Source organism: Pituophis catenifer, unplaced genomic scaffold (assembly GCF_029215685.1).
Source record: "Pituophis catenifer annectens isolate HBS135680 unplaced genomic scaffold, rPitCat1.0.hap2 SCAF_1, whole genome shotgun sequence".
Classification (NCBI taxonomy): domain Eukaryota; kingdom Metazoa; phylum Chordata; class Lepidosauria; order Squamata; family Colubridae; genus Pituophis; species Pituophis catenifer.
Genome location: NW_027256881.1, coordinates 255,458,671 through 255,726,792, shown reverse-complemented (window position 1 = coordinate 255,726,792; position 268,122 = coordinate 255,458,671). Strand labels below are relative to the sequence as shown.

At 38.4% G+C, this 268,122-nt stretch overlaps 2 protein-coding genes across 12 annotated transcripts; both read right to left on the bottom strand.

The window, feature by feature from the left end:
- Window positions 1–41,049: 41,049 nt before the first annotated feature.
- Window positions 41,050–107,518, bottom strand: PARVA (parvin alpha). The gene is made up of 13 exons (XM_070957485.1): window positions 107,369–107,518; window positions 61,376–61,465; window positions 61,205–61,275; window positions 59,077–59,179; window positions 58,220–58,360; window positions 56,196–56,311; window positions 53,322–53,380; window positions 52,815–52,834; window positions 52,272–52,333; window positions 49,686–49,754; window positions 47,198–47,299; window positions 46,887–46,959; window positions 41,050–41,284 (listed from the first exon to the last, which is right to left on the bottom strand). Exons 1-13 carry the CDS (start codon window positions 107,502–107,504, stop codon window positions 41,208–41,210), a joined length of 1,119 nt encoding a protein of 372 aa, XP_070813586.1. The 5' UTR covers window positions 107,505–107,518; the 3' UTR covers window positions 41,050–41,207.
- A 5,980-nt stretch (window positions 107,519–113,498) lies between these two features.
- On the bottom strand, window positions 113,499–260,878 carry MICAL2 (microtubule associated monooxygenase, calponin and LIM domain containing 2). Of its 11 annotated transcripts, XM_070934178.1 has the most exons (34): window positions 260,660–260,878; window positions 228,611–228,967; window positions 213,739–213,946; window positions 212,728–212,844; window positions 211,286–211,387; window positions 210,083–210,238; window positions 209,022–209,122; window positions 206,693–206,950; window positions 205,912–206,027; window positions 205,027–205,153; window positions 204,142–204,232; window positions 203,887–204,034; window positions 202,095–202,294; window positions 200,614–200,726; window positions 197,283–197,339; window positions 195,181–195,330; window positions 191,288–191,398; window positions 190,621–190,881; window positions 189,691–189,792; window positions 189,217–189,342; window positions 188,085–188,192; window positions 185,848–186,034; window positions 184,720–184,796; window positions 183,120–183,219; window positions 156,739–156,922; window positions 155,873–156,048; window positions 154,225–154,302; window positions 146,916–147,013; window positions 138,387–139,677; window positions 134,409–134,506; window positions 123,351–123,443; window positions 120,858–120,951; window positions 116,046–116,145; window positions 113,499–113,583 (listed from the first exon to the last, which is right to left on the bottom strand). In XM_070934178.1, the coding sequence occupies exons 2-34, from the start codon at window positions 228,872–228,874 to the stop codon at window positions 113,520–113,522; spliced, it is 5,556 nt and encodes a 1,851-aa protein (XP_070790279.1). In that variant the 5' UTR covers window positions 228,875–228,967; window positions 260,660–260,878; the 3' UTR covers window positions 113,499–113,519. The 11 variants fall into 11 exon arrangements, with proteins under 11 accessions (XP_070790279.1, XP_070790281.1, XP_070790287.1 ...); XM_070934180.1 differs by lacking the exons at window positions 113,499–113,583; window positions 116,046–116,145; window positions 120,858–120,951; ... (5 more) ...; window positions 155,873–156,048; window positions 156,739–156,922 and adding exons at window positions 176,661–176,851; window positions 178,808–178,860 and having other exon boundaries at window positions 190,621–190,896; window positions 260,660–260,872; XM_070934186.1 differs by lacking the exons at window positions 113,499–113,583; window positions 116,046–116,145; window positions 120,858–120,951; ... (5 more) ...; window positions 155,873–156,048; window positions 156,739–156,922 and adding exons at window positions 176,661–176,851; window positions 178,808–178,860 and having other exon boundaries at window positions 189,217–189,306; window positions 190,621–190,896; window positions 260,660–260,872.
- Window positions 260,879–268,122: the final 7,244 nt, after the last annotated feature.

Here is a 268,122-nt window from a genome sequence, read left to right as displayed (position 1 = left end):
AGTGATATGTGGCTGTGGGTGTCTGATGATGATGATGCTAATGAAGCACTATCCTGGATGGATAACTCTAAAACTGTAGAACAGGAGGATGGTGATCTTGAAGGTGGATAGTTTCCAGAATCCATGAATTCCCCTAAACAAAAAAGTCAATGCTGTTATTTTATTGTTTATACAATTTCTTCTTATTGTACACAGCACTGCCACAAAAGGAATATTTGCTTTTCTTCAGAACTGTACCAAATGACAGTAACATGCAGTAATAATAAGAAATATAATTTTGCTCAAACATGACAGTTCAAGGCAGTCTTTAGAAATATGATTCAATAAAAATGTTTACCAACCTGAAGATCCTGCCTGTTCAAATGTGTTTCTTTGGTCATCTTCATCACAGCACTTCTCATGATGTTGCCTCATTCGGGCCACCAGGCCTTGCATTTCTTTGTTGCAGTGTTTGCAGTTTGCACGCATGCCTGCCTTACCGATAGGTAAAGGAACTTCATTAAAATATTGCCAAACTGGGTCTCTTTTACAGCCTGCTGCCATTATAGGTTTTTTCCTCCAAGGAAAGAATGTGATAAACCTCAGGTCATACACACAAAAAGATCCAAAGACTTGTCTGTCTGTGGCTGTGCAGTATTGTGCTCAGAAAGTTTCACTTTCATTTTGTACTGCTTGTCTGCTTGCCACTTCCTCCTCACACTTAGTTTCACTTTCTTCTTGTGCAGATCTATTCCACTCCAAACAATCAGAAAAATATTGTTTCTATTCTGTTCACTGAACTTCTTGAAACTTAGCACTGAAGGGGTTGATTCTGTATTCATAGGTTTGTAGAACAATAGGATTAAGGTCTTTTTCTCAACTCTGTTCATGTTATAACATTTTTGCTGTGAAGAAGAGGCATGTGATCTCTGCAGAGTCAAATTCAGTTTTGAGAACTGCAAAAGTAAACCAAGCATCTGTGATAATATCTTGTAGGCAGAGAAACTGCCCAATAATCTTACAAAACCTCTGGAAGAGCATGACATTGTGAATGGATTAATGGAATTTATTTACCAAAAAAATTAAACATATACAGCCTTATTCTACATAATTAAAAAACTAATCTTTATTTCATGATGGAATAACCTTTGGATGGTAATATATTTTCCTCAAAAAGCATTTTATTTAAAAAAATCCGATTAAAATCCAATTTAAATAAAAAAAATCCGATTTAAATCAAAAAATCTGATTTTTTTTATTTTTTTAAAAAAATTGATTTTTATCCACCCTGCCCAGAAGTAGCTGGCATACTGGTATATGCTGTCTGAAACATGCTTCCCAGAACTACATGCTCTTTGTGGGGTTTTAAAACATGAGAACTAGAGAAAGAAACCAAAAACAAGGGAATGGAGGGGTATGGGGAGGGGTATCCTTCTCTTGCCCCTCCCTTTTTCTTGTGCCTTGTATATTTTAGATTGCAAACTAAGGATGCAGATACTTGTAAAACAGTAAAATAAAATGTTTTTGATAAATATATAGATCCTGGCTTCCTTTGGGTCTTTATATAAGAGGAAATCTGAGATAACCAGCTACATAAAGTTTGGACCAAAGAGTGTCCCTCAAGAAGGAACCAATGACAAAATCCGAACAGGGGACTACACTACTTTTTTTATTTATTCATTAGTGACTTGTTCATTCACTCGGCTAGCCATGTCATGCAGAAACAACCCTGAAACCAATAATTATGTTATAAACTACCTACCTTGTTATAAACTACCTTTTGTTAAAAGGGTTCGCCTGGATTCACTTCAGCGTGAGTAGCACTGAGAATACAAAAAATATATATATATATCCTGATGCTCAAACTACGTTTTATTCCCAAGTGTTGGGTGTAGTCCAGAAAATTAATCTAATCATGGAAGAATGTTTTCATGCAAAGATTGAAAGCAAGGATATTTTAAAAGTTCTCAGGAGTGGGATCCGAACACACTAAGCCACATAACTCACTAATGTGTAAATGTAGTTTGTTTGGATAGGACTCCCCTTTGTATTATGTTAAGGACTTATGCTTCACAACTCTTTCCTTATGAGACACAAAGGTCAAATTATGGTTGGTTCACACAAGAATTAATAGTCTTCTGGTACTTATTGACATCCAGCTTGATGTAGTAATCATGATTTAATGTGTATTCAAGGGATTGTGGTTTATTTTGTAAAAAGAAGTAAAGAAAGCCATGGCTTTGCATGTTGCTATGCAAATATTTACTGCTATCTTTACTGCACTGTAAGCTTAAGAAACAGATGGGTTACTTTAGGTTTGGTCCAGACCTCCACAAAATTGACCTATACAAATTGGTTTAAAAATAGATGAGGTGAACATAAGAATTTAATATGTTAAGAAAATTAACTCATGAAAATAATGAGTTACTCAAGTATGTTTCATTAAATTGATTAGAAGCAAATAAGAGTTAAAGACAATTTATTATGAAATGTCTTTGACTATTAGTAGCTCGGGTTAGTAGTTATGTTGCAGGTTTGACCTCTGAGTTTGGTGATTTGGTTGCAAATGTTTCATCCCCATTGGAAGAGACATCTTCAATCCAAAGCGCACTGAAGATACCTCCTCGAAGGGGGATGAAATGTTTGCAACCAAATTGCCAAGCTCAGAGCTCAAACCAACAACATAACAATCTAATATAGTGGTTAAAGGCACTGAACTATATACTAGAAGACTGTCAGTTGTACTCAGTGGTGGGTTGCCTCCGGTTCACACCGGTTCTAGAGAACCGGTAGTAAAACCGGCGGGAGGCTCCGCCCACCGACCCCGATGTCATCAAAACGTTTCTGCGCATGCGCAGAAGAGTGCGTGGCCCCACTACAAACCAGTAGTAAAGCTAAGTAGAACCCACCCCTGGTTGTACTCCTGCTTTAGGCATTAAATCAGCTGGGTGATTTTGGGTGAGTTAGTCTCTCTCAGCCCTAAGAAGAGGTTTGAAGACTTATCAAACACTATGAAACTTTTTTTTTAAAGAAAAAAGAACTGAACTAACAGCTTCTCTTTCAATTGAAGTTCTTAAAGGAAAATTCAGTAAGATGCAGTTCATTCAAATTATTTCTGTACAATACTGATTACTTGGGGATATCTTAATGATTTTTCACCCATGGTATATGGATCTTTCCCCCAGTCCCAGCTCAGAGGTTCTGGAATAAGCAATTTCTAATCTTTACAGGTGACTGTAGAGCATTTCTACCAGATTTAGTGGCCCCTCAAAAGGGCGAAGATGCTTGCTGGAAAACTTAGCTTCAGGATTGACTTTTGCATGTGGGCATTGAGCTCCCATTAACCCTAATTTTGTGGGTGTAATTTTTGTGTTTATAAATTATTTCGTCCACTATAAACCACAGGTACTGCAAGTGGCTTCTGATGTCTAACAGCTTGTTAATTCACTCAGCAAATTACTGTTCAATTCATTGTGGTTACAGAATTACAGGCTCAATTTATCAGAGGTCAGTGCTGAAAATCAAGTGCTAAATGAGCATTGGATGGGGGCATTTTAATGGAATTAAATGTCCAGTGGAACATAGCCATTTCAGAAACCTCATCACTGATTACCACTTTATTCAGATTATCTGGAACACTGGAACTTTTTGCTCTGCTTGTTCTTTATTTCTGCCATGGGATGTAGATTTATTAATAACTAAAACTCTATTCATATCATGATACATGAAACCAGGCTAGATTTATTGAATTGTTATGTTACGGTATCTTAAAAAAAGGCTTAAATAGTCATACAATTTATAGCTATATGATGTGACTTCAAAATTAATAAATAATATTTTGAAAAAGAAAAGTCTGGGAACCTATATAAATAGAACTACTACTATTAAAAATTACCTTATTGCTCAAAAATCATTTTCTTTGCCCCTTTGTTGTAAACCCCCCCATTATTAACAGACAACACATAACAACAGTTCATTGCATTCAGTTCAGTTACAGATTTTTTTTCTTTGAGTATTGAAGTATATTTATTTTAGCCAGTTCTACTACTTAAAAAATCCACCATTTTTGATGTCTGCATAGATACAATATATTAAGGCAAGAGGAAAGATGAACATGCATCTTTGTGTAGATAGTATTATTTTTTATTTTATTTATTTTTATCCCATCTTTATTATTTTTTATAAATAACTCAAAGTGGGAAACGTATCTATCACGCCTTCTTCCTTCTATTTTCCCCATCACCACAACTCGGTGAGGTGAGCTGAGAGAAAGAGAGTGACTGGCTCAAAGTCACCCAGTTGGCTTCTGTGGCTAAATGGGACTTGAACTCAGTCACCTGCTTTCTAGTCTGGTGCCTTAATTACTAGACAAAACTGTTATAATCATTGTATGTCCCATCCACATTGACAACCCCGATGCTTGTTGCTCCAAATATAACAATAACAGCATAAATCAGAGGCATATGAGACTGTGAGGGGGAGTGCAAGTGACAAAACATGTCACAATGTACATTTCTCTATTACACTGAAATCTCATTTGCTGGCTAAGTCTAAACCATGTGATTCGATCATCCAAGCCCTGAATGGAATTTCCAACAAGATGCTTGCAACTAACCGATATTAAATATTTACTAAGATATCCAACATATTTACTTAATTATTTATTATTAAATCTGAGCACTGCTCAACTCCAAGCAACTCCCAATCGCTCATGTACAAGCCATATTTTTCCATGTAACATCATTTTAAAACTATAGGAAACTAAGTTTGCATCATTAAAAGAAACACCACTGGTTAACCAGAACAGGACATTCAAGCATATTATTCCAGAGGTTGCACAAGTAACTAATATCAATGTCATCCACTTCCTTCAGCTTTCTATACAAAAGGGTTACTGGTTTAGAAGTCAGATTAATTTTTCCCAAACCTCTAACCATTGAGAAATACATACGCAGTAAAAGCATCTGGATCTAATCTATCAAACAACAAATACTGGATAATCTGCCAAATAATCTGCCAAGAAGCATTCTGAGGTAAATCAAAGTCATTTTCTAATCATGCAGAAGTTTTTAAAAACTGGGTCTTCACTTAATCCATCATAAGAATATTGTAGAAGGCCCACACTACCCTCCAAGAAAAGATTTACTCACTATTTTTAAATTAAATTAAATAATCTGAGTTTTTTATGGATTACATTTTCAAAACATTTTTATTATATATAGTATTACATTAAGAGCTGATCTTAAAACAAGGATTTTAGTGAGGTCCAATAACCAGTCTTGAATTTGATCCAAAGAAAAATCTGAATTTTGAAGTTCTTCATTCCATCCAGTGACAAAACTTAGTATAAATCCCCAGTGTTATGACTGAAAAAATTGAAGTCAAATCCTCCTGGATTCAGGTCTAAATGGCACCGTTTGTGTTTTATATTTGCATCTTCTTTTTCCAAAAGCCCTTTTTTCTGTCAGTGTGTTGTGATGTACTAAGAGTAACAAATGCCTGAAAGACCAACTAGTAAATATAATTGCTGGGTTCACATTATCAGATCGAGATAAAAAGGCTTATTTGCTTGTGGCAAAATGTACTCTGTAATGCCAAACAATTGCAACATCTATAACAAGCCATGGTATACCATAATCTGTGATATTAGTCACTAGCTCTGATGTTGCATCACTTCTAAATGTAATTATAAACTAAGTCCATTGTTGCAAACTTCATTTCTCCAGATTTTTAAGAACACATATCTCATCATTCCCAGGTACAATTTATTTATTTATTTAGCATATGGCATACAATGTCAGGGAAATCTAAATATGCTAGACACACAATGCAGTCCTGACAGCCTAGAATGCTAGTTTATCCTATTCAGCTTTTACACGCCTATCCTTGGTGAACTATGGTGGGAATGGGGATGGGAAAGCTAGCTTTACACTAGCTAACTAGCAGCAGGCCAGCAGGGACTTGTACCCGTGCGCACCAGCACGCCCCTCACACAAGTCAAAGCTGTTCACATGTGTGTTGGCCCACAACTTGCGCAAGGGTTGTATACATGCGCACACGCTGGCCCACTGCTCATGCAGTCCAGTTACCCTCTCCCCCTCCCCAGCCAGGCTCTCCCCCTCTCCAGCCAGGCCCCAGCCAGGCCCCCTCCCCAGCCAGGCCCCAAAGGTTGGGGACTGCTGCTCTAGGGCATGTCAGAGTTAAGAGTAGTTCTTATCAGATCCACTTGCGACCTGTGGCTGTCATCAATTTGTATAAAAACCAGAAAAACATGGGAGACATTAGCCCCTCAGGAATTACCAGCATCATTTTAATATTCCTGCATTCCTTCACAGAAGCTGTGCTGTCTGCTTCTATTCTCAACTAAGCAGGAACAGAGGTAGAAAGGTTAGATCATTGCATGCTGGAATTTGAAAATGTCACCCTTGAACTGATAATGGTAGCGGTGCAACTTCACCATCTATCAATTTGAAGGTCATTTGGTAGAAAGAAAAATCAGGGTGGGATCTTCTCCCTAACATCCTTTGGGGGAAGTGATTGCAGGGAGGGAAAAGATGCTACGAAAATGGTACCCAGGTATAGTGTAGAAGGGCAATTGTGGACACGGTGTTAAAAGTTGCTTTCATAAGTATTTGAATCTTGTTTCAAGCCTTTGGGTATTATTACCTTAAGGTCATTTTGGTGTACAAATAGCCAAGTGCAATAAAAAAATGATCTGTGTGAAAATTAGGGTTTGCTTTGAAGGCAATACTTTTTAATTCTTCCAATCTGTTCCGGGAAAAAGAGTTGGATTTTGGAGACAATATAAATATGACCACTATGACATGGATCTATAAGTTTTGATCAGGAATGTTCTGTCTATCAGGGTGACATGGCATGCAAGACATGGGCAAGGAATGGATTGGGCCAGGGCCTACAGTAACAGTGAAAGGAGACACATATCTTTCTCTCATTTTTTTCTCTCTTTCAGATTTCCTTTTTGATTTCTCATTCATTGTGACTTGTCCATCTTCTCTTTTCTTGCAACAAGAGTTGGTAAACAAGAGTGCTGTCACTAGGGGGCTTTCTAATTTCTTGGTAAGATTTTGTGTAATTAGGCTGAAGCCAAATTAAATGAGTTTGAGGACTATCTGTGCCTTAGGAGTTTTAGGTGCTCATCCTTCCAGAGGCATTGGCACAATGTTGAAACAGGTTACTTTAAACTGAAGTCCCATCTTTACATCCCCTTTTGAGGTTTTTCAGAATCACGGGGAATCTTATAGCATCTGAGATCTTTGAAGGACATAGTGCAAATCTTACATATAGGCATGGGTGGGTTTTCTATGTTCAGTAGGCACTATTGAATTAAAAAAGAAAATGTGTCTATAATTTAAAAGGGGAAAATGGATCATAGATCTGATAGAAAAATAAACCAACAAAGCTCAGAAAATAAAGCAGTCAGAGAAAAAGACATCTTATGAAAATGAGGGAGGGGAAAGAATGGAACTCCAGTAATCCACAATACATTTTGGAGAAAAGCTGTGAAAGAAGAGGATATTACTGGAGATGTGATCACTACATACATAATACATAATATATACAGAACATATGTACATAGTCACTGTTTGTATGCATGCATGCATAATTTTGTTAGGCATAAATTATAAACATTTTAAACAAAGGAAGCATGAGGGATTCATCCCTCACCTGTTCCATGTAAATAAACACTTCATTGGACATTAATAGAACTGGCATATTTGTAATGCAAATGTGTGTAAATGATTATTTAAAACAGTTCTTCTCCAAACTCCTTGGGACTGAAAGAACCTACTGTTTTTGGAAATATATTTCCCAAATTGTCATGTTGAGGAATTCTATGAAAATGACAGCACTATCTTTTTTTCTCATAGTTTTCCCTCAAATAAATTAATCCTAAAAGTTGTTTGAATCTGTGTATTATTTCATGGACCAGGCATTTAAAGTCTATGTGGGCAGAAATTATGGAGAGCCAGAAGTGTGGGAAGGCCAGCTGGTTTTTCTATAAAACAGCAGTTGGAGACCCCCACACATGAATGAAAAACAACATCCAAAAGAGTGACTATAAACATTTTTGTTCTCTAATTTTGATCTTGTTTTAGGCACACATAGAAACACAAGGTTCTGAAAGAGGCCATCAACATAGCAGCCATTAGATAAATTAATGTAGCGTGTAGGATTAAGGCCGATATTTTTAATCATGATATTCATGGAAAAAATACACTATATTAATTTTAACTTTTCAGATCAATTTCTAGGGAGGACCCATTTATAGGTAGCTGAAAAAACAGAACTACAGAACACAACTGGTGGCCATTTACAGTTCATCACTCAAGTCATTAAAATACCTCATTAATAAACTACAACATATACTGGATAAAAATACCAGAGTTTCTCATGGTCTTTATATACAGACCATCACACAACCTGGAACCAATACTCACACGCGACAAGAAACAGTGGTACAATAATAGGAATCAGACCCTGAGGTAAACTTGATGTCTACTTTGTCTCAACAACGTCATAGACTGAAACAACTTTATACACAAGATTAGAGGCACCTTCATATATGTTCCTTCTTCAATATGATATATAGGTATTCCTTACTTAATGATGATTCATTCAGTGTTTAAAGTTACAACAGCACTGAATGAGGGGTAGTTATGGTACTTTCTTGTAGTTGTAGCCGTCTTTGTGGTCATGTGATCACAATTCAGGTGCTCAATGACCAACTCACAATTCATTGTTGCAGCATTTTGTGGTTACGTGATCACTATTTGCACCCTTCACTCTGGCTTGCAGATCCACTCAGTTTTGCCACATTACAACTGAGGTTTTCCCCATGTAGACCCACACAGCCTTCACATATGAGGATAAGATATTCATGGCATTGCTTAATTCACCAGGGATGGAGATATATATAATTGGGTACCATCAGCCTCCTGATGATATCTCACCCCATGGTAAAGGATGAGCTCACCCAGGGGCCTCGTGAAAATATTAAAAAGGAGAAGAGACAGCACCCTGTGGCATCTCACATATAAGGGTTGAGGGTTAAACCTCTCCTTCCCAATCACAACCGGTTGAAATCAGTTCCAAAGAAAGGAGGCAAACCAGCACAACCCAGCACAACCCAGCATCGTGCCACACAACCTCAATCCTCTGAGCCAATCCAGAAGGATACATGGTTGATGGTATTGAAATGCTGAAAGGTCAAATAGTGCAAGGATGGATGCACTACTACCACCATCCCTCTCTAGCCAGAAGGTCATCCAAAAGCATGACTCATGCCATTTCTGTCCTATACTCAGGTCTGAATCCAGATTGAAAAGGATCCGTTTATAAAAGAAAAGGTAAAATTAGATTATGTAAAAAGAAAATATATAAATGGAAATAATGAATCAATTTTTATTAAGATATTGGAAGGTATTGTTTGAGAAAATTGATAGCTATAGTAATTGGGATATTGTTTAAATATGTCTAACAATTGTAATAATTTGAACATTTTTTACTTAAACAAAAAAGAAAAGAAAATTGAAATAGCATTATTTGAATTAAGAACTATGTCTAAATGTCAAATGTTAAATTGCTATATTTTTAAGATTAGAGATAAGATTTAAATTTGATAAATGTACTATGAGTTATTAACTGATTTAAGATTTTAGGTGGGTTAATAGAAGGGTAATTGTTTTGATTAAGTAAATAAGAGTAAACTCTTTTTAAGATGGTATTAGTTGAATATGTGACTTATTGAGAAAGATTGAGAAATAAGTATTATGGCAAAATAGAATATACAAAATTTTGTTAAAAATGACAAAAAATTGTACAAATTGATGACCGGATCAAAGCTCTGTTCTGAAAAGATGTAATTGGTATGTTTGGTTAAAAAAATTAAAAAAAAACTTTTTGCAAAAAAGAAAGAAAGAAAGAAAAGGATCCATATAATCCTCTTCCCCCATGGCCCTCTGAAGCAGTTGTGCACCTTCTACATCAACTTTCCCAAGAAAGGAAGATGAGATACTGGATGAAAATTGCCTGCTGTGGTAGGATGCAGTGATGGTTTCTTGAGAAGGGGACCAACCAAAACTTCTTTAAGAGATAAAGGAGTTTAGGAATTTAAAACCTGCTTAGTTTGTAAATTCTCTGTATCCTATCATCTGTCAGCAATCCCTTTCTGGATTCTATGTAGGACAAACACATCAGACTTCATACACAAGATTCAGTGGGGGCAAGTTTAACACTGTGGTTCAAAACAAAAACACAGAATTATCAGAGCATTTTATTTGCCTACACATTTCAAAGTTTCAAAGAAGAAAGAAACTATGCCAATTTCATGGAGTGACAGATTATGGAACTCGGCTATATCAAAAGGCTTTAGCCTATCTCAGAAAGTCTTCACAAACACAATGAGTTTTAAATACTTTTTTTTGTGTGTGTTTCTGTGTTCCTTCAGGTCAGTCCTGATTGCCGGTTGACTGTCTGGATATTTGATAACATTTTCAGCAGTATTCTGCTATTGCCTTCTTCCTATGGCTGAGAGTGACTGGCCTAAAGTCACCCAACTGGCTTCTTGTCTAAGGCAGGACTAGAATTCACAGTCTCCTAGTTTCAAATTAGCACCTTTAACCACTACATCAAACTAGCTCACTTTTAACACATCCCAATCAGGGGTGGGTTCTACTTACCTTTACTACCAGTTTGCAACGGGGCTGCATGCACGCACGCACTTCTGCGCAGAAGCTTCCTGATGACATCGGGGTCGGTGGGCGGAGCCTCTTGCTGGTTTTACTACTGGTTCTTGTGAACCGGTCTGAACCAGGGGGCAACTCACCACTGATCCCAATTGCTAATTAATTAAGTACTTGAAATTTGCAATACCATCCTTTCTTCTTCTTCCCTTGCCTCATCATCTTTTCAAATGCTACATCAGTTTAACCATTCTATGCATCTTATGAAGAACGCTACTTATACTTTTTAATAATAAGCATTAGTTGGAAAAGATGTCACAGACTTCTGATTTTTATTACATTTATTTAAAAACATCATCTGCACAATAAATAAGAAATATTATTCAGGCCCAGGGTGTGTGGGTGTTGTGCATTGTCCAACTCAACTAAGAAGTCTCTAACTTGAGAGCCAACATATAATGGTAGAGATTCTTGTACTACAAGTGGGGAAGACCCAGGTTCAGATCTACTCTCAGTCATGGAAGTTCATTGTGATCAGTCGGTGTCCTAAGCCCAGCCAATCTTACAGAGTTGAGGGAAAAAATAGGAAGAGGGAGAGCAATGCGTGCCCTCTTGAATTCTTAGAAGAAAAGCAAGATATCAATCTATTGAATAAATAAATAATAACAATAGCACTCAGACTTATATACCGCTTCATAGTGCTTTACAGCCCTCTCTAAGCAGTTTACAGAGTCAGGAAATTTTCCTCAATAATCTGGGTCCTCATTTTACTGACCTCGGAAGGATGGAAGGCTGAGTCAACCTTGAGCCGATCGGAATAGAACTGCTGGCAGTCGGCAGAATTTGACTGCAATACTGTATTCTAACCACTGAGCCGCCACCACGGCTCTTAAATATATTTCATGATGTTCAAAACAAGCTTATATAGCTGTCCACTCAATGAACTGAAGAAGGTCAGTTTCCCCATAAGAAGCAAGAAGGAAGTGCTTATTATAATAGCATTCTAATATATGCTATTATAGGCAATATTTCCTCTCCAGGGGGCTTGATAGTCATATCCAGGGTATTTTACTATATTAATCTTTCTGATATAATTTAGCCACATTCACAGATGCCTCAAAAGGACAACATTTGCTGTTTGAGTGCTGTGGAATTACTGTCCATATGGCTCATGGAGGGAACCATATTGGAAAGAATGAACTCAGTATTGGCAGTCAAAGCCTAGTTTATTCCCCAGAAACACTGAAAGGGGAGCTAGAGTTTGGGAAAGAGATTTCTGATTACCATATAACTCTTGATAGTTGTATTAGGCTATCCTGGAGGTGGGATTCAGCTGGTTCTGTCCGGTTTGGGTGAACTGGTAGCGGCGACTGTGGGAGGTTCCGTCCAACCGTCCGGATGTAATGCGCGAGCGCTGCGCATGCACAGAATGCCATGTGCATGCACAGAGGAGGCACATGCACTCACATTTGCAAACCAGTAGGGAAGGTAAGTGAATCCCACCTCTGGGTATACAGTGTATTTTGTATTTTGTGGTATACAGTGCTGTACAAAACACAGAAAATGAGTGAAAGGAAGCAGGCAAAAGAAATTATAAGTAGAAGTGATGCCAAGAGTTGGGCATGGAGACAATCAAGACCTTAATCCATTGTCTGGAAATTTCAAACAACAGATCAGAACTCGTCAGTCACTACATCCAAATCCTGGTTTCATCTCTTGAATGAAAGCCCCATTAGCAAAGAAAATATACTGGACACCATAAGCTGATTATGATTAATTACGGACCCTGACTTGGGCATTATGCAGATTTATGAACATTGGACATACTTAATTATTTATTCATCCATTCATTAAAGTGGATACACTTTATCAAGTATGAGTTCTTCAGCCAACAGCCCTATAAATTAATTAAAGGATTAAACTGCTAGCAGAAGCAATAGCCACCACTGGATTTAAAAAATAATAATTTGTTCCCTCTGCTGGTAAAGAGGATAGACTAACCCTTTTTGCTCGTGGGATTGTTTGTTTCAGAGTTGGAGTGATAGCATTATCTGCCACAGTAACTGATGAACCTTCATTGCTGTTGCCAATGATTGAGATAATAATGGGGCTGTTATCCTTTGTGACAGAAAAAAAGCATGCAGGAAATCAAAGAATGAGGAGAACAGTCAAATGGAGGCTGAATATTTATGTCTTTTTCTTTGATGGCCTGCTTGCTTCACTGGAAGTTGAAAGGTTGTCTGCTGTTCTAATAGAAAAGTGTCTCTTTTGTTGAAGTTAAATAATCTCTACAACACGAACTCTCTAGTCAGAAATAAGCATCCGTGGATATAATGGAGTTTGCTCTGAGGTAACTATGCCTAAGAATGCTGTATATAAAATGTGGCTGAGTTCACATATTGTGTTAAAACAAAGCAGAAACCATTCATTGTGTAATTTGTACTGTGTATATATATTTTAAGACGTCTGGCTGAACACTGATGATGGCTAAAGGCTAGAATAAACTGATCAGCATCTGATCTAGCGTGGCTTATTCAAGTTCATTATTAGAACCATAGATGCATATAGGGAAGAGGTGAAGGCTCTCGTGGACTGGTGCAATAAATGTAACCTGGTTATGAATTCATCGTAGATTTTAGAAAGAGCCGGTATGGTCATACTCCACTCAGTATCAAGGATGTAGCTATAGAGGTGGTCAACAGTATTAAATATCTGGGGATGCAGATAACTAACAATCTGAATTGGTCTCTCCACACGTCATCCTTAGTGAAGCATGCAAACCAGTATCTGCATTTCCTGCGTTAGATAAGGAGAGCATATCTTTCCTCTTCTGTCCTGGCCCTATTGAGAGTATTTTAACAAACTGCATCACTGTTTGGTTTGGTGGCAGCAGTGCCTCAGATAGAAAGTCCCTACAGAGAGTGGTGAGGACAGCTGAGAAGATGATAGGAAGCTCGCTTCCTGTCATTCAGGATACTGTTTATAAATGCTATGTGCTTGGAGCTCAAAGCATTGTTAAAGACCCCACACACCCACTTCATGGTCTGTTTCTGCTGCTCCCCTCTGAGAAGAGGTTTCTAGCAGGACTACCAGATTCTGTAACAGCTTTGTTCCCTATGCCATCCATCTGGCAAATTCGCAAGATTCATTTCTCTCACCAAGCACATGTATACATCCAAACTAGACTGTGTTGTTTCTCTGTGTAATATAATATATGGCATGGGCATATGCTTATTATTTGTTTGTTTGTTTGTTTGTTTATTCATTCATGTTTATGTAGTGTATATTAGAGGTGAAGAGAGCTGTATGCAATGAAATTTCATTTCAATGTATGCTGATTAGTGTACATTCAAAGTGACAATAACATTATTCTAAGTCAAAGATGTCTGATACATACCCTTATACAATCACAAGCATGACCACATTATTATAGGGGTGATCTCATTTGTTCCTCCCTGTTTTCCCACTGTGGAGGTCCATGCTATGAAGTAAGAAAAAGAATCAAAAAGATAATCCTTCAGAATCTTGTATAACATATACACCATGCTTGATACAGCAAATCGAGAAATTATGTCAGGGTGATTTCTTTTTCTCCCATCTCTATTATAGTAATAATGAGCTGTGTTAAATATCTGTGGTCATAGAGGCATCAGTAAAATTTGTTTCAGAAGCACCAGATGTAATATTGAAAAAAAGGGGCTTATTTGTCAGTACGTTACCTAGATGATTAAACATTTACCAACATAAATAAGGAAATAATAGTTCTGGGAACCCTTATTCAATTGAAACACAGCATGAAAATTCAGGCTTTTAAAAACTATGCCAGGCAATGTAATTTTATCCAAAAGCTGGGAGCAGACAAAGAAATCAAATCACCTCTGACAGAAAAATGAGAAATGTTAACATGAAGCCAGCCCCCAACTCTCAACCTTGTATAAACATCATTGCAAGAATCTGAATGAGCAGAAAATAATTTATTGTCATCTTTTATTTCCTGTCACATAATAGCTGCAAGCGTGGGTATATACGTGTATATATGTGTATATCTAGCTGGCTAGCTATACACAGAGACACACACCAAACACATCTATACAAAAAGACATTTGATCCATGTCTAGAGATAGAGAAGGAGGAACAAGGAAAACCTTCTGGTCAAAGTATTGTTCATTCATTCTCCAGAGTCTATCATGTAAAAGTGCTTTATGGAAAGAAACACACCCTGTTACATCAGACACCCGATCATGTCCCTACAAACATTTCTTTTGAAATACTTGAGCGTGCCACAAGTATTGCCATCAATATCATAGCATGTCTTCTTTCAAAATTTGGTTTCTTTTCAAATTGTATAAATCTTTCGCCTTTTACAAAATTTGACACACCCATAAGTAGTTTTCTTGGTTTTCCCTTAGAATATTGGGGGGATCCAACCTTAGTTTATGGAATAAGGATGCTCCCAAGATCTGGGTGTCTTCCTCCTACTGACATTTTGGAGGGGCTTTGGAAGTCTTGACTCTGCCAAGCTTTTTGGCTGGCAGTGAAAGTTGAAGCCCCTTCTAAGCAGAATTATGTTATTTCCCAGTTTTGCCATTTTTCCTTTTTTAAAAAAAAAATATTGGGTTTTTTTCCATCTTTTACTTTGTAAAACTATGGGTTGGCAGGAATTTGGCAGTATACAAAAGTAATAAACAAACGAACAAACAAATACATCCAGAGAATGCTGTAAAGCACTAAGGGGCAATATATAAGTCTAAGTGCAGTAGTGCTGTGCTATAAATGCTACATAAGGATTGACACAATGTAGCTTAAGGCAGGGATCCCTAACCCCTGGTCCGGCACCAGTCCGAGGCGTGCCAGCAACCAGGCCGTGCAAACAAGCAAAGCCCCATCCATGGGATAAAGGCAGCATGTAAAACCATGCCCCTTCCGGGCAGTGGAAAAACCACTCTCCATGGAACCAATCCCTGCTGCCCAAAAAGTTGGGGGCTGCTAGCTTAAGGCATTTTATTTGACATGCAATGGTGCCACAGAATCATAGATTCATAAAGTTGCAAGGGGACATTTAGGACATCAGATTCAACCTCTGCTTCATATGTAAATCCAAGAAAAAGCATCTGTGACAAATAGCTATCCAGCCTTTACTTGAACACATCTTAGAAATGGGAAATCCACTGTTAAGGTGCTCCTATTTTTTCCTAATATTCACCTAGAATCAACCTGCTTGTAATTTAAACTTTATTGTTTATGTATGTATTTTTTATGTATCCAGTTTATATGGCCATGCACCAGGGGTGAAATGCTCCCGGTTCAGACTGGATCGCCCGATCCGGTAGCGATGGAGGCAGGTGGTTCAGAGAACCGGTAGCAAAAATCCCTGCCCACCTCCCATGCCCAGCTGAGCCGCACAATCATCAGAGGCTTTTTTTTTACTTTTAAAAGCATTTTTTCTACAACCTCTTCGGCCGAAAAAATGCTTTTAAAAGTTTTTTTAAAAAGCCTCTGATGATCGCGCTGCTCAGCTGGGATCATCAAAGGCTTTTAAAAGAAAAAAAAACCCTTTTTTAAAAAAATGCCTCTGATGATCCAAACTGAGTTGCCTGATCGGCAGAGACTTTTTTTCTTTTAAATGTCTCTGACGATCCAAGCTGAGTTGCCTGATCGGCAGAGACTTTTTTTTCTTTTAAATGCCTCTGACGATCCAAGCTGAGTTGCCTGATCGGCAGAGACTTTTTTTTCTTTTAAATGCCTCTGACGATCCAAGCTGAGTTGCCTGATCGTCTACAACCGAAGAGGTTGTAGAAAAAATGGTTTAAAAAAAAAAATTGGCCATGCCCACCCAGTCACATTACACCCCACCACCACCAAGCCATGCCCACAGAACCGGTAGTAACAAATTTTAGATTTCACCACTGCCATGCATCTATCCAAGAAACTCAGTGGGCAATAAACAACAAACAATTACATTAAAGCACACAAATATAAAAAGCAATTAAAATACATTAAGGCTCAATAAAAACACAAAGCACCAGACACATACACCCATTCCATGGTTCCCAAATGAACATTCGGCCCATAATACCTAGGGGAAGAGCCTAGTCTTCACTGTCTTGTAGTAGGCCAATAGTGTAGGAACTGTTCATATCCTGATCATCCTCATAGCCTTCCTGTTCCAGTTTCTGAATCCTTTCTAACATTTGAACACAATGCATGAGATGGAAAGCTGACCAATACAGAGTTGGAAAGATTAATTGCTTGCTTCCTGTGATTTAGAAACAATATCTGTATTGATGCGGTCTCAAAATGCACAGGCTTTTTTCTCAGCCAAATCAGAGTTCTGACTAATATTCAGATTACAACAAATTTTTAAAAAATGTTGCATTTTTTTCTGTGAAGCTCACTGAGCGAACAAATAGAGAAAACAAACAAGTTTGCCTGGGAAATTCAGTTGAGGATAGGGAAGATGCAGAAGAAAGAGAAAGAAGAGGAAGAAAGGACCAAGGAAAGGAAGACTCTGTTGATTGATTAGAGCTGCTGATTTGCTTCCTGAGTGCTCCTGATTAGCTACTGTATATGACTAGAGCATATGTTCCTCCTAACTTCCTTGAAGGTGCACCAGGGGATATATAAGGAAGCCAGTTCCTCAGAAAGCAAACGCGCCGAGTGAGCAAACAGAGAAAGCAAACAAGAATTTTTCATGGCAGTTCAAGGAAGAGACACTCTGTTTGCTGTTATGATTGATGTTGTTTATTATCAGAAGAACATGCAGATGGAACAAACTGCTGTCATGACTGCAGACGTGACATGTTTTTTTGAAGACAATAAGAAATACACTTTCTATACGTGCTGGCTGAAGAAGGTGAAAGGACTTGAGGCATATATGCTCACCGTCCAACTTCTTAGAGAAGATGGGGAATTCCTCGATCAAACACAGGGTGTTCTTGCAGAAAAGCCAACCAGAAGAAAGAAGGCAGCCAGATGGAAGGGATGAAAAGGTTGAGGAATGTGATATGAAGAACCAAGCCAAGTTTTGTTCCTGGACTTTCAAAATCGATTCCATAGGCTCCTTGCCAATGATGTTGTTGGACTCTTGGATAAAAAGCAGTTAGCACAAGCCTCATGGACTGAGGATCAGGAGGAGGCAGCAATGATCTAATACTCTCTATTGAGAAGGACCAAAGCATTAGCCTGTTGTTCAGTCTACCAAGATGTGTGGAGTGCACATTCAGGATGTGATAGAAAGACTACCTTAATTCTGTTAGGTCACTGACAAATTTTCCTTCCTAGTGCTACACTAGACACAACCCTGAAGATGCCACAAAGCACTATGAAGCACTTGACAGGAGGATGAAGGAATTGGTGGCACAATTCCTTTCTGTATATAGCTGAAGAAAAAAGTGACGAGAACTGCAAGAGTTCTCTTCTCTATGCAGATGGTGTCAGTTAAAACAGTTCAGAAGTTCTGATAATGGGGTACATTTCTGAAATGAGGGAACCTGCAAGAGATGGGTTGCACTTCATAAGAACTGAGGGGAATCTGTTTGGAAGGAACCTGGCAAATCAAATCCAGAAGGCCTTAAACTGACTCCTGTGGTGGGGGAGAAGAAAGTTGACAAAATATTGTGACACCGAATACTGGGAACAATACTGGGAGAGATATGCAGAACATGGAGGTATCCAAAAATTAGCATATAAAATACAAGAAGAAATTAATCAAACTACATGGATAGGATTTTTTTTAAAAAATAATTATTATAATATTATAATAAAAATAACAGAAATAAGAAAACAATACAACAGAGATAATATAGTAAAAAAGAATAAGGATCATAGTAAATTGAAAGAGGAAAAAAACATAACAAAATTTAATGAAGAATATTAATATATTTAGAATATATTAGTTCCTTGTTCCACAAATTTAAATATTATCAATATTAACGTTTGTATATTTTTAAAAGTTGTTATAAAAATAAATTGTCAGTTTTGCTTCAAATGCAACTTCTCTTAAACATTACAGTATTTTTGATGTCTGCTACAGCATTTCAACCATATTGTTTTAATTGTAGGTAATACAAGGTAGGTGATTCAAGTGAGTTACATTCTATACATAACCTCTCAAAGCATTTTAAACACCCATTGCTAATTAATTGATTCAAGATAGTAATACTTTGTTCATTTCTTATAGAAAACATTTATCCCCATCTTCAATACACACGACCGCCCCTCAATATCCCATAGCATCTATGTCTTGAGTTTATCTGGATCAAAATTTAGTTGCTTCCCATTAATGTTCAAATACATTGAGCAGTTTTCAAGGATTCCTGTCTCAGATACAGAAAATATGGGAATTAACAGGAAAAATTAAAAATTTTAATGCAGAAAGGTAAAGGTTCCCCTCGCACATACGTGCTAGTCATTCCCAACTCTAGGGGGCGGTGCTCATCTCCGTTTCTAAGCTGAGGAGCCAGCACTGTCCCAAGACGTCTCCATGGTCATGTGGCCGGCATGACTAAATGGCGAAGGCGCACGGAACGTTGTTACATTCCCACCAAAGGTGGTCCCTATTTTTCTACTTGCATTTTTTATGTGCTTTCGAACTGCTAGGTTGGCAGAAGCTGGGACAAGTAACGGGAGCTCACTCCGTTACGCGGCACTAGGGTTTCAAACCGCTGAACTGCCGACCTTTTGATCAACAAACTCAGTGTCTTAGTCACTGAGCCACCGCTTCACATTAAAGAGACAGAACTGGCTAACAATCATAACCAACAAGGGTGCTTTGCTGACTCTATGTTAAGCAGGAAAGAAATATCACATTATAGCCTTCCAGATATTTAAGTCATTGTTCTATGTTGCTCAGACTTCACCTTATCTAGACCTCATCAAAAACCTTGCATCTGGGGCCCAGATTTTAAGAAATACATTGATAACATTTCCAGAGGAGAGTTACAAAAAATGATAAAGGATGGAAGGAAAATACTTTTGAAAGATTGGGTACTGAGTATCTTTGTCGCGTTAAAGAAAAAACTGTAGGGAGCCAAGATAACTGTCTTCAAGAATCTCAAAGGCCGTCATGTGAAAATTGGAGAAAAAATGTTCTGTGTTTTTCCAGAAAACAGGAATGAAACAATGTGCTTAAACGACAAGGATATTTCTGTTGGACATCAAACAATGTTTGATAAATAAAGCTGTTCAACAGTGGAACTGATTGCTATGGGAGGTGGTATTCCCCTTTGCTAGAAATGTTTAAATATTTACATTAAATAAATTGTAGTTAACACAATGCTTTGGACAGGTCAGAGAATTAAGTGATTATATGAATGGCAAATATTGTATATATTGAATGTATACACAGCACAGTCCTAGCCCTTTGAATTGCTCATTTACACTGAAGATACTTTAAAGTGTACATTTAATATTATTATGCCTGAATGTCTATGGAGATTCTCATGACATCAACTCAGGACATCATCTATCTCCAATCTACAACACAGTCTTTTCAACAGTTCCAAGAAGGCTCTACACCAATTTGCACCACTCAGGTGACCCAGATGACACAGATAAATCTCCAGGTGACCTTAACGACCGGCTAAAAGAATGCAAATGAACAGCTGTGTACAAGGAGTATAAATCCTTCCATTCCCCACCATCCAGTCAGAGCTGAAGAAGCTTCCTGGATGAGAAGGGAAACGTCTTCAAAGAAAAACCAGAACATCCAGTTGCCTCTTGAAAAAGCACCTTTGGGTGTTATCCCTGAAGCATCCCTATGTAATCTGGATTCTCATGTGGTAACAATTTATAAATGTTTGTGTTTATATTGTCCATTGTTCAAGACAGTCCAGGAGAGTACACTGTTTCCCCCCCATAACAACAACATGAAGTTGGTAAATTTGGAATATATTCAGGTAAACTAAATTATTTCCACAACTCTTTTGAGACTGATCCTTCAAGGATCTATTAATAAATAAATAAATCCTATTTATTCAGAGCATTCTGGTGAATCCAGTACTGTTTTAGTGACACAGATAATGTTGTTGTAGCTTCTGGTTTGGTAAAAAATTCACTCACAGTGGGCACGAATTAATTTAGATCAGTCCAAGGATGAACAGCAAAATAACTTATGCAGAATTACTGTCTGAACAGCACATCTGAAAACAGCAGATGCTGATTATCTCTGAACAAGGCAAGTAAAGTTTAATGCTGTGCTGTATCAAAAATACATTGAATTGCCCTTCAAATCCAGCAATTATAGGGGAGGGGACCAGTGGTGAAATCCGAACCAGTTTGCTACCGGTTTGGCACTGTGTGCCGAATGCGTGCATGTGTGCACACGCAGTGCACACCAAACGTGTGCTCTGCATGCACACACATGCACAGTACGCAACAAAAGGAGGCTTGGGAAGGTACCTAGAAGTGAGGAGGGAATCAGCTGTGGTGTGCGGTTTAGCTTCGCTAGAAAGCAGGATCTCCTGCTTTCTAGCAAAGCTAAATTGCGCTGCACAGCTGATCTCTCCCCGCTGTTCTACTTACCTTCACAAGCCTCCTTTTGGCACATGCTGCACATGTATGCATGCGCAGTATGTGCCAAAAGGAGGCTTGGGAAGGTAAGTAGAACAGCAAAGGAGGATCAGCTGTGCAGCGCGATTTAGCTTTGTCAGAAAACAGGATTTTTTTTAAACTACCGGTTCAGGCGAACCGGAGCGAACCGGTAGCATTTCACCCCTGGAGAGGACCTAGAAATACCACCTCCAAATGGCATGTATGATGCCATATTTGTAACAAAAGAATAGAAACATATATCAATCCACAGTCTCCTCTATTTTTGCCATCCTCTATTGTCTGAAGTGTCATATCCTTGGCCAGTGGTATTATCTGACTTCAAACATGTGGAATGGTACCCATCCATTATTTGCAGGAATTCATTTTTTATTTATATCTGCATATAAATGGGAAAAACAGGCAAAGAATCTGGTCCACTGCCTCTGTCTGCAGAGATTTGATGTCATGTTATTATATATTTTCTAGATATATTCCATATGGATTTTACTACTTTTCTTTTCTTTTCTTTTCTTTTCTTTTCTTTTCTTTTCTTTTCTTTTCTTTTCTTTTCTTTTCTTTTCTTTTTTCTTTTCTTTTTTCTTTTTCCTCTCCTCTCTCTCCTCTCCTCTCCTCTCTCTCCTCTCCTCTTCTTTACTTTTTGTTGCTGTTATTTTCCTGCATACTTTCAGTCCCAATACGAAACAGGCATAGATTCAAAGAAATGCCATTGTTTTTTTCTTTATCATTCCAAACCTTGCTGTTTTATTTAGGTGGCAGTTCATACTTATAGAGACAGATGTTTAGCTTCATTTAAGCTGCAAACAGTCCTCTTAGCACTCAAATCGTTGCAAAACACCCTGGAGACACCGTGACTTTAGCACTTCAAAATTGATTTCAGTATAAAAACACCATGCTTATGGTGCCTATTGCATTTTTAAAAATCATGGAAAAGCAAAGAAGAACAAAGGGCACAACCAATCCTATTATAGGAGTACAATTGTTTTGGATTACATTTTCTTTTTTATGACTTGCTATGCTAAAATCAATCTAAAAACACGCAGTCACATCTGCTATTGCCATCTAGTGGAGAGGTAAATTAAGAATCCATTAGGCTGAAAAATTCTGGAGGCTCTTCAGAATTCAATAAATATGCATTTTGACCTGATGTTAAACAATTTCTTACATCCAACTCCCACTTTTTTTTTTTGCCTCATAGAAAAGAAATAACGTAATAACGTGCTCCCTAAAGCATTCCCTGATAATCACATCGCTTGTTTCTTCTTAACAAAGTATGCCATTTGCAGTCTCTCGGACTTCACTGGCACAATGGCAGGAATGTCATTTGCCAATGGTTTGGAATGGCAAACCTCACATAATGTAAAAGAGAAATAAGCCTGGGGAATAGGTTGCAAAATTAATCTGATTCTTTGCCACACAGCTCTATTATGCCTTACAGTGACTGGATTGTTTGGGACTTGGATAACTTTCTCTGCCTATTATGCCTATTTTTAGGAATCAGTGAAGAATGATTTGACGTGGCTAGTCTGGGAACAGTTAGTGGCAGTGGGAGACTAGTGCCTGCAAGCTATCATGCATTGCTTCACCAGGGTCATGTTCAGTGGTGGGATTCAGCCAGTTCGCACCACTTCAGAAGAACCGGTTGTTAACTTTCTGAGCAATTTGTTGAACTGGTTGTTGGAAGAAATCATTAGGGCAGAGAACCAGTTGTTAAATTAGTTGAATCCCACAACTGGTTATGTTGCCCTCCTCACTGACAGAGGCAGGAAAGAGTGGGTGTCATTTTGGCCTTGCTGAAATGGATTTTGTCAACCTGAGCTCCATTTTCATTGGCAGAGGGTTGCAGGAGGCTGTTGCAGCCAAAAATGAATGTCATGAGGGCTGTTTGTGGCTCTCCTGAGCTCCACTTTTGCTGGCAGAGGGTTGCAGGAAGCAATTGCAACTGAAAATGCAGCTTACAAACCCGTTTTCGCTGCCAGAGCACTCGGGCCCCCGCAGGCGCCCTCGACACGAGTGATGTTGAGCTGGCCACGCACACCCTGGCCATGCCCACCCCGGCCCCCAAGGTCAAACACAACCTTGATGCAGACCTCAATGAAATCAAGTTTGACACCCCTGATCTAAACAATTGTAGTACAAAATCTGGAAGTCCTTTATACTTGTGGTTGTGGTCAGGAGGGTGCCTCTGCACAGCATCATGTTGTGCTCCTGTTGCATCCTTTCTGGAATCATGTGGCTCTATTCTTTATCACCCAGCCGTAATCATCTCCTGAATAGACTACTGCAATGCACTGCCCTTGAATAATATCTGAAAACTTCAGCTGGTGCAAAATGCAATGGTTACAGCTCTACTATGTGAGCTGCATTGGTTATCAGTTTGCTTCCAGGTCCAATTCAGTGCTGGTGATGACCCTTAAAGCCTTACATGGCATGGGACCAGGTTACTTGAGGGACTGTCTCCACTCAGTTACATCCACCTGTCCCATCAGGTCCAGCATGACGGGCATATTACAGCCAAAAAACTTCAGTGGAGGGAGGGGCCTTTTCTGTCATGGTGCTTTAGAACATCATTCTCCGTGAGGTGAGGTCCAGAAGGCCCTCCAAACTTGGTTTTTGCCATGGTTATCTGGGGAACCCATGGAAGAATGGAACCCATCAAATGGTTGCTATAAGCTAATTGTTCTCTTCCCTGTATTTTTGTTAGCGTAGTTTTTAAATTGTTTTAAAGGATAAATTATATTGTTTAACTTTTGTTTTAATTGTGTGTGCCATCAGTCACATGCAAGTAAGTTGTGTTAATTTAAGTAAGTACATGCATATATACAATGTTTGATGCTAGCTTGTTTCTATTTTCCTGCAACACAGCATTAGTGTAACGGCTGTCAGAGTGAAAAAAATCTGCATGTTTTGTTAGTTTTTCTTAAACAAAACTATACCTGCAATGTTGGTAGATGTTTCAATACATAAAACCACACTATCATCCTTCCCCCAACTGGATGAGTTTTAGATATATTAGACTAGAGGTGGTATTCAGCAGGTTCTGACCAGTTCTGGAGAACTGGTAGCGGAAATTAAATACCACCTCTGACTGACCCCACCCCCATCTATTCTCTGCCTCCCGAGTCCCAGCTGATTGGGAGAAAATGGGGATTTTGCAGTATCCTTCCCCTGGAGTGGGGTGGGAATGCAGATTTTACAGTATCCTTCCCCTGCCACGGCCACCAAGCCACGCCCATAGAACCAGTAGTAAAAATGTTTGAATCTCACCACTGTATTAGACCACAACTTAGAGCCTTGGTGGAGCAGCAGACTAAAGTGCTGTTAAGTAGCACCAGCTGCCTGCAATTACTGCAAGTTCAAATCTCACCAGGCTCAAGGTTGACTCAGCCTTCCATCCTTTCGAGATAGGTAAAATGAGGACACAGATTGTGGGGGCAATAAGCTGACTTTGTATAAAAAAAAACACCACTGGGGGGGGCCCGAAAGCCCTACTAAGCAGGTATATACAAAATTATGAAGGCTATTGCTTAACGCATTGTAAGCCGCCCTGAGTCTCTGGAGAAGGGCAGCATATAAATCGAACCAATAAATAAACAAACAAACAAACAAACAAACAAACAAACTTCTATCATCCCCAGATGTTTGAAAATGTTGGAAATCTGCCAGCTAGGCTGGAAGGAGGGGTCAAATGAGGACCTAACTTAGAGTCTTTGCAAAGTTGCAAGAGTCATAAGTTTGATCTCCCCTGATATCTATGCCTTATCTGGTTGTCCCCAGAAGGCAAGCAGTCAGAGAGATTCTTGTAACTAACTAAATACTTTAGTTATTCATAAATGGCTCTGGTTGCTTGTATTTGACAATTGGTACAGGGAACCAAACTTTTTTATATGTGCTCTTTTTAAAAAAGATTAAAACTGATTGCCGAATCTTCAGTATTTAACTAATGCTTGACCTGATCGTCTTTCCTCCATGAAATTATGTGTGTATGTGTGTGTCTATATCTTACATTTCAGGTACATATATTTTAAGTCACATTTTTTAAAAGAAAAATTTATATATGTGTATACACACACACACACACACACACACAAAAGTGTTCCTGAGACACATCTTCAGAAGAATAGTAAGTTTCCTGAGCAACATGGGATGGATCCAATGGGGATGTTTGTGAAATCTTAATAGGACACCTATATTGATAACTGAGCTCTCCCACAAAAGTATCTGGATTCATTAGCCATCTCCCCTATAAAGAAGGTTCTGGGTGGCATACAACAATAAATAACACAACCATTACAGAACCAATAAAAATCTAAACATCACAATAATAAATAGCATAAAACAAAAATACAGAGTGAAGGGAGTATAAAAATAGTTCCCTCAGCAATGAAATCATTGGGACAAAACTCTAGTCCTCTGGGAGCTCCAGGCCTGGCAGCATAACAAATTTTTGAGGGCCTTATGAAAAATCAAAACGGGTGAGGCCAATTTAATTTCAGGAAGATGTTGCTGAACATGATCCCTGGACTGGAGCTGTGCAATGATAATATGTCTTGGGTTTGTCTGAAAGATTGAAAATGGTATACTTCATAGTTATTTTGAAAAGGATCTTTGCACACAAGAAATGGAAAAAATTTACAGTAGAGTATACCATCACTGTCTGGTGTCATTTTGAAAAAAAGTAGCCTTAGCTGTGAGGGCAGCATTTCTCAACCATAGCAATTTAAGCCATGTGGACTTCATTTCTTAGAATTTCCCAGCCAGCATGATTGACTGGAGAATTCTGGGAATTGAAGTCCACACATCTTGGAAGTTGCTGAGGTTGAGAAACTTTGCATGAAGAGGGGAAAATAGCAGAAAAACAGCAGCCATTTCTTTTTCTAAGTGCACTTCCAAAGTAAATGAGATTTCCACCCACAGACTGGGCATTTTAAAGAAAGATTTGGATCATTTTCAGGGCATCCTAGAATACCCTTCCATTTTTTGCTTTTCATGTCTCCCTTGCTGTATTCAACTTCTCAGCAACAGTTTTCCCATAAGAATGTGGTCATTTGCCAAGTATTCTCATGAACAGTTCATTAAACTCCTTGGCGCTAGTACAAACAAGAAACAGCAGCATTTCCCCCCCTCAGAAAATACGCAAAGATGTGATTTTTCTATCCTTTGCCGCTCCTCTCTCCCAGTTTTCAGTACTTAAATTCAGAAAATTGCTTTTATTAGAGTAGGGGAGCATGACCTGAAACTAACCAAGACCTCCCCCCCAACCCAGTTGTATGCACCTCCTCCCAAAACCTTGAATACAATTCTACCGAGTTCCCAAGGTTGCTGCCAAAACCCACTATACTTTCAAAAACAATAAAATACAATCATTAAATACGACAGGCACAATCAGAGCAAGAAGATTTAGACACTTAAACCTTGTGCTGGCTCTGCCCAGTTTTGGGGATGTGACTCACAGTCCTCAAGGAGAAAAACAGGTGGTCTTCCTTCCCTGTGGCAAAGGAACAAAATGTTTTTGATTGAAAGTGTTGATTGTCTGCCATCTCAAACCGCTTGACATAGCGGAATGTTGCTGATATTTTGAAAGTCAAATGGGGCACTTCCATTGGGTGCTGGGATTGTGCATACATTTTTTTTTTAAAAAAAAGATCAAATGATCTTTTAAAAAGTGCTTGGGCCTTAGGCGCTATTTATATCACTATCAGTGCAAGGGCATGCATGAAGGCAGAGGTAAATATATCAGTACAGCCTACTCTCAGCAACTATGCTGAACTTTTGGGTTTGATTGATTGGTTAAGGTATTTTCTTTTGTAGAGAATAGGTTGAGTTTAAGCACAAGTGTATTGCACGAAAACCTAATTTTAAACGTGCAGCAAAAGATATTTGCCACTGAAAAGTCAACCCCTGAAAGAAATCCGACCTGTGTAAGATCAAAAACATTTAGCACAGCAAATAAACACTGGATGAGGATCAGGAAAAATAAACGGTTTGGGGCAGGGGAAGGTTTCAAAACCCGTCGCTACCAGTTCGCTTGTGGGCACACACACGCTCATGTGCTACACTTCTGCGCATGCGCAGAAGCATCTGAGTGGGTGGGTGGAGCCTCCCGCCACCGCCACTACCAGTTCGCCTGATCCAGGATGAACTGGTAACAACCCACCACTGGTTTGGGGGTTCGGTCAGTCCTAAGAGGGAGACGAGATACATTTTTTAAAAAATCATGTATCTTTTTGAAGACATTTTTGTAGAATTATACAGCATTTAATCTGCTTTTCACATTTAAAAAACTAAGTCTCAGCATGGGAAGAAGTTTGATTTCCTTTTGCTAAAGGAAATTTTTTTCTCCTTACTTAGGATGGACAAAAAAGGCTCCCATTTTTAATACTATAACATTGGAGTTACTTTGAGTATATCCCACTGAGATGTAAATCTCACTAAATTCAAGGCTGTTCCCAGGTTCAGGAATGAAGATTTACAGCAGTCCTTATTTTAAATCAGCAGATATTTCAGATTGGAGGCTGATAGAACAGCTAAAAATATTCCTTCCTACAGCCGATCTTCCTTTTTACAAAGCCTGAGATTCTCAGTATCAGAAAGCTAAGAATCAGATTTCTCTTTCAGGTAGATGTGAATAACATTCCCAAATCCGATGTGAGTTGAACAAAAAGCAATCAATATACTCTGTCTTGTGAGTCATTTAGTGTCATTTAATCATGGATTTAAACTGGGAGCTTTGCTTAAATATCAATGACACAATGCTGCTCTTAAAAAATGGTTAGCACAATAGGACAATTAAAAGAAGAGGAATGAGGCAACAATGGTGTTTCTAAATGTTTGCATAGAAAATGACAGCCTAAAATAAGTTTTTTGTTCTTTTTTTTTTTTTTTTTACTATAGCTAGCAGTCTTCAACTACCATTCGGAAAGTAGTCTCTTTCACTTCTTGTGACATATTATCAATTGGAAAGCAGAGTTGATATTTAGTTTAGGGCCCATTTCAAGGATGGTATGCTAATAAATTAGCTATTCTTACCTTACCTTACCTTACCCCCCCCCCCCAAATATCCCTTAACTTTAAGTATGGCACATTTAAAAAAGAGAAAGGTATTTTATTTTAATGAAAACATACTTAGTAAGTAGTACTTAATGTATCCTGGCCCCAAGGACATCACCTGAAGTTGAATATCCTGAAATAGTTGAAGTGCTATCATGTTCTGAAGAGGAGTGTCAACTATATTTCTTTTTCTTCCACAAGCTTCATGGGAGCAATCTTAGAATGACATTAGACAATGATTTACTGCAGTGGTTCTCAACCTTTTCTTCACCATGGACTCCCTTTAAATACCTTTTGTGGCCATAGATCAGGGCCATGGACAAACAAATCCATTATACTGAAGTTGTTCTGAATTTTTTTTTTTCATTTCATTTTCTTTTTCATTTCACTTCAGTTTTCTATTTTTAGTGAGTGGGAAATATGTTGGTGGCAACTTTGTCAATACAATGGAGAATTATGCTGCTGGTTTTGATTAGGGGCATGGTCATGGAATCTAATTACAACATTGATTGTTATGGCCTCATGTTTTCAATTCTGTTTCAGTATGTTTTCAACAAGAGCTCATAAAACTCCTTGGAAAGCTACAACTTGTCTAATAGCTTTTGTTTGTAAAAAGTGCTTTTGTCCAGGCAAAGTTAATTAAAACTAACTAGTGAAGTAGAGTGATATGTATGTTTATGGACACAAGAAAGAGAAAGATAGACAAACAATTTGGACACCATAACTTAAGATGTAAATCAGAAGTTAAATTATTATTAGAATGCTAAAAAGACAGCATGTTCAACAGATTGCATTGCATGTCTAATGCATACAGTTCTATATTTAGAAAATTTTATGTCCCTTTTTTCCTCAACTTCAAAGGAACTAAAATATATACCATTTTCCAGAAAATAAGATATTTTTTATGTGTGCATCTAATATAAGCCCTACCCACAAAATAAGCCCTACTTAAGAGCCTGCCCGGCTGCCCATTCCATCTAGTTGCTCGTGGTGCTGGGGCCACGACATGAGACACGATGATGGTGGAGCTGCCCCATGCACCCTGCATCGCTTACCTCAGGCCTCCTGTAGCCAGGCCATCTATGCCTTAACACCTGCCTTGTGGCGGCAGCACCAGCAAACATGTGCAGCAGGCCCACTTCTTCTGCTTGCTCATGGCTGCAACATAGCAGAAGGCTGAGGGGTGTGCTGGTGCCATGGTGGCAGCAGCACACCACACAGCCTCCTGCCCCACTGCGAGCAAGCAGAAGTGGGCCTCCAGTACATGGGGAAAAAATAAGACACACCCCAAAATATTTTTTGGGGTCAAAAGAAAATAAGATCCGGTGTTATTTTCGGGGAAACATGGGTGGTACTGTTAATGGTATGATTAATAAACAGAATTCAGGTTTTAAAAATTAAATAGCAAAAGATCAGGGCTGTCATGCTCAATATTGTTAAAGAGGGGAGTTTAAAATGATCTCCCATAGATCACCTTCTCTTTAAATACCATCCTCAATGCAGCCATTTTTCAAAAGCATCAACCAGAATATTTTTCTCCTATTGTTCTTCATAGCTTTCTGCTGTATGGGAGAAAAGGGGATAAGGAAAGGAGGGTATTATTAAAATTACATCTGAGAAGGGTTTATATTCCTGCTGTCCAAGAACTGATCACATAGACCTGGTTCAATCATTACACCAAACTGTAAAGAGGTTTGTTTGGTTTTAGCATAACATATCACACGGGCCCAGCTACTACCATTGATAGCAGTAGCACTTAAGACTTATATACCACTTTACCGTGCTTTACAGCCTCTCTAAGCGGTTTACAGAGTCAGCCTATTGCCCCCAACAATTTGGGTCCTCATTTTACCCCACCTCGGAAGGCTGGAAGGCTGAGTCAACCTTGAGCCTGGTGAGATTGGAACTGCCAAATTGCAGTCTGCCGGCAGTCAGAGGTAGCCTGCAGTACTGCACTCTAACCACTGTGCCACTGTGGCTCAGTGATCTTAGTATATGCATGGAATCGATTAATAGATCTCATGGGGAGGGGAAAAAAAGGTGTGTTTTTCAGTATTCCAGAGTACAGAATATGCAGTCATGGATGGAACTATAGATCTAGTTGAAAGTTAGAAAAAAAATCCCCCCAAACAATCTGACAATAGAACTAATTATCGAGGCAGGTGGTGGGCTTCCCTTCACTGGATGTTCTTAAGCAAAGGCTGGACAGCCATCTGCCGGGAATGCTTTAATTTGGATCCCTGCCCTGAGCAGCGGGTTGGATTGAGGGCTTAAATGACCCCTGCCAACTCTTGCTTCTGACCTTTTACTTACAAAGCTTGTATTTTGCCACTGAACTCTAGCCATGTGCCTTCTGTGGCTTATTCACTGGAAGTAAAAGAGGACGTCTCAAGCATCCTTTCCAATTTACAAATAAGAATTAAAAACAAAAGGCAATTTTGTGGACATGATGGAAGCAAGGATGGTTGGAATGATGGAAAATGTAAGAGTTACAATTTATGCAAGTGGAAACTAGACTTAGCTATGTTTTCTTCTCCGTTTCCTCTCTTATACATCTAATTTCTTTTGTTTATTATTTATTAACACTTCTCTATATTTTACATAAGGTTGCCTATTCTGAGGAGGAGTAACATATATGAGAATGTAGAAATGGGAACCTTCATGACAAACTTTCCAAGGAGGATAAATAAATACCACAGGCATAGGGAATTTTAAGCTGTTGAAAAACAGCTGAAGCTTCATTTGAGCTGTCCTCTTATTCTCTTCATAATCTCCCTTGACAACTTTTATTTTGTCTTGTCCTTCATAGTCAGTGGCCCAGTAAAGGGTGTGTATAGAAAAAATCCAATATTGATAGAACTCTTAGCGGTATATTTTAACTGATACACTTTTGATCCTTTCAAATGTTGAACCATATGCTTGTTAACTTCCTGCCTCAAAGCCATGCATATGCAGCATTACTGCAATAGTCACTAACAACTTCCAAAGTAAGTTGTTAGTCAAACTAGAAAGAACAGAAAGCAGTTGTTGTTGGAAATCCCAGAAGGTACAATTTCCATAAAGAGTGTAAAAAGCACATGTAACATTCAATATAAACTTATCTGGATATGGGAGATCTATCATGAATGCCAACTTGCAGTCTGCAATGTGAAAACCAGTTAGATAGATCTTCTGAGATGACTTTAAGTCAAATATTGTAGTCATAACAGAAAAAAAACGGAGCTCCAAATTTAAAAAAATCTACAGAATACATTTTAAAAAGCTTCAACTGAGTACATTGTGAAGAATTGTAGCTCGGCAATGACCAAGGTTGGTAACTCAAAAATATCACCAATAATATGAAATGGGAGGTGTTCATTCCAAGATACTATTATTTATGATATCAAAACCCGTAGATGACAGTTAGGAGAGAAAATATGCTCATGTTGAATATTTCTCTATTACTGTTACCTCTGGAAGAATATGCATTACCAAGTCTAATTTTCTCTTCAGCCTCCTTTTGGGGTATTTATAAATATCCCAGAAAAAGTTATACTTCTTAAAAAGTTTACTTTAGGCTTTTTTAGTTTAATAAAGCAAAGCAAAGCAAACTCTCAGAGGATAACAATCATGCATTTTCCCAGATAGAGAATTGAAGATCACATCATTTTCAAATCCTAAGGAACATCCAGTCAAATTTCTGTGCTCTCTTTGAACACATATTCCGTATCATTTAACGCATCATCTTAGAACCTTTTCTTGTTTAAAAAAGAAAAAAAGTTCTATGTGGCAGAAATGATTCATTTTTGTAAGAAAAATCTCAAGCAGGCTTGAGTTTGGGGGAAAGGACTAGATCTGGAGCAATGTTAGCTATTTTTACATTTGTTATTAATATCCTATTAAATAAGAACCAGACATTTTATTTCAGAAAGATGTATTTAAATAACTATTTTTTCTATTAATAATTTCACACACATAGCCACCAATTACAATTACTAGATTATGATTATTATGTATGCTGAAACAGCCTTCAAAAGACATTATTAATTGTTTCACAATATATATAACAAATTTAAAAAATGTTACTCAAGTAGCAATTGAAGGTGAACTGATTTATTAGACAGAATAATTGAAAAGCACCATTTTAAATTATCTAGATGACAGAGAATAATTTATAAAAATTAAAATGCAAAGGACCAGGAAGTGTTAAAAGATCATTAACATTATAGAAAATAATTCCTAAACTTCTCACTGAATGTATTTCCAATGCCAGCCCATTTTTCCTCCCCACATCAAACAAATTTCAAAATGTATTGAAATCTAGAGTTAGAAGAATTTTGCCAATTTGTAATTGACTTCAAACGAGTATTAAATTAACACACATACACAATAGCAGCAGTTACCACACAGTGCTTGCTAGTTTAGTTCAGTGGGTTCAATGCTTATTGATTATACCCCACCTAGTGCACAGGAGGGGATGTTAAGCACTTGCTTCAAATTCCTGATTCTAACCTCTCAGCCTCATTAGATGACTTCTGAAAGAATGGAAGCATTTAGGTATTCTAGTTTACCTGTAACAGGAAAGGACGGCCCATTAAACAAACCCCGCACAATTACAGCTGTTACATGCTATAGTGTTTAAAGTTTTTATAATACAAACCCTATATATCGCTATTCAGAAAGAAACTTTGTTAAATTGATGTGATTTGTTCCTTACAATTTTAACAAACACTTTTGGTGAGGAAGCTACATCAAAAGAAACAGTAACTGAAGTTTGCCCTAATGTGTTTTCAAAACACAGAATGACATTCTGGCTACTGTGGTGAAATACAAACATCCTTTTGCAATGGAGCAGGCTAATGCTGAACAAATAAAAGGCTGAAAAGGATCAAGAATAATAATTTGAAATATCAATGAAAAGGTCTGTTTTTGAAATAATCCAAGATCAATTACACTGATTGTCTTTTATCTTAATATATATACAACCATAATTGATTAGGAAATCAGGCTCATAAACTTGCTGTATCAAAATCCCTACGTGTGTGTGTGTATTTCTCTCTATCTACCTACCTACCTACGTATCCATCCATCGATCCATCCTTCTATCTATCTATCTATCTATCTATCTATCTATCTATCTATCTATCTATCTATCTATCTATCTCTACCCACAAGATGAACTTACAGTTCTGGCAGATTATTGTGGCAGAAGAACAGCTGGAAAAATAGGATAAATACATAAACCAGTAACTCCGCTAATTTAGGGCATTTCCATACTGTTCCAATTTTTCAGCCCCCGATCTTCAAAAGCAGGTTCTGCCAACTTTACAAGACTGAGGCAGAGTGAACAGTCATTGCCCTCAAACAAAATACTCTCAACTCTCTTTCCGCACAAAATGATAAAATGAAGTTTACATAACTCTCCTCAGGTTGGCTACATTCGTCTTTTAAAATAGTCTTGAGTGGATATTCTGAGGGGGAGGTGCACAGCTATCAAGTCACCCTTCTCTTCAAAAGATCTGCAAAGCCCAACTGTTGGGAGGAGGTTTGAGGCTCTACAGAAGCTAAATCAAGCTGTAGCATTTTAAAGAAAATGTTAGATTTACAGCAGTTTCAAACACACTCTAGCTGAGCCAGAAATAAATTGGTTTAGTTCTCAAGACCAGCCAAGATTATAGCAGCACAGATGTTCAGGAGTGCTTTCAAACTGGAACAATATTCTTGTCAGGAAGTTTCTTTAGCCTATCTGATTGATTGATTGATTGATTGATTGATATGATTTATAGGCTGCCCATCTCGCACTAGTAACTCTGGGCAGTGAACAAAGTAAAAACAACACTGCCATGATACCTGAGGTTAAAACACTAAACCAAAGTCATAAAAGCAGCCTTACCACCAGAGCTTACCTAACGTAGCCCAAACGCCTGGGGAAACAGCCTGGTCTTTGTTGCCTTACAAAAAACTAACAGGGTTGGAGCCATCTGGGCCTCTGCAGGGATGCTGTTCCATTGGATAGGCACTACCAGATGGAAGGCATGGCTCCTGGGTCCAAAAAGATGATACTGCTTGATGAAAGGGACTTGGAGCCCATCCTCCCTGTCAGATCTGCTGGGGTGTGCAGAAACAAGAGGTGATTCTGCAAATAGCAAATGTAGGGCTTTATAGGCGATAGCAAGCACCAAGCATTGTACGCAGTAACCTTCTCAAAACCAGTGCATCTTGCACAGCAGCGGTGTTATATAGCTGTAATAAGTAACACCAAATTTAATTGTGCTACTGCATCATTCCAGACCAGCTGCAGCTGCTGAAAATTCTTCAAGGGAGGTCCCATATAGACCATGTTACATAGGAAGTGACTAAGGCACGAATCACTGTGATCCGAGAATGGGTAATAATTCAGTGGTGGTATTCAGCAGGTTCTATCCGGCTTGGGCAAACCGGTAGCGGCGGGGGCGGGAGGCTCCACCCAGACGTAATCACGTCCCATTTTTGATGCTCTGCACAAGTGCAGAAGGTCCTGCGCACACGCGCTCACATTTGCGAACCGGTAGCAAAGGTAAATGAATACCACCCCTGGTATAAATGTTGCAGAAGACAAAACTGTGAAGACATCTCCATAGCCATAATCGAGTCCAAAAGGACCCCCACATTTTCTGAACTACTCCATCTGGGAAAATGCATTGCCAGGCAGAGTTAAAGACAGGAGATCTCCAGACATAGGTGCTTAAACCCAATAGCCACTTAGTCTTGCCAGGCCTGAGCCAAAGCCTATTTCTCCCATCCAGATCCCCACAGCCTTTAGGTGCTTGGTGGAGGCCACTGGAGATAGCAGAATCACTTGGTTGGTCTGAGATTGAAAGATATAATTAGGTATCATTAGCATACTGATAATATGAACCCCAAAATGGCATGACCTCACCCAGTGGCTTCTGGTAGATGTTAAATAGGAGTGGGAGGAGAGGAAAGCCCTGAGGCCTGCCACAGAGCAGAGGTCTCAGGTTCAACTTCTACACTCCAACACCATTGACTGGGACCAACCCTGGAGAAAGAAGAACCACTGTAATAAGTACTTCTCACTCCCAATCCCCTGAGGTGGAGATAGCAGTGAAGGCTACTGAAACTAAGAAGGGCCAGGATGAATGTACCATCCCATTCCAAACCTACTAGAGATCATCAACAAGGTCAATCAATGTTGCCTCAGTACTGGATCTGCCTGAACCTGCTTACAAAATTTAGTTTTTTTCAGACAATGGGCATTAGATAAGTGAAAATAGCAGCAGAGGAGTCAAGCACAAGACTCAAATAGATAAGCTGGCTTTACTGCAGATGCCAAAGTCCTTATAGTGAAGATCAGCTACTGCAGAATCTAGGAATCTAGCTATATTTATTCAGTTCTAGTGTCTCCTCTGCCCTTATGTGATAACAGACTTTTTGACACTCATTTCTCAGCCTTGGGTGTCAAGGGCCCTTTCACAGTGTTTCTCTGATCTCTGGCTCTTCACTTCCCTTATCATTGGCTGAAAACGTTTCTCCCACCCCCCAAACAATCAGAGAATCTGCAGCAAAGAATTTCTGAAACCACTGCAGCATCACAAAAGCAAAAGTGAGAGATGAGACTATCTTGTGCACAGAAACCTGTTCACGACACATTGAATTTAACTCTAGGTTTTTAGGATTTAAATTCTGATCTTCCGGATACTATGTGTAAATGCATGGCCATTAAACTGTGAAATAATAGCAATTATATTAATAAAGGAGAATATTTGTAGCTCAGGGTTGACATGAGGGGTCTATGGTGTTCTCTGAGCTTGCTTGTTTTTTCTTGCAGACTAAGTAACCCAAACTTAGTTACTTAGACCCAAACTAAGTAACATCATCAGTGCTAGTAAGGAGTGCAGTTTGCTGTCAGGTTTATATTCTGGTGGCTTGCCTGTAACCACCCCTAGGAACACTTGACACGCAAATCACCAGAATATAATGCTGACAGCAAACTGCACTCCTTACTAGCACTGTTGATGTTACCTAGTTTAGGTAATGAAACGTCTGCAAGAATACAAGCAAGCTCAGAGAGCACCAAAGAGCAATCACATTTTCAAGGTGATAGGAATGTGCAAACTGTGGCATTCATGGATCCTCCTTCCATGCAGAGGCATCAATTCAAAAATTTGTACTTCATAAACTATGAGTCTACATAAGCTAGACATGGTCCCGTTGTTCTGCCCCACTCCGGATTCCCAAGGATATTGACACACAACAACAGTCCTTATCAAATTTATTAAGTAGCAAGAATAAACCAAAGTCCGGCAACCAGCCCAGAAAACAAGATACAATAAGACTTTTCCAAAAATGCTCTGATGATAATTACAAGTTGTTTCCAGCAAGAAGCTTACTAATGGCGTGTGACTTAAATAGGCTAAGGGAGTGGCCAATTATCCTCAAGCTTCGAGGTGACCTCCTCCTCCTGAGTAGCCACTCCTGCCTTTTGGCAGCCCTGCGTGCTCGAGCATTGAGGAGAGGCTCCTCCACTTTGCTCTCTCCACTTGAAGGAGCCTCTGGAGGTTCTGAAGGCCCTGGCTGAGTCTCTGGCACCACATCCTCTTTAGCCTCCGCGCTGTCCAACGCGAGCGCCGACTGCACCGGCTGCTGGCGCGACACCACACCAGCCTCCTTGTCATCGGGATCAGCCACGATCCGCGCAGGCCGCTTGCGGGCCACAACACCCGTAGGCATGGAGTTCACTAAGTAGGAAAGAGAAGCTGCAAACAAACAAAAAAAAGTCCATAGCCATTTACCAGTACTTCAGTGGTTCTTATTTAATCTTCCCTTTCTTCACATCAGCCTTTAGGTCTGTGGTTTTCAAAATCAATCCTACTAATTGATTAGTAGGCTAATCCTACATAGTACACTATTTTTAATATATTTATCTCGCTGAACAGCAAGAAAAATAATTGAGATCATAGGTCAGGCAGGGTTGGTCCAAAAGCTTTCCTCAACTTCAACAACAATTAGAGAGAGAGATCCTATATAAAACAGATCTTCAATTATCAGAGAAACATGGCAAATGTATGCATTTAGGTAAACATGAATTTTAATAGATCTGAAATCTACATTTGATACAGAAATGAAGCTGTTAGCATAATAGTATGTTTTTCCTATATTTTTTCAAATGCAATAAATATCAGATATAATCTATAGGTTCTGTTGCATATTACTTTCATAGCAATAATATATCTCCATGAGAAATATAAGGAAGGTTCAATTTATGTAAGCTATGTAATGCTTGGGTATGAATATTATCAAACAACTGCATGTTCATAATATATATTTTTATAATATAGAAATAGCTCTTCAGTTAAAACATAACTTGCAAGAAATATATCCACGCATTTTGCAAAATCACAGAAAGCACCTTCAATTGTCAACCACTTGTAGATTTGAAAATGGAAGGAACTCAGTATCCATGAGTCATTTGTTGATCAAATACCTAGTTTGTAATTTTGATCAAAATGCACTTCAAAAACTTCATTTTGTGGTTTGACAAGTTCATAAGAAAACACAATTAACAAAATCACAATTTGCAGAAAGCACCTTCAAGTTAGGCAATGCACTCGGGATGTTCAAGCATGGATATTATGGATATATAGGCTTCCTCCCCCTTGTATCACAGGGGCCTATTTGCCAAGAACATACAGCTATATATCTAGCCCATCATCTTGAACCAAGAGGAAAACATAACTCTTGTCTGATGAGAAACCAGGTGCGTTTGTGCTATGTAGTCTCCTTTCAGAGATACAATTGACAAAACTTCTTCAGAAATATATCTGGGAAAATGAAGTACATGAATAGAGTGGGTTGAATTCCACTTCACTTTCTTAATCTAACATATATGTAGATTAAGCTGCTGCAATTCTGCATAACTGAAAGTTCTGCTTTCACTTAGAACAGGGGTTGGCAACCTTAAACACTCAAATATCCACAAAGGTCCTAACCGGCAGCCCCCATTCAATTCTGGAGCTGACTGGAAGTCCACTTCACCCACCATAGAGTCTCCTCCTAGCACGGCATCCTTTTTCTTCTACCTATCCTAACCGAAAGCCCTATCAATTGTGGAGCCGACCAGTGACAGAGAGCCGCAGCAGAGGGATGAAAGAGCCACATGTGGCTCTAGAGCCGCAGATTGCTGACCCCTGACTTAGAAACTCAAATTACAATATAATACTGTTTCCACACATACACACACCAACTACTGGTTTCTACGTGGTCTGATTAGAAATGGAAAGATGCTTTTTGGGTTTTTTGGTACAATTTTGCTTACTTTACTTTTTGTTGACTAATTAAATTTTTTTCAAGAATTTATCCCTTTAGTGGATAAAACACAAACCTTATTTATAAAACTAAACAGTTAAGTTGTATCCAATAATAACAAGGGATGCTTATTGTTTCATTTTTACATTGAAAATGTTATCCTATTATGAGAGAATTGAATTTTTTTTAAAAAAATTGCTTGTTTGTATTTTGTGTAAGTTGGCTAGATTGGCCACAAGAGTTCAAGTTTGTCACTGTTGTGCTTTTTTTTTCTTTTTTTTTTAAAAAAGGATCATAAATGGTTGGCATGATGTAACTTCCCCCTTCCCCCTTACTTAGCATAAATAATGACTTGGTGAGGAATTGTTGCTTTTCTTGGCAATCACCAACTATTCCAACCTTTTCCCCTTCACGATATTAACTTTGATTTTGCAATGTAAGCATTCAGCATCCAGCTTTTCCCTGGAGCTTCTGCACATGGTGAAACATGTTGGTGTTCAAGGAGGTTAAATCAAACTGAACATAAATCCAGAATCCAATATCCAAAAGAATTTTAGAGAATGGTCACTTGCTGAGCTAGGGTCTACTCAATATCTCTGAATCTTAAAACATAAAATCCTGTCTCCTGACAATGGGCAAAGTTCAAGGATCAAGAATTCACAGAAAACTAGTCCCCTTGAACATATCATAAAGTAGTTTAGACACATTTTATATATCATCTATATCACAATCCTCATTCAAGGAAAAATGGCATGCAACAAATCACATTCGAATATACGAACAAAGGTTTTACTTGGGCATATAACCACTCAAAAACAATTCTTATAGTAATTTGAGCAACCCTCTAAAATACCTCATGGCAAATTTACTACAAGTGAAATTTTGGATGAAATTGGATCTGGGCCCTTGAATACTTATAGCACTGTCTCAGCTTCTGGAAGGCAAAAGGCATGACCTTATATCACGTGAACAGTTTTCTTTGAACTTCAAAAACAAAGTTACTGTGTAATACCTAAAGACACTAAATGAAAGATCTATTCAAAATCAGAATCTAACTTTATAAAATATGTAGAGAGTATTATTTTACATTTATCATTTTCCATAGAGAATACATTTTTAAACTGCTCTAAAATTTCAGTACAAAATAAGTGTAAATCAAGTTGAATAAAAATATATTATACTAAAAATTTATACTTTATCTGTATATAAGCTAATTCTGTTGCTCAAAACCAACAGTACAGCATTGTCTGGTTTTCTGTAAATGTTTAGAATTTCTCATTCATCTGAGGTATTCAGAAAACAAGTTAAACATAAACACTTCTCTTTCTGAGTTTTTGTTATTTCTTTTGTATTTCTTTAAACCTTCTATCTTACTATTATCAATTATATTCTTTCCTTTTCATTAAGTAAACAAAGCTTATTTTTATTTTCTTTCAGTACCCTGGCAGAACTAACCCTATTTATATTTCCAATGTTTATAGCACCGTACTGACTATCTTGCTGTATATTTTCCACACTTTTAAAGTATGTCCATATTTCGTACCTCAGTCTTTGCAAGTAAACAAGAGTATTTTACCACCGAAGATACTATACTGTATATTATTTTAAGTGCACAGTTGCATATATTCATGCAGACTTTATAGGAATGAAAAATATGTGGAATGTATATAGTGGGAACAAAAAGTTGGCCCCTTATAGTGACACAAGTTGTTTTATTTGCATTATCAAACTATACACGGTCTCTCTCTCTCTCTCTTCCTTCCCCTCCTTCCTTCCCTTCATATCCTTTGAATCATAAATAAAATGAATCATTTGTCCCAAATAAACATTTGGCATGCAGGGAGGAGGGGGGAGAGAGAAAGAGAGAGAGAGTGTACAGTAGAATCCATAAATTAATTAAACTGACAAATTTCAACTTATTTCATTCTATGGACCATAGTACACCTTAAAGAGCAATTTGTGGCATGAATGCTAAAAGTTTTTGGCTGCTACTATAAGTAAGGGGGGCATTGTTCCTATCAGTCATGACCTCTGTGACTATAAGGGAAAATACTATAGACTAGAACTCTGTTTCAACTCCAGTACTGATGAAAAAGCCCAATGCGGTCAGAGTCTGGGTTTCTAATTATGTCTTTAGTGTGGCAGGGAGGAACCCTGTGACGAAAGAGAGAAGCACTAGAGAAGCTTGGGCAAATGAAACAGTGTCTTGCACAAGGAAACAGACCCTCTACAGATACATAAAAACAGTGTGCATGAGGTTTCCTCCAAATAGCTCATTGGAGCAGATTCTTATTTCTGTTTGGCAGTAATTTAGCTTAGCTTGGTTGTGGATTAGGATTTGTGTCTGGTGCTTATTCTCTAAGAAATTAAAAGACAGTTAAAACCAAGAGTTAATTCATACAGCAACCTGCTTTTTCCCAATCAAACCTATTACTTTCCAGTAGATTTCACTTTCTAATATTTCTGAATTCAAATTGTCCTAATACAAATATTTAAATTTAACAACCAAGAACATTCCAAGAAACAGTGCCCTTTCTTTTCAAGAAAGCGTAGTGTAAATTGAGAATGACTGCAAAGAAAGGAGAGCTTTTTTTGTTGTTTGGTTCCAATTTTGCCACCCGTGGCTTCCTGATGTGCTTTTCTTCATTCCAAGTTTCTGTATTTGGTGAACAGATTGTAGAGCACTCTCAGTGTTGACTTCAAGTCACAGTTGACAATGTCTAAAAAGAAGGAAAAGTGGGGGAGGGAAAGAAAGGTGAGCTTTTCAAATAACCTGAAATCACAGTGAGCAAATTAAAAGGCCCACATTGGGAAGAAACATAATCACACATTTGTATTTATATGCCAAAACTGCAGTTCTTCTATATAGTAAGACTACTGAAAGCTATTTGATTTTAATAGAGTTTTAGCAGCCAACCTACAGGATTATAATAAAAGCTGGCTATAAGTGACAAGTGCATTCCTTTGGAACAGGCCTGTGCAGCTTTGGACCCATGAAACCAAATGCAACCCACCAACTACCTAATTATGGCTCACTAAGTGGGCGATAGACCTTCTGGTTTTGCTACTCATGTGGGATTACAAGCATATGGGGTGATCAGGCACTTGGCAGGCTACAAGTGGTTCAAAAGACGTGTTAGGCTCAGTTGGTCAAGTTGTTCTGTAGCTCTGATTTTGTTAGTACAGCTGAAGCTGAAAACCTAGAAACCCGAACATTTCTCGGGCTTCTGCGTGGCCTAGGAGGACTTTTTGACTAAGATGAGACAACTCATCTAGCTGGACTGCCACCATCCACTGACCAAAACCAGACGTTTAGACTTAACATGTCTTCCATAAGCCATGCCACGCATTTTCTTGCTGCTACAGCAAAAAAGTCATTGTCAGGGCCCTCCAAAGCATTTGCCAGCTCTCTCATTGAGCTTCCAGTGTGTGGTTTTGGCCAGACATGACTCTCTGCAATGGTCACCAGACTGCAATGGTCACCAGACTTCTTACTAAGAATTCCTCAGAGCTGTGCATTGGAGAGCAGGCTGCCACCAAAGGCTGCTCTGAAAAATCTTCAAACCGAAGTAAGTATGGAGTTAGTTGTTCCTGGCAGTGGGTTTGGAGAACTGTGGGAGAGGCCTAATTCCAACCTGCCATTCTTGGTTTGCCCACTGTGGCTGGGATGTGTGCTGAATGTGAGCCAGTCCTGCAACTTGTCTCAAGCCTTATCTTATCTCAGTGAATATCCATTTGGTTCTGAATGTCAATACTGAACACAGGATTTCTAAATGGACTAGCAAGTCCTTTTATGCTCTTCGGGATACCATAACGATTTACTTTTCAAGAATGATAGAATCTAAACTTGCAGCCCTGACTCTGCAAATTGGACAACTATCTTCAGGGAAGTTTTTTGGCAAACCATACAGAGATAGTTTACATTCCTCCAGGAATGTAATGCCTCATTGTGCCAGTTTCACCTACAGCTCTGGAATTTCTTATTGATCTCCCAAGCAAGGATTAACTAGATCTGCCCAAGTTTGCCCAAGATCTGCCCAAGTTTAAGTTTCTGAGATAGACTAAATTCAATTGGATTTGCTGCTCAAAAACAAGGTAGCATTAAATTCAAGAAGAGGTATTTTAAACATTTGAACAAGAATTCAATAATGAGTCTAATTACTGTACTCAAGATTGAACGTTTATCAGAAACCAAACAAAAGAAAAAAATTAAGCTTTGGATATTTTGAGTGGGATAGCAATAGCATTTAGGCTTATATACCGTCCTATAATGCTTTATAGCACTCTCTTGGCAGTTTACAATGCAGGAATATTATTTGCATATTGCCCCCCACAATCTGGGTCCTCATTTTAGCAGCCTCAGATGGATAGAAGGCTGAGTCAACCTTGAGCCCTGTCAGGATTGAACTCTAGGCTGTGGACAGTTAGCCTGCAATATTGCACTTTAACCACTGCGCTGCCACCACCATGGATAACACCTGGATTTAGTTTATTTTTGGTTTTAGCCTCATACCCTCATGATGAGTAAGTAGGCTGACCACTTCCCAAATTCCCAGAAATGGTCCAGGGCTAACTGTGTATTCTGGAACTCTCAGTCCAATTTCATCAGAGCACTTTCTGGGCAAGCATGAAAACCAAATGCTATTTTAAAGACCACCATTATATTTTTTCTCTCTTTGGGCTCCATGCACACTACAACATATTCATTCTATGCATCAGGCTGGTACTAGGGAAAGATTCTAATTTATTGTGTGTTGTCTTTGGCAAATACATTCTATATTAAGATATTAAGAAGAACTGAATATGAGATTGGATCTGCTGCCTTAATTGCTTTCGAGACCGCTTATGTGTTTAGAACACAGATTAATACAACATTTGATTTATTCTGTCAGTTGCAAGTGCACAGAAGGCATTTTAAAATAGTTTGTTAAATGACCATTATAGCTTCAGATTATTTAAATATTGGTTATTTCAAAACCTTGACAATCAGATCCCAAGGGCAGCTTGTGGAAACTTCAATCCCCCCCCCCACTTTTTGTAATGCCTGTCAGGCTTTCTGCATTATCAGATTATCTTTTTCTTTTAATCCTCGTTTTCTTAAAGAGAAGTGGTAGGATGAAATGCTCCAAAGCAAAAATGCAACCCTTCAGCATTCCTCTTCCCCTCCCCTCCCTGAATACTTCTATTCTCCATAAAAATGAGGATGAATGTGTGAAGAACAGTGCAATGTCTATCATTGAGAATTGGTGCCCATGAAGGGGGGTTGGTGTAATGGACTACAATGAAGCAGCAGTTTCCCAGGAAGTGGGGAACACATTCCAGAAAGGGGGGTGAGACAAGAGGTGGCACAGCCTGGAATTGGTTGGAGACAGAGGAAGAGTTGAGATAGCCACTCCCTAGGATCTTCCGGGATCTGTTAGTTAGGGCGAGAGTAGAATCTGGCAAGAGTCTGTCTATTGTGTTGTAGGCTACTAAATAACTAAATTCTGGCTGAATCGCTCCTCATCATTCTTGGGCTTAGCCTGACATAAAAAGGATACATGTAAGCCAAACTAAAAAGAGCCTTGATAGTACAGTGGTCTAAGCACCCTGTTATTAACACAGCTGCCTGCAATTTCTGCTGGTTCGAATCTCTCCAAGGCTCAAGGTTGACTCAGCCTTCCATCCTTTCTAAGGTAGGTGAAATGAGGACCCAGTTTGTGGGGGCAATAAGCTGACTTTGTATAAAATATACAAAAGTATGAAGGCTATTGCTTAACGCATTGTAAGCCGCCCTGAGTCTCCGGAGAAGGGCGGCATATAAATCAAATTAAAAAAAAAAAAAAAAACTAGGAGCACAGAGTGGCATTTCATAGTTTGGACACACACACACATCCACACAACTAGCTTTTTAACTGGTTATGCCAACAATTTCAACTTGTGAAGGGCAACTCTCCCGCTGCAAACATTTTATAAGAATGGCCAACACACTCTTAAATGTCCTACTGGGCCAAAAAGGCCAAGGGCTCTGCTTTTGTCAATCATTCTTGGTAGAAAGGACAACATTACAGCTTTGAGGAAAGATATTGCTAGATATTGAGTGGCAGTAAAAATAAATGATTTTTACACGGTTTACAAAAAACTTATGCTGAACTTGCCTCTTTATTTATAAGAATTTGCCTCTTTAAAGCTGCTTGAATGCTGGGTGAGGAACATTTTATTTCATTGGTGACAAAGGTGCCCGTTCTGTTCTAGACAAAAGATCTGATATCCAATTTCTTATTCTGTTGCTGTTCCTAACTATTTTTTCATTCAGAAAAACAAGGGAAGAATTTAAAAGCTATTTTATATGCACTCCGCAATTATTAAAATGCTTTTCAATACACGGGTGCTTGCTGGAAAATTTAAGCATAGGCATTGTGCCCAGATGTAACAACATATAAAACAGATGTGTTTTTCCATTCATATTGAACAGGAAATTTCATATTAAGCATGTTAATAATTGTACATGAATGCTGAAATGTCTGTATGGTTTGATTTATACCAGAGGGGGAAAAAATCAACCATTTCTCTAAGCAATAAGTACCTGAAAAACTGAAATGCTGTAGTAACATTAATGGGCCATAAGGGATAGGGAATCGTAATGTTTCTCCATTTTCAGCCTAACTCCACAATTCCCACTCCATCTTCACTCAGTTGGACTGATGCCACAAGGCAAACTTGAATCCATAAGTAGATAGATAACACAAAGTAGCTCCTGCTAATCTTAACTTGCAGCGTTTCTATTAGTTGTTGTTTTTAGGGCATTTTTAAAAATCCAATCCCCCCCTCCCCCCAACACCTTTTAAAGGAAAAAGTGATTTAGGGTGAAAGAGTATTAAAATAGCAAATCCTAGAGGACAGGTAATTGTATTTGCCAGAGAAAATGGAGTGAATTGTCGTAAGTTATACCTAAGACAAAATACTAGAGCAAATAGATTAATATAAGTGATACACATTTTGTCCCACTTCTACAAAGTGCCATGTCCAGATGGGTAATAGTATATTCAGGGTATGCCCTATTCTATGCTGACAAATTGTAACATTTCCATGGCTATCAACAAAGTCACTGAATCCTAATCTGAGTCCCACAATCCCGAATGGTGATTTCAGTCATATTAGAGAGCTGCACAAGGATGAACAGAACAGCCCCTCCCCCAAAACCCCCCACGATTTCAGGAATTACCCTTGCCACCTATGTGTTTGGCATTAAATTCATCAATGGAGCTCTTGACAGATTCCGGAAAATAATTATTTCAATCACCTATATTCTGAATGTATAGGTCGTCCTCAATACTATAACAGAGTCTGCTCAATAATCAAGTGATGATGGCTGTAAAGCAGGTTGGTCATGTGACCAACCCAATTTTAATGACCTATGTTGTGCAGTCACTAAGCAAATAACAATAGCACTTAGACTTATACACTGCTTTACAGTGCTTTACAGCCTTCTTTAAGAAGTTTACAGAGTCAGCATATTGCCTCCAACGATCTGGGTCCTCATTTTACCCACCTCGGAAGGATGGAAGGCTGAGTCAACCTTGAGCTGTTGAGACTCGAACTACCAAACTGCTGGCAGCCGGCAGTCAGCAGAATTAGCTGCAGTACTGCATTCTAACCACTGTGCCACATGCTGCAGTTGTTAAGCAAATGCCACAATTGTTAAGTGAATCGACACTTTGGTGCCAATTTTACTAAAAAAACAACTGCTTCTTTTGACAAAACAATCATAAAACATGGTCACGTAATCGCAGCACCCTGTAAGTGGCCATCAATGGGGCCTGGTTGCCCAGCACCTGAAGTGCAGTCATTGGACCATCAGAACATGGAATATGGATTAGACTCCAGGTAGGTCTGTTGGAACTTTGAATGGTCGCTAAGCAATCAATTGTAAATTGAGAACTACCTGTATCTGTTACCTGTGGGAAATCTTATGATTATGGTAGGATTATGATAAATAAATGTCCTTTTGGAAGTCTTATAAAATCTGTATTTACAGAAAGAAGATCATTGATACTATTTCTGGAAATCATCAAAGCTATTCTAAAGATAAGATTTGGAAATTATCAAATTTCCTCTGGGCTGAAAAAAAAAAGAAACTTTTAAGATTTATATCTACTTAAGATATTAGAATTTCATTTGTTTGTGTTTCTAAGAACATAACAAATAGCAGTGGAAAATTAATTAATCCTCATAATTAGGAGACTATCAAATGAAAATAGCCATTTATTTCCTATGAAACTTTCCGTAAAATTTTAGGCGGCTTCATCAATGAAATGCATCCTCAAGACATTCAACAAATACCTTCTGGCCTTGGTTTTGGTTTTTCCAGCCCTCCATCTTGCATTAACTCAAATGCAAATGAGACATTGAGTACCTGATGGGTTAATTAAGAGAAAGCAATTACTCATAATTCTAGACTTGTTTACTGATACTACATAGCACAATGAAGCAGAATAATACTATAAAAACAGAAGAGTGACATTCATTTAATCTTTATTTAAATCAAGTGTTATTGAGGTTTTTTTGTGCAGTGCTATGAACTCTTTTAGGATGATGACCAGTATAAACATAAATAGCCAAATTAATTCTTCTTTAAATGCATAAAAGTTTACCTTTTGTTCAAAACTGTCAGGAGTTAGAAAAAAGCTGTGAAGAGGCACAAAATAACCTTCAAGAAGACCCATCAGCAGCACCAGGTATACACCATCTGCAAACTTTTAAAAGTAACACTTTTTTAGATCTAATCTTGTAAAGATCACTCTTTGACATGATAAAAAAGTAATTTCTTGTTTTTAAAGTTTTGTAAGTATAAACAGTGATGCAACACAGACGTTCATGTCATTAAGAATGGTAGGACTCAGGTACTTATAAGTGGTTCAGAGGGGCTGAAGTACCTGACCAAGGGAAGCTCAATCATATTATAAATATCTGATATGACTTCAAGCAAACCAAGTTTCTGTTGTCCACGTTACATAAAAAGTATTAACATATGTGGCATCCTAGCAAAAGATTTAAAAAATAGCTTCCTTTGAGTTGAATTTGATTTCAAATGACTTCTGCAGACACATCCATACAATTCTCTTGGCTTGGTATGAAAATGGCTTGTCATCACCTTTTTTTCTGGTTTTGTTTTATTTTTATTTTGCAAATTTAGCCACTAGCCCTGGATTTCCAAGGAGACCTCCTATAAAATAGTAAGCAGGAATACTCCTGTTTTCTAGATCAGCCTAGGTCCATTACGAAATGCTACCATTTGCTCAAACAGCAATTCTACCTGAAAGCATTTTTAATACACAAGACAAATCACTGCAGGTTTGCTGGCATGCCTTAGATTGTTTTTATTCTGCTTTTATTATTTTTCTAAATAACTCAAGGCAGTGAACATATTTAATGTTCCTTCCTCCTCATACTTTCCTGACAGAATTCAGAATTTTCCTGAATTCACTATAACTGAATTCACTGCCATTCAAAAGTCAAGGAATTTTTTTAAAAATACAGTACATGTATTGTTTTTTTCTATATTTAATGAAAGAGAAGAGACAAGGCTCTTTGCTTTAATTTAAAAGGAGCAGAAATAGGAAAAAACTACAACCCTATTGTTGTATTTTAGCATACAATTTGGACCACATAATAAACCAGAGTTCAGGGTAATGCTCAAACTATGTGTTATATTACCATAGTCATTTTCATCTTAGCACCATTGCTTACCATCATCAGTTTAACCTCCTTTAGTCAGATCCTAATTATTTCATTCCTCTGCCACAAATCCTCTTTCATTTTAAATCCCCATTATTGAAACACTGCCTTTCAGATGTTATTGACCCTTAGCCTCTGGCAAAGCAATCCATCTCTCCATTCGGCTAATGCCACTTTCAATAGCATATTTTGGGGGACTTCCAGTAGATTTTGAGTCAGAAAATGACAATTGGGTAAACAATGTGACATGTCAACCACCAAAACAAAGGAACGTTATTCTTTTCCCATTTGAATATCACAAGATTGTAATTTTCCTCAGTATCTTATTTTTTTTCTCCTCTTCCTAAATGCATACAAATTTCTTTATATGTCACAGAAAAAGGAATACAATTCCTGCCAAAACTTCCTTCCTATCACCAGCTTTCACGCAGATGGTTTCATGGGAAAAACTTGGGGTGGGGGGGGAACGACACACCAATGAAGACAATGAAAAACTGTGCCAAATATAATATGGCTGCTGGACTTTTCACTGGGGTATTCAAGAAGAGGGGCTAGTTTTAGATTTCTAAATTGGATTAAAGGCATCATTGTTTTACTGCTTTTATTTTAAAGCAGGGCATTAAAAAAAACCCTACAATACACAGTAGCTCTATGATAGTCTCAACTTCGGCAGCATAGATTCATGCTCTGGTTAAAAATGGCATTTTCTTCTCCATGGAAATTTTCAAAACTTTAACTCCAATTTTTTTTTTTTTTTTTTTAAATGGAGAAATCAAGTGTAGATATGGTGGATTTTCTAGCAAATGCAAACAAAACAAGATTTTTGTGATTCTATGAATTTTCTTTTGATAGTGAAGAAAAAGAAGGTGTTCTGTATTATGGAATATTAATACAAATGCACATTATGACATATTTTCTCCTGGTATATTCACAGAACCTGGCAGATCAAACAGCCCAGTCCATTATTGTTACATAAAACCAAAAGGTTCTAGTTTAGCCATTCCATACTTGGTCAGATGGATTCTGTCATCTAGCCAGCAAACATATTCAAAGTTTCCTGACTTTTTCATATGGATGGCTTAGCTTTCATTTCTTACCACAAATATTTTAGTCATTCTATTATGTATCATGTTATAGCTTTGTTGTTAACCAACAAGAGCCCAATTTGATTGTATCCTTCTACAAATTTAATAAATGAAAAAGTATCTATCAATAGCCATGGTTTCAGCTAGTAAACATGATTTTTGTTTTGTACCCATGATATAATTGTAAAAAAATGAAGGAAGGACAAGAAAATAAAAGATAATGCTCCAATATATTTTCACCTCCATTGATTACATGGTACAAATTGGAATAATGTTAAGAAACTCTTCTACTTTTCTAAATACACCTATATAATCCTACCTGGGTTTCTAGTTCCGTAACTTCCAGATTCAGCTTATTGAGGTGCTTATTCACAAAAGTAATGAGAGTCTAGAAATTAAGAACATAAGCTTTAAAGTTTTTAAAAACAGAGTCCTGTAAAACATGCACTCTGAGCTTTAAAATAATTTAGCATTTAGTAAATCCGCTTGTTTGTTGGCTTTTGAGAAAGAGGAAAATGCTATGGAACTCCATCCCAACTACTGAATAAAGAATGACTACATATTGCTGGGAAATATTTATCACTTTAATATAGGTTTATATCTCAGGTTTTTGCGGGTGTTTGTATGTAGGTCTTTGGTTATTCGGGTCTTCTCCCACTTTTTTTTTTTTTTTAATTTTGATTTATACTTCCAATTTTACGTGGGAGAAGACCCGAATAACCAAAGACCTACATATATACATACATACATACATATACATATACATATACATATATATATGTAGAAGAAACGATAGACATCACGATCTCCAGAACGTTTAGAAGTTTAAAAAATTATATATATATATATATATATATTATATAAAGGTATTGTTGCAACAGGATAATACTTCAACAGAATAACTGAGGAAAGAAAATAACATTTGAGCCACAAATAAGCTGTTGTAAAGTGGAATGCCACTGTTTTCTCTTCAAGGAAGCTGTGCTGATCTAGATCAACTGGAGATCATATAATACAAATGTGTGAAATGGCAATTTCGGTATTTCACTCCTTTTCTATACCACCTTTCACTAGAAATAATGTACAGAAAAGCATTTGCATTTATATTATGAAATACTTATTTTATGTAGTGGGGAAAACTGGTAAGACTTCTAAGATTTCAATAAGGTGCTCTTTCATATGGCGATTTTCTTTTACACTACCTCCAGTGCATATTCAGAAGGATCAATAGGAAGCCAGAAAGTCAAGAGAGAATTGAAGTACTTATACAGAGGGAGATATGATGGGAGGCAAGAGGCAAGTGGTTTCCAGGGAAACATTGGAAAACTGGTGCCAAATATTTCCTCAGCCCAAATCCTAGGTACCAGAATGCCGAAGGCCTTGATCTGAAACTGACATTGCTGAATGGCACATCCATGTGTAGTATAATCAGGTCCTCTACATATGAAGGACAAAGTACACCTGGAATGTGTTGCTGAAATCTAGTTGGGCACAGATGTGGGGGGGAGTCCCCTTGTCTAAGATGTACCTGGCTATATTTTGGCTATTCCACCAGTCCAAAGTCTAAAGCTTTAGGAGTAAGAATGGGAATGATCCTCCAAAATACAATAGTGACTAGATTCTGTGCTGCACTGATAACTGGAGGAGAGAGTGCATGTCTATGTAACTTAGCATCAGAGATAACTTGTAGTGCCTATTCTACTGCCTAGCACCCTCCCTGCTTAAGCTGTTTGACATTATGGCTGACTCATGGCTGATTTGCCTTGATTTTTGGGGCTCTGGGATTTTAATATCCTTGACTTGAAGGTAGGTTTGGGATTACATAATTTCTATAAAGTATGGGATTTTGTTTGCAAATCACACATACTATAGAGGCCCACTGGGTTAGCCTTTATTTAGAGAAGTAGGAATGTGATCTGAAAATCAAAGACATTACTCCCAGTTCTTTGCCACAGTCGACTCATTTCCTGGCTGATGATGCCAGTTGGCACCATGGATTAAGATGGTCAGATACAGACACAGTATGGATACTACTGGAGCAATAGCAATTGCTGGGAATTTTCTCAAAAGTTTGGATAGCAGTTCAGCTATGCACTTAGTCAATTAACTTCTACAAAACGCAGAGATTATTTCAACTGCTGTAATTTGAAAGAGTATCCTTTAGATCTAGAGGAGCTGTTTGGTTAATCATGGAACTTCATTGTCTAATGATCCTTCAGCTCTATATGGTAGCAGTAAGGTTGGAAAAAGTGTTAGTACTTTCCACACTTAAGGTTGGAAAAAGTGTTAGTACTTCCCACCCTGGTGATTGCTATCTAGCAGTCTTATTAGATAGTAGTTACCCATTTCCTTTTGCAAGGTGTTTGGTCAGAAAAGCTTCCCTATACTTTTTTTGCAAGGTATTTTGTAACCCAAATAATTTTGAATTAGATGCCACATGAACAGAATCCAGTGAGATGACAGTGGCAGTATCTTGTGAACATATCTTGGATTTACTCAAAATATAAATATTAAAGAAGTGGACAATGTTCTTGGTTACAGGTCACCTTTGGAACTGATGCCTGCCTCACCTAGCTAGTGTAAATTGGGGGTTGGGTTCAAGGTATTGTGAAGGTTTTTTTGAAGAGGGGGTGATGCCATGCACCTTGATATACATATATGGTGGTGTATTGTTCCTCAAGAGACGATCCCTCTTGGCCTCAAGTTGAGGAACTTGAAATGTACATACTTCGCTCTGTACCTAGATGACACACTGCAATTAAAAGCATACAACAAAAACTAACATGTGGAATGTCTTGGCAACATCAAAGTTTAGTTCTAATTACATTCACTGAGTTTCTAAGACAGTTAAATTGCACTTTTGTTTGTTGTGTTTCTAAGACAGTTAAAAACATTTTTGACTCACCTTTTTAACAACATTGAGTTTGTCTGGAGCATGGTCAAACAGTGTGTCAAATGCATCTCGTTCTGCAATACAGTTGATGAGAACAACCTGCTAAATGCTACATTACTGAAGCATAGGAATTTCAAAACCAGAAGGTCATCGACAGTCATCTACATTTAATAAGAAATATTTGGTCTAGCCAAATAATCCTTGGCCATTATTTACCAAATGTACATTCACGTCAATCTATTTTGAATGTTCTCTAGCCATGCAGATTAGAAAGTATAACGAAGTATTAATTTAAGAAATGTAATTATTTTCTAATTATTAAGAAAGTATTCTTCTTTGGAAGAAATGTACATTTACAGATCAATTAAGAAAATTCAGAATGTGAACTTAGTTGACTTTTTTTTTTTTTTTTTAATTTGATTTATATGCCGCCCTTCTCCGAAGACTCAGGGCGGCTTACAATGTGCTCAGCAATAGCCTTTGAATTATATAATATTATTAGTTGGAGAATATTTACAAACATCTAGAAAATGTCGACAATCAATGTGTACTTACCATGCCGTCCTGACATTGCCCTATAGAAAAGAAATAATGCAATTATTTGTATGAGTTCTCTTGAGTCATTTAATACATTTTGTTCAATGCAGAAATAGGCAAAGCAAATTAAACATGCACCTGCTAATTACATTCAAAACAGAAAAGTTTGACTCTGAAAATTCCATTAAAACAAGCCACAAAAGGCTTGAATGACCAAGGAGTAGGTGGTCTATAAATCTGGTGCCACTAACTAAGAAAGCCCTTACCTGAATTGTTTCTAATTGGACTTCTCTCTAAGTTGGCACTCACAAAAACTCCTTAAAACATATATGGGGAAATTACCTTCTTGTTTAAGGAATTACTTGATTTTAAAGCTTCCTACATTGAGAACATCTCCACATCTTTACATTATTTCTATTCTTTATTATTTGGAGTGAAGCCTGTTTGAAATTTCCATTAATGGAACCCGTAATCTACAAGGAAGATTTGGTAAAGCTGGCATGTCTTAACCTTCACTTGACTTACTCAGTATTGCCAGTTATTTCCTCTTGGATCTGTCGGGACTGGAGGATTCCTTCTCGTTTCTGAAAAAAATAACAATAATTAGCTATAAAATAGACTACATTTAAATTGTAAGATTATGTCCTCTCTAGTTTCTTTCCTTATTTATACTTTTATTAACTATTAATTCTAAGATGGGAATCTTCCTGTAGGAACCCTGACTCATGTATATAAGGATAGCTCAACAGGAATTTTTGTAAGTTAATGGCAAGCATTCCTTATGGCTGAATATTCATGTTACTCTTATACCTATTCTAGGAGAAGGTCAGAAATTTTAAATTGGAAACAGAAGGCAGCATAAGATCCAAGATACAAGATGGGCCGAGAAGAGACTAGATGGAGACCTATATTTTAACCTCATGGAGAGTGGGAATAGACGACTATTTTTACCTGGTCATTACTGTGAATGTATTCATAACTCTTCTCCCATTTCCACATTAATAAATGCTTTTTTAATTACAAAAAAATTCTACATAAACATTCACGTTTAAATAGTTTTTTTTTCTCAAAACCTGGAATTTCTAACATGCTTTCTGTCAAAGTAAGCATTTCCAAGTAAATTTCCAAATAATAATTGGAAATTGGTTTGAAAATCGGAATAAGCATTTTGATTTAGTTTTGAAATAAGAACAACAAACTCCAACAGACAGACACATTCTATTCTGCATTTTTTTCCTGGAAGGTACAGTTCACACCCTGTGGAAATGTACAAGAAGCTTTACATATTCCTACACCAGTGCTTTCCAACTATGGCATATTCCAGATCTGGGGATTTCAGTTCACAAGAGCGTTGATTGCCAAGAATTCTGGGAGCTGCATGCCACAACACTGCCAGTTGCTAAGTCTGGAAAACTCTGCCCTACCCTTCTAAGGATGCCAGTGGTGAAAAGGGAGATTCTCCAGAAGCAAAATTCAGAAGAAAAGCCAGTTAAATATCTAAATAAGAGAATTTATAAGGCTGACTGAACTAGTCTGAATACATGTGCAGCTTCTAAAAAGAAACAGTCCAAAGCCAAGGAACTACAATAGTTTATTAAGATGGCTTTGGTGGCAAGGGAAAGACATGCTGCCTAGGGAACAATCAGGAGAGAGAGAGGGAGGGAGAGGGAGAGAGAGAGAGAGAGAAAGAGAGAGAGAGAGAAAGCTGCAGTCACTTAACTGTCAGAGAAAGAAATTTAGGAAGGACTTGCCCGAATTGGTGAGATGGTTAAAAATGGCAGTGGGAAGTTAATACTTGCAGATTTCCAAGATTCTGTTAATGTAGCCTTACAATAAAGTGGAATTAGTTCATCTTGCTGTGTTTCCTGTCTGGTTTACTTGGGAGGGCTGACAGAAATGTTCTCAACACACTGAGAAGCAATAGCAGGGAGAAACAGAGCTCATTCCCTGGCTGAACAGTCAATACTTATGTCTGTAGATATTGAATGCATTTATCTACAGTGCAGTGAATATATAAAAAATTGTGAATATATATAAAAATTGTGGCCTGGCATGACAAAATCAGGATGCTGACAGTAGGCAGGAATCTGCTATCACCAGGGTTCTCTCTGAAATTCCCAGTTTGCTTCCATGTGGCTTTGTGACATGCTTCCATGTCCTCTGCCTTTTATAGAAAGAAGGACTTCAAAGTAGGGTGATTATTCACTACGGCGTTAGGATAATAATGGAAGCTGGTTCTATTACTCCTAGTGTAATTCTACAAATGTGGCATTTTGTCCTACTCATTTGGTGATGTATTCTCATATTTTTAAAGTCTTAACTACAAGAATCAAAAGGTACCCCCCCCCTTCCACTAGAAGTAATTCTTGAATAAAACCCAGGGAACTACTTTCAAGCAGGTATTGTTGCATTTGTTTTCCAAGCCAGAAGCCACAATCTCACTTGTGTATGGTTACTTATAAGAAATATAAGCTTCTTCCGCCTGTTATTTTAAGGAGACAGAAAACAGCTGGTCTTAGAAATATTTATCACAGAAGCTAGAATATTCACAGGCTCTTTCTCCAGAAAAAAAAAAAATATCTGAAGAACTGACAAGAGCAAATTCAGTAAAAATAATAATAATTTTAAACAGTGAATTTGAAATCGTACGCAGGTCATAGGACTGGCAGGCATTCACGAACTGATAGAAAGATCTATATTATTTGCCAGGTTGAACATGTAATATCAAAAGAGGCATTTATTAAACTTGTGTTCAGTGAGCAAATACAAATATTTGAAGTAGAAAGTAGAGCTATGCAAATCCTTTGAGGGAAATGCTTTGAACCCAGGGGAGCATATACAAAGCATCTCTTTTCAAATTGCAAAGCAGACGCCTCTGTTTCCTGGCTTTTACAAGCTGCTTTCCACATGTGTTTGCACAAGTTGCCACTTCGTTTCACATTTCCCTCGGTAAAGCAAAATGCATGTGCACACGTATGCAGACAGAGTTGGGAACAGCTTCTGAAGCAGCAATGTAAGCCTGGAAATTGGCAGACCCTTTTGTGATTTGAAAATTTTGATTTGTGTGCATATTCTTTCAGAAGATTTATGTAGTCCCAGTAGAATGCCACAACATGGAGCAAGACAACCAGAAAGGTGAAAAATATTAACTTTAGGACTCTTGCATGACAACCTCAGTGTTACAATTTGCCAAAATCTGATTTAACCTTTACTATATTAATGTTACCGTTCCGCTGTTATGCTATCAGTAATGACAACAGTGCACTCAGCTCTAAAAAAGAAATGCTGTGCTTTTGACTTTTTTTCTCACTGAAGAAAGTTCAACCAGAAACATGCCTTTTTTTCCTTATACTTTCTCTGGTTTCAACAGGATACAGAAATACATTCATTCATTCATACCTGGACAACCACAACTTGAATAGACACATGATCTGGCAGCCTGATGGGGGCCCGAAAATACTGCGACAATGCAACCAAAAGATGCAGTATTGCAACCAGGCTTTTTGCATGGACAGCTGAAAGAGAGGAACTGAAATATTTACTTCCCAACCGCTATATCAGTATGCAGACTATTTTATCTTTTAACACTTTGCCCACTAGAGATTAATCCAAGGGTATTTTTGTCTGTTTCTCTTTCCTGCCATAAATCAATGGATCTTATAAAAACAACTAAATCAACATTGTTCCAGTGGGTTAGGTGTTGCATGCTCCTTGTGATTTAAGAGGTTTGGGCAGCTGAATTAAGTGCTATCTATGGATACCTCGGTAACATTCCTTTATCTGCACTATTCCAATGTTGATTTATAAAATATGAGAAGGATATTTTTTAATTCATAACATGCACTTAATTTAGTTTTAAGTATCATAATGTCTGCAGGAAGATGAATGAGTCCATTTAGCTTGTACTCTTGAGCAATAATTTACTAAACAGAATGACTCAAACATTCCTCACAAACTTGTTAAAAGGTCTTTCACAGCAGGCTTTGTATATGTACTCAACACTAACAGGGCTGCAAGGTATCAAAAGACTTATTATAGGAAATTTCTAATCTGCAGCCATCAAAAGAAATAATTCATAACTATATTCCAGCACTATTATCATTATTATTCCCTTAACGGGATATCCATGAATGCCATGTCAAAGTATTTGATGTTAAGCATGCTTCAATTTAAAATTAATCACATGTTATTGAACAACAATGTACTAATGATCTATTCAACTGTATTGTTTGTCTATCTTTGATAAAAGGTCTTTTGCAAACTATTGTGAAATAGTTCCAAACAATAGATTTTTTTTTTTTAGGCTACCTATAGGACAAACATGCTTAAGCAAAACAGCCTAATGTATATAGAAGTAATTTCAGTCTTTATGGACGATGATCCAGCACAATATTTAGGATAAAGCCTGGAGTATTGTCTCATATAAGGAAGTCCTTGACTTACAACCATAATGAACCCAAATTTCTGTTATATGTCATGATGGTTGGAAGCTGAGGCAGCCACATGTTATTTTTTGCAGCAATTGTTAAATGAACATAGTGATCATTAAGCAAATGTGGGAGTTGATAAACTAGCCCATTGTCCAGTGCTTTTTGCCGAAAACCAGAACAAAACACTGGTTTCTGGCAAAAATGTTGCAAAACGTAGTTATATAACTATGGGATGCTACAAATGGTCATAAATGTGGGTCAGCTGTCAAGTGCCCAAAATTCAATCAAATGGCTGGGGGGAGAGGCAAAGGCTGCCATTAGAACTTCAAATTTGGGTATATATCTTTTGGGGGAGGGGGGAGAATCCATCATAACTTCAAATGGTACTAAGTGAGTGGTCTAAGTTGGATATTCTCCTGTACTTGATTTGGATGAAAGAATTCTAGTGTTAATATCCTTTTAACCAGGAATACTTCTGGGAAAGTCATTTTTTTGTCAACCTAACTCAGCTAACCGGGAATTGAAAGGGATAAACAGAAGCATCTCTTGGACATGTTTATAAATTCTTTGCAAAATTTAAGGAGGAAAATGTATTAAAGGATTTGCTCCAAAATTTGTGAGAAAATTCTCTGGGCAACAGACAATACGAAAAATAACAACATTACATAGACTAGACTTTTTATTTTCCTGTGAACCAACTCCTTTGGATTTTCTTGGATATAAGTCTTTTTCGCACTTATTATTCTACAAAGCCCCATAGCAAATTAGATCAGAAACCAGAAAAAAAGACCTCTCCAGTTTTGAACAAAATATTCCTTGATGAATGCAACACTTTGCCTTCATTCATGAATGCTACATGGCATGTACAATTGGAATTTAAACTTATCAACATTTTTGTACAAAACATTTCTGGCTTTTTTCTTATTTAATAAATTTAACACAATTTTAATGCAATATGTATAATACAAATTCTACTGTAAATAAATAACTTACAGTCCACATTCCATTTGATGCTCCTTGGAGGAAGCTTAAGGGTTTCATTGATCTTTTCAAGTACTGTCTGTAGCTTCTGTTTCTGAGCTATTTCAGACTGTGTGACTTCAGCCACATTGAGTTTCTCACTCTCAAGCTTCTCTGAAGTGATAATGGAAGAAAAAACAAGTCTTTGCCTCAACTCCATGTACCAAGTTCAATGTGAAGACATTCTGTTCCACATATTCCAAAATGGATTTTCTATAGAGAAACTAATTTAAAATTTCAAAAGTAACCACTGACAATTCACCTAGCAAATCTAAGTACAGTAAAGAAAACCTTTCCTTCTATTGCAGATTTCAATACTTTTAATAAAGCACAGTTATTTCAATACATTTTACAATTATTTCTTCTAAATATCATATCTGACAGTATTGACTAATGAGGTTCCTGGATAAAACAATCTAGAATATTTTACTAATGTTAATTATAGTAACGCTTTTTCAAAACTTTATAGTATAATTTTTCTCAAAAGCGGCCTATAAATCTGAATGTCATCATTAAATATGGTAGCACTACAGAAAGACAAATTTCAGAATGTAACTGAAGTTTTCAAGTCAGAGAGGTCTAATTTAAGATGCTGAGTAAAAATAATTTAAAATATAATACATGGCATATAAAGATAATGGTTATTTGCTGTTTAGACATTGTGACCATTCATTGGATAAAATCTGTGAAAAGTAGGAACAAACTATTCTTAGGAAACAGAAGGCACCTATCTTTTCTTATTTCTTGGGTTTGTTTGTTTGTTTTTAAAACCACTCTATATAAAGGCAAAATTTCATCACACTATGCATGAAAATAAAATTAGTTCTTACCAAAGAGTTTTTGCAGTACTTGTCCATCATACATGTCTTCAGCCAGATCTTTTACAATTATTCTTTCTCCTACTAATACATCGTTAATCCAGTCTATTAATACCTTTGTTAAGAGACCAAGATTTAGCATTATTACCTATGCATCATCGCAAATGTATGTTGTTCAAAAGTATGATGTTCAAAACAATAGGAAAAAACTCAACATAATTTACCAAAGATGCAGTGTATCAAGTTAAATACAAGAATTAAAATATTGATATTGAAATATTAATATTTATGACTGGTGTATGTTATATTGTATCAAATGTGTTAAGCTACATTAAAAAAAAAAACTACCCATTTTTCAGTGTCCCAAATATTGAAGTTACTTTTATAGCAGAATCGTATTTTTCTAATCAATTATCAGTAGACATTACATCTACTTAATGATGATTGCTGGATGAGAAGTTACTGGGTAAGACTGGGTATTTAAGCATGAGGTAAAAGGTAAAGACATCCTCAAATCACGTTCGGATCCTAGTAATCAGATGAACACAATTACGAAGGGTTTTTTTGGCAATGATTCAGAAGGGACAAACAACATCAATTTTTTTACAGTTTTCCAATCAGTACTAAAGATTAATATACAGTAATTAATATACATGAAGTAAACAATGAAATAAAGAATGTTCTTCACATTCCAATATTTGCTCTCTCAGCAAATAAATCACTTACAGTAAATTCTATTTTTAGCTTTTTTTTTTGTTCATAGAAGAAAATGTTGGACTAATTATTAGTCCAACTAAAATTTAGTCTAATTTTTCAAGGAGATACACTTTCCGCTATTAAAAAGCTATATGTAAGTTTCGAATAGCAGAAAAAACTCTCTTTCACTTTACGCAAAGTGGACATGGAAGTGTCTTCAAAATTATCTCAATCTCAGTAGTGAGAACTTTTGGAATAGGGTGACTGTTCTTAAGCATATTGTTAGAAAAATATTAATTGCATAGAATTATTAGAACTATCATCTCTAATTTCAGCAGTGCTAGAAGTTTAGTTGATCTTTCTTTTTTCTTTTTAATCTTCAAAAGTCACTAATATTGGATTGGATGAAACGTAGGTGGTCCATTGATTTTATTAAATTCCTATCAGGCTCTCAACTCACAAAGAAAAACCTGCTACTCGTCACATGAATTAGAGTTTAGAAATTATGGTGAAACTCCCTTTGGCCAACAAAATTAACTAAATCTTATTTCAGCTTACAAAATGGGCACTCCATAACAGTTAATTTAAGGGAAAGATGATTTTCAGGAATTTCAACTATCTTTTGTAATCCTCCAAAAATCTGTTCTAGAAGCTTGAGGGTTCCCAGGAGCATATGGGAAGGACTGCAGAGTATAGGAAAAATTGGCCAAAATAGTTTCTCTATTTTGTTCCTTATTTTAGTGAATTAAAATGAAATGATCTTCCATTGATGGGATATTACTTTTTCAATTTCAGTTTATACTGTGGCATTTAAAAATTACCTATTGTTTCTCTTAAAAACTTCAAATATGTCTGGTTTTAAATAAATTGACATTCAAACCTGGGAAAAAAACCCTCATCTCTGAGGAAATGGAACTGCAATACGCTCTTTTCTTCCCACATGCTAAAGAATATTAATTTCACAAGTCTTTGGTGCCTATGATTAAGGTTTTAAAAATGCAGATTGTTGATTTTCGGTCACTGGGTATATTTTTAATTCTGCCATAACTATGAATTATTCCCTTTTTGTTCAGCTTATTATCTGTTGTTGTATTTCAGGTTTATTTGTTTATATCTTGGAAAGTCTAACAGAGTTAAATAGCAAGATTAAAACTATTTTAAATAAATATCTAACCCATTTAGAAAATAAAATGTCAGGGAGCAATCAGTGTTAAAGCTATAATCCGCAAACTATTTTGTGCTAAAGAATCCAGTGATTCACAAGCCATTTGACTTAAAACACAGGAAATATGTTTTACAATGAGTAAAGTCTTGAGTAAATGGTGGTAGGAGAAGGCTGGATGTGATCCAGTAACACAAAAATAAAGTTCAAGAGAATGAAACAGCTTACTTTATTTTGCCTGAATTTTATAGACTACTTTCAAAGTGAAAGAACAAGTATTACCTTCATTAGCTCCTGTAGTTTTGGGTCACTTCTTGAATTGGGATCAATCATTGTTCGAACTTCATTTTCCTCTTTGAAAAAAAAATGGAGAGAAATGAAGAAGGAAGATTCCTCATAAAAAAGGCATATTTATCACCATCTTAAATGAAAAAAAAAAGTATTTCAAATTACCTAACATAGTATCTTCAGGATCTAATTCAAAAGGAATTGGACTGAGTGGTAAATTTATGGCATTTATTCCTTCTTCCTGTAGTTCAGATACTGAAAGAAAAGGGGAAAAAATGTTAGTGAAATTTAATTTTTTTTCTTGATATTACAATGCCTTTCGGTAGTAATAACGAGTGTACTTTATGTTCTTATCCAATGTCGAGACATAATTGTAAAGTGAAGTGAGCAGGAAACAAAATGCGAAACTGAGAAATAAGAGTAAAAAGCAAAAATCATTGAGGACTTTCATGACTGCAACTTTCTGCTAACTTCCAACAAGTAATGTTAGTGGGGCTGGAAGTTGTAAATCCTGGAAAACTTGCAAGCAGACCAGAGGACTTGTGGGTAATGGCCACTGATAAAACAGTTCTATTGCAATAATCATGCAAAGAATGCATGCACCCATTAAATCATACAAAACAATGTGTTCTATACGAGTGTTTTGAAAACTGAAACCGCACCACAACACTCCCTCCTCAACCCACATCCACTCATGTGGCACCGCAGCAACCACTCCCTAGCCTGAATCCACTTTCCACAACACCCCTCTGCCTTACTCTGCAGTACCCACAAGTCCTCTGTCCTGCTTGCAAGTTACTCAGGACTTACAACTTCCAGCCCCACTGATATTGCTTGTTGGAAGCCAGCAGAAAGTTGCAGTCGTGGCAGGTCTTCAACAACCCATGATTTTTGCTTAACAACAGCAACAGGGAGTGTGGGATTGCAAGCAGGCCAGAGTTGTTAAGCAATACGGTCACGTGATATCTCATTTTATCATCATTTAGCTGCATCACTTAGCAATGGCAATTCAATTCCCAATTACCCTTGTTAAGCAAGGGCTACCTTAAATGTTGCACATCTAAGATGCCAGTTCTGATTTACTTCAGAATTACTGCAGAAAGAGTGCCAACTCTTATGTATGTGTAGATTTCTGCTAGGTAGATTTTGGGGGATGGGGCCCAGGGAAGATATGCAATGTTTTGCAGGAATACCAATTCTCTTGCTCCCTTATATCTGTGGAACTCTTCATATTTATGGAGTTGAATCTCTAATCATATTCAACAGTAAAACTATCCCCAATTTGAAGAACCTGACACAAAAATCGACAATGAAGAATACATTCCTGTCCATCACTAATCTAGAAGCAGCTTTCTTTCCCCAAATAAAAGTATATAAATAAATTCTGCCCTTTAAAGCCCCTAGAAACTGATGAGTCTATCGGAAAGCATAAATAGCAGTGCCTGCAAGGTTTAAATTAGCTTAATTTCTTTAGTATATGCAGGCATGTCCTCCATGCTGTGCTTTATTAGACTTTTTCATGTCTTTTGATGCCTATTTATATTTCCTTTCATTAGTGATTTCAAACATTCCACCTTGAAGGCTTCTTACTACTTTATTTCAGATTATAGGGAAGAAAAAAAAGAGGAGAAGCTGCTACTAACGGTTAACAACACACTGTGCTGCTCAACAGTTATCGTTTTTTAAAGCCTGGGAAAGTGGGGGGGACAGGTCTATGTTTGCTTGGGCAAGCAATTACTGATCTTTCCTAACTAGAAAAAAGAAATGAAAGAGGAAGCCACATATATTTTCCTAATTCTGTAAACATAATCCTTATTGTTTAGGCCTTGGGTACAATGGGCTTGTTATATGTTTAGCACAAATCTGTACCAATGTATAGTTTCGGTTTCCAGGTGCTCCAAAGAGGAGTTAATATACTTTAATTAGAACACAAAATGGGATTTGTCAAAAGCACACCTGACCACCTAAAACCTACACAAGAGCACTGAATCCAGAAGCATCCCGAAGATGCACATTGTGTTTTTAGGAATTGTGTAACCCCATCAACATCAGTGACATTCCATTACTCAAATAATATAATTTTCAATCCAAAGAAGCATCCAATTTTTCAGTATTAAGTCTGCTCTCCCTCATCCAAGAACTGAATATGTGTGGCGATTTATAAGTTCCATAGACTCCAAAACGAAGAATTAGTGGAAAATAAAAGCAGTGTTGTCTATAATGCACAAACTGTTGATAATGAGATTCATTATACAAATGGCTTATTTCAGTGGTTTACATTCAACATGTGTGCCCATAAACACATCCTCTGAGGATTATCAAACTGTGGAATGAAAGTGAATCACACAATATTACTTAGATAGACAAGACTCCTAATGTGCCTCATAAATCCAAGCCAGAAAGCTATCATAAGGGAACATCATGATCAATACTATCAAACACCAGTGAAAAACATACACGATTATTCTAGCCACATTTATTGATCAGACATACAAGTCTCCTTTCATCTCCAAAGCAGGACATACAGTAATCTAGGCTGGAGAGATCTAGGTAAAATGCTTCACTCCAAAATTATAAAGAGTTGAGACATTTCCTTTTTCTAGCTCATAAAGATAGTTATGAATAAATGATAGCCATTTCTAAAGGTGACTGTCAGTAAGGATTGGGCATTGGTATTTTATGCACATTACAATTATTTAATGATTTGGATGCATTTACCTGCTATGGTTCAAAGTATCTATAGAAGACAATATATCTGCTGTTTTAATATTGACCTATATTGACTAGGACAGTGTTGGCAAACCTTTTCGGCACTGAGTGGCAAAATGGGAGTGCGCGCGTGCACGCTGGAAATTGAAAGAGCAGCCGCGCAGTGCGCATGTGCACCGGCCAGCTGGTCTTCACGCACACACACATGCCAGAAAACATGCTGAAAACAGAAAGACCATCTTCCTGGCGCACGCACGCATGCCGGCCAGCTGCTCTTCCGGTTTCCGGTGCCTTCGCATGAGTGAAGACCACCTGGCCGGTGTGCCGGAACCCGGAAGAGCAACTGGCAATGGCTCGTGTGGAGTGCCACTTCCTGTGTACCATTTCCAGCATGCATGACATAGGTTCGCCATCACGGGACTAGGGCAGCTGAACATGAATATGAGTAATACTGTCTAAAAGTGGCATTGGCAATAGGTTAGTCAGACTAAGTGCATAAAGCCATCAAGTATACAGACTAACTCTGTGAACAATGAACAGAGGTAACTGTGGGAAGAAATGGAATCCACACTGCTTAGTTACGGGAGTAATATGCCTCCAGTCCCCCCTCTCTTCCTTCCTCCCTCCCTCCCTCTGTGTGTGTGTGTGTGTGTAAAATACCACCTCTTTTCCTATTCAGTTTTCAGAAACTATTATGCATGCAAAGGCAGAATTTTATTTCATATAGGTGGAACACCTTGTGGTTTTGTTTTTTAATCAAGTTTAACAATTATTGTTTATTAATACATATTTAAAAAATAAAATAGGATGAATAAATGTTGATATTTATTAAAACCACTGTACCATTCTAGTTTCAAAAATAAATATATTGTAAATGTTTTATTCAGTGATATTATTATTATTATTATTATTATTATTATTATTGACCCATAAAGGAAAATTAATTTAGACCAGTCCCCAAACCATGCAGGCTCACTGTAAAATATAGAATTAGTAGTCCAATACATCTGCAAAATATCAAATTGGGGAAGTTAATATATAGCATACCTTTCATTTTTATTGATCCCATTGCTTTTTCAGAAAATGTAAGCAATTCAATATTTAAATTTGAAAAAATCCCATGATCGACATCAAAAGGAAGTGGCAATGAAGATAAGTATAAAAATACTAAGAAAATGCTACATATTTAGTTTGCATGAATACTTGTATGCACACATTAGATTTCATTTAGTTTGTATAATTTTAAAAATATAAACACAATTGTGTGACATATGCACACAATACAAAAACTGCTTTGAGCTTAGCAACAAAATGCTAACAACTGATAATTAAATGTGTAAATGTATTATTGGGAGCAAAATAGTTATTTCACAACCTCCATAGAAATATATTTGCAATTACACAGATGGCTGTTTATGAGGTGTTCATTCAAAACAGTATCTTCAGAATGTAAACCATACATTGTTAAACAATAAATGTCCATTCATTCTTAAAGGAAGGAAGAGGAGATGTGTTTACAACTGAAAATATTTTTCAGAAAACCATCTGTACAGAGCTAAATCCCACATCCATTAATTGCTGACTCCAAGCCAATCGCTTCTAAAAGTGAATACAGTATGCAAACAACAGGCATCAATCTGATGATGATGCATTACTACTTATTCTCAGAAATGCCCATTTTCCATGGTTGCATAATTTCTCTTTTAAATAAAACATAACTAATAAGAAGTCAGAAAAACAACAGCACAGAACTGTTTGGAATATAATGCAAATTAAGGGCCTGGCACCTTGAATTTTTCTCAACTGCTCACTATTTTATTCCATCCTTGTTTTGTTCTACTTCTGATTATATGGAGCAAATTAATGTTACAAAGATATTGATTAAAGGAAAGAGTAACATAAGATGCCCACTACATAATTATTGTTCTGGCAAACACAATTAATTTTGTTGTCATTATAACGTCGATACTACTTTTATACTTGTATTTTCGCCTGAAAAGAGAAAAACAAAGTATGACTTGTGTATAGCAACCCTCCTTGTTTCCCAAGTTGTGTGGTCATATTTATTATGTTTCTATATTGCTGGATTCAAAAACAACTCCAAGTAGTTTACAACATATAACAAAATGTGGATGGTTCTTATATGATTGCACAATAAAGTACTGATCCAGAGGCTTGAAGGGGGCAGATTTTGAAGTCTCAAACCCTTAAAAAGTTCTTGCCATAAAGATGACCTAAAATAGCATGTTGCTATGACCATGAAATAAATTCTATTAATTAGAAAATCTCTCAATCATCTTTACACATTCTGGGAGTCTCCCAGTTGTGAAATCCCCATGGATTTCAACTCGCTGTTTTCTGCTAAAACAGCCAAGCTGAAATTGATCTGAAGTTGACTATATCTAGAAAAAGCTACTATGTAGAAAAAGCTGAATGAAACTTTTCACCACCCCAGAGTAAAAGGCGGACCCTGAAATTGGTATGACAATTGGGGGGGGGGGAGAAAAAGCACAAATAATTGATTGATTGATTGATTGACTGACTGACTGACTGACTGACTGACTGACTGACTGACTGACTGACTGACTGATTGGGGTAAATACACCACTTCAATCCAAGCGGTTTATAGCCTCTTGCATGACTAGATTCTCAAATGGCAAAACTGGCTGGGTTTGGGTGAATTTTGGGAAGAAGAGAGAAGAAATCCTAGATAATAAAATAGAAAAGCTGGGTTTATAATGTATGCATGTATCTTTTAAACAGAAAACCTGAATCTATAATGTGCATGCAATGTTTCAATGGTTTTAAATATTAAGGATGAAAGGAGAGCCAGATTCAAAGGACTAAATATAGATTGGATTTTTCATTAGGCACATAGACAGCACCTGACCTAAAAACCAATATCCAAGTACAACTTTTCCTGGGGTTGTGCCTCATCTGGGGAAAGCAGCAGTGTGAGCCCAAGAAAAGACACAGCTGGCTTTAAGGTGGTTCCAATAATGTTACACAGGCACGCATGTGTCTTCTGAATCACATTTTGTGTTTCAGTCTGAAACTGTGACAGTCCTACTAGGTTGTATTTCTGTGAATGGGAATGCAGGAACAAGAGCTGTACTGAAGCAAAGAAGAATTTGATCAATTTTCCTTTTACTCTGCAGCCTTTTGTACCACTTCTCATATTCTCTGGAGGACCACATATTCCACCAGGTCAGCACTGGAAGAAGATGGGATTGGCAAAAATTTTTCCCATTTCCAATAGGACAGCCCATTTGGGAAGTCTGCTCATGATTTGCATCCAACCCCACTGTGATTCTGAAATAATCTGAGTACACATATTCAGCACATATCATTTAAAGCCAGTAGTAGAACTGTTATCACTGTCAACTACTCTCTTTCTAGCTAGGAAATTCACTCTTTAAAAACTTCAGCTTTAAATACCATAAACATGCATGTACAATGATATTAGTTTATCCCCTATATTTTCCTGATTTGTGTGTGTGTGCGGGTTAAAACATGTAGGACACATGCAACTGTTCACAATAGAGGCTCTTGAACACATTCAAAGGAGTTCCTGATCTTCACATTGGGAAACCTCATCAAACACGTTCAGAAATAATAATGCACAACTGTGAGAGGTCAGCTATTTCCAGAATAAAGAGGACCTAAAATTAAAAAGTGATTAAAAAAAAAAGTTGTTATTCTAAAACATGAAGCAATTTTGACTGAGTTGGGAGGGGGCTGCATTATGAAAAACATCTATTTCCAAGTTTCTTTTGTATGGCCCTGCATTTTAGTTATTGCTGATCTGAGATTGTTGGGATTAATATTCCACATTTCTTTGGAAAGGAAAAAATCCCCACATTTTTCAGTTTATTTGAGGTAATATCATTAAACTGTTGACCTCAATAGCTGTTACTACCACAATATCACAGCAAGGTAATGCAACATATAAACAGTATTAGCTAGCAGAAAAATTAAAATGTAGCAACCAAAAAAAAATATCCAAATCCTTTGGGCAGATAATCAGTCACATCCTGAAAAAATAAGCCTGAAAAAAAAAATATCAGCAAGCACTGCAGCATCCCTTACCTTTGAGACAAAATGCTCCACATCCCATTGTATACTATCCAAGTCATCATTTTAACAGCTAAGAAATCCTCTTCTTAACCGCTCTCTCTTTTGCTGTCTTGCATAGCTGTATTATGCATCCGAATCCATTTCTTGACAGAACACTCAATGCATATTGCACCTCTAAACTCAATGCATTATAGAGTTGACTGACTGCCTATATAATTTAATATGATACCACAAGAGACTCGTACACCATCTGCAGAGCAAACAAAGTTTGCCAGTCTCATTTTGGCAAAATTTCATTCTGGAAAGCTGAACGTTTGACATACTGTGCAACATCGTTTATCCAACTAGCTTACAGAATTCTTCAGTCATTAAATTTTATTAGGATGAATATTATTATAGCAGCAGTGAAGGCTGGGAGTGCATATACTGAGAAACAAGGGAGCAGCACAAGGTAAACTGCCCCCTCCTTTTCTCTTCAGTTCTCTTTTCACTGCTTGATCAATAGCTACCCTCATAATACAACTATCAGAATCGCCCATATCTTCTCTCCTGGATTGCCTGCTTTTTTTCTCTTGCACCTCCTTTGTTTTTCTCCTCTCTATTTCCTATTTATGCCCTCACACAGAAGAAGAGGTTTAAAAGTACCTCTCTCTATTTAATAGTTTCAAACCAATCTGCAGGTCTTCACACTGACATTCGGGTAAATATAAGTCAACTACATGCTATACATGACTGATTCATGTGCTTTGGTTTAGTGTGATGTTTCAAGCACCAATGATTTAGATTATGTGTGGATTATGGCTTGCTCAAAAAAATTGATTTATATCTTAACCTGCATAGTCAATGAGTACTTTGATTGTAACTTTTGGGCTCTATCTTTAGATCCTGCTCCTGCTCTTCTCAGTTCTCACTCAAAGACAAATAATGGACAAACCTGCAAAGTGGAAGGGAAAACTGATAACACAATTTCCTGCTTTGTCTTCTCTTTTCAGAAACAGGCAACCTCTCTCTGAAAAGCATGTTTATGAAAAATCTGAAAAAAGCTTCAAGCATCTCTGAGATTTCCCCCTCTTTTCTGTATTTATCACACATCACTCTCAACAATGGAGAAATCATGTGATAGAGTCAGCTGAGTCCTCCCTCAGTCCTCCCGGAGTTAAATGGTTGAGTATGTTTGGGAGGGTTGGGGGATGAAGGTTGTGGAAGGAGCAGAAAGGATCTTCTGGACATTTCAGTGGCAATTAGCAGGAAGGATAATTGGTGCCTCCAGAGCAGTCGGGGAGGACTGGTCCTGTGGGAGACCATTCAAAATTAGAATAAAAAATGGTCCAAGAGCTGGAGAGGAAGCTAGAGCTGGAGCTGACTGACTAGATCCAGAAATCAGCTCTTGGTGGTAACCATAGCAATGATACCAATGACCATAGCATATGCTAGATTGGAGCCACCCATTAGCTGCTGAGTGCTGGGCTGCCAGGTGCTAGTGTGGTGGTAGAGAACTTGTCTGGTGGTAGAAGCAATACTTATTATTGACTGGTCTCTGGGGTGATGGAGGCTATCCAGTATATCCAGCCTCAGTGAGCTGGAGTACTGGTAGAAAGCAGGGATTGGAGCAAGACCAGGCTAATGCGTGAGAAAACTCTTCTTCTATGTTCTGCCTTTTCCAATGTCTTACTATATTTCATTTTCAGTTCGTATTTTAAGGGATTAAATATATAACAATATTACAAGTTCTAAACTTCAGTTAAAATTGCAGAGCTCCATAAGGAGGGCTTTTTTAAAAAAAAGTCTGAATTTACCACCTCCTGAACTACATCATAGCAAATCAATTATATAATCAGTTCCAAAACTGAAACATCCAGACCATCTCACCTAAAATTTCAGAGGAGTAGAATTACATTTATGATGTTTGAAAAACATTTCAATTTCCTCTATCACATTTATTTAGGGTACAAGATGTTCCTGTGATATCCCTGTCTCAGAAAAAAACAGAAGTTCTCAGTCTTACTTGAAGTCTGTTCTTTCCATTTCTTATATGTTTTTTTCCTCCCATCCAATTAACATCTTAATTAAAAACTGAAACTTTATCAAGAAGGAATGAAAACTTTGTGAGATGGTTTTGGTCATCAGAAGTTCAAAGGTAACATAACACTAATAGGTTAATTTGTGAAAATTGACGAATACAATATCTGCCGTATAGCACTTTTAGTAACATAACAAATAAATATAGAAATAGGACTGGAATGGTTGGTTAAAAGGTTTTGTTCCTTGAAGAGGAAATTGAATTAAACCATATAATGCCAATTACTGTCATTACCAATTATATTATGCCTTCCTAGAAATAATGCAGATGCAAAATTCTAAAGTTACCTAGATGTTTGATGTTAATAGGATAAAATTATCTAGGCCATGAGAAAATCCAGATAGTAGTGGAAAGAAAATACATTTCCCCCTCAAATTATGTATTTTCCAATTGAATAACTACATACTTCAGAGCACTAATTGTACAAGAAGCAATGTGCCTCCAATGTATATATAGCAATATGCCCATTTAGTATTTTTATTATTTTGCAAATAAAGATTATTTTAAAGAAATCTTGCAATTTTTCTCTTTTTGAAATTTATCACAAATCAAATCAAATCCACAGTATTGTGATACTTTTAGCCATAAAATGGTGAAAATAAAAATTATTTTAGGGAGGACATAAAAAATATTTCCTTCCTTCCTTCCTTCCCTTCCCCTCCCCTGAATGAATTCTGAAGATAGTTCTAATACAGAAATGCTTATGCATAGTGTTTTATAATTTCTTCGCTAGTTTGACTAGGGTCAAATGATGCATCAATATAGGTGATACCTTTGTTCGAAGAACAAATTTCCAATATGGTTTTGAAGACATACATTAGCTACAGTGGTAGGGCCTGCCTTCTCTTATCATTTTAAACATAGTGTTGTATAGTAAACATAATAAGAGAAATACCAGTAGTACTCTACAAGCAACTGAATAAATCTATGAAACCTTTTCACCTGGAAAAGGGAAAAGTAATAACTAAAAGAACTGCATTTACTGAAAAATTCTCACAAGCAAGGATTTAATTTGTCTTTATAAATATTTCCTGTAAGTACAACACTTTGGTAAATTTTATTCTTTTTCTACTCTTACAAATCATTTCATTTTTTAAAAGTTTAGAATATAAAAATATGTACCTTGAAAATAAGCTTAAGATCTACATTTTGGAAATACAATTAGTCAATTGATACACTTGTATATAGTTTATACTATTTCAGTGCAAGTAAATGTTATTTCTAGTTATCATGGCTAATAAATAACTAACTTCTTATGTGTAATACACTGCATTTTGTCTCTAAAATCAGATTTTTTTGGCTTGTTTCATATGTACTCTGCCCCTTGTGGCAAACATTAATGCCCATGAGGACTATGTATGTATAAAATCTGAAGTTAATTTTGTAGGATAGTTCTTGTTAGCAACAAACATAAAAAAATCAAGGTGGGGGCCACAATTTCACAATTGAAATCCTGCTCTTATTTTTGGGTGTTACACCTGCAACCCAAGTTAAAAGGCTGGGGCTTTGAAAATGGCCATTGTAAACCCTCTCCCACTGGCTCTTGCCAGCAAATTTTGGTCAAAAATTTAGATCATTGCACAGTCTTTCCTACAAACCCCAGAATAACATTTTAATTAGATTCCTCATCACTTTTATTGCCACATCAAGCCCTGTTTTAGTCATATAATTTACAAGCAATCTTATTTTAAATTCTGTATGCTGTATGAGTGATTATAAAAAACAAACTAGAATATAAACGAGGTAGAGATAATGGGCAGAGATGAGTACTGGAATATATTTAAAATGCTGTTAACAGGCATGTCATCTTTCCCTTAATTTGTCATGGAAGAAGTATAATACATGATTTGTGGGTTTTTCAGCAAGTAACAAAGAGACAGCTTTTTATTAAAGCTATGAAATTAAAAAATATGATTTGTTTAGTAATCTTACCCAGGAAATACACTTGAGTAGGGTAGGGGACGCCGTTGTTAGACTAGCCTAACAAATGTTAGAAAAAAATGACAGATACTTCAGACCTCATCTGTTTCTATCTCTTTCTATGACCGCTCACCCAAAATAGAATACAAAATCCTAATTTTTTTCCTCAGTATGTCCATATAGGACAGCAATTTGGAAAGCTGGTGGCTCCTCTACTCTAGGTCTCCTTTCTCCTTGTTTGTCACATGCTTATTACATATTACATATATGCACATACATATTATATACAGACAAAGATATGGCCACTGCTGGTAAACAGGTTGGAAATAATTCCAGAAACCATATTCCATCTGTTTTTCCAATCTTGTTCTAAGACTGCATTTGGATCTTTCTAAGTTATTGACAACTCTAAAACCTTCTATTTTTTTCCCTAAGGATTACTTGTTTCTCTTTTGCATACCTTCCTTGTTATGGGTATACTTTGCTTATTTTTTTATTCTTCCCAAATCAAGTGAAATCCCAATAATTCTGGGAGATTGCTAAAAGGTCTGTTTGTCCTGCTACCACCACTAAACCCTTTTTTTGGTTTAAAAATTCTTTTCGTTTGTCTTTTGTTTCCTTTTGTTTCTGAGGCAATGTGACCAGGTGGAACACGCAAAAGATATAGAAACAGTAGAGTTTTTGTGTTGACATTTAAATGAACAAACAAATTACCGGTTAATTAAATGTTTTGTCACTTTTACCCCACATTCTTTCCTTTATTCAGACAGAATTTGTCATGGGCCAGTATATAACGTTTTACAGGATCACAACCTATTTATTGATCTCTGCTCCTAAACAGTTTTGTGATTTATATAGAAATATTTGTATATCATTGTTGTCAGTGTCTTCTAAATCTAAAATGATGAATAGGAGGGGAGGGAAAAGCCATAAAATTAGAAAGGAAAAATTGCACCTTGCCTCTAACAACAGTCTTATAAAAATGTATCAATATTCTAAGTGGTATTAATAATTCAGCATGTTCAGTGAATGTTGAATTGGAGAAAAGCTTTCCCTTCATGTTTTGCATCTAACGTTTTCTCTGTGCACACATAAATATGTGGCTGCCATCTCAGCAATGAAAAAGAGTCAAAATTTTAGTTAGACTATGTGCATTAGCTCAAACCTTTAATCTTGGCAGCAATCTGAGGCTGGCTAGAACACACGTGCGAGTTATTCTTGATATAGGAAGATGCTCTCATCATAATTTCTATTATGTAAGTAGACTTTCTCTAGGAGGTTTTTTTTTTTTTTTGATAATTTCATTGTTGGTATCTGTTTGCTCATGGTAGCAAGGCACAAGGGAATATAAACATCACATTCATCCAATTTCATGTTGTAGCCATATGAAATAGCTCCAAGAATGAGATGTTTCTCAGATATCTAAGCTGTTTTGGAACTGCTTAATATAAAACAAAGAATAGTACAATACATGCAGTATATAAGAATAGATAGATTTGGAACTTTATCCTTATTTACTATATATAATTATGTTAGTTTCAGCTTGCGGCTTACTCCTAACTTGTTGGTCGGGCAATATATCTGTTTCTTTAAGAAACAACTGAGCCACGTAATCAGGGTTTGCTGAACCCTGTAATTAGGCTACAGTGCATAAATAAGCAGCACAGAGAAGCGTTCCTTCTTCCTGCTTCTTCCAGATTGATACCTGATTGTATCCTGTTGCTTACTGCGTCTGTTATATGGTACTGTATACCAAGAGTTACTAAAGTCTGTTTGCTTTGGTAAGGGAAGATACTTACTGGACTGATATTACTGTTTATGACCTTGGACTGTTTTACTTACATCGAGACTGCTTGTTATCTATAAAGTATTATTCTCACACGAGCTGGACGTTTATCTCCTTCCCTGTGTGTTTCTGCTCTGCTCGTTGCACAAGCAACAAATACTTTTTACACACACCCTAACAATTATGTAATTAGATTATGCAATTCTTTGTTTTATACCCGCCTCTATCATCCATCCATCCATCATCCATCCATCCATCCATCATCCATCCATCCATCCATCCATCCATCCATCCACACACACACACACTTTCGATGGAATGCATTCTAACTTTTTTTTGAAAATGGATATATTGATAAATAGGTGTATATACACATATATACAGGTAGTTCTCAATTTACAACCACAATTGAGCCCCAAATGTATGTTGCTAAGTGAGACATTTGTTGGGTGAATTTTGCCACATTTTATGACCTTTCTTGCCAAAGTTGTTAAGTGAATCACTGAAGTTGTTATGTTAGTGACATAGTTGTTAAGTGAATCTGACTTTATCATTGATTTTACTTGCTCAGGAGGATGCAAAAGGTGATCACACGAATCACATAAATGTAAGTCAATTGCCAAGAGCCTGAATTTTGATCATGTGACCATAGGGATGCTGCAATGGTTGTAACTGAAAAATGGTCATAAATTACTTTTTTCAGTGCCACTGTAACTTTGAACTATCACTAAATGAACTGTTGTAAATGGAGGACTATCTGTACAGAGTTCACAATTCCACATACTCTAAATAACTCAAGGTGGATTATAATCCATAAAGTAGGTAATAAAATAAAGTGAAATGAAAATCACAATATTTAATTAAATGTAAATAACTATAATAAATAGAGACATCGGCTTTTACAAAGAATAATAGGGTCCGCTAACTTTTAAGTTTTGATTGCAAAAATAATACCCGAGCTTTCTCCTAGTACTGAAATGAAAGAAAGACTGATGATAGCCAACTTCGTGAGAGAAACATTCCAAAATCAGGATATTCCTCTCCTAAGTAATCCACTGCAGATTTCTCCCCTGCCTCAGTTTTCAGACCATAATATTTTGTTAGGTACATACTGGAAGAAGCATTTTCCCTCAAGCATCAAGGTTTTTTGTATGGGCATCTCTGAGCAGGCAACCTTCTTCAACAGAAGATACATATATAATCGAAACCGCCTATCTTCTACTATTCTTGGACAGTTGACCAAATTCTCAGATGCAATTTCCACCTCCTTTTGAGGTTAAATAGGTAGAAAAGATCTTGCTAAATGCTTTTCTTCTTGGAAATTTCCTGGGAGTAGTGTGGCAGTGAGAAGGCCCATTTCAGGATAGAATAAAATCTTCTAAAAACTTCTGTCTATAATGTAGTAAGTAGGCAGAGGGATACTGTGTGTATATATGTTATTTATCCTGGATAATTCAAAGTGTTACTCTGATATCTCTCAATTAAAAAGGAAAAAAAGGAGTTGGTGGTAGTGCATACCAGTGAAAGCAATCACTGTTGTGTTACTTGGGCTGGCCAGATGGTGTGTGAAGCCCTTACAAGTTTAAATGTCATTACTAAAACCAGATACTACATGGTTTTCAGTTCCTAACCTTAATTGCCTATGGCATAGAAACAGGTTATCAGGTGCAGGAAATAAAGAGACAGTATAGAATTCAAAAGCAGTATGAGTTTACTCCATGCAACCTTATACACAAGAGTCTGATTTACTAATGATCAAGGAAAATTGATGCCACATAAGAGTAAATGAACTTCATGGAGGGGGGCTGGACTTTGGTCTCTTACAGGGGCATAGAAACTCCAAACTGATGATGCATGTGACCCCAACCTCAGGCTCAGAAGGGTCATCTGTTACACAGATGGCCTTCCAGAGATTGCTATACAACACTTTAGTAACAATGGAAAAGAATATATGTAGCCCAAGGTTGAACTATGGAATTCTTGGCAATCTCTGAGCTTGGTTATTTGCTTGCACTGATGATGTTTTTATTACCTAGTCTGGTAATAAAACATCTGCAAGCAAATAACCAAGCTCAGAGAGAACCAAGGACTCCGTTTTAGTAACATCAACCAGCATGCTGGAAGTTGTAGTTTAATACTAATAGGTGGTCCACCAGCTCCAGCTCCAGCTCCTTGAATTTGGGAAGAACAGATCGTTTCCAGACCAAGCAACTTTTGTTATAATAGAGGGGAAAATATTTATTTCCAGAGTGTTTTCACAGAACATGTAAAATATATAAAATGCAAAGTGCCTACCATTTTTAAAAATATCCTCACAACTCCCAGCTTCTTAAGTCATCACCCAATGAACATAACTAGTATGTTAAAATAACACTGACAGATGACCTAAAAAATGTTTGCAAAAACCTGTCCCTCTCTAGAGGGTACAGAAAACCCAACAGGAACCTGCAAATGACACAAAGAAATAGCTGAATGGTAATGGATGCAAACCAAGGCAGCCTGCATCTGAGAAGATTAAGGGTTTTAAACAGAAGGCAGGAAAAAGTCAAAAGAACAAGTTAAAATAGCTAATAGGAAGTAAAACAATGGTGAGGTAGTATTTCCCTCTTTATGATGGGTAAAAAAGAATGAGTGCTCTGGGAATCACTGAATCAGAGTTGGCCTAGTTCAATCTAGTATGCAATGAAATAGGCCAATGTGTTGAAAGTGAAATTATTTGGGAGTTGGTCTAATTAACAGATGGTTTGACTACTGTAAAAAAAGGATGTTGCAGCAGTAAAATTATATTAAAAAGAGCATGTCGGTGCATAGATTTCCAACTATATTTGTTGCCTTGATTCTAGTGTCTTTAGCTCCTGGTTGATCTTCTAGGGATTAATCATTTTTAATATTATTATGCTTGCATTGTTTTACTCACAAAAAATCATTGTGTGCTACGTTAAATACAGCATATTAAAATGATTATGATTAGGAAAAAAGAATAGTAAGATACGCAGTATTACATATTAAAAAAAAAAAGATGCTCGAAGCACCATGGGAACACGAAAGTAACACGTGTCTGTGTGAAACTCTTTAAATGCACATTTTCTTGGGATTATGGGCCAGTTGTAGCAACCATGCAACCCCAGGAAAAGGTGTGATTACATTAGGGAGTTAGAGGCAGGGGCCACATTTTCATACACCCCCATTCTGAAGCATCTTTTTGCCCTTCTGAAGCACTTCCAAGCTGTGCTGTTTTCACTTATGCAATAGTCTTTTTATTAGCTCAGCTTTAAAAAAAAAACCAAGGCAAGAAATAAAAGTGTTTACAATAAAAACAAGTTAAATGGGAAATATTTTGGCTTCTCTCAGACATTGCTATTGAGTTTTGATCCTAAGAACATTTCTTCTGGAACAATTTTCATTTAATCCTCTTATGATTCACATATATCCCATGTGCCTTGATTTATAATATGCAGATTGGCTTACTTTTTTGAGATATCTGCCTTGTTCATAGATGAAGGTTTGGTTTCTGAATGGTGCTTCATGCCTGGATAAATACAAACAATCTGTTTAGCCCTGCGGTGAGAGATTCTCTCATTTAGTCTCCATTTGCTTATGCTCCCTTGGGATTTTCACCCTCAGTGGCTCTCGCCTCTGAAAGAAGTTGATAATTTTGGCCGGAGCAACTCCCAAAGGGTTAGGGAAGTTTGAACAGCTGGGCATTCGGAGGAGCACCTGCATGCAAATGCAGTCCAAAAGGGAACCCTCCAGCCAGAAGTAAATGACCTGACATTAACCATCAGTAAGTGGAAGGAAATGAAAGATATAAAGGAAAATGATAAGAAACAAAAGGACTTTACAGAACAGAGTGCACAGCTTTTCATTTGTATTTCTCATTTACGCATTTACAAATCGCAGAATCGAGGCTTGATCCCATCTAAGGGAGAGGGGAAAAAACCCCAGTTTTATTCAGATAGGTTTTTGCATTTATAGTGCTAATCCAGAGATCTATGACTAAAAATAAGCAACAGTCTGCCTAATTGGTTTGGCAAAAGCTTAGCTTCTGATTGAAATCAAAGCTATATTAATAGCAGGTGTATGCTTTCTGTTAGACAGCACAAAAAGAAAAAAAAAATCCTGAACCTTTTCTTTTTAATTAGGAACTGTGCTTGAAGTCAATACACTTGGCTTCTCAGCCTGCCTACTTTAAAAGGGGCAAGGGAGAAGGATAATTTATGTAAGGTTTATATGAATCATGTTCTATACACACACACGATGATGCATAAAGGAATGAAGTGGGAAAGCCTGAGAGTGAAACAAATCACATCTGATTTATTTCAGACCTAACACTTAAGTTCAAGGCTCTAAAGCACAGACTTAAATAGGCAATGTTAGAGAATTCTCTTGCAGCATCGCCAACATTTCAGTATTCGCTCTTTATCTGTGGGATCAAGTCTGTTAGGAAGGTTTGGTAAGTGTTACTCAGCTATCATTCCTGGTTATGTACATCTGTGGTCAATTTTCCACGCTTTTTCCCATAAAAGGTAAATTAGGCGCTGTACTTGCAACATGGTAATCTAAACAATATGAACAATGTTACAGTTAAAGACCATCTGGCTCATCTAGTATTGCTCCGAATGTTTAACTCCTTGGAGTAAAATATGAACATTCAATAAGAGATGTTTTACTTGTTCCAATAGTTTCCAGGTAGCCAGAGTGCATGGTTTACCAGGACCTTTTGTCCTTACTTCTCTTCTCTCTTCCTGTATCGCCCTATCAGCTGCTAGAAAACATTTATTCAATTCTTTTGGGAAATAGTATCTTGGCTCCTTTTATAGGGAATGTACTGTATATTACTGCAGCTTTATAATTAAAAGGAGTGAACATTTTTTAGGTAATCGTATGGGTGAAAAGAAGACCCAAGTGAATATTTATTCTCTCTCTCTCTCTCTCTCTCTCTCTCTCTCTCTCTCTCTCTCTCTCTCTCTCTCTCTCTTTCTCTTTCTCTCTCTCTCTCACACACACACACACACACACACACACACACACACACACACACACACAAACACACGGGTTCACCAATTTTCCTCTATGGGATATCATTTCAAACTACGATCAAACTGTGGCTTGTTGTCACATCTCAATCTGCCTCAAACAATTAAAATACCGTAATATAGATCACTGAGTCTTTGTTTCAGAAACGCATAAGCCCCATCTGAACAGAGGCACGTTACAGACCTTCTTTCTAATTTTGCAAGAAAAGAGTTAAATGTTATCTCCACAAATCATGCAGCTGTACAAACTCTGGCTGCCTGAACAAAAGAGCAGAATTTGGCTCCAAAGACTCCTTTTCTCGACAACTTTGTTAAAGAAAATGAGAAAGCGTACTTCGACCGTTTCATAACTTCTCTTTTTCCTATTTTTTTTCCCCAAAATGAATTTTGTTTCAATGGGGGAAGAAGCAAGGGTTAAATCTAATCTTATACATTTTGTCTGAACATTAACTGGAATACAAAGGGAATTTTCACATTCATTGGGCTTGTTTAGCTTTAAGTCCCTATGGCTACTTTAAAAACACAAACGCGGCCATATCTGGTTTCCACATAAACATTCAGCTTAAACCATCTCTTTTTCCACCTACTGATTTTTTCAGTGTTAATGTTAGCTCTCTCCTTCCTTTTTACTAAATGATACTTATATTAATCCCCCCACACCCAGATGTTAACTGAAATTTATACAATTGTGTGTGTGTGTGTGGCCTCCAAAATGGATAAACAATTTGCATTTGAATATATGTTTTACAATTATAAATAAGAATTGTAGTTTCATCAAAGCTTCACTTATTATTATTCAATTTCAAATTTGAACTGATTTAACATTTTAAAAGTCATAATTAGGAATTTCTTTATTGAATGGAAAATGTGAGGATTTACAGGTAGCCCTCAACCTAAACCAGCAGTCACCAACTGGTGGTCCGTGGACCACTGGTGGTCCACAAGAAAATTTTGGTGGTCCGCAGAAAAATCTTTGCATTTTTGCATTTTTTATATTGCACTAAATCAGGGATCCTCAAACTATGGCCCTTGGGCCGGATACGGCCTACCAAAGCAATTAATCCCACTTGCTGATGGGATGGGGTCCTTCAGGTATTTACCTTGGCTGCCTGTTTAGTAGCTCCTGCCCCTCCCTCCCTCCTTGGGAGTCCAGGTGCTTCAATGAGCGGTGCACGAAACTTCAGCCAGGCTCTTCAAGAGACAGAGTTTGCAAGGGGGGGTGGCATCTAGCGCCCGGCTGGCTACAAGACAAACATTCATTCTTGGTCATATTTGAGATTCCTAGCTGCAATGGACAACAACACTAGGGTTGACCCCGGGTGCTTCTCTTTGCTAACAGGCAGCCACACTAAGTGCCTGAAGGACCCCATCGCGTCACTAATTCATATTAGTGGTCCACGGGATTGAAAGTTATGAATTTAGTAGTCCCTGAGGTCTGAAAGGTTGGTGACCCCTGACCTAAACAACCACTTGTTCAGTGACCGTTCAAAGTCACAACAACACTGAAAAAGTGACTTAGGGCCATTTTTCCACTTAGAACCACTGTAGCATTTCCATGGTCATGTGATCAAAATTTGGATGCTTGGCAACTGGCTATTTATGATGGCTGCAGTGTCCCAGGGTCATGTGATCACCTTTTGCAAACTTCTGACAAGCAAAGCCTGATGGGGAGTTTTAAGGGTTAAATTTTAAATTTTTTAGATTTTAGATTTTATTTTGTATTGTGGCTTTTGTTTTTATTATTGTGAGCCGCCCTGAGTCCATTGGGAGATAGGGCAGCATATAAGCCAAATAAAAGAAAGAAAGAAAGAAAGAAAGAAAGAAAGAAAGAAAGAAAGAAAGAAAGAAAGAAAGAAAGAAAGAAAGAAAGAAAGAAAGAAAGAAAGAAAGAAAGAAAAAAAAGAAAGAAAGAAAGAAAGAAAGAAAGAAAGCCAATGGAGAAGCCAGACTTATTTTCCAATGCTACTAACTTAACAACTGCAGTGATTCACTGAACAACTGTGGCGAGAAAGATTGTGGAATGGAGCAAAACTCATTTAACCACTGTCTCATTTAGCAGCAGAAATTTTGGGCTCAATTTTGATCGTAAGTCAAGGACTACCTGTACATTATAATTAGAATTTTAGATCATGTCACATGCTTATTTGAAATTAGTAAAATACCACTTGGAAGATGGAAAAAAAACCCCCACCTCTTGACACATTCTTACTTTATATGTAACCATCTATGATTCATCTAGAATTAAAGTACTTACATTAAATTTCATGGAAATTTGCATTTGTCATGACTAATATTCCACTGGTTTTTATGTCAATTAAATATGATTAACACCACCTGGGAATAACCCATTGTATTCCAGTGTATACAAATCACATATGATTACTCAATACTGCCGGGTCTAACAACTATGTATTTCACTGTTATATTCCTTTAATGGAGTTGTATCTAAAATAATTTTTTCTTGTCTTACCACTTCTTGGCTTGTCAAGAATTTTCCGTTCCTGGATGTTTCCTAGACTTTTTCCCAGGAGAGATCACTCTTATTATACTATTTTTACATTTTCTAAATGTATTTTTTTGTCTAACTTGAATACAATTGTATTCTGCCTCTCTCTAGAAGCATCAAAATATAAATTTCTCTCTCCCATTCCTTACGTAGTGTCTGTATGAAAAATTGTCCTGCTCATATCTTTCATGGTGAACCTAATGCTCAGTAATTCAATAACTTTTGCTTATTTTTAATTTCAAAAACTATGCAAAACTTGCTCTGTTGTACTTAACTTTAAATAAATGCACTATTATATTATAGGCAGTGTGGCTTATTCCTTTCTAGAAGTGTAATTTTGTGTTTTAAAATGGAAAAAAAAACCATTTTAAACTTAGTGTCAGTACAATGCTTTATTTTGTTTCCCCTTTCAAAGACTACTTCAGTCCGTATTTTGACATTCCGATTATTTAATGACATTTTTTAAAAAAAGGCCCCAAGAGTATGAGTGAGAAAGATTATTGCCAAGAGAATATTGCAGCTGATTGGCTGTCTCTGGATTTAGCATTCATTATTTAAGTTAAATGCATATTATAAAACCTTGGATATTATATTGACTCATCCTCTTTAATTTTCAATTTCCGGTAAAAGAATCCATTAGTTTTTGGCACCAGATAAATTGCATCAAAAGGGAAATGACTGTGTTTTTTCTTCTATTTCTTTTGTTCTACCGTAATCAGAATAACATTTGTAAATACAGAATTTCTATATATGTTTATTCCATAATCACCACTGTGTTCATCAGGGTCCAATGAGGATATGATTGCAGGCTAAATTTATATCTTGACTATTTCTGTAAGACTCTATTTAAGATTTCTATTGTTCCATAAGCAAGGACATAGATTAACAATTCTTGGAACTATTCCTGTATGCAATCATATATCAAAAGTAAAAATAAAATGAATGTTCTATATTTTTAGTGATCAAAAAAGGTGGATGAAAAAGAAGTTATATATGCTCTGAGAGTATTGAGAAATGGTAAGGTATAGATGATACAACTGAAGAAATATTGACTCTTGGATAAAATTGACATTCAATTAAGAAATTGGTCTATATGCTTGAGATTTCCTTGGATCATTCTCTTCTTTGTAAATCAAAGTATTACATGCTTCTTCCTGTGTAATTTCTTTTTGTCTGTTGGATGTTGTTCATCAGTCTTAATAGAAGCTCTAACAGTTCTTCTAGATCGCTTGATTTAGGGAAGATATATAACAAAATGAATAGCCTTTAATTATGGAATGTTTTGCTTGGCATGGGATTGAAGGTGGCCTACTGAGTTCAGTAAGAATGGTATAAATGGAAGAAAAGCATGTATGAAATTAAATGGGATGCTTACTGAATGGTTTGCCACTGAGGATAGAGTAAGAAAAGGTTATGTGATGCCACCTTAGTTTGCTGCATAATTATATATGGAAAGTCCCAAAGGTGCTTTTTCAAAAGGCAACTGGGCTTCCTTTGTTTTTCCTTGGAATGGGGTGTTGGTCCTACCTGACACACTCCTTCTTGGCATGTTGGAAACATGTCAGGAATGGGTTAACTCCGTCTGTCTTTAGCTGGACTGAGTCTGCAATTTGTTAAACCACGCTTCTTCCTGTTGCCTCCCAGCTTTTGACAAAGGCGTCGATCCAGACTGACGTGTAAATCTGTAAATAAACACAAACAGCCCTCCCTGCCTCCCCAGGATTGGACATCAAAGTGGGTGGGGCTGACTGCTGTTTCCAACGTGCTGAGAAGGAGCATCTCAGGTAGGACCAATGCTCCTTCTCCAGAATGGTTGGAAACAGCAGTCAAGAATGGTGACATACCAAAGCTGGCTGTCCTATTGGGAGGAAGTAGGCCAGTCCTGGGTTCCCCACTCTGTATGAACTGTCTGGAGCACCCGCCTGCCAAAGGCAGCCTCAGCCAAGGCATAAGCATCTAGCTTATAGTGGCAGATAAATGGTGATGGGGACGACCAAGTAGCAGCCCGGCAGACTTCCTCTAGGGAAGCTTGAGTAGCCCAAGCGGCCGAAGTGGCTGCGCTCCAAGTTGAATGCACTGTAATGTGTCTCGGAACCAGCAAGGCCTGTGTCTCATATGCCTGAGCAATGCACGCTCTAATCCACCTCCACAAGGTAGATGACGTGACCTTACACCCCAAAGTGGCTGGTTGGAAGGATATGAAAAGGGATTCTGTTTTCCGTATGGAAGCGGTCCTTTTTACATAAATGTGAAGAGCCCTCCGCACATCCAATGTATGCCATGCGCGTTCCAATCAGTGTACCAGCTCAGGACAAAAATTGGGCAATACAAGTTCCTGAGCCCTGTGGAACCATGTGTTAATTTTCAGGATGAAGGTTGGATCCAGGCATAATACCACCCTGTCAGGATGGAAAATACAAAGGTCCTGTCTGATAGATAGAGCAGCCAGTTCCAATATTCACTGGGCAGAAGTGATGGCAACCAGAAACACTACCTTGAAGGACAAAAAACGGAGACTGACCTCCTGCAACGGCTCAAAGGGAGCCCTGGTGAGGGAGTATAAGACTCTGGTCAAGCTCCACGTGGGGAATCAGTATACCACGGGAGACCTAAGATTAGACGCACCTCTGAGAAACTGCCATATCACAGGGTGCTATGATCGGGAATTCCTAGTTCCACATGTCAAAATAGAGGACAGGGCTGCCACCTGTCTCCTCAGAGTGTTTGGAGCTAGTCCCCTACCTAATCAATGGGAGGGGAGGGAAGGCATAAAGCAGGTTGGAAGGCCATGGAATGCATAGGGCATCCACTGCCTCTGCCCCCAGTGTTGGAAACCTGGTGAAATATCTTGGCAGTTGGTGATTGGCCTGGGTAGCAAACAGGTCGACTGTCGGGAGGCCAAAACGGTCCGACAACTCCTGGAACAGGGACGGATGCAGATGCCACTCCGTGTGGTCGACTGACACTTGGCTGAGCCAGTCTGCCATCACATTTGTCATCCCCGATATATGTGCGGCTCGAATGGACCGCAGGTGAGTCTCTGTCCAGAGGCCCAGATGTTTGGCCTCCTCCATGAGTGGCCTGGAATGGGTCCCTCCAAGGTGATTTATGTGGGCTTTGGCAGCCACATTGTCAAAATCAGGATGTCCTTGCCTGAGACCACGTTTCTGAAGTTCCAGAGAGCTAAGTGAATAGCTCTAAGCAGCCCCCTTTGGGAGGATGGGACGAGTAGTCATTTGTAGCACCTGAAAAGACAACTCCTGCCACCCCGAAAGGACCTTTTGGGTGGGTACCTTTGTCCCTGCCTACCCTGCCTGTCTTGTTGTTGACCTTGCCTGGAGGTATATTGGCCTTGTGACCTTGTGACTACGGCCCACCAAAACCGCTGTCCGGCCCTTGAAAGGGCTGGGGACGAGAGTATGGCCCCAGACGGGACTCAGCCCTACGGGCCAAGCTAGGCAGGGACTTTCGTTTATCTATGGACTCTACCAGAAGTGCATCCAAGGACACTCTAAACAATTTGTTTCTGGAATACGGGGCAGAAACCAGTCTCCATTTACTCCTGGCTTCGGCTTGCCACTGGTGTAGCCAGAGGAGATGCCAAGTTGCTACAGAGGAGCCTATGGATTTTGCCACAAACCTGGAGGCATTCAGCGTGGCATCAGCCAAAAACTCCATATCTCGCCATGATTTTGTTAAGATCGTGATGTGATCTAGTGTCATCAGCCGGCAGTTGTCGTTGTAGTTGTCATAACCAGAGTAGAGAAGCTCTGTTAAAAAACGATGCTGCCGAAGAGGCTTTAACAGCCCAGGCGGCTGCCAAATGGGCCTTGACCAAAGACTTTTCTGCTCTCTTATCCTCTGGATGGAGGATTTCCTCAAGAGGGCCTGTTAAAACCGACTGAGATGTCAGAACCACCACTGGGGCATCAATAGAAGGGACTTGAAGCGCCCTACTAAGCTCAGTCCTAGAGTTGTATAGGATTTGCCAAACTACTGGGGTTGGGCCCTGACCCTGGAGGGGTTCACTGCCTTTGTACAACATCCAGAAAAATTCTGGGTGCTGAAACCTCCTCTGATTCTATGGTGGGTTCCGCCAATAGTGGATTTGCAGGGTCAGCTGACCCCTGTGCAGGCTCTGGAGAAACCTGAGTAATGCCCAGCTTGGTGGAAGTCTTGGCCTTGTGGAGTAAAGATTTAAATATATGGGGGTGAAACAACCTCACAAAAGTAGGCTGGTCTGACAAAAGACAAATCCTCAGACAAATCAAGATCACGAATGCATTCCCTCACCCGACAGGGAAGTTTGACTGGAGGATGCCTGGGAATATTCCAGATTGTGGTGGAAATCCTGAGGACCAGGAAATTCAGAGACCATTAATTCTGCTCTCTGTTGAAGCCCCGCTGCAATGCCCTGTTTAATTGCTTCAGAAATCAGGGCCGCCATGCTGACTGGGATTAGTGGTTCCGAATGCACTTCTGAGTGGAGTCCTGCGGATGTGGGTGTAAAGGTAGCCTCAGCAGAAAAAGCCCTCTGTGTAACAGGCTGAGCCCAGATAGATTCTGGTTCTAACGCAGTGCTAAACAGCAAATCCTTATTGTCAGGAAGATCAGGGGCCAGTTACCCTGGTTCATCAGGAGACCATACAGCAGTAGAGGTCCCCTCAAGAGAATCATCTTGCTCTGGGGGAACTGAAATGATCAGAAGAGAAGATGCCTGCTCCATATCCTGGAGGCTTCTGGCTTTCTTCTCCACATCTCTTTGAGCTTTTTTGATAGCTCTCTCTATGGCCCTGTGCCTTCGTTCCTCAGCCTTGGAAGGCTTTTTGCGAGGCTTGGAAGAAAGATGAGCCTCCCCTTTCGAAGACCTAGCTTGACCTGTTGATCCCCCTCTGGGCGCATACGCACTGGGCTACCCTCCACGCCAGTGTTGCGCCCCGATGTGGCAGCCGCCATTTTGAATCTAGTTAGGCAGACTGGGCCCAGAGGCCTTGGAACAAAAAGGCCCCTTGCAAAACATCAGGTGGAGCCTCCAATCGCTCCTACTCACTCACTTGCTCGATCCCAGATCCGAAGTTGTTCGTCCAAGGCTGATGTTCCCAAGGGCCAGTGGTTCAGAGCCTAGCTCGTGAGTGCTGCCCTGTGCCGATTACTGTGGCACTGATGGGAACAAGGCAGATAAGCAGGGGGCCCATCTGCCTCACCCCACTGGCTCGCGAGCCCCAGGCTCCTCAGCGAGTGTGGTAATGGTGCGGAATGTGCTTTGCGCTTCAAGGCTTGCACCATGGAGCAAGCTTGTGCGCACCGCCCTCGCCTTTGCTGCGATTCCGCAGCTCGATGTCAACCAAAGGAGACTGTAGAAACGATCTACTGGCTGTAGAAACGATCCCCTGACCAGTGCTGCGGAGCCGAAGCTTGTGAGCGCTGCCCAATCGGCCTTGCCAGCCCTCAGAGATTTGGGGGCAAGCCCTACATGCTGGAATCAGATGTAAAGGAATTCTCTACCAGCCGAACTGGGAGTTGTTTGTGGAGTTTTATCTTTTGAACCGTTGGAAAAAAGGTAATCAGGAAGGATTAGATCTTAAACACATCTTGTCCAGACGGGACTGAGTCGAATGCTGGGAGGCAACAGGAAGAGGCATGGTTTAACAAATTACAGACTCAGTCCAGCTAAATACAGATGGAGTTAACCCATTCCTGACTGCTGTTTCCAACCGTTCTGGAGAAGTTTCGCTTCTTACTGGACTGGAAATGAGATTGTGCATTTTGATATGCAGATGATATGTTGTTGGCTAAAACTCAAAAATGATTTGCAGTAAATATTAAACTGTATAGTTTAACATGTGATGATATGAAAAACTGGGAATATGATTATGTGTATTTAGATATGCAGATGATATCATGTTGTTGGCTAAAATGTGTGGATATGTCAGCAGAAACAAAAATAAGTAAAATGTACTGGGAACCAGAAATTAGAGGGTCAAGAATGGTGGATGATTTAAGAATGAGAATTGAGTAAATTAAGGATAAGAATTTAATAAAAAATGGAGTGTAAGTACATTTGAGTGTTTTGCTCATCCAGAGAGAATGAACTGTGATCAGACTACAAAAATATTATATGAAAAGTAAACAGGTAGAGAGAATGGGGTAAACCAAGTCATGCATGACCAAGTGATACTATTTTTTTCGATAGGGAATGCTCTTATCAAAATGCAAAAGTATTATTTATAAAAAAAATACAAAATACACCAATGAGAGGCAAAGATAGTCACAATTTAGTCTCCAACCCAAACACAGACAAGCTATATAGTTTCATTCCAACACAGATGTTTTTGTGGCATATTTTCCAAGGAACAAGCCAAAATATTGCATTGGAATCAGTCCTTATAAACATGACATGTTTATAGATATGCACATTGAAGTCTGTCATACATTAATTTTCTAGAGTGGTATTGAGACCTAAAAAGCAGATGTGGTATTTTTTTAAAAACACCAACTGTTTTATTTATCAATAAAAATTCCCTACTTTGTGAATTTTCAGTTCTTTACAATATGGCATAATGGTACAAATAAGAACTTGCTTATCAGCTACGTTTCCACAGAGCAGCGATTCCTACATGAACTAAGATTAATAATTTTCTCCTCGAATATTTCTTTATCTATGGGAATTATGGTTGAAGCATAAGTCCTGTAGTTATAGCACGCAGGAGAATATCAGAATCAAATGGATGAACCAAATTAATGTATATTTCTACACATAAATTACCTACCCAAATGGGAGTTCCTATACTAGTTGGTGGCTAGTAGATAAAATAAAACAATCCATGTAGTACTACAGATACCATAACCGTACAGGATCATAGTTATGGAGAAGTAGCTTCTTATTATTCCAAATAAATCTTATGAGAGCATTTAGAACTTAAAATGACATAGATAGGTCCTGTTACTCAGTTCCTTCCTGTCCATAATAAACAGAGTGAAATAAAAATGGGGACAGATTTCAATTGACTCCAGCCAGGACTTTTAATTTTTATTATGAATCTATCAAACATAATTTTAAAAAGTGAAAAACAAATATAACATGAAGCCAATTTATAAATCTTGAAAATATGTGTATGCCCCAAACAACTAAAATCTTTCAGAATAAAAATTAACTTGTGTTGTAAGAAACTTTCCATTCTGTTGTATCAATATATGAAATAGTTCAAAATTTTAATTTGATATGTTCATCAGAAAAACATAATGCTTGCATTACGTTACCTTCAAGCAACTATAATGTACTGTAGTGTTTCAATATAAATTTAGATGCTGTATCAGCATTAAGTCACTGTACTGGTTAGAAACTGAATTAGGAGCAGTAAGAGAAAGAGATCAAGTCCAGCTTCTACCATTGAAGCCTACTGATTGACTTTCTTTTTGTTTAATCTCCTGTGTAGGATAGCTGTTCTGGAAAAAAATGGAGTACAGAATTCTATGTAGGTTATTCTGAACTACCAAACATTATAAATTTAATAAAGAAAGAAATATCAGTGGGTGGTTTATGCATGTTACTATCTTTATCCCAAGAACTCAAAACATGACAAAAGGAAATATTTAGATTAAGTAACTCAGCAGGTAATCTGCAGTTTGCTTTAGCTGTTATAACAGAACAAAATGAACAATCTTTTATACTACTAATACATTTCTACTACACATACATTTACTGAACAATAGCATTTAACTACAGGACAACTTCAGTGGACCAGTGCTTAGCAATCAAAAGATTTATTCTTTTTATGAAACAAAATACAAGAATGTCAAGAAGTATGTTTAAATTGCAACTGAAAATATATGGGTATGAAAGGAAAGCATTCCCCTGTTCTTTTTCCCATGACTCACAGACTCCGGTTATACCTACGGATTTTCACAATGCTTTAGATTTATGATTGAAGCAGTAGATTGAGGGTCTTTTATCTTCAGGTTAAATGAAGTTTAAGTATAGTCTAGACAAGCGGTCCCCAACCTTTCGGGCATAAGGGCATAAGGGGTGGTTTTGCATGCTGCCTGCATCCTGCGGATGGGGCTTTGCCTGTTTGAACGGCCTAATTTCTGGCATGCCGTGGCCCAGTGCCAGTCCACGGACCAGGGGTTGGGGACCCCAGTCTAGACTAATCCAATTTGCCAGTGCCCTTGCTGGCCTGTGTTCTCATAAGCTCAATATATAGTCTAAGCATTTTTAAGGATAACAATGATCTTTAATTTGCAGAAGTACCTCCATTGACAAACCAGTTGGTATCTCCCTCTCCCCCATAGCGTTAAGACTTATTAAAAAGCTTTGCCCAACAAGATGGAAGCCAGCTAATTAAAATTAAATTAAGTTCCAAATCTACCCAACAGATTTTGGACAAGGCACTTCCAGATCCACTGTTTGGTCAAACTCACAATTCACTTTTTATTATCACTTGCATCTTTTTCTTTAATTCCCAAAAGCAGCAAAAGGTTTTGAAGACATATTTTCATGTCGTGATTTCTCAGGCAGAAAATGTTAATAAATAGTGAAAAACCAATACGAACTGCCAAATGCCTTACAATCATTCTGATGCACGACACATAAGCCAGAATGGCACCCAAATAGTTGATTCCTGTAAGATCTTTAGAACAAGTTCACTTTAGTATGCTGTCTATCATTGTATCAAACAAGTTGGATATAAAAAAATAGACAAGTTCATGTTTTTACCTGCATAAATAATAAAACTGTAAGAAGAAGAATAAAATACCATTTGCCTGAAAGCAACAACTGGTGAGACAACGAAATAAACAAAGTGCTAGAAAAGGAAGAAGTTAAAGTGGTCTGGGACTTTAGAATTCAAACAGACAAATACCTACCATATAACATCCCAGACTGGAGAACTGTCAATAAGAATGACAAAAAAGTCTGAATAGTGGATACTGCAGTATCTGGGAACAGCAGAATAGAAGAGAAAGAATTGGAGAAAATCACAAAATAGAAAGACCTGCAAACAGAAGTAGAATGACAGTGGCAAAAGAAAGCAAAGATAGTACCAATACTAATAGGTGCCCTGGATGAAATTACAAAACATTTGGAGCACTATTTGTCAATGCCGATACCATTGGTGTTGACAAAATCACCACCAGTCAATTGCAAAAGTCAGCTGTACTTGGGAACAGCTTGCATCCTACGACGATACCTTCAACATCATCAAACAACATCTGCCTATCCCAGGTCTTTGGGAAGGATTCAGTGTTCATTTTTCAGTGTACGTGATACCACTGTTCCACGAGCTGCATTGACTTCCAATATGCTTCCAGGTGCAAATTCAAGATACTGGCAGTTACCTTTAAAGTCCTTCATGCCTTAGTATTTGACTACTATAGGATCATCTCTCCCCAATTGTTTCTATCTATACAACCCAGTTTGGCAGAAGGAGCATACTCTGAATGTCAGCTGGCAGGGCCAATGTGGAAGGTCTTTTCTGCCAGGGGGTCCACCCTGTGGAACATCATTCCATCTGAGATTAGGTTAGCCCTGACCCTGCTGGCCTTTCCCAAGGCCCTAAAAACCTGGTTTTGTGCCTGGACCTGGAGGCCTAGAAGTGTGACCGAGCCCATATCTTGTCTTCATTGACATTTTTTTATAAACGTCAGCTGTTGTGTACTTTTATTTTATATTATTTGTTTTTATCTATTTTATTTTAAACTGCTACATATGAGAGATGGGCAGCTATTGAAATCAAATAAATAGAGACTTGTTTAAGGTGACCAGAAGCCTATCTCCTGTTTTGATTCCTGCCAGAAGCTCCAAACTGTGCTAACTTGATTCGTCTGTGCTGTAGCACAATGCAGGAGTGGTCAGTACTTAAAAGAATTTAGCCACATCATGCAGAGCAAATGTTTTCAGGTGTAGTAGTGAGAACCACCATGTAATTTCATGTGCAATTACCTGCTCTTTCCCCTCTTTGTAAGAAAAATAATCAAAAGAAATGAACGAAATCTCAAAAATCCTGTCTGTTCCCTCTGGAAATCTCTGGAATTCTCAAGTGAGAATGTGAAGATGTTAGGAAACTTTGGCCATTTAAAGATTAATTTTGGAGGTCTGATAGTGCCACTTTACATGCTTGTCATGGCATGTATAGGCCACACACTGACAATTTCTGCAGTACTAGAAATTAGGAAGACAAGGAAATTTTCAAACAATGGTAATCTCCTTCGTTCTAGGCCTTGGACACTGAAAATCTCAAGATTATAGTAAAATGCTGGTAGTAACTCAGAATTCATACAGTTACTTTGCTGGATCTACCCACTATACTCATGTATGGACATGAGATGATGGTACACTCAGTAGTCCGTTCCACTTACCTTCGCTACCAGTTCTGAATTGGGAGCGCGCGTTCATGCACTTGCTTTGCTCGTGCGTGGCACTTCTGCGCATGCGCAGTGACCATGATGACATCCGGGCGGGTGGGCAGAGCTTCCCACCGCCACCACTACCAATTCGCCCGACCTGGGGCGAACCGGTAGAAACCCACCACTGGTACACTCAACAACTACTTCTGAAAAATATGGAAGAAAAGAATGGGAAAGGAATAGGTGCCGCTTTCCTGGAAGTTCTTCTTTTCGCTATATTTCTCTTCACAATTATAAGCATCCATAATTATCTCTTAAAATAGCAAAAGAATAATGTAAAATAGAAGCAAAGTCATTCATTTTAGAAAGCAGATTAGAATGTTGAATCTCATGATACACCTCTGCATCCTTTTTAGGTTAGAGAAAGAACAAACTAGGCCTTTGAAAAGCGTTATATGATTCAAGAGAAAGAAAGAAATTGACAACAGAGAGCTAGGCAGAAACAAAGCAATCGATATAACCAATGGAAAACCAAAGTGAGAGAACTGAGGTAGTTAGGTGAGAGATGATCAATTATTATTATGGAATCAGAGAAGAAGAAAAAACATACTTCTCAAATTTTATGAATGAAAAGCAGCAACTTTATTTGGGCAAAGACTGGTAAGAATTAAAACCCAAAGCAAAATTGTTGAATATGTTCAACAGAATTTATGTCAATAGATAGGACAAACAAATGAGAGAGAAAAACAATACTTTGTGGAAAGTATATGTGAACATTGGCAACTGTTTGATACAGTAGTGAGTCATCTGGCAGAAATATCTGACAGCTAAACAGATAATGAAAAGGTAACATATAGGGGGGAAACATCTGGGTTGCATAAGATATGATACAAGAACAATGAGTAGATCACAAAAAGTAGCTTTATCATGTGTCATGTCATGTTTTAGGGCCGTGATGGCGAACCTATGGCACGCGTGCCACAGGTGGCATGTGGAGCCATATCTGTGGGCATGCGAGCATTGCCCTACCTCAGTCCAGTGCGCATGTGCACGCTGGCCATCTGGTTTTCAGGCCCTCTAGGTCCACCGGAACTCAAGAAACGGGCTGTTTCCGGTCTCCGGAGGGCCTCCAGGGGGGTGGGGAAGGCCGTTTTTGCACTCCCCAGGCTCCAAAAAAGTCTCTGGAGCCTGGGGAGGGTGAAAAATGGGCCTACCATGCTCACCGTGCCCTCATGTACCAAAAGCGGGGGAACGGGGGGGGGTGTCAAACGCACATGTGCGGGGGGACGGGGTGCATTGAATTATGGGTGTGGGCATGCGGGCGCTCGATCCCCCGCACTCCCCCCGCTTTTGCCACGCGAAGGCAAAAAGGTTAGCCATCACTGTTCTAGGGTTTTGGATCTTCAGTATTCCAGGAACAAAAGCATGTTGTAAGGGACGGAAGAAGGTTGGTGGGGGGAAGGGTTTGGAATTGCCAAGCTGTGAGCTGGTGGCATGAGGGCAATCTCCAGGATGATATATTGGTGGTCTCCAGTAAATGAAGAGCTGGACAAGATGGTGCAACCAAACAGCTCTTTCTGGTAGCAAAATGTAACAGAAGCAATGCTCCTGAGCAGCTGTTTTGTGTTGCTTGGCATTGGGTGGAGGTACACACTGGTAAATATCTAAAGGTGCAGCTACAGAGCTGTGGTGATTCCCAACAAGATAACAGCAGAAGCAGTGTGTTCACTAGAGGTTGACCTCCCTCCTGAGAGACAATGGCAAAGCAATCCCAAGAGGTCTGTCAATTCTTGGCATTTCAGAGGATGTAGGCATCTCAGTGATGGCACTCAGGGGCAACAAGAATGAGATTGGGATAATGGATGTATTGGAGAGCTGCTACTAGGTTTGTCACACTGGGCATCATCTAGCTTATTTTCTGCAAGCAGTGACTGGACTTAGAAGGACAGGAAAAAATACTATGTGTTCCATCTATCAGCAGTATGTCTCAGGAGTGTGGTCACCTATGATATTCAAAAATCTGGATTGTGGAAGGAAACAGATTTTTTAGACAGAAGATTTCAGAGAATGATGTTGAGGTATAATAGCTGTTCTCCCTCCTGATTGGGGGGTGGGAGCAGCATTGGTGATACCTACTTGCTGTGGTTTTGGATTAAGTATCATTAAACAAAATGGAGCTTTTGAATAAATATCAGAATAAATACCAGAATAAGTACCAAATACTGTACAATACTTAAGAAGAAGTTTATACAGGTAATATAATTTAGTTATTAGATGTACGTCCTTTAGCAATTTCATTTTAGGGTTGTTGTTTTTTTAGAAAATTAGGAATTTGAAGGCAACATAAACAAAATATTAAAACAACTCAAAACCAAAACAAGCTCATATAACAACATTGCAATAACACTGTAAATTGTCAAATCAAGCAATTGACAAGGAGAACTTTCTCTTATTCATATCACAATCAAATATAGTGTTTTTTCAGAAGCCTGTAAATAATTATTAACAAGTGTACCTCTCCATGACTATACATACTTAATCATTTCTTTAAAAATCTGTTCATCCATTATTGTCACCAAAACTTACCTTGTTGTGCTGGTTACTGGAGCCACCTGGTGCCCTAAGGAGCACCTGCAGCTTATAAAACTTGAAATTAGAAAATTTACTGCAGGACAAGCTCATTGGTAGCAAAAATGGATCAAATTTCTACATTTGACAGATTCCATATCCATAGGTTTAGGAATAATGTTTCAGTGGTCAATTTATTAATGTACAAAGATTTTGTTATATCTTTAGAAAAATCTTATTGCATGTACTATTGGGGTCTACTTTTTGGTTTTAGGATTGCATATTTCTTTACATAATACTGAATAATGAAATTTTATTATTAAAAAGAGACAAATTAATTAACGGCTTTTTTAAAAAATGAAGATACATGGAAATTTGGTATGGGAGAAAGTCCCTGTGAACAGACATTTAACAATTTATTTACCATAGATTTGGCATTGCACTACCAAAATCTCCACCTCCTAGAAACTTGGAGAAAATTGTAGCTTGGAGTTATTTTAAATACACTATGATCAATATGTTCTGAGAATAAATCATAAGAACAGAACGATCAAAACACAACTACTCTACTGAGTCAATTTGATAACTGAGAAATGTATATTAAGCCCATTCAGTCAATGCCTAATTCCCTTATCCTATGATATGAAAATCTAATGCTAGAAATGAACGATTTTGACTCCATTTTCTGCAAATTCACTCTTCAGATCTCAGTCTTGCAAGATAATATGTCCTGAGGATATAGCAATTCAACAGAAATACATAGTAAGCAGCCACAAAACAACCAAGATCATCTTAAAGAATAACACTGTTGAATAGATTCAGAATTTTTATGGATTACGGTCTATTTTGTCTAATGAATGTAGCATAAACAAGGTAGTACAGTCATATGAATGGACTAATTCAAGGGAGAGGGTGTCCGTTATTCATAAATGTCCATTAAATGCTACAGCATATTATTGCAGCAACTTACATCATTTCCATAATGACATCATTACACTAATAATACCAATTATATCATTTGCATCAATTTGTATAATGATGTCTTTACCAAAAGATGCAAATCATTGAGGAAATTATTCCATTGCATGCATGAATAATAATCCACTGTATCAAAGTTTCATTGTATGATACATTAAGACTGTGCAAATTCTTTTAAAGAATTGCTTATGTGAATTTCGTTGTATGGGTATACTGTGTATATATGTACAATGACAATAAACTTTATATATATACATATATATATATATATGTTTTTCTTCTAGCCAGGTTTTCCCTACGTAGCCAAGGTTTTTTTTTGTAGCTCCAGCTCAGTAGAATCTCATCTACTCGGTTCTGGGCTTTTTTCTTTTCTAACACCTAGCAAGCTCTCACTGCTAGGTGGGAGACCTAAATAGATCCATTTCTAGCTCGTTAGCTGTCATCAGTAGGCCACACCCATCTCCTCCCTGTAAAGGCACAGTATCAATTTTCTTACTTCTTCGTAGGGTTTATGTGTGTTTTTCTTCTAGCCAGGTTTTCCCTACGTAGCCAAGGTTTTTTTTTTTTTGTAGCTCCAGCTCAGTAGAATCTCATCTACTCGGTTCTGGGCTTTTTTCTTTTCTAACACCTAGCAAGCTCTCACTGCTAGGTGGGAGACCTAAATAGATCCATTTCTCGCTCGTTAGCTGTCATCAGTAGGCCACACCCATCTCCTCCCTGTAAAGGCACAGTATCAATTTTCTTACTTCTTCGTAGGGTTTATGTGTGTTTTTCTTCTAGCCAGGTTTTCCCTACGTAGCCAAGGTTTTTTTTTTTTGTAGCTCCAGCTCAGTAGAATCTCATCTACTCGGTTCTGGGCTTTTTTCTTTTCTAACACCTAGCAAGCTCTCACTGCTAGGTGGGAGACCTAAATAGATCCATTTCTCGCTCGTTAGCTGTCATCAGTAGGCCACACCCATCTCCTCCCTGTAAAGGCACAGTATCAATTTTCTTACTTCTTCGTAGGGTTTGTGTGTGTTTTTCTTCTAGCCAGGTTATGTGTATATATGTACATATATGTATATGTGTATATACACATATACATATACATATACATATACATATACATATACATATACATACATCATACATACATACATACATACATACATACATACATATATATATATATATATATATATATATATATATATATATATATATTCCTGTTTTAATATCCGCTTCCAAACTAGGCAATTTCCAGAGTTGCAACAATTTTTTTTTCCAGTTCTGCAACAGCTATGCTAGGATTGTAGAACTCCTTGCCAATTTACTACATATTATCCGGAGGTATTTCAGACTCTTCCCTCGAATTCTTAGTTTTAAACTTTATTATATATATATATTAAAATTCAACACAAAGATGACTTTTTTTTTGCAGTGAGTTATTTTCCTACAACTTGCTATACTCCAGAATGCTGGATTTCAAAGCCTGTAACTCCCTATTTGGATCTACAAAAAATGAAATTTAAAGTACCAACTTGCCTATTTACAACATGAATGATTTTATAACTTTTTATAAAAATTATATTCCTTTTTAAAATATTATATTGCTCAGGGATCAAAATGTATCCATTAGAGATATCCTGTATTTTAAAAAGGAGAGGGGGTATAGATTCTCAGCATTTCAGTTGTCTTATAAGTATTGGCAATTTTTAACCTAATTAAATCATTCACTTCGTGTATTCTCCTCATTCAATGAGGTTTACAATTAGTACAGCACAGTTTACCACTAAACCTTTTTTTTTTTCTTTTTTGGACAAACCTAAAATGATTTTACCACTTACTAGTTTCCCTGGCATTCAGCCATTTGGCTGAAAATAGTATCACTTCCCAGAACATTCCCCCTATACACACCTTTGAAAAAAGGTTATATAAGTTTGTTTTAGATATAGCATGTGTTATGCCTTCCTTTTAATAGACATAGTTAGACACCATTTTCCATAGCACAGCAACAATGAAGTCATGGCAACAAATACAATCATTTAAATCCCCTTATTTTCAATGGTTTTGGAAGTACAAAGCTGGTCATTAAATTGTATGCCAAACTACAATTACTAAATTCTAAATTACTAAATTCTACCAAACTAAGTACAGATGGTTCTTACTTAACAGCCACAATTGGGATTGGCAATTCTGTCAATAAAGCAGATAAATCACATGACCAGAATGGACAAATGATGTCATTTGGTTATTAAATCAGGTATCACATGATCACATGTGACTTTACTTTCATGTTCTCCATTAATTCTCTTAACACTTAAGAAGCTTGGCTAGACTTGTTTGAAAACACTTGGCTACAATGGAATCTCTACTGTAGCCAAGAATAGGAAACCTTTTCCTATTCTTCCAAATTTAGGTATCCTTGGAGCAGCATCTGCTGGCTGACAAACAGAATATTCAGAAAGCAACAGTTACTTTTTATTATATTAATTTATTTGCCAACAATTTCAATCTAACATTCCCTTCTCTACTGAAATAGAAACATCATTACATAAATCCAAATATTTATATTATTTACCCAGGGTATCTACTATTAAAAATATTCAGGGCAAATTTTATTAAAGACTTGGATTTAATAAATGAAGATTTTTATGTTCGGACTTGGTATTTATGACAGTGAATCAAAGATTACTGGGAAACATAATTATATTTAAATAAGTTATTTCAAAAACACATATGGCTAGGCTACTTGTCAATCTGCACTTTTCTATCTTCAGGAAATAATAGATACCACTTAACTTATAAAAGCTGGAAACTCTCCCAGTCTTGATGGCTATCCTGTGATGCAATATAGGACATACATTTTTTTCTCTGCATACAATGAAGGTTTATAATGTTGCTTTCCAACATGAGACTGTTTTCAGTTTCTACTAATTGTGCAAGCCATTATCCAATTTTCGTGATATACACTGATGCCAATGTTTTGATAGCAATCCTGGAATGTAAACTATAGATAGCCTTAGATTATCCATCCTGGGTATTTTGGTTGCATTTCATTGGATGCAGACAATCTTTAATATGGCATAGTTTTAGAGCTGGTTTTGCCAAATATAAATTTCCTTTTTTGTTTTTAAGAAAGAGGTATTCTAATTCCTTTGCAGGGAACAAGTTATTTTCCTATCAAGATTCTCATGAAATTATCAGAGGCTTTTCTTCTTACATTTAATTTCATACACACTAGCCTGTCTAACCAGGCAGTCAAAGGATATTTTGGGCATAATGGAAGCAGTTGAACACTTTGTTATTATTATATATTTGGGAGAATGTTGAACCAAAGTAAAATTTTGATCCTTATTCACATCATAACTTTAAACTTTAGGTGAATTCCAGTTTGAAAACAGGTGTATTTTAAAGGCAGGGGGTAAAAGGATTATTAAAATTTTAAATTATCTTATAATTATATGATTTTAAACTACTTGAGCTGTGGCAAGAGGAAATTAAAAGTAAAGGTTTCCCCTCTCCAGTCATGTCTTACTCTATGAGGCAGTGCTCATCTCCATTTCTTAGCCAAGGGAGCCAGCATTGTCCGAAGACGCTTCTATGATCTATGCTATGGCTAGCATGACTATAGGACAGGGGTCAGCAACCTTAAACACTCAAAGAGTCACAAAGGTCCTAACCGGAAGGCCCCGTTCAATTCTGGAGCCAACTGGAAGCCAGTTCCCCCACCAAAGAGTCTCCTCCTAGCACGGCATCCTTTTTCCTCTACCTGTCCTAACCGAAAGCCCTATCAGTTGTGGAGTCAAATAGCAACAGGGAGCTGCAGCAGAGGAATGAAAGAGCCACATGCGGCTCCAGAGCCGCAGGTTGCTGACCCCTGCTATAGAGTGAGGCATGAACCACGGTTACATTCCCACTAAAGTGGTATCTATTTATCGACTTGTATTTGCATTTTTTGGCAGATTGGCAGGAGCTGGGGCAGGAACAGGAGCTCACCCTGTTGCACAGCATTTGGGTCTCAAACCCAGGCTGTCAGTTTTCCAGCTGACAAGTTCAGGGTCTTTAACTGCTGAGCCATCACTTCCCTCAAGAGGAAATTACATGGTCTAAAACTACGGAATGGCAAAATATTCAATGAAAACAACTTTTGATTTCACAGTTTGGTCTAGGAGTATCTACTGCATCCAAATCTTGGAATTACAATCTTTATTGAAATGAGGGAATGAGGTTGAAAGCACCCTTAGCCAACCCATAGTGTGAGTGGGGTAAGCGGAAGAAGAGGAAAGGAAGAGACAACAAGCAGACATGGAAACATAGAAGTGGAAGGCACCTCAGAATTCTTCTAGTCCAAATCCCTGCTCAAAGCAGGAGCCTTACATCGTTGTAGTCAAATGGTTAGCCAGTCTATTTTTGAAAACCTCTGTGATGGAGCACCCACAACTCTAGGAGGCAAGCTATTTCATTGAGTAAGTGTTCTCACTGTCAGAAAATTTCTCCTTATTCTAGATTGGATATTTCTTTAACAAGCTTCCACCCATTACTTCTTGTCCTGCCCTCAGGTGCTTTGGAGTTTTGAATTCTGTTAATCCTTATCAATAGTGCTGTTACTTGACTAGATTCCCGTGCATAGACATGAATAATAAATCAATATAACTGGAACTTAACATATGGCCCTATTCTTTCATGGCTGACAACAGCCAGTTTATTCAGCCTTCTGATTATCTGATATTATTTGCAGATTACAATACCAGATTTGCCTGTCGGATAGGGCAAAATGCAGCATTTTTCAGCTGCACCAGCAAAATAAGCAGCCGGGCCAAAAAAACATATGAAATATTACAAAAGTTCGAGCCAGAGTAATTTTTCTTCTACTATCAGAATCAAATAAGCCTATGATAAGACTGGGCAAATTATTTCAATTGAAGTCATATCAATTGGGGATACTGACTGAGGACGTATACTACATCATAATTGTCCTCCATATAATTTATAGGGCCAAAGTGTCTGTTTTTCATCTGTTCCTACATCAATTTAAGCAATTTTGATCTTTGCTCTCCCTTGGTAAATGTATCACAGCTTTCTAAGACTGTCAGGCTCCAATTGTTAAGATCCTCTAAGGCAGGTTATTACAAGATGTGAATTTTTGATGTCTGCCAGTCAAATCCAGAAATGCTGAAGGAGAAAAATGAATTATGGCTTTACTTACCCTGGCAAACTATAATATAACATAATGAAATACTACAAGAAAGGGGAAAAGGATAGAGGAAAATTATTTTCTTCTACCATTATCTCAAAGACTTCTTTGCTAATGATTCTAATATCATAAAGAGATTTAAAGTAAACTGTACCTCTAAGTATCCCAAAAGATCTCTGTAAATATCATGGTTACATAGATGTATATCCTCTTCGTAAGAGAACTGAGAATGTGCTAATCACATGTTATGAATGCATGAATAACTCATTCTATAATCATCCTACTTACACAGCAACTCCGTTAATTAATACCAGTATTTGCAGTTGTATTCCACCCAATACCTGCTCACTATATTTATTTGTAAATTAGCAGAATACTTCATGAAACTACCAAGGTGACTTTAGGTCACAAATAGCTGTATGGTAATTAAAATTAATAAGATATTTATGTTGCTGTGTTCTTTAAGGTGTTTTAGAATATAGTGGAAGTGACCAATTAGCTTGAGTAATGAAAACATGGACTCTTCATTTATTTTTAAAGTATTTTATACATTACTTTTCATACTGCTTTGATTATAGGATACTGTATAATCAAGCTTAATGTAATTATGTAAAACACAGTAATAAAAACAGATTCAGAGTTAATATAACATACTGTATATTGGATAGCAAAAAATGTATTTGCCTGTACACAAAAAGATTACAATAATGATATCAAATAAATCACTAGTGTAGACAGTCTGTAATAACTACTATACTGCTAAAGGAACCATTATGAAATTGGAAAGTAGATGCTTAGTTTAACAGTCTCTCAGAGTTTATAAATATGACTAGCTGATAATATGGATGGTCTTTGAATCAAATGCAATGTAACAATTATTTTAAAACAATTTCAATAAACTGAATAGGAGTGTCATAGGACATATACAGCTCCAAAACATTTTATTTCCAAGAAAATACATGTTTAAAGACCTGGTAGCAAAAAAAGAAAAAAGACAGCTAGTCTATGAATTAAAGCCACTGATGGATTTTGTTAAATAAAAATTCGCAGTGCTATCTATGGAACCTGTAATTTTCAGGGCAATCACTAGAACCATCTGTGAGGTGAACCCTTGTCCAAATCCTTGCATTATTATAGAGTACAAAAACTCCCAAAATTACTCCCAAAGTCTTCAAAATCTTTTCCTTATTCCTTCATATTTATTAATCATATTCATAAAGTGGCCCATCTGACCCAAGGTAGTTTTAACCATTTTTTGAACTAAGGCTGTCATGACACATGACCTAAATAACCTTTCTCCAACCACCTGTGAGAGGAGATGTTGAGGTTTAGTGATTAAGACAGCATTTCTCACCCTTGGCAACTTTAAGATGTGTGAATTTTAACTCTGAATTCCCCAGCCAACATCCTCAAATTACAACCAAAACTGGGACCAGAATTTCCATTCCTAAACAAAGTAGTTATTGAGTTGCGCCCAATTTTACAACATTTTTGCATGGTGATTAAGTGAATCTCTTGTTAAGTGAATGTTGCAGTCCTTAAACGAATCCAGTTTCCCCCATTGACTTTGCTTGTCAGAAACTGCAACCATTGTAAATATATGCCAATTGCCAAATGCCAAAATTTGGATCATGTGACTGTGAAGATGCTGCAGTCAAGGTTGTAAGTGTGAGGACTAGTTATAAGTAACTTTTTTCAGTGCCATTGTAACTTTGAATGGTGGCTAAACAAACGGTTGCAAGTAAAGGATTACCTGTTTTCTTTTTACATATTAGACATACCCCACATTACAGTTTAGGCTAGGGGTGTCAAATTCGTGTTGTCACAGCAGCGTCACATGACGTATCAGGACTTTTCCCCCCTTCACTAAACCAGGTATGGGCGTGGCCAGCACGTGACGCATCCAGCCCGTGAGTTTCACAGCCCTGGTTTAAGTTAATCCTTTTCCCCCTCTCACATGTTGCTTTAAACAGCTTGGTAGCTGCTTCTAACATAGGTTTCTCTCATTTAATACAGGGCGGATTCTAATCACTCACTGGTCAGTCATATCACTTTACAAGCAAGCATACATTATTAGCACAGGGCACAATAATCTGTATGCAGTTACATAAACTATATGCATTAGATCCTTATGAAGCCTAATTTCAGAATGGGACTACAGTAAATCAGATCATATTTTCATTTTACATTAAATCTGTTCTGTCTTTATACAAGACAGAACAGATTTAATTATTTATTAGCATTTTATTGGATTTAGATGACCCTGCGTGACTTACCTGTCGAAAGTACTGTGTTTCCTGGAAAATAAGACCCAACTGGAAAATAAACCCTACCTCAAAAATAAGCCCCACTTAAGATCATCAGCCAGACAGACACATTTAGTACCGTATTTGCCCGAAAATGAGACCTAAACAGAAAATAAGCCTTAATGAGTCTTTTGGAGTAAAAATTAATATAAGACCCAGTCTTATTTTTGGGGAAACACAGGTAAGAAACCATAAAGTGAAGGGGGAAAATGTACATCTGGAAAAAGAAAACATTCCAACGCACCAGGGGGAAAAAGCGAACAGAGCTTAGAGAAACCATCTTAACCTCAGCCATGGAGCAAATTCAGGTTTTCAGAAAATCTGGAACAACTAGAAGGATACTGTTCCTGAGGCCAGGGTGCCAAAACAGAGAATGCATACTTCCCAGGTCCTAATAAGTGATATTGTTTAAATGAAGGGACTTGTGAGTGCTACAGTCTAATCTTACTGAGAGAACAAATAGCTGGTCCCTCAAATAACCATGTCCTAATGCCATGAAGGACTTTCTGGGTCATAACCAATACCTTGAATTCTCCATAAAAACCAGGTGGCAATCACTGCAGCTCATGAAGCAGCGGTGTCACATGGCTGTAAAAAGGCAAACTCACCACTGCTTATGTTATTACATTCTGGACCAGTTCTAAATTCCAAATGGTCTTTGAGAACATCCCCATGTAGTTTATTGAAGTAGTCCATTTGTGAGGTGTTTAGGGGATGAATAAGTGTCTGAATGGCATCCTACTCTAGGAATGGATACAATTGGTGCACCATATGTACCTGTGCAAAGATCTTCTTGACCACAGCTGCCACCTGCCCTTTGAGCAGATGGATCTAAGCCTTTTGTTCCAGATCTAAAGTTTCTATGAAGACCTGCTTTCATACTTTACCTGGAGCTCTGTCTCTGAAGCATATACTGTAAAGCTCCGTCAGCTGCATCCACTTCTCACATCTTTTTCTTTTGTTGATGAATGGACACAGCAAATCAGAGAGAAATTTGCAATCAACTCACCTTGTGGTGAGATGGGCAGCAAATAAATTTAACTGAATGAATGAATGAATGAATGAATAAAACTACATACAAAAATCATCTTAAATTAGCCTGTCTAAAATCTGGCCTGGCTATTCCTTAAGAAAAGCTGGCTTTGCTGCAAATTGTATTCATTTCTGTTCCTCCCATTCAAAATAAGCCTCTGATCCACTTTCTATGAATACTATTCAAAACTGCCTAGCATCCATTTATTCATTCAATTTATACAGCTGTCCATCTCAAATACATAGCAATAGCACTCAGACTTATATAGTGCTTTACAGCCCTCTCTAAGTGGTTTACAGAGTCAGCATATTGCCCCCAACAATCTGGGTCCTCATTTTATCATGACTCTGGATAGCTAACAACAAATAAATACAAGATTAAAACACCCTTTCTCAAAAAATTATAAAGAACATATACAGCAACCAACACAATTAACATAACCATGATACAGGCTCAACTATGTTCTCAGAGCCCTAGGTTTTATCAACAAAACCATGTTTATAGAAATCCAACAGGACTGAGGCAAATCTAATTTCTAGGGCAACGATTTTCCAGAGAGAGGTGTCACATCTGGGTACTGCCAGATGACCCTCCCTGCAACCCAATGCCTTTCCTTCTGAATTAACAGGAAAAGTAGATGTAACAATAGACAGACCTGCACTATTTTGGTGGGGAAAATATTTACAAGCCCTTCGAACAATTCAATTTTAAAGCAGAATATACTGAAAACTCCTACAAACTTCTGCAATATATAGCCCACTTAATAGTCCCAGGATAATTTAACTACTCAGAAATTTGTTTTCATTCTAATATAAAAGGGAAGAAAAGTTATTAAGTACTTCTGATTACCTCCATGGCCTCCTCGAACAGACTGGGAATATACAAACCTCAAAGTGGATCAGATGGTCTTTATGCACCATAATATTCAGTGTGTTCTCTAAACACATATAAATTCCAATCACAATATAGTCTGGCACAGATATTCAAAAATTGAACCCTAGAATGTGGTATGTATTCCCCCCGCAAGTGCCCATATTAGAGGCAATCTGCTGGTGATAGGTAACCTTGCTGTCAGTCTTGTCTGTCATTATTGATTTACACCAAAGAAGATTTCTTAGGAAGTGGTTTGCTTCCAATATAATTTGAAAACCACTTCAACTGAAACGGACGGATTACAGCATGTATAATCAGTTATTGCAGTATGAGTGTTCCCTAGATCCCAGATCAGAAGGGAAAAAACAGAACTAAAGGGTAATTTTCAGATTGGCGTTCTTTACAACATATTTATTTGCTGACCGTTCAGCTTAAAAACTTTACAGAAAGAATCATCTGCAATTCTCTAGATGTTGTTGGATTTGAATTCCTATCATCTTTGACCACTGTGTTCCCAGAATTAACTGAAGCCAAACTATTTTAGGCTACCTGCCATTACATTCATGGATATGATACTAAGGGGGAAAGCAATTTGCAACCCTCCAAATGTTGGATTTTCCCTTCTATGAACCTGCTTCAGAATCAAAAATGACATGATTTTCACTGAGGACACGGTGAGCTAGAAGTCCCTGAAGGGGCAGAGGCAGCCTTACAGCCAAAACTGGTGGCCAGTGGATGGAGACAGCTGCCACTCAAGAGTAGACTGTAGGAACAGGAATTTTTGCAGTTGGCTATGAGTAGAGCAGCTGGGTGTGAAGATTCCATCTATGCCCACATTCATCTCTCTCCGTGTATAGGATATCATGGAAAAGGAACAAGTTCTATTTGATAAAACTGAAATTGATTTGAATTTAGATTTTAAAATGACAGGCTCCAAAAATATGGGGAAAATGATATACTAGATATACAAATGAAACAAGTTGTTTTAATAACTAAAAAAGAGACATTCGAATAATCTGATAATAGATAAGTGATTATTAAGTTATAAATAATGAGTGACTTAGTTCATTTTCCTCTATTGTATTTACAAAGGAGACCTGTTAAAATTTTGAAAGACTTGGTGAGGGGAAAAAGACACCACATTCTAGGACATTATTTGAAGAAAATAAAGATCAAGATAGTTAAAAGTAAAGAGAAGGAATATAAAGTTGTTTTATTTGATCAAGATTAAAAAAGATGTTATTTCTGGCAATCTTTAATGGACTTTGCTGACCAAGATTGAATAATGAGGTTTAAGGATCTGTCTTTAGATAAGAGATGTGACATAGGATGAAGAGATTGGTAAATTGTTTAAATTGTTTAAACTTATTGTGACACAATTGTTACTTATTGTAACTTCTTTATACTTTTACTTTCTTTGCTATGTTTTTTCTTGTTTCTTCTTCTATGTGCATGTGTATTCTTTTCTACACTTTTTATTATTTGTAGCTTGTAGTAGTATTGATTTGCATAACCTTAATAAAATTATTTTGAAAAAGTAACCAAAGATGACCTAACTGAAACAGCTTTATTTGGCAATTTCTAGAGATTTTCATTTCTATCTCTGTGTTCTGGAAGACAGAGGAACTGTGAAATTAGCCTTTCTTCCAGATCCACAGTGGGTCATGGATTATTCTGCATATTTACATAAAAATTACCAAGATCCACTAAGATACCGTAACTTTAAACATACTATGCTTTAAGGCCCAACAAGCCATCGCGTACTCTACAAATCCAGACACTGTGGCTTGTACATCATGGTTTATTTCTTCATAATGTGAACTCTCTTAACTGTACTTTATTCAATAACCCATATTCAAAACCCATGTAGTTTGTTAATGGGACCGTGTGTCTTGCAAATCTAGAAATCTGGGTTGAGAGTTTCAATTTTAAACACAGATCCTCATGGAATATCCTCCCCTCCCCCCCACTTCTCAAGTTATGGGATGCTCTCAATAAAGGTTCTTCCCCCCCCCCATAACAATCTTGACCCAGATGATGCCTTGCCCTAAAACCCCTTCTCCTCTTCCATCAGCTTCTTCTGACTGGAGTTTTGCCAACCCAAAGAAATAAGAAACCACGAGCAGAAAAGACACAAAGCCTTTTTGACTTGGCAGAGCCCAGCTGGCTGCGGGGCGGCGGAGAGGCGCGCTGCTACCAACTTCTCCACCCACCCACGCACCCACCCCACCCCGGCCACCGGGCACACGCTTTGGAGCCCCGCGCATTCCCATTGCGAGAAGTAAGCCCTTTCCGGTAGGCAGCGGACGGTGACGTCTCTCTCAGGCCCTTTCCACTATAAGGCCCGCGAGTTCCCAGGCGGGCGAAAACAATGAGCCAAGCGGAACATTGCCAGCCAGCCAGCTAGTCAGCCAGCCAGCCAGCAGTAACCTGGCCGCCACTCTCAGGGCTTTATGCCAAAGGAGAATTTTGCACGTTATGGACGGCCAACTTCTCGGTGCAAGAAAGCAAAAGGAGTTGCCGGAAGAGCTCATCATCAACTCCCCAGCAGCGCTTCAGGGGACAACATTTTTTCAGCATGACGCGCCACAGAGGCGCACCCAGCCCGCCGGCCCCGCCAAGGCGCCTCTTCCCAAACCCCGCGGGGTCCGGGTTGGAGGGCAGCGCGGGCCACCTTTGCCTCCTCTTCTTCCCCCCCCCTCCTTTCTCTCGCCCCTCCCCTCGCCCCATTAAAGGCACCGCGCGCGCTAGCGGAGCTTGGGTTACCTTCTTTGGCTTTTTTCCTCCTGGCCAGGGTGCCTCCGAGCTTTCCGAGGAAGGAGTCGTCTTTCTTCCGGGAAGGGGGCGACTTGGGGGTCGGAGACTTGGGGGAAGAAGGCGATTTCTGAGGAGAGGTTGCCATGGTGGTGACTCCTACCAAAAGGCGGCCGAGCCTGGTGGGGGGGGAAACGAAAGCGGAGAGGCTTCGCTCGACTCAGTCACCAGCGGGCTCGTCCCTATTCCCAACGGAAGCGGAATTATTCCAAGCATCTGAGGCTGCTCTGGGTCTGCTGTTCCTTCCCTCCCTCCCTCGGTCCTCCTTCCCTCCCTCCCGCGCACACCCAGAGAAGGAGTTTTTTCACCCTCTGGCAACCACGCGCAGAGCCCCGATCGGCTCGGTTGGACAGCCGCCGCTGCTCGTTTCCCGCTTCCCTTTCCTCCGTCCTCAAAGCCCAGAGATTGAGAGCGTTCGAGGCTTTGGCTCTGCCCCTGCATCTTCGGCGGGACCCGCAGGTTGACTTAAAAGATGCCTTAAAAGATCCTGGGCAAATATACCAGGAAAAGGTCCCGGCGTGTCCACCGCCTGCTTAGGCATAACGTGTGCCACCCCGATCCTACTACCTTAAGGTCTTCTACTACTTGACAGGAAAGTCGGTGGAGTTGAATCTTAAGTTTTCAACTCTTCACGTCTAAGCTGTTCGTTTCACTTGCAAAAAGGGAAGATCCTGCGTGTCTCCGTTCTGAATAAAGTAAACTCGTGTCTTTAGTTGCGCTTGCAATTTAACAAGCTTCGGCCCTTTCACTCCTCCTGGGATGATTTATTCCACCATACCTGCATCACCGGCCGGGACACTTTCAAAAAGTAGCGTAGTCTGTGCTCCCGGAAAACATTTCCCGCGACGTCATTTCCTAGCCCAATATTAGTTACGCATACTGCGTCTGTACTCTTTGATCAATATCAAAACTAAGTCTTTGTTCCACTCGATAAATTATATCAGGGGTCTCCCACCTTGACAACTTTAAGACTTGTGGACTTCAACTCCCAGAGTTCCTCAGCCAGCTTGGCTGGCTGAGGAACTCTGGGAGTTGAAGTCCACAAGTCTTAAAGTTGCCGAAGTGGGAGACCCCTGAACTATACCGTCTCTTTCCACTCCACAGCTCATTTTTATTCTCCACCCCGGTGGTGGTGGGGGCTGGATCGGCGAGGATACAGAATGTGCCGACGCCGGATCTTGAGTTAAGAATTCAAATGTCATGTTAGAGGAGGTGTTGAAAGGGGACTGGAAAAAGATGTTTAATGCAGCTTCTTTGATTTTGAAGGCTAAGCAAGCTAGCTAGCCAGGAAGTAACGGAACGCAAAGTTGAATAAAAGTGGGAGTTACTCTTTCTGCTTGTAGGAGGAACTGCTTCACGTGGCACAAGTCTGTATGTCTGTGCTGCCAGCTGGTATTAAGCAACTGGGCCATTTCCGAGATGTTGGTAGGTGGGAGAAATCAGCCCAATAAAAGGTTGAATTTTAGTCAACGTTTACATGAGACCATTGGAAAAGGTCATAAATGTGGTCAGATATCATTGGTATGTTGATATTACAGGCCAGCTTTAGGTTTCACCCCCTGGCTGAAGAAGTACGGTGGAGGTCCTTTCCTGGTATCTGAAGGTCTGAATGAGGAGAATCAGGGTTTAGGCCAGGGTGAAATCCAGCAGGTTCTGACAGGTTCTGGAGAACCGGTAGCGGAAATTTTGAGCAGTTCGGAGAACTGGCAAATACTACCTCTGGCTGGCCCTAGAGTGGGGTGGGAATGGGGATTTTGCAGTATCCTTCCCCCAGGAGTGGGGGGGAATGGGGATTTTGCAGTATCCTTCCATTGGAGTGGGATGGGAATGGAGATTTTGCAGTATCCTTCCCCTGCCATGCCCACCAAGCCACGCCCACAGAACCGGTAGTTTTTAACAAATTGGATTTCACCACTGGTTTAGGCTTGAATCTAGCAAGATCAAATCACTTTGGTTTTAATAGCATGCTGCTCATCATGAGTTACTTGAAGGAATGACACTTTCCCAGCTGTATCTAACCCATGGTTCCTCCTGGACTGTTAGCTCCTGCTCGGTGAACAATTGTGGCCATGAGGGCCTTTTATTTAGGGTTCACTTTAGATATCCAAAAGCAAATCTTTATAGCAAACTCTTCCTTGCAGACCACTCAGTGAAAGGCAATCAATTGTGTCCAAAGTTACTGAAACTAAGTAACGAAGGATAAATATTATCAAATAATTACAACTAAAATCACCATTTTTAGACTTGACTGATTAATAATGGTGTGGTGTCCTAGTGGTGAAAACACCTGCCTCCCACTTGGAAGGTTGAGAGTTCAATCCTAGGTAGCAGCAGATGGTTTTCTCCTAGCCCCCCCACCCCAAAAAAAATTGGTTGTGAACTCTGTGTGACATCATGAAGAGCATCCGGCCAGTAAACGTTCAGCTCCATCCAGTCGTGTCACCCCCCCCCCCCACCAACTCTACACCAAATTAAGGGATTACAGGGTCATAAAAAGAAATTATTGCCCTCGAAGATAATTGATGCTAGGAACTTTGCGGTTTACTGTATATAGTCAACAAAACCCTAATCTGCTAAACAGGGCCTTTGTTGCATTTACATCAAGTAATATGCTATTTGTATCAGAATCTGGTTAATTTCTTTCCCACCAGTCAGGAACCATAGATTTTTGCATGTAAAAGTTTGGTACAGTACTCGATAGTCTTAAGCAGAAGCAACAGTGCCTTTTATGCATATTTTACATAAACAAGTTTTTTTAAAATATTTCCATTTGGAATAGTAAACAAAGATGTTCAGAAACAACTATCCTGTTGTCCTACATCTGTCATGCAAGTTTTAAAAAACAAACTTACAAAAATAACAGAGTAAACCAATATTTTTTTAATTATTTGTTTCAGTACAAATAGCCTACTTAATCTCTTTACATCTTGTTCAGAATAAACACTTATATATTAAATTACAATGTACAAAGTACAAATATCTACCACAGTTTTAAAGTTTAATATGTATAGTGACTTTTAGTTTGCAAACACATCTTATAAATTGCATTTGCTTAACAGCACACTGATTCCTTTTTGTTGTTCTTTATTTACAATATACATATACAGTATAATTTCTAATTAATTGTAACTGTTCATAGTTACAATGGCATTCCATTCACAAGGATACCATCCTCCACCTCAAGAATTCATGTAAAATGTTAAGTGGTATGAAGTGGTACGTATTTCAATCACTGAAAGATCTTTCATCATCCATCAACAAGATATGTTTACAAATGAGAAACACGGATCGAAGGACCCTACTTTTAAGGAAAACTAAAACAGTGCTGTGGTTTGTAACTAGCAAGTATTCTTAGAATTAAAAATCCAGGAAGTAGAACACAAAAACCATTCTAGTATTACTTCCTCAGTGGAACTGTATTAGATAAGGCCCAGTTACTATTCAATCATTCTTTTTCCACAAAGGCCAATGCTATTTTTATATTACCAACTGGAACATTATTCCTTTCCCTTACAGTTGTACTGTGCAATAAAATGTTGATCCTAATTTATTTGATTGATTTATTTGATTTCTATAAGCCCCCCCCTTCCACAAGTGACTGGACAGCATACATTGTAATAATACATTACAATGTATTATGCTGGAAGGACAATTGTTTTCTGAGAACTTTGGAACATAGAATAAGTTGGAAGTAACCTTGGAGGTTATCTAGTCCAATTCCCTGCTTGAGCAGAAGAGTCTATACCATTTCAGACAAATGGATGCCCAATCTCTTCTTGAAAGCCTCCAGTGATGGGGCACCCACAAAGGTAAGCTGTTCCAGAGGTTTAGTGTTCTCACCGCTAGCAACTGTATGCATCCTTCCGTGTTTATATTTGTCAAGCAGTATAAACTTATAAAATATAGTTCTTTGGCTTATTGAAACTTCCTGTTTCTTCCCGAAAATACTGTTAGCATTCTTCTGTTTCTTTTCTCATGTTCCTTATTCATCAATTAGGCCCTGCTACAAATACAAAAGTTAAAAGTTAATATCATTTTTCTATTGCATTAAATAGCGCTCTGGATTTATTATATTTAGTATTAGTGTAACAAAAGTGGGGAAACCAGAATCAGGACCAGTTTTGTCTAGTTATGCTGTGGTGTCCATGAATACCATCAGACATGGAATATATAAAATGCTCACCAAGCATTTGTGAGCAGGTTGCCCACCTGTATTGCTGTATATGTTGACTTTTATACCCCATCAGGGATGCTGTTGAAGCAGGAATTTATAGACAAACTTGCTAAATGAACAATGTACAAAAAGCTGCCATTCATACATTGGCACAGACTTTCATTCAACAGTCAGTTCATAGTACCAACAGGAACATTTCTGAACCCATCCTTTGCCCGTAATCCAGATAATGAATGTTAAATAAAACCCTATGTAAGAATTATTTGATGAAGATCATTTCGAACCGTCTTTTCCCTATCCTACCAAATACCTGAATTGCTTTTAAATTTTCTTTAAAAATGATGGCTCAGAAGTTGATTGACTTTTTAGAACATATGCTCTAAAAACTTCCAACTCTGTTGTTTAAATATACATTCAGTACCTCTCACACTACTTCCTCATGGGATAAGCAATGCTATGCAAAGAGCAAGAAGTAGAGAGTGAAGCAAATGAAAATCAGAAAGTAAAATGAAAATCTAACTAAATCTGGTTTACACAAACACGGGAGACCTTCAAACATGGGTTTGAAGGTCTCCATACCTTCAAACCCATGCTTTCACCAGATCATGCATTGCCTTTTGTATTTAAAACCTCTAATTTATCTATTTTTCATGATTCAGTTCCATTCAGCTCTTTGTGAAGACTGAGTTTCTTTATTTTCCCCTTGCTCTCAACCCATTTACCCTTTCTCCATATATTCCTTTTCTGATTTGATTCTCACTCACTTGATTTATTACAAAACATCTCAACTTTGTTCATACTGATTTCTCACTTTCATATTACTAGATTCATCAGCCTTTCATTCTTCACCACATAAGAAACAAATAATATTTTATTTTATTAAATGTGTTTGCCACCCATCTTACCATAGGGCAGTGACGGCTAATCTTTTTGCCATCGAGTGCCAAAAGCAGGGAGAGCGCGGGGGGGTCATGCATGCATGTGCCCACACCCATAATTCAATGCCCCCTGTGTCCCGCCCCCCATGCATGTGAACATGACCTCACCCACACTTCCCCTGCTTTTGGCACACAATGGCAAAAAAGTTACTGGTGGGCCCAGTAGGCCTGTTTTTCACCCTCCCCAGGCTCCAGAGGCTTTCTTGGAGACTGGGGAGGATGAAAACGGCCTTCCCCAGTCCCCCGGAGGCCCTTCTGGTGGGCCCAGAAGGCCTAAAAATCAGTTGGCCTGCATGCACTTGCATGCTGCAGCTGAGGTAAGGCAACACTCGCGTGTCCACAGATATGGCTCCACGTGCCACAGGTTCGCCATCACGGCCATAGGGTGACTCTCAGCAACTTACAATATCAAAATAATCCATTCCTACTGTGTAAGGGAATTAAAACAGGTCACTTCGGCAAATTCAGTATTACCAACAGTCATACAAGTTTGCTTGTAGCAATGTACAGGTAGTACTCACTTATTGACCATTCAGTGACTATTCAGGGTTATGACAACATTGAACAAGGAAACTTGTAACCAGTCCTGAAAACTGGCCATCATAGCATCCCCATAGTCACACAATCACAATTCAAGTGCTTGGCATCCCACAGTCATACAATTGTCATCTGAGACTTTCACAGCCAGCTTCTGACAAGTAAAGTCAATGGGGAAGCTGACAGGAAGTCACAAATCATGGTTATGTAATGTTGCACTTAATGACCCATGGTGATTCACTTAACAACCTCACCTGGAAATGAAAAACTACTGTTGTAAGTAAGGAGTGAATTTTTCCCCCTTACAACTGTGTTGCTTGGCGATAGTTTTACCAGTCTCGGTGTTTTTAGAAAATGAGCACTAACTGTACCCATTTTCAGGTGACATATATTGATTTTGTATGCAAAATAAACCTTATACCAATACCTTAAATATCTACTTCTTCATGAATAGTTAGTTTTCTATCTCGGTCCTCCTCCAGTCATTCTGACGATCTTCTAGTTCTATCTCTTTGGCTCTGGAACAAGAACAAGATCCCACTATGAGGACTGATCATTTAATAACTCCTACCATTCTACACAAAGTTGATCAAGATCCTTATTTTTTTTTCAGCAATGCAATAAAAGGTGTTCAAGTTCATTTCCATTTCTATCATTTTTGATTTCATCATCATTGGCATCCTTCAGTCTTAAGAGACTATGGTATCATGCTCTGGAAAGAGGTCCTAAAACAGCATCTAGTGTGACTAAAAAGGCCAATTCGAGAGTGGCAATCCCTTCCACACTGAGGGCAGATACATTCTGTCCCCTGCCCAGCCCCCAGATTTCATTGCTTCCGGGACTCCCTCTTTGCTTCAGCCTGCCGAACAAGTGTCTCTTCGAATTGGAGAAGGCCATGCTGTGTCTTTAGCCTCCAAGCTGAACGATCAGAGGTCAAGGTTTCCCAGTTGTTCATGTCCATTCCCAGGGCCTTTAGGTCCCTTTTGCAGATATCCTTATATCGCAGCTGTGGTCTCCCTCTGAGGTGCTTTCCCTGCACTAATTCTCCATACAGGAGATCTTTCAGAATCCAACCATCAGCCATTCTCACGACATGCCCAAGCCATCATAGACGTCGCTGTTTCAATAGTGTATACATGCTAGAAATTCCAGCACATTCCAAGACTGCTCTATTTGGAACATTGTTCTGCCAGGTGATGCCAAGAATTCGTCGGAGACAGGGCATATTTTTGATCTATGCACCTATTAACTTGGCCAATTTTGAAAACCCTGCCTCCCATGAGATTGAAATATGCTTTTCTTGGTGAGCATGGAAGTCACACACAAATTTTTTTGTCAAAAAATAGGTTGAGGTGTGTCCCCTGGAGTGATTCTTCCCTCTGATATAGGTAATCCTCAACTTATAACCAAAGTTACAATGGCACTGAAAAAGTTGCTTATAATTGGTCCTCACACTTACGACCTCTTCAGCATGCCCATGGTCTGGATCAAAATTCAGCCACTTGGCCACCGGCATCCTGGGGTAATGTGATTGCCATTTGCGACCTTCCCAGCCAGCTTCTGATGAGCAAGGTCATCGGGGGAAGCCATCTTTGCTTAATGGCCACATGATTCACTTAAGAATGCAGTGACTTGCTTAACAACCATGGGAAACAGGTTGTAAAATCAGACACAAGTCATTTAACAGTCCCCTTGCTTATCAGTGGAAATTCTAGTCCCAGTTGTGGCCATAAATCAAGGATTATCTGTATATGATAGCCCTTATTCTTCTTGCCTTGAGAAAGCCGCTGAAACTTAGCTTTTTAGCCAGATATTGAGGTCCAGATGTGTGGAGTCTTTTAGTTGTTTAATTATCAAGTTTAGGTCACTTTTTATATATTGGAGTGTTTTAATGATGTAGGTCATTCTTTTTTTGGATCATTGTTCACAAATTTGTTTATTTATTTATTTATTTTATTTATTTGTTCAACTTGTATGCTGCCTTTCTCCGAAGACTCAAGGCGGCTTACAATGCATTTAAAAACCATATATAAAACATTAAAAGTTAAACCATTAAAAACAATTAAAACCCATTCACACTATTCATGGCCGCCCACATTGTTGTGTGCCACCCACATTATTAGAGTTGAATAGTCTTATAAACGCAATAAATAGAATAAGAAATGGGATATGAAAACAGTATCAGGAAGCAAAATAGGAAATTAACAGCTTTGTACAGCTTTGTACAAATGTACGGCCCATGAATGAATATATCACAGCAATAAAATGTACAAATGGTTTAAGATTAGGATTGACTATGATTGTCTTATCTTAGTTCAAAGGTAAAAAGTATAAAAGGACTTCCTTCCTTCCCACCCTCCCTTCCTTCCTTCCTTCCTTCCTTCCTTCCTTCCTTCCTTCCTTCCTTCCTTCCTCCTTCCCTCCCTTCCTTCCTTCCTTTCCTTTCTTCCCTCCCTCCCTCCTTCCTTCCCTCCCTCCCTCCCTCCTTTCCTTCCCTTCCCTCCCTCCCTCCCTCCCTTTCTTCCTTCCTTTCCTTCCTTCCTTTCCTTCCTTCCTTCCTTCCTTCCTTCCTTCCTTCCTTCCTTCCTTCCTTCCTTTCCTTTCCTTTCCTTTCCTTCCTTCCTTCCTTCCTTCCTTCCCTCCCTCCCTCCCTCCTTCCTTCCCTTCTTTCCTTTCCTTTCCTTTCTTTTCCTTTCCTTCCTTCCTTCCTTCCTTCCTGTAAAGATTTCAAATCAGCATGAAAGTATGAAAGTATGCTTAGAAGTTATTCCATCAAAGCCTTTCACTAAGGATAGTATAAAAAAGATTAACTAACCTCAAACCAAAATAAAAATACATATGCAAGGGGTAACACAGCAGTTTAGCTCAGTAAGGGACATATGTATGCTGGAAAGAGAAAATCTTCTGACATCCATAAATATTCACATACATACAGTACATATATCCTCACCATTGATGCAAACTGCCAATTCTGACTTACATGGTCAAGAGTTCAGCTTCATAGCGCGTTAATCTGTTCTTTTCCAGTACTAGTTCAAACCATTCATGTAATAATTCAGATTCATCTTGTGTGCTTGCCTCTGTTTAAGAAATTTTTTTAAAAACGCCAGAATTAGTTTTTTCCCCCATCCCAAAAATTTAATCAAGTATAGAGAAGTAGTGCTGATTAAAATGTCTTTTTCCAAAATACTCCCAGTTGCATTTTCTAAGCATTTTCAAATATTACAGCTGCTGAACTGAAAGCTAGCAGTCCCAAATGTGTTTTTTTTTTTCAACTGGACTTTCTGGTTTTTCTTTGAAGACGTTTTTTCCAAGCTGAGCTGAAGAACCTTCTTGGATGAGAAGCGACACTTCTTCAAAGAAAAGCCAGAAAGTCCAGTTGCCTCTTGGAAAAAACAAAACAAAACCCCACACCTTTGGGACAACCATGACCTGGATGATTGAGAATCTCCATAGACATGAAGGCTAGAAGACATATTATTAAAAAGTTAAATTCCAGTTTTGACCTCAAAAGGTTGTTTCACACAGCAGCATGCAAGTGCTGTTATCCAGCATGGGAGCCAGCAGAAAACAATGCTGGCTTAACAAGGGGCTGATCACATTTTCAGGAATAAAGCAGAATAGAGGTCTTGTCTGCACCGGAAAAGAGGGTGAATTAAGAGCCCTAGTGAAGAATGTCTTCTTTAGGACTAGCTATGACCATATCTCTATGGGGTTGGAGAACTGACACCAAAGGAGCCGGTCTCCTCCTCCTTTTCCTTCACTTCTCCTGCCACCAATGGTAAGAAAAGCAGAAGACAAGTATGGGAGAAACAGGCCTTCTGCTTCCTCTTCTCCAATTGTACAAAATGACCATTCTAAGAAATTAGACAACTGGCACCACTGTTCTTCGCTGCAGCTATTTCCCATTTTTCCTGCCATGTGTGGCAGGAGAAACAACTTGCCACAGACAGACCAGTTGGCATACCTTTTGCTGAAAGGGCAAAACCTGCTACTTTTGAAGTGAAGCAAAGGGGTGGGGGGGAAGGGTTGTAAGACAGAGACAAGTCGAGAATAATATTGTGCATTCATGTCCAGCAAGGATATACAGCATATAAACCCATACTCTCACTTATTTAAAATGCTTTTTTCCCCAATAGCTCCCAAGACTTTTCAAACCAGAATTTTGAGAAACTCTCAAGGATAGCATGAAGGCAGAGGATATCCTATGGTTTGTTTCCACCATCTGTATTTCAAAGATTATCTCTGGAACATGTTATGCATGCTTAGTTGTTCACACAACCAGCCCCTGCATTTTTGTAAATGCTCAAGGGTTTGTCGCATGGTCCCACCTCAGTCTGGGACACTTCGAATTTGTGGTTTATAGTACAGCCAAAATACAACCTTATACTGATATATCACATTAGAAACCTGTACTTTCAGTAGCTCTCACACAAAGTGGAGATGGATAGAACAATAAAGTGAAACAACCAGATTTCTCTTTTGATATCCCATTGCTAGTGATGGAATATGAACCTATATAGAAAAGCTTTAGGGAAACAGGGATTTCAGAATTCAGCTGATGTTCTAGCTGTCCTAAAATTAAGTTGCACAGAATTTAAATCGGTGCCTAAAGGAGAGGCTGCTCCAGAAGCACTTTAAAAGAAAAAAAGGAACAGACTGATCACAATTAATCTCATCCATGCCCCAGTAATAATTAATGGTATTCATAAGGCTAAGATTATTTGAGGTTTTTCTAATGCATACGTGGTTGTTGCTCCAGTTGTGATCCTCTTAGACACATTTTACTCAGTGCCTTTAGAGCACTTTATTTCACCCTCCATACTCTCTTATTCAGTCCAGCAGCTAATGAGTAATTCCCCCTAACAAAAGAGCCTTTCATTTCACTCTCACACAATTATTAGAGGGGAGTTACATTAATGTCATGGAAGACTACTGTTTGCAGGCCTGTCTCTAAATTTGGTTATTAAGAACCTTTGCAGCTCAATAATATTGCTTAACTGTGATGATTTTCTAATTACCATAATAACACCTATTAAATCACTTGAACTCCATAAGCACAGCCCTGCCTAAATACAGCTTAATCTAATAAAACCTGGTTATTTATTAAGCAATAAAGTACTATATTTCTAAAGGCTGAATGAATGGAACCGTAAGAGCTGTAACCATACATTAACAACATAAACATGGTTATAATCAACGTCCCCAAATTAATAATTTTCTAAGGTTGTTTGCCAAATCTACGTGTAAGGTTGACAAATGAGAACTAATCAGTCCCTCTTTTAGAACACCAGCTTCTGTCAATCAATCAATAGAGAATAGGAAAAAACTGACCCTAATTAAAGGAATTAAATTACTAATGAAGGGAATGGAGCAGAAATCTTCCATCTCCCAAGCCATGCCAAGTAAATAATGGCATAACAATTTAGCAGGCCTAACAAGAAGTCTGTACATTTTTGAATGCCACAAATATTCAGTTCTTAAGACTTTGGGGAAGCTTAACCCATCGGTTCCATCCAAATGAGAAGCCTTGGTTTCAGTGGTGGGTTGCCCCCAGTTCACACTGGTTCTATAGAACCGGTAGTAAAACCGGCGAGAGGCTCCTTCCACCGACCCCGATGTCATCAAAATTGTGAGCGCGCGCATGCGGCCCCGTTGCAAACCGGTAGTAAAGGTAACTAGAACCCACCACTGCTTGGTTTGCTTTTTGTTATAGTAGATAGAAATGCTTTTGACAAAGACTCTTGTAGTAGGTCTTCATATTATTTGCTATGGTCTTCTTGTTTGGTGCCCTTTTATAAGAAACTGTTGCTACCATTGACTTAGTGCAGATGGAGAAGTGAGATTCCAGATCAGGAAGAATGGAGATGATCAAGCACCTCTGATGTATAATTTACAAGGTTGCATATGAGCTGGAAAGATCAGCACAATTCCATTCCAACAAGGTACTCAGAGCAAGCAACCAGCCTTCCTGGGGGAAACGTGGAATATGGCCAGCTCACAGCAAGAAATTTATGCTGAGCACAAGGCAAATCTAATGTCTCTCTCTCACAAGACAAAATGCATGATGAAGGCAGGAATTTTTAAAAGGTACCACCTGCTGTGGGCTGAAAAGTAATTTGGCATACTTTGGAACAATTAAGTAACTGTTTGCTCTTCCACCATCTGTTTAAAAAAAAGAAGAAGAAGTACCATTGCTGTGCAATGAAAACCAGTATGCTGTCATGTCATGCTTTAGAGCATGAGCTCTAAAGCTGCTAGAAAACATATTCAGTCCTACCTATGGCATCATCAAATTTCCTGTGCTTTAGATGTGCTGGTGCCAACAGTGATGCCCAAAGGCATCCTGATGCCTCCGGGCACTGCACTTCGTTCTGCCCACTAAGACAGGGGTCTCTAACTTTGGCAACTTTAAGACATGTGGACTTCAACTCCCAGAATTCTCCTGCCAGCATGGTCCACGAAGTTTTCACGTTTGGAGAGCCCTGCACTAAGCAAATGGTCTCCGGTGCCTACTCAGAACTCTTCTTCCTTCTCCCCTACTCCTCCCCCCAGTCTTTCTATAATGTAATGTTGGTGTCACTGAAGGGAAAGGTGTCTTCTTAGGAAGGGAGGAGATGTGAAAGTAATAAAAGTGAAAGAGGGAGAGGGTGACTGAATGCAAAAGAAAATAGTTCCTTCACCTTTCTCTTATTCTTTTTGATACCAAAGTATAATTTGTACTGGTCTTCAACCACTATAAATCAAATTGATTGATTGATCACAAGTATAAAGTGCTAGAATTCTACCCTCTTTTAAATTTTGCCTCTTCTGATAGAAATATGAGATATGCTAAAATAGCCCATAAGAATACAGATTTACAGTCACTTCCTGAACCAAGTAATCTATGGATCTCATCTATTTAAGAGGAGATCAGTGGTGGGTTGCCCCCAGTTCGGACCGGTTCGCAAGAACCGGTAGTAAAACTGTCGGGAGGCTCCGCCCACCGACCCTGATGTCATCAGGAAGCTTCTGCGCCTGTGCAGAAACGCACACGTGAACGGCCCCGTTGCAAACTGGTAGTAAAGGTAAGTAGAACCCATCCCTGGAGGAGATCCTTCAATAATACTGGTCTGAGATGTAGCAAAAATTCCTTTTCCATTCCAGTATCTGTTTGTTTCAGTGAGTAGATTTAAATAATGACCTGCTTTCCTGCATTCATTTGGGGGGTGGGGGGGGGCGGGGGGGCGGGGAGGGAATTGGGATTAGCTGTCCAAGTTTGCTTGTTTGTTTATTTAATAATATTTATGCTGCCCATCTCACCTATAAGGTGACTCTGGGCAGCTTTAAATTTATCACTAAATAAACATGAGCAGTGGATAACTGAGCTTGATTCTGGATGACTTCATCAATATGTCTGTGTTGATATTTTCGCACCAATATAGAAGTGAATTGCCATTTTCTTTTAATTCCCCAATCTAGCCTACGAGCTGGAATTTTCTTGTGGCCTCTCGAACACTAACTAAACTGCCACCTACTCTGGCTGCTCACTGGTATTAGGTGGTTGGGCATCGTCCTGTATATCTCAAGATTAGCCATGTTGTCCCCAGCAATCATTATATGATACCAAGGGGGAAAGTTGTCACATTATCAAAAATGCCCACAAGCCTAAAAGTTTCCTGTATCCTATTCTATTCCAAACTATTCTAGGAGGATAAAAAGTTAAATGCAACTGAATTTTCTTACAACTTCTCAAACAGCTTCAGGAGGGCTGGCATGTTCTTCAGATCACAGATTTTTCTGTCATTCTCACCTGCTTCTCCTCGTAGTTCCCTCTCCAACTGAACACCATACACCTCAAGAGCTCTCTGTTTCTCTTCCACTTCTTCCAATAACCGTTGGATAGCCTGGACAAACGAATAAATAAATCTAAGAAATAAAATCTACGAAGATGCTACTCCGGTATACAGATAGTCCTCGACTTACAATCACAATTGAGCCCAAAATTTCTGTTGCTAAGTGAGACATGTGTTAAGTTAGTCTTGCCCCATTTTATGATCTTGCTTGCTACAGCTGTTAAGTGAATCACTGCAGTTGTTCAGATAGTAACATGGTTGTTAAGTGAAGAGAGCCTTGGTAGTACAGTGGTCTAAGGCACCCTGTTATTAAGCTGGTTATTAAGACCAGCTGCCTGCAATTACTGCAGGTTCAAATCTCGCCAAGGCTCAAGGTTGACTCAGCCTTCCATCCTTTCTAAGGTAGGTAAATTGAGGACCCAGTTTGTGGGGGCAATAAGCTGACTTTGTATAAATATACAAAAGAATGAAGGCTATTGCTTAGCGCATTGTAAGCCGCCCTGAGTCTCCGGAGAAGGGCGGCATATAAATCAAATTTAAAAAAAAAAAAATATGGCTTCCCCATTGACTTTGCTTGCCAGAAGGTCACAAAAGGTGATCATATGACCCTAGACCCTGTAATGGTCATAAATGTGTGTCAGTTGCCATATGAGTCATTTTGATCACATGACTGTGAGGATGCTGCAATGTCTTAAGTGTGAAAAATGTTGTCGTAAGTCACTATTTTCAATTCTATTGTAACTTGAACAACACTAAATGAACTATTGTAAATTGAGGACTTCGTGGCTCTCTATTCAATGAGACCAGAGTGTCAAACTCACATCGTCATAACAGCATCACATGACATATCGAGACTTTTCCCCCCTTCGCTAAACCGGGTGTGGGTGTGGCCAGTGTGTGATGTATCCAGCCTGTGGGCTGGGAGTTTGACAGCCCTGAATTAGACAGTGACTCATTATGATGATACTGCTATTTTCTTAACTGTTACATGGGAGATATGGGAACTAAATATAGGTTAACATGTTTCATTAACATACACCTTTGGGTGTTTTTCTATGTCTCTATCCCAAGAAAATGTATTTAAACACAGACTAAGACATATGTAAGTTTCTGCTGTCAAATATTGTCAGGAACCACAATAGTACCAACAAAAGTGCCTAACTGTTCTTTAGCAATCATGCAACTGTGATAATAGCTACAACCTATTCCATCAGAAAAAGCACTAAGATTGCCCACAATAACAGCACACATTTATAAATAAGAGTCTGGTTGAAGAGCTTCTAAGGCCCACAAATTTTGTCAGTAAAATGAATTGATGGACATAAAGCCATCAGTCTAAGAAAAAAAAAATTAACACAGGTAAAAATGAAAATATATAAAACTCAAAAGAAAGAAATTAATATAAAATTTTGAGACCTGTGGAGAGGTAGATATTGCATAAAGAAGTACAGAACTGGGCAACCAGTTTGTTTAGTGGTTAAGGTGCTAGCCTAGGAACAAAGATACTGTGAGTTCTAGTCCGCACCTTAGGCATGAAAAACTGTCTGGGTGACTTTGGGCCAGCCATTCTCTCTTAGCCCAACTCATGGTATCATTGTGAGGAAAATAGGAAGAGGAAGGAGTTTGGATTAGTGGCGAATACCTGTAGCTTGGGTGTAGGATAAGGGTGAAGGTTCGTTTTCTGAGCTTGTGGGTTGGTTTCCAAACATTTCATTATTAGGCTAGCTAACATCTTCAGTGGAGTTTAGGGGATATCAGTGTCACTGTTCTTCTGTTTATAAGGGTGTGAGTGTGTCAAGTGAGGGTCTTGTGATGCGTAGGTGTGAGTCATCAGTGAGAGTCTTGTGACAGGTCTTGTGATAGGGAGGTTACATCAGGTCAGGTCATTGGGAGATGAACTGTTAGCAGGGGGGGAGTTACATGGGTTGGTTGAGGGTCAGTGCTGTCTCTGGTTGGCTGTATGGTTGATTTGCATTCTGAGGGGTTTGTAGGCCGATTGTAGGTCAATATGTCTGTTGATAGAATTGCTTGTGGAGTGCGGGGCTTCGCTGAACTCATGAGCATGATGGATGGTAGCATGGCCAAGGAGGGAGGAGGGAGTATTAGGTATGTTTACCACGTTGAGTAATTTATAAACAACAATAAAGGGATAAAAATCAAATAAATAAATCTAGACATGGAGCAGATAGAAGAAATGACAAAGAGAGGTCTTGTTCTCTACCAGAAAATGTCTTCAGGATAGGTAAATAAAAATCATATCAAATTTCTTGTAAAGAGAACAGTGAAGGAACATATGGCTCCACTGAGCCATCTCCGTAAGGACATACTAAGCATTAATGAAGGGGAATATTTTTGCAGTTTCCCAATAATATGGCAGAAGGCAATGCATCCAAACTGGCCAAATATTTTACTGTCGAATACATTACATGAAGAGTAAGAAACTAAAATACCTGTGCTTTGTGAAGTCTTTTTAGTTCCTTTTGTTTAACCAGTTGCTTTGTTTCTTTTGCCAACTTTTTGTTCCTTCTAAGAGTATTTTTAACCTGCAAAAATAAACAACAGCACATACTGTACCAAAGGAAATCAATACTTTGTACTTAGCCACAGATTTCCATAGACTTTCTTTGAATGTGAATGTTAAGTAGCCTTTGACTATGTTTGCTGGGCACAATCCTGAGCCATTTGTTCTCGTCAATAAAGGCCTAAGCGCAGTCTTAGTTAGGCATTAACATTTTCTGTCGATAATCGAAATGGTAATATTCTGTCAATTAAGATAAAACACCACATTTATAAAATCAGGGTAATAATCCTGGTAGTTCTAAAGTAAACATTAGGGAATCGGGCATTACATTCAAATCTTCCTTAATTTACCACTGCTGCAAAATATTAAAGCATTTACTCCACCATGAAAAGAAAAAATAGAGTGCCTTTATGCCTTAATGCAAAATAGATTTAATATTTAAAATGTCAATGTAGAAGTTTTATTTATTATGCTGTTCTGATTACAAACTAAAAGAATAAAAATAGCAATAAAATGCAATGCTAGCTACTTACAAGGAAAATGTAAAACTTATCCTGTCATAATGGTTGGTCTATAGAGATCATTCTGTAAGAGGCTTTGCTCAAACGGTCTCTCTCAGTGGTGAAATCCAAATATTTTTACTACCGGTTCTGTGGGCATGGCCTGGTGGGCCTGGTGTGGCTTGGTAGGCTTGGCTTGGTAGGTGTGGCAGGGGAAGGATACTGCAAAATGTCCATTCCCACCCCACTCCAGGGGAAGGAATTGCAAAATCTCCATTCCCACCCTACTCTGGGGCCAGCCAGAGGAGGTAGATTCTCTGAACTACTCAAAATTTCCACTACCTGTTCTCCAGAACCTGTCCGAACCTGCTGGATTTCACCCCTGGTCTCTCTGCTCCTTGATATTGTAAAAGATCTAAAACCACTGAAAGGGTATTGCTGCAGTTGCTCTGAGATTCTGCATGGTCACCCAAGCATCCATTTGGCCAGGATAAAATGACCTTTGAGTTGCTGTAGCTTCAAGGAACAGATGGAGAGGAGTATTTTGCTAGTAAACAAAGTGTCTCTTCAAGTGATTTTATATTTGGTTTCTCCACCTCCTCCTCCTCACCATCATCATCATCTCCAGGTAATCAGCCATGTCTAACTACCCTCAGCAAGTTCATAAATAGTAGTGGCAGCAAAGTAATGTCTTCCAGCACCTGCAGAAGAAATATGGCCACCCAACACTACTCTGGTACTGCTCTTTCATGCAGGAGTCAATCTACTGTGTTCTCACCCTTCAATGCATGACACAGTATACAGGGATATCAAATGGCATCAATGAGACATCCTTTCAGAGCTCAGCCAAACAGATTAATTTCCTCAGAAAAATAAATATCATCATTCAAATTCTGATGACAGCAAGCCCCAATACTGCTTCCAAAAAAACAGATGCCGATGTTACAGTGCTTGATTCTGGTGCTGAGGATTTAAACTTAGAATTAAAAGCAAACTCACCCAGTCTTTCCAAACCTAGAAGATTACAGCTAGAAAGCCAGAGTCTAGCCTTGTGAAAGACCTGTGTTGTGGGATCAGTTTGGGAACAATGTCAGATTTAAGTAGCATTTCAGAATTCCTGCGACCAAAATCTTTTTATTACAAAATATTCACCGCTTTTAAATTCAGATCTGAGTTTCCAGCCTCCTTTGTTTTTACACAATTTTCTACCATTTAATTTATCTTCTATAATTCTATTTTTTATGTCAGTACTGTTTTATCATGCATTGTAATCCTTTTTCTTTATTGTTTTATTGGGTCTCTACTTATTTTTAATCTTGCTCCCAGTTATTTGTGCATAGTCTGGCACTGGGACCCTCTCACTGGCACTGAGACTATTTCACAGTCTCTTGTCTACAGTTGTCACTCTAGGTTTTCTTGGAATAGCTGCCGTACTGTTAGGTCTTTTTCAGTGCAGCTAATGCACAAGAGTTTGTTATAGTCTTTGTCAACTGGGTATGCCAATGTTCTGGGCCTCCGTTTGCCAGGCCAGGCTTAGTTTAGTGCCTGTGCTCTGGGTTATTTGGAGCAATTGCTAACACCGACGGCTTGGTTTCCTGCTGGTGTCTAGATATCCAGTGTAATTGCCACTGATGCTTAATTTCCTGCCAGCACTCTGGGATTTTTATTCTGCTACCATTAACACTCTCCTGTTCAACTCCCTGCAAGCTGCTCTCCCTATCACCACCATTTTCCTGTTCGGCCTACCATCTTTAAGACTTCAGCTTTCAGTTTCTTACATCTTCTTTCCAACTTTTCTGTGTTCTTGTTTCTTCTCCCTCTGTGTCACCATAACCAAGCCCCTGTCTAAAAGATTGGCTCATCCAATCTAAAAGGGTTGTCAAAGTCAGTAAAGGGGGGGAAAGAGAGGGGATGGTATTTGGCCACCATGTTTCCATCATTTTTCCTTCTATGTAGTGCCTCTCAAGGAAACCAACGTAAGAGAAAAGAAGAGAAGGCAGAGCTGGGGGCACAGGGCAGTAGAGTTAAATAGGTCATCATTTTAGAGTCCTTGCATTGCCACAAATTATCCAAGTCAGCCCTCCTTGAATTTTGTTACCCATATCTAGTGCCAATTTAGTGCTGATGGTAGTTGACTAGAGGTTTGTGTATAGATTTGAATAAATCTTCTGTGCTGCAAGTTAACATATGGTCCTGATCCTTTGTGCCTGACAACCATTTGCCTTAAGCTGAGAATATGCAGGATCAAAACCTGACAAAATTAAGGCTGCAGAGCTTCAGCTGTATTTGGTGTGGAACATAGAGGACTAGTATATTTATGACTGCTCAGCAGTTTTATGCTCTGCTTGAGCAACATTTGGTGGTAGCCCATTCTTGGTGCTGAGCATCTTTTACCTGTTCCCTTGACACTTTGATCCTGTGGGTTTGACCATATTCTATATTTCACCCCTTGGAATTCTCACAGTGGATGGCCAACTCAAATTCTGCATCCTTATAATACCAGTGAAAGACTGTGGACTGATTTATAGTCTTACCATTGGCATGGCTAGTAAGAGAATTGATTTACAGCAGTTCTATTTAACTCCCTGCTAGCATCTCATTAGGCTGTGAAACATATTCCCTTTGTCTTTTCTGCAGGAGGTCATTTAACAGGGTGACCATAGCTGAGTTTGTTCCAAAATCAGGCTGGAAGCCAGACTGAAAAGGACTGTGTTAATAGGATTCTTCCAAGAATGTCAGCAGTTCTACAGGCAATATTTTCTCAAGCACCTTGCCTGTAAATGGGTTTTTGTAACATGGCTGTAGTTGGTGAAAGTTGCCTGTATTTAGTTGTCTTTTGCTTCAGGAATGGATGTTCCACTTAGTCATTCTCCTTTCGTAACATGAGTAAACCACAATGGAATAAGAGAACATGTAACGGGCTAGAAAGCTGTAATCATCTTGCTATATCTTCAAGCCTTAGCAATCGAAAGCAGATTCATATAATTAGACCAAATTATGCCACATATTTCAGTATTATCTGTAGCATTCAAATTGGGTAGTAAAGGATTTTATCTTTAAAACATCTTATGCAGATTGAGTTTGTTGGAGCAGATGAAAATAGATCCTTGAGCAAACTGAAGCCTTCTAATAGGCAATTACCTGAGACGCAATGGAGTAAGTAAGCCTTTTTTGTAATCTTCATGACCTACAAGAGGCATGATTGTATCTATTCAACTGCATGTCATCTTCCAAGTGGGTCTGACACTCCTTTTGCTGTAGTTGTTTGCTGACGCTGCAATGCTTCATTGTGGGAATTCGCCAGAAAACAAGGAAAAAGCACCGATGCTACAGCACCAAAAATGGTAAGATTGTGTCAACAGTCTGTTCTATTTTTCCATTACAGAATCATAAGTTTTGGTTTCTGGAAAATCTTCCTAGGCAAACACTATTGAGCAATAGAGGCAATGGACACTATGAGACCATACTCTCCAGGTAGTGATCTGTCTTAACCAGTTGGATAGCCTTAATACCCTTAATATGCAGCTGATCTAATCTGAAGAAAAAATTCATCCTAAAGTTCTATAACTTTGCATCAAAGTCCAGCTTAGGTTCCTCAGCCAAGGAGAATATCGGACCACCAAATAATATCCGCCATCTTGACCCAACACCATGCAAAACGCTTTTAGACAGCCAAATTAGGCTTTTTGGCAAATGAATTGGCATTTCCTATGGATCACTGAGAATCCATCCTCAAATCCCACTGCTGGGCTAAAGCTACACTGAAAATACAGATGGACAAAGCAGTGTCGAGACCACAGAATCCAGGTTTCAGTAATACATGCCACATTATTTTCTTTTCCCACACAGAGAGGCACAGCCTCACAGTTTTCTCAGAGTGACAGCCCTCCTTGATGCGGCCAAAGTTAATTTTGCCTTCATGCTGTTCTCCCACCCAGCAATATCTGGCAAAGCCTCTACTTTGCCCTGAAAGTCAATCATGCAAATTGTTTTCTATCACCTCTTGCTTCCTTTCTTCAAAGTTAGGCAGAGGTTGTAGAAGCTGTGAGGTGAGGCAGGGAATGAGCAGGTGGAATCTGCTCTCAGAAAGAAGCTTCACTCCTGCCTTTCCAGGTTAGTGGCTATTACTATTTTCGTTGGTTGGCTTATTGGCTAACTTCAAGAGTTCGTCTTTCATGGAGCTCCACTAGTGAAACAGCTGATACCAGCCACAAATGACTGAAATAGCTGAGATTTTGTACTATCAGAGAGACAGAGCAAACCAGAAGATTACCTTAGATTTGGTTGCTACTCATATTCTAGAGGGAAATAGGAAAACCTTAGATAGATGTATTTTAAAAAGAGAGGTTCAAATCATATTAAAAACAAAAAAGGGATTCAATATTACTTCAAGAGTATTGATAACCTATGTAAAACACTGCAATGATTGTCCCAATTTCATACAAGCTTAGTGAATGGAAGATGGATGGATTGTAGACTCCAGAGACTTGATGGACAACTGTGACAGATAATGGTGAGAGATGGTTGCTGAAATAGATGGTCTGATCACTGTAGTGAAATAACATAAAGTCTTCATGGGGACAATCTTGCTGTCTTCTTAGCAGCATTAAGGAAATGATTTTCAGTGTGATTTTTTCAACTTCCCAGTCTAATCTACAACCCTGGTACTTAGTTACTCATTTCATCAGGTCATCCTGAGCTTCTGAGACCAAACAAGTTCAGCCAGGTGTTTTGTGTCCAACCTTTGTCTTATTATTATTGTTATATTGATTGCACTCCTTTTGAGACAGTGGGGCAGTTTTTAGTCTGGTGCCTTTAATCGCTACACTAAAATGGTGCTTGCTTTCTCATTCTCTCTGTCTCTATACATCAGCATTTCCCAGTCTTTCCAGCTGCATGAACCACCAGCGCCTGTGGGTGGGTGGGTCTATTTACCTTAACTACCGGTTCGCAATGGGACCACATGCACATATCACCCATGATGACGTTGGGGCAGGTGGGTGGATCCTCCCGCTGCTTTTACTACCGGTTCTAAAGAACGGGACAGAACCAGGAGCAACCCACTACTGGGTGGGATGGGATGGTTTCACGTGCGCAATCTAATCCCCTGCATGCACAAATGAAACTTTACACACTCACCCACTGCTTGTGCAGCTGGTTCCCAATGGACCATGGCAGGGGTGGGTTCTACTTACCTTTATTACCGGTTCGCAGCGGGGCCATGCGCGCACTTACTTCAACTCGTGCACTCGCACGCACTTCTGCACCTGCATAGAAGCGTTTTGGTGACGTCGGGGTCGGTGGGTGGGGCCTCCCGCCGGTTTGACTACTGGTTCTATAGAACCAGTGTGAACTGGGGGCAACCCACCACTGGACCATGGCCCAGGAGTTGGGGACCCCTCTTCTACACATATGTACACAAACATAGTACATAAATAATTTAACACAACCCTAACTTAGATATACAGTGGGGCAAAAAAGTATTTAGTCAGCCACCAATTGTGCAAGTTCTCCCACTTAAAAAGATGAGAGAGGCCTGTAATTGTCATCATAGGTAGACCTCAACTATGAGAGACAAAATGAGAAAACAAATCCAGACAATCACATTGTCTGATTTGGAAAGAATTTATTTGCAAATTATGTTGGAAAATAAGTATTTGGTCACCTACAAACAAGCAAGATTTCTGGCTCTCACAGACCTGTAACTTCTTCTTTAAGAGGCTCCTCTGTCCTCCACTCATTACCTGTATTAATGGCACCTGTTTGAACTTGTTATCAGTATAAAAGACACCTGTCCACAACCTCAAACAGTCACATTCCAAACTCCACTATGGTGAAGACCAAAGAGCTGTCAAAGGACACCAGAAACAAAATTGTAGACCTGCACCAGGCTGGGAAGACTGAATCTGCAATAGGCAAGCAGCTTGGTGTGAAGAAATCAACTGTGGGAGCAATAATTAGAAAATGGAAGACATACAAGACCACTGATAATCTCCCTTGACCTGGGGCTCTATGCAAGATCTCATCCCGTGGGGTCAGAATGATCACAAGAGCGGTGAGCAAAAATCCCAGAACCACACGGGGGGACCTAGTGAATGACCTGCAGAGAGCTGGGACCAACGTAACAAAGGCTACCATCAGTAACACACTACGCCACCAAGGACTCAGATCCTGCAGTGCCAGACGCGTCCCCCTGCTTAAGCCAGTACATGTCTGGGCCCGTCTGAAGTTTGCTAGAGAGCATTTGGATGATCCAGAAGAGGATTGGGAGAATGTCATATGGTCAGATGAAACCAAAGTAGAACTGTTTGGTAGAAACACAACTCGTCGTGTTTGGAGGAGAGAGAATGCTGAGTTGCATCCAAAGAACACCATACCTACTGTGAAGCATGGGGTGGCAACATCATGCTTTGGGGCTGTTTCTCTGCAAAGGGACCAGGACGACTGATCTGTGTACAGGAAAGAATGAATGGGGCCATGTATCGTGAGATTTTGAGTGCAAACCTCCTTCCATCAGCAAGGGCATTGAAGATGAAACATGGCTGGGTCTTTCAGCATGACAATGATCCCAAACACACCACCCGGGCAACGAAGGAGTGGCTTCGTAAGAAGGATTTCAAGGTCCTGGAGTAACCTAGCCAGTCTCCAGATCTCAAACCCATAGAAAACCTTTGGAGGGAGTTGAAAGTCCGTGTTGCCTATCGACAGCCCCAAAACATCACTGCTCTAGAGGAGATCTGCATGGAGGAATGGGCCAACATACCAGCAACAGTGTGTGCCAACCTTGTGAAGACTTACAGAAAGCGTTTGACCTCTGTCATTGCCAACAAAGGATATATAACAAAATATTGAGATGAACTTTTGATATTGACCAAATACTTATTTTCCATCATAATTTGCAAATAAATTCTTTCCAAATCAGACAATGTGATTGTCTGGATGTGTTTTCTCATTTTGTCTCGCATAGTTGAGGTCTACCTATGATGACAATTACAGGCCTCTCTCATCTTTTTAAGTGGGAGAACTTGCACAATTGGTGGCTGACTAAATACTTTTTTGCCCCACTGTATATATAAAAAGGCAAAGCTTCAAGGTACATGTACATGGCATATGTGCTAGTTTAAATCTTCCTTTCTTTTTTATATCGGTCACTTATGTCTTCTAATCTAGTACAACCTTTTATCAATGGTGTAGTGGTCATTACACTCGCCTTGCAAATATAAGATTATTGGTTCAAAACCTAGAACAAATTAAAAATAAATACAATTTTCCCTGAGGTACCTACATGTCTCTGCCCCCCCCTTTTTTTAAATAAAAAAAATCACTATAATACACTGTTTCTTAATTCCTTCAGTTGCTGGAGTCTTTACTGTATCTTTAGATTTATTTAAAAACAAATAAATAGATAACTCCATGGGTACTCTCCCTCTGGCAGTAAATTTATTTCACTGATTTAAATTGCTATGTTTAATACAATGTTTTCTTTTATACTTATGTTAAATTATTTCCCTTTTTGTACCTCTTTTCAATATCCCATAGCATCCTCTGTGCATCCCATCTGTCGCCTGTTTTATTTGTTTCTCCATGTAATGTTTTTTTCCAAAGTACTCTACATGTTTCTGCTGGCTTGAGTTTTTTTCTTTCTTTATTAAATTTGTATGACTCGGCAGTTCACCAGTAAATTCATACTTTATGTAAAATAATATGTAGGAGAATATTTGAACAATTAGGTGTGTAGGTCATCAGCAGTTATTTTGATTTAAGTTAAATGAGAAACAGAGAGACCTCCTACAGCCATTCAAAGCAACCCACAAGGACAATCCACAAGGATGGACTATATTTTTGTGGCTAAGTGCCATATTCAGTCATGCAATATGCCGAAAAGCCAAGTTCAAAGAGCTGGCAGGGCCTGGAAAAAAAGTAGGTGGAACTGGAGCTAAAAAGGGCTGGGCATAAATATTTGATAAATGAAAAGCATCGACAAAAAGCAGTAGCCAGCCAGATTCTTCCAAGAAATAGTAAGAAAGCTTCAGCAGCTGGCAGACCACACATTCTTGTATATATAAATATATACCATCCCTGAAATGAAAGTATATACATGCCTACATACTCTGTTTCCCTCCCTCCCTCTCTCCCGAGAGAGAGAGAGAGAGAGAGAGAGAGAGAGAGAGAGAGAGAGAGAGAAATAGACATACACAGAGTGTACAGAAGGCAAACTATTCCTGTTTAATATTATAATAAGTTATATAAAATCAATGCCCAAGCCATGAACATGTCCTTGATGTTTTCCTTTTACTATTCCCCCTCCCTTTGTCCTTATTTTGGCTTGCATTTTCCCTGTGCCCAGCATCGAAGGGGTGTGTGCCAATGTGGAAGGAGCTTTGGGATTCACACAAAATCTTCTGACTCCGCAGATTGCAGTTTTCAGCACTCCCCACTAGCTTGGCCAATCCTGGGAATGGAGCTTATCAGGGTAACGTCAACCTATACTACTAGGACAGCATAGGCAACTGCCTATTGTCCTAACTATCTTTTTAGAAGTCTTTGGAGCCTATAAATGCTGAAATTGATGGTGCTGTTTCCTACCAAGGAACAAAAAAACTGGCTTTGTCTACTTGAGGCACACCAGCTTATCCACTCTGTATTATCTCTTCCTGCCCACAGGCCAACTTAGACATTATTCCCCTTAAATGTTCTGTGTGCCTCTGGAAAACAAAAGTTTGCCAACCTTCATATTGGAATATTCATAGGTTTGTGGAGTAAGAGAATGAGAGTTCCCTAAAATACTTGTTAGCAATTGACAAAGTTGCATGAAAAAAGTGCTTCCATAAGTAAATATTTTCCAAGTAGCTTCAACTTACCACCTTTAAAGCGCTCCATGGCTTAGGACCTGGTTACTTACGGGACCGCCTACTACCATCAATAGCCTCCCACCGACCAGTACGCTCCCACAGAGAGGGGCTCCTCCAGGTGCCGTCGGCCAAACAATGTCGGCTGTCGGCCCTAGGGGGAGAGCCTTCTCTGTGGGGGCACCGACGATCTGGAATGAGCTCCCCCCAGAGATATGGAGGATTCCGGATCTGCGCACCTTCCGCCGCGAGCTGAAGACTCTTTTATTTCATCAAGCTGGCCTCGCCTAAATCTTCTCCCTTTTAAGTGTAAATGTTAAATTTTTACTGTATTTTAAAATATGGGTATTTTAAATTATGGGTATCAATTCAGCCAAATTTATTTAATTCATTTTATTCGATTTTAAATTTTGTATATGTATGTGTTTTATTTCATGGCTGTTCACCGCCCTGAGTCCTTTGGGAGTAGGGCGGTATAGAAATTCAATAAAATAAAATAAAATAAATAAATAAACTTGCTACTTAATACTATTTCTATTCTCAGCAGGTGATTTCCAATGGACTTTGGCTAATTTAGGACTTAGTTGGAAAACCACCAAGAAGAAACCCCAGGGGTGTGTGAACTAGATAAAAGAAATTGAAAATGCATTCCAGAAGAAGACCAGGGCAAGCCACGTTTATATTGCTGCCTAGGGTGCCTTCTTGTAGAATAGAATAGAATAGAATAGAATAGAATAGAATAGAATAGAATAGAATAGAATAGAATAGAATAGAATAGAATAGAATAGAATAGAATTCTTTATTGGCCAAGTGTGATTGGACACACAAGGAATTTGTCTTGGTGCATATGCTCTCAGTACACATAAAAAGAAAATATATGTTCATTAAGAATCATAAGGTATAACATTTAATGATAGTCATAGGGTACAAATGAGAAGATTAACTTTTGTGTACAAATGTTTTTATTTTGGCTGTTCACTGCCCTGAGTCCGAAAGGAGAAGGGCGGTATACAAATTTAATAAATAAATAAATAAATAAAATAATAGTAGTGCAGACTTAGTAAATAGTTTGACAGTGTTGAGGGAATTATTTGTTTAGCAGAGTGATGGCATTCGGGAAAAAACTGTTCTTGTAGTTCCCTAAACACAAATTAGATTCCAGGGAATGTTACTTTTAAAATTTAAGTCCATCAAATAAGCTCTCCTACAAAGAAATTGAAATCATAGAATATTATTGCCTATTTAATCATTTAAATGTGTTTATTATTTTATTATTGCACCTAATGGACTCTTTCAGCCAATTTTAGTCATTCTCTGTCACCTAAACTTATTAATGTGGTATAATTCCATTTGTCTGAAATGGTATAGGGCTTCCTGCTTGAGCAGGGGGTTGGACTAGAAGACCTCTAAGGTCCCTTCCAATTCTATTATCTGTTATCTTAAGGAGTCCTGTAGAAAAATAGCAGGTCATTCCTGCTGCCTCTGTGGAAGACTGGTTAAACTATTATCTCCTTTCCCCTTAAAATTCTTCAACATGCTATTAAAGAGACAAATGGATGATTGCATTAAATGTCAATCATTTTTGTAATCAAGTGAAAACAGCAAATGTTTGAGAGGAAATAGCCTTCAATAACTTACCAAGAGTTGCGGTGAAGGCTTACATTCCCATTCATCATCAGAGGAGGATGAGTAATAGCCAGTTGTTGCTTGTTTCTTGGCAGGTAGACCTTTAGATCCTAAAAGAGAATCAAACGGCTCAATGACATTTATTGCCTTTATTCTTTTCCTAGGATCCGACTGCACCTGCTCATAGCTTCTCAAAGCTAGACCGAACAACAATTTGTAAACCTGATTACATTAATTACATTTTGGCTACTGTTCAAGGCCTTCACTGCCTGGCAATCCTGTGCTCATCCTCACAATATGAATATATCAAATTTTATGTGCAAACAATGGCTCACCCTATATTAAAAATTAGACCTGCTCTTAAAATGCATATCACAATTTAGCCACGTTATCTCACACCACGGGGCATAAATAAATGCACCAAGGCTGAGCCAGCTCTTAAACAAATTACTCTTATGTGGCTTGTAGCATCTGGCACCCATTTTTCTTCTGTGACATCTGCTCAGTGTAAAATAGCCGGCGTCAGAATGTCTGGTCATATTTTAAAAGAAGTCACAAATATAATCAGAAACAAATGGATGTCTTGATGGAGGCTTTATCACTCAGCCTTCTGCAGCATAAATATTTCATTAATGAGATCTAAATAAATGTCACTTATATTTTCACTCTCTCAATCTCTACCACAGCAGGTATTTAACAATAGTTGCTGTTTATAAGCAGAAACATTGCAACACTGAAGAAAGCTTGATGGGAAAGGAAGGAGGATTTCTGAGAATAACTTGCATTCCATATTGATTTCATTATTATGCCCTTGTTACTAAGTCATCAACATTATGTTTTAACAGGAACTGAACCTGCCCTCCTAACAATTTACTTGTCTAATACGTGTACCCCTCCACTTGATAAATTAAACAACAGAAGCACAAGGAACATCTGCTACTGCACTTAATTTGCTGCAAGATTAATGATTAACACCTGGATTCACTTATGTTCAGAGCATGAGTGACAAGGACACATTGTTTAAGATGATTGAGAGCTTCTTGCTTAATTTCAGATGAGTAAGTGTGAATTTGCTGTAACTGATGGCAGAAACGCATGTTGCACAGGCATAGAGAGATGTTCCTTTGCTTTGGAGGGACAAAACACTATTTGGGAGGGCTTAGCCACACAATGGAAGGTTATGATCCAGGAAGGTTATTTTTCATTGTGCTGCTTTCAACAGGTCATTCTGCTACCGTGCATTTTAAGCCAAAGAGAGCATAAAAGAGCAGTACCCACCATTAAGGCCAGGAGCCATAGCTAGAGAAAATGCCCTGATAATTCACAGAGTGACAGAAAAACATACCAGACAAAAATTGCTAAGGAGAGCAAAATTCCAGATTACAGGTTATGTTAAATAGGACCCTGACTCACACATCTTTAAGGATGACAGAGTTATCCAAATAGGAGCAGAATATATTTTGTATTCCTGCGGCTTACAGCATGCTAAAATGTGCAAGGAGTACTGAAGGACCCTTGAGAAAAGGCAATTCCCTGCAACAATGCCATTTTTGAAATGCATTCAAATACATTTCATGAAAGAATTCCATGAAATCCAGCTGGAAATAAAATCAAAGTTCATTAATCATTTTACATTAGAATCCATTGGGGGTAAATTTGCATTGAAAGAAAGAAACTTCAGAGCAAAGTCCAAAATGAGAAGGAAGTCAGTGTCTTTTTGTGTGTACACTCAAAATGGGTTTGACTTAGCAATCAACTTTACGCACTTGACATTCCTTCAGAATCTCAAGCAATGCTAGAATTCTAGGGGAGGGGTTAGGTTATACTAACAGAAGAGATTAAAAATCAGGATCAGGGTACAGTAGCAGATCTTACTACAACTATAGTCCTATCACATAATGCTACAATAATCGCTGAGCCTAAAAATAGGAAGGGTCTCCTCGTCTGTCTATATTCTGTGAATGAGTTGCCCCTCCTCCTCACCCACAAGCAACTGATCCATGCCCAACCTAATGATTCCATGAGATTATTAGATAGCTATTAGATGAGTAATAGTTAAGGGATGCAAGAATTTAAATCATTTGTCATCTTCAGAACTGAAAGAAAATCTGGGCCTGTATATTTTCTACTAAACAAAGATTGCTAGAAATTCTCTGTCTCTTTGATTTTTCTATATTATTCTGCATTATTTTGTATTATTATGCATTTTTATGATTTCCATTCCATTTCATAGAAAAGGAAGTGCTTTCAAAACAATATAAAAGAAGAGAAAAACATCTGGAAATCTTTCATTGTCCTGTATGGAGTTCTTGCATTTAATTTAAATATGATGAAATTGTCAGATTATTCATGGGTAACAAGGCCAGCCAATGAATAGGCATAGCAACTAAGTCAGCCAATGGGAGCTGAGACAGACTGGAGCCAGGGCGTGCCTTAGTCTGCAGCTTCTGTGTCTGTGCAGAGAATTGAAACTGAAAATAATAATAATAATAATTTTATTTCTATACCGCCCTTCTCCCGAAGGACTCAGGGCGGTGTACAGCCAATTTAAAAACACAAGACAACAATGATTAAAAATTAATAATTAAATAGATTTGGCCCGGTTTAAAACCCCGAAAATTTAAAATACCCCAATTTAAAATTATTATGTTGATAGCCCGGCCTGGCGGAACAACAGGGTCTGTGGAACAACTAAGCAGTCTGTGCATGCTGTCTGCTCTGCTGAAATGAAACTAATTGTTCTCTCCTGCCTTGTGTGAACTTGTCTTCTGATCTGAGCTGAAATGAAACTCTTCTCTGCTGTTGGTTTTGTATATACTGTATATTCTTGTATATAAAGAAGTTTCTTATTTAAATCATTCCTGCTGAATCAGTCTACCTTTGTGCTTTCTGGATTTAATTTCTGCAACAAACTCTGACAGAAATTGATGGGTAAATTTGAGTATCCTGAGTTTCAGCATACAGTTTTGGGCAGTCTGCCATGCTAGACCTCTACGTGTAACATTACCACTCTCCATTATTTTCTTTATAAAATGGGCCTGCAAACCTCTCTAACTTCTTAAATTTCAATTATATCTCATCAGACATCAGAGAAAGAACATTTTCTGTGAAGAAAATTTCAGTCTAGGACATGGGCAATGAAGAAGACTGCAGAACACTGCATAAATATAAAAAAAGTGATCACGAGCCAATCCTCTGTTCCCTTTCAAAAATAATGGAAGTTCAAGTGCAGCATCAAAAGGAACTCTAAAAACATTTACAAAATATAGCAGTAGCACTTAGACTTATATAGCAGCGCATCCCTCCCCTCAACCTTTTGGGCACCAGGGACTGGTTCCTTGGAGAGAGGTTTTTTTATGGACCGGAGGGGGCATGTTTTTTTGCAGTCTGCATCCCACGGATGGGACTTCACTTGTTTGCACAGCCCAGTTTCTGGCATGCTGTGAACCGGTGCCTGTCCATGGACTGAGGGTGGGGGACCCCTGTTATATACCATTTTACAGTGCTTTACAGCCCTCTCTAAGCAGTTTCCAGAGTCAGCATCTTGCACCCAACAATCTGGGTCCTCATTTTACCGACCTTGGAAGGCTGAGTCAACCTTGAGCTGGTCAGAATCAAATTGCTGGAAGTCGGCAGAATTAGCCTGCAATACTGCATTCTAACCACTGTGCCACCACGGCTCTTCTAAAGCAGGGGTCTCCAACCTTGGCAACTTTAAGCCTGGTGGACTTCAACTGCCAGAATTCCTTTGCCAGCAAAGCTAGGGAGTTGAAGTCTGGGAGTTGAAGTCCTTCAGGCTTAAAGTTGCCAAGGTTAGAGATCCCTGTTCTAAAGAACATTCTAAAGCATCCTGACCTAAAAATCCAGAATTTCTTTCACAGGGAAAATTGGAGGACAGATCCCAGTATGTAGTATAATAAAATACAGCCTATGTTTCAAATGAAAAATATGTCATCCTTAATTTAAAATATTTTTAAATAGAATGCTTACCCAAATATTCTCCTTTGGAAGAATTACTTAGTACTTTATCAACATCAAAGATGGTAGTGGGAGACACAGCTGGCATTAACAAAGGGCTTTTAATGCTCTCATCTTCATTATTCCTCAAATTGCTGAACAGATTCCACACATTGTTCCTCTGAACTGGACCATCTAGTATAGCATTATCACTTTTCTTTTTGTGCCTTAAAGATGGATGCAGCATGTTCTTTTCATTACAATGAATATATGACTTCCGAGTGTTTTCTTTAAGGGTAAATCTTTCTAAAAGCGTGGGAACATCAACTTTATTAGAGTAAGAATGTCCGTGGTGAGTACCTCTGGATGATGTCAGATGCACATCGTATTTTGGGAAATATGAGCTTCTATCATCATACCGAATATCTTCAATTGAACCGGGAAAATTAGAGATAACTGAACTCCTAGGTTCAAGGCCCTGTTCTGTAGGATTCAACATAAATAACTCTTGCATTTGTGCACTGGAGTTTTCCTGATACCTAGTGTTTTTCAGATTTTCAGGATGAGCCAGGTTATGAGAGAAATTAAAAGTATTTTCCAGAGAAAGTTTGTTATGTACATCCTGGCTTTTTTCCAGACCTTCTAATATGGATTTTCTAATGACATTAGCCATTAACTTCAGTGACAGTTTAGGCTGAGCAGCAATGGGACATTTATCAACATATTTTGGAAATTGCTGCTCAGGGTCCCAAACTGGCAAAAGGTTATCTGAGAATTCAGGAGACCTAGCATAACTAGGTTGCTTTGGAATGTGTTCATCTCGACTAAAATACGGATTCTTTGGCCCCGGAATTCCTTGGCCTTGGTGAGCAATTCTTGTCCCTTCTGGTTGAGAATTCTTCAGAGCACGGGTTAATTTCCTCATTATTTTACTTTTAGCTTTGTTTAAGGGTTTGCCTTGCTGTTCCCTGGCAGGCGCCGAAGCAATTTTATCTCCTTCATCAAGGTTTACGGAGGATGTATCTGAGTTTTTTGTAAATAGTCTTGAAGTCAGTTGCTGACTGTTTACTGCCTCATTTCCTAAATATTGTTCATCAGTACCACAGTGGTTGATGCCAGGTTTAAGAGAACTGGGAATGGTAGCCCAATCAGCATGAGAAAGGGATTCACTAGGTGCCACTGGATAGCTATCTACACAGCAGAAATGAGGAACATAGAAAGGAATTTGTCCAGGTTCATTGGTGCTTTTTTCTTTGCAGTGAAATTCTGTGGTGTGAGGTTGGAAATGTGCTTTCGTTTCTGGAATGTTGTTGGGATATGTCAGCTGTAAGGAATGCATAAAATGATTATTTTTAGAGGAAAAATGTAGCTCCTCAGCCATGCTTCTATCTGGGGAGGATTTTGAAACAAATCAGTTCTAAAAATGCACATATAAATATCAAGGCAACAGAGAGAGAGCTGAAAACCATTGAAAAGATGAAAACCATTCCAATAAAAACAGAATAGGAACAGTGTTGATGGTGATGTTAGCCAAAGTCCTCTGAGAGCAATAAAAATATTTGTGGAGTTGTAATTGTAGGAGTCTTTATTTGCAGTAGGCTGCCTCATAGCTAGATAACACACAGCCCTCCTAATTGTGTCTTCCAACTATATCTGATTATTATGAGATGCTTATTCCTCAACTGCATGGCTCAACAAACGCATAACTTGTTTAAGTGAAAAGCTGGCCTACATTGAATGGATGGGTGGGTGGATGGATGGACCTTAGCAATTTTCTACTGCACTTAGCTGCAAAGGTCTGAAACAAGAATCTCTAGCCAAATTGAAGTAGTAACAAGAACAATGAATTATGCAGTGTGGTGGAATAATCAATAGCATCTCTTTGACCCTGACTGGACGGGACTATTGGCCAGGTGAAATTTAGTCCACAACTTTCATTTTTTATAAATTGATTAAAAGCTTTAAACCCCATAACTTGAATTCTTCCCAGTACAGAGTGTTCTTTTTTGAACTTTGGAAACATATCATTCACTAGAGGAAACCCAACAGTGAAATGGAGGACAGAGAGGAATCTTTCTAAATTTCCTCACCAATTCCTCCAAAAATCTGCTCTGGAAGGCACGTTATGGGGGAACTTTGTTGCTTTTCTTAATAGGATCCCTAAGATATACAGCTCTGCAAGTATAACTATGGTAGAAAAGAGATTACATGTATAGTTTTCTTCCTGCTATAAAAAATCTACAGCAAGTTAGACATTTATGGACAAGAGAACATTGTTCTGTGCAACTCTGCTTTTTCATTTCTGGACTAGCCACTCATATGAAACCCCATAACCTCAAAGCAGTCCTCAAACAAAGCTCAATGTTATCTGAAGTCTGTCTAGCCATTGTCAACGTCTATCACATCTCATCCTAATGGGCCCTAATTGTAGAAGTGGAAGAAAAGGTATTTTAACATAGAGCATTTCCCTTTTTTGCCATCTTATTGGATGGCTGTATGGAAGCTATATTGAAGGAGATCAGTGAAACGTGGGATGTGATTAACTCTGTTCCTATATCTATTCTAATAGATATATTAATATCTATTCTAATAAATGGTTGTAAGGAAATATAATAGATGCCGTTTCCTGCATGGGAATGTTTTGCAAGGCATGAAATATAGAAATATTTAAAGAATTAAAATTATATTTAGATAAGAGACATCAATTGGCAGTGGCCTCACTTAAAGTCAATGCTTGTTTGACCCTCATTTTCAAGAAACTAAAAAGTTTATAGTTATGTCTTTGTAAAAGCAGAGATCATGTTAAATATCACATTTGTTACCATACCATTGAGATAGGATATATGCTTTTTATTAACTGAAAAATGCAGGGGACAGTTTTTTATTCATTTTTTTCATGATTTTTCCAGTGGTGAAATATAAAATTTGTTACTACCAGTTCTGTGGGCGCGGCTTTGTGGGGTAATGTGACTGGGTGGGTGTGGCCAACTTTTTTTTTTTTACTTTTAAAAGCATTTTTTCTACAACCTCTTCTAAAAGCATAGAAAAAATACTTTTAAAAGTAAAAAAAAAAAGCTTCTGATGATCGCGCGGCTCAGCTGGGCATGGGGGGGGGGCAGGGATTTTTGCTACCAGTTCTTCAAACCAACCACCACCATCACTACTGGGTCGGGCGATCCGGTCCAAACCAGGAGCATTTCACCCCTGGATTTTTCTATTTGCAGTACATTTATTGTACCAACAAATTTGTTATTCAAATTCTGAAACAACTACCAGGAATTCTGGTTGCAGAAAATTCTATGGAATGAGACTGTTCCATCTCCAAATAACAACTTGCAAATTGTTCTATTTGAATTTTTGTTAATATTTAATATGGCTTTCAAATAGACACTAGAGCTTGGCTTGTTAAACCTGGTACAGTTGGCAAAGTCAGAGGCTATTAACAGTGTCCAGAATTTTTCAAAGGTCATTCTTAGAAAAATTATCAGGCAATATAATGATGCCTTTCCTGGAGTTGAGACACGGAAGAAAGCAACGTCATTCTGTTTTTGTGTACTTTTTTCATAGCCTGCCCACCCTGGGTGCATCCATGTGAGTGAAAAGAAAACAGAACAAAAGCAGGTTTGCTATCCTGCTGTTTTGTAAGATTAGCTAGGCTAACATTCTTCACCAACCTTGTTGGAAAGGGGCCAAACTGAAGTGGAACACGTTCGCATTTTGGGAGGAGGGCTATGTGTTGAAGAATCCATCAACTACTGTTGCAAATATTTGAAGGGGAGCAGCTGGAAACAGGAAAAAAATGAAGAAGAAAAAAAGAATGCTAATGCCCAAGAACCTCTGAGTAAATAAGAGTGGAAAGGATGGTCAGGAGACTGGAGAAGGAGGAAGGGAAATAAAGGTAGGGCTGGAAAGACAGACAGACAAAGTGAATTTGAGAGAAAGCAGCTGAAAATGTGATGGAGAAAAAAACGGAAGTGCGACAGTGGGTGAATGGGGTGGGGAAGGGGAAGAGGCAGTGACAGAGGTGCAATCAAAGGTCTGCCCATTTTTAATGTGCATCAGTACAAACATGGGCAATGCTTTGATTGGACTGCTGCAGTTGCCATCTTGGGTTTTTTTTTTTTTTTAACCATACCCTGTGGACACCCCTGATATGGGGCGAGGGAGCATAACGGGCAGAATCTAACCATTTGTAGTTGTGTGTCAGGTATCTGTGTAGTTACTAGGCATAGAAGCGAGCAACTGAACAGGAAAAGCCACCTGTGAAGTTCGACAGGGAAGCTCAAGGGATAGTTATTGTTTTAAAAAAATTGTCTAAATTAAATCCACACTTTCCCATCCCACATGAAATGGGAACAAGTAAACCCTTCTGCTTCCATTATCTTTAAAAACAAGCCTTAGGACAGATGGGCAAGAGTCTACAGTTGTGACCCGCCATACTTGTGATTTGTTTGTATTTCCGGCATATATACGATCTGGAACGAATTTTTTTCATTGCTGAATAAGAATAGTACTTTCAAATGAGAGTAGCACAAAGGGCACCAGCCTTTGTTGTTGTTATTGTTGTTCTGTCTCATAAATCAGAGTACAGCATGGACTCAGGGATGCTGGATTATACAGGGAGTCAGACTTTACTTTACTTTACTTTACTTTTATTAGACTTCTATACCGCCCTTCTCCCGAAGGACTCAGGGCGGTGTACAGCCATATTAAAACACATAAAATTTACAAAATTTAAAAACCATTAAAATCAAATATACAAAAATTTGGCCCACAAATTAAAAAACTTACATACACCCATTAAAATTCATATTCATGTTAGGCCAGCCCGGCTTGTTGAAACAAGAGGGTCTTCAGGGCGCGGCGAAAGGTGCGCAGGTCGGGGATCTTACGCACATCTAGGGGCAGCTCGTTCCAGAGGGCTGGTGCCTCCACAGAGAAGGCTCTCTCCCTGGGCATCACCAGTCGACATTGTTTGGCCGATGGCACCCTGAGGAGCCCCTTTCTGTGGGAGCGTATTGGCCGGTGGGAGGCTGTTGGCGGCAGAAGGCGGTCTCGTATATACTCCAGTCCTAAGCCATGGAGCACTTTAAAGGTGGTGACCAATACCTTGAATCGCACCCGGAAGACCACTGGGAGCCAGTGCAGCTCACGCAGGAGAGGTGTTACGTGGGTGTTATGAGTTGCCCCCATAATCACCCGCGCGGCCACATTCTGGACCAGTTGGAGCCTCCGAGTGCTCTTCAAGGGGAGCCCCATGTAGAGAGTGTTACAGTAGTCCAGACAGGACGTGATGAGAGCATGAGTGACCATGCGCAGGGCATCCCGGTCCAGAAAGGGACACAACTGGCGTATCAGGTGAACCTGATAAAAAGCTCCCCTGGCCATGGTTGTCATATGATCTTCCAAAGACAGCCATGTATCCAGGAGAACACCCAAGTTGCGAGCCCTCTCTGAGGGGGCCAAGATCTCGCCCCCAATAGTCAGCGATGGAACCAGTTGACTATACCGGGACGCCGGGAGCCACAGCCACTCCTCTTGGAAGGATTGAGTCTGAGCTTGTTTCTCCCCATCCAGATCCGCACGGCCTCCAGGCACCGGGACATCACGTCAAGGGCATCATTGGGATGGTCCGGGGTGGAGATGTACAGCTGGGTGTCGTCAGCATACTGGTGGAGCTTCACCCCGAAACCACGGATGATCTCACCCAGCAGCTTCACATAAATGTTGAACAGAAGGGGCGAGAGGACTGACCTTTGCGGCACCCCACAAACAAGGCACCTCGAGGTCGACCTCTGTCCCCCTGCCAACACAAACTGCGTACAGTTGGAGAGGAAGGAGGAGAACTACCGCAAAACGGTGCCCCCCACTCCCAACCCCTCCAATTGTTGCAGCATGATACCATGGTCGATGGTATCAAAAGCCGCTGAGAGGTCTACTAGGACCAGGACAGAGGAACAGCCCCTGTCCCGAGCCCTCCAGAGATCATCAACCAATGCGACCAATGCCATTTCCGTGCTGTACCCCGGCCTGAAGCCCGACTGGAACGGATCCAGATAGACAGCTTCATCCAGGTACTGGGGAAGTTGTCACGCCACCACACTCTCAACAACCTTCGCAACAAAGTGAAAGTTGGAGACTGGACGGTAGTTCGCTAGTACAGCCGGGTCCAGGGAGGGCTTCTTGAGGAGGGGCTTCACCACCGCCTCTTTCAGAGAGATAGGGAAGAAACCCTCACTCAAAGAAGCATTAATAATCCCCTGGAGCCAGCCTCGTGTAATCGCCCGGGAGGCCAATACCAACCAGGAGGAACACGGGTCCAATAAACATGTGGCAGCGCTAAGCCTACCCAGAATCCTGTCCACGTCCTCGGGAGTCACAGGGTCAAACCCCTCCCAGATAACATTCACAAGACCCACCTCCGTTACCCCATCTGGATCTACCCAATCTGAGTCCAGGCCTTCCCGAATCTGAGTGACTTTGTCATGCAGGAATTGCACAAAATCCTCAGCCCTGCCCTGCAAGAGGTCTTCCCTCACTCCCAGATGAAGGAGGGAGCGGGTCACCCTAAACAGGGCTGCTGGGCGGTTTTCTGCAGACCCGATAAGAGCAGAAAAATAGTTAGATTTTTCCGCTCTTATCACCACTAGATAGATCTTAATATGAGACCTCACCAGTGTTCGGTCAGATTCGGAGTGGCTGGCCCTCCAGTCACTCTCCAGGCATCTTTTCCGGTGCTTCATCTCCCTCAGCTCCTCGGAGAACCAGGGAGCCACCTGAGATCGGCACCGGGTCAGAGGCTGCAAAGGCACAACGCGGTCCAAAGCTCCAGCGGCCATCCTATCCCAGGCAGCCACCAGTTCTTCAGCCAAGTCATGTGCCAGAGCCTCAGGGAATGGCCCAAGCTCCATCAGGAACCTATCCGGATCCATCAGGCTCCTAGGGCGGAACCACCTTGTCAGTTCTGCCTCCCTGCGGCGAGGTGTGGCGGTACGAAAGTCGAGTTGAAGGAGTGAGTGATTTGACCATGACAAGGGTTCAATAACTATATCCCCTATTTCTAGATGATTCAACCACTGACCTGAGACACAAGTGTCTCTCCCCATGTGGGTAGGGCCATGAACGAACTGGGTCAGGTCCATGGCCGTCATGGAAGCCATGAACTCCCGAGTTGCCCCAGATGCTTCACTGACAGATGGCAGATTGAAGTTCCCCATGACCATAATTCTGGGGGTATCAACCGCCACCCCGGCTATCATGTTGAGCAGCTCGGGCAGGGCCGCTGCCACATGGCAGGGAGCCAAGTATGCAATCAGCAGGCCCATCTGCACCCCACTACCCCACTTCACAAGGAGGGACTCACATCTGGCTATCTGAGGTACAGTGGCTTCCCTCGGACAAAGACCTTCCTTAATAATAACCACCACCCCCCTGCCCCTTCCCTGAGCCCTCAGCCAATGGAATGCATGGAAACCTGGTGGGCACAATTCAATGAGGGGAACCCCCCCTCTTGACCCAACCAGGTCTCCGTAATACCTGCCAGGTCCGCACCCCCCTCCTGCACCAGATCACAAATGAGGGGGGGCTTTATTTACAACGGACCTGGCATGGCACAACATCAACCGAAGGCCCAGGCCCTGAGGGTCTGAGCAACCCAGGGAACAAGAAGAGCATTGGGGGTCGGAGCACGCAATCGCTCGAAGATAGCGAGTGCACACTCCCACAACACGATATGGCCCCCTGCTCCCACTTTATAATCCCTTCAGTCCCTTCCAACTTTATGATTATATAATTCATATTAAGGTATTTGTAGAAAAGCATAGTAACATTGGACAACCAGTATTGTTCAACTATTGGTTGTCCAACCAATTAAGATCAGACAATCAGTTGTCTGAAATGGTTTAGAGTCTCTTGCTTGAGCAGGGGATTGAACTAGAAGACCTCCAAGGTTCTTTCCAACTCTATTATTCTGTTATTAAGAATTGCCTATCTGACAAGGTTAGAGATACGGGGTTGAGGAGAGATTCTGCCTCACTAGAACTCAAAACAGTGTTCAGGCTCTTGCAGGATAAAAGGCTTTAAATTTTCAGGGAAGAAGAGCCTGGATCCCTGAAGGCCAAGAGCAGATGCACCCTTCAAGAAGTTAATAGAAGAGCTATAGTAGTTAATTACTCACTCTACAAGCAATTAAAACAAATGTGTGCTGGGGGACTGATTGACTTATGAAGTGTCCCTGTCTGCTAACATCAAAACTCAGGGATGTAAGAGGACAATTTCCAACATCTCCACTGAAATGTTTATAGTCTGCTAATTCATGTATGACAAATGATACTGCAAGGAACAGTCATTTTCTCTTTCCAATACCATATTTCAAGTGCACTGATGCCCTTAGCTGCACAGCGCAAATGTTGTAACATAGATTGAAGCTTTCTGAATGGAAAATCTATCTCACTGTGTTTTAACATTGTTCACTTAAATGTTAAACAGTGTATGTTAACAAAAAAATAATAATGATGATACAGCAGGTTCAAAACAGTGTGCTGCCCTCTTTTGGTCACTTACCTCTGTCTTAAAGCAACTCTCCTCAAAGTCTTGCTGAAAACTGGCAGAAGCATCCTTTGAAGATGGTCCACTTATCTTGTTGTACGAAAGAGGAAAATCTATAAAAGGACAAATGAGTTGTTCAGTTAAAATGATGGTGGTGGACAATTCTACTTAGCATGTTTAATCTAAAGAAGAGAAAGTTAACAGGAGAACTGATAGCAGCCTTCCAAGACTTGAAGAGTTGTCAGAGGGAAGGGATTATGGATTTATTCTTTAGGGATCCCTAAGTGAAACAGATGGTTGGAAGATTTACAGAAGGAGATCCCATTCAAAAGAAGGAAGAATCTCCCAATTGTAAGAACTGTTAAGTAGTGGAACAGTCATGGGTGCGCCATTACCAAGGTTTTAAATAAAAAGACTGGACATTTGTCTTGGAAAGGATGAGAATACCTGTCCTGGGCAATGGGTTGCACTAGAAGGTTTCTGATACTACTACAGTGAAGTGCTTCTGGATTGAAAGGATTGAATGGTGACATCACAATTGCCTGGGGGATGCCCAATTGGGGGCTCCTTTCATATCCCCATTAAGTTGCCCATTGAAGTGGTACCCATTTATCTACTTGAGATCATGCACTTTTGAACTGTTGGATTGGCAGGGTGTGGAGCGTATGACAGGAGCTCACCCCATCCCGCAGCAGCAACTGGGTCTCAAACATGAGCCTGCCAATCGTCAGCCCAGCTTAACCTAATGAGCCACCATGCTCTACAAGACCTCTGATGATTCTAGGATTATGATTATGCCCTTAGTTCCGAAATATGCAGTAAAGTGCATATTGGCTATGCATATTGCCTTTTAGGACACATGGATATTTCATGGAGAAAAACTGAGAGGAAAAAAGACCAGACTTCGTATTTCTCTGTACCTGTTTCTTTAAAATCCAATGCCTAGTATGGCTACAGTCCTAACATGATGTCATATGCAGACCATCCAGCCACAGTCTAATGGTTGGGCGAGATTATTCTCTCCTATTGTAAATCTACAACAGCCTGTCATGCAGGCATTTATACGGCTTCCTCTCTATATCCCTCTAACCCCGCCTTAAGAATTGTGGAGCAGAATTTTCACTGCTGGCCTGCTTCCCACCAACCTTCAGATTTCTTCACAATGGAATTCAAGGCCAGGCAGCTCTTCTCTTTATTGACTGAATGGCTCAGCTCAGCTCCTGGTGGTGCCAATTAAGCTCAGCGGGGGACACAAGCAGCAGCTGTCAAAGACTTGTTGTCATCCCCCCCCTCCCTTCATGCACCAGTAATGGTGGAAATGTTTTGTTCTCTGCAACATGGGAAGCAACGGACCCTTCACCCTTTCAATAGGAATTCTTGGCTCACATACTGTTTGTTAGTGGAATAGTAAATGCCAAAAATATTTGTCCAGATTTGGATGCGTGCAACACTTGTACTGCTTTTTGAAGCAAGTGACATCATTTCAGCTGAAGCCTGCCCAAATTATCTCTCCACCCCTTTGTCTCTTGTTTTTTTTTTTCTTGTCATAAACTCAAAGAATATCCCCAGGTTCAGTATTCCAGGTGCATCTTTGATGTATTGAATACGTATTGGGGGAAGTCGAAAAAAAAATGGAGCTAAATATGATGGATATTGACTGATCCATATAGCCCCATGCAAACTAGTTTGTAACAGCAAGGTGTGCACCACTGATTCAGTGGTGGTTGCCCCTGGTTTGGACCGGTTCGCAAGAACCGGTAGTAAAACTGGTGGGAGGCTCCGCCCACTGACCCAGATGTCATCAAAGTTGATTTGCGCGTTCGCAGAAGCTTCTGCGCATGCGCAGAAGAGCGCACATGGGCACGATGTGAACCAGTAGTAAAGGTAAGTAGAACCCACCCCTGCACTGATTTCATTTTCAAGTGCCTCCTGTCTTCTCCACCTATGAACATCATGTAATCTATGCAACATACCTAAATCTGAAATCTTTAAAGGTACAATTGTTTTCTGAATTGAGAGCCAGCACTTAACATACTGAAAGCCATATTACAAAAAAGATAAAAATGCAAGTAGGACCAGGAGAAAACCGAACCTAGTTATCTGTTAATTTAAATATAACTAAACTTACATACAGTGAATAAGCCATGTTTAACAATTTGCTTCTTTTATGTAGGCTTTGGGACAGTTCCCAAGTTCACCCCGATTTAAAGAGAATAATACAGTTTGTACTTCCAAAAATTAAAAAGAGTAACATTCAAATACTAAAACAATGATGTATTTTGAAATTCTAGAAGTCTAACCATTAGGATTCCTGGTTTTCACCCAAATAAAATATAATTATTGAGTTGGGCAGAATATTTTAATCGTAGGTAATAATTCATTCTAGTAAATAGATTAGCTTGAACATGTTAACATTCAATACCTTCTTCCCACAAGCTTTTAGCTCCCTCTGGAGACGCCTCATCAAACACACAGGGGAAATTTTTTAAAATACAAAACGACAGCTGAATTAATAAGCAGCATTTTAAACACAGACTTAATTGAGAAGAACAAATTAAAAATGAGGTGGCGGTAGTTTTGCCACCTGCCTCTCTCTCTCCTTTGTAAAAGCATTAAGATTTTTGCAAATTGTTTATTCGTTAGTTCGTGTGCTAATTGGACAGCTAGGGCAAACATGGCTTTTTATATCTAAATGTAATACAAAAATGTAATCAAAGGCACGATTACCAATAAAGGAAAATATTTGTAGATACAAATAAAGGCACCGTTATTCATTATTTGTGGAATTGCCTTAAAGTGAACGTGCATCATGAATTCAGGAATAAGCTGCATGTCAGAACATTTTGCATGATGTCAAAAGCTGGGCTCGCCTGCTAGAGCAAGGCAGTGGCCTCTGGTGGCAAATGCTTGACGATGGGAGGGTAGCGGAAAACGAAGCAGGGTCATAATTCAGAAATGGTGGCCGCTTTCTCGTATTGCACCATGTGACCTAGGAATAGAATGGCATGCCCTCCTTCCCTAACCTGAGCTCCGGAGTGCTTCAAAAAATTAAGTGTGCAATGGGTGATATGGGTGGGAGAGACCTGATGGGGTAGAAAACAGGCCCAGACTTGCAGGGCCCCTGAGGGACCAGAAGCAAAGCACATGGTACCTCAGGGGAGTAGGGCCTGCACTAAGCTTCCCAGGGCCTCCTCTGGGGCCCCTGAGGCCCCAGGGGCCACTGTGCTCCACTTAATGACCTGCACATTTGTTTAACAATCCAAACAGCTATTAACATCTTCCTGCACTTAGCAGCTATCCAACTGTAATGAGCAGGATCCATCCCAGTTGAGTCAGGGAGGAAGTAAGGGTAGTTCATTTATGTTGTATGACAAAGGGAATCTGGACAGGGTTAATCTGCAAGGCAATAATCAGAAACGTGATTGCAGAAATATTATTTTTTAAATATGTATCATTTGAAGGTTAAAAAAAATATATGTGATACTTGTCTGCATTTCTTTAAACAAAATGTGTCTTTTCACAATCATATAATCACAAGGTAACGCAGGTGCTACCTTTGTGTACTTGTGTGCTCCAGATGATATAGAATCATAGACTCATAAGGCTGGAAGGGACTTTTGAGATCTTCTAGCCCAACCTGCTCCCCAAGGCAGGAGTCCTTATTCCATCCTGGACAAATGGTTGTTCTTCAAAACTTCCAATGATGGAGCACCCACAATTGCCAGAAACAAGATGTTCCATTGATTAATTGCTCTCACTGACAAGAAATTCCTCCTTAGCTCCAGTTGAATCTTTCTCTAATAAGTTTCTACCCATTGGGTCTTATCCTACCGCTGTGATGGCGAACCTATGGCAGGTGTGCCACAGACTCCTAGAGAGGCTCTGGAGGCTGGGGACAGCAAAAAAGTCACTTCCTGTCCCACCAGGAGTTGGGAAATAGGTCCTTTCAGGCCTCTGGAGGACCTCCGAGGGAGTGGGAAAGGCTGTTTTCTCCCTCCTCAGATGCATAGAGAGGATCTGGAGCCAGGTAAGAAAGAAAAATGGGCCTACCAGTGCCAGGAGTGGGGGGGAGGGGGGCTGCGTTCATGCACGGGGGGGTGCATAGAATTATGGGTGTGGGCACGGGCACACGCAAACCTCCCCCACCCCCCCCACCCCTCTCCTGGCACGCAATGGCAAAAAGGTTAGCCATCACTGTCCTACCGTCAAGTTCTTTGGAGAATAAATTGAACCCTTCATGTCTGTGACAGCCTCTTAAGTATTGGAAGACTGCTATCATGTCTTCGTTCTAAGCTTCTCTTCTGACCAGTTCTGACCAGTTCTGGAGAACTGGTAGTGGACATTTTAAGTAGTTTGGAGAACCGGTAAATACCACCTCTGATTGGCCCTACCCCCATCTATTCTCTGCCTCCTGAGTCCCAGCTGATCAGGAGGAATGGGGATTTTGTAGTAACCTTCCCCTGGATTGGGGTGGGAATGGAGATTTTACAGTATCCTTCCCCTACCATGCCACCAAGCCACACCCACCAAGCCATGCCACGCCCATCAAGCCACGCCCACAGAACCGGTAGTAAAAAAATTTGAAACCCACCACTGGACTAACTGTACTGGCTGTCAAATCTAGGTTGCTTTTCAGATACAGGGATAGCTACTCCTCCCCTTGCTAGTATCAAAGATCTAAATATCAGTCCAGAACCTTCCACACCATTCTTCAGAAGGTGAAATAGATAGTAACTTTGCCTCAAGCAAAACATGTTTTCAGCCAGCCTTTTCTGAGACGTCCAAGATGCTAAAGATGGTACGACTTTTTTTTCTCAGCAGTAAGAATGGAACTCAAAAGAGCTGAGACAGATCAGGCTGCACAATAGGTGATTCCCAGGCCAGGTGGACTAAGCCGTGTTCTATGGAGGAAAATGAAGAAATCTCCTATCTAAGGGTAATGTAAATGAATGTACAATGTACTTTAAATGTAAAGATACATTCACAATGTTTTCCCAGCATTGTGAATGGGCTCAAATGCTTGCTTTGTTGATCGAGGCTTGGGAACAGCTGAAAACTAAAATATTTATAATATATCAAAAAGTCTGTCGGCTCTAGTTTCTACAATAAAGCTTGTACATTCTTCTTGCTAGGTTAGACTTATGACCAATTATGAAGAATACATCGAAAAGAGAGAGGAGAAATAAAGCAAACCAAGAAGACCCATGTTAGTTATCCAGTGCAACAGTACTAAATAATACGAAATAAAATACTAAATAAAAATAAAATAAATAAATAAAATAAAATAAAAATACCCAATTTTGCAAAGCTTCTTCTCTGGTAACATCGAAATGTTAACTAGGGCATACAAAGCCTTTGCCAGACCAATTCTCAAATACAGCTCGTCTGCCTGGAATCCACACTGTATATCAGACATTAATACAATTGAGTGGGTCCAGAGGTATTTCACGAGAAGAGTACTCCACTCCTCTACTCACAATAGAATCCCTTATCCCACCAGGCTTGAAATTTTGGGCTTGGACAACCTGGAACTGCACCACCTGCGGTCTGATCTAAGCATAGTACACAAAATTGTCTGCTACAACGTCTTACCTATCAACAACTTATTCAGCTTCAACCTCAATAATACACAGGCAAACAATCGATACAAACTCAAGGTAAACCGCTCCAAACTCGATTGCAGAAAATACGACTTCAGCAACAGAGTGGTTAACGCCTGAAATGCTCTACTCCATTGTTACATCCTCAAACTCCCACAGCTTCAACCTTAAACTGTCTACCATGGACCTCACCCCATTCCTAAGAGGTCCGTAAAGGGGGCATGCATAAGCGCACCAGCGTGCCTACCATCCCTGTCCTACTATCCCCATTTATTTGTATTCATTTCCTTTGTTCATGTCCATGTTCACATTCATACCTGCTATCTTGTACATGTTTGACAAACTAATAAATAACTAAAATAACTAAATACTACAAAATTCATATTGCAGGTATTACAAAGTCCATCCTATGTGGCCCTAATGTCTTTGAAACTCTGAGGAGGAAAAACTGCTTTACAAATAGCCAACAGGAACAGGGGAGCAAAATATTTTTTAAAAAAGGATTATGTGGCTTTCCCACATGTTTTCTCTTATATCAAAGCCATTTCCTTAAAAATAATTATAATCAAGTCATAAGACTAGGTGGACATCATAGGTAGTTCTCGACTTACAACCATTCTTTTAGCAACTGTTTGAAGTTACCACAGCACTGAAAAAAGTGACTTACAACTTGTCCTCACACTTATGACTGTTGCAGCATCCCCATAGTCATGTGAACAAAATGTGGGGGTTTGGCAACCATATGTTGCAGAACCAGTTGCAGAATCCCAGGTAATCACAGTTTGTGACCTTCCCAACTGAATTGCCACAAGCACACTCAATGGGGGAAGCTGGGTTCAGTTAACAACCTATGTGATTCACTTTTTTTTTTTTTTAATTTGATTTATATGCCGCCCTTCTCCGGAGACTCAGGGCGGCTTACAATGTGCTAAGCAATAGCCTTCATCCTTTTTGTATATTTATACAAAGTCAGCTTATTGCCCCCACAACTGGGTCCTCAATTTACCTACCTTAGAAAGGATGGAAGGCTGAGTCAACCTTGAGCCTGACGAGATTCGAACCTGCAGTAATTGCAGGCAGCTGGTCTTAATAACAGGGTGCTTTAAACCACTGTACTACCAAGGCTCCTCCTTAATACAGGGGTGTCAAACTCAATTTCATTGAGGGCCGCATCAGGGTTGTGTTTGATTTCGAGGTGGGTGTGGAGTGGGTGTGGCCAGACTGGGCATGGCCAGCTCGATGTCACTCATGTCAGGGGCACCTGTGGTAGCCCGAGTGTTCTGCCAGCGAAAACAGGCTCCCGAGCTCCGTTTCTGGCTGCACCGATCTCCTGAAACTCTCTGCCAGTGAAAATGGAGCTCAGGAGGGCCACACACGGCCCTTCCAAGCTCCATTTTTGCAGGCAAAGGGTTTCAGGAGGCTGTCACAGCCGGAAACAGAGCTTGGGAGCCAGCTTTTGCTGGCAGAGGCACCACAGGCTGGTCCTTCACTGTTTCCAGGGTGGCCCCGTGGCCCATATCTAAGCACCCCATAGGCCAGATCTAGTCTGCTGGCCTTGAATTTGACACCCCTGACTTAATGCCTGAAGTGATTGGGTTAACATCCGTAGCACAAAGGTCGCAAAATTGGCATAAATGAAAGTAGAACATAAATGAAACTGTTGAATGGGAGAATGTATCTAAAGGAGTAATTGCATTACATGATTTAATCAGATTATATCTTACTTGATTTAATTTTCTTTTTCCAGTTCTGATATTTTTTTGATGAAGAAGAGTCACGAAGACTGTAGGCTCGTTGTAATGCTAGAGGGGAAAGATTGGGAAAAAACAGCTACAAAAGGCGTTTGTTAAAACACAGAAAGTTCCAAACCTTAACAATAAACACACTGAGATTTTAAATTTGGATTTGTTTTGCTTGGATATATGTCTTGGAGTTATTCCATAACTGGAGAGTAAAATTTGGCATCCTACCCCTCCTTATCATCCATATTTGATAAAACCAGCTGCAGTTGGTAGCAATAAAAAATTCAGTCAAGTCTTCACAGAACAGTTCATTCAAGAAGTTTACATTTCAGGTAGAAGAGTTCAAAATTACTATTTTTCTAAGGCAACGATGCCTCACCGTTTTAAGTGGACAGATAAATATTTAAAAATCAGCCACTAGGGGGCAGTGTTCTACAACCTGTTTTTCCCTTAGAAAGGCCATGGCTCAGTGGTTTAATTCTTAATTTATTCCATTTTTGTAGAATGGTACAGTATAGCACAAGAACTCATTTATGCCCAGCCATTTCTATATATCTATTGTTTCTCTTGCCTGTAGGATTTTTTTTTCTCCACTCCAAAACAAGGGAGAAAATGAAACATTTGTTTTTCATTGGTCAAAGTTATATAATTCTCACAACTGACTTTAAGGGGAAAAAATCCTAGTGATCAAGCAAACAATGACGGTGCAAAACAGAGCAATGTGGGAGATAGAAAGCTAAGGATAAGGGAGGCCCCAAAGGGAAAAGTACGTTATGTACCAGGGAATCCTGTGGATCACTTTGGAAAAAAGCAGTGTGGAAGCTGAAGTGGTGGGCCGGGGTGGGGGGGAGGTAACTGTCAGAATTTGTTGCTGCACACACAATCAGACAATTCAGCAGGATTCAAGACTTCTTTATATATACATAATAACACATAAGGCAAATATACAATACCCATGCTGGTTTTTCCAACGTGGTAGAGAGAAGAGATTGTAAGTAGGTAGAAACACAGGCCGGGGACAGCAGAGACAAGACTTCTCCTATATACAGAACAGTTGAGCTAAGCCACGCCCAGGCACCAAACTGTTTCAGTTACCAAACAGCCCTTATTGGCTGACCTGTTGCTATGCCTATTCCAGTTCATGAATATATCTATACTGACGGTAAGGAGGGGTTATGATTCTCTGTGTGTGTTTGTGTGTGGGAGAGGGAAGATGCATAGCTGTTACTCCATGGGAGTGACTTCAGTGGGATACTTTGCATCTCATTACTGTGCATTTCAAAAGCTTTCCTTTAAAAAGAGGAAATTTAATTTGTATAGATTCTTGGCTGCTGTACAGGTAGTCCTTGACTTAACAACAGTTCATTTAGTGACCGTTCGAAATTGCAACCACACTGAAAAAAGATATTTTCTTTTTGTGTCCTGTTAGAGAAACATCTGTCACTACCTAGGATTCCACTCTCAACCTTCCGAATGGGAGGTGAGCATCTTCACCTGTAGGCTACCACGCCACTCAATTCAACCACATTACATCTTCTGAACCTCATAACACATGGTCAATGGGGATGTCTTGAATTGTTTCAGTGCCTTTTGGTGGAATTAGAGAGATTTGGTGCTTAGAGAAACTTACCATTAGCAGCTTTGGATTTTTCAAGGCGATCATTTCCCTTCTCCAAATTTGTGGTGAACAGTGGAGATCTCTTTGAAGATGGGAGACAATTCCAGATGGGCTTAGGCAATGGCAACCTTTCTTCTGAGGATGCTAAAATGGCTGAATTTCCAAAAACATCAGATTCTAGATCTGAGCTAAGAATCAAAGAGTAGAAAGATATGGTTGTCTTAAGCATGATCAGCAAGTGATACAAAACAACTAATCAACAATTCACACATGTATGGTATCTTTCCCCTACTTAGGTAATAAGCATCATTGGTTGACTTTGCCAAAGTTTTTCTTTTGACAGGTGTTCTATTTCTGGACATGTGCCCTCCAGATGTGTTGAATTACAACTGCCATAACTCTCAGCCAGCAAAAATGAAAGAAAACAACACCCTCTCAACTCACATTACTGAAAGCCTATCAAGTTATTGATAATTCTTCAGAAAAAAAGAACTGCTAATGACGGAACTGGAAGGACAAAAGTTGAAGAAACTCAGTGCAAAGGAAACCAGGAAATATATACTGTATACTTGTATTCTACAAGCTGCTTTCTTGAAAACTTCAATAGCTCTTACATACTGTAATTTTTATTGCTGTTTTTGTCAAAGATAATCTGGATTTAATCCCCCACCTCACCCTGTATGACTCAGACTGTGTGGGATGCAAAGATTTCCTGCCAGTGAATCATATGCCCACAAGATCTTTGTGCAAGAATTGAGTGTTCCTAGTTCATCATTCATCCTTCTCTCATATCGTCCTTTATTTACTCTGACAACTGGGTTCTATCATTTCTGGATCCAGTTTGTTCGAGGAAGTAAATCTGCATTAGTAACCAGTACCTGCTTCCATCACTAGTTACCACGACTTGAACTGCCAGAGGTTTGTGATGAGCTTTTTCTTCTTCTGGGGTTACTTTGACTAAAGTCCATTCAGAAGAGGCCAAGGAGCTTCTCAAGTCAAGATGGGAGATATTCTTGCACTTCTTCAGAGACATGGAGTCATCTACTGGACAGTTGTAATACTCTAGAAAAGATAAAGAACATGAAAACTTGTCCCACGTCCATTTTTGAACAATAACATTGTTCATCCAGGATGCCCAAAATGTGGAAAAGTCAAGTCAACCATCTTTTAAACACAGTTTATCTATAGAGGAAGATATGCTTAAAATTAATTTATATGTCCATTGTTTAAAAATGCCCTTCCTTCAATATGAAGGATGTCCTTCAATATGTCTAATGATAAATATTTTTGCTGCAGTAACTGGAGCAAAATAGTTGTCCTCATTTCTCTTTGACTTTCTCATGTAGCAGAGAACTGAAAGTTAACAACCAATAGACAAACTATGCCAGAATTGGGGTCCGGGGTCCTGCTGCTACCTGCTTCTAGGAACAATGATCAAACATTCCATTCTTCCTGATTGTAGCCTTGTCTAATGTTCTCCACTTGAGCTGCTTCTGTTATCAGGACCTGCAGGATTATCCACCTCAAACAGATCCTATCTGTTCAGTTTGCATATCCTATGTAGATGCTGAGGGTCACCCCCCCCCAATGCATATTTGTGGAGGAAGGGCCAGAAATCAGTACCTTTCACTTATAATCCTTAGACTCAGGAACAGCTTTATTCTAGAAAACTCTTAATATATCTTCCCTCCCAGTATTTAAGAAGTCAGTAAAAGCAGAGCTATTTAGAAGAGCCTTCAATAATCATGTTCAGTTGGGAGATACCCAATGTAATTATTAACTAATTAGTTAATTATGAGATACCCAATAATGAGATTAATTTTAATTATGTGTAGTTTTACAGTTTCATTATAAGGTTGAACATTTATGATGTAAGATTTAAAGAGGCCCTAGGGATTGTGGCAATACCGAAACAAACAAACAGACAGACAAACAAACAAACAAACAAACACACAATGAGTTCTCTCACCTAAAAACCTTTCCCTTGTTTCACATAGATCTGACTCTAGTTTCTTTTCTGATTCTCCCATCAACTTTTTAAAGAAAAGAATCAAAAATAGAACTTGGCTCTGCAAGGCTGTCTCTGAACCAGGAGTTCACCATAATAAACAGCTTAACTGCAGAAACTGCCTTGGCCATGAATTTCCATTCCCTGTGGTCAAAAAGGCTGACATTCATGGCCATCTGTTGTCCCTGAACAACGGGGATCAGGATGGATGGATGGCACTGGTCCAGATATACTTCAACTTCACGCTTTGGGAGAAACTACTCACAATCTTACAACATGTGGCAACCTCTGCGCTACTGTACTTGGGATAATCCGCAGGTTCCCCCAGATTAAGATCATCTTGCGCAACCAGATTTAGTTTCTGGGCAATGCAGCCAACATGAATTAACTGAGTCTGACAGGTTGCTATTTATACATTGGGTTCACTGTCTCTGACCACAAAGCCTCCATTGAGATTTTTATGCCCAGTCAACTCTCTAGCATACAATTTTCACGGATTCATTAATTTTTTAAATGAACAATATCATGAAACAACACCAACCTATATTTGAGTGCTTCATCATTGGATGCATTGGTGACTACAACAGCAGCTTCCCTTCATTTTCATCCTATTACCAGCATTCCATAATGAATAGCAATAGCAATTAAACTTATATACTACCTCATAGTGCCTTACAGCCCTCTCTAATCAGTGTACAGAGTCAGCAACAACCTGTCCTCCTTTTACTGGCTTTGGAAGGATGGAAGATTGAGTCAACCTTGAGCCAGTAAGGATCGAACCTCTGGCAGAGGTGAGCAGAGTCAGGCTGCAATACTTCATTCTAACCACTGTGCCACCACAGCTCTTTGAAGGAGAGTAAGTACCCTCCTTGACTGGACTAAATACCTGAGATGAAGGATTGAAGCTTGCTCTTTACAATGTGATGGCCTAGAAACCTGTAGTCCATGAGTATCTAGTTTAGGCATAGAATCCCAAGGGACTTGTTCTTTCTCAGTTGAACTCACCTTGCAAGGTTATTGTTGTGGGGAAAATAGACGGCACAAAGAACTCTCCTGCCCTATTAAGAATGGAGCATGAGGGGTTCCAATAGTCAGGGCTTTCAGATGGAGAAGCCCCCAAACTCCAGTTTTTTCCACCAGCTGAATGGCTGGTTATCTAAAGTCAGCACTTGCATGACAGCACATGTTACATCTCATCTTTTTGAACCTGCCATATGCCAACAGATGCCTTTTTGAACCATTGCAAGGAAAAGAGCCGCCTCGCCACTATAGTACCTGACAGGGTTGGGTTCTACTTACCTTTACTACTGGTTCGCAACGAGGCTGCGCATGCACAGAACCTTCCTGATGATGTCGGAGTTGATGGGCTGAGCCACCCGCCGATTTTACTACCGGTTCTATAGAACCGGTCCGAACCGGGGGCAACCCACCACTGGTACCTGATGCTGCCAGAAAAGGAAAAGATACCTAGAAAAAGCCTAAACAGCTACTTGAATATCATTGGCATTGAAAGATGGCTGAAGTTCCTCATGTCCCATCCCTGCAACTATGCCATACAGTGGTGGCAGAAAGCACAGCAGGGATCTGGTCATTTTGAAGTGGTCCTATACTTGCTGTGATTGCCCAGCATGCCAATTTGATAGTAATGGATGGTCTGCCTGGATCTTCACAACCATCACATGCCACAAACTAAGATTTAGGAAAGGGCAGTTCGTCTTGACCCTTGCCTTCAGCCCTACAGTGTTGCCAAGGGGAGGGACTTCATTGCCTGATGCATCCATATCTTGAATTTTGCATGAAATAATAACTAAAAAGCTTTGAGGGTAATAGTCAACCCTGAGGACTTCTAGCTGCTTTGTGGCTTTGTACCTTCTCCATGGAAATGTTTCCCTCTGGAGTTTGGATACCACTTTCACAAAATCACTTGCTGAGTGTCCAAAACATGCCCAGAATGGCCATTGCTGCCACGTGCTATGCAACATTTCATTTTGTGTAAATCAATGTAAGCAAAACAAAAAGCAATTGTCTTGCAGTCTCCTCTATTAACTTTTCTATTAGTCAGATTTTGGGGGCTTCCTAACAGAAGAAAAATGTTGAGGATGAGTTTATTTCCACCGAAATCAGCGGAACTAAAACAGCATTAAGTTCAAATTCTTCAATTTGCTCTTCCTTCAGCATGTTTATTCTGCACCTTAAAGCAGACTAACTAAAATCTCTATATGGAATTGTATGTTACTCCCAGAAGCTCTCATTCATTTCAGGGACAACTTTTTTCAACCAAAATATTACTTCCACACGTTTGAAAGTTTAAGCGTGAAATGCCAAAAATATTAAGGAAATCCTATCATTATAAATATCTATAATTTATTACATGTTGGTGATTATATGGAAGTGATTTACCATTGCCTCCTTCCAAAAATATCCCCCCCCCAATATCCCACTCTAATCTCAGTTCTACAATTTCTTGATTGTCTCCCATCCAGCTTACTTACCAGATTAACATTCCTTAGCTTTATGAGAGCAACCAAGACCAGCTAAGTGGCTAAATTTTAATTACTGAGTATCCTGATTTGGGAGATCCTGATCAGCATATAGCCAACTTTAGACATCCAGGTACAAACCTTTTGGGTTTTTTTGTTGTTGTTTTTTTTTGTTGTTGTTTTTTTTAATTTGATTTATATGCTGCCCTTCTCTGAAGACTCAGGGCGGCTTACAATGCGTTAAGCAATAGCCTTCATACTTTTGTATATTTATACAAAAGTCAGCTTATTGCCCCCACAATCTGGGTCCTCATTTTACCTACCTTAGAAAGGATGGAAGGCTGAGTCAACCTTGAGCCTGGTGAGATTTGAACTTGCAGTAATTGCAGGCAGCTGATGTTAATAACTGTTAATAACAGTGCTTTAGTCTGCTGCGCTACCAGTTTTCTAAAGACAATGTCCAGAGTGTAATGCCTCATCTCTATCTCCCAGGTAGGCTGGTTTGGTTAAAAAAACCCAAATTCCTTCTCATCTGCAAATATATTTTTCTGGTTGTTGTTTTTACTTTTTAATAGTTCTCTTTTCTATCTGGGAGTTCTCTAAAATGAAGAAGGCTGAAAGAGCTTAAAGCAAACGTTCAGGTTTAATGCTGGGGCTTCTCACAGGAGGAAGGAGGCATTTCATCTTTGGCTCACTCACACAACAACACTAGTGGGACATGATCTCATCTGGGGTTGCGATTCAGGGACTTCCTTTCCCATAATTACAGGCATCTGAAGCTGAGCGTTGGGCTGCCAGATACCACACAGAGTTACAGTGTTTAGTTAGAGGATTGTTATGTATGGATCAAAGATTACTTTTCAGCTTTTAAAAAACATTTACTTGTAGTTAAATCTAACATCTGGCTTACTATATCAAGGAATGTCCTCAGGGTACGGTTAAAAAAATTAAGATGACTGACTACAATAGTGCAATCAAAGTTCTGTCTATTATGTGTGACATAAATAACAAAACAGGCAAAGTTTCAACGGTGCCATTATGACCACCATTTTGACTTTTTCTTTTAACCACACTCTGTGGACACTCCTGACAATATCTATTACTTCAAAGACTTTAATCCAAATAATACTGTCTTCTTCTAGATTTTCCTAAACTCAAGCCCTTTTTTACTTTCAGATAGATTAAAACTGAAACAGTTTGGGAGATGTTAGCTCACATATAGCGTATCACTGTAGCAGTGAGCACAAGCCAAAAAGTTCTCCAAGATCAGCCGAGCGAGATGCAACATGCTGAAAGTCTCACCCTACTAAGAACATCTTCAGTAATGCTTTAGAGGTCTGAAACTGTAGTGAAATTCAAATTTTTTTACTATCGGTTCTGTGGGCGTGGCTTGGTGGGCGTGGCAGGGGAAGGATACTGCAAAATCTCCATTCCCATCCCACTCCAGGGGAAGGATACTGCAAAATCCCCATTCCCTTCCCACTCCTGGGGGAAGGATATTGCAAAATCTCCATTCCTCTGGGGTCAGCCAGAGGTGGTATTTGCCGATTTTCCGAACTACTCAAAATTTCTGCTATGGTTCTCCATAACCTGTCAGACCTGCTGGATTTCACCCCTGGTCTGAAAGCTCTTTAAAGTGCTTGGTTTTGTATCAGAACACATAATCCATGCATCAAAGAGCAGAAAAGCAACAGGCTGTTAGAGTTTGACAGAGCTCATATGTGGAACAATTCTGAGTGACCATTTAAGCATATCATTATTGGTGCTTTCCTTGTACCTTTTGTGAGTGTCATTCTTTCAGCTGGCACATGATAATTTGGTTTGGAAAAAGATGCTCAGCTCCCAAAAGAAATTTGTGACAAGGCCACCTATGAAGAAGTGCAGTCATCCTCCAGATCCGGGCTAGTCTGTGACCATAGTTTGTCCTTGCAATTGTTCTTCCCTAATGCTGATGACCAGCTTCTATTGACGGACAGGCTGTGATCACAACAAACTCTAGTCCAGTTATCCTAGCTTTATTTTCAGTAACCTCACACAGCCTCTTTGTTGCAAGTACTGAAAAAGACAGCAGGTAAGAAGATCCTAAACAACTGGCATTTTTATGTTACTCCCCTTAAAAATAAAAAAGACAAGGGTTGGGGGAAACAGCCTAAACCTGAAAGTCAAAAACCAATACTGAGCAGCAACAGAAGGGCTTTTCAAGAAAGCAATAGCTTTCTCTCCTCCAATAACGATTACACACCTTTAGCACCATTGCCAAGCAGTAAAGTGGCATGATTGTAAACCAGAAACAATTAAGATGTTCTCATCATCAATGGATTCATTTAAATGTTACTGGTGCACTTCAGCTTCATTTATTCATTGGCCCCCAAATGTACTTAACATCGTCTAATTGGTCTGGAAAGCATATTAAAGCATTACAAACTCATGTCTCTGAGCATCATAGTATCATAATAAAAGCTCCATAATATGGAGCATATGTGGCAGAGTTCATGAATTTGAAGATGCACAAAACTGAGTGTAAAAAGCCTGTGTCCTTAATTTAAGAAAAATAAATGAATAAAACGAAGTCACAAAAAGTTCCAAATTATATGTGTAGCTAATGTACTGCAACACTCTGTCATTGATCGAGGATACACTCAGACTGCTGGAAATGTAGGAAAAGCAGCTGAAATGGTGGGAGGAGAAGGAGGAAGAGGATTGGAATTATTCCCATACAAAGATTATAACATGGTTGGAAGTGTTTTAGTTGAATAACAAGAAAGTCAAGATAGAGAGTATCAAGTGAAGCATAATGCAATCAATCATTCAGTCAATCAATCACTCAGTCTTGCTCCCTTTCTTACCCAGTATAACTTGATTGACCCAGTCTATAACACTACAGTAGTGAAATAAAGTTCTTATCACATAGAATTCATTGCCACAATATAGTTTTAATTCATTAGACAAATTCTTGGAGGATTAGCTATTCATGATGGATGTTCATAAGGAAATGTTCAGATTCAACATCCCCTGACAACATCCCCTGACTGTCAATTGTCTGAGAACAGTAACAGGAGACTTTCTTCTTTGGGACATGACCTGGATAACTGAGAATCTCTACAGACTTTTAGCAGGAGAAGACAAAGCTCATTGCCTTTGTACTGGTTTCCTGAAGAATAGAATAACAGAATAACAGAGCTGGAAGGGACCTTGGAGGTCTTCTAGTCCAACCTCCTGCCTAGGCAGGAAACCCTACACCACTTCAGACAAATGGTTATCCAATATCTTCTTTAAAACTTCCAGTGTTGGAGCATCCACAACTTCTAGAGGCAAGTTGATCCACTGATTAATTGTTCTGACTATCAGGAATTTTTTCCTTAGTTCTAGGTTGCTTCTCTCCTTTAGTTTCCCCCCATTGCTTCTTGTTCTACCCTCAGGTGCTTTGGAGAATAGCTTGACTCCCTCTTCTTTGTGGCAGCCCCTGAGGTTTTGGAACATTGCTATCATGTCACCTCTGGTCCTTCTTTTCATTAAGCTAGATATACCCAGTTCCTGCAACTGTTCTTCATATGTTTTAGCCTCCAGTCCAGTGGTGGGATTCAGCCAGTTCGCACCACTTCGAGAGAACCGGTTGTTAACTTTCTGAGCTCTTTGGTGAACTGGTTGTTGGAAGAAATCATTTGGGGAAGGAACTGGTTGTTAAATTACTTGAACCCCACCACTGCTCCAGTCCCCAAATCATCTTTGTTGCTCTTCTCTGCACTCTTTCTAGAGTTTTACATCATGGCGACCAAAACTGGATGCAATATTCCAAGTGTGGCCTTACCAAGGCATTATAAAGTGGTATTAACACTTCACGTGATCTTGATTCTATCCCTCTGTTTATGCAGCCTAGAACTGACATTTTACCAGCTTCACCACTAAGCTCGTTTTCTTTTCTTCCCCTCCAAAAGTTTGATTAACGGAACTTTGATGGGACATTATTGTTTTTCATGTGAGACTTTCTTGTGGTGCCTCCAGATGTACTGAGACCAGTTTTTGCAGGGCTAGATTAATTGCATTGTTTAGACCATGATATTAAAGTTATGCAAAACAGTTGGACTGAGCAAAGGCTTTTTAAATATGGGACACATTACAGCCTTCTTTAGAGATCACAGAAGCTGTTCCTCACTCCACAAGTGTTGATTATTTTTCTCTTGCAGTCTCCTGCCATCTCATGGGAGGTCTTAACCAGCTATAAAAGCAGGAATCCCCTCTCAAAAATGGTGGAATTACATTGTAGAGTCTCCAGTGAGTCTCAGGAAGTTTCCACTTCCTTAGACTCACAGGCTCAAAATTACTCACAGGCCCAGATTACTTCAAAGATGTGGCCCCAATTATTTCTGTTTATATTGTCCAACTGCTCTTGAATTTGTTTTGTTGGCCAAAGGCTGCAATAATGTTTTATGCCATTTAAATGTGAGCAATTTTTCCTCTAAAAGGAAGCAGGTTTCTTAAAAAGGATAGTTGGATGGCATTCAGCCAATGATCTTTTTAAAGCAACTTTTCCTAAAAGGAAGCAAGCTACTTTTCCTAAAAGGAAGCAAGTTTCTTAAAAAGGACCATTGAGTGGCATTCAGCCAATACAATAAGGACCACAAAATATTTATTTTTGCCTATCCACTCTGTAAGTTTGAATGTGACTCAGACTCAAGATAAATCTTTTTCCAACAGTGCTCTATGTTTCTCCGACACTGCTGCATTACCCTCCATTTCAATATACTATTCTGGTACAATCTGGCCCACTCCCTGGATTATTCTTTATTCCAGAGAGTGTCAGCCAAACTGCCTACCAGATCCTCATGAAACTCCCCAACAGCCATCTGAAAACCCACAGGATCTATTAGATCTATTACCTACAGTAGAAGGACTCAGTCTAATAGATCCTTCCTCTCTGTGGAGGGGATGTTGCAAAGAATTATCTGTCCATGATGAGGGACAAAGTTCAATGCCTTCTCTTTTAAATCACATTTTGTCCGCCCTGAGCTGAAAACTAGATTTAGTATATGGCCTTTAATGTGTTCTGGATCCTTGATTCACATCTGTCATGGTAGCTATGACCTTCTGGATCATTCTAGACCCCTTGCTCTGGGAAGGTAGATTGATGTCCCCAACACTACTGGCTGGGGATCTCCCCCACCAGAAATCAGCTTAAGTAGCCTGGCAGGAATGCCACTGAATGGCAGGGGGGATGGTACTCAAGCAGCAAATCTGACTGATACTTCTGGCTCAGCTCAGGTCCACATCACTACATCAGATTATTTGTGACATATTGCCTTTTGATGCCAACAGTTTTGGAAAGGACAACAACCCCCCCCTACACATTTTATATTTTACCAAATCTAGAAAAAGTGTATACACTTTCCCCAGAAAATATACACTGTGTAGTTCCAGACAGCAGAAGTATTATAAAATGAGATAAGGTTTTTTGCTAGAAACTTTAAATAGCCTTTATTGCCTATAGAAAGGAATATCAGGAGCCCTAATAAGAACTATAAATAAATTAGAGAGGATGATTCCTTAAGGAGACAGAAAGCATAAAGCTGTGAACATCTTGGTCACAGCAAGATAGAAACTCAGGAAATAATTGATTACTTTACAAAGAATGAATAATTACTACAAATTGAATAAATTTTATGCAGCCTTGCTTAGTAAAAAAAAACATATTATACATCAGATGGGCTGAAAGCTTCTGAGTCACAATCTTTCCTACTCATCCCTTATTCCAGACATTGCATTAATGGCAAAAAAAAAATAAAAATAAAAATCTATGAGTCACAATCTGTCTCTCTCTCACACACACATGTATACATCAGCACATATGCATATAAATAGAGCATAATAGCTTCCCCCAACTTTGTGTCTTACTAAGGGTGTGGAACTTCACACACCAGAATTCCCAGTCAGGCCAAGTATGAATTGTGTGAGGTAATTAAGCCCACATTGGGAGGCAACCAGCCTGCAGAAAGCTTCCTAGAACAATGGGAATTTGACTAATTATGCCTGGAGATCACATAAGTGCAGACTTCAACAAGTCAACTTCAGCTTCTGTTCACTTTCTTGATACAAGTTTTTAGCTATAATCTGGGCATATTACATCACTGTTTTCTCCTGGGATATTTTTCTCAACATCCAATTTAGTCTACAGCCTTGGGATTTCCGGTAGTAATCAGTTTCAACCCTGCTAAGCTTTTTTGGATGTCAGGCTAAGGGTTGAACTCATAATATCCTGCAGAAATATTAAAGGACAAAGATTATTTAAAGAATAATTTTCGCTTAATATTGTACAGAGGCAAAAGAAATCACACCGAACTACCGAACAGTATGTTTACCTATACTCTTCCAGAGAGCCCCACTGTTCAAAAACTACATCAATATGAAGACATTAGATCAGTGGTGAGTTGCCCCCGGTTCGCACCAGTTCACAAGAACTGATAGTAAAACTGGTGGGAGGCTCTGCCCACTGCCCCAGATATCATCATAGGCTATCTGTGCATGCGCATGCGCACGATCCCGTTGCGAACCAGTACTAAAGGTAAGTATAAGCTGACTTTGTATAAATATACAAAAGTATGAAGGCTATTGCTTAACGCATTGTAAGCCGCCCTGAGTCTCCAGAGAAGGGCGGCATATAAATCAAATTAAAAAAAAAAAAGTAGAACCCACCCCTGCATTAGATATTATGGAAATATAGAAAGAAAGATATTTGGGAAACAATCTTCCAAAATTAAGCCAAACAATGGAAGGAAGGAAGGAAGGAAGGAAGGAAGGAAGGAAGGAAGGAAGGAAGGAAGGAAGGAAGGAAGGAGGGAGGGAGGGAGGGAGGGAGGGAGGGGTGATTGAGTATCTGGTGAGCAGGAAGGAAGTCCTGTGATGCACAGTAAGCACATCACCTTCCTTATTTCCAGCCCTCTGTCTTTCTATGCTTTATGAGGAAGAAAGTTTCCTTCCTCCGCTTTGTCATTGCTTAGGCACATTCCTTTGTCATTAACTTAAAAGAGCTCCATTACCACCTTTTCTAATGACCCTCATTCTATATCAAAGCAAACCCAAAACACTAATTCAAATGCTGTAGGCAGTTTAGATTTCTGTAAGTCATTATGACTAGCAAAGAGAATATAAGTAGATTTTTGTGGTTCGCTAACTTTGAGATGCCATTTGGGTGCCTCAAGCTAGGTGTTCATTATGCAATTGTCCTGTTCATTTATATAATTTAATTTGGGAAGTGAGGGATGGGTTGACTAAGTATCATATTCTTCTGCTTGTGACTGTCTTAGTCTTCCATATTCTCTATTGCTTGAATATTCTTTATTCTTTCTTTTTTTAAAAAAAGGAAACTCTGAATCTGTGCAATTTTCTGACTAACAACATTAGTTGCAGCAGGCCTATGGGGCTGGGTGTGGGATGACAGAATGGAATGGTTTGTGTATAATTGAGTGTCAAAGGGAATGTGGGGTCTGTACACCTTGAGTGTTTTGAACTCAGTTTACCCTAAAGAGGTTCATTGGAGCACCACTGTATTTCTGTTGCTAATACACAAATCTTCTTTGTGTAGTTAAATAAAACCCAAGCATATCCACCCGTAACAAATCATAGCAAAGCATTTCCTTATACAGAAGACTGTACTTGGAAACATTAAAACATACCCTATATATTATTCTGATCAAAAAGTGATGTTTATATTTTACTTCACCAGAACTTAACTTCATGAATCTCCTATAAAGGCATTTTAGTACTGTGAAGGATTGCAGAGATTAAGGTGCTATATTCCTCCAAATTTGCAAGCCATTTCTAATGTAGAGGAGAGACCAGAGAGAAATAAAGAGATTTTGAGGGGGAAATCACATTCTACTGACATCAAAATGCGTAAGTTATCTGAAACAGCCTCCTGGGGCACAATGCCCTCACACCCAGAACATCCTCAAAATCTGCATGAAGAATGATTGATGAGGAAAAGTTCCTGATCCCCCCCTCTCTCTCTCTCACTCTCACTCACTCTCTCTCTCTCCCTCCCTCCCTCCCTCTCTCTCTCTCGCTGTTGTCCATTCCCATCACCCAAACTCTCATAGTAGAACACAATGCCATGAGAGAAGCCAATCCCACAAGTGACTTAAGAATTAGGAGGATTGAATTCCACACATTGGAGAACATTGGTACATGTTCTAAAAATTCTTTTTTTTTACATTTTCTTTAGCCAAAATCTACTCTGAAACTAAAAACAGATTGCAGGTCTGCTCTCTTGAATGTTCCAACCCTTGTCACCTGGTGATACCTTAAATCTGGAAAAGGGATACCAGAAAGACTCTTCTCTGTGAGACAACTGGCTCCACAGGGAGCCTCTGGGTGAGATTCAGGAAATGGTTATTAGCTATCAAAGCCCTTTGTGGCATGTGGCCAGCCAGGCTATTGTCTCCATTTTTTGTGGAAAACTTCATCAGATTTGTCAGGGACAGCATGCTCCAGATGACTTCTGTCAATGTCATCTTGCTGGAGTAGGAGTTGTGCCTTCCCTGTGGTGGTGCCTGCTCCAGAGTGCAGCCTCCCTTCAGAAATCCAGATGGCCCCAATCCTATTAACGCTCATAAAGGAAATTAAAACCTGGCTGTTTCCCCAGGCATTTGGATTGTTAAATGAGCTTTGCTATGAGTTGGCTGATTGATTTTATTGCTCTGGTAAATTTGGAGTTATTTTTCTTGATCCTGGACTTTGGTTATGTGGATTATTGGCTCTTTTAATGTTCTTGTTTCTTGTTTTTAATTACTTATAAACTGTCCAGAGTCATTGCTATGAACAGCCCTGTCTGTCTGAATGTACATTCATCCATCTGATCAATCTTCTCATGCATTAAGAAGCAAATTATTTTTTAAAATTGCATAGCCCATTCTGCTCAATTAACATTGCAAAGAGAACTAGAGAATCCAAAGAAGGTATTTGGCAAGCCAAGAAATCTTTTAGCTTTCTTGGAATTGAAACGAAGCAGTGACAAAGTAGCTGTTGGGTTTCTGTGAACATTGCCTTGCAGCCAACTTCTAAACATTTCCAGTACTTGGGCTTAATTATTAACTATATTTTTGCTGCAACCAAAATAAATCTAGCTAGACAATAGGCACTGGTCCTCCTTACATCCAACTGCTGAAAAGAATATTTCAAATTATTCATATATGCGTGTGATTCACTTCACAATCTGCTCATTGAACAAGCAAAAATGAAAGGCCAAGGCAAAAAATGCCTAGATGAGAAAGGAATGCCACACCTAAAATTCTTAGGACTTATCTGCCAGTGGAAATTAACGTCAATGATGATGAAAACAAGTTTGGTTCTGCTGAATATTTAAAGTATTCAGCCTTTTATTCAAAGCATCCATTATCTATAAAGGAGTTAATTTACTCTACAAATTATCAATTTCCTTTCATTTTCTGGTCAATGAACCTACTACATTAAGAATAGCCAATAATTCTTGGGAGAAATGTTTAATTGGTCCTGGAAAATATAGACAGGTTGTGAAGAATTGGGTTTAATTCTTGTGGAATTAAACATTCCAAAAACACACTTAGTCAGGCACTCCTTTTTTCATCTCTAATTTAGCACTAATATTTAAAATATGGGTCTATAAATCACATGCGTGCATATACCTTTGAAAGAAAAAAATATTGAAATGGATTTAGTCAATTTTCCTATTAAATATCAAAGTTGTATCTGAAACCAACCAACCAAGATAAATATAATATATCTGATTATGAGCAACAATCATAATATATCTCCACCTCCCACATTTGGGTCAGATATACAATTCCTAAAATGCAGTTGTGACATTTTCCATAATCTTTCTCTTTTGACTCATCCTTTGGAGATCCCATATTGTTGAATAAAAACAAGAAATTTTTGGCTGGATAACTCAAAAAGAAAGGATTGTATGTTGATCAATCACCAATTACTGTATTTCCATGTAAGCTAACATGAAATTGAATTCCTTCAAAATGCACAGTTTTGATACAGCTACCACTTGAGGTATTATCTTTCTTCCAGCCTTAGTCACACTGTTTCATTTACAGAATTTTAAAAGAGGCCAGATACTGTTTATTTCCATAAGTATTTTTCTTCTGCATTCCTAACACAATTTCCTTTCTTTTTCTTATGAAAGAAATTATCTATCATCATGCTTTTGTTCTGGAGCCTGGCTTCATTTCCTATTGTGTAATTTGGGTAGAAGTAACCTTGAAATGTGAGACATGCCATAAAGATCTCAATGCCCGTAATTAAAGATGTTATGATCATTTGCTGGTATTTTAAACAACAAATTAAGTAAGTTGTGGACTCTGGAAATTGAAATTCCAAAGCAGCCCAAGCTCTTGTCCAGGGCTAAATTAGCAGCCAAGGAAACAGCTAACATGGAAGACTAGGTCTGCTGGTTTGTGTAGCTTTGGTGTCTTCTCTCAAGTGCATCTCTGACATCTCTTTAGAAAAACTTTTGGGATAGAAGGCATAGCATGTCTTCTTGTAGTTAGACATTGCCCTTCTCCTTGCTTCATGATTTGTAGAAGCTAAGCTGCATGCTATCTACTTAATGCTTGTCTTTAACTGCATTTGAAATGGTTCCAAGCTAGCAATAGTGCTGCAGAAGCATCTGCTTTGTTTTTTTTTACTTCAAACAAATATAAAATTTGGTTTTTTAACTTTAGAAATGTTTATGCAAGTAGTGAATTAGTATCCATAGGCTGCTGTAAAATCCTGTACTACCATGCTATTCAAAGATCATGTTATTAACAAAGTGTGGGCAACATTATTTGCATACTGTTGGTTTTATCTTGATGTTCTCCAGCTTGTACTCTGTATCCAAACTTAACTCATATTTTTACAACAGAATATACAATTCTCAAGATTCTACTTCAACGAATTGCAAGTTTTCTAAAAATACAATGCTGTTTTTCTTCCCTTGCTCCCTCCCGCAAATGGCCAGAAATGGAGTTGCCTCCTTTCCCTTAAAAAGCTCACCTGATAGAAATATCTTCTTGCTCCTTTTTGAATCTTTAGCATTTGATTTTCATTCTTTTCTCTATGAACATTTTGGGATGAGTTCCCCGCATACACGATTGTGAACAACCATTTAATCTTGCATATAAGAATGGCAAAATCTAATTTGTCTACTAAAAATAACTTGGTTTTTTCCCCTAAAAGTTCACATTTTAGAAATGTGTCATTACTTTCCAGACATACATACATACATACATACATACATACATACATACATACATACATATATATATATATATATATATATGATCTTAGATCTTATGCTTGCCTTCTTAGATCTTATCTGTTAGATTTATGTAGAAAATTCAGTTGTAAAATACATACTGGTAGAACTATATTCTTCACTTTAGCAAGAACATGTGAATATATGCTAATGGATAATATAATAAAAATCATCCAAATAATGCTTGGCCTTCTTTCTTCTTTCAGTCAAAATTCTGATGGAGAAATCTCATTCCAGTAGAATTTTCTTTAAGTCTATGACAACTTGGTGACACAACCACTAGCCCAACATAATGGGGATGTCTAGCTAGAACTCTTTGCAGCAGAATTCAGGTAACATGGCAGTGGGATCAAAGAATATAATAGCTTCTGACCTAGCAACACATGTTTTAAATATCTTGATAAATATGTTATAAAGATAAATGCCTTTAATTAGCTTTTCACTACTATAGTTAGCTGGAAACACTACTATAAACTGAGCACATTGTGACAAATGCAGAAAGGACATTGAATCTAATTTTCATTTTGATTTCTCTCAGAGACTTATACTTTTGCTAGAATTCTAGTTCTCTACATCATATGCTTTCATATTGTTTTTAAAGTATATCCCAAAATGCATACCCAAATCAGTAATTTACCCAAACCAGTATGGGCTGCCAGGCCATATTTGCCAGGCAGGCATGTTTGCTCTATAATATTGGCCTGTTGTGCAAAAATGGAAAGAGGAGGCATCTCCCCACACCCAGCAATAGCAATAGGACTTAGATTTATATACTGCTTTACAATGCTTTACAGTTCCCTCTAAGCGGTTTACAGAGTCAGCATATTGCCCCCAACAATTTGGGTCCCCATTTTACCCACCTTGGAAGGATGAAAGGCAGAGTCAACATTGAGCTAGTGAGATTTGAACTGCCAAATTGCAGGCAGCCAGCAGTCAGCAGCCTTCAGTATTGCACTCTAACCACTGCGCCAATATGGCTCATGATATGAAATACCCTCAATTGGTGCCATGTAGCAGTGGCCTATCAAAAAACTATTTGTCATGTCTTACAAACTCTAGTCTCCTCAGCAAGTTGATATAAATTCAGGAAAAACTGTCCCTTGAGAATGTGACCCAGATATCTGTTATGACTGAAAATTTGATCAGTATAGTATACTGGGGCCTTTTCATATTGCAGAAAATCTGGTTACCTCAGGTGGGTAGGAATAGATATGTTTCACACATTAATTAAATCTATTTTGATGTTTGATGCAACTAAAGCAACCATCCCATACATTGGATAAGAATTATGGACCTTCTAGTTCCAACAAATCTGGAGGTCACCAGGTTGAAGAATGCTAATCAAAAGTTATATTGTCTTCCATTAAATGCAACTTTAGTCTGATCCTAGAAAAGGCATTGGCTGGAATGTTGAAAAACATTTTGCAATAAGCTCTATCTCATGTACAGTATTCAATGTAATCAGCCCAGGGGAGAATCTCAGTCTTAGCTTCTTTGTGAACAATACAAATGGCAGTAACATGACATACGGTACTTTCATCTGTTAAGAATCAGAGATTGTAAAACATATGTTAGCACATCAAAACCTTGCAGAGAAATATTCATCAACATAAAGCCCATTTGATAGTATTTAAACTTAATTAGTTACCCAAGATCACCCCCTCCTACCCCCTTACAACACGCTAGAAGGCAGAACTCGCTGAATACAAAAATATAGGAACATCTAAAATGTGTGTGAGAATTAAAAGTGTGCTATTAGAAATATAAATAGTCCTCAACGTATGACTACAATTGAGCCCAATATTTCTGTGAAACATTTGTTAGGTGAATTTTGCCCTATTTTATGACCTTTCTTGTCCCAGTTGTTAAGTGAATCTGGCTTCCTCATTGACTTTGCTTGTAAGAAGGACACAAAAGGTGATTATATCACCCCAGGACACTGCAACGGTCATGAGTCAGTTGTCAAGTTGTCCGAATTTTGATCACATGACCATGGGCAAGCTGCAATGGTTGTAAGTGTGAAAAATGGTCATAAGTCACTTTTTTCAGTGCCGTTGCAGCTTTGAAAGGTCACTAAATGAACTGTTATAAGTCAAGGACTACCTGTTAACTCTTATATGATTTGGAAGTGTGTTAGAACCACCTTTTGTTAAAAAATAAAATATGAGACTCAAGAAGTTTGGGGTGTTCTAAGTAATATTCTCAAACTGGCCTGCTGAGAGAGAAAATGAACAACATTATATGGTTCTCAAATAATAAATACAGGCCTGCAGAATAATACAAATGTAATAGAAAGTGCTTGTTAGAATAACTTTTATAAAATCAAATATAACAGGCAATTATTACTTTAGGTCAAGAAGTTGTTATTTTAATGTTTCATGATAAACTATTAAGATCACCTTTCTGGCTCTTTCAGACACCAAATAGCAGGATATAAATACAGTAATAAATAAGGATTTGCAACACTTAACAGTATTACCACTAATGGTAGATATCCCGATTGAACATACTAGCAGTTTATTGTTAAAATATAAAGAGAATCCTTCCCAAATTGTAAGTCACTTCCGACAATCCAAGGCAAAATATGGTTGTATGTTTATATAACCAAAGGTTTAAGGGTGGAGATGTTAAGGTTGGGTTGGAAAAAGGGGAAATAAAGTCATTGTGGAAAGAAATCCAATATACACCGGAATTATTTTCTCTACAGTGTGGTCTAATTCAGGAAAAACAATACCTAAGAGATAAAAACTTATGAATGTTTTGACAAAAAATTGATTACATTAAAAAAAGTTAAAGCTCTCCAGATGTTTAACCACTCTGTGTTGCCCTTGCACAGCTGATTCAAATAAAAGGGCTGGCACTGCACCTAGCAAAGCTTTGTAGTCCTGCAGAGTCCTGGGAATGGAGGCTTATTGAAAGAAAAAAACAAGAAAGTCTTCAAAAGAAAAAAACAAGGAAGTCCAGTTGCCTCCAGAAAAAGCACCTTTGGGACAACCATGACCTGGATGACTGAGAACCTCTACACACTTTTAGGCTATTGAAAGGTTTGAACAAACAAGGAAGATCTCTGAGTAAGTACTGTACGAAACTGGAGCTCTTCTAATTAATACTGTTGTATGGGCACTGTACTTTAAGTACTTTAGTAAGCCAGTAAGTGCAGGGCAAGAGATGGTAGGTTCCTTTCCTCCCCTAGAATGAACCAGGGATCATGATGAACTTACTCAAAGGGACGAGCAGCTCCTGTAAGCTTAATGTTTAACTTTCCTCAACATTACCGTTTTGTAGACAAAGGAATGCTCTGGTCACCCATTTTGCTTCTCAAAATAAAGTTTGGGGAAGATAAGACACTCTTAGTCTAATTTCTTTTACTTTGTTGGCTGATGTGAAAATGAGACACTCAATTACTAGTGATTATCTGAGCAATGATTGGCTAAGAAATCTCAGCACTTCTTTCTGGCAGGAAGGGACTGTTATGTTTGGGCTACAGCAGGGGTGTCAAACTCAAGGCCTACGGGCTGAATTTGGCCTGCTGGGTGCTTAGATCTGGCCCGTGGGGCTACCCTGGAAACAGCGAAGGACTGGCCCATGGTGCCTCTGACAGAGAAAATGGAGCTCGGGAAGGTTGCGTGCTGCCCTCCCAAACTCTGTTTTTGCTGAGGGTTGGAGGAGGCTGTCGCAGCTGAAAACAGAGCTCGGGAACCCGTTTTCACTGGCAGAGTGCTTGGGCCACCACCTACACCCCGATATGAGTGATGTTGAGCTGGCCACGCCCACCCTGGCCACACACACCCAGCCCCCCCAAGGTCAAACACAACTCTGATGTGGCCCTCAATGAAATCAAGTTTCACACTGCTGTGCTACAGGTTTGAAATACAGAAGTGCCTTTAGCATCATGTTGACTAAAATTATGAAAACTGGATACCCAAGTTCTCCTTTGTTTTAGTTCTACAGTCAGAAGACTAGATTTCTGAATTGTGGGTCATTTGCTTAATTGATCATGAGAATCTGAGCCCTTTGAGCCTTAGTTTCTCAAACACATTTTCTGCTTCTTAAACACAGTAAAAACTTCATTAGCGCTTATAGTTGCAATTGAAACTAATCAAATTCTGTCACAGCTAAACATGGCAGTCTGAAGCTTTCATTATCTATTTTTTTAAAAAAAACTTTATTTTGAATAAAGGAAAAAGAGATCCATTTAGTGAAAGTGAAAAGTTAGAAATGTTACCAAAGCCACAATTTCTCAAGATTCAGATGAGAATCTGCTAAGATTTGTCAGAGTATATTCTATAATTACACTAAAGGCTTCCATTTCCAGATTAGGAAGAAAGTGCCATAGGATAGGTTTGAGCACAACATTGTAAAATGTTACTACTCATACAACAACAAGGTCTGCAAATATCAGCACACCCACCAGGTGGCAGAGTTTTGTGGCTTCTTTCTGCCATCTAGTGGTTGCAAAATGTTTGTAGCACATACAGGTAGTCTTCGACTTACGACCACAATTGAGCCCAACATTTGTGTTGTTAAATGAGACATTTGTTAAGTGAGTTTTGCCCGACTTTTCTTGCCACCGTTAAGTGAATCACTACAGTTGATAAGTTAGTAACCTGATTGTTAAGTGAATCGGCCTTCCCCACTGACTTTGTCAGAAAGACGCATGACCCTCGGATGCAGCAAGGGTCATAAATATGAAACAGTTGCCAAGCATCTGAATTTTGATCACATCATCATGGGTATGCTGCAAAGGTCGTAACTATGAAAAATGCTCATAAGTCACATTTTTCAGTACCATTGTAACTTTGAACGGTCACTATATGAACTGTTTTAAGTCGAGGACTGCCTGTATTTTGTAGTCATTTGGCAACATTTTAAATGTCTTTCAGGAGCATAATAAGAAAGCCCACACTGAGTGTAAGAAGCATTGTACCAAAACCAGAAAAGCAGCAAAGGTGAAACTGTCTGTCTCCAATGCAGTTTGTTAAAAAGAAAGAAAAGATGCAACTGTATTTAGGAGAACTGAATTTATTTCTTAACAGCCACATTAGAAAGTTAAACATTAAATCTGTGCAAAATACAAATTTCCATGTGAAATTTTTATATACATTTTTTTTTAAAAAAGAACACTCTAGCAAAAATGCTTAATTAAGTTCCAGAAACATTTTAAGTGACAAGGAGTAGAGGAAGAGAATTGAGAATTCCCACTGGTATTGTTTAAGAGATGAGTAGATCTGCAATAGAAATAAGTAAAGCAGAGAGAAAATTTTCATTCAGATGTCCCCCGTACCCCAAACATGCAGAGAATTTTTGTTAATCACAGCAAAAAAAAAAAAAGACTACCATTCTGTTAGGGCACATCTGCATCCTTTCCTAATCTTTTCTTTGGGAATCCAAAAGAAGAATCTTTTTCAGATCCTTCAAGGGGTATTTAAAAGCCTTCACTGTTATTTTTTAAAAGTATCTTTTTTTTAACATGCTGCGGAGCCCCTAAATCCTTCAAAGTGGGAACTAAAGCAACCAGTATAACTCCTAGAAGACTGAGGGTCAGCATATTTAAGGACAGAATTATGGTTTCTGTATGTGCTAAGCTTTGGGTAATTCCCGATTCGTTACAAAACATTAAGCAGAAATTGATCATTAAAAACCAGCAAAACTGTACATTTTTAACAAAATCCAAGTTGAATATTGTTCTGCAGCATCAAAGTAAGCAGGAAGAATGATATAAATTTCTAAAAATTCTGAAGCCAAGAAAAACAGATTTTGTTTAGCATACTTAAGAGACTAAAATCATTTTGTTACTTTGGGTAATAGGAACATGAAACATAGTTGGATGAGTAAGAATTTTAATAGCATATGATTGAGTTTGGGATTTTCTATTCAGAACTAAGTCAACTGCAGTGACTTCTATTCTTGAACTAAGTCAACTGCAGTGCTCTTTTTCTTAGCTTCTTTGTTGTTCTATCCATTACTTTTATGAATCATAAAATCAGACTGATTCCTTCCAATTCCAGAATATTTAGAATTATTCTCCCCCTGAACAAGCAGAGAAATTCTTATTTCTACTCTCAACTACCAATAATTAAAATAAACCTGGTGTAAATTATCCAGCTCTGATCCATCCTTTCAGACTTAATAAGGCTGGCAGAAGGACAGAAAAACAGCCAATTATAAACAAGAGAACCCACTAGCAAAGGGCAGAATTCTTCTACCTTTTCTTATGAAAATAGCCTTGTCTCTTAGAGGGAAAACACACATTGCAAATACAGTTTCTCCTCAGGATAGGAATGATAATAATTCTGCATAGAACGTCTTTCTGTTTCAATGTTCTGAGAGACCATTTTGAAAAAAAGTAAAGTAATATACCACCTTAAGTACTGTATTTGGTGTTTAAAATACGTTTCATAATAGCGTTCTCAATTCTTAGACTAAGAATCTTAGTGAAAAGAAGATGAAACAAGTTTGGGAGGAGGAATACATGGGAGTGGGAGGAGAGGAGACTGTTCTGTCTGTTTTGTCCTTTAGGGCCTTTACATTTACAAGCAAAAACTTGCAAAATATGTAAATTATGCTGATGTCACAGCAACATGAATCTGTGTTTCAGATAAATGCATTAAAATCCCTTAAGGAATGAAATCTGTGTCTTTCAGTTTCCGGACTTTACTTAAATCTTTGTATTTGTACCAACTGAATGTTAAGAAACAATCAGGGATTCATGTTTTAAGATTACTTTCTATATAGTTATTGCTAAAGTGATTTGTAAAACTAAAAGGCCATTCCCCTGATCCCCTAATATTTACTAGACCAACAGCTACAGTTTAAGGAGATGCAGGTGCCTGAGCAAAACTTTAATTATTGCAAAGAAGGAATTAAAAACCTCATAGAAATGCCTTATGATTTAATTTGAATAATTTCTTTTTAAAAAATAAGTTTGGAACGCGTGCAAAGATAAGAGCTACAATGCAGAGAGAAAACACTTGGAAAGAAGCAAGCCAGAAGTTTTGACTGTCAGCTACAAATCAGGGTAAGTGACCATGCAGAGTCTTATTTTGTATTTAGCACGCGCGCACACACACACAAACACACATACACACACACATACACCTCTAGTATGTTTAAACACTAGTAGGGAGTATTAGGCATTCATCGCAACACGGAAAAAAAGGAAGCATAGAGAATAATAATCTTACACCAGAAATGGTTCAGCCAGTGAGGGGCTGTAGCACTGGAATGTTGAAATGAACTAAAGACAATGTAAAATATTGGAAAAAGAAAGTAGTCAGAACAAGCTAACTGTAAATCTTTGGTTACATAGCACTAGATACATTGCACTGATACCGTAAAATAGAACAAATGAACAGTAATTCTTCTTTCTGATCAGCCAAAAATATTAAATAACCACATTTATTAAATTTCAAGTATCAAATAATAGTAGCTATCAAAGACTGTGAAATGGCAACGGACTTCAAACGATCGATTTCGAATATGACTAAGCCAAAATAAATGATTCTGCATTTATCTGAGACTGAATTTGGATTTACATGTACAATATATTGGTCACATCTTTTTTAACCCCAAAGCCACCTCTAAAGCTTTTCTAAGAAACCTTCATTTAATGTGCAAAGGACAAGGAAGTAACAAAATACCGTAGCCAAATAGAACATAGTTATTTGTGTACATGTGACTGGACATAACTCAAAAGAAAATTCTGGCCTTTTTACAGTGATCAAACACACCTTCGGAAATGGTTGGATAATAAGTCCCCCTTGGAGTGAGATAAACAACTGGATAAACAAAACTGTATTGTGTAATGATTATCAGTGGCTTCAAATAATATAAATGGACCCTCCTTTTCTATGCATTGCATTCAGACTATTAGATAATACTGGAAGTGTTTGAAGAGTTTCATTTGTGATAAATTTTTGGTACACAAATCAGTTGAAGTTGTAAGACCATGTTTCCCCGAAAATAAGACCCTGCCTTATATTTTTTTGAACCCTGAAATAAGAGCTTGGCCTTACTGCCATGCGCTCAAAAGCCCGATTGGGCTTATTATCAGGGGATGTCTTATTTTGGGGGAAACAGGGTAATTAACTAATGATTGTGCAACTAACAAGTCAAATTATAGGCAAATAAAATATGAACATAATTTAATAAGGTTGAAACTATTTTTTTTCAATGTAAGATACACTGAAGCAAGCAGTGCAAAACGTATTTGTGTTCTGTTACTTCTTCACCCTTGAAGTTGCCCTAAAATAATTCATAGCAGAGAGCTAAATTTTATTCAGGTTCAACTTGTGATATGGACTGCAGAGTTGTATCCATTAGCCAGCACAAGATGCTGCTAGATCAAATTTCCCTTCTCTTACATCTTCTTAGAATTGGAAACTCTGAAAAAGGCATGGGGTGGGGGGTGGGGGAGGGTGGACACCGAAAAACTGTTGCATAAGCAGAAACTATGTGCTAGGGAGACCTTGAAATAACTACAGAGGTTTTTATGGGGTATGGGGAAGGGTGGGTTCACACGTTTAGAGCTTGCCCATCATAAATTGATAAATGGGAGGGCTGCAGGTTTTCAAGGGCAGGAGGAGAAATAATATATAGACAGCTGGGGAAACATGACTGGGGAGTAGAGGAAAGCCAAGCAGAAAGGCAAGGCAGGAAGATCATGCTCAGATAGGCAGATTAGGGGTGAGGAGTGGGGAGCCATGATTTTACTAACTGGGAGGAAACAGGCAGGCTTGCCCAGAGCCAGGCTCAAAGCCATGGTGGGCAAGATGAAGGTCCCAGAAAATTGGTCTAGCAGGAGAGCGCTTTGGAAACATAGGGTGCCTCAGTAAGCGGCCTTTACAAGTCTATATGGTAGGCTGCTCTCTTCTTGAAGAATATCAAGAAAAGCATGGCAATCAGGGGAAAAGGGAATTCAGTAATGCAGCTGCTGGTATGTTGAGACAGACTAAGACTCAAATTTGTAATCCCAGACAAACCTGAATTGTTGTCAAATACTGTCTTACTCTGCCTGGGCAAATCAGTGGCCACACCATAGGCAGTACAATTGTATGGCAAGAGGGGATAGTAGAGTAGTCTCAAGAAACTAGTCATGCGAGAGTAGGAAATACTGTTTACAGCTTCCCTACCTCTGCTGCTCATCACTGCAGAAGAGAGGTGACCAGAAAGCCTTGATCCTAGGTCCAAGGAATAGAGGATGGAGATCCAACAAGCCTTTCCATTGTTAAAAGAAGTCTTGTTTATTGGTACAGCAGTACTCTGAGTTTCCACAGTCCACACTGGCTTCTGATAATTCAGCTCCTTTTTCCACCCTGTTCTTCCCTGGATCTAGTCCCTTGCTCCATGGTGCAGACATCTCATCTGTCAGATGATGCACATTCGGGCATGCTTCTTAGGAATTGAGCACCTAAAAGCACCATTGTGCCTAGACAAGCTAGCAGTAGAACTGAATTCTCAGTGGGTTCTGGCTTTCTGTGCACCTAATGGCACAATTACTATTATAGCGAGGAGGAACTCATTGATTTTATTCATGGAGGGGTGTCACACAAATCCCTTTACTATTTCAGAGGGTTCACAATATCACAGCATTTGAATTGGACCACCTAAAATTCTTATATGCAAGCAAATCATTAACAGAGCAAATATTAGCCCTCTTTTAAAAATAATTTTAAAAGCCTCTTTTCATCATCATTGTTCATTTAATTAAAGATTATTGTCATGTACTGTGCTTAACACTACATCTCTCCATTCCAATGAAACAAATAGGACAATTTTCCAAGTAGGAATCCATGAGACTAAAGGTGAAAATAGAACAGCATGTATATTTAAGAATAATTCCAATGTACCAGTTAATCCTTTAACAGGCTAGCTCTAAATTAAATCTTTATTGATGGGTTTTATGAAGTTGTTTTTATTCTGTTTAATGGTAAATTAAGATTACATTATACAAATAATATTTATGTAATTGAATAGCCGCAGGATGGGTATAGAGAACCAGAGATATATTCCAGGTGAGCTGTTTTTCTATCAGCCAAAAGTCAAATTGGTTTTAATTTCAGGAGCCAACAGCTATGATCATCTGAACTTTTTAAAGAGTGTACAAGCCTCATAATTGGACTTTATTTTTACAGCTATTTCCCAAGACTTTGAAGAGGCATGTATTCTTCAAAGATAAATTAGGGCAATAAGACAGTCAACTAAAAGGATCCTATTAATTATTTATATCTTAAATTTATCCACAGATATGTGGATAAATCTTCTATAATGGCAAAATAAATTTAAGGCCCTATACCTTTTCTCTTTCAGTCAAATGTGGCTTTTATATCAAGTGAATATAATTCTCAGCCATATCCTAATTTCTATGAGACTCTATGGTGTCAAAAAGTTCTATGAAGTCAATAACAGAAACTGAAAAATTCTCCCTCTTTTTCAAATTATTCCATTTTTATACTATTCTGATCCTTACAACTTTGAAAAGATTGACTGAAGAAAAAGTATTCTAACATAGATACATCTTACCTTCCATATCAGCTCTAGATCAACTCTAATATAAATTAACAAAATTGCCCCTTGATTTGAGAAAAAATAAATATAGGCTATTGTTGTACTTTGGTTTATTTTAATTAATTGTCTAATATTTACTCTTTGAATTCATTCATAAATATTACAGAAAATGCCCAGTGTTCACAAAGGGTCTGTCAAAGAGACGTCAAGACAACTATTATGGGCTAAGTATACATTTCAACTTTTTAAAAAAACCTGATGCAGACAGTAGCCCCATAGATAAAGCAAAAGTAGAAAAAGTATGTGCCACATTCAGTTTTCAAAAAAAAACTCCACATAGTAAAAATTTACTATTGCCCTATGTATGAAAGTTCTTCCTTTCACAGTCATTAAAATAAAAATATCAAAATGTAAACATAGAGGAATATCTGTTTTTTAACTAGAAATAGATCCGTCATGTAATTTTTTAAAAAAATCTATAAAACTATCCTTCATAGCGTCTCCATGGTTGAGAAATGAATTCGGACACTAACATTCATGATCCAATAATCATCATAATAATAAATGAATGATTTTACAATTACACCATGGAGCTCTGGGCTCATTTAAAGCACCTACTGAATTGAAATATTTATATTTGTGCAAAACCCCAAAGCTGTTTGTTTTGGAAATCTGAAAGGCACAACCAAGATTCAGAAGAATTTTAAAGCTTGAAAAATTTCTTCACCGATTCAAGCATATCCTCATATGACAACTCCACTTCCCCGTAAAAATTGCCAAGTAACTCCTGAAGCACAAAAAAGAATGGCATGCTAAAGCTTAGGAGTTCATACAAGTAGATATAGTTGTATGCATTGTCCCTGAAATGAAGTCTGGTTGCGTGCAGGAAACCATGCATCCAGTTAGAGAGGCGTCTTGGAAGGTCAAGCAGATCCCTGGTCACCTTAAGAGGCCAGCATAGAGTTTTCCCAAAGAATGAAGGCAGGATACCTGGCGACTGGTCTTCTGAACTGCTACTAGTAGCAAAAGCACTTTCTGAGCTAGTTTCTTCACACATGGGTTCTTGATGCCTCTGAAATCCTGCTTCCTCCTTTAAAGAGAAATAAATTAACAGGATGCTCATCTTCAATATTTCAAATATTAAAAAAACCCATTTATTTATTGTCTACATTTGTATCCTGCCATGATTCAGAGACTCTCTAGATCAGAGGTGTCAAACTCAATTTCATTGAGGGCCACATCAGGGTTGTGTTTGATCTTGGGGAGCTGGATGGGCATGGCCAGCTTGACATCACTCGTGTTGGGGGCACTTGTAGTGGGCGGGCCTGGGGGCATCATTGTCTCCAGAGGAGGAAGGCAAGACCAGGGAGAGCGCCAAACCCTTGTCCTCCAAAGGAGCCTCACTGTCCCTCTGCAATCCTCTCCTGCAACCCTGTGTGTTTCGTCTGCAATGGCCTCCTGCAACCCTTTGCCAGTGAAAATGGAGCTCCTGCAACCCTCTGCCAATGAAAACGGAGCTCCTGCAACCTTCTGCCAATGAAAATGGAACTCGGGACGACCATTTTTGCCTGCAATGGCCTCCTGCAACAGTTTGCCAGCGAAAATGGAACACGGACCTCCCGAGCTCCGTTTTCGCTGGCAGAGGTACCGTGGGCCGGTCCTTCGCTGTTTCCAGGGTGGCCCTGCGTGCCAGATCTAAGCACCCCTTTTACTGGATCTGGTCCATGGGCCTTGAGTTTGACACCCCTGCTCTAGATTGCAAAATATTTCTTTGCAAGAAGTTTTGGGTAATCTCCAAAATACAATTTACTTTATGTCAGTGCTTCAACTTAGAAAAACATTACCCTGATGGCCAACTAACTCCAAAATAAGTAAGGGAATATTTTCCATTGAGTTCAAGTTATAAACAGATATCAATTTTCAGAATCAAGGTAGACATAAAGGTCATGTCTTATCTCTTTTCCCTCATGTCTCCTTTCAAAAACTAATAAAAAGCCTTAAGGAGGCTGCAAGAAAGATAGAATGCGAATGCAAAGGATTTTTAATACTTTCTCATCTTGATAAACAGAAAAATGGCAGCCCAGGGAAAGAAAACATGTAATTGTGGTTAGTTTTTTTCTTGCTTATCATCATATGCACCATATTTTCCAGTCAAAATTGAAAAGACATTAGAATGTATTTGATATGATTAGGCTAGGAAAATAATGTAGTTGGGCTTGTTAAAATAATGGAACCATCAGAAATCTCATTGGTGCTTTGAAGTCCCAAGAACAATCATTTGCAATTCTTACATATTTCAGCTCCTCCTTTTCTGCATGTGGCACAAAGACATACCTTGATATAAATGTTTTAAAGCTAGGGTGGCCCACAGACTGAACAAAAACATTTCTGAAAGTATCAGTTCAATTCTGCTAAGTGAGACATCATTTTGGATATCCAGTGAACACCCCCATGAAGTTCAAATACAAAGGAGTCTCTGTTAGAATAACATAGATGGTTTCCCTTTTATGTATCACTTCCAATGAGCTGGAATTTGTCTCTTTATAAACTTCCTACTCTCTGTCATACTTTAGTAGAAATATATGTATACCTTTATTTCCACTTTCTTCTTTCTGTGCGTATTCTTTGTTTTACATTGTGCAAAATGAAGCTTGCAGTAAAAATTACCTGAAAAATAAAAGGAATGCCGTTAGGTTTTGTCCCTTCCCCAATGCAATCCGCCAGTTAGTAAATCTGACAGATGGAATGAGTAAAAGGTAGTACACCTTCAAATTTAAGTCATTTTAAGTGACTTTGCTGAAAACCTTTTGGAAAGCAGTGGTTTCATTAAAGAAAAGTCATTTATATGAGGAAAGTTTATTACCTTATTCTAGCAACTGAATGGTCTTATCTTGGGATACCAAAGTCTTAGTAAAGCGGCTAAAATACCACATGTGTTATTTTTGCTGTTGATAATGAAGATGCTATCCTTGCTTGATTTCATATAACTCACCCTTTACCATTTAGTTTAATCTTATCTAGGATCATACAATCAAAATATGCTTAGGGTACGTCATCTTAGCATCAATACATAAATATTTCTGAGGAGTCCTTGATGCTCTCTGAGCTTGGTTGCTTTTTTTGCAGATCTTTCATTACCTAAAATAGGTAGCATCATCCGTGCTAGTCCTACTATCTGACTATATAGTCCTTCTAGTCCTACTATTGAGGGACATGGTGGCTCAGTGGCTAAGATGCTGAGCTTGTCGATCGTAAGGTCGGCAGTTCAGCAGTTCGAATCCCTAGTGCTGCCTCATGGAGTGAGCTCCCGTTACTTGTCCCAGCTTCTGCGAACCTAGCAGTTCGAAAGCACGTAAAAAATGCAAGTAGAAAAATAGGGACCACCTTTGGTGGGAAAGTAACAGCATTCCATGTGCCTTTGGCATTTAGTCATGCCGGCCACATGACCACGGAGACGTCTTCGGACAGCGCTGGCTCTTCAGCCTTGAAATGGAGATGAGCACCACCCCCTAGAGTCGGGAACAACTAGCACGAATGTGTGAGGGGAACCTTTACCTTTAGTCCTACTATCAGTGTGACAAGCAGTTTAGATAATGAAACGCCTGCAAGAAAACAACCAAGCTCAGAGAGCACCAAGGACCCCTCATTTCAACCCTGAGCTACAAATATTCTCCTTTATTGATAAATTAAAAAATATTTTATTGTAGATCTGCATTACCTTCTTGTGCATCAAAGGTATATGTAGCTAGGCGGAGAGTGGTTGCACAAATGACACATTTGAAGCATTCTCGGTGGAAGAAGTGGCCTTCCGCGCTCAATTGTTCCATAACATAAACTCTTTTCTTACAGAAATAGCAGGTTTCGCTTCCACCTATTGTCTGAGGAAATTCTCTTTTCAAAGATCCCTATTGAAAAAAGATATATTGGTAATATCTGAAAAGATATATTGGTAATATCTGAATAACATTTGTATAACTCTTTAATTTCACTACAAAAAAAGTTCTTTCAGAAGGAAAACTAAGAGTTTAATCAAGAACAGCCTCTTATGAATTGCTTGACGATGGTTTATATTGTTACTTACATATTTTTTAATCAGAACTGTTTTATGTTATTTTGCATTTTCTTGCAGATTAGCTACATTCTGCATCCTGGCAATATACTGTACATTTAAATAGTATATAGGTAGTCCTCAATTTATAACCATTTGTTTAGTGACCATTTGAAATCACGTATGACTATTGTAGCATCCCCACATGATCAAAATTTGGACACCTGGGAACTAGTTACATTTATGATGGTTGCAGTGTGCTGGGGGTCAGGTGATCACTTTTTCCAACCTTCTGACAAGCAAAGCCAACGGGGAAGCCAAATACGCTTAACAACTGTGTTACTAATTTAACAACTTCAGTGATTCACTTACTATTGGTGGCAAGAAATGGGGCAAAATTCACTTAACAACAGAAATTTTCAATTGTAGTTGTAAGTCGAGGTCTACCCATAGTGTCATGCATTTAGTGGGCTGTGTTTAGACTGCTACCATATAGAAGTAGTAGTAATTCAGTAGGTCTTATGGCTAAAGGGTGGAGCAGGCTTTCCATATGTGGTGTGAGTGCCCATGTGAAGCTATCTACAGCTAGGGATAAGACCTTGGCAATAGAAGAGCCAAAAGCTCTGGAATTAACTCCTACCAGCAGCCTAATCAGCCTCTTTGATATGCTGCCAAGAAAAATCTTCAAACATACTTTTATGTTCCCACTTTCTCTCCACAGTAATTTGCTGGCAGATTTTAATTGCTGGTGCCATATTTTATGTATTTTCAGCTACTTCCTGGTTTAATATTTAATGTTTATGATGCTTGTTCGTGACACTAGATGGCTTTATTAAGGTAGTATGGTAAAAGATTTTTCAGAATTCATTTATGGTGCTGGTTCTGTAATCAGTTACATCTTCTAATTCTCTTGGATGACGCAGCAACATAAGGTTGCCTTTCACAGCATCTTTGTAGTGCTTGAATGGATGATTATCGAGGTCTCTTTTCAGTCTCCAGTTCACTATAGAACAATTGACAAGGCATACAGTGGTCCATCCATTTTGATGATTTGTCCCACCTACTACTCTGATAATTAGGGACTTAACGCTCATGGATCCACATGATCCAAATCTCCAGGTTTGAGACATGGTTTTGTCAACAAATGCCAAGGCTGGAGTGGAGGGCACAAATATGAAATTTCTCCAATTGATTGATGTGTTATCAGTACCGAGTCCAAGATTCACATTCGTATACGAGAGAAGGAATAATGATAGCTTCTGTAGACTTTCAGCTTTTGTGGAGATATAGACCTTGTGTTGTTAGATCACTCTTGTTATGCATTTGGGCAGAGACTGAATGCAGTCAATTTCTTTGTTCGAAGACCCATCACTTGAGATATTTGAAGCTCTTTACATTTGTCTGCTGAGTGTCATCTGCAATGACTTTTGGATCTATAGGCTGGTATTTGGTACGCTCGTAAAGTACAAAGTACCTAAACATAGCCTGTTTAGGCTATGCTAAAATACAGTATGTGCTGTATGTTCAACATATTGTATATTAAATAGCTAACTAACCTTCTTCAGGTTTTCCAATATGTTTATAGAAATAGAATTATGCCCCCTTATATACACACAAAACACTACTTTCAATTGTCTTAATGTGCTAGACATAATATCATATCATATCATATCATATCATATCATATCATATCATATCATATCATATCATATGTGACTCAACATAACCAGGGAAACTATGCATAATTCAGCATTTTGATGTGCTTTGGAAAAGCCAATACTGTTATCTATAAAAAGGCTCTATTGTTTTCAATCCTTCAAAAATGGATACATTTAATGGATAAGATATTAACATTATCTTCTTCATTATAATGAGTTGCACTCAATTATGTGTGGGGTAAGGCTTACCAATTGCAAAGATGCAGGTAATGGATTAGGCTTGTGATCATTCCTGTATAGATTGACAAGGATTTGTGCTACAGCATCTATTCCATGAGACACCTTCCCTACTGTCATCTAGTATTTAACAAGGCCCGAAGAAGAGGAGAGGAAAGAGAAAAGGTGGAAAATGAAGAAATCTTATCTTAGAAATTACAATTTAAGGAAAAGCAAAGCAAAGAAAAACAGTGAAGCAAAGGTGTACAAGCTTAAAGTAAAAAAGAAGAGAGCTTAATTACGGAATGCCAACCCCACATAAAATCTAAACATTTATCCCTTACTATATAAAATCTAAAATCTGTACAATACCATATGTTGACAATCTGCCACATCTTTAAAATCTAAGATTGTATGAGTATCTTAAACAGATGAGTTTGTGTGTATGCATACATTGAAGCACACTCTTCTTGACACAAAAGGCTAGAGCCGTGATGGCAAACCTATGGCACGCGTGCCAGAGGTGGCACTCAGAGACCTCTCTGTGGGCACGCGTGCCGTCGCCAGCTGTTCTTCTGGTTTCTGGCATACCAGGTAGGCTTTGCGCATGCCAGAGCACCGGAAACCTGAAGACTAGCTGGCTGGTGCACATAGTCCAGTGTGCACCCATGCACGCACGCATGGGTGCTCACACGCATGCATTCTGGTTTGGGTACTTGGTGCCGAAAAGGTTCGCAATCACTGGGTTACAGAATTAAGTGAGAGCTGAATTTAATTCTGAGCAACTTGTTAAATGGCAAATGAAATAATTAAATAATAAAGGTAAAATATTAAAATAATGTTAGTGATAATATTACAGTTGCCAACACATATTCCTTTTGACGTCTCAAAAAGGGGATATACACTCATCCTTCTCCCACTGTTTATAGAGGGGAAAGTTACATGATTACCATTTTTTTCAGTTCAAGTTTTAAAATAGTTTATTAAACAGGATAAGTCAAGTTCTGGTGCTGTTTTAAAATTCTTTAATACCCATTATTTTAGCCTTTTTTTCAAATGAAATATAGCACACACACACTGTTGTCTTGCAATGTTAGTGAAAGCCAATGATACGCAGGCTTTTATTGTGACAATATGAAGCTGAGAGAAACCTGTTAAAGAATACCTTTTCAGAAAGAATAGCAGAGTAAACAGAGTTTATTGATGAAGAGGAAGCAGCTGAATCATGAGATGGCAGGCAAGCGGGAGATGGGAGCTGAGAATGAGAGAGACCTTTAGTAGGAAGTGGATTCTGTGTAAAGCAGAAAGAGGAAAAAATGGTCCCAAATTATTTACCTGCAAATGCATGTTAAAATTATGGAACTTGCCAACATGCATTAAATTACTGAAGAACGTTCTGTTACAGCCAGAAGAAAAAAAAAACCATAAACTAAGACAAACATATCGGGAGGGAAATCGACATGTTGAAATTGGCCCTTATCACTTTGTGACAGATTATGAGCAAATTTTCACATTTCTTTTTTTCTTTTTTTAATCACATTTAATGAAATGAAGCAAAAGAGTTATTAGCCATGAGCTAGCCCTCTTAACCACCAACACAGTTCCTCACCAACTTTGCATTCTCTGCTTATTTATTCACCTTGGGGATGTCAACACAACCAAACAAGGAGGCCAGATGAGCTGCTTTCTCTTTAATGCTCTTTTTATGAAATTCTCTATTGGCTACGGACTGAGCTTTTTTCTGTGGCAAGAACAGCAAGGAGAGAACAAAAGTTTGAGTTAGGGAGAAAAAGTAGAAATGACAGTACAAAAGGTAGCAGTTTGGAGAAAAGAAGATTAAGTAACAAAGAGAAAGAAGGCACAGAAACCCAAAGCACTGTTATGTATGCATGAAGTTACGGTATCTGGAATAATTAAAGAGGGGGAAAAAAATCATGTGGGATTCTTTATGGGAAACTTTGTGCCTGATGTTACCCCAGTGTGCATTTTTTCTGGCGCATCTCCCCAGTTGATGAGCTATGCTGCTCTTCCTTTTAAAAACTGTAATGTGCTTTTTTTAAAAAAAGACTTTTTCCAGGGATCACATTCCATGAATTGTGTATGCACAGCAATCTCTTAGATATCATGACTGCATCCCCAGTTCCTATAGCCTGACTTCGAAATATCTGTTTGTTAAAAAAAGGGAGCCAAATCTTTGCTTGATCAAATGATCAAATAGCCATGCAGGACTTAAGAAGTAATGAAGACCTTGATAAGCAATTTGGCTTAATTGCTTATTACAACTGTTTTCCCTCACCCCCCACCCCCGAGAAAGAAGGAAGGGAACTTTCTAGTCAAGTTTCTCCCGAGTTTCATTAATCAATTTAAGGTGTGTGCAATGTCAGTGCAATGTAGAAAACAAATTGTAAAAGGATGAGGGACCTGTGAAAGGAACAAAAAGTATGTTTCATGGTGAGAGCAGCTAGGATTCTATTGGTTCAGAACTGTCCTATATGATTGGATGTGTTTTAGCAGCACAGGAAGAAACCAAAAAGGAAAAAAGAAGAGGAAATAGGGGAAAGAACGTCACCTGATTAATTTTTTCCTCCACATCCTGAAGGCGCTGAAGCACACCAGAAAGTGCAAGGGCAGCAGGACAGGAAGAGGCAAGAGTTTCAGAGACTCTAGATTTCGGCTCGCTTGGTTCTTTGCATCTCAAAGGCTTGGCCAGTGATTGCTCATCAGACAAAGGCTGCAAGGGTTTCCTGACAATGCAGTCCATCTTAGCTATGGCCTGAGACTGGGAAACACCACAAAGGAAGCCAGTGGCCTCTCTTCCAACAAAGGATATCTGTTTTGAAATTGGCTAAAATAATCAAAATGTATCCATGCAAACGGGCATCTAATCACCTAAACACAAGGCAAATAATTTATTTGGAACAAAAATTCGTGTTACCAAATAGTCACAAGCAGCACACATCTGATTATTATAAATCAGATTTCCATTGTCCAATTCTATACTAAAACGATCCTTGAAATTATTTTGCTTTTTCTGACATTCACCCAGGATAGGGAATAATGGTGTGAAATTTTGTTAGGAGCCAAGCATTGCTACCTACCATATCACTTCTTCAGTGTATTTCACATTGAAATGACTTTCTAGTGTTTTGGAATGTATTAATGGGCTTATTGCTAGCATCATCCAATCATGCTCTCCAGCAATCAAGGGTTCCCCTCCCCCCTTGAAGAATGCCTACCTGTTTCTTTGGTGGAGATGGCAGATTATCGGTTGTCTCCTTGGGTTTAGCAAAGCGAGGATTTATAGGAGATTCAGAAGAAAGAAGCAAGCCTGGTCTATCTACCGGCTCCTTAAATTAAAAAAGTGGAGAACAGCCCGAGAAAAGAACATTTTAGAATTAGAACAGAAAGGTAGCATGAAGAAGAAGAAAGAAATTTTAAGAAGAACCACCAGCAGCAGCATTCTAAAATCTGTGAAGTTATTATAATTATATTATAATTTTTATTTATTGCAAATTTAATAATATCCTCTAAAATCAGATGGGTACAAACTGGATTGCTAGTTAGCATTAAAAGTTATAGATTGTAAATTAGGACAGTGGGAAGGAGAAGCTTAATCTTTCTTCTCTACTCAGGTCTCAATTAAAATCATTCCCCAAAGCCTCTATTCACATAAATATGAAAGACAATGGAATAAAAGTCTACATAACTAAACAAATTGGAAGCGAATTGTTCTCAAAGCACTTATGTGGAATATTAAATAATAGAACATCATAAATAGGCTCATATGGTACTAATGTACAGGACTGATAAAGAAGATAAGACTGAACTATCAACTGAAAGTCAGCTGAGCAAATCATAAATTGAATTCATAGGTTTTCTGTTGAGCTCACAGTTTGTATAATCTTCATCAATGGTGGAATTCAAATTTTTTTTACTACCAGTTCTGTGGGCATGGCTCGGTGGGCGTGGTGTGGCTTGATGGGCATGGCAGGGGAAAGATACTGCAAAATCTCCATTCCCACCCCACTCCAGGGGAAGGGTACTGCAAAAGAGCCTTGGTAGTACAGGGGTTTAAGACACCCTGTTATTAAGCTTATTAAGACCAGCTGCCTGCAATTATTGCAGGGTTCGAATCTCTCCAAGGCTCAAGGTTGACTCAGCCTTCCATCCTTTCTAAGGTAGGTGAAATGAGGACCCAGTTTGTGGGGGCAATAAGCTGACTTTGTATAAATATACAAAAGGATGAAGGCTATTGCTGGGCACATTGTAAGCCGCCCTGAGTCTTCGGAGAAGGGCGGCATATAAATCAAATTAAAAAAAAAAAATCCCCATTCCTTCACCACTCCTGGGGGAAGGATATTGCAAAAACTCCATTCCCACCCCACTCTGGGGCCAGCCAGAGATGGTATTTTCCGGTTCTCTGAACTACTCAAAAGTTCCACTACTGCTTCTCCAGAACCTGTCAGAACCTGCTGATTAGCACCCCTGATCTTCATACTGAAAGCTAAACAGAAACCTAAGCAGACTGAAAATCTGGCCTGTTGCAGGAGTCCCTTGAGTTGGGTGCTATTCAAATATCTAAACTCAGGAAACTTAAAAACATCTAAAGAGAGAGGATAATATTTATAAACTACACACAATAAGCATTGACTCTTTAGACTTTTCACATTGATGGCCATTAGGAAGATCATCACTATCTCTACAATCAAGCCAACTCTGTTTCAAATACGATGACTTCTCTCTACCATATGTAACCAGCATTTATTGTTGGAATAACCAATACATTTGCTTCATTTGAACAATAAATTTTTCAGAATTTTCATTAGTATGAAATGAATCATTAGTCCTTTTGTATAGCAAACTACGATCACAATTGAGCACATCATTGATAGCTTTTCACTAGCCCAATTTTCAAATTATCCTAGAATGCTGTGTATGGAAAAATAACCAGGCTGTTAATTTATGTTATGTTTATGTTAATTACTGAGAATATATGTAACCTTTTCAACTGGTGTGGAAACATAAAAATTAATCCATGTAGTTTGAAGAAAAAGGAAGAAATAAACAATGAATAAATAAATGAAAAAGGAAATAAACAATGAATCTCAGTCGCGTTGATTTAGTCATCACTTTCAGCCAGTACCTAACTTAATTGTAACTTTGAAATTTATATTTATTTTTTTGTGCCTTTGAGTCAGTGTCAACTCCTAGAAATTGTCTGGACAAGCTTCTGAAGTTTTCTTGGTAAGATTTTAGAAGTAGTTTGCTTGATTCTTCCTAGAGCTGAGAGTGAGTGATTGAATACAGAACAACAGAGTTGGAAGGGACCTTGGAGGTCTTCTAGTCCAACCTTTTGTTCAAGCAGCAGCAGGAGTTCAAGCCCTGTACCATATCAGACAAGTCATTGTCCAATCCCTTCTTAAATGGCTCTGGTAATGGAGCACTTGGAAAGCAAGCAGTTCCACTGATTGTCCTAATTGTCAGGAAATTTCTCCTTATTTCTATGTTGGATCTCTTCTTGACTAGTTTCCCCCCTTTGCTTCTTGTCTTGAACTTAGGTGCTTTGGAGAAGAGGTTGTCCCCCTCTTCTCTGTGACAGCCCCTCAAATATTGGAAGACTTATGTCACCCCGGTCCTTCTTTTCATTAGACTAGACATCATCAACTCCTACAACTATTCTTATGTTTTAGCTTCCAGTCTTTTAATCATCTTTACTGCTTTTCTCTGCACTATTTTATATAATTGTATACATTGAATTTATGTAGGATGTTTCAAACAAGTGTTTATGCTGGACATTTAAGACTCTGACCAAAAAAGCCCAAACTGACACAAAAGTTTGTCTTGTTTTCTACTTGTTTCATACTAGAAATATTTGCCCATAGTTAAACAGCAATTGTCATGGAGTATAATGTTTCTAGAAAATCAATTTATTTAAGTAATAATAAAAATGTGTAACAGAATTTATAATCTTAACCAAAATATTGCTAACTATCTTAAGAAGCTCAAGAATATACAGCTTTTATATTGTTCTATTAAATTATGTTACATACTAAGACAGCAACCTGATCCCACGTCATCAGATTATTTCAAAAACTTTCAGTAACAAGGAAGGAAAGCATTATATAATTACGTCACACTATCTACTATCTGAAAGGGACTTTGTTTATCTTGGACTAGGAGCAAATGTCTATGTTGCATTTTCATCATTATACAAAAATACAAAGACAGGAGGTATTCTGAAATGCTTCCTTTTATAATGCCAGCAATATTTATATTATCTGACTATCTGACTATAAATGTGTATTTCCTGTATATGTGAAGATTCTGAAACTAATACTGAACTGCATTACCCAGAATCATGCTTTTTGAGAGTTGATCAATATCAGTATTCCCTGAAATGCTGTTTGGAAGCAGAATAAAGTTTTAGGATCTTTCTCCTTGTACTCAAAACTTAAGATAGTAATTCCATGCATATATATTCAGAAGGCCTATGTGCCAATACCTCAAAATAGCTGCTTATTCCTCAGAAAGATTTGACTCCATTTCCAAATGTGAGTTTTACTATTTGTACTGGGAACAGTAACAAAGCAGTAACAAGGCTAAAGGAAAGTCTAGTAACTAGTCAGATCAAAGCTGATTAAACTAAAGTAAGACAGTAGATTCATTTACTCTACGAAGCAGAAGATGTATACAAGAGATCTAAAAAGAAGCCAAGGTCACAAGGAGAGATCCAGAACATGTAGGCATGATTATCATAGGAGCTTTGCACAATCAAACATGGAACTTCTGCTGTAGGCTTAAACAGGGTATTAGGAGTCCAGATTTTGTTAACTGCTTGACACTATGAGGGAATTCCTCTTCCTACAAGATTTGTGTCTTAGATGTTCCCTCCAACTTACTGCATGTACTTTACTGTATGTAATTCATTTTACTGCACGTTCCATATTCCATAGCACGCAGAGGAGAGAGACAGGAAGAATTCAGCATCTCTATCTCATCTCCATTTATTTTTGGATAACACGGTCAGTATAGACTTAGTCCCATTTCTCAACTAAACAAGATGGTCTGCCCCTTGTCCTGCAATTGCTCTGCCTTTTTCTCATCTTTATTTATTTGCTTATTCACTCACCTGTCTCCTTAATGAAACATTGGGTGCATTTTCTTCGAACTTGGCTAAGAGCTGTGTTGCCATTGATTTCACTTTGTTTCGATTTATTGTTCCTTTCATATCCCTTTGTCGATTACTAGAATTTCTTTCTTGATTAAAATAATTTGAAGACTATAAGCAAGCAGATGGGAAAAAAAGTATATGTATTTATTCCATAAATTAAGGACTGCCATTTATGTAAATTTTTGATGTAGATTTAAAAATCTACATAAAAAGATTACCTTTTTAAATAAATAACTCAAGGTAACAAGCTTACTTACTCCTTGTTCCTCTACCTATTTTCCCCACAACAACCGCTCTGTGGGTTGAGAGAAAGTGACCGGCCCCAAATCACCCAGATGGTCATCATGCCTAAGGTGGGACTAGAATTCACAGACTCCTGGTTTCTAGCTTGGCACCTTAACTACTAGACCAAATTGTTCTTTCTTCATTACGTTTGTGAATTTGAAAAGCATTCTGTCACCCACATTAGAACAATGCATCTGTTACACACCACAGAAGTAATGCAAGCTTTGAGTTTTTGGGATCAAGCATGATAATAAACAAAACAGAAAGTGGGTGCAATGGAATGTGAGAATGGAATGTGGGAATGGAAGAAGGGGTGGGGAAAGATGCTTCCTAAGGAACAATCAGATAAAAGGGAGAGGAACCCACAAATGAGTAACAGGTAGAGAACTCAATAGCACTTTTTCATATGGCTGTTGACAAAAATAGGATTGCCAACATGATCACCAACGTCCAATGACGGATATGACACAACAAGAAGAAGATACTTAAAGTACAGTAGTGGCTGCCCATTTATTTGTGCACAAAATACAGTTAAAGCTCAGGTCCCAACTATTTGAGAGAAGACCAGTTTCTGTATGAATCTTTATGACTACTGAGATATGAAATTTTGTCCAAAACAGTCCCTTAGGTTTTGAAGCCATGATGTTCTTCTTCTGCCTGTACAGAGTAGGCTAAATATGGACTGCTCATGGTCCTTCTGAGACCAGCCTTGTTTTGTTCCAAATAAAATGTTCATAGATACAAAGGTAAACCTGTGTAGAGCCTGGAAGTTCCTAGGATATGTATCATTAATATTAAAACCATTGTCTTCCAATGGGTACAAATTCTAAAATTGATAAAATGTGCTGCTGGCCATTTCTTCAATCTGTTCTCAGAAACAAGAGATAGATCCAAGTACAGAAATACTCCAAATTACCTATGTATCTTGTAAGGAGAGTGCAATCCTGTTTAAAATATACATTTCTATGCTTCTTTGGAATTATTGCTTCACCTTGCAATGAATTGTCCCTTATCTGTCTCACTACGGTCTGCAGGCCATTCAGTGGAGTCGTACAATTTCTTGAAAAGTTTATAAAAACATAGAATCGGATGTCAGAAGGACATTGATAAATCCAACTGCATATCTCCAGTGTTTCAAGATGATATCAAATATTACTGGGAACAGAATAAAGCTGTAGACTTTCTTATATTTCCTGTTTTAAGGATCTGTGTCCAAGTAACATCATTTGAAATTTATCTGAGAGATGGGAATGGAACTATTACAAAGCCATGCCGCCTATTCCCAAATCTCTCGAATGATCCAGAAGGTTGACGGTATCTAAAGCTTCAGAAAGGCCCCTAAGAAACAATCAAGTCAATTCTATCCTTGATATCTGACACTTGTCACACTACAAGTCTTCAGAGAAGTTTGGCTTCCACTGACAATGGCAGTGGCCATACAGATTTCCAACCACAGATTTGAAGAATCTAGTATTACTTGAAAGAGGCTAAAGTGAAGTCCTGCTTGTTCAAAGCAGGTTCCAAAACAATATTATTTTTCTTTTTGCAGACATTGAACTGATAACAAAACAGGAGTTATTAATAGCTTCAACTATGGGGCAGTTTAAACCTTTTAATAAATAAATAAAATAATGCTACCCATCCCATGACTTGTTATGGTCAATTTTAATCAGCTAAAAAGCTGAATGTGAACTCCTTAATACCGACTTTTTGTAGCGGAAAACAAATTTTGTTATATAATACAAGCATATTTAACAATGAAATGTATTGCCAACCTCTTCAAAACTGATGAAACTTTTGCGTCGCCTTTTACTGGTTTCATTTTCTTCCACCTGAAAGCAATGAAATCAAGTTAAGAAAATATTCACAACTGTAAATATATCAAAAAATTATCTATTTAATAAAAGGGCAAATGAACATTCTGTAACTAACATGCAAATTAGTTATAAAAGGAGAAAGGGCAAAGAACATAATTAAATCATGCACCAGGTACAATTCAAGATTTCATTATGCATCTTTCTACAAAGAATTGACTGGAGGACTAATTTTAGGGCACTTTTAATATGTTATAAAGCCAGTTGATGTTAATGTTTCTCTTTCTACAAACACCAACCTATTCTCAGCAAATTTTGTTATCTATAGTCCAAACTAGAGTATGTTTTTTTTCAGTCTCCTCCATTCTATTCATAAGATGTGGAATTTGTATAATCTGATTTTGATGTGAAAATCACATATGACTGATGGAAATAAAAGCCACTTTGTCTTCTGCCATTCTTCTTTGTATTATGTCAGCACGAACACTTTTCTCATTAACAGCTAAAACACCAAAAAATGCAGGAGAAAAGAACAACTACTTGAATTAATAGATTTCAAGGCATTAAGGAAAGCAAAAGATGAAGTTTGTTATTATCCTTTCTATATACTATTTTTAGTACAAAAGTAGCACACACATATCAATGCATTTGGATTGTAGATTAAACATATAAAATGATTTATTGTAGCTATACGACATCTCGCAATAACTCAGGAATCACACAATTCCAATGTCACAGTAGTAGCTCAGAAACCCGCCAGGAGATATTCTGGTTCTCCTGATTCAAGGTCTTTGTGCATTATTTCGGGTCTAAAGATCTCAGCATTACACTTTTTTTTTTATGATACTACTCAGAAGATTGTGTATAATTCAGGTCCTGTCTAATTCAGGTCCTGGATAAATCACCAGCTGTTCTTTATGTAAGGAAGACAGATGTCATCAGTGATATGAATTAATTTATATAGCTTTCTACCACTAGAAGAGGTAGAAAGTATCCTGTGAATATTTCAATATTATGTCAGTTCAACAATATTTCATGCAAGTGTGAGTGGCATTACTGATAAAATTCAACACTCTCTGGCTGAGCTTGCAAGCCATATGATTTCACATAAGTATATTTCTTTTGGAACTATTTTATACCTATGTGTAATCTTCTAAATGATGGACAAAACCACTATTAGCTCTCCTTTCCAAAACACTGACAGATGTATAGTTCTAAAAACTGCCTTAAAAGTTTTCAAAGTTTTTATTTTGAATCAGACTATTGTCTGTCTAGATAAAAATCATTACTAATGGTCACATGAACCAGAATTACCCTTCTGCTCTTGGAAGAGGCTATAACAGAAATTCCTACTACTAATAGAAACCAGAAATTGTTTTTACTCTCTCCCTGCCAAGCTATTTGTGTGAACTCCATTCCCTGTGAAGCAGGGAAGTAAATAAAAGAACCATCTATGGAACAGCACTACAAGTACAGTTCCTGTTACAGATTTGTAGATTTAATCCATTAATCTTTTAAAACTAAGTTTCTGAGCCTATTTTTTAAAATTTTCATATTTGACTGTTCAGTTGGGCATTTAATAATAATAATAATTTTTGTTTGTGTAGCTGAGGGCAGAAAAGCTGGCATAGAATAACAAATACGGAAAAAAAATTAAGATGTCTTATTTATGTTGACTTGTGAGACTGTAAAAGTTACAATAAGCAACATCGTGAAATACATTATATTGATATTTCAGCAGAGGAGTCTACTGTAAACTTGTTTTGGAAGTTTGAGCATTTTTGTCTTATTTCTGCCAAACTGGATAGTTGGGTTTCAATTGAATAAACACACCATTCTGTTTGCAAGGCTGAATAAAGAAAGGATGTTTCCTAAAAAGGGCATATGACTACTGGTAGATAGCTTAATATTCACATGATTTGATGGTATTATTTATAGATTGGTTGGCATAAGAAGAATCTTACATTTTGTATTTGGAAGGCTCTGTTAAACTTTATTCATTGGCCTTCAGAAGACAGAGTTGATACAGCTTTAAAAGCACAAAATGCACTCATTGTTTTTAGTTGCTAGTTATTGAAGCTGTTGACCAAATATTTTTGTATATTCTCTTACTTGATCAAGCCATCTCCATAAAATGATACATGCATGCTAATGTCTCTGGAGGCATTCTAGGGACACGTAAATAGATGTAGGGATGAAATGTAGAGGGAAGAAAAGGGGTGGAGTAACATTGCATGAGTGAAACCTTCTCTCATACTGGAGTGAGCCATTGTTAGCTGACTTTTCAAATCCATGCAGCTAATTTGTGGTGGTGTAAGTTCCACTCATCACAGGAGTAACTAAGTATAGGTAGATGGCAATTTTAACCAACATATAGTCCATCAAACAGTACTATATGATGGAAGCTGATAGATGAATGATCTAAATTACAGCAATTTCATTATTAAAATACTGGGAAGTTTAAGCTTATATTTGAACACAAGTAGTATTATGCAAAGCTTTTTTTTCCTGATACATAAGAGATATGATAGGCTTTATCTCAAAGATCAAACATTTAATTTTCATATGTAGGATGAAATTTAATTTTCTAAATTTAATTTAAATTTAATTCATTTTTTTTATTTAATTTTTAATGCAGGTTAGTGTTCTGGAGTTGTATCTCTATATAAAACTGAACTTCTTCCAGTTCTGGAATATTTCTTGTACTAAATATAAAATTACTAGTGGAAAGTAACTCTCTTTCTTTCATTATTAGTGACACCTGCAAACTCACACACTTTTTTATTTTCCTGCTGCTGTGAAGTTATACCATAACTATTCCAATGAAGCATCAACAGGGGGTAAAAATACAGTGATCTCTTTCAGAAATCAACAGAGAATACTGGCCATAGATATGTAGATTTTCTTTTGAAAACTGTAAAGTAGTTTCCTTTAATATTAGGTCAATTTGACATCTGTAAATGGGAAAGCAGATTTACTAGAGAACATTTTTCAGTAGTCTTGGGAATAATTTGGCTTTAGGAGATCAAAGGCCAATTTCATACTGATCTCAAATGGCAACCAAATAGTCCAGGGAAATGTACGAACTTTGCATGATAGAGAAAGCATATTCTGTTCACAGTGTGAATCTAAATAGCATGTAGATAGCATAATTGAATACTGTCCTATTTTTAACTTTCATTAGTTACACAGTATTTGTAAATTTATAACCTTGCTGTTTATTTTGTACTATGCATGCATTTATTCCTTTATCTAAAGGATGGGGAGGAAGAAAAAAGATATATAATTTTACTTTTGGTATTCTCTTCCTTGGAAATGTCAAGTTTATGTAATTATTACAGCCAAATTTGGATGATTTTGTTGAAGAAGGATCAATCCTTTCTCCATTTTGCTTTACCATGGTACCTGTTCAAACATAAAGAAATAAAGTAAATTAAGGGATCATGTATTAATTTGGAAATCATGTAAAGCAAGCCATTTATACTTTCAAGTATTTTTCCTATAAAACTACATCTATAATTCAGTATTAACTTCAGAAAGTCTTTCATTACAAAAAAAATCGAAACATTGAAAAAGCAACATTATTCTTCAAACTAAATGGTACAGTCCTGTAATCTGAATTTAGAATAGACATGGACATCTCTCATCACATTCAGCTTCCACTCAAACACCCTAAACTTCACTGCCAAAGTTAATAACAAAACTGCTGAATTTCAGTAGCCCTTTAAAAAAAAAACCCATTAAAAATTCAAAGTAGAAGTGGTTTGTCTCCTGTTCCTGGTTCCATTTTTATTCCCCACCATAACAACCCCAGAAACTTGAAGTTGTAAAAAGTTGAACATTTTTATAATAACCTCTGCAACTGTTCCTCTAGCAAATCTGGGAGAAAGACCCAAGATGATCCTGAGGAATGGGATATTAGGCCACTGCTTGGATTTTAGGAAGTTTTATGGGTGGGGATGGAAGTGATTTGTCTCTCAGAGGCCTACCTCTTCTATTTCTATCCTTAACCACCCCATGAAAGGGACATAAAATTTGGCCTTGTTCCTTCCAATGAAGTCACAGTATCATTAGATGTCTTTCTGTGATCGTCCAGAAAGTTGGAAGGTGGATTTAAAGCCTTCAACCACTAAAACACTGCCAAATGCTGACACAAAAATTATAACACATTGAGCAGAGCTGAGTCAGAGCATGACATGTATCTGAGTAAACCAGTTACGATCAGCAGATTGTAATGAGTACTTTAAATAAAAGATATTTGTATCTGCCTAAAAGCTCTTCTACTGTACAAATTTTAATGCAAACCAGAGTCAAGAGTTGTCCTTGCCCTCTTTTCCACATTGCCATTTTGCCTATGACTATGTGAAAGGTGCAAAAGTATACTGGGTTATGTAGATTTCTAAGTATTATTGATCCATATCATAGCACTTGGAAAACAATATATCTAGCAGACAAGGTTCTCAATTTAAAACAATCTAATAAAACGGAGACAAATTTGAAAACCAAGTGCAGAATCAGCGACTTTAATGAAATTTATGTGATCAACTAACCAAAATAAGTAATGGCAACAGTGTCTTCTGGCTTTCCAAAGAATAAAACCATCCACTTCCCCCATTTTGTTATAAAATCTGGTTGACATAGCTAAATATAATTCACTATTTCAAAGCAGTTACAATTGCAAGAAACCTTGGGCTCAGGTTTAAGGCCAAACCTGAATGTAAAGTAACAAAAGCTTGATTTTTGCTGAGAGTAAAAACAACAGAGCTAACTTACCCACTGCTCTCAGAGGTGTCCCCCTAAATAGCTCATAGAATTTTGACAGATACATGACCATACTGAGTTTATCAGGCTCTCCAGCAGACACCATTTCTTTCCCAGTTGTGACAGGAGGAATTTCAAATTCACGTTCAGCAATATCAAATGCTAGCTGGTTGTTTTCGACTGCGTCTTCTTCATTCAGGGAATCAAAGTCACTTAGAATTAGGGAAAAAAAGTCATATAAGTACAGAAACATCTCTTAGAGTAGTCTGAAAACCAAGTCTTGGCAACTAGACTAATTTTCTTGCTTCTCATCTCGTATAGTACTTTAGAAAATGATTTTCCCTGTACTAAATCTTTTTGTTTTCAAAGTTTTTCTAAAACATTGTGGAAAAAAAAATATGTTGGTATCCTTGATAAAAATTTAATTTAGTTCGTATTCATACTTACTCTCTTCCACATTATGTTTTTGCCAGAGTGGAATACCACCATCTCCTTACATTATGTATACAAAACAATAGTCTATAATTATCCTTTAGAACTCTGAGAAGCACCCAACCACAACCAACCAACCAGCCAATAAAAGAAATCCTGAATAAATATATGCTATAATAGAATAATATATACCAAATCAGAATATGTAAATGTTCAAATCAATTGTCCCTGATCTTGTATCTTACAGATGTTCTGAACTGTTATTTGAGTACTTTCTAGAGACTGCAACTAGAAATTATGGGAAGTTATGTACATAGATATGGAAGTCAGTAGGCATTAGGAAGAAAGTTAGCATCTGTTGGCATAAAAATACCCTTATTCCAGAGAATGGTATTTGCTAAATAAGTATGATGTAATTACTAGTTCCAATATGAGGCAATTTGGTGTAGTGGTTAAAGTGCTGACCTAGAAACCAGGAGACTGTGAGTTCTAGATCTCTCTTAAGCATGAAAAACTGGCTGAATGACTTTGGTCTAGACACATAGCCATAGCCCAAGTCACTTCATAGGGCTATTTTTGTGGAGAAAACAGGAAGTGGGAGCATTAGGTATGTTAACTGCTTTGAGTTGACCAACATATGTAAAACTCAGGATAAAAATCTAATCATCTTCATCTCCATAATTCTTGGGGAACTGGGATAGAAATAAAACATACAATTTAATTTTTCAAAGGATTGACATAATGTCCTTCCACAGATGCATTTAGACACACACACACACACACACACACACACACACACACACACACACCTGGCATTTCAAAGAGCCCTAAGGACCTGGCTCTTTGCCTAGGTTTTGGTAAGGACAATTGATGCCCCTTTCTTCCTTTTAGTTGCCTTCAGGGTTTGTTTTCTTTGCTATCATTGCTCTTTTGTCATGGGTTGTTTTTGTATTTTTTTTCCAGACATTATAACAATACAGATGGCACTCCTCAATTCTGAATAACCTCTCCCCACATTTGCATGTGAATATTACTCAGCACAGAGCATTTAAAAGAAAACACTGTAAAATAACAAATGCTATGAATTCAGGAAGAAATACAAGCATAAAAGATATCAACTTCTATAACACAAGCAAAAAACAGTATGGTTGAAATTCGAGAAGTTCTTTGAATCTGTAAACTTTGTATTTTTTTAATATGGAGCCAAAGACACCGAGGGGCAGAATCTGAACAAAAAGATGCAGAGAATTGCAAAATAGATGTTAAAAAGAGAAACAATCTTTCTTTACTGTTTTGATTGGCCTTATTCAAGTCTCTATTTTAAAAGGAATTTGGCAGTTAGCAAGCATTACATACACGTATAAAAACTTACATTAGGTCAGGTTTGAAGCGATGTATAAGTGCACATAAGGCAAGGCCACTTTTCCACGAACTGGTGAGATCTGTGACGTTCACATTCTTGTATCCTTCAGTCTGTTTCTGACACCAGGTTAAAAGTTTGTTGGGCCTTATGTCATATTCTGAAAGAATAATTTTCTTTTTTTTAAAAAAAAGGTACAATCTTTACGACTTTTAAACTCTCCCAGTATATGGTGTAAAAAAAGAACACTAGTGAAACTTCTCATACCACGTTTTGAAAGGCCAATTGATCTTCTAATGGTATTTGCTCTTTCTAGTAGGCACGGCTGCAGCTCATTTGTAATATATAAATGTTTCACCTAAGGGAAGATAATCAACAGTTGAGTTCAGAATCTTCACTGCTCAAATCTGATTTATCGTTCTATTATCTAAACTGACAATGGATATGCAACATCTAACTCACTCCAGTTTATATGTTAATTATTATATTTATATGCTACCCTATTCCAAGATTCCAAGCATTTAACAAACATTAAAACTCAATAAAACACCACTGTGTTAATTTACAGATAAACATCTAGGGGAAATAAAACTATCAAGACATGCATGCAAAACAGGCAGTTCTGCATTTTCTTCATGATCATCTGAGTTTGTTTTCATATTTTATAGATCAACTATTATACAACCATTATGTTTATGGCAGTCAAAGTTGAACAGAAACGTTCTAAACAAACCCAACCCAACCTTCCTAGTACCGCTTTGAATATAAAGAGTTTTATTGTTTATATAAAGGTAAAGGTTCCCCTCGCACATATGTGCTAGTTGTTCCCGATTCTAGGGGGCGGTGATCATCTCCGTTTCAAAGCCAAAGAGCCAGCACTGTCCGAAGATGTCTCCATGGTCATGTGGCGAACATGACTAAACGCCAAAGGTGCACGGAACACTGTTACCTTCCCACCAAAGGTGGTCCCTATTTTTTCTATTTGCATTTTTTACATGCTTTCGAACTGCTAGGTTGGCAGAACCTGGGACAAGTAACGTGAGCTCACCCCATTACTTGGCACTAGGGATTCGAACCACTGAACTGCCGACCTTTCGATTGACAAGCTCAGTGTCTTAGCCACTGAGCCACCATATTTATATCTTGGCTTACCTGATGAGGTCGAACACAACTTGAGTTCAAATTTGGATATCGTGTGGCAGGGTCAATAGTGTATTGGTCAAAATTCTTAGTGATATTTTCAGGTGTTGTCTGAGGTAAAAGTCTATAAATACTTTCTCTGAAAGACAGCAATAGAAATATGCCTGTTTGATTTTAAGAGGCAGGCAGTTTTCCCCCTTACCTGATCTGCACCTACCTTTATTTAGACAATGAATTTAGATTTGCCAAAGTATGAAAAATGCTTAAGATGACAACAACTCAGACAGAAAAATATAGGTCTTCCTAAGGCAGAAAAATAACTACAGTGAGGTAAGATTACATCATCCCAAATCATCTGGCTTTAATTTTCCTTTCGCACAAGAAACAACTCCTCCTTTAGCCACAAAACAGCAGTAGGTATAGATTTCACAGCCATTATTAGTCAGCCAGGTTTCCATTTACAGCCTGTGCTGTCTTTTGCTTTCCGCAAACATGCTTTCTCAGCCCTTATATGACCTTTTTCCAAATTCAGACACTTGACTTCATCATTACCATACATAACATCTACAAAAAAAAAAACCCTCTCAACAACTCTCCTTTCCTCCTTGTAATTGGGCAAAGATTGCAGTGAAACAAATGAGAAACAAATTGATAACAAAATAAGAACAAGAATAAGATAATAGAAGCATTATCAAATATGGTAGAACTAGGTCACCTAAATGCTACTGAAAGACACTGTAGCAACCAAGTGTCCAAGGCCAATAGTAAGGAATGATATCTGGATGGCCACAGATTCTTCATCCCCACTTTGGATCAAACTGGGATCAATTTTCGCTCTGTGAAAAATGGAATTTACTCACTTCTCTGCTATATAAAGACAAGCACATATAGACTTACCTTTCTGCTAGGATATCAAGAGGGAACTTTCCTTGTGCCCAGCTTTTCACCATCCACGCTGTGTCAAATGCAGCTAGGAATCCTCTTGCACAACCAGTACCCATTGGCCAGAACGGCTGTGACAGTGAAACAAATTTTTGTTTTAGGTAACATCTAATATAATTTAAATTGAAAAACATTCAAATTCTTTATTATAATCTGGATACCATCCAGCCATCCTATTACGAGAAGAAAGCAGAGGATACAGGTAGATAAGCATTTTACATAAAAGAGAGAAAGTGGAGGAAAAACAAACACAATAGGCAAAAGCTGGAGTATCGGACAACAATAATAGTAATAAAAAAAATATCTCTTGGTATAGATTGTGAACGCTTCTGAAGTTCCTACCATTTCAGTCAGAGAATAATATTATAGCATTCATACTTGCAATATTTACTAGATGTTGGTTCATAAAAATGTTTTTTTGGTTTTTTTTAATTTGATTTATATGCTGCCCTTCTCCGGAGACTCAGGGCGGCTTACAGTGCGTTAAGCAATAGCCTTCATACTTTTATATATTTATACAAAGTCAGCTTATTGCCCCCACAAACTGGGTCCTTAGAAAGGATGGAAGGCTGAGTCAACCTTGAGCCTGGCGAGATTCGCTCTTACTTTAATTGCAGACAGCTAGTGTTAAATTACAGTGCTTCTGTCTGTTGAGCTAAACCAGGCTCCTAAAACTGCTGTTACAAACCAAATCACTTTTAAAAGCTATCTTGAAGAAATGTGTATTTCATCCTACCTCTACTAAACTGTCTCCAACAAGAGCAACCAACAGTTGATGCCGATGCCTCTCACGTATTAATGCAGCATTTTCAGAGGCATACATAGAAGTAAAATCAAACATGGCCACATCTGGTTGTCCATAGTGATTAATTGCAAAATCTAAGGCAGGCAATTGATAATCAGTCGCAAAGTCGGCAGCTTCTCTTGCATAGGACAATAGATTGTCTTGGTCTACATTTTCCACACACAGTAGCATTTCAGTATCAATAAAATCCTAAATGAAACCACAGATGTCTATTGTTAGAATTCTTGGACAATCCAATGGATGCTAGATAAAACAAATAATTACATATAACAATACAGGGTGAAGTTATATGCATACTGTATGCTAGCAATTTAATTTGCTCTAGAGCAGTGGTCTCCAACTTTTCTGCCTTTGGCAGCAGGGGGAAGAGCAGATGGTTCTGGGTGAGCGCACACACACATATGCAGCTCCATTTGCAACTCATACAAATGCAGTTTTGCATGCACACATGTTCACTTACCGCTTGCACAACCCGGTTCTGAATGGTACCGGGTCATGGCTCAGAGATTGGGGACCCCTGCTCTAGACCAGGGGTCACCAACCTTTCGGACCTCAGGGACCACTAAATTCATAACTTTCAATCCCGCGGACCACTAATATGAATTAGTGATGAGATGGGGTCCTTCAGGCACTTAGTTAGCAAACTAAGTGCCTGTTAGCAAAGAGAAGCACCCAGGGTCAACCCTAGCTTTGTTGTCCATTGCAGCTAGGAATCTCAAATATGACCAAGAATGAACATTTGTCTTGTAGCCAGCCTGGGCGCTAGATGCCCCCTCCTTGCAAACTCTGTCTCTTGAGGAGCCTGGCTGAAGTTTCGTGCACCGCTCATTGAAGCACCTGGACTCCCAAGGAGGGAGCTACTAAACAGGCAGCCAAGGTAAATACCTGAAGGACCCCATCCCATCAGCAAGTGGGATTAATTGCTTTGGTAGGCCGTACCCGGCCCAAGGGCCATAGTTTGAGGATCCCTGACTTAGTGCAATATAAAAAATGCAAAAATGCAAAGATTTTTCTGTGGACCACCAAAATTTTCTCGTGGACCACCAGTGGTCCATGGACCACCAGTTGGTGACCGCTGCTCTAGACCATTGAGAGCATGCAAATCAAATATATCTGTACCTAACTTTAAAAAAATGATTTTTTAAAAAATAGAGATTTCTTTTTGAAAAGTATGAATTCAGACAGTATGTGGAACATAGAATAAAAGGGTCGAAAGGACCATGCACCTCTCTTTAATGATCTTCTACCTGTTACAGCTTGTCCTGCGCCCAGGTACTTTGGAGAATAAGTTGAACCCCTCTGCTCTTTGACAGTCCCATAAGTATTGGAAGACAGCTATTGTGTGACCCCTAAACCTTCTCTTCAATGGGCTAGACATACGTAGTTCCCTTAACCATGCATCATATGGTTAGGCTCCAGGTACATTATCATCTATATTGTTCTTCTCTGCATTCTTTCTACAGTCGTGGCATCTCTTTTGTATTGTGGCAAGCAGAATTGGATGTAATATTCCAAATGTGGCTTCATTAGTTCAGTATAGAATGGTACTATCACTTCTCATGATTTTGATGCTATCCCTCTATTGATGCAGCCTAGGACTGCATTGGCTTTTTTGGCAGTTGCAGCACACTGCTGGCTCATACTTAAGTAGCTATTGACTATTCTATACCTATGCATTTGATTTTTCCTGCCTAGGCACAGGATCTTACATTTCTCATTTTATTTTTATAACTAAAACTCAGTTCCCAAAGACATACAGTACATCACTCTTCCCCAATTACTTTCCAGAACATTTTGGGGTTCAACTCCCATAATCCCCAATTGTTTTTAATGTAGCACAAATGCGAATTCTATGAATTTATAAAACATCTCAACTGAGATATAACAATTTTAATCCAGGACATGGCTTAGTTTATTAGTGCTGCAATGAGTCTTATGCTTGCACGTTCCCTCTCCATCTTCCTTGAACACTCAATTTCAATGAAGTGTTCTTGAACATTTCAACACAATTTCCTGTTATATTTAAATTTGAAAATGCAGTTCAGCTTTTGTCAAATTGTAGTTCATCAGATGTTCTGTGACTGCAACACTTAGAATTTCCACCCAGTACTTTGGGAATACAATGGCCATTTGGCTGGGAATTCTGGAAATAATCTGTCTCAAATAATCTGGAGAATCTGGGTTTTAAGATTCTGTTGAGGCTCAGCAATCAGAATGTGTACTATTATACAGAGAAAGAAAATATACATTGGATACATACGTTAATAATGACACCCTTATCCAGAAGGCTCTGTTTTTTTGCAGTCATCACAAAGTAATGTGTGCTATCTTTATAGTAAACAATATTTTCTAGGTCAATTCCTACAGAAGAGCAAGACATGTTTTTGGATGAAAACTCATATAATAAAACAGTGTATATTTCTCAATTTTTTTTACTACTTTAACATTCAACAAATTTGGAAAAAAACATTTTTTTAACCTCCTAAATTTTGAATTCAAATTCATTCATACTGTAACATTCTCAACAATACATTTAATTAAATTCTAACATGATGTTGACAGTAAAAACAACAGGATTTTATAATTTAAAGAGGAACACATTAAACCATGTGTGTTCGTAGTCTAAAATCCTATCCTAGTTAAAAATTATGTCATATTAAATTTGTCAACAAACAGCATGTTTCAGGGAATTCAATTTCTCCTTGTATGCACGCAAAGTGTTGGAAAAATTTTGGACCAGAAAATAATATGAAAAAGTAAAGGCTGAGAAGGTTCTATTGTAGAAAGTCATAAAACATTTTGCTATTTTTATTGCAATGAGTAGCACCTTCGAAATAACTATGACTTAGTTCATACTTAATGCTATGACCAGAAGTTCATAATCCATGGTCCTGATACACAAACACCTTTGAAAACTTGCAAACAACTTACATGGGCCTACAGAAATTATTACCAAATCAAAGTTTTTATTGTAAGAGAAAGAGATTAAATTTCTGACTAGACAGCATTCATACTCAATTCCAATTTAATTAAAACAATAAATGAAGTCAAATCAGTTTGTTCTTAATCCTTTATATTCCTACATACACAGGAAAGGGGTCACCTAGAAAAAATTGCACATTACTGCACAAATATAATGTGGCAAGATTGCTTTTGATTTAGCATGATGAGTGAAGCTGTCTATTATAGATTTTTGTGTAAATCAATGAACAACAAAATCTTAAAGAAAATGAATTAAAGTGCCACCACTGATTTTATACCTCTGCTATTCAGTTTGGTTGCCAACTTGCTGTATTTTGCCATGTTTAAAAGAATACCCACCTGTTTCTTCTTTCAAATCTTGGAAGAATTTTTGATTAAAAATGAAAGCAACGCCACTAATCTCCTCCACTTTGGCTTCTGCAGTGGTATTTTTGTTTATAAAGTTGGCAGTAATGGCGATAGCTAGCTTTCCACGAAATTCCTTTCTTTTAAAACCTTACAAGGAAAAACAACAAGAGTTGATTAATACCTTTTTCCCATGAGAAATTTTGGCATTTACCCAAGAACTCAGGTGGAGTTACAAAGATTGTAAATTAATTTGGAGCAAGAAAACTCTCAAATATTTGTTCTTCTCTCCTAGCATTTTTCTATTATGTCCTCTTTTAATTGAACCACATCTCCTCTAACTATATAATTTCCTGCATCAGATTCTTAAAACTGACTCTCTTCATTTTTCCACTGGACAGTTCTACATATTTCATATCCAGTGCAAACATTTATTTACAAATCTCCTAAAGAGTTTACTTGTTTTGCTAAAAAAATTCTTAGTGTTACCTGTTGTGACTATTCTACCACATTCCTCTGGTACCTTGCAACCTCAGAATTCATGTCCATTAGATTGACTGATTTTTTTTTCTCCTAGAGTTGGGTAGGCACAACTTTCTGTAGTGATATTAAGTTCAAATGTTCTAACATAAAGTCCAGTAGTTTCAAAGAATTAAATGTGCATCTAATTAAAGCCCAATAGGAATAGGCATAAAGATGTTTGGTCATATGACATAACACAGGCTATTTAACTAATGTTTCACTGGCAAAAGCCAACTTAGAGTTGTGATACTTATTATTATTAAATTCCTTTTAAAATATTTAACAGCTGGTACAACAGGATCTTTCTCTCCTTCCATTTGGTTATTCTATGCCAAATTCGCAATGATTATCTTTTAAGTCAAATTATTGCTTCCTAAAGTAATTACATAGCAAGTATTGTGCATATTCATTTTGTACCCCTGCAGAATTGTGATCCAAATAGCATAGTATGCCCTTACTGGAACAATGAAAAGTTTTGCATTAGAGTTTGCAATTTAAAAAGTGCATGTCTTTTTCATTTGCTAATAGCCACCTATATTTTTAAAAGATAAAAGTGTAATAATTTTTAAAAGTCTGATTTACTTTATTGTTCTTCATAAAGAAAGAAATGAGCAGGCTCTTTATTTCCATTTTAGATATTTGTTCAATAGAATTTTGATTCTATTTATAACATACCTTCCAAACTATTTCTTCGGCCATCAGCTCCAATTATGACATCAAATTCGAATTCTGATAAGGGATGATCCATTGGGAAAAATTCAGCTCTCCAACCTATTTCTGAAATCAAGAGGTTAGTCAGCAAATGTATGTCAATAATATGTATAATGCAAATCATGTTAAGAAAAGTTTGGAAAAACTTCCCTACTTTCTTCTAGTTGATTTTTTAAAGATTCAATTTATTAAAAATATGCATTATAGAAAATACAGATAAATTGTGATTTATAAGAGAAATACATACTGTTTATAATTTGTGAAAAAAATTATATATTAATTGCAAATTCTTTTACAGTTAAAACAATCGAAAAAATGGGACAGACAACATAATGATTAAATATAGATGATTATATCCATCCATACCACTTCTTTGTTAAACAATAATCAAGCAATACATGAAGAAAATTTACACAAATATGATCATGAACCTAGAGGGAGTTTCTATAAGTCTAACATATTTATTCTACTCAAAAGTGTATCATGATGTAACAAACATTTATAAGCAAGAAGATTCCGTTTTTATGCTAATCAAAATTTAATTAGTTGCTAATTAATTAGTTAATTAATTCCTGGGAATTTAATTAGCTTCTTTGTTCAATCCATCCTTAACTTCTTTGGAAAAGATTTTCAGAGTCAATCCTTCAGTTTGAGAGAAGGAATATGGTACAGTATCTGCTCTAAAACTTAACATTAGTCAAAATAAATAAAATACACAAAAACATGAATTTATTTAGGTCGCATATTGAGATACACATAAAATGGAAAAATAATTTTGTTTCAAATCAAAACAAACACATACTGTTTCAGAAGTTTTCCTTAACTGTGGGTGGACAATTGTTCAACAACAGAAATCCAGAAGGATTTCATTGTTTGAAGATATGGTTGAGACAAACTTTTGAAAGGTACTAAGGATTGCTTTCTTCTCCTACTGCACATAGCTTAAGCCAAATCTTTCTTCTCTGCTTCCCCTTATGCTGCTTTTGAAGCCAAGGATATTAGCAGGGAAATAGGGAAAGAAAACATTAGAAAAGATGGGGACAGAGAGGCTGGTTGTGTATGCTGTCCTTGAAGTCAGGATGAGAGCTATCCAACCAGTCCTTCCATTGACTTGACTTTTCTCATGCCTTCCTTTACTTAGCAATCATGTATTACCATTAACTTTGGCTTTCTCTACAAACATTTCTGCCCAAAACACAAGTTTCCAACTGTGCCTAGTTCAAGTTACAGAGTTTCACTCCAGATACAAATAAAAAATACATATTATGCTCTGGACACAGACTAGCCTCAAAGAATGCTTTGTACACCTCTACAGATATAATCACTTGCGCCAAAAATAGTATCCTGTTTTCTAATATTAAAAATGTTTGCTGTGAAATTCCTCCTTTCAAAGAAACACAACTTACTTTGATTTTCTTGATCTTCAGGAGGTTCCAAAACTTTCACAAATTCTAAGTTCACATGGATTTCAACTCCCAGCAGCAGTGCAATCTTGAAGAGGGTAAGCTGAAGTTGTCTAATGCCTATGAAAAACAAATGTTATATGTGTTTTTGATCATAGCACTAGCACTAGCACTTAGACTTATATAACGCTTCAGAGTGCTTTTACAGCCATCTCTAGGCAGTTTACAGAGTCAGCATATTGTCCTCAACAATCTGGGTCCTCATTTTACCGACCTCGGAAGGATGGAAGGCTGAGTCAACCTTGAACTGGTTAGATTTGAACTACCAAATTGCAGGCAGCCAGCAGTCAGCAGAAGTAGCTTGCAGTACTGTATTCTAACCACTGCGCCACCTCAGCTCCTGCATCATACATTATTTACCATGTATTTTCATTCTGGAAGATATTTAGGAAGTTTTTTAATGGTTTTTTTTTAATGTTAAGAAAGGATCTACTCCTATAAATTGGAATCCCATCCCTGTGTTTTAGGATGAATAATCCAGATTGTAAATGGAGGCTGTAGTTGAACTCTGACATATACATCAAGTCCTATTGAATAATTGTACATAAATAGTAAATGTAAAGATAATTTTTGTCCATTTATATTGTTAAAATTCTGAAGGAACTTTGGCATCCAGGTTAGATAAAAGACACTTGAAAATACAGGAAGCATACACTGTGAAGGAGTTGCAATGTTCTAGGTATTAAAGCACTTATTTCGTCTTCTTCCAAAAATACCTGTCAAAGTCTTTCTCTGCAGTGGATCTTGCTCTCAGCATTTGAATCCACTGTAATAAATGTTATATCATATCAGGAAGAGCTGCAAATCTGCATGCCGTTAACTATTCAACACACTACATCTACATTTTGGTATTAAGTTGCAGCTAATATTTCTAAATAAAAAAATATTCACCATGGGTATAATGTGCCTCCATTTTCCTTTTCAGAAAAAAACAATGATGTAATTATGACTTACTAATGTGATCAATCGATCCGGCACAAAATTTCCCATAAAATTTTTTAGCTCCCAGACTTCGAAGATCATGAATTGTAAATGGCCAGAGGTGAAGTACATTGTTTCTTGAAAAAGTATCTCGTTTTTCTACGACAACGACTTTGGTTCCAAGAAAGGCAAGTTCTATGGCAGTTCGCAAGCCACAGGGACCACCTCCAACAATCAAACACTGGAAAAAACAAATAAGAAGAAAATTGCTTATAATTAGGCCTATAGGAAAATTAAAATTTACACTGTCCTGCACAGCCAGCAAATAATGAAAGACACATCTAAAACCTTGAGAGAAGCTCATCCTAATCACTTAAGTTGGGAAAAGTCAAGAGCAAAATCAATTCATATCAGGATGGATAAAAATTGATGATTTAAAAAAAATCAGATTTTTTTAATTTAAATCAGTTTTTTTTTAAATCAAATTTATTTTAATAAAATGGTTTTGGAGTAAAAATCTATCTAAAGATAATTTTCTATTTAAGATACATTAATAGTTTATTCAGCATAAAATGGAGCTTAGTTACAGTATGTAGCATGAGGTTGTATATTCTGCAATATTTACATTTTTGGTAAACTCATTTAATGAATCCAAGCTCTGCAAGCTATATAGGAAACCTTCATTTTGTTTGCAAATAATAATATTAAAGATTCTAACTACCAGCAAGAATGAGTCCTTACATTTAAAGGGCACCTGTCATTTCAGATTCATCATGGCAGCGCCTGTTAGCACGCATCCACTCACCTGCTGCCTGCCACGTCCCTCACCTTGTTGTGTCACTGCCATATCACCAGCCATCCCATTAAAGTGAATGGGACTGTGGGTGAATCAACAGTGGGTCAAAGGAGGAGCTGCTGCGGGACAGAGATGACAGTTGCTCTTTAAAAATTATGATTTAAATCAACTCGATTTAAATCAACTTGATTTTTACTAGTGATTTAAATCGAGTTGATTTAAATAAAATCCACCCTTTTTTTTTCAACAAAAAAGTGTTGAAGATCAAAGTATAGGGTAGACGAAATAAAGAAAGATGGAAATTAAGTGTTGAATAAGATTTAGTTAAAATATGTGAAAATAGGTGTATATAGAAAGGATCGCTTCGAAATAGCTGTAAGAAAAAGTGATTTGTATATAAATGTTGTGTGTCTGTGTCTTGTTTTAATGTATTTAAAATAAAATAATTTTTTTAAAAAAAAAATAATTAAAATCCACCCTGATTCATATTATGTATAGGGTTTGAAATATTAAGACTGAGCACCCTGGTTCAAAGCCACACTTGGCTATGGAAGTTTTCAAAGTGACCGTGGGCCAAAGCCACTCTTAGTCCAATGTATTTCACAGAAATGTGATCGTGTGAAAAGACAAAATGTTATGCCTGCTGCCTTGAATTTCTTGATTTATAAAGTCTGTCAAAATAATAACTCCATACAAAATATACTTCCTCAAAAACCTGCCATTTAATTCAGAGGTGGATCCTTTGTGGTTGACTTTCCACCAATGGCCCAATTACATGTTCTTAGTTGTTCTCCTTCATTAAAATAGTAGTATACAACTGTAATCCAGATACTAATTTCTTCCTGTAAATTCCCTTTTCTAAAGCTATTTGCTCCAAAATTGCTTTACTCTATGTAGTAAACAGCACTTTTGAGCACAGAAAATGGATATATAGGTGGAAAATAACTCACAGCTAAACCCTTCCTCAGCTGCTTTCCCTTCACAAGTAGTTAAGTCAAAAACAATATTTGCTTCAAACTCTACAGTACATTCAATAGTATGGCATATATCAGTGAGTTTTATAAATGTCTATTATTTAAAATAGTACAGCTTTTATCTTATTTAAAAGTGTGTTGTGCAGTCTCTGTAGAAACCTTCAGAGCAATGAACTGAACCAAGTAACAAAGCCAAAAAAAACAAAAACACAGTGGCAAAAAAAAAAAAATTCATGAGAACAAGAACACACAATGTTGGACACAATAAATCAAGATGTAAACATGTATGCCTGCTTTATAAGAACATACCAAATTTTTCATTCTGCCATTCTCCTGTATCCCATATTTTTGTCAAAGTAATGGTTTATACTATATTAAAGTTGCCCAGATCCTTTGAAAGATATTCTTTGCAAAGCATGGGAACATGAATGAAGCATCTCTCTTCAAATCCTTAAAACAGCTGCATCTTTTTCAGGGTTATCAGTTGTCCCTGTATGTGGGTGCATGCAAAACCTCTTTGGTTTGCTTTCTTTTCAGCAAAATAATTATTTTTCATGCAAGGTAGCTTTCAAAACTTTTTGGATGAAAGAGAGATGGAAGTGGTTCCTTAATGCTAACCAAGGTGGGAATATTATCCATTTATCCATAGCAAATTCAGTCAGTCAGCTGTTCTCTTTTCACACACTGAATTTTTTTGCTGCAAGTCAGCCAAGGCAAAAGCACCAGAGCAAACCTGATAATAGCCTTAAAGTAACCATTTACTTTAAAAAAATAATTCTCTCCTTTAAATTCCAATTTTGCAAACAGAAGAATGAGTTAAATGGAAGGCATTTCATAAACCAGGCATTAATCCAGACTGAAGCTAATATAAGCTGTCTGTCAGTCTATGAGCCCAGAATGACGCTATTGGGTCTGTTTTTCTGACTGTTCTCCTTATTGAGTCTTTGCCTAGCACTTTGTGTCTTATTTACTCCCTTTCATCATAAATGGATTAACTAGATTTGGAAATGGAGAAAAAGCCTGGAATCAGTATGTAGTACAAAGTTAGGTCTGTAGAGATTCTCAGTCATCCAGGTCATGATTGTCCCAAAGGTGCTTTTTCCCAAAGTTCAGTTGTTTTCAGAAACAGCACCTTTGGTACAAAGTTAGGTGTTTGTACTGTATATTAAATGGTTTTTCTTTATGTATCTTCAGAGTTCAATGTAACTGAGAACTAATTTGTTCAGTCTCCTTCATAATTTGCTAAATACAAGACTCTAAACACTACTATGCTTAATGCAGTTAAGATCTATATTGTTTTTTATCCTCTAAATATTTTAATGTGAATGGCAAATAACACATTTATTTTGCATTTTAGTAGGAAATCTTGATAAACAAAACTACAAAGCAAGTAATTTAATGTAAATATGTTAGATGGCAATCTCAGATTGTGGCATAAAACGGTTGCTAACCACATGCCTCAGAGAAAGTAGGTGGTGTTTATCTTGCGACTGCTCAAAAGAATTATAAGCGATAAAAGAATATTCCTTGAAAAACCAAAGTTTGAATGAGTCACTTTTTATAACTGGAATTGTTTGTATATATGCACACACAGATGCATACGCACATCTTTGCCTGGCAGGCCGGAATAGATTAAACCATTTATGGTGTGCATGTGTTGAGTACTGTTAAACTGTGTATATAACTCTTTAGCAATGTTTGTTAGAACTCAGAGTTCTCGTGTGAATCATAACTAAAATGTGCTGACAAATCATATCAACCTCTGCCAACTGTTTCTTCAATCTTGATAGTATCTGGACTAGATAATATTGATCCATATAATTAGGTCAACTGAGCCAGTTTTATGATAGCAGCTGACACAAAGTATCTTTGTAGCTTTATCTCAGCCCTTCAAGGTAGGCTAGACTAGGAAATCAAAGTTTTAAGAATGCTAATACTACTTTTATTATAAAGTTACATTAACAGAATTTTTGAGGTCTGAATCACTTCTCCCATCCCTTTATCTTTGTGAAAACTAGAAAGGGCCATATCTGAAATACTTTTTCAAATTACATTCCTGTTCCAGACTCAGATTTCTCTTATCTGACCTTTGTCTTGGTTCTGGCTCTTCCTCTTGTTAAGGTTATTCCTTCTGCCTATTATACTTTAGTATATGCTAAATCTAGCTGGGAAGAGCAAAATTTACCTATGAAGAAATAGTTACCTGCAAAGAATGTGTTGGGTTTCATAGAGGAAAGTAAGCATAGGTTGTTACATTAGTACTTGGGGTTTATTTTCTGTTTCTTCTGCCAGTGATAATAAGAACTGTTTTAAAATATAGTGTGTGTTTGAGAGAAAGGGGGGTGGGAGAGAGAGAAAAATTGTTTTCTAGGTCAGAATCTACCTCCATCACTCTACAGCCAGGTATATGAAGCATAATTGCCTTATTCAATATGCATCTGATATCATACAGATTGATGCCTTATATTTACATCCACGGAAATACTTTAAGTAAGCACCAATTTGTTCCAACTTATATAGCAGATGTTATCAGATAAATTTATCTCACTCCTGATGTGAACTACAAAGGATTGTTTTAAAGCAATACTGTAGATGCCAATGTCCTTAAGGAAAAAGCTCCTTTGTTCATATTAGTGCACAGGAATGCAGGGAAACATACCTCCAAGTTATTTTTGAGACAGGAACAAAGTCATCTGCTGGGACACTGGACTGAATAGATTGTATTTGGTTTAGCAAGTAAATTAAGCAAGTTGTGTGCATTTCTTATTAAAAGCTGTTAAGAAAGCTGCACTCAGAATTTAGTACTCCCAAATTTAATAGGACTTTGTTCTAAGAACCTATACGTAGGATTAGAGCTATGCCCCACAATTTTTGTTTAATATAGAATTTGGGCCTTTTTAAGACAAAGTTTTAAATCTAAAAATAAAATCCGTGTCAAATATGTTTAAGTTAAGCACTACCAGATATTCTGTGCCACCTATCAGAGTGACAAAATAGTTTAAGAGTTTTATTAAGCATGGTTATAAATTTTGCTCACAGGTAATTAACATTCTCTTTAAGTAATTCTGAATGTCATTTTATGTTGATAAAAGAGCTGTTTTGCTTCACGTTACATTAAAAAGTTAAACATTCTCATTTAACAGGTTTGATCCATTATATATTTTAAATAAATGTTAATACAGCAAAATTAATATATCTTTTCTAAACTGTAGATATTTTAACTATTGTTGGGCAAAGTATTTTGTTTCTATGGCATTTCTGTAAAATTCTGCTCCAAAGCAAAATCTACCCTTTCCCTCCTTCCCTCCCTCATATATTGACCTATGCTTGGTTGATTTAAAATCAACAAAAGGCAACATCACCTGGCTTCAATGGAATTTAATACATGAGCCCTATTGCTACATACATAATCATGATTCTATTTCAATAAAGGCATCCAAAGGTCTAAATTAATTAGGGTGAATGTCCTCACCATAAAGCACTGCAAAAGAGATTGTTACCATTTATTTTTCCAGTCCTCTGCATTGTCAAATGAGGTGTAGTGAAAATTCCTTGTCTTTAAGAGGTTACAATCTATTTTCTGATGAGCATGACAGTTTGCTTGCTTGGACTTTGATCTGTCCTTAGGACAACACATACTCATTCTATTGCTGGTTCACTAATATAGCTCTGTGACTTTAGTCTGTCTTTGGTTCTTTGACACAGTTTAAAATATTTGACCTTTTTTTGTTTGGTTGGTTCCTCTTTTACTCAATGTTATCTTTATCTTTTCCCCTATAATTAGTGACAACTTTTCATTCTTTGCGGTTTGGATTAAATCCGTTTTCTGTTACTTTTGGGGTATTTTGATTTAGATGTAAGAATCTGCAAAAGTTTTATTTTCCTTTTACCTTTGTAGCTGGAAACCTACATCATTCTTCCTGAACTTGTCACAAGGTAGCCCTGAGCTCCTGTAATAATTCTTCAGTAGAACTGATTTCTCTCACTAGAAGCCAAACACTTGACTTGAATCGATAAGATCCTTGCTACAGATATAACAACTTTCATTAGTATGAAAAGCAGCTTCTGGCAGGCTAAATTCTAGATGCCTACATGCCCCAAGGTTTGAATATGAAGAATCGTTTTCTTGCTCTTTTGTAATGTATTCTAAGTTTTCTCAACATGGCCAACTGGTTGCATCCATTCCCAACGTCTTTGCTTTCCATTTTGACCACTGTAGCATTCACAAATCTAATTTTATTAGATTTTTTTTGTTTCTAACTCTATTTGGATTTTATCAAGTATGCCCATTGCTTATATTTTTTAATATTTTATTTCATAACTCTTTCTAACAGCCATACTGACTCCAGAGAAGCACATTGAATGTCACGTGTTAGCAAAGGGAGAAGCAACTAAACCCAAAGTAGGGTAGGCATCCCACTCTAAGCATTCTTAGACACATATGCTTATATTTTATTCATCTTCTTTCTCATACTTTTTCACATTATTCTCCAAACTTCAGAGGAATACAACAGCCTCTCCTGCATTAAGACAGCTTAGCTTCTGTCCATCCAATGCAGTACCATCTACTTGGACAAGTTCTCTTGGTAATCAAGTAGATATGGATTTATAACTTTGAACTAGATGTGCCAAGTAATATTTGGAACCTTCTGCACACTGTATTGAAAGATAATTAAGAAACTAATTATCAAGTGACCTCCGTGGGAAATTACATTCCATTTTAAATGTTGCTGGTCATTGACTGAATAAACAATCTTTTATTTTCTTTTCAGTTTATGTTCACCGAGAATAGAAGAGACTGTTGAAAAGATGCAGATTTCCAATGAAGGAAATGGCTGCAGACATTATGGCTGGAAAGCAGAGCTTTGAAGATTAGCCTGAGGCTTATTGTACTTGCAATGCTAATTTATCTTTTTCTGTATCATCAAACAGGTTCCTATACTATCTTGTCCTATCCTATCCACTTTTATTTTCCCCCTTTCTATCCAAATTTGAATAGCATTTAGACCCCAGAAAAATCTCATAGCATTTAGGCCCCAGAAAAATTTCATCCCTCATTTTAATTAGAACCATTATTTTATTTTATTTTATTTTATTTTATTTTATTTTATTTTATTTTATTTTATTATTTTATTTTATTTTATTTTATTTTATTATTTTATTTTATTTTATTTTATTTTATTTTATTTTATTTTATTTTATTTTATTTTATTTTATTTTATTTATTTTATTTTATTTTATTTTATTTTATTTTATTTTTTTATTTTATTTTATTTTATTTTATTTTATTTTATTTTATTATTTTATTTTATTTTGATTATATGCCACCCTTCTCCGGAGATTCAGGGCGGCTTACAGTGTATTAAGCAATAGCCTTCATACTTTTGTATATTTTATACAAAGTCAGCTTATTGCCCCCACAAACTGGGTCCTCAATTTACCAACTTAGAAAGGATGGAAGGTTGAGTCAACCTTGAGCCTGGTGAGATTCGAACTTACTTTAATTGCAGACAGCTGGTGTTAAATTGCAGTGCCTTGTCTGCAGAGTCTTGTCTGCAGAGCTATCCAGGCTTTTTGAGGCTGTGTAGAAAAATACTTTTCTGTTTCATATTTGGATTATTAAACTGATTTTTAAAATTAACCCTCAATTTAATTCTGGGTTGTACTGCTGATTTAAAATATTACTAGCTCAGATGGAAGCATGTAATGCAGTCAACAAACCAGCTCCTTTCAGGAGCTTAAGAATTATTTATCACTGGGCTTTAATCATACCTTTCTCATAGTCTAGAACAGCTTCCCCACAATGACTCATCAAGACCCACATCATCTCATAACCTTAAGTTTCCTATAACTTCACTGTGGCATTACCCACAAATATCTCATCTCTTACTATTTAAGCATCTGACCTGACATCATCTTCTTCTAGGAATATGGTCCTAGAACAGTGTCCATTTTAAAACAAGTAGTCAGTATCAATACTGTGTTTCCCTGAAAATAAGACCCTGTCTTATATTTTTTTGAACCCCAAAAAACCCTGGCCTTAGTTTCGGGGAGGTCTTATTATTTTGGGGCAAGTGGAGTAAGACAGGGCCCCTCTTGCCATTTTACTTGATTTCCAGCTCTGTCTCCCTGACCCTAACTAGAGGAAATGGCCGGGACCGATTGCGCATGAGTTTAAGTATTTTCGGGGAGGGCTTATTTTCAGAGGCGGCTTATTTTAGCACATGTACTCAAAAGCGCGATTGGGCTTTTTATCAGGGGATGTCTTATTATAAGGGAAACAGGGTAGCTTTCTAAAATAAATAATTCCATTTATTCTGCAAAACTCTCTTAAACTGTCAAAACTATAGCTAAATATCCCTCACTATCACATTATTGGAAGACTATAAGCAATATACTTAAAAAGTAACTGTACCAAGTTCATATTGTAGGCAACAATCAAGTGCCAAAAAAACTAGTTCTTAGTGCTGATGGCAATAAAACCAAAATTAATCCCTCCAAGCAAGATGTTCCTGAAATCAAATATGTTATCCTATTTTCAAAAAAGTATTGTCTATGTTTCCTTTCATCACCGGTGCTTGAAAAACAATTACTTCCTATAAATTTTCTTTTTTTTAGAAAACATAAACACTTGTGAACTAAATCATTATGCAAATAATATAAATGGTAAAACTTCAAGCATTTTTGTCCAAGTGACTTAACCTTTCTATTTAATGCTGTTAAAAGAGATGTTCAGTTATTTTGAGCAACTCTGGCCAAATTATTGGATTTAGTAAAATCAGCAACTCTCAACAAGGTGACAACAGATTGGAATTTTGCAAATTCACCAAATACATCTCCTATCAAACAATTTTAGGGTTCTTCCGTCTATACTTGTCACAAGGACCACTTGGTCATTTCAAATGATCTTGAACTAAGGAACGCAAATCAGATTATTTCCAACCTGCCTAAAAACTGATTCCTATGTCTCCATTGTCTGGTTTATCTCGCCCACTCTGCTATCACTGCACATTGCTCTAATGTCTCTAGTAGACCATATAATTTCTTGTCTTCACAGCTAATTCTTGTGCTAAAATTGCATACTTATTCCCCACAAACATTATCTTTATTGAGAGATTGTGCTTACTGTCATCTGGTAATAATTGCAGTTGTTTTTCAGGACAGCGTGTGCTTGCACAGTACAGAAATCATCAGAGTAATGTCTTGATGACTGCGGTTCTTGTGGTTTGAAATAAAACAGGTAATGCTAAATAAGCATAAATAATCGGAGGGAGTCTCAGAATTATTATTTTTTTATTGAGATGATGAAAGCCCTTTGGCTTTAAATGAGTTTCTTGTCTCTGGTTTTACTAGCTGAATCTAAGCATTTTATTCAAAGCAACTTGCAAATTTTCCACAATTTGTAAGTGATGCTGAATTCTGCTCTACTTTATTAGAATGTTTTCTTTAATTTACAGAGTACTTGCAGTCCTTAGAGACACAGTTTGGTGCAGTGGTTAAGGCATCAGGCTAGAAACCAGAATACAGTGAGTTCTAGTCTCATGTTAGGCCAAAAAAAAGTGGGTGACCTTGGGCCAGTTACCCTCCCTCAGCATTCATAATGGCAAAAGAAAAAACTCCAAGGATTTTTCCGGGCAGTCATCAGGAATCATCACCAACTTGTAAGCAGCCCCTCCTCCACCCACCAAATTCAGGCTCTAATAACAAAAAAAAGTATGATTTTAATTGCCTTAAATCCCTGGTAATAAATGAATATTCGTTTACAGTATGCTAGTCCTCAGATAATACAGATGTTCATATCAAACAGCACAATTCTGATATATGGTACTTTTTTTATAAAAAACCAACCCTTTTTCACTCTTACAAATGTTAAAAGTTGTTCTGAAACTATATGCAGAAATCACACTTTCAAATGAGCTTCAGAGTACAATGCAAAGTACTGTACGGCATGTACTGCTTATTTCCTCAATTTCACATCCACCTTGTACATCAACCATTTACAATTCCTGTTTAATCCTGTCAGAAGCTAAATAAAGCTAGTAGCTCATGTTAGATAAAAAAAAAATATCCAAGTTATCCATTCCAAAACCTTGACCATAATTACAGCTCTATAGAAACAAATTCAAAGTTTGTTTTCTTTTTGCACTTCACACAAGTGGTTCATCTTTTCTGGAATAATTTATACCAAATTCTCCCCCAAAATAGTATCCAGGATTTGAAAGGTAGAGTTAAATATGGAACTGATATTATCATAATTTATAACATGGTAGTCATTGGTGTAACATTTTATTCTGATAAAATATCCAGGCTGCCTGTGACAATCCCCCATGAACCCCCAATATTTTAGCCTGAGACTATATAGAGAGCTGTAGGGGAGAAGGTATGGTAGGTACTTCATTACTTTAAATTTTTCCTCCAAGCCCGATTGCTTTAGAAACTCCTCAATGCCAAAAGTCATTAAATTTGCATAAAATGGGGTGGGGGGAGTGGAAGAGTGTGTGTTGTTCAAGAAACATTTACTTGAAACATGTACCTAAAACAATAAATTCATTGCTCTCTGAACTACATTTTTCAGAATACTTTACTCTGTTATAGTATCAAGATAGACTTAGCTTAGTGAAGCTTGAATGGATTTTTTTTCTTCCATTATAATGTATACTAATTAATGCTCAGGAAGATAAATTTATCTCAGCATCTACTTCTGTCCTACTATCGCAGCACCATTGAGAGTATCCTGACATACGGCATTCTTGCATGGTATGGGAGCAGCTCTGTAGCGGACAAAAAAGCTCTACAGAGAATCATCAAAACTGCCCAGAATATCATCGGGCTCCAGCTACCAGCCCTGGATGACATCTTCGAATCTCGCTGTTTGAGAAAGTTGCATAACATTCTCAGAGACTCTTCCCATCCTGCTTACAATCTTTTTGGACTGTTGCCTTCCGGCACAAGATACAGAACAATTAAAACTCAGAGCACACATTTTCTAAATAGTTTTTATCCCAGAGCTATAATTGCACTCAACAATGAACTAAAGGGCCACCATCAGTGAGCTGTTGGACAGCATTACTTGGTGTGTTGTGTGGATGTTTGGGTGGTTTAGGGATGGTGAATTGTGGTGGGTGGGAGTGTGTTTGGGGATTGTTGTGTGTGTTGGACCTGGTCTTTGGGTGTTAAGTGAATTTCGTTGTATGGGTATACTGTGTATACACGTACAATGACAATAAAGTTATTTATTTAATACTTTTAAATATTAACTAGTTTCGTTTTTCCTGAGAAATTGATCTATCATTTCAGCCTTGGCTAAGAAACAATAAAGTTTAATATTAATCTAACAAAGAGCACACTTGCCATATCCACGTTTGTGTACCTTGATTCAGCTAGCTGGAAATGCATAAAGGGTATGGTGAAGTATTTATGTATCTTACTGTGGAACTGTATTTAAAAAAAAAAGCTCAGTTTGTATTCCAGACATTATCAAGCAAAAACAAACAGATTAAGCAATGCACTTATTGCCAGTCTGTCTGCTCTTGAAGCACTGACTGGGAAAAGTGATTAGGATTACATCAGATAGCTGTAGGTGTTCCATTTGCACGAATTTTAAAGAGCAAAAACAGCCAGCCCAACCTTCTCTGTAAATATCTGCCCCATTGAAAAAGCCATCCATTGCTTCTACTGATATTAGATCAGCAGCTATCTGACAAGCAGGAAAGTGTGTGTGTGTGTGTGTGTGTGTGTGTGTGTTTTATATAAATCAGAACTACAGCAAGACAGGTAGTAAATCACTCACTTCCATGTTAAGAGTTCTGATCCAGATGAATCCCTCCTTTCTGAATAATGCACAATTGACTTACTAGTAATGACAATGAAGTAATATTTAGTTGGACACACACACACACCCTCCACAGTATACAAGAGCTAACATTGCGAAATGGTTTTTACTGTCAAGATTATTGAATTATTGAAGGAGGTTTGGTCATATCTCAGGTGCTCTGCCGGCCTTTTTGCATAGTATTTAATAGACTAAATTCAGCTTTTTCAAAAGCATAAGTGATAGTACAATTAATTATTCTACCCAATACCCCATTTTTTTCCCAACTGTGTGTACCAATCAAGTTCAGTAAAATATGCAGAAATTAGAAGCAACATTAGAAAATATACAATGATTCCAATTTAATCAATATGGAAAATGTGGTTCAGACTTTTTGCATTCCTCAGGTACTCCTACCTCAAAATTGATTTTAGACAGGCATTCCTATTAAATCAGAGGCTAAAGTAGAAATGGGAATGCTTACTTTTTCCTACAAAAGCAGATCTTATCTGTCAAAGTTCTCCCTCAACATTAAAAAGCTGTCTATTCTAATATTGCTATATCCAACATCTGAAAATATATCTTTATTTAAAACTGAATGTCACTGTTTCTTATACATCTATTGATTTTCCTCTATTTTTTGTTTCAGATATTTTTATTTATTATTTTTCTGTATTATTATTTATTATATATACTGTATGTATATATTTTCTTCCATTCAATCATGTCTGATTCTCAAAGACGACCTGGACAAATCCCTGCATTTTTCTTGGTGAGGTTTTCAAAAGTGGTTTGCCATTGCCTACTTTCTAGGACTCAGAGAAAGTGACTGGCCCAAGGTCACCCAGCTGGCTTTGTGCCTAAGGTGACACTAGAATTCACTTTCTCCCAGTTTCTAGCCTAATGCCTTAACCATTATATTTATTTTTATTTTATGTATTTTATACTTATACATCCCATTATAAATAATGCAATATATACATTTTAAGGCTACAAGATAGATGATGGATGGACAGATGGACGGACGGACAGACAGACAGACAATCAGAAATAATATAGAGAGTAAGATGCAAAACTGCTGCCTTCCGCCATGTCCTTAAAACTTTCCTTTTCCAACAAGCCGGGCTGGCCTAAGAAATCCTTTTAAATGATTTTAAATTCGTTTGTCTTTTTAAATTTTGGGCCAAATTGAGATATTTCCTTTTAATCTGGTCTTAATTTATGTATTATTATGTATTATTATGTATTGTATGTATTATGTATTTATGTGTTTTTATTTGGCTGTACACCGCCCTGAGTCCCTAGGGAGAAGGGCGGTATATAAATTTGAAGTAAAATAAAATAAAAAATAAAATATTTATTACTATGTAGAAATTTCAACATGATTTTCTAACATTTAGCGAAACATTCTAGCCCGCCCACAAAGTAATTCTATAACCATTAATGCTCAACATGAGAATCGTATTTTGTTCCAAGTATATTTGTTCTTGCTAATTGTATGGAAGATTTTAATTCCACAACTGATTTATATACTGACATGTAATTTAATCTTCTAAGGTGCTAAACCTAGTATATTTAGTATTTTAATACCAGTACTGCCTCAAAGTAGTCACTTGGGAGTTGTTCTTATTTCTGCACTTCCTATCACTCATATTTATATCATAGATATTTTTTGACAGGAAACAATGATTCATCAGTAAAGAATGCTTGCTTGATAGTTACATTCGGCCAGCAATCCAGTCAGTGTTTTCATTACATTCCTCAGATTAAGCATTTCCATACATACAGTCTGGTTATTCTGATAGCATATAAAACAATTTTGGATCATTTTGGAGTAACTGAAATTTATTAAATTGATATATACTGTTCTCTATTAAAATGTTATTTTTGTTTTAGTTTCTGTGGCATATTCTCATTTTAAAAAATGTCAGAAAGCCATTGTTAATAACAGATTTTGGGATAGACCAGTTCTTTCTTTTCTAACCTGGGGATAAAAAACACATTTTTAAAATTCCTTAATTACAGAAGGATACTAACTACCGTACTTAAGTTGCACATATTCCATATATTCAACATGTAACTCAAATTATCTCGTTCACATCAGTGCTACAGTTAATGACTTAGTTCACAGGTAGGACAGTGTTGCATGAGGAAACTTATGGTCAGTTCTCAAAGCTGACACTGTCACAGCATCTCCACAGTCAGGCACTTGGCAACCAGCTCACAATTACGACAGTTGCAGAATCCTGCGGTCACATGATCACCATCTGTGACTTTCATTGTCTGCTTCCAACAAGTAAAGTCATTGGGAAGCTGGCAGGAGGATCAAAATGTTAATCTTGTGATATTAAGTGAATCCTGCACAGTTTTTTAGCTCAACAACTGCAACTGAAACTACATGAGTTGATGCAATTATATAACATTGTGTTTCACAACCCCTTTATTTATCGACAGAGTTGCCTAATTCCTGTCATTAAGAGGACTAATTTTATTAATATGTTAGATTCACAGTGTAGAAGATAACCAGGATGAGCCTAAGGGAGGGAGTCAAACACGTCACAAGTCTCAAATCCCTTCATGTCCACAAAAGAGCTAAGTCCAGTCCATTTGAATTCTGTTGACTCTTTTGTCAACAGTGCCAATTTGCTTTGACTGTTAGTAATTCAAATTCTTGTAGAGAGCTTAAGCTTGCAATAAACCCTTATATTCATTTGAACTGCCTGGACTCCTGATTTCCTGCATTTGAAACAGAGGATTTTACCCTAATTGGATGCAAATGAATTCAGTTTTTCAGTAAGGATGTTTCCCTTCCACCTACCTAGTGATCATTCACTCACAGGTTCTTATGAAAGCTGACAGTGGGGAAAAAAAGCTGCTTTGTTTCTTATTAAGTATTCCCAGCACACTTTGCATTTTTGACTTTGAATGCATTGTACATTGACTTTGAATGCAAGTTAAATATGACAATAATCTTCCTCAAAAGGTGAGTAGATGAAGCAAGTACGTATATTTTAATATATTAAAATTAACATTTGAATTTGTTTTGTTTTGTTTTATTTTTTATATTTACAGTACAGATTAAAGCAATTAGAAATTTACAAGTATGTATTATGTTCAACTTTCAAATACTAAAAAACAGATGTACATAGTATGTATGAATAGCAAAGCATAGGAACTTTTGAACTTTTATCCATAAGAGGAAATTTGTGCAGAAATATTATTAAACCTAAAGAAGTATCCCAAAATTTCTTCTATAAAATCAGAGGGTCGCCTGATTTATTCAAGCACGATCAGATTCAAAATAAAGTACAAAATTCACCTTACCTTTGTGTTTGTACAAGATTTTCCACGTTTATATTCCTTATGGCTTGCCCTTTTATCTAGCTTATTCCACAAAGCTTTGGCCTTCCAGCTGGTCACTTTTGATTTAAGTTTGACATAAAAGTTCCTGTTGTCCAAAGGATCTAATTCAAGATGGCGAGTGAGAATATTAAAAGCCTGTATCGAACCTTTGCATGTTTGAGCTTGAACAAAGCTTTCAAATATTTGATTAGCTTGGTTGTACTTATCGTTGTCTTTTTCACCCATGTTTCAAGAAGACTGAGTAGCATGTACAAATGGCATACTTTTAAGCAGAGGTTCATCTGAAAGATACTGTCAACTTGTCTCAAGATGTAACATCTAGAAAGAGACAGATAAAAATCATTAGTATAAATCAGGACAAAATTCCAAATCTTTATAACATACAACACAGAATACTTCGTAGAACCTCAAAGTGTTGTCATCGAGGAAAAAAAAGTACCATTATTGAGAGAATTTTAAATAAAACTGCTACACATAAATAGATATGCTTATAGCAATGTTACGTTATCCTAACACATATGTTTCTGATTTGTTACATGATTCCAACACATTTATTTATCAGATATACATAGCTGCTGATCTCACACAAAGTGACTCTAGATAGCATACAATAAAACTTACTATTAAAACCCACTGCAAAATCCATTAAGAACAATGAAATAGAATTAAAAAGACAACCACAAGTGGGAGAATATTACACATAATACCACCAACATGTGGACTTTCTATCACCAGAAGATTCCCAGGCTTGCTGAAAAAAACAAAAACAAATGTTAAGGTCTTTCCGGAAGGCCATAATAGTTGGGGCAAACCTCACCTTGGAAGAGACAACTTTTAGAGAGTGGATGGAGCTTTTATGTATGCTTCAATATAACCTTTTGCAAAATTTCTTGCTTTGCTACTGTGTTTTTAGATGTGGTTTTTAAATTATTTAAGAAATAAAATATCTTATCTTGTGTCATACAGTAAAAGGTTTGTAAATATATCTTTAAATCATTACCTAATGGTCCATGAAATATGCAAATGCAAACCATGGGCTTTATTATTATTAAAATAAAATTACTTTAAATGCGAACAAGTGACTACTTATGTAAAATAAAAAGGAGGAAAAATAGTGAGGAAAGAAGTGGGCTAACTTTTTCCTTTCTACTCATGAACACCAATTTCAAACTGCTTTCCTATATAAAAAATGCTACACTAACTTCCAGTCCTCCCAAAATACCTATTCCTAAGAAATATAAAGATATCAAACTTACAGATTTTTTTAATAGCAACTGCAAATATCTTCCCTGTTGTTTATTATGAAATTAATTCAGTTAGGTTACAATTTAGCAACTTTTTGGAATATTTTTAAATAAGGGCAAAGCACACTTGATTCCCAATGGACACTTTGTATAGTTTATGTATTTTCTTAAAGATATCAGAACAAAGGCCATTCTTATTTCAACATTCAATGCACAAGTTTTGTAATGGCTACATTTGTAACAATTAAAAAAAAACCCATATGAATTGTTATCCTGTATTTTATGCATGGCCATTTTTGGATAGGTAAAAACAGTTTTAATATGCAGGGAAGATACAATCTGTTTATCATAGAGAAATCATAATAGTGCATAATTCAATTGCAAAAGATAATTCAAATGAAACATCTTAGAAATTTGTATCTATACAAGGAACCAGAACAAAAAGTTTTGGCTCTGATGCTACCAGTGTTCTTAGTGGGCTTAATGAGCAGTGATATAAATACATTTTTAAAATAATTTTTTGTAGATTATATCAAGAGATGCTATTAATATATTAAAATTGTTAAAAAGGGAACAAAACTCTAGCAAATGAATATAACTGCAATTCCTTTTGAATGAAATTATTTTTTTTCCCTCCTGGAGAATATTTTGACAAATTCCTTATTACTTACTACTCCGCACATCAGGAATGCATTAAATATATTCACCATTGCTAATATTCTCTTTCAATAATATTGCTCAACTACGGAATACTGTATTCTACAAAATAAAGGAACAAGATAAAGGAACAATGAGAAATTCTTCCTAAATAATCACAATGAATTAGAGCAGAGGTCTTCAAACTTGGCAGCTTTAAGACTTGTGGACTTCAACTCCCAGAATTCTCCAGCCAGCTATGCTATGCTATTCCCAGAGAATTCTGGGAGTTGAAGTCCACAAGTCTTAAAGCTGCCAAGTTTGAAGACCTCTGAATTAGAGTAATGTTATCACATCTTTCACCACTGATCAGTTTGCCAAACTTTCTTAATTGGACTAAAATTGTTCTTTATTACAGAACGTCAACTCCATGAAATGTAACCTATGATCTCTCTCTTTCATAGTGGTGGGAAAGTTCCTTCTTCCATAGACGTCCCATGGGTCACACTACATTTATTATTTATTTAAAAAAATGTGTATGGCTGCTCATCTTCAGACAATCGGGGGGGGGGGGGCTCACAGCAATAAAACCAAGAAACCTATATAAACATATAAAAATTAAAAACCCAGCACCTCACTCAACATCCAAAAGGCCCCAAAGCTCTCCACAGTTCACCCTTTATCTATTGCCTGGGCAAAGACTTTAATGATCTTCTGGAAGGCTAAAAAGATTGTTAGTTGCTGGATAAAGGTGTTCCATAAGATAGGGGAAACCATGGGAAGGGGCACTCTTCCGAGATCCCACTTGATTCAGGAAAGGGACGTTGGTCTTACCGTGATACATTCCTTCTCGTAGTGTAAAATGGGAGGTGCCAGTCTGGGTATTCCTTGCTCTAGCTCTATGTCCTGAGCTGAAAACTTCTGAAGATCCGCCTCCCTGGTGACGTCTCTTCAGTTTTTGCCAGCGAAGCCAAAGCGAATGGTACGCAGTCTGAAAGATAGAAACAACATGCTCCACCAGGGGAACCGGGCCAGGCCGCCACAGACAGGGTGGGGCTGGCACCTCCCATTTTACACTACGAGAAGGAACGTATCACGGTAAGACCAACGTCCCTTCTCCATAGTGTAGAAATGGGAGGTGCCAGTCTGGGATATACCAAAGACTGGTCAGCCCTAAGGGTGGGAACTATCCTGGGCCGACGACCCCGGATCTTCATGAACCCGCTGCAGTACTCTTCTCCCAAATGCTGCTTCCGCCGAAGCGAAGGAGTCAAGTCTATAGTGACGAATGAAGGGAGTGGGAGTAGTCCACGTGGCCGCTCTACAGATGTCCTCCACTGACGCCTGAGTAGACCAGGCCGCAGTTGTGGCAGCACTGCGGGTGGAGTGGGCCGTTATCCCCTGAGGCACCGGGAGAGCCTGAAGCTCATAGGCCGATGAGATGCACGTCCTAAGCCAGCGCCCCACCGTGGAAGAGGTCACCCTGTGGCCAAGAGTCGACGGCTGAAAAGAGACAAAAAGAGCCTCCGTCTTTCGGAAAGAAGAGGTCCTAAAAATGTAAATACGGAGGGCCCTCCTCACATCCAGAGTGTGCCAGGTCTGCTCCAAGGCGTGCCTAGGCCGAGGACAGAAGTCTGGCAGGACCAACTCCTGTGCTCGGTGAAACAAGGAGTTGACCTTAGGAAGGAAGGCAGGGTCCAGCCGCAGAACCACCCTGTTGGAGTGAAAAATACACAGGTCTTTCCGCACCGATAAAGCCGCCAACTCCGAGATCCGTCGGGCAGACGTGACGGCCACAAGGAAAGCTACTTTACACGATAGGAGACGGAGACTAGCCTCCCTCAATGGTTCGAAAGGTGCCTTTGTTAACGCCTGAAGGACCTTAGCGAGGTCCCAAGTGGGAAAACGGTGAATAGGCGGTGGTTTTAAATTAGCCGCCCCACGCAGAAAAATCTTCACCCTTGGATGGTTAGCGAGGGAACCCCACTTCCCAAGCGTCAAGACAGTGCCTAGCGCAGCCATCTGTCGCCGTAGAGTGTTAGTGGAAAGTCCCATGTCCAATCCGTCCTGAAGGAACTCGAGCACCTCCACCACAGATGCCGAAGTTGGACTCAAGTGTCTAGAGGCACACCACACCGCAAACCTGTTCCATGTGGCCTCGTAAATGCGCGTGGTGGAGGGCCACCTGGCCGCCTGCATCGTCCTGATGACCTTGGCCGGAAAGTTCTCCCTCCTCAAGAGCCCCCGCTCAACCTCCACACGGCTAACTGTAGTGTCTGTGGGTCCGGGTGCTGCACCGGACCTTGGCTGAGGGTGACTCTGTCCGGGGGAATCCGCCAGGGCCTGGCGACCGACAGGTCGACGAGGTCGGCGAACCAAGGCCGCCTGGGCCAGTGCGGGGCCACTAACACCATCTCTGCCCCCTCCAACAACAACTTCCGAATGACTGCTGGGATCAAGGGTAGGGGAGGAAAGGCATATAGGAGGCCCCTGGGCCACGGGGTCCGCAGAGCATCCACCCCCGCTGCCCCCCAGGCTGGAAAGCGGGAGAAGAAAAGAGGAAGTTGTGAGTTCGCTGGAGAGGCGAAGAGGTCCACTACCGGGCGACTGAACCGGTCGACTATCTCCGCAAAGAGGTTTGGATGGAGCCTCCATTCCGAGGGGTCCACAGTAGCTCGGCTCAGCCAGTCGGCCTCGACATTGTCCGTCCCGGCGATGTGGTCCGCTGACAGAGACAAAAGGTGAGTCTCTGCCCAAAGGCAAAGGGCCTCCGCCTCTCGCATGAGAGTCTGGGAACGAGTTCCCCCTTGCCTGTTGATATGGGCTTTCGTTGTTGTATTGTCCGTGAGAAGGAGCACATGCTGCCCCACCTGCGGCAGAAAGGTCTGGAGAGACAGACGGGCAGCTCGGAGTTCCAGCCAATTGATCTGGTGAGACATCTCGAGGCTTGACCAGCGGCCCTGGGCCACCTGGGCTCCGCAATGACCCCCCCAGCCCAGAAGACTGGCATCTGACGTTACTACCACCCTGTGAGGCTCCCTGAAGTAACACCCCTTCTGGATGGCCTCTGACGTCCACCAGGCCAGGGAACGCAGAACCCGTAACGGAATTTGAACTCTGATCTTGGACGAGCTCGTCCCTGCCTTCTGAAAGGGAAGCAAGAACCACTGTAGTGGTCTTGCATGGAACCTGGCCCAGGGAACAATGTTCAGACAAGATATCATTTTCCCCAGCAGGTGGGATAGTTGGTCTACTCGAACTGTCTGGGACCCTTGAAGTGATAGAATTAGTGCCCTTATACTGTCCTGTCTGTCCGGGGACAGAAAAACCTGCCCCGCTTGCGTGTCTATCAGAGCTCCTAGGTGCACTAACCTTGTGGAAGGTATCAGATGACACTTTGCCAGATTCACCGAGAACCCGTGGTCCCTCAATACCTGGATAGTAGTGGCCAAGTCCTGTTCCGCTCGCTGCTGGGAGGACGCTTGTAGGAGCAGATCGTCGAGGTAGCATTGAATTCTGATGGGAAGAGACCTGAGATACGCCGCCAAAACAGAAAGAACCTTGGTAAACGTCCGGGGGGCAGAAGCCAGCCCGAACGGCAGGGCAAGGTATTGGTAGTGACGGCCTGAATAGCAAAACCTCAGGTATTGACGATGCTCCGGCTGAATTGGTATGTGGAGGTATGCTTCGGTCAAATCGATGGAGGCTAGAAAGTCTCCCTCCCTGATTCCCGCCAGGATGGAATGCAGGGAGTGCATTTTGAACCTCCGGTAAACGAGGAACTCGTTCAAACCTCTTAAATTTAGAATTGCCCTCCACCCCCCCGAGGCCTTTGGGATGACAAATAGGATGGAATAGAACCCGCACCCCCTCTGCCCCAGTGGAACTGGCTGAATGGCCCGAATATCCAGCAAATGCTGGATAGCCGATTCCATGAGTCCCCACCTGAACGGGTCTCCAGAAACGGGGCAGGAGAGGAAACGCCTCGGAGGAGGTGAAAGGAATTCGAGGGAGAGCCCTGCTCTTACTGTCTCCCTCACCCAATTGTCTGTTGTTAGGTCGTCCCAGCGGTCTGCAAACAGGCTGAGCCTGCCTCCAAGAGGGTCCAAGGACGGACAGTCACTTAGATCTCCTGGCCCCTCTGCCCCCAGAGCCCCTGAAGGGCTTGTTGGACGCCTGTTGGCGACCCCGGGGGAAGGCTGATCTATCTGCCTGGTAAATAGGTCTAGAGAAGTGAAAGGGCCGTTGCTGACGGGGAAAGCTTGGCCCGGCTCCCCCCTGACGGAAGGAGAGCCGCCTATAGTAAGGGGAGGAACGGAAATCCGATCGCCTGCTCTGGGACGGGAGGACCTTCCTCTTATCCCTCGTTTCTATGAGTAGAGGATCTAAGGCTCGGCCAAAGAGAAACCCCCCCTCAAAGGGAGCTGACGCTAACTTCCACTTATTCTTCCCGTCCATTCGCCAATGACGCAGCCAAAGCATACGTTTAGCGGTGACTGACGAGGCCATGGCTCTGGAGGAGAACCTGGCAGCGGCCAAAGTAGCATCCGCCGTGTATTCCGCTGCAGCTAAAATCTTAGAAAGGTCCTGGTGTGCCCGAACATCATCTGGTGCCAAATGGCCTTGTAGCTGGCGGAGCCATCTGACCGACGCTCTGGTGAGGAAGGATGCTGCCGAAGAGGCTCTTACAGCCCAGGCATCCGCCTGGTGCGCGCGACGAAGTGCCGTCTCCTCTCGCCTATCTTCTGCCTTTAAGGCGTCCTCTGCATCAGGTGGTAAAACAGAAGAAGAGGTGAGAGCCGCTACCGGAGCATCCACCTTTGGGACCTCCAACAAGGCAAGCATGTCCGCATCTACCGTAAACAACTGGTTGTCCAGCCCTGAGGCCCGGGAGGGTAGAGCTGGGGCCGCCCACTGTCTACGGATCATGTCCAGAAACATTCCCGGAATGGGAATGGTATCTGCCTCCACCGCCTGCTCTGTGAAAAGATAATCATCCTGCTCTCCAGTACCCGAGGTACCAGAGAGCGCTGGGTCAGGGCCCAATCGAGCAGTGGCCCTGGCCTTAGTCAGAAGTGGCTTCAAAAGGGCGGGGTTAAATAAGCCCTTGAAGGCTGGCCTGGGTGGTTGCACTTGATCCCCATCCGAAATCTCTCCCTCTTCCAAACAGTCTTCTGCATAGTCAACTAGTTCAGAGGAAGAAGGGGAAACCTGCCCATGGAAATCCTCAGAAGGGGCAATAAAGCCCTGGGACTCCACCTCGGGTCTAAAGGCATACATTTGTGCAAACATCTGTGACTGAAGCTGCATCCCTTCTGCGATACCCTGCCTAATTGCCTGCTCCATCCAGGACTTCATGGAATTCTGGGCATCCAGTTCCCCCCCCCTTCCTGACGAAGGCCAGCCGCCGTGGGGGTAAATGTGGCTTCAGGGCGATTAATGGCCCCAGAAGGCCCTGGACACTGATGGGGCTCATCCTGCATCTCTGGAGACCATGCCCTGGATGGCCCAGCCAAGGAAGGAGAATGGACAGTCTGAGGGACAGGATCTTCCACAGTCTGAACTGAAGTCTGAAGCGCAGGCACAGTATCTTGAGGGGTGTCAGCAGCCATATTAATGGCAGCAGCCCTTGCAAATTCTCTGTCCAAGGCACGCTGTCTAACTTGAGCTGTCTTTTCCTCAGCCTTGGAACGCCCGGGGCGAGCTCTAGCCTTGGCCTTAATTTTATTAGCTGCAGCAATGCTGGCAGTTCGAGGCCTAGAAGCCCTGCCCCTGTCAGGTAGAGGAGACCAGGAGCCCTCAGCAGAGAAGGAATGTTGCCTGTCAGCATCCCCCATGATATAAGTCAGTTGTCAATCACAGGGAAACCAAAATCCAAAGACTCTGTAATAGATAACAAAAGAGAGAGAAAATATATATATATATATAGATAGATAGATAGATAGATAGATAGATAGATAGATAGATAGATAGATATAGATATAGATATAGATATAGATATAGATATAGATATATAGATATATAGATATATAGATATATGGATAGATAGATAGATAGATAGATAGATAGATAGATAGATAGATAGATATATGATTATACAGGCTTTGCATGGAAAACAAAATGGCTCCCAGGTCTCAAAATGGCCGCTCTTCAACTGCCACAGTTTAAATAAAGGCCCTCTCTGAAATTAGAATCAGTATCAGGTCAGGCCGGCCAGCAAACCCGCAGATATAAAATACTCTGGTTAGAGATCCACGCTCTTCTCTGCTTCACAAGGGAAAGGCAGCAGCGCTGTGCCCAAAGGTTGCCAGGGGATCAAAGCCGCCTGGACTAAGTAGCGCCAAGAATGCGCGGGGACGAAGGCCGCCGCGACTTACAAGCCGCCATTACTAACCAAGGCGCAGCGTGGCCCTAGCGCCATGCACAGAGCCTTCAGCCATCGCCACTTCTTCAAGTCGCCAGCTCCCAGTCTTAAAATCCGGCTTGCAAGGCTGCAGCAAGCTTCACCGGTCAAAGAAAGCGAGAAAAACGCCGCTCCGCTTCACAGCTGACGAGCGGTGATCAAAAGGGACGCCGCGGCAACCAAAATGGCGCGCGCGGCTCCCGCGGCTGTTTGGGAAGCCTGAGAGGCTTCCGAAGAGGACCTGGAGGGACCGGGGCGAAAGCCAGCCGGCTAGCCCCTCACAGCCACCCACAAGATAGGGGAGGTTGGGGGAGAACAACAGCCACCCCCCCCATGCTCGATCCAGAACCGGAGAGCGCCCCTTTTACCAATACCTGTAAATCCAGTGAAAGAGAAGCTGAGAAGAAAACAGAAACCAATTCCAAAATAAAGAAAAAACAAGAAAATCCAGGGAACTAAAATCACTATTTAAGCTAGCTCAAAGCTCAGGAGCTAAAAATTGCAGCCAGAGCTGTGCTGAGCTGAAAAAAACTGAAGAGACGTCACCAGGGAGGCGGATCTTCAGAAGTTTTCAGCTCAGGACATAGAGCTAGAGCAAGGAATACCCAGACTGGCACCTCCCATTTCTACACTATGGAGAAGGAACCTGATCTGGTAAGATGGGGCAGATACTCTCAGAAAGAGAAGACCCCCATGAGTAACCTGGCCTTGTGCCACAAAGAAGAGGGAGACAACCTATTCACCAAAGTACCTGGGAGAAAGACAAGAAGCAATGGATGAAAACTTATCCAAAGAAAGTTCAAACCTAAAACTAAGGAGAAATTTCCCGACCGTAAGAACAATTAATCAATGGAACAGCTTGCCTTCAAAGGTTGTGGTGCGCAAAACTTAAGGGAGAATTTTTATAAAATGTTTTATAGATGGCACCTAGATCCAAAAAAACTATCTTGTATGTACCCGAATGTACAACCAAAATGTTGGAGATGTGATTGTGATGATGCTACATACTTCCATATTTGGTGGACATGTAAAAAGGTTAAAGCGTTCTGGATAAAAATTTGGTGGATTTTACAAAACATTTTTTAAAAGAGGTTAAAATTTACACCACAGTTGTTTCTGCTGGGTATAGACTAATTTGATTTTGAATTTAATAACTGCAGCAAGATTGTTGGTGGCACAATATTGGAAGAAGCAAGATTTACCTACAATCCAAGAATGGACAATGAAAATAACAAACCTAGCGGAGATGGCAAAAATTTCGGCGTACTTGAAGGAACATTCAAATGAAAGATACTTAAGGGACTGGAGAAGATGGATAGATTATATCCAAAGTAAACACCGGAATAAGAAGTTGCAGATAGGTTATGAATAAATATGTAGATATTTGGTGTGTTTTTAGGTAATTAAGTTAGCAGGGTAATTAGGGAATTGAAGGAATAAGAGATGCTGAATGTTATAATTACTTAGATTAGGATGGATTATGTTTGTTGAATGTTATACCCTGTAATTTGTTCTGGGAAGGGGGGGGGCGAGGTGGGCGGATAGGAAGGGGAAAGGGGGGAAGGGGTGGGGGGGTAAGGGAGGGGAGGGGTGGGGGTGGTAGGGAAGGGGGGAATATGTAAACCTTCTGTAAAACTTTTTAATAATAAAAAAAAAAGATGACATTGGACAACTATTTGTCCAGAATGGCTGCTACGTTTCTTCTAGAATTACCATTTATAATACAATAAACCAAGAATTGCAAGTAGCCCTCATCAGTACTTTAAACATTTCTCTTTTCGTCATTCTATCTTCCTTCTGTATATGTCTATTTCATTGCAAATTAATGTTTATATTCACCTAGAATATTATACTGTTAATATTCTACTAAATAATCTTTCTGGATATCAAATATTTTATTACAATGTGGTTTCATTTAGAGCAATCTATTCTTTGACATAATTATTTTCAATGATTCATTTTTAAGGTATTATTGGTACTTCAAAAATCAGTCTCTATGGGTGTTCCATTTTTTAACATTTCAAATGCTAAACACTCTGACTTTATTTCCTACTTTTGCTTTAAATCTTATCCAATAAAGCCAGCAAAGCCAACTAAATTTAGTTTTTAAAGTTTAATAATCTTTAATTTTAAAAAAATTAAGATGACCCCTCAAGTTTATAAGATACAAATATGTAACTGTTTTATAAATTATCTTATTTTGTCCAGCAACATAATTCACATGGGAAATAGTTTAAAGAAGTGTAGCAGTTTCATATAATTGATTTTAAGCTTTACTCTAAAACAGCTGTACACTGTCTCTATGCTGGAATGTTAAAGGGCAAAATACAAGCTGGTTAAAAATAATTTCTTTAAAAAGGCATACTAATAATAGCTCAGATGCTTGAGAGGATAAAATAACTTAAACAGCCATCCAGTGATATATCTTCCACATCAGGTATATTTCAGAGCCTGATATAGCAAGAGTTATATCAGAGCCGCCCAGAGTCTCCGGAGAAAGGCGGCATATAAATTGAACTAATAATAAATAAATAAATAAATAAATAAATAAATAAATAAATAAATAAATAAATAAATAATAATCACTTATATAAAAGCGTATCTTGTGGTACACTTAAGAAACAGTAACTTTTAAGGAATTTAACTAACACAAAAATCCAGTAAGGAGAACAACGTCTGAATTACAAGCAGAATAAAACTAGTAGTGCAGGTAGGGTTTCCATCAATTTCAAGTAGTGCTCACATATGGAGTGTAATTGGCTCCAATTGCAACATTACTAAAATTGTTGATTGGTTAAAATGATTAATTTTATTTGCTCAATGTAATGTATGTCAATAAATATTAGAATTACTATTTTTATTATATTTTTAAATTTTTACTGAGATATCAGTCTCTAAACAACATTTTTTTAAAAGTACATTACAAGTACTTCTTTATGCACAGTGCTGTCAATTGAAATTGGTACGCAACAGTCACTCCACTTAATCAACTGAAAATTTATATATATTCCCCAAAGCCCACTGAAGGACTTACTTCTAAGCAGATACAAGGCATTCTGTAGATTAGACTCTATCTAATTTTTAAAACTTAGCCCTATATTCTATTAAACAGAATGCCTTGCTTAATGCACTGAAATACAAATACAAAACTAGAGCAGTCAGATTCTTTTAAAGTAGTATAAACCAAAGTCAATGTGAATCCACCTAGCTATATGAATTTCTCTAGCCAAAAACCCTCCAGATGGAAAGAACTACAACTCCTATTATCCTAAGCATTATGGATAAGAATTGCTGTCCAACTGTTCTAGAGGCCATGGGAAAGAATGAGCTTGACATGCACCAGTCTTCACAGAAAATGAAATGGATGTATGTACAAGAAAATGAAATTCTTGAAAGGCAATAAAGGTTTCAGAAATTGCTATCTTTGGCTATTTTTCACCATCTTGTTTTCAGAAATGGGAATGACTTACAGTTACATCAAGTTACACGCTTTCCCTATGTTCTGCTCATAAGATGGCTAATCATGTACACTTCACATAAAAACTATGTTTCTATAAACTTATGAAAAGACGGAATATAAATTTAACAAATATTATATCTGAAACCTCATCGGCACTGTCTTTATTGAATTAAGTTCAGCTTTTTTCAAACGCCTTTCAACTAGCAATTATGTTTGAAGTTGCAGTCTATCATCTTTGGAGGTGGGAGAAGGAAACTGTCAAATTACCATATTCAGATTCATTGTATAATCAATACTGACAGATTAAAGAATAACTTGAATCTTAACAAAGTCTTACCAACCACAATCTTGCTAAAGAACTTAAACAGGTTTGTTACAATCTTACAGAGGACAGGTCCAATCCTGCCCTCTTTTTTCTTCCATCTCTAGGTGAAACTCATATTTCTAGTTCCTATTTCCCAGTTCTTGTCTATGTAGAATAGAATAGAATGTTTTGCATACCACTATTTCCCTACTTTTTAGTTCTAAAATAAGAGGGGACCAAAAGGTGTATGTTGATCTTTATTTGTATGTAAATATATAAATATAAAACATAGATACATACATTATTTTACTTTCACTGTTCTCTCTGGATACTTAAATATTTGGATACTTAAATTTCTGGATACTTAAATAAAAATATTTACAGACCCCTCAGATCCTGGACATAAACTGGTTCAACTCCTACCCTCAAAACAATGCTATAGAGCACTGCACACCAGAACAACTAGACACAAGAACATTTTTTTCCCGAATGCCATCACTCTGCTAAACAAATAATTCCCTCAACACTGTCAAACTATTCACTAAGTCTGCATTACTATTACTATTAATCTTCTCATCATTCCCATCACCCATCTCCTCCCACTGCATGAGTGTACTTTGTTGCTTGTATCCTTACGATTTATATTGTTTCCTAGTATGATTTGATTGCTTATTTGTACCCTATGACTATCATTAAGTGTTGTACCTTATGATTCTTGACGAATGTATCTTGCCTTTTTATGTACACTGAGAGCATATGCACCAAAGACAAATTCCTTGTGTGTCGAATCACACTTGGCCAATAAAGAATTCTATTCTGACCTTGAATTATACTACTTCAAGTTCAAAATAGTTGTTTTAAATATGAAATATTTTGTTCTTGTGGAATGCATTTTAAACTCAAAATAGTTCTGTTCGAAGTAACCTACTTCCAAATATAAAACGATTTCTCTCTCCAAACAACTCTTTTGAACTTAACATCAAAGTGTTTTCAATCCAAAATGGTGCATTTGCAAAATAATCTGAAAGCCTGTACAGGAAAGCCTTCTTTACAACCTTTCCTACAGATGAAAATCTTCTGGGTACTTGTCTTGAGTTTCTTCTCAGGTCTCTGTATTTTGTACAACATAGGCTAGAATTGCAGAATTCATAGAGAAAAAGGAGCCACACTGATTCTTGAAAGTTAATGGCAAGCTTCAAAGAAACAGCTAGTGTGCTGACCAGCTTTTCAGCAGCTAGCAGCATGGTAGAATTACAGGAGCTGGCAGTATCAGTAATGCCTGGATATGTTGGAGGTGCCTAGCAGTATGTCTTTCAGGGTCAAGATGGCTATAAAACCTAGGCAATTGTGACAATGTCTGGTGGCAGTGAGTTTAAGTTCTCAAAAAATGCCAGTGGGCCACACAAGGTTGCTTGGCAGACCACAAGGCGTGATGAGGGCTATAAATCAACCAGCATTAGAAATGAACCATAAATAACTTATACGTACCATATTTTACTGTGAAGAAGGACAGAGCTGAGTTGTTAATTCACACTAAGCCACTGTATGGTTTGCTTGGTTCTAAAAGTGGATGCATATGTTTTTCAGATTACATTACTTTTAAAAGATAAGTATTTATCATCAGGAAGAAAATGGAAGGAGGACTCAGCCCATAAACTTCAACATTTAATTCCTTACTCAAGCTGTCACTTGGACTAGCTTCAACCATTTTACATATATAAAATGAAAGTCAGTAACAGGCATAATAAAATTAATTTTATAGATAGTACTTTAAGTCTAATTAATTTAATTTAATGTAATTTAAATTAAATTAAATTAAATTAAATTAATTCTTTGTAGTGTTGCCTTCTGCTAACAAAATCTTTCTGTCCCTAAATCATAACTGCAATGGAGAAATACAGTTCCTAAAATGTGAAGGCAACTTTCCATTCATCGGTATGATTTAGTCAACTCTGATTACATTAAACTAATTACCAAACAAAAAAAAATTATAAACAAGGTTTTATAGTTCACAGCTATAATAAAACAACTACAAATTACTATTAACTATTACAAAGCCAAGTTAGCAAGCCAACAATTAATCCAAACTAGCTCTCTATATTTACCTACTTACACTTTTATTATAAGCCACCCAGAGTCACTATATCAGTGAGATGAGAGGCATAAACATTTGATAAATAAATAAACATATATTTTTTGGGGGGGGAGTGCAAATATTAATCATTTATTATTTTCACATCAACAATTTTATTAAACTCTTAAACTGCTTTAACTCCCAAATGATTTCATAAAAGGCAAGTAAAAATAACAAGTTTATTACAGATAAAAAAACAGCTGACAATAATAATGGCAGAGTCTGTGATAAACTCAAAACACATTCATGCAAAATAAATAACCATCTGATAGTATCTCTGTGAACCTACACCAGTGATGGCCAACCTTTTATGTCACCGCATGCCAGCCTGCGTGCCAGAAATGGCACATGAAACCATCCTGCCTGGACCGTGCAGCCTCTTTGGCTGTCATGCGCAGGAGAGCACTGAAACCCAGCGTCCTGTTGCGCATGCGCCAGCCGGCACCCAAACTTCTGGTTTCTGGCATGGACACACGCCTGACGAACAGCTGGCCATCACGCATGCGCATGACATAAACCCGGAAGTTCGGGTGCCAGCTCACACATGCACGACAGAACACCGCTCAAGGCAAGTCAGTCTTTATCTGGTCAAAAAAGCTTATCATCCATATGCAATTCAGAATGTCAGACAGACAGACAGATGGATAAAAGGGAGGAGTAATCCCATTAAGAATAAAAACAAAAGCAGCAACCCAGTAACACTGAATCTGACCAGTAATCATTAAATGTCAGCTGACTTCTGGGACTGATATCTAAAAGACTGGTTCAAAAAAAATAATTGTGAATTGCTCCTCTGTTCAGTTTTGACTATATTAAAACATTCTCACTACTACATGAATATTTGTAATCCTTGAGTTAGAATGATGGACACGATGGACTACACATCCTTAATGAGTATGTCCTCAAGGCCAACATGTAAAGTGGGTCATCTTGTGTAATGGTATGACCTTGAGAGACAAAGAGATGCTGCTTAGGAAATGGTAAGATAAGAAATTGCATAGCTCACAATTGCATAGTGGGTGGAGAAAAAGGCTCAGGACAGACCCTACTTAAAGTATCAGAATGTAAAGGTGATGGCGGAAGAATTGTACTTTCACACCTGCAAGACTGATGTTAGTCTTGCCTGCTCCACCAGACAGGAAACACAACCAGATGACCTAATTCTATTTTATTGTAAAGTTATATTAACAGACTCTTGCAAATCTCTGGCTGTCACCTTTACAGCCCAATAATTTGGGGAGGGTCCCTCCTCAGCCTCTTGCTCTGCCTATTATCCAGCTGCAGGCTATGCTGTCTCTTATCTGACCATTCCCTAGGCATCTCTTTGCCTGGTCTCTCAAGGTCATTCCCACATATCTTGAAATTAAAACCTAAACCCTGTGGTTAAATCCTTTGACATTGATAATAGTTTTGATAATCCATCAATGATATTTGGTTCATCAACATGTTCAGATATACATTCTGAAAACAAGTAGATTACTGAAATGATCATAAGCCCAGTAGGGTTAAATGTAACAGCCATCAATATGATATAGCTTTAGTGAGAGTACATGTGTAGCACTCTGTGATAGCATTACTTATATTCTGTTTAGTTTTTTCCAAACAGAGACTTACTTATTTGGTACCAATAGAGAAAAATATCTATAGCTCAAGATTGAAATGGGTGTTCTTGATGTTTGTTCTCTGCTTGATTGTTTTCTTGTAGACATTTCATTACCCAAACTAGATGTACTAAAACTGTTACCTAGTTTGGATAATGGAATTTCTGCAAGAAAATAACCAAGTTCATAGAGCACCAAGGGCCTCATCGTTCCCATCACCCATCTCCTCCCACTTATGACTGCATGACTGTAATTTTGTTGCTTGTATCCTTACGATTTATATTGATTGTTTCCTAGTATGATTTGATTGCTTATTTGTACCCTATGACTATCATTAAGTGTTGTACCTTATGATTCTTGACGAATGTATCTTGTCTTTTTATGTACACTGAGAGCGTATGCACCAAAGACAAATTCCTTTTGTGTTCAATCACACTTGGCCAATAAAGAATCCAATCCAATCCAATCCAATCAGGGGTGGGTCCTACTTACTTTTACTACCAGTTCGCAATGGGATCATGTGCACACGCACTCGCTTCACAGAAGCTTTGTCAGCGTCTCACTGCTGGCATAGAGAGAAGTCTGACAAGCTTCCTGATGACATCCGGGTCAGTGGGCGGAGCCTCCAGCCGGGTTTACTACCGGTTCTTGCGAACCGGTCCGAATGGGGGGCAACCCACCTCTAAATCCTATCCTATCCTATCCTATCCTATCCTATCCTATCCTATCCTATCCTATCCTATCCTATCCTATCCTATCCTATCCTATCCTTGATTTAATTTATATGCTACCAAAATCATAACTCATGGCAGTTTGTTATTTTCACCTGGATAAGGCTGGCAGTTTCACTCTATGGAGGGCAGTGTTCTACTGTAATGTTCTACTGTAATGTTTGGTATTTTGTCTAAAAACACTGTAGCTCACACATAGAGCACTCACTCATTCCTAGAATTTAATCCATGGTTTTGAGTAATTTAATAAAGAACTTGACAAACAAGGACAGCTGGAGTTTATACAGGTAGTCCTTAACTTACGACCATAATTGAGCCCAGAAGTACAATCATAAGTTGTTGACGTCATAAGGTAAGGCATCAAATGACCAGAGCTGATTTTCTGACATTTGTTTGCAGCGGTCAATTTAGTGTATCAATTTTCCCCAATGGTGTGGGGTTTTTTTTGCCAAAAACCAGAAGTAAAATGGAAACTGACAAACATTGCAAATCACATTCAGGTAACAGTGGGGCACTGCAAACAGCCATAAAGCACTGAAAACCAAGGTCTGTTTGCATATGGATTCATTAGTACAGCAACCATAACTTCTAAAATGGAAATACTAATTGCAAGTTCTTTCTTAAAATAAGTAGGTTGTAAACGTAACTTCAACAAATTATAATGTCATCTGGTAAATACCATACAGACTAACCCTGAAAATCTGTGTGATTTATTTAAGTTCTCCCATTTCATAACCTGTTAACCTAATCATTTGTGTCACGCTAAAAACATCAACCTCATCTCCAATATCAAACATTATGAGCTTTAAAAAAGGGGAAAAAAACAGTCACATAATGTGAAGTAATATTAAGCCAATTACAAATTACTTCCTGTTATGCCTCTAGATGTCAAAATAAGTGAATGTATGATGCAAAATGGAAAACACAGGAAATGTCATATTCTTTAAATAATTTATACTGTGTCATGAAGTATTGTTTTCAATGGTAATAACGAAGTAGGAATCTGTAAGTATATAATATTTGTCACATTTTGTAAGATGGGTGGCTTATAAACATGACAAACAAACAAACAAACAAACATGTTTGTCAAATATAGTCTTTCAGTTAATACCATAATTTAATAGGGGTAAGCAACATGGAATCCACAGGTGCCAACATAACCCTAGATAACTCTCTTAATGTTGACCAGGTTTCTTGCCTGATTTTTAAAAAACTTTTAAAATAAAAACATTAAATAATAAAACCATTAAAAATCATTTGCAGCTCACTTGTTGCAAAACAAAATGCCATTTCCATCATTCTGTATATTGGCAAAATGCCTTTGAGCACCACCAAAATGGTTTCTGAAATTCCAGAATCTGAGTCTCTCTTTTAATTTTGTTCCTTTCCCCCCCTCCCCACCATTAGTGATAAAATCTCATGTTAAAAAAGTACATAAATTCACAGAGGCAGATTCTACAAATTCTCATTAACAACTAATTACTAATGAAAACTAATGTAACAATTGCTGATTAGTATGGTTATAATTGATACACTATATCACGGGTATCAAATTTGCGGCGTCACGTTGCTGTCACGTGACGTACCGCGATGTTTTTCCCCTTCGCAGAGCTGGGGTGGGTGTGACCTATGCATGACGTGTCTGGTCCGCAGGCCGCCAGTTTGACACCCCTGAACTATATGATATAATTAATATAATTAATATACTATGTGATAGAATTAATGTAATTAAAAACAAAAAATAAGTAAAAGCAATAAAATAATGTATACATTTAAAATAATTATAATTAATATAAATATAAGTGATTATAATTACTTAATATAACTATTAATCAATTAATATTATATGAACATTGCACAGATGAAAGTCAACTGGGTGACCTTGGGCCAGTCACTCTCTCTCTGCCCAACCCAACCCATTCACAGGGTTCTTGTTGTGGGGAAAATAAGAGGAGAAAGGTACATTGGATATGTTCACTGTCTTGAACTATTTGTAAAAATAATAAAAGCAAGACCGAAATAAATGAACCACGTAGAATGCATTTGATAATATCCTTGCACTGTAGTGATTACAGAAGTCACTGGCAGGCAATTTTTAAGGTAGGTAACAAAGGAACAAGAGCCCTGTCTTCTGTTAAATGGCAGTTCTATGACTGGCCCACTATGGTATACGTTTTCCCAAAATTCTCTCAAAATTCTCCCTCTCCCAAAAGGATATATGTTCATGACACTGAAGAGTTCCAAAATACTTTTCTAGAATTTTGGAAACCAATTAAATGAATACAATAATGTTTTCTCTATGAACAAAAAAAAAAAAACCAGTTGATTATAATGGAAAAAAATGGAAATATAAAACATTTTGTATATGCTGTTGTAGTGGATTAATGGATTAAAGAGGCTCTTAATTAGGCTGCTGGCTAGCTGGAAGACTTTGAAATATTCTGAAATACAGAGTCTGTCCTGCCAATGACAGTGAGGAAAGGAGAATTCAGTGGGAGAGGAAGTTAAAAGTTTCTTTATTCTCAGACACATTTGGCTGCAAGAAGCAGAGCTTTAAGGAAGCTACTTGACTTAAGAGGTCACTCCAAAAGCCTAGAAAATCTTGGGAGAATGGGAACCAATAAAGTTGGCAGGGAACATTTAATTTAGTCATGTAAAAAAATCTATTCTGTTGAATAGATTATACAGTATCTGCTTTCTGTATTACTTTGTTAACTCAGACTTGTTTACAGATCTGAGTGCTAGGTTTTGAATTCAAATCTCAACCGTATTAGCTGGTTACAATTACACTGGGCTCTGAAATCCTTATTTTGTTGCTATTACTAAAACAAAAATTCTTATTTTCTTCATTACTCCAATCATCTCACCAGGCTCAAGGTTGACTCAGCCTTCCATCCTTCCGAGGTGGGTAAAATGAGGACCCAGATTGTTGGGGCAATATGCTGACTCTGTAAACTGCTTAGAGAGGGCTATAAAAGCACTGTGAAGTGGTATATAAGTTTAAGTGTTATTGCTATTGCTATCTAGCACCTAATGTTCCAAAACTGCTTGAGCCTGGCAATCCTAGCTGAAAAGGAAAAACTGGAGCCATTCATTTAAAAGTTGGTTCCTTTGGGGAAGGAGCATTTCCTATGACTCACAAGATTTCAAGTGACAGGAATTTAAGAGTAGGTGGCTGCAGCTTTAAACACCTCCCGGAGTAAAACTTTTTCATTTCAAATAGATGAATCCAGACTCTCAGAATTTAGATAAAGGAGGGTAGAGTGGAGATTACAGAAAAGGATCTGGCAGCGTGTTGTGGAGGTTGATAACAAGCTCCCTTCAGCAAAACAGAAAAAAAAACCACTTTAATATGAGTGTTAAACTAGTAATCTGTGTTCATGATTCTCTGATAAATACTACTGTGTTCACTGGTAATTCTTTAACACCGAGACTATAGCTTGTATCAATATGTCGTGTTCTGATAAGTGTATTACTTCTTTCACTTCAAAACCTTGCATGCTAGCTATACTGCCTGAAAGAATCTCTAAAAGCAGGAAAATATTCTTTTAATTATATCTCTGACCTCAGTATTCATCCATCAAAATGTTACAAAACCACAAAGTAAAGTGTTTACTTGTTACTTGTAAAGCTGACATGATGGATCAAGCAAAATAACTATCTTTTCCTTGGTTGCTTGGAATGTTAACATTTAATTCCTCAGCACTTACAAAAGCCACCACAAAGACTTCACAAAATGGCTAAAACTCACTAATACTGTAAGGAAATCTCTAAGACCTAAACATTTCTTAAAAGAGACAACATAGAGAGAAAAAGAGAAATGGCTTTTCAGCATGTTAAGGTTTGAAGGCTTACTACTGTCTTTCCAGAATCTGCCAGAGAGATTCTCTGATAAATACTGATATGTAACAGTTTCCAGGAATTACAATTCCTGGCAATCTGCAGGACCAACAGCTGCCCACTTTCCAACTGATAGTATTTCTTTTTCTTTACATAAATATTTGTTGCTTTCCTGGTAGGATCCTAGATTTAGCTATCGCCTATCTTACTCCCTAATAAGGCATCCAAAAGCCTGGCCTTTTGGTGACAGGCATTACAGGAAAAAAAAAAAAACACATCAAAAAAACTCTCCATTCTCTTTCTACGGCATGTTCATCTTATGAATTAAAAGTTTAATACTACAGTAATTGGATTCCTTTTATTACAGATTAATTTTTGAGCATCCATTTATGGATTTGTTAATTCTATAATTATTCTCTTTGGCTGGTGTTTAAAATGCAGTTTCAAATTATACCTATTAAAATGAATGAAGCTAAAGCCACAATACTGGGTGGAGGCTGGGCAGAACACAAGTAAATAGCACATAAGGGATTCGTAGCAAGCTACAGGGTAATGAAATATCAAAATATTTGCTTGGAATGCTTATTCATAATCAACAAATATCTGGCTGCAATACAATACTGCTAGCTTTGATGGCAATTTGATACTCACTTATATAGAGAAAGCTCAATGGAACACAATAGAACTTATTTCTCAATCATTTGTTTTGTAAATTAAACCCATATACTAACCATTATGGGAGACTGCTTGTTTCATGACACTTGGAATATATTTAGGAATATGTTCATTATATGATTGATCAAACCCTATTTGTCTATTTCAGATATGAAAGATACTGCCAACATTAAACAGTAGAGAGCAGGTATAAAATATTCTTCTTTGGAAGAAAAATAATGTTGTTTAAGTACACACAGAGAAGCATCAAAGTCTCTTCATAGCAGTGGTGGAATTCAATTTTTTTTTACTACCAGTTCTGTGGGCATGGCTTAGTGAGTGTAGCGTGGCTTGGTAGGCGTGGCAGGGGAGGATACTGCAAAATCTCCATTCCCACCCCACTCCAGGGGAAGGATACTGCAAAATCTCCATTCCCTCTCCACTACTGGGAGAAGGATATTGCAAAATCCCCATTCCCACCCCATTCTGGGGCCAGCCAGAGGTGGTATTCGCTGGTTTTCTGAACTACTCAAAATTTTCACATCTAGTTTTCCAGAACCTGTTGGAACCTGAATAGTACCCCTGCTTTATAGTATCTCTAGAATTTAAAGAAAAAGGCATACAAGTACTATAGTCCTAAATTTACAATGACTGTTCAAAGTTACTGAAAAAATGACTTATGGCCAATTCTCACACTTATGACAGCTGCAGCATCCCTGCGGTTACATGATCAAACTTTGAGGGCTTGGCAACCAGCATGCATTTTTGATGGTTGCAGTGGCCCATTGTCCTGGGACTGTCATTTGCAACCTTCCTAGGGAGTTTCTGACAAGCAAAATGAATGGGGAAAGCCAGGTTCTCTTAACGACCACATGTTTCACTTCACAACTGTGATGATTTGCTTAACCACCATGGCAAAAAAGATTGTAAAATGGGACATGAATCACTTGACAACTGCCTGGCTTAGCAACAAGAATGTAGGACTCAATTGGAGTCATAAATCGGGACTACCTGTAATATATTAGATCAGCCAAGGTCCATTCCAACATGCATTTCCTTCAACAGTCCACAAACGGAAGTGCAACAATACTCACACACTTGAGTTTTCCATCCTCTAGTAATTAGAGGCATCCTACTTCATAGGCAGTACTGAAGGTAACATACAGGCACAGGTGAAATCCATCAGGTTCTGGAGAACTGGTAGTGGAAATTTTGAGCAGTTCGGAGAACAGGTAGCGGAAATTTTGAGCAGTTTGGAGAACCAGCAAATACCACCTCTGGCTGGCCCCAGAATGGGATGGGAATGGAGATTTTGCAATATCTTTCCCCTAGGAATTAGGAGGGAATGGGGATTTTGCAGTATCCTTCCCCTGGAGTGGGGTGGGAATGGAGATTTTGCAGTACCCTTGCTCTGCCACGCCCACCGAGATCCGCCCTTCAAGCCACACCACACCCATCAAACCATGCCCACAGAACCGGTAGTAAAAAAATGTGGATTTCACCACTGTTTACAGGTATATCTTGAAAGTTTCACCTTTGAGAAAATTTATTGAGGAAATTTATCATACCTCTTTTTAAAACCATTGCTACATCTTGCAACAATGATTTTCAACACCTTAGCATGTATTACAGAAATAAATATTTGAATCCTCTGAAAGCTCTCCAATATATATCTACTAGCTTCTAATGGTCCTAAAATTCATATTGAGTTTTATTTCTAAATTTTACTGGAAATTTTGCTCACATTGTGTTCTTTAAGGATATAATGACTACTATCAGACATTGCACTACATATAGGTTCAAAGGCCATAATGATCAAAGTTATGTTTGAAACTGTTCCCAATCTCATCTGTATTTTGCTTCTCTGTAACTGTGTTACAGACATAACTAACATCGTCTAAATTCAATATTAATCCTCCATAGCACCTCAACAGATGATTGGCAAAAAGTTGATGTTTCACACCCAGCATCTCTCAAAAGCCATTTGCCTTTGGAAAAATCAGGAGAAAATTGTAGGATAAAACCAGACGAGAAACCTTAGTTACCCAGATATCATCATCAAATCAATTATTTTCTAGACATGACCATGTTTTTTTTTCCTAACCCAATTCTCTCTTTGCACGCAGAGAAATAATACTGGATGGAAACATTAACACACCGACCACTTCAACCATCCTGTTAAATAATTTCAGGAGGTTTGGTTTGCATTATGGCCAAAGTAAACATAATGGCAGAAGTCCAATGGCCAACAATCTATAATGTTATTCCATTGGCATAATCAAAGCAGTCTTTGGGGAGATATAAATCCCTCAAATAATCCTCAGGAATAACTTTCAAGGTCTAGTGAGTGGTAGATGAGAATCAGATAAGTTTTGTATACCCGGAATTTATTTTATCAATTTCCAGAAGTAACCTATTAAATGTATAAGTGACAGGTTTTAGGTGCAATGAAGCATATGTAATTTTATGACTAAACCATAATATAGCCAGCTTGCCTTAGGTTAGCATATTGGATGACTCCATTATGTGTTTAGTATTTATGTCTGACTATCTCTGCTTGTTCAACACAACAAAATTAAAAAATCATGACCTAGCACTGTGTGAGATACTCTCCAATAAGCAGGTAGATATGAAAAAAAAAAAAAGACATAATGTACATGGAGTGAATGGACAGATATGGCCTCACAAACTTACTGTCAAGCCAGATCTGGCATCTGATTTGAATCTACATCTTCATGAGGAAGAGATGCTTTCTTTTTATATAGCAAAAGGGAGATTTTTCTCCAATCCCTCAGGTTTCCAGGCAGAAGACTTTTGTCCTTTAGGAAAGTGCAAACAATTATCCAAGGGAAAGGAGAAAAAAATCAGTAACGGTTCCTCTGGTAAAACTTCAATGGAGGGACATTCCAACCAAAAACTTCAGAACCTTCTATTTTCCTTTATAGTTTTCTGCAATTTCATCTCATCTCATCCATTTCATCTCCTTTACTGTTGTCTTGCTTCCAACTATTTAAATCAGTGGTGGGCTTCAAAATTTTGTACTATCAATTCTGTGGGTGTGGCTTGGTGGGTGTGGCAGGGGAAGGATACTATAAAATCTCAATTCCCACCCCACTCCAGGGAAAGGTTACTGCAAAATCCCCAATCCCTCCCAATCAGCTGGGATTTGGGAGGCAGAGAATAGATGAGGGCGGGGCCAGTCAGAATTTTTACTACCAGTTCGCCGAACTACTCAAAATTTCTGTTACCAGTTCTCCAGAATTGGTCAGAACCTGCTGAAACCCACCTCTGATTTAAATACAAAAAGGGAACTTTATCTCTTTCCCTTTTTTTAGATGGAAGCTTAGTTTTGTTTTTTCTTGTGAGATTGTTTTCTCTTAGGGCAAGTAAAGGGGCTGATTCCTGACCTATGCCTCCATACTACAGGGTCCGCAGATGTTACTATATAGATTTATTTTCATTTCTCTCTTTTTCAATTTGTCCAAAAAACAATTCAGGTTGTGGAGTCCTGTCTCTTTTAAATATCAGACTAAGACGAGGATACCAGTGATCCATTCACTAGAAGGAAGACTGTAGCTGTATGAACAACCAAGCTGTATAGATCAAGATAAAGGAGCCCAAAGGAGTTCTGGGAGGGGTTATTATCCCCAACTTTTCATATCACAGATTACAATGACTGGGTAAATGGAACTTGTCACTCAGTCAATGATAAATTTGTCTCCTCTCAGCCAGATATCTAAATGAGGGCATGTAGCATGGAAAAGCATGATGCTTTAATTGTTCCATCTGTCAACCAAGAAGAAAGGAACAGTGAGATTTGGGTAGAAGGACATATCAAAGAGGAGCTCTGAGGCCACCCAAGTTATACCTACTAGTAATTAGAGTGAGTGGTTTAAATAACAGTTATTTCAGTTGAAGAAAAGTAAAAACATTACTAAATAATAACACCTGTATCCAAGTAGAAACACAGTTTTATTACAGGTATTCCTCAACTTACAACCATAACTGAGCCTGGAATTATGGGCTTAAGTCATGGCAATTGTTATGTGTGTCACATGACTGTGACAATCATTAAGTGAACAATATGGTCATTAAACAAATCTATTTTCTTCGATAATGGTGGAAACTGCAAGTAAATGTTGGAAACTGGCAAAAAACACTGTAAATCGCAATTGCATGATGGTAGGACATGTCAAACAAAGGTAAATGTGAGCCTGTTGCCAGGTATCCAAAATGAGATCATCTGATCGTGGAGGGGATTGTGCAGCCATCAGAACTCTGGAAACGAGCCACAAGTATCTCTGGGGAAGTCTGTTGTAACTTCGAACAGTTGGTTTGTGACTGGTCATTAAGTAAGGACTACCTGAACAACAGACTTACAATTTAGTATCGGGAAAAGCTAATTTCAAAGGATCTTTTCAAGTTGAACAATAAAGTTTGTTTTTGTTTTTATTTCTAAAAACTTATTAGTTATTCAATTTGCATCCTCTTTCATTTGGAAACTTGGGATAGTATATACGGTGTTCCCTCCTCCTATTTTTCCCCATAACAGCAACCTTGTGAAATAGTATGGCTGAGAGAAAATGAATGGTTCATGGGCTGTGGCTGAAGGATGAGTAGAACCTGGATCTCTTCCCAGTATCAGTTCAGTGTCTTACCCTGCCCTCTGGAACATTCTCCCTTCAGAAATTAGGATGGCCTCGACTCTGTTGACCTTTCATAAACCTTGAAAACCTGGTTATGTGCCCAATCCTGGGACCCGAAGTACGTTAAGGGTTCTGTTTCATGGTCACATTCATATTTATGGTTATGGTTATAATTTCTCTCAGTAGCTCTGTCTATATATATATCATTATAAATTTCTATTATGTTTGGCTTTAATTGGTTTTACAATTGTTCACTGCCCAGGGTCACTTGCTTGAGATGCAAATTGAATAAACAAACAAAAAGAGGACCACAAAGAGAAAACATGGTTTCAAATTATAGCTTTGCTGCTTCTATGGAACTAGATCACATGTTACAGTAAGGTTGAAAAAGCACAATATGGGAACTAGCCTTGTTTCACTTGCTTGAAGTTTTATTTATATTTACTTCCTTAATACTTTTTACCTCCCATGTCCAGGCTATACACCTATACCTGCTTGTTATAGTATTGTGCGAATTTCTTTTGCTCTTTTATATACATTTAATGCAGAGGAAGGCAACCACTTTAGTGCTGCAGGCTGCACATTTATGTGGTAAATTGTAATTTTAAAAAAATAGGCCTGGCATAAAAGAAAAAAGTAGGGACAAGATAAAAGAGGTATATTATTATGTATTAATTTTATTCATATCATTGAAAGCTGCTTAGAGTAGCCTCATGGTAACATAAGCAGCAAATAAATTGAACAAATTAAAAAAATCTATAAAAAGAAAGATTTGTGGCATAGGGCTTGTTATGGATACCTATAGCTATGTATCTGAATACATTTTATTTATAATCTATTCATACAAGGATTTTTTTTACTACATTTATCAAGCAGCTCAGCCTGAAACAGAAAAGAATACTTTTCTTATATCACCTTTTCTAAGTAACTATACTTTGCATTGATAATTAGAGCTTAGTATCCTTGGAAAGCCAGCCCTGCAAGTCTTATTTTCATATATAATAAACAAGAACCACATTAAACAGGTTTAGAAACTTGCTGTGCAGTAGTACCTAATTTGCAGGGAAGGAGTGGGGGAAGGGCATCTCTTCGCTCCAAAGTTCAATTTCACTAATTCATATTATGCTAATTTTACTTTATGCAAAATCATAAACAACACTGTCAACAACTACTCATAATTAGAGCAAGAATGTTTTTGCTCCCAAGACTCTCATTCACTCGGACTCCGAGTGGCCATCTCTAGTGACAAGAATGTTGTTCAGATTCCGTGCTCAAATGGAATCATCTTCTTGGCTGTGACTATTGGTCTATGTGCCAATTATAAATCAAGCTGCACTTGTATATAAAATGCTTACTGGGTGGCTCTGGAGCTCCTGCACTACTATGGTAAAATTGTTTTTAAAAATATAAAACCAGAAACCGATGATGTTATATTAGTGCTGGTGCTGACTTCAGGATCAGAATACCAGGTCACAATCCTATACAGGTAATCCTCGACTTACAATAGTCAGGTGATCAACATTCAGATAGATGCTTGGCAAACTGGTTCATATTGATGACTGTTGCTGGGTCCCAAGGTCATGGGGTCACTTTTTGCGACCTTCTGAGGAGCAAAGTCAATGGGGAAACCAGATTCACTGAACAACCATGTTACTAAATTACAATGCAGTGATTCACTTAACAATAAAAGTCGTAAAATGGGACAAAACTCACTTAACAAATGTCTCGCTTAACAACAGAATTGTTGATCTTAATTGTGGTCATAAGTTGAGGACTACCTGTGTTTGAACTATTAATCTACTTTCTGCCCTAATAAACATATTTAGGATTTAGCCATCAAGGACTATGTCACACATTGGAGTCCAGGCAGGGGTGTCAATTTTGCGGTGTCACGGCAGCGTCACATGACGTACTACAACTTTTCCCCCTTTTGCTAAACTGGGGGTGGGTGTGGCCAGAGCGTGACGCATCCGGCCCGAGGGCCGTGAGTTTGACAGCCCTAGTCCAGGCCATCTCTGGTTCATTACTGCACACAGCATAACATGGCTCCCAATTAATGTATTATCCATCACTGTCTGTAGCAGCCTTTCTCAATGTTTTACCCTGGAGGAACCCTTGAAATAATTTTCAGGTCTCAGGGAACCTTTGCATAAAAATTGTAATATATATATGTATGTATTTTATAATACAACTCCCTTCTAACCTACACAATGTTTATAACAACAGCAAATTTGCAAGCCAGCTGTTGTGTCATAGCATGTAAAAATTTCCATTCCTGAGAGTGTTAGCATCATGTGGCACACAAAGTTCAAAAAATGATTTTTTTAAAAAAAATCACAATCCCTTACCGAACCCCTAGTGACCACTTGAGGAACCCCAACTGAGAAAAGCTAGTCTATAAAAACATGCTGACATCTAAATACAGACACCAATCACATGTAGTACCGCCTAAGATCACCAGTGTTACAGCAAGGATTCTCCCAGGGACAAAATGTTTGAGGTGAGTCCAAAGACAATCAATACAAGAAAATAAATCTCTCTGAGGGATCTCGTTTGTGAAATGAATGTTTAAATTGCCTGGGTGTAACTTAGAACTGCAGACAATACAAATAACTAGACAAATACTGTAATGAGCAGCAATCCACAATTCAGAGCCAGGATAATACCAGACACCTTTTTTTAATTAGGCCCAACATGAGGTGAATACAGTATATTGAAGATCTGATAAAGCAAACAGAGCAGTCACAACTGAAATTATTTGTATGACAGTATTACATAGTCACTCATAAAATATTGACATGCCTCATGTTGAGCAAGCACCGCAACTGCATTGCTCATTGAAGAAACTTTTTTTCCATTAAAGACAACAGCAGACATGAAAGGAAAAAAGTAAGAGTTTACATATTAAAAAAAGAATTTAAAACTTATAAAAAAGTAGAATTTAAACAAAACGAACCAAAGCCCATTGTTTTTGACACTTTCCATTTTATTATTATTTTTCTATGGTGGTTTTGAGATTTAAAACAGAAGCACCTAATCAACTTTAGCCTTAACTTTTTTTCTCATAAAAATATAGGGTGAGCCACTTATTGAAGTAACTGGTATCTGCTATACATTTAGTTAAGAATGAAGTCCTTATTCAAGTGTCTGGAATAAACAGTGATTCCCTTGACATTTCAGATAAAGATGATCAGCAATTTTGAACATGCTATCCCTCTAGGGGTCATAGTACCTGTAGCTATTTGAAACAATATACGAAAGGGAAAGTACAGAGTTTGGTACAATAAAGCAGGGATGCTTGAGGATACTTTAGAAAGTATAGGGTGCCCTGTTCCATTCTTCCTGGATGTATTTACAAATTAGAAGCTACCTACCACATTCTGCCCTTTTCCAAATTTTGCCCCACAGTTGTCAAAACCTTTAAAATATATTTTATACTTTATAAAGTGCATATATTTTTGAGTCAAATGCAACCATTGCTTTTCAATTCCTTTTGGAATTTATTTTGATGAAATAAATGAAAATATTTATTTTTAATGAAACATAAAAACTAAAAACCCAGGATACCATGCTTACAAAAAAGAAGAGCAATGTGGCAGAACTTATTAGACTATTAGAACTTAAGCAGTCACCCACACATCTATTCTGGTACTTCATTCCATATAACAGTCATGTGGAGGAGGATCCAAAGTGAATTCATAGGAGAAATTCAAAGTCTAATGTCCGTTCCCCACTTGACTGCACAGGCATACATCTCCTTAAATAGGCACACTGTTTCATAGTGATTCATAGCATACCCGTGGCAAAGAACCATACTGATAGGAAGATGTGTTAGTGCAATACATTGAATCAAAAGCTAGTTAACCATATTTTAGCTTAGCATACTGAACCAAACTCAGCGCATGTGATTAATCTAGGGTTCAATGAGCTTGCAATTCAGGAAAACTAAATTCCATTAACCTTGGATTTTCATGTCATGTGATACAGTCAAAGAAGACATTGAAAATTACAATATACAAGCTCTGTTACTTAAAGCTCAAGAAGGTATTATGTAGTATGGCAAACATAGAGAAGACATTCTACTTGAAGTGAAGTGTCCTCAACTTGTTTTGTTTTGCTTGTTTATCATTACAATATATGGATGTTTCTTATAAGGTTATTATGAGGATACCTTTATGGTTTGTACTCTGTTTAGGCTGTCTTTCTTCACCCATAACTGGAACAACATGTTCATAAACCTCAACAGCTGCCAATAAGCAGCCTCTGACTTCCCTTCCACACCCAGCCAGTTTCTATCTTCATTCTTTATCTGCCACATCTCATTTTCCCCACAAACTCCTAACTTCTAGTCTTTCCAATCAGCAATAGTACAACTCCTTAACACTACTGTAGAAGCAGCATAACTCCTTAAGACTACTTAGAAAAGCCTAAGAACAGTGAAATTTTAAGGCACACACAAAAAAAATCACACCTCATCTTTGCAACCTCTTCATGTGCTACAGTCTAAGCTCCCAGAATTCAAATCCAAAGGATAGACAAGAATAATGTATGGTGCAAATCACAACACCCTGAATGGATGCTAGGCTGGGGAAAACAGTACTCCCTCCATCTCCTTTAGATGGTGCTTTCTTGAGTCCAAAGTGTAGATCATTTACCCAAACTCAGTACTCAATATGATATGAATTGGAAATCAAAACATTCTGGGAGGAAGAACTGGAGATAATTAGTACAGAATTTCTTTTCTCCGTACTGTATCTATACGAACACATTCCACACAGGTCAGGTACCTATGCACTGCTACCCTTCATGTGTCTACCGAAGCAGACTCTACTCAACTTTATGATGCCAGAAGAAAATCTGTTCCATTGCAATACGATCTGCAATTACCCCGAAGATGAATTCAACACACTTCACTTCCGAATAGATGAAATTCCGCATTGTGCAAGAAAGGTTCACTCATCCTCCCAACAGAGAAACCTTACTGTCCTGGGGCCTTCTTTAAATTCCACTTATCTTCAATAGAAAGTAGCTGAAGGAAACAAAATGCTAGATCTGCAAGATCCCATGATAGATAGACGATTGATAACTAGATAGATAGATAGACAGACAGATAGATAGATAGATAGATAGATAGATAGATAGATACCGTGTTTTCCCAAAAATAAGACCTTGTCTTATATTTTTTTGAACCCCATAATAAGCACTTGGCCTTATTTTTGGGGAGGTCTTATTATTTTGGGGCACATGGAGCAAGATGGGGCTCCTCTTGCTGTCTTACCTGATTTCCAGCTCTGTTTAAATATTTTCGGGGAGGACTTATTTTCAGGGGGGGAGGCTTATTTTAGCGCATGTGCTCAAAAGCCCAATTGGGCTTATTATCAGGGGATGTCTTATTTTCGGGAAAACAGGGTAGATCAGGGGTGTAATCCAGCAGGTTCTGAAGAACTGGTAGCAGAAATTTTGAGTAGTTTGGAGAACCGGCAAATACTACCTCTGGCTGGCCCCAGGAGTGGGGAGGGGAGGGAATGGGGATTTTGCAGTATCCTTCCCCTGCCATGCCCACCAAGCCACACCACGCCCACCAAGCCACACCCACAGAACCGGTAGTAAAAAAAATTGGATTTCACCACTGGGGCAGATAGATAGATAAGATAGATAGATAGATAGATAGATAGATAGATAGATAGATAGATAGATAGATAGATAGACGCACACACACCGAACCTCTCCACAGACTTTTAAACCTATTTCGTTATTTTTATATATATATAAAAACTATGAGAAACCTGGAGGAAGGAGCATCAACAAACCACCTGCACTTAAAAAGAATCGCACGCCGCCCATTCAGGGAACTCCGAAGCGCCGGAGCGAGAAATATTTCACCACCGAAGCCCAAACCGCAGATCTGCTTTCATTTCCGCCTCTATCAGGATGGGGGGGGGAACCTTTGGGGCAACTCTTTCACATCCTGTTTTGTTTTGTTTTGTTTTGTTTTGTTTTGTTTTATTAAGCACAACAGAACAAAACAAAACACCCCCGCGAAGCAGGTGAAACGCGTCTGGCGATACAATTCTAAGGGTAGGTAAGAGCGCGCAATCCCTTCGCGCCGGGCGGATCGAGCCAAGCCAACCTGGGCTTGGCGAGCGCCACCTGCGTTAAGCCGCGCTCCGGACCACCGAGAGAATTAACCGGGGGAAAAAAGCTGCCTCTGTCGGCAACGCTGCCTTGACTTTTCCCACCCGCCCGCTGACTCGCGCGAAAAAGTCCCAGTTGCTGGGTTTTTTTTCCCCCTCGGAGACTCTCCACGCACCACAGACCAAAAAAAAACGCAGAAGGCGAAATCCTAAAAAGCCTTACCGCCACAAGCCGGGAGTCAGCACGCTGGTCGCAAAAGAAGACACGGCCAAGTTGCCCAGGAGCGGTTTGGAAAGCTCGCTCCGACCGCGGCTCCTTCCTTCTCTTTCTACCCGGGAGCCAGGCGCATGCCGCCGGCTCCTTCCCCTCTGGTTGCGGGCGGCGGAGTGCGCGCGGTTCTGACTGCTCTTCGACGGGACTCGCCCGCCTGCTCTTGCTTGGCTTGGCTTTGCTCGTGGAGAGCCGAGGGCGGCTGGGCGGGGCTTCCAGCCGAGCTCTTTCCGCCAATGGGAAGACGCCGAAAGGGAGGTTCTGTCACACCGAACTTGCACGCGGGAGCGCTGAGGGCGGCTTTCCGCTTTGGGACTTTGAGGGAAAAGCTCCCTGGTCATTAACAAATAAACAAACAAACAAAAAGTCAGGGTTGCACCGAGAGAGGGAGGAGGGAGGAGGTCCAACACCTGTAATAAACTAGCCAGTCCCATAACTCAAGATGCCACCGGGGCCCTTTTTAAAGACTCCGCAAAAGATGGATTTGACCGGCCCCGTTTATTCCTAACACCATCCTGTGACAGGACCTTGTATGTCTCCTCCTTGTTTATCGCCCACTGAAGTCAACGCACCGATAAATAGGATGACTGGAATCTTCCATATAGATAGTGTTTCGCTTTTATTTTTAAGGTACTCTGGTCTCCAATCTTGGCAGTGTTAAGACTTGTGGACTGGCTGAGGAATTCTGGGAATTCTGGCTGAGGAATTGTGGGAATTGAAGTCCACAAGTCTTTTAAGTTGCCAAGGTTGGAGAGCCCTGGTCTAAATGAAAAGTATCTATCCCATCTAAGGCAGTGTTTCTCAACCTTCGTAGCTTGAAGATGGGTGGACTTCAACTCCCAGAATCCCCCAGCCAGCGTCGTAGCTTGAAGATGGGTGGACTTCAACTCCCAGAATCCCCCAGCCAGCGTTGCTGGCTGGGGGATTCTGGGAGTTGAAGTCCACCCATCTTCAAGCTTCCAAGGTTGAGAAACACTGATCTAAGGATTGAGGATAATTCTTCTATACTGAAGACAGGTCAATTTCTCCCGACTAAAACCAGTCTGAATGCAATGCAGCCTTGTTCACACTTGGGCATATTTTACTCCCTATCAAAAATCTAAACTTTTGCAAAGCAAAAGTAAATTACCAGGCATGTATGTTTCCCTTCCCAAACTATGATTATTATTTTTTTTAAGTTCTCTTCCCAGATGCTGATTTGAAAGCTATGTTCTGAAAGTACATCCTGGTTTTTTTTTTTACATGCCATCAAATAGTTTACAACGCATAGCAACCTTTTCTCCAGGCAAGATTTTCTCCATGATGATGTTGTTAACCTGGTTTTTCCGATCTTTTATGGTTTATCTCTGGCCACTGTAACTAAGTCCCTCCACTTTGCTACTAGCCATCTTCTTCTCTTACTTTCCATATTTCCCAGCATAGAGTCTTCTCCAGAGAGCTAGGCCTTGCATAATACATATACAACATGGTAATTTGTGCCAAGGCTTTACTCTAGTAATTATAATTAGCACAATGTATTATTCTTATATGCTGCTCTGAGAGAAATGGCTTCTTCCTGGATAATCATGCATAGCACAATGACATTAAGTTGAAATATTTTATCATAATATGTGCAAGGCACCTGAATTTTCTGTTTGTAGCAAAGGAACTGGGAGAAGAAACTCTCCCTTGTTTCTGTTTCTGTTTAGTTATTTTAACTTGCCTCTGAAACAAAGTTTCCTTTATTATTGTTTATGCCTCACTTTCACTGCAGATTGAGAAACAAGTGATAACATGACCTAATTATTTCTGGTATGTTTCATATTATCGCTTTCTAGAAATAGTTGAACACATTTTGTGCTTAACATCGCTGTGAAATGTAAACATTTGCAAGTATAGGATTTTCCTAAAATTAGTTGCACTAAATAATAAGTTTTAATATCCACTGATTCCCACCAAATTACAGAATGGAATATAGAATGATTTAGTTACAGTCACATGAAGTTTTACAACTAAGAAAATTGTAGCATTGTATTTTAATATTTCAAAAAGCAGGGATCGAATAAATTGTATCAATCAGAATAGAGCTTGAAGGGACCTTGGAGGTCTTCTAGTCCAGTCCCTTGCTCAAGCAGGTGACTCTATACCTGGGGTGTCAAACTCCCGGTGTCCCGGCAGTGTCATGTGACATATCAGGAATTTCCCCCCCCTTCGCTAAACCGGGTGTGGGTGTGTCCAGCACATGACACATCCGGCCCACAGGCCAGGAGTTTGACAGCCCTGCTCTACATCATTTCAGACAGGCGACTGTCCAGTCTCTTCTTAAAAACCTCCAGAGATGAAGCACCTACAACTTCTGAAGGCAAGCTCTTCCACTGGTTAATTGTCCTCACTGTTAGGAAGTTTTACCTTAATTCCAAGTTGTTTCTTTCCTTGATTAGTTTTCATCCATTGTTTCTTATCCGGTCCTTTGATCCTTTGGAAAATAAATTGACCCCCTCTTCTTTGTGGCAGTCTCTCAAATTCTGGAATACTGCTCTCATGTGCCCCCTAGTTCTTCTTTTCTCTAGACTAGCCAAAACCCAAATCCTGCAACCATTCTTCATGTTTTAGCTTCCAGGCCTTTAATCATCTTAGTTGCTCTTCTTTGCACTTTTTCCAAAATGTCAACATCTTTTTTGTAATGTGGTGACCAAAACTGGATGCAGTATTCCAGGTGTGGCCTTACTAAGGCTTTATAAAGCAGTATTAATAGTTCACGTGATTTTGATTCTATGCCTCTGAGTATACAACCAAGGATTGCATTAGCTTTTTTGGCTGCTGTGCACACTGTTAAGTTATGTTTAAGTGATTGATACTAGGATTCCAAGAGACTCCCTCTCAGAGTTACTGTTTTTGAGTCAGGTTTCACTTAATCTGTACTTGTACCTTTAGTTTTTCCTACCCAGGTGTAAAACCTTTCTTTTCTCCACATTAAATTTCATTTTGTTGGATAGAGCTTTTTTGGTGGATAGTATGCTTTACATCTGACTTTTAACAGTTTTTAAATCACAACTGTGCCAAAATAATAGTAACTGTAATGAGAACATTTTTAAATCATTTCAGTGATGGATGATCTAATGAAGACACTTTAAGTCACATAGAAGTCAGAAGGTTTAGAGATACGACCATATCTACATGATAAGGTTGTCTTGTCAAGAGTAAGAGTCACCAATTGTTTCTGGAGGCCAAGTCACACAGTATGGTCTTTTACTTAACCTTGGCTCCCTGCCAGATTTTTCCTGCTCCGAGTTGAAAGTTCAATACTAGTATTTTCTGTCTTGTGCTGATTCTGACACTGAGCTCCAGTTTGCTTACAACTTAGTCCTCAACTTGCAACTTTTTTTTTTTTTTAATTCGATTTATATGCCGCCCTTCTCCGGAGACTCAGGGCGGCTTACAATGCGTTAAGCAAGTTTTGTTTAGCGATTGCTTGAAGTTACAATGGCACTGACAAAATATAACTTACAACTGGTCCAGGGGTGGGTTCTACTTACCTTCACTACTGGTTTGCAATAGGGCCACGCGCACTTCTGCGCAGAAGCTTCCTGATGACATCGGGGTCGGTGGGTGGAGCCCCCGCTGGTTTTACTACCGGTTCTATAGAACCGGTCCGAACCGGGGGCAACCCACCACTGAACTGGTGGGTTGCCTTCCACTTATAATCGTAACAGCATCCCCATGGTCATATGATTAAAATTCTGGCACTTGGTAACTGGCACGTAAGTATGATGGTTGCAGCAACCCAGGGTCAAGTGATTACCATTTGGGAGCTTACCAGCTGGCTTCAAAAAAACAAAGTCTGTGGGGGACGCTAGATTTGCTCATGATTCACATAACTGCAGTAATTCACTTAACCATGGCAAAAAAAGGTCGCAAAATTGGGCATAACTCACTTAACAACCAACTTCCTTAGCAACAGTCCTAACTGTGGTCATAAGTTGAAGACTACTGTGTTCCAGTTTGTTTGGACGCATGAACATCCCCTTATCTCCTTTTCCAAGCTATTCCTCAATGAGGTTTGCTGCAGTTAATGTTTCAAATCTTTCCTGGTAGTTACAATATTTGTTTAATATGAACAGGATTCCCAAGTTAAAACTCAACAGGAACATTTTAATTACTATTTTCTTTTTTCTAAGCTTCCTGGTTATTTTTTTTTTAAGTCTCATCATTTGTAAACCATTTCATCACTTTTCCAGCCACTTGATCTAGATAGAATGTTTTGAGAGAAGTAAACAGGCTAATTTAACAGTACATTCCTGTCAGGTTTCAAATCATGGATATTCTGCAGGTCAAGCATTATAATAAGCATGAGACTGAGTAAAAAACAATAAAACAAGCTGCAGCAGACCTTGAGCAAAAGCTAGAAAATGTAAGAATGTTTTTTTTATTTCAAAGTTGTTTGTTGTGTCTGTATATGTGTGCATTTTGACACCTTATTTTTATATATAAATCTATTTGATTTTTTTTTTTTTTTTTTTTTGATTTATATGCCGCCCTTCTCCGGAGACTCAGGGCGGCTTACAATGTGCTCAGCAATAGCCTTCATACTTTTGTATATTTATACAAAGTCAGCTTATTGCCCCCACAAACTGGGTCCTCATTTAACCTACCTTAGAAAGGATGGAAGGCTGAGTCAACCTTGAGCCTTGGAGAGATTCGAACCAGCAGTAAATTGCAGGCAGCTGTGTTAATAACAGGGTGCTTTAAACCACTGTAGTACCAAGGCTCTTTTGTATACTGTATGTATAAAACATTGTTTTGAATGATATGTACATCCAGTTTTTATGCAAATAATTTGAAATGACTAACAAGTAACCCAACACACATATTTATTTGAAAGTTAGAGCCATTTCATTACTTCCTCTTTCCTCCTTCCAGCAAAACATAATGCTATGCCTTGAGTAAAAATTATAAAGGCAGTCTATAAACAAAAACATAAGTCTTAACAGTATTTCACACCATGCTTTAAACACAAATTTTGGTTTTACTAAAGTGTCTTTAGAACATGGAACCACCATTTCTGGTTAGCTATAATCAAAATTTAAAACCAAGTTTAGTGACTCAACTTCAGCTGTAGTTGAAGAGCCACATAGGAGAGGGATAAGTATTTAGCAGTATTGTGTAAATATACTGTCCCAATAAAATGTTAAAAGGGTGAAAATGGGCTAGTAGTAGGCATGTAGCTTCTATTGTATTTCAGTTGAATTGCGATGGATGTATACTGTAAATTCATGATGATCCAATGTTTAAAATGTACAAAGATTTCTGATCAGATATGAATAAATGATAGAAATTCCAGTGCTATATTATCAGTTGATAGCTTTCATAGAGCTGCAAGTTTCATACAGTTCAAAGATTGCCTTTTTTTAAACTTAGAACTTAGAACTATAGATCAAAGCTCTAAGTAAGAATAGCAAAAGTCCAGCTGAGGAAGAAAGAGTCATAGAATTTAGAAATGATTCACCATATGTACCGAATATATTTTATATAATATTGCATTCTTATGAACATTTTCCTAGAAGCAAAATCTATTAAAAACAATGGACCATACAAGTCAAAACTTCCACTTTAAATTTGTTAAGATCTTGTCAGACATCTGCAAGCTGCATATCTGCTACCAGATATTTCTCCCTGTAAATTGACACATTTTTCATCAGCACAAATGGCTTTTTCTTTGTTTAGTGTGATCAGAAGAATTAAACATCAACAAAATATTCAGCTTTAAGACAAAACACTTCTATCATATCTATGGTACAGGCTATGTTGCTCTTTGCATTTGCTCATCTTCCATAGTTATAAATAAATTATTACCATTTATTTTATATCATATTCTCCGTGTCACCATGGGATCTGAACTTTGTAATTTAAGATTTTATATATAAATCTTAATATATAATATATAATCATTACGAGAAGTACATTCTCATAATGTTCCTGGAAGTTCAGAGTTTAATTATTAAGCACTTGCTTTTTAAGGAAGGTACACAGCTATGTATTCAGAATAAATTCAATGCAAAAGGGTTTGTTCTTTTGTTTGTTTTTACCAGGGATAAAAAATTAGTCTGGTCTAACTGCCATTGCCACACTTGTTTAAACTTTCTAGCAAGTTCTAATTAGTACTGTTCTTGACAGGTTTTCAAAAATTTTGAGCTTGATAGTGATGGCCAATAGGCAGGCTCTTCGTTAGACTGTTACCATAAAAATAGCATATTGTGTTTGGTGCTATGCTGTAATTTGTAGTAGAGTTGCCATGAAGAGAAGTGGGCAGCTATATAGGAGCTGAAGTGGAGTTTGATCCTGACAGCCTCAAAGTCAATTCAGCCTTCAATCCTTCCGCAGTCTGCAAAATGAGGACCCAGATTGTTGGGGGCAATATGCTGACATTGTAAACCACTCAGAGAATGCTGTGAAGCACTATGGGGCAGTATATAATCCTAAATGCTATTAGCAATAACAATAGCACTTAGACTTATATACCGCTTCATAGTGCTTTACAGCCCTCTCTAAGTGGTTTACAGAGTTAGCATATTGCCCCCAGCAATCTGGGTTCTCAGTTTACTGACCTCGGAAGGATGAGTCAACCTTGAGCTTGGTGAATTTTGAACTGCCAAATTGCAAGCAGCTGACAGGCACTGCGCCGCCACAGCTCTTAATAGTAATATTGCTATTACTATTAAGATATTAGCTTAATGAATTGTCATTACCATTGTTATTCCTTACATTTCCAATAATCTATTTAAAATGTCCTTCAGGACTATTTCAGACAGCTCAAATCTTACCTAATTATACTTACACCCTTAATCGCATGAACTTAATTCTTTTTCTTAATTGTGGTTTATTCACAGATTATATTGTCAAGATAATTTCTAGTTTATGGTCTCCCAGCAACATTATAGCTGAAGCAGTTGTAATCTTGTAATAGGAAAAACATTGTTTAAAACTCATAAAGATAAACAGAGGAAAAGTCCATGGGAATTCAAATAAATACAGTTCGTATTAATCTCAGTTTTCTTTGGAATTGCAAAGAGCATAACTGTTGTGAAAGAGCCAGATGAAAGCTTCTCAAATGACCACTTCCTTTTCTTTCTGTTGGCAAATAACAGCTCCATGGTGATATTAGACTTATTCTTTCTTATCATTAAGAAAGCAATGATGTATTCATGTCTGCTGGCCCAGTCTGACTGGTACAACTTGAAAACAATTGGTTAGTTTTTAAATTTAATGTGTCATTCAGATGCAGAACACATGGTACTTCTGTATTCAGCTAATCAGAAAAACATAAATTGCATTATATTTGTTCAAGGCTATGTTTTTTGGTTAGTTCAGATGAAAACTAAGCCATATTCTGCATTTGAACCAAACATGAAATCCCAAACTAAATGTTCTCAATTGAA

Coding starts and splice junctions, on each gene's coding strand:
- MICAL2 (XM_070934178.1), bottom strand. CDS start 228,874: ATGGGTGAAAAAGACAACGATAAGTACAACCAAGCTAATCAAATATTT. Junction 206,028..206,692: donor TTGGAGACAGTTTAGTAGAG/GTAGGATGAAAT, acceptor TCACTGTCACAG/CCGTTCTGGCCAATGGGTAC. Junction 200,727..202,094: donor GACACCTCTGAGAGCAGTGG/GTAAGTTAGCTC, acceptor ATGTTTGAACAG/GTACCATGGTAAAGCAAAAT.
- PARVA (XM_070957485.1), bottom strand. CDS start 107,504: ATGGCAACCTCTCCTCAGAAATCGCCTTCTTCCCCCAAGTCTCCGACC. Junction 58,361..59,076: donor AGTACTGCAAAAACTCTTTG/GTAAGAACTAAT, acceptor TTATCACTTCAG/AGAAGCTTGAGAGTGAGAAA. Junction 52,334..52,814: donor GGCAATGTCAGGACGGCATG/GTAAGTACACAT, acceptor ACTGTATTGCAG/AACGAGATGCATTTGACACA.